The sequence below is a fragment of the Ovis aries genome, chromosome 22, assembly GCF_016772045.2.
Source record: "Ovis aries strain OAR_USU_Benz2616 breed Rambouillet chromosome 22, ARS-UI_Ramb_v3.0, whole genome shotgun sequence".
Taxonomy (NCBI): domain Eukaryota; kingdom Metazoa; phylum Chordata; class Mammalia; order Artiodactyla; family Bovidae; genus Ovis; species Ovis aries.
The window spans coordinates 15423383-15705018 of record NC_056075.1 but is presented as its reverse complement, the minus strand read 5'-3'; the positions used below and the strand labels follow the sequence as shown (position 1 = coordinate 15705018).

Sequence of the window (281636 nt, the reverse complement as noted above, 5' to 3'; positions counted from 1 at the left end):
TTTGCAAGCCACTGGAGGAGCATAAAACCTACTTACATTGCTTAAGGATTTGCTGATGTCATTAACATCTAACTGTAGGGTATTTGCAAGAATCGGGAGAGGAGTGGGGCCCAGCAGGAGCTTCTCTTTCCCAGAGCTCTGTTTCCAGAGTGAGAGGAGAAGCAGGCAGGAGAGACAGAGAATCAGGACCACAGCCAGATCCACCGGCGCCTCCTCTTCTCACTCAAACGACTGTGAGCCTGAAACCTAAAGCTTTTATAACAGTCCCTGCTAATTCAATTTGCACCTGTCTTAGGTGTAAAGAGATCAATCAATTAAACCCACTTTGGACTCTCTTCTGTGGGACTTTGCCACTCTGACAAAAACAGAAACACTGTTCTTTAGTCTTGTTTTCTCTGTGTACAATGATGACTCTAGAGATTCTAGTTTATTTGTACTGGGTTGGGGTCCAGGTATTGCTAATTAAAAAATTAAGTGGTTCTAACACACAACCCGGGTGTGGGGATCCATGCGCGGATGTCCGGGAGAGTCCGGGCTGAAGGAGGCGGCTCCGGGCTGCGCGGAGGGCGGGTGGCAGGCCCTGGCTGCGGAGTGTGCACACCCGCCCGCATTCGCCGGAGACCGGAATCAGCCATTTCTTCAAGGAGTCCTGGTTTCTTTCCTTGGGTCAGAGTATTTAGAAATCAAGAACTGGACAGCAGTCCACAGGGCTAGGTGATGAGGAATAAGAATGAACACTTGATGTGTGCTTTATGTGTGGAGTGCTGCAGGAGCACACAGAAGGCACAGTTCACCCAGTTTCAGAAAGATCCAACCAGTCCATCCTAAAGGAAGTCAGTCCTGAATATTCACTGGAAGGACTGTTGCTGAAGCTGAAGCTCCAATACTTTGGCCACCTGATGCAAAGAACTGACTCATTTGAAAAGACCCTGATCCTGGGAAAGATTGAGGGCAGGAGGAGAAAGGTACCACAGAGGATGAGATGGTTGGATGGCATCAACGACTGGATGGATATAAGCTTGAGCAAACTCCAGGAGTTGGTGATGGCCAGGGCGGCCTGGCGTGCTGCAGTCCCTGGGGTCACAAAGCACTAGACACGACTGAGCAACTAAACTGAGGAAAATTTATTCCAGTGACATCTTCAACTTAGGTTGAAGTCTAAAGGGTGAATAGGACTTAGCTTTGTGAAGAGAACGGGTTGAGTGTACCAGACCTGTAATAAAGACAAGAGATATGCTTAGGGAGCTTAGATTGCTTGGAGAAACTCAAAGAGTACCTATGGATGAATCAGGCAGTGCCAGAGAGATGACGCTGGAGAGATAAGTAGGGACCAGATTTGAAGAGCCCTTTAAGCTATGTTAAGGAATTTGTGGGGCTTTCTTGGTAGCTCAGATGGTAAAGCATCTACCTACAATGTGAGAGACCTGGGTTCGATCCCTGGGTCGGAAAGATCCCCTAGAGAAGGAAATGGCAACCCACTCCAGTATTCTTGCCTGGAAAATCCCATGGACCAAGGAGCCTGGTAGTCTACAGTCCATGGGGTCGCAGAGAGTCAGACACGACTAAGCGAATTTGTATTGTATTGTATTGTATAACACACAACCAGAATTGAGAATTATTGACATAAATAGTTTGATGCCAAAAAGGCTCAAAATTCTGGACTGGAGTTAACGACCAGTTGGGAATTTATGATTTAGAGGAATATCAGCATATTCTATGTCTTTTATATTTTAAAGAGTATCTTGTAATGTTATATCTAACACTAATATACACATGTATCTAAAATCTAATTTGTCCTTGAATATGAAAGATTTTAAAATATTTTGATGTACTATACTAACATTCAATTCAGTTCAGTTCAGTCGCTCAGTTGTGTCCGACTCTGCAACCCAGAATCGCAGCATGCCAGGCCTCCCTGTCCATCACCATCTCCTGGAGTTCACTCAGATTCACGTTCATCGAGTCAGTGATGCCATCCAGCCATCTCATCCTCTGTCATCCCCTTCTCCTACTGCCCCCAATCCCTCCCAGCATCAGAGTCTTTCCCAATGAGTCAATTCTTTTCATGAGGTGGCCAAAGTATTGGAGTTTCAGCTTTAACATCATTCCTTCCAAAGAAATCCCAGGGTTGATCTCCCTCAGAATGGACTGGCTGGGTCTCCTTGCAGTCCAAGGGACCCTCAAGAATCTTCTCCAACACCACAGCTCAAAAGCATCAATTCTTTGGCGCTCAGCCTTCTTCACAGTCCAACTGTCACATCCATACATGACTACTGGAAAAACCATAGCCTTGACTAGACGGACCTTAGTCGGCAAAGTAATGTCTTTGCTTTTGAATATACTATCTAGGTCATAACTTTTCTTCCAAGGAGTAAGCGTCTTTTAATTTCATGGCTGCAATCACCATGTGCAGTGATTTTGAAGCCCCCAAAAATAAAGTCTGACACTGTTTCCACTGTTTCCCATCTATTTCCCATGAAGTGATGGGACTGGATGCCATGATCTTCGTTTTCTGAATGTTGAGCTTTAGCCAACTTTTCCACTCTCCTCTTTCACTTTCATCAATAGGCTTTTTAGTTCCTCTTCACTTTCTGCCATAAGGGTGGTGTCATCTGCATATCTGAGGTTATTGTATTTCTCCCAGCAATCTTGATTCCAGCTTGTGTTTCTTCCAGTCCAGCGTTTCTCATGATGTGCTCTGCATAGAAGTTAAATAAGCAGGGTGACGATATACAGCCTTGACATACTCCTTTTCCTATTTGGAACCAGTCTGTTGTTCCATGTCCAGTTCTAACTGTTGCTTCCTGACCTGCATACAGATTTCTCAAGAGGCAGGTCAGGTGGTCTGATATTCCCATCTCTTTCAGAATTTTCCACAGTTTATTGTGATCCACACAGTCAAAGGCTTTGGCATAGTCAAGCTGCCAATACATAAAACAGCTAATGATGACATAGTTAAGATAATTTAAAAATTAAAATGAAGTTAACTATGGTCCTGGCCACCAGAATGGAAATGGGTAGCCATAGTGGATATGGTTTCAGACATATTTCTGCATATCTGAGAATCTGAATTTTCAGAACTGTATCAAACTCAACGATACCACTAGCCATTTTCAAAACAACATATGGGCACTGTCTGCTTAATGGGCAGTATTTCTTTCCAGAGTGATAAAAATATCTTGGAATTAGATAATGCACAATGTTGTGAATACACTAACACTGTCTAAATGGTGTTCTTTTAAATGGGTAAAATGTCACCTTTAAAAAAAAGAAAATAGTATATGCTAGCTGCCGCCTTATAGTTTCAAGTACCCACACACTCCATTCTGTAATCATTTTGAACCTCAACCTACCCTTGCTTAACCATTAATCCATACAGCTCCAATCCCAGTTCTTGACAAATAATTTATGTAACCTTGGGTTTTTTACCTTGTTAAGCTTCCCCCACCTCGTAGTCCAGTGGAACACAATTCAAGGTCTTCTTCAGTTTGTGTCTCCTAGGCTACAGTCCTAATAAACTTTAATAAACCTCAATTAAACACCTGTGTATTTCAACCAGGTCTCCATTCTTGGAATTTCTGGTTAACATTAACATAATTCAAACAATTTGAATGGCCAAACAGAAATAATTAGCTAAGCAAGTTTACATGTCTTTTACCTTGATATCTTCAGCCTCCCTCCCCTGCCCACAAAAAAAAAAAAGAAAGAAAGAAAGAAAGAAAGAAAGAAAGAACGAAAAGAAATATACTGGAAATAGGGATTATTAGAGAGATTCTGGGAGAACAGGAAGCCGGTCCTGTGTGTCCTGTGTCACGAGGCTCATAATTAATAAAACTAAGATTTCATTGAAGATCTTAGCTTTTTAAGATCTTCTGATGTCCATCAGATGTCCATCACACCATAGTTGCCTCAAGAACAAATTTAGCAGGACAACTAAAACCCTGTGGACACAAATAATCAATAAGCAGTTTATAATAAGGAACAGAAGGGAGTTTTCTTCAAGCAAAATTGAGGTCTATACCACAGAGAGAGCCTCTCAGTAGCTCTGAAAAATAGCCCTAGAGAAGCATGGTTTTCAGTACAGTTTTATAGCTTATCAGAAAAAAGAATACACATCAAACATGACATGGGAACATTCCTTCAAAGTTTCCAAAGAGACAGGTCAGCACATGCCCAGAGAGTTAGTATGACTTTGGCATCTGGGAAGAGAGCCTTAACTTTGATGGCACTTGAAGGGAGGCATTGTATCCCTATCTTCAAAGTGGACATTCTTTACCTCTGGATAATGCACTCTTTAAGAATTAAAGCAAAAATAAATAAATAAATAAAAGAATTAAAGCAGATATACAAGGTATGAAAACAGACCATAAGACAGGCTGTTCTAGTTATCATAAAGTTCATGTCAAATCCAATGTATAAGCCAGAATGACTTCCCCATACCTGAATATGTGAAAGTTTCTCCCACTATCCCCAGATATATTACTCTGAAAATATACCCCACTGACCACAAAATAACAGGTTTCACATTAAACAGATGTCTCCTACTTGAGTCCAAGGAAAAAAGGGTCACAGATTCTCAAAACAAGAAGTCAAAAATAGGTATTCTCCCCTCTCCATCATTGCAAAGGTAAAATTTACTCAAGTAACTGAGGGAAGAGCCAATCTCAAGAATTTAGTAGGGAAAGCTTGAAAAACTATGACTCCAGCCTTCCAGCTGCTTCCAGATACAACTGCTTCTGATGCCTTTTGAAGTCTGTCTTTGTCAGAAGCAACAGAATGAAGTTTGCACGGTGCTAACCAAAATTTTAGAAAAGACCTGATTGAAATAAAAAGGTGTCCACTGAGGGTTTATCAAGACTGTAGCCCAGAAGACACAGGCTCAAGAAGCACTTGAATTGTGTTCCACTGGACTATGAAATGGTGGAGACTTATAAAGGGGAAGATTGCAAGAGTATGGTTAGACACATGAGTTACTTATCAAGAATCAAAATTGGATATGGCAATGGGTAAAAGTTTCTGTTATATAAACCTTGGTTGGGCTCAAAAACAGTTGCACAATTACAAGGGAAGACCTTTAGAACATAAGGGTGCAGCTGGCAGGTGTTGCTATGAACAGGGCTGATCCTGTCCTTGGTTCTGGTACAGGTCAAAGGGATTTCAAGTTCTCAGAGGTGCAGAGACATGCTGGAGACCAGATCCTCAATTGCCTCCTGTTTTTGTATGCCTGAACTGTGATTATGTTCAGTCGCTTAGTCATGTCTAACTCTTTTGTGACTCCATGGACTGCAGCCCACCAGGCTCCTCTGTCCATGGGATTTTCCAGGCAAAAATACTGGAATGGGTTGCCATTTCCTCCTCCAGGGGGTCTTCCTGATCCAGGGATTGAACCTGTGTCTCCTGCATTTCCTGCATTGGCAGGTGGATTCTTTACCACTAAGTCACCTGGGAATCCTGTGATTACTCCATTATAATTTCAATTTATCATCAACAGCAAGGAAGGGAGATTTTACACAGAACAACACATATGGATTCAGTGGAGGATGGGAGGCAAGGACTTCATTAAACAGACCTACAGCATGGAACCACTATAACATGCAGACCAGAACAGGAGACGACAGTTGTCATGAAGATCTAAATATCACTGGAAAGGTAAACATCACTAGATCACAATGACAATGCTTTACAAACGTGTTCTACAACATACCATCATATTTGTTCAAAATTGATTAGTGAAGTTATTCCTAAGCTCTTCTAGTAAGGAAAAACAAGTTTTTGTTAAGAGCTAATACCTGGAAATTCCCTGGTAGCTCAGCCGATAAAGAATCTGCCTGCAATGCAGTGATCCCTGGGTCACTAAGATCCCCTAGAGAAGGAAATGGCAACTCACTCCAGTATTCTTGCCTGGGAAATCCCATGGACAGAGAAGCCTGGTGGGCTACAGTCCATGAGGTCTCAAGAGTCAAACACGACTTAGCAACTAAACCAAGAGCTAATTACAAAATCTGTTATTCCTCATGTTTACATGGATTCATATCTTATTCACATTAAATAGAGAATTTTCACACCATAATATCTCTCATGAGTATCTCAATTACCTTTCCCAAAGGTGAAATTATTTCCAGTTCATGGATGGGCCTTGGAGATTCAGTTCCTGTGCTAAGGACATGGCACCTACAGGTGGTCGAGTTGAGACTGGGACTGAAGGGTTAATAGGGTAGCAGAGATGTGCCTGCAAACGGGTCTCTCTGCTCGGGCTGAGCGTCCTTGCATACGAGGCGTTCTGCCAAAGAGTCTGGACACAGCCTTGAGTTTAATGGTCCCTTGCAAACGAGGGAGCATTCCCTTCTTGAGATAAGAAGGAGATGAGGACTTTGGGCAGACTCTGCAGGAGACAGGGATTTCACTCCCCTTTGCTATACGATAACATGTATGCACCTGCACTGTGCTAAAAAGGCTCATTCATGCAGTCTGGAATTCTGCCTAGGGGGCTTTTATAATAAACGGCAATTAGTTTTTTGCCCAGTTCTGTTCCTCTGGCTGGAGCGTGCGTGTCGTCTGTCTTCTATGTGTGTCTTGTTTTATGTCATTTCACTCGTAATCTCCAACATCTGGCGCCCAACGTGGGGCTTGAGTGAAACCGAAAGGGTGAGTAACCCCGGGGGGATTTTAAATCCATAGCAGGGGAACTTTCAGGAAAATCATGGGGAATTCCTCACCCTAGCAGGGGAACTTTCAGAAAATCATGGAGAATTGCTAGGGGAATTCATGTACATGGAGTTAGTCAAAGCACTTCTCCACTCCATAGGCGTTAAGGCCTCAGCTCATCGATTGAGTGAGCTCTTTCGCTTGGTGGAGCAATATTGTCATTGGTTTCAATATCAAACTAAGTTACAGTTAAACTTGAAGGAATGGAAAATAATTCAAACAGAATTGAGAAAGCAACATCAGAAGGGTAATGTGATCCCTTTAAAGTTATGGACTTTGTGTAGTGCTATAACACAGGCTTTGACCTTGCTCTCTACTGATAATAAAACTAAATCTAATGCTTCAAGGAGAGGAGAAATAATTTATGAGGATGTGTCAGACGTTGGTGGGGCTTCTGCATCACCTGAAGGCAAGGATACAAATGAGCCTCCTCCTGTAAATGGTGAAACATCTGACAGTTCAAAATCAGATTCGGAGGCTTCTTTGGTTTTGTCAGAGGAGGGCAAAGAGATTAAAGAAATGACCCATCTATTCTGGGAATGGTGAAAATCCCGTAAGGAGGAGAAAAAATCTACACCCTCTGCTCCTCCTTGTGCTTCTCTTTTCCCCACTGCGGTTAATCGGCCCGATGTGGGCAAGGAACATTGTCGGTTCACCTTTCCTTTGTCTATGCTTTATGATGATGACTTGCCTGCTCCCCCTGGTGGGTTTATCGATCCTCCACAATTGTTTCCCATCCAGAGACAGCAGGATGGCAATGTGATAAATGTTCAATATGCTCCTTTGAAATATAAATTTTTTAAAGATCTTAAAGCTGCAGTAGCACAGTACAGTCCTCAATCTCCCTTTGTTTTGGCTATGTTAACATCATTGGGAAAAGGCAAATTAATCATTCCATTAGATTGGGAATCTATTGCCCAAGCTGTCTTGGAGGGCTCTCAATGGTTGCAACTTTGTAGCTGATGGGAAAAAGAAGCTAAAAAGCAGGCTCTGATTAATGAGGGACAAAATTCCCCTGGTCCTCTTGAGGACAAGCTAATGGGAGAGGGCCAATATCGGGCTTTAAGAGAACAGGCTCAATACTCTGATCAGGACTTACAACAAGTCCGCCAGGTCTTTTTATGAGCATGGCGCCGTGTGGTGCCTACTGGCCACGCCCAGCCCTCCTTTGTTAAAACAATGCAAGGCCCCAGTGAGCCTTATACTGATTTTCTAGCAAGATTGAGGGTAGGTATAGAATGGGTTGTAAGGAGGGATGAAATTTCAAAGATATTATTACAAACTTTAGCATTTAAAAATGCAAATCCTGAATGCAAGCGTATACTGGGACCTTTAAAGAGACAGGGTACATCCATAGCTAAATATATCAGAGCCTGCTCGGGAATAGGAGGGACTGAGCATCAGGCTAATGTCTTTGCTACAGACTTGGCCAAAGTTCTGAGACCACCAAAGGGAGGTAACTGCTTTCATTGTGAAAAACCTGGTCATATGAAAAGAAGATGTCAGAAATTAAAAGCTGATCAAGGTACAATTCCTAAAGACAGATCTCTTGCTGGGAAGAATAAGACTCCTCCTGGACTTTGCTGTCGGTGTGGGAAGGGGTTTCATTGGACTAATGAATGCAGATTTAAAACAGACAAAATGGGCAACCCGATACTGGGAAACTATCCTGCGGGCCTAAGTCCTTGGGGCCCAGGAACAATATCGGGGACTTCTCCTCCTTGCCCTCCTCCCACCCCATCTGCCCCAACCCTATTCCTTCCCAACAACCGTTACGAGTCAATGCCCCGTTAAAAGGACCTCAAATGATGATTTCGGACTTACAGCCTGCTACTTCAGGGAGTGCTGCTGCTGATTTGCCACTAGCTGATAATGTTCTTTTGTCACCAGGGGGAGGCATTTATAAATTAAAAACAAATGTATTTGGGCCACTGCCTAAAGGCATTTTTGTCTTGATATTAGGCCATAGCAGTGCGGCTTTGAGAGGTTTAACCATAATTCCTGGGGTAATAAACTCTGACTATGTTGGGGAAATTTTAATTATGGTCTCTACTTCTACCACACTTTCATTGTTAGCTGGGGAACATATTGCTCAAATACTTCTCCTACCTTATCACCCCTTTTTGGCTCTTCCTAATGAACGAACAGGAGGATTTGGAAGTACTGGGCAACATATATTTTGGGAAATGCTTGTCAAAGATTCCCACCCTGTTCTCTCCTTGATTATACAGGTAAACAACTTTGAGAGACTAGTAGACACAGGGGTGGATGTTTCAGTCATCTCTTCTCAACAATGGCCCCAAGATTGGAAAAAAGAAAAAAGCCCTTTAATGCTGACGGGATTGGGCTCCACTGCAGATGTCTGGAAGAGTACCCATCCCTTACAATGTCAATTCCATAATGGAAGATCAGTGTTTGTTACCTTTTATATTGTAAATATACCTATTAATATATGGGAAAGAGATCTTCTCTCTCCTTTGGGGGCTTCTGTAACCATTCCATCAGAAAACTAGTAGCCACTGCTCAAATTCCTCGAGCACTCCCATTAAAATGGTTAACTAATACTCCAAAATGGGTTGAGCAGTGGCCATTACCACAAATGAAGCTCGAGGCATTAAAACAATTAGTACAAAAACAATTCCAACTTGGTCATATAGAGCCATCTACCTCACCCTGGAATTCTCCTGTTTTTGTTATTTAAAAAAAAATCTGGAAAATGGACAATGTTAACTGATTTACGAGAAGTTAATAAATGTATTGAACCTATGGGAGCCTTGCAACTGGGACTCCCCTCTCCAGCTCTTATTCCTCAAAATTGGTCCTTAATGGTGTTAGATCTTAAAGACTGTTTTTTAACCATTCCCCTACAATTGCAAGATAGAGATAAATTTGCTTTCACAGTTCCTGTTCTTAATCATGCTCAGCCTGTTAAGCATTATCAATGGACAGTCCTACCACAAGAAATGATAAATAGTCCTACCTTATGCCAAAAATTCTTAGCTCGCTCTTTACAATCCCTCCGTCAAGAATACCCCAATTATATTCTATATCATTATATAGATGATCTCCTATTGGCAGCTCCTAATATTGCTGAACGTGATAAATTCTTTTTAAAAGTACGGGAGGCTTTAAGACTATACAATTTGCAAATAGCCCTGGAAAAAATTCAAAAGGACTTTCCTATTTCATATTTAGGGACAATATTGGAACAACATAAAATAAGGCCCCAAAAGTTGCAAGTTAGAAGAGACCATCTTAAAACCTTAAATGATTTTCAAAAGTTATTGGGAGATATTAATTGGCTACGCCCAGTACTTGGGATTCCTACTTATCAGTTACGACATTTGTTTTCTACTTTAGAAGGAGATACAGCTCTGGATAGCCCCTGGACCTTAACCCCATTGGCTTTACAGGAACTTCAATTTGTTGAGCAACGACTAAATGATGGCTTTTTGACTTACTTACGTGCAGCTCAACCTATTTCTTTTATCATATTTCATACCCCTTATTCTCCATCTAGTGTAATTGCTCAAAAAAAGGATTAATAGAATGGGTTTTCTTACCTAACAGTTTTTCCAAAAAATTGACTATATATATGGATAAATTAGCCTTCCTTATACAAAAGGGTCACCATCGTATTTTACAATTATCAAGATGTGAACCACACCAGGTTGTTACTCAGTTAACAACTGCTCAAATATCTCGATGTTTACAATTTAATAAAAACTGGCAAATTTCTCTTGCCTCATATCCTGGTTCATTTTCTAATCATTATCCATCATCTAAATTGATTGATTTTCTCCAGACTAACGCTATGATATCTCGTTCCCCAATTTCAGATGTTCCAGTTAAGGGACCCACTATTTCTACAGATGCAAATAAAAATACTGCTGGATATTGAACCCCGGAAAATTCCAAGGTTCTCCCCTACTCATTTTCTTCTGTACAGCCCACTGAATTGTATGCTATCTATATAGTCTTGCAAGATTTTCCCCAACTTCCTATTAACATTGTTTCAGATTCTCGATATGCTGTTCTCTCTTGCCTACAGCTTCCCCACGTCTCCCTTCCACTGACCCTTAAAACAGCTATTGATAAATTGTTTTACCAAGTACAACAATTGCTCTTGCAACATTCAGAGTTAATTTTCTTTACTCACATCCGTGCACATTCTGCCCTTCCTGGACCCTTATCATTCAAAAATGCTACAATTGATGCCTTACTTTATCCTATAGAAGCAGCAAAGCAAGAACATCTCTTACAACATACCAACTCCAAAGGGTTACAAAAATCTCATGCTATTACTCGAAAACAAGCTCAAAATATTGTTCGTTCTTGTTCCATATGTGCACCGTTTGCTTTGCCATTTACCCCACCAGGTGTCAACATAAGAGGACTACAAGCAAATCAGATATGGCAAATGGATGTAATTTACATTTCTTCCTTCGGACAACAAAAATGTGTGCATCATACTATAGATACTTGCACACATTTTCAATGGGCCACTGCATTACATTCTGAAAAAGCTGACGCTGTTATTACTCATTTGTTATCTTGTTTTGCAGTTATGGGATTGCCAATTAAATTGAAAACTAATAATGCACCTGCTTACCAATCCACAAAATTAGCTCACTTTTTATCTCAATACCATATAACTCATACTTTTGGTATTCCTTATAATAGTCAAGGGCAAGCTATCATTGAAAGAGCTAATCATACCTTGAGTGATTATCTTGAAAAAATAAAAAAGGGGGAACAAGAGAGATTTATGAAACCTAAAGACATTTTGAATAAAACCTTACTTACCTTAAATTTTTTGAATGTTTGGAGCAAGGGAAATCTATCAGCAGCAGATTTGCATTTTCAAGGGAAAGAAGAGGATAAAAAGATCTTGAATACGCCTATTTGGTATAAAGATAAAGAGAAAGGTTGGATCCCAGCATCATTAATATACTTGGGATGAGGGTATGCTTTCATTTCTGTTGATAATTACAAGTTTTGGACCCCAGCAAGATTGATCAAAATCAACAATGGCTGATCCCCTTGTTCAAAACTTCGAGGAGCTTACTATGCAGAGAAGCCTTACCTCCTGTACAAGGGAAGCAACACCTCCTACATGGGGTCAAATGAAGAGGTTGACCCACGAAGCAGAGAAGACGTTAATGAAGGCGGGGCAACCTCTGAATCCTACCAATCTCTTGCTTGCCATGATGGCGGTGGTGACATGTCAGGTAATCAGTGTATCGGCAAGTAATCATACATATTGGGCATATATACCTAATTCCCCATTGATAAAAACAGTTTCCTGGGGGAAACCAGAAGTGCAGGTATGTACTAATGAGACTGCCTTCTTTCCCCCGCCAGCTTGTGGGGGAATAGAACAACTATCTCATCATTAACAACAATATAGTATTAGTAATTTGACCATTGCAGTGGAAGGTATTCCTTTATGTATAGGGGTACACCCCTTTTGTCTGTCCACTAAGGAACATTCTCATCATTCTTATAATACATGGGGGATAAAATACAATAATTATCATTTTGCTACTTTTATTGTGCTTGTTTCCACCAGGGGATTTAGCACCTCGACAGAACTGATAGATATTCATAATGGAAAACACATGTCACTATGTCCTGTTAACTTTTTTGTTCCTTCTCTAGAATCTTTGGAGTGGGAACGTTGCTGAGGTCATCGACCCTTTAAAGTCATGAATTATTCTGGGGCCATCATTGTAGATTGGAGTCCAGATCATGGGCAATTCTTAAAAAAGATTGGTCAAATAAATCTTTTAGGTGGCATCATGCAAATAGCACTTTGATGGGCAATGGTAATGAAACAGTTAAATGGCAGCAATTTGCACTTGTCCCTCCTCAATTACAATTGCAAGGATATCCGCACATTCAAAGAGATATTTGGAAACTATGGGCGGTTTCTCGTAATCTCACTATCTGGTCAGGAAACTATACTTTGGACAGTGGTGACTCTTCGGGTCCATTCCATGTTAATTTACATGTTAATAAATCTTATTCCGCAATGGCATTGGTAAAATATCCTTTTGCATTGTTATATGGAAATTGGACTTGGAATGATACTGTGGAGTCTGTGTCATGTGACTATTGTAATCTAACTCAATGTGTAAATCAGTCTTGGTGGGAAAAATTTGAAAGACGAGCCTTTAATTCCAATTTCTCACTAGTAATTGTTAAGGCTCGGACAGAAGTATAGTTACCTATAAATCTGACTCAGCCGTGGTCAGATTCTTTTGCTGTTTCTCATCTAGTAACCTCTGTACAGACTTTGCTACACCGATCTCGACGTATGCTTGGTGTGATCATTGCTTCGATTCTAGCAGTCGCGTCAGTAACTGCAACAGCAGCGATGACAGGTCTTGCGTTACACCAAGGAATTCAAACAGCTGATTTTATTCGGGACTGGCATAAAGGCTCTCATTTGTTATGGCAACAACAGTGAGATTTGGATGCCCAACTTGCTACCGACATGCTCAATCTTCAACACACCGTTTCCTGGCTTGGAGATCAATTGGCTGTTTTATCTACACAAAGTGTATTGAAATGTGATTCGAATTCTTCTCAGTTTTGTACAACACCTGTACCATTTAACATGAGTGAAGGATGGGATAAAGTAAAACGATCCTTGACTGGGCATCAAAATTTCACTACGGAGATTATGGACCTGGAACGACAAATTTTGTCTACTTTTACCTGACATTACGGGGTCTGATTTGCTAAAAAGTCTTCAAGAGGGAATGAATAACTTAAATCCATTATGGCATGTATCCTCACTAATTGGGACTACTTTTAGAAACACTGTCTTTATATTACTTTTATGTTGTGTTGCTTTTCTAGTCTTCCGGCAAAGGTGGGAAGAAAAACAACTAAAGCACAAAGCAGAAAAGATCCAGACCACGCTACAATTTATAAAAGCAAATAAAAAAGGGGGAGATGAAGGGTTAATAGGGTAGCAGAGATGTGCCTGCAAACGGGTCTCTCTGCTCGGGCTGAGCGTCCTTGCATACGAGGCGTTCTGCCAAAGAGTCTGGACACAGCCTTGAGTTTAATGGTCCCTTGCAAACGAGGGAGCATTCCCTTCTTGAGATAAGAAGGAGATGAGGACTTTGGGCAGACTCTGCAGTAGACAGGGATTTCACTCCCCTTTGCTATACGATAACATGTATGCACCTGTGCTTTGCTAAAAAGCCTTATTCATGCAGTCTGGAATTCTGCCTAGGGGGCTTTTATAATAAACGGCAATTAGTTTTTTGCCCAGTTCTGTTCCTCCAGCTGGAGCGTGCATGCCGTCTTTTTATGTGTGTCTTGTTTTATGTCATTTCACTCGTAATCTCCAACAAGGACCCACATCTCCAAGCAAACACTCAGTTCACCAGGGTCACCACACTTACTGCATATGTACCATGATTCAATATTCTGTGACTCATCCTAGTCAATGAATTTTCAAATATGTCAATTGAGTTAATAAACACTGCATCAGCTGATTAAAGTGAGGGTCAGGAAAGTTTAGTTTTGTAGCCTATAAACATGAATGGGTACAAGACATGGTGTACCTTTCAACTAGAAAAGAAGGAGAAGTAGTAACTTGCTGCCTAACTTACAGAGGTCTAAACTCTACCTAATTGTGGATGAAATAAATTGGGTCATTTTCTTTAGAGCAACTTTATTCCTTAAGAAATCAGTGTGTTGCTCTGCTTAACATTCCTTCTGTTAAAGCCATTTCTTTTTATAGAGTAAAAGAATCAAAGATAATTTAAAGGCTGAAAGTATCTGAGATCAGTTAATCTAGCCTTTATTTTAATGAGCAATTAATGACAGTGGATAAAGAGTCCTCACTACATCCTTACAAGGTCTTTGGTTAGATTCTGTTTTTCAACTCCCAGTTCAATGACATCTCACATCAAATAGCATTCCTGTTGTCCAAATGATTAGAAGAGCATAAATATTAAGTCCTCCACTGTCACAGAGTAATGCAAACTTCAGGTTGGCTGGAGTTGAGGGTTAGGGGTTTTCTTTTTAAAGAATAGAATTTATTTTTTAACAGCAGTTTTAGGTTCACAGTAACACTAAGCAGAAAGTACACAGTGGTCACACATACACACACACACACAGCCTATCCCACCACCAGCAACCCACACCAGTGTGGTACACTTATTACTATTAATGATATAACACCAACACATGAGAAATCAAAGTTCACAGATTATATTAGGATTCACTCTTAATTTTGTACATTCTATGGATTTTGACAAATGTAGCATGAGCATGTATCCACCACTAAAGTATTATACAAAATGATTTCACCTGAAAGTTCTCTGTTCTCCATCTCTCTGTCCCTCCTTCCCAAGCCCCTGGAAACAACTGATCTTGTATTGTCTCCATAATTTTCTATAATGTTACAGAGTTAGAATTACACAATATGTAGCATTCAAATTGGTTTCTTTCACTTAGTAATGTGCTTAGGGTTCTTTTCATGGCTTGCCACTTTTTTTTTAACAATGAATAATATTCCATTCAATTGATATATCATTCTTTATACTTCAACAACTGAAGGACATCTCGACTGCTCCCAAGTTTTGACATAAATTTATGAATAAAACAACTATAAAAATTAATTTTATGAATAAACATGTTTTTATGAAAAAAGTAACTACAAACATTAATGTGCAAATTTTTGTGCAGATGTAAGTTCTCAACTCATTTGAGTAAATTCCAAGGAGTATGACTGCTGGATCATATGGTAAGCACATGTTTCACTTTTTAAGGAACTGCTGCTGCTGCTACTGCTGCTAGGTCGCTTCAGTCGTGTCCGACTCTGTGTGACCCCACAGATGGCAGCCCACCAGGCTCCCCCATCCCTGGGATTCTCCAGGCAAGAACACTGGAGTGGGCTGCCATTTCCTTCTCCAAGGCATGAAAGTGAAAAGTGAAAGGGAAGTTGCTCAGTCGTGTCTGACTCTTAGCGACCCCATGGACTGCAGCCTACAAGGCTCCTCCATCCATGGGATTTTCCAGGCAAAAGTACTGGAGTGGGATGCCATTCCTAACTCTTCCAAAGTGACTATACCATTTTGCATCCCACCAGTAAAGACTTTCATGATTGGAGAAGGAAATGGCAACCCACTCCAGTATTCTTCCCTGGAGAATCCCAGGGACAGAGGAGCCTGTTGGGCTGCTGTCTATGGGGTCGCACAGAGTCGGATACAACTGAGGCAACTTAGCAGCAGCAGTAAAGACTAACAAGTCTTGCAGCTCCACATCTTTGTCAATATTTGGTTTTGTCAGTGATTTGGACTTTACCATTTTATAATGTGTGCTTCCCAGGTGGCACAAGTGGTAAAGAATCCGCCTGCCAGTTCATGAGACACAAGAGACATGGGTTTGATCCCTGAGTTGGGAAGATCCCCTGGAGAAGGAAATTGCAACCAACCCCAGTATTCTTGCCTGGAAAATTCCATGGGCAGAGGAGCCTAGTGGGCTACAGTCTATGGAGCTGCAAAGAACTGGACACAGCTGAGCACACGCACACACACAATGTGTGTAGTGGTGTCTAATTGCAAGTCTCTCATTACATACGATGTTGAGCATTTTTCACCTGCCTATTTGCCCCTTGGATATCTTCTTTGCTAATGTTTTTGTTCAGATATTTTGCACATTTTAAAAATCAGGTTGTTATATTTCTGACTGTTGAGTTTTAATTAAGAGCTCTTTGTTTATTCTGGGTAACAGTCTTTCACCAGATATGCCTTTTGCAAATGCTTTATCCCAGTCTGTTGCTTGTCTCTTCCTTCCATTGACAGTATATATCACAGAGTAGAAGGTTTTCATTTTAGTGAACTCCAAATTATCAATTATTTTTGTGGATTATGCTTCAGAGATAAATCTCAAAGGTCATCACCTAGTCAAGGCAATCTGTATTTTCTCTCATGTGATCTCCTAGGAATTAAAATTTTGCACTCTGCATTAAGTTCTATGATCCATTTTTAGTTAATTTTTGTAAAGGGTGTAAGATCTGCATGTAGATTCTATGTGCCTGGGTTTCGCATGTAGGTACCCTCTTGCCAGTCAAGGACTGGATTCAAATTCCCTCAATTTTGTTTGTTTGTTTGCTTGGTTGGTTTATCTCTTCTTTTAAGACAATTTCACTGCATACAGAAATCAAAGTTGGTGCATTTTTTTTTCTTTTAAATATTTCACTCCACTCTCTTCTGCTTGCACAGAATTTGAAGAAAATCCCAATGTAATTCTTATTCTGTTCCTCTAAAGGTAAGATTTTTTTCTTCCTCTGGCTTCTTTCAGATATTTTCTTTGTTTTTATATTCTATGTTTGAATATGATGTGCCTACCTGTAGACTTCAGGGTATTTTTCCTGATGTTCTTAGAGTTTCCTGAACGTGTGGCATGGTATCTGACATTAATTTGGGGAATTCTCTGAAATTACTGCTCAAATATTTCTTCTGTAGATCTGTTTGCTTTTAAATAAATGTTTTAATTGAAGCATAACATCCATAGAGAAAGTATGCATGTTCTAAATGTGCATGCCAACATACTAACGCAGGGTGAATATTTCTGTATAATCAAGACACAAATCATGAAAAAGAACTGCGTAATTTATGTTTTCCATTGTACTGTTAATAGACATTTCAGGTTCTTCCTGTGTGGGGTTATTTTGATTGGTGCTGTTATGTGCATTCCTAAACATGTCTTGTTCATATCCCAAAGTATTGCGTTTCTATTCAGTACGTACCTACAAGTGAAACTGCTGGACAGTCATGAGTTTACATCCAATAAAAATGGCCAAATAGTTGTCCAAATGGTTGAACCAATTTACAGTATTACTCTGAGAATGCTGGTTGCTTCATTTTCTTGCCAAAATTTAGCATAATTTTTTTTTCATTTTAACCATTTTGATGGCTATCTAAGGATATCTCATTAAAATTTAAATTTGCACTTCCATAAAGCTTAATGTTGCTGAACACTTTCTCAGATGTCCAATGGCAATACTAAGTATTCATATGTGAAAATCTAGTTTATTGGGATATAAGCTAATAGTTGGTTTCATACATTTTTAAAACAAATGCAACTGTCAGAGAGAAAATTTGGTAGTATGTGCAAAGAATTTATACTCTGAACCAGGTGAGTGTAAACTGCTGACCTGATACTTGGTCTTGGTATCAAAAACCTGAATTATTTTAGTACATGTTTCCTTAAACGAAGTCAAATCTTCTGTATAACTATAATATTAAGAAAACCTTCAACAGGAATTTCTAATTCTCATTTCCATTAGTGTTTCAGGGATAAGTCCCAAAGACATTCTTTATCTCTCAGCTGTCTGTATTTCAGAGATGTCTTGAGACTAAGAAGTTCAGGATCATAGCATCATATGGCCACCATTGATGTTACATATAAAACAACATGATGGAAAGTAGAAAAAAACAGAATCTGGTGACACCTTCTAGGGATTTTGTTCTTGCTCAGAGAGAAAAGAATAACACTTAGAGTACATGATTAGAAATAGAGAAACATAGGTTAATATTTGACTATAAGTTTGAAACACAAAGTAATGTGAACATTTCATATCTTCTTTTAGTGTTCACAGTAACACCCACCAGAGGAATGAATTTCAACACTTATTATTCAGTCCTCCCAATTGCTGATTTTCTCACTATTTCCCTACAGGCTGGAGCTGCTCTTGGACACAATTTCTCTCATTTCCAAATCCAATCCTCAAGTAAGCCCAGGTGATACTCAGCAAAGAGTTTCCCTGCCCTCTTTCTCTTTGTCCCCTTCTGTGTTTATCATTATGAGGACAAGCACGGCCTCTTCAGACTCATTCATTTCTTACCTGCATTACGTACAAAAGAAGGGAAGCCTGAGACTGGCTCAGCAAATGCTGCTGCTTTTTATTTAGAACATCTGGAGAGCAAATGGCTGTGTGTTGGCTTATACCAACAATTCCACTCTGTTTTACAGTGATAACATGGTACTGACTCTTAAGAAGTATTAGCATATGTGGTAGTCAATATAAGTGTTACAGAATATGAAGACAGCAAATACATTTGTGCAGTAAAACTCAGACTTTCCTTTCATGGAAGTTGGATATTCACTGGATACTGAGAAAATTGTGGCAGTATGAGATGGGCGGTCAGAAAGAGTACCCCTGGTAGTAAGAAGGAGGTGAACGATGGCCCAGATGAGAGTTAATTACAGACAACAGCACAGCAGCAGCCGATGGGCTGCCCTTCATCACACAGGAGTGAAGCAGATCTGGTACGGGGGTGGCACATGGCCAAACCCACTAGAAACTGGGGCAGTGTCGAGGTCCTTTGGGTCAACCACAGATTCCAGGGTAAATTTCTGTAAAATGGTGGTCAAAAATAAAAACAGCTCCATGCGGGCCAGGCCTTCTCCCACACAATTTCGTTTGCCTGAAAATACACACAGAGGTGATTTGTTCCTTGAACATTACATTTTGAATTGTCACAAAATGCATGAATGATTGAACAGATGGAGGCCTGGAAAGATGTTTAGAGACAAATAAACAGGGGAAACATACTCACTATTCACCTAATATCTTCATAGGAATTTTTCACTCAGTAAATATTGATTGAGTGTCTGCTCTGTGTCAGGCACTTCATCGTGTATTCCCACATTTTAACTGCTCTTTTCCACTTCCAGTTTCTATCAGAAACCCTGAGAGGAGGGAACTTGTATATATGTGCTTCCTTTCTACTTCTGGCATAAAATTCAGCTAAAGATATTTTTCCTCCATGTGCTTTCAAAAGTACATGTCTAAATGTGTCAATCTCCCACCTGAAAACATTAAATGTCTCTCCCAACTGTTATGAGGTCCAAATGAGTTGAGCTGGCTCTCCATATTTTGTTCCCAGTATGATGTTTGATATCATTCTTTCCATTCTTCACACCCTCTACTCAGCACTAGCCATATCCACTCTTCATCAACCTCCAATACACCATGAAACCTCTAGTTTTGTCTCATGATGTTTCATTCAGTCAAGATGCATTTCTCTGACACTTCCTTCAGGACCTACGTCCCATGTCATTTCCTCTTTATGGTCTTTGCGATATTCACACACAGTAGAATCTTGCCCTCTCTGAGTTGCCTCAATATCACATTCATTGCTTCAGGTGAAGCATGAATCACCTTGAATCATAATTCTGGTTCTTCTGCTGTTCTAAAATGTGTGCTTTTGAAGGGAAGGCTCAGTCCTTAACATCTTGGTATACACAGAGCAAGACACAAAGCAGGGATCAAAAGCTGCCACATACATGGAGGTGAGTCTGTGGCCAGAGACTCAGCACACACTGTAGCTGGGGAGACCCAGTTTCAGGGTCTATGATCAGCACTGGAAGACGATCACGGTGCCCTGGAACCACTGCAGGGCAGTTAGTTGGCAGGTTCTTTTCTTGATCTAAAAGAATGTCCTGCTTCTGTAAAACTGCCCTGCCTTCTCTTCTCACTTTGTTCCTGTGAGGCAGTTCAAATTCCCTTTCTTCTGTAAGAATGTTCCTTATTCCATTTTATGCCTCACTGCGGTGTATGAGTGACCAGAAAACAGGGTTTCTCCTTCTGGTCTCATGAGCAGCCTGAGCTTTCCTCTCCCACAACACTATTCAATGTTCTCTTTAGTAATTTGCTTCCCTACTAGATTGTGAGCCCACTTTGGTGACCATTCTGTACCTTTAACCCCAGAACTCAGCCTAGGGAGTGAGGGATATCACATGGAAAATACTCAAACTTATGGATTTATGTACCTTTCTCATGGCAGGCAAGGAAAGTCTAAAAGTTTCACTTGCTAAGAGGAGTTCACAGGTAACTCAGTGCTATCTACGAGCATAATCTGTTTTCTAGCTTTCTTACTTTGGAAGAACTGGGTCACCTCCCTGAAGTTCCAGTACTGGGGATGTGTGGTGAGGGGAGGAAACACAAGGGCATTGAAAGTGGTGTTTGTGATCATGGGCAAAAAGCATTTCTTCCAGCCCCAGAGAGATCATCATTAAGTTCCAACCAACTCCAGAAAGGCACCTTGTTCCCTAAGTACTTAAGGAAATTAACTTTTACTACCTGCTGAGAAAGCCATGAAGTAGTCACTTTTCTTAAAGTTGCCGCTCTCATCCAGGAAGTGGGCAGGGTCAAATACCTCTGGGTTGGGGAATTCTTTGTCATCATGTAGCACAGAACTCAGTGATGTTACTATAGTCGTGCCCTGGAATGAAAGATGAAGATAAACTGAGTTATAAGAAATTGTGGAGCAAAAGAAATATTGCAAATCATTTAATCCAGTCTTTGATCTATAGATGAGGAGCCCTAGGGCCAAAGAAGGGCAGTGGCAAATTCCAGTGAGACAGACCAAGCAATAAACACGGATGGGTTTAAGATCAATGGCAGTGATGTTACTAAAGTGGCCTCCAATAGCATCTGAAGTACTGAGTACTTGGTTACTCGGTTTCTGAATCCCCTTCACTTATCACAGTATTTAGACACTGCTGTTTGTTTTGTTCAATTTCATCATTTCATTTGCTTACATCTCATATGTGGATTATGTTTTAAAATGGAAGCCTCTGATGACTCTTGAAAAGTCAGATGTATTTGGAACCTGTTTATAGGGCTTTTCAAAAACAGAGGTCTGATACGATTAAAAATGACATCTGGCAAATCCATACAGATGGAAACAGGTTAGTGGTTGTCAGGGGCTGGAGGGAGGGAGGAATGGGCAAAGACTGCTTGTTGGGTGGGTTGAGTTTCTTTTTGGAGTGATGGAATTGTTCTGGACTAGATAGTAGCTATGGTTGCACCACATTTTGAATGTACTAAATTTCACTGAATTGCTCACTTTAAAATAGTTAAAATGGTAATTTTAACATTATAACTTATTTTCAGTTCAATTCAGTCGCTCAGCTGTGTCCGACCCTTTGTGACCCCATGAACCGCAGCACGCCAGGCCTCCCTGTCCATCACCAACTCCCGGAGTTCGCCCAAGCCCATGTCCATTGAGTCGGTGATGCCATGCAACCATCTCATTCTCTGTCTTCCCCTTCTTCTCCTGCCCTCAATCTTTCCCAGCATCAGGGTCTTGTCCAGTGAGTCAGCTCTTCACATCAGGTGGCCAAAGCATTGGAGTTTCAGCTTCAACATCAGTCCTTCCAATGAACACCCAGGACTGATCTCCTTTAGGATGGACTGGTTCGATCTCCTTGCAGTCCAAGGGACTCTCAAGAGTCTTCTCCAACACCACAGTTCAAAAGCATCAGTTCTTTAGCACTCAGCTTTCTTTATAGTCCAACTCTCACATCCATACATGACCACTGGAAAAACCATAGCCTTGACTAGACAGACCTTTGCTGGAAAAGTAATGTCTGCTTTTTAGAATGCTGTCTAGGTTGGTCATAATTTCCTTCCAAGGATTTTATCACAATAAAAAAGAAAATCTTCCCAAGAGGAAAAAATGATTTCTTAGACAAGTACACTAACAACTACTGAGCATTTATCTTTGGGATGAAATTTGTTTCTCTTAATTTTAAAATGTGGAGAAACACATTATGGATGAATTCTAGATTTTAAAAAAACACAGAGATGATAAAATTAGAAAAATTCTCATTTTTCAACAAAGCAGATAAAGATTATCAATTTATACTGAAACAGCTGGATGGATGTTTTGGGAAACAGTATATACTAAGTCTTTTTTTTTTTTTTTTTTGTTATTTCTTTTTTTTTTTTTTTTTTTTAGTTTTTTATTTTTTAAATTTTAAAATCTTTAATTCTTACATGCATTCCCAAACATGAACCCCCCTCCCACCTCCCTCCCCATAACATCTTTCTGGGTCATCCCCATGCACCAGCCCCAAGCATGCTGCATCCTGCGTCAGACATAGACTGGCGATTCAATTCACATGATAGTATACATGTTAGAATGTCATTCTCCCAAATCATCCCACCCTCTCCCTCTCCCTCTGAGTCCAAAAGTCCGTTATACACATCTGTGTCTCTTTCCCTGTCTTGCATACAGGGTCGTCATTGCCATCTTCCTAAATTCCATATATATGTGTTAGTATACTGTATTGGTGTTTTTCTTTCTGGCTTACTTCACTCTGTATAATTGGCTCCAGTTTCATCCATCTCATCAGAACTGATTCAAATGTATTCTTTTTGATGGCTGAGTAATACTCCATTGTGTATATGTACCACAGCTTTCTTATCCATTCATCTGCTGACGGACATCTAGGTTGTTTCCATGTCCTGGCTATTATAAACAGTGCTGCGATGAACATTGGGGTACATGTGTCTCTTTCAATTCTGGTTTCCTCGGTGTGTATGCCCAGCAGTGGGATTGCTGGGTCATAAGGTAGTTCTATTTGCAATTTTTTAAGGAATCTCCACACTGTTCTCCATAGTGGCTGTACTAGTTTGCATTCCCACCAACAGTGTAGGAGGGTTCCCTTTTCTCCACACCCTCTCCAGCATTTATTGCTTGCAGATTTTTGGATCACAGCCATTCTGACTGGTGTGAAGTGGTACCTCATTGTGGTTTTGATTTGCATTTCTCTAATAATGAGTGATGTTGAGCATCTTTTCATGTGTTTGTTAGCCATCCGTATGTCTTCTTTGGAGAAATGTTTATTTAGTTCTTTGGCCCATTTTTTGATTGGGTCGTTTATTTTTCTGGAGTTGAGCTGCATAAGTTGCTTGTATATTTTTGAGATTAGTTGTTTGTCAGTTGCTTCATTTGCTATTATTTTCTCCCATTCAGAAGGCTGTCTTTTCACCTTGCTTATATTTTCCTTTGTTGTGCAGAAGCTTTTAATTTTAATTAGATCCCATTTGTTTATTTTTGCTTTTATTTCCAGAATTCTGGGAGGTGGATCATAGAGGATCCTGCTGTGATTTATGTCTGAGAGTGTTTTGCCTATGTTCTCCTCTAGGAGTTTTATAGTTTCTGATCTTACATTTAGATCTTTAATCCATTTTGAGTTTATTTTTGTGTGCGGTGTTATAGATTGTTAATTAATTACCTATGAAAACAGACACTCATCAATGAGAGATATAGAAGATTCCTCCTTAATAAGTGATCATCTTAGCATTACCAATAATGGGATAAACTGAAAATACATGTCTTCAGCCAAAATCCAATGCAGTGGGACATACACAACATCTCCTATGTAATTTTCTTGCCAAATACACAGAATGGGTATGTAATCTCAAGAAAACAATTACCAAGGCCAGACTGCCAAACGTTTAACATGACGATTGTCTTGGACTCTTCAAAGTTGTCAATGTATTGAAATAAACATAGGAATAGGAACTGTTCTTGGTAACAGGGGAGTAAAGGGACAGACAAATTAAATACTTGTTCCTTGACTGGACACTAGATGCCCCTTCAAGAAGAACTACACAGGATATATTAGGATAACTGATGTAATTATAGTATATATACTAGATAAAATTCTTGTATAGATGATAATTCCTTTAGTGTGAATGTTTTTACTGTTGATAAAGTCCTTGTTCACTTGTTTAGAAGATATACATACTGAAGTATTATTTAGGTTTCAGTGTGATAGATAGATGATAGATATGTAGTTAAAATATAAATATATACACATTTTCATATATATTTCATATATTTTCTATATATATATCCACTGTGTATTTAAATCCTATTTAAATTTAAAAATTTCTTTAATTTAAAGTAGGGAGTAATTCTACACCTTAAGTTTATCGCATTTAAGGTTTATAATTTTATTTTTTAAATTATTGCCTTGTATAATCTCAAAACAAACAATACAAGAAAATGTTACCTTAAGTTTTAAAAACAGGTGTATTTTCAGCAAATGGTATTGGGACAAGTAGATATCCATAAAGAAAAAAGTGTGATCATTATTTCACACCATAAGTAAAAATAAACTTTAAATGGATCATAGACTTAAATATAAAAGCTGAAAGTATAAAACTTGAAAAAGAAAAGATGAGCATAAATATTTGATAACATGCTGGAAAATAAGTATGACACAAAAACACGGGTCATAAGGGAAATAACTGATAAATTGAACACCATCAAAATTTTAAACTTTCACTTTTTTCTAAAAAATATTCTGCTCTTTCAAAAACATTGTTAGAAACCAAAAAAAGAAAGAAAAAGACACATACTGGGAGTAAATATTTGCAACACTTAGACATGATAAAGGGATTGCATGCAAAATATATAAAGAACTGCAATAAGTAATAAGGCAAACAAGACTGCAAGGAGATCCAACCAGTACATCCTAAAGGAAATCAGTCCTGAATATTCATTAGAAGGACTAATGCTGAAGCTGAAACTCCAATACTTTGGCCACCTGATGTGAAGAGCTGACATTGGAAAGACCTTGATGCTGGAAAGACTGAAGGCGGGAGGAGAAGGGGATGACAGAGGATGAGATGGTTGGATGGCATCACTGACTCAATGGACATGGGTTTGGGTGGACTCCCGGAGTTTGCAATGGACAGGGAAGCCTGGCGTGCTGCAGTCCATGGGGTCGCAAAGAATTGGACATGACTGAGCGACTGAACTGAACTGAAGGCAAACAATCCAATAAAAAATAGAACTATAACTTGAGCAAACACTATCAATCAACACAGATGTGTTAGGGACCAAACGACGGGCTCTAGGACCTGAGTCATGTTTACCAGAAAGAGACAGGATATGCGCTCATCCTGCCTGGCCAATCATGTAACGCCAGCTACTCCTGTAACTGAGACAAAGAACTGCCTGTATATAAGCCACCATACTCCTTTGTTCGGGGCTCTTGTCGGATTCCCTTGTGTGGGATGAGACTTGGGCCCTAATGCACTAAACTCCCTTCTTGCCCTTGCATTACCATGGTGGACTTGCTCTCTCTCTCGGTCAGTTCGGAGATATGGGCTCGGAGCATAACATTTGGGGGCTCGTCCAGGATCTCCGTCCCGTCTGGGAGGACAACTCTCCTGGTAGAAGGGAGTAACCTCGTTAGGAGATAAGAGCTCTGAGCACCGGTGCTAACGTTGCAGAAGCCCAGATTAAGTCCGGGGCCCAGTATCGTACTGGGGAGGCATCTGGGTGTAAAGTGCAGAGGCAAGTCCAGCGTAAGGCCAGGGCCCGGTTTCGTGCTGGGGAGGCGGCTGGCTCTGGTTACTGGATTAAGTCCAGCATAAGGCCGGGGCCCGGTTTCATGCTGGAGAGGCGGCTGGCTCTGTGAACATCCTGCAGGTAAGATTGAGTGCATTGTCGGTGGCCACCTTGCGTTTGTTATCTGTTTGTCTGTTCATAGTGTCTGTGTTGCTCTTTGTGTGCTCTGTTGGCTCCCAGTGTACTTTTCTGTGATCATGGGACAAACAACTTCTACTCCTTTATCTCTCATGATTAACCACTTCTCTGATTTCAAGTCTAGAGCACAGAATCTATCATTGCTGGTGAAGAAAATCAAGTTAATAACTTTGTTCTGCCGAGTGGTCTGCTTTTGATGTCAGCTGGCCACAAGAAGGCACCTTCAGCCTGCCTACTATTCGAGCGGTCAGAGAGAAGGTGCTCACCCCCTACCCTTCGGGACACCCAGCCAGACCAAACTCCATACATTTTGGTCTGACAGGACCTGGCAGAAAACCCCCTGGCCTGGCTAAAACCTTTTGTTTTTCAGCCCCTCACTTCCCTTCCCTCTTCCCCGCCCTTGCTTCCACAGGTTCCACAGGTTTCATTGGGAGAAGCCAGGAAGAGAACCAAGCCTTCAGCTCCTCCCAGAAAAAGGGGCCCCGCCTAGGGAACTCGGGGAAAGGCGAAAAAAAAATGGCCGGCGTAGCAGAAGAAGACCCAGAGGTTCCCTCCTCCACCGTTCATGCGTTTCCGGTCCAGGCGGGGCCAGCCAGAGAGGGTGGAGAATGGACATATCAGTATTGGCCCTTCTCCACTAGTGATTTGTACAATTGGAAAACCCAGACTCCCTCCATCTCTGAAAAACCGCAGGGTCTTATTGATCTTTTAGAGTCTATACTGTTTACTCACAATCCCACTTGGGATGATTGTCAGCAACTGTTACAGGTACTTTTTACTACAGAGGAGCACGAACGGATCCTGTCAGAAGCCTGGAAAAATGTGCCAGGGGTGGATGGGAGGCCCACAATACAGCTTAACCTCATTGGGGTTCCCCTTGGTGCGACCCAACTGGGACTTCGAACGCGCTGAAGGTAGGGAGCGTCTCCGAGTGTACCGTCAGACCCTCATGGCTGGCCTTAGAGTGGCCGCCAGAAAGCCAACTAATTTGGCCAAAATAAATTCAGTGAGACAAGAGCCAAATGAGAGCCCAGCAGCCTTCCTAAAAAGGATAATGGAAGCTTTTAGACAGTATACCCCTATGGACCCACAGGCAGATGAGTCACAAGCAGCAGTTATGTTAGCATTTGTAAATCAAGCAGCCCCTGATATTAGAAAAAAGTTACAAAAGATAGAGAGGTTAAGTGAACAATCCTTGCAAGATCTAGTGAGGGCAGCCGAGAGAGTTTTTAATCATAGAGAGACCCCAGAAGAGAGAGAAGACCACATTAAAAGAGAAGAAAGAAAATTTAGAGCTGAAAAATAAACCGTAAAAATCAAAAAGAGCTGGCCTAGATATTTTTTGCCAGGGTTGAAAACAAAAACAGGTTCCAAAAAGGAAAAAAATTGGACTCAAAAACTGAAGAAAAAATGACAAAGCGTAAGCTTAAAAAAAAAAAGAAAAAAGAAAAATCTAAAAGAGGGGCCCAAGAACCCCAAAAACGAGACACCCTCCCTAGATAGTCATATCCTCTATGCGGGTGAGGATAGTGACTAGGGGGTGTCAGGGCTCGAAGCCCCTCCCCAAGTCCTGGGTAACTATAAATGTGGAGGGGAAACCGGTTGGCTTCATGGTGGACACGGGAGCCCAATACTCAGTCTTAAACCAAAAAGATGGACCCATGTCTAAAAAAAGTAGCTGGGTGCAGGGAGCAACCGGGACTAAACGATATGGATGGACTACAAAACGGCAAGTGAACTTAGGGGCCCACCAGGTGACCCCTTCTTTTCTGGTGATACCTGAGTGTCCAGCGCCCTTGTTGGAAAGGGATTTACTGTCTAAAGTAAATGCCCAAATTCATTTCAACCACGGACAAATGTCGGTTCTAGATGGGACCGGGCATCCTCTTCAGGTCCTGTCTCTGGCATTAAAAGATGAATACAGACTCTACTTGCCAGAGGCCCCAGTGACGATAAGCCCCGAAGTACAACCATGGGTTCAAAGATACCCTCAGGCCTGGGCTGAAACTGTAGGAATGGGACTAGCCAAACAGAGGCCCCCTATCATTGTGGAACTGAAAGCCAGTGCTTCCCCGGTGAGGGTACGACAGTATCCCATGAGTCAAGAGGCTCGACAAGGAATTACTCCTCATATACAACGCCTCATAGACGCTGAGGTCCTAAAAACGTGCCGGTCCCCATGGAACACTCCCCTGTTGCCTGTGAAAAAGCCTGGGGAAACTGATTTTAGACCGATTCAAGATCTACGAGAAGTCAACAAACAGGTAAATGATATTCATCCTATGGTTCCTAACCCTTATACATTGCTAAGCAACTTGCCTCCAAACTACTTTTGGTACACTGTTTTAGATTTAAAAGATGCCTTTTTCAGTTTGCCTCTTGCCCCCGCAAGCCAAGAGATCTTTGCCTTCGAATGGCAGGAAGACGGTGGTCAGACCCCTGTGCAGCTGACATGGACTCGCTTACCACAGGGTTTCAAAAACTCGCCCATGTTATTTAATGAGGCCCTGGACGAAGACCTCCATGAGTATCGGGTTGAACACCCTACCATTGTTTTATTACAATATGTTGATGACCTTATGCTGGCAGCGGCTACAGAGGAAGAGTGCCAAGAGGCAACAGGTGACTTTCTCCAAACCTTGGGGACTTTAGGTTACAGGGCCAGTGCCAAAAAGGCCCAGATTGCCAAGCAAGAGGTTACATACCTCGGTTATAAGATAAAACAGGGCCAGAGGTGGCTAACACAGGCTATGAAAGAAACCATCCTCCAGAACCCTGAGCCGGCTAACCCTAGACAAGTGAGAGAATTTCTGGGAACTGTGGGATATTGCCGGTTATGGATCTTGGGGTTTGCAGGAAAGGCCAGGCCCCTATATGAGGGGACCAAAGAAAACAAGGACTGGAAATGGGCTGAGCCAATGAAAGAGGCCTTCCAAGAGCTCAGGCGAGCCTTGCTAGAAGCTCCTGCCCTTGCCCTCCCTGATCCATCTAAGCCTTTCCAATTATTTGTAGATGAAAAGCGGGGGATAAAAAAAGGGGTACTAACAGAGATGGGGACCATGGAAGCGACCTGTAGCTTACCTTTCCAAGGGACTGGACCCAGTGGCAGCCGGATTGCCACCTTGCCTCCGTATCATCGCGGCCACCACGCTCTTAGTCCACGATGCTGATAAACTGACTTATGGACAGAGACTCTTGGTCTACACTCCTCATGCCGTAGAGAGAGTTTTAAAGCAACCCCCAGGTAAATGGATTTCTAATGCCCGCTTGACGCACTACCAGGCCTTGCTACTTGACACCCCACGGATTCATTTCCAAACGCCCTGCACTCTAAATCCGGCCACTCTTTTGCCCAATCCAGAGGAAAATAGCCCCCTCCATGATTGTGATGAGATACTGGCCGGGGTAACAGCAATGCGAAAGGACTTAACCGATACTCCACTGGATAACAGTGAGCTAAAATGGTTCACAGATGGCAGCAGTTATGTAAAAGATGGACAGAGATGGGCAGGAGCCGCAGTAGTAGATGACTCTGGACAGACGATATGAGCAGAGGCCCTTCCCCCGGATACCTCAGCACAAAAGTCAGAGTTAATTGCCCTGGTTCAAGCATTAGAGAGAGCCAAAGGAAAAAAATAACTATTTTCACTGACAGTCACTATGCTTTTGGCACGGTACACATCCAGGGCCCGATATATCAGGAACGGGGGTTTTTGACAGCTAAAGGAAAAGAAATTAAAAACTTGCCTGAAATCCGTAGACTTTTGGAGGCTGTACAGATGCCTCGGGCTGTGTCAATAGTTCACGTACCTGGACATCAGAAGGGTGACAGCCCCACGGCACGAAGGAATCGTGCCGCAGACCTGGCAGCTCAAAAAGTAGCTGATGAAGATTTCATCACCCCTGTGTTGGCGATCAGACTTCCACCTCCAGGTATGGAAACTCTGCCCCCAAACCCTGAGTATTCATCCACAGACCTTGCTTGGATCCAAGAACACACCAACCTTCAAAAAGGTAAAGATAGATGGTACCGAGACTCAGACGGCTACTTGATACTCCCTGCTCAGTTGGGATGGCAACTATGTGAGCATTTACACTTGTCTACTCATCTGGGAGAAAAGAAGACTCTGATGCTCTTTCAAACTGTGCGCCTGCGATTTCCCCGGCACCAGACAACTGTAAAGAACATAGTGCATGCTTGTAAGGTGTGTCAACAGATGAGGCCAGGAAAAGGACAACATGCAGGACTGAGGTATCGGGGAAAAGGACCAGGGCAACACTGGGAAATAGATTTCACCGAGGTAAGGCCAGGCAAATATGGTTACCGGTGCTTGTTAGTGTTGGTGGATACCTTCTCAGGGTGGGTGGAGGCTTTTCCTACAAAGGGGGAAACCGCGATGATAGTGGCAAAAAAGATTTTAGAAGAAATAGTTCCCAGGTTTGGCCTGCCAGTGACCATCGGCTCTGATAATGGACCTGCTTTTGTGAGTCAAATAGTTCAGAGCCTTGCCCTAGCCCTGGGGACTAAATAGAAGTTACATTGTGAATACAGTCCACAGAGCTCAGGGCAAGTAGAAAGAATGAATTGGACTCTAAAAGAAACTTTAACTAAATTGGCTATAGAGACTGGTGGGAACTGGGTGACCCTCCTTCCCTTCACCCTCTTCCGTGCACGTAATACTCCTTATCAACTTAATCAGACCCCATTTGAAATTCTGTATGGGAGACCTCCCCCTGTATGTCCAATATTTGAAGGGAAAAAACTACCGCCTCCCACGTTGGCACAATTCCAAGAGGCCTTGATGGCCTTAAGCAAGGTGCACTCTCGTGTCTGAAAACTGCTCCAGAAAATACTTGTGGGTCAAAATAAGGGAACTATTCCCTCACATGACATTGGCCCAGGAGACTGGGTATGGGTCAAAAGGCACCAAACCAAGGCACTAGAACCCAAATGAAAGGGTCCTTATGTTGTTCTTCTTACCACCCCAACTGCCCTAAAGGTCGATGATATCGGGCCTTGGGTGCATTGCAACCACATACGCCCAGCTACTTCAGCAGAGCAGGAAGACGCTAAAAAAAAAATGGGAAGCCTCTCTGCACCCGTCCAACCCCCTGAGGCTAAAGCTTTGAAGGCGCCAACAGGACCAGGACAGCTCGGCTGGGCCGTCTTGTGGATGACCCAGTTACTCTGCTCCGGAGCTGCCAGTGTGAACCCACATCAACCCGTCAAAATCACCTGGAAACTGCAAAATAGACTAACACGTGAGATGCTTAACTCCACCACCGCAATACATCCACCAAATACTTGGTGGCCAGACTTATACTTTGACCTTAAGCTGGTGGTGAATGTACCCTGGAAGAGGAGCAAGCTCTGAAATCATGCATTCTGGGCATGTCCAGGCGCGCCCAGGCATAACTAAAAGATCTGTGGGGAGATACAGGGGGGACTCTGTGCTGCCCTAAAAAAAAAAAAAAAAGAGTGTTGTTTTCATGCTGATCACACAAAAACAGTTAAAAAATCTATGGCCAAAATAAGAGAGGGACTAGCCCAACGTAAACGAGAAGTGAGGCTCAACAAAGATGGTTTGAGTCTTGGTTTCAACTATCCCCTTGGTTGAACACCCTAATCTCCACCTTGCTGGGACCCCTGCTAATACTTCTACTGATGCTTACCTTTGGCCCGTGTATTATCAATAGACTTATAGCCTTTGTAAAAAAACGCATAAATACAGTACAGCTGTTTGTGCTTTGACAACAATATCAAACTGTGTCTCAGGACCAAGAGGAAGATTCCTCTATATGATCTAAGGACAGGGGCGAATGTTAGGGACCAAACGACGGGCTCTAGGACCTGAGTCATGTTTACCAGAAAGAGACAGGATATGCGCTCATCCTGCCTGGCCAATCATGTAACACCAGCTACTCCTGTAATTGAGACAAAGAACTGCCTGTATATAAGCCACCATACTCCTTTGTTCCGGGCTCTTGTCGGATTCCCTTGTGTGGGATGAGACTTGGGCCCTAGCGGGCTAGAGATAAACTCCCTTCTTGCCCTTGCATTACCGTGGTGGACTTGCTCTCTCTCTCGGTCGGTTCGGAGATACGGGCTCGGAGCATAACAATATGAATGGCCAATCAATATATGAAAAAATATATCACTATTCGCCGAAAAAACAGAAGTAAAAAGAAAAATGTGGTATCACTACACAACTATTACAAGTGTCTAAAATTTAGAGGGTGCATCAGCAAATGTTAGGACGCGGAAGTCAGAGGCCACGCAGACCGCACACCTGTTAGGCACCAAGCCCGTATCTCCGAACCGACCGAGAGAGCAAGTTCACCACAGTAATGCAAAGGCAAGAAGGGAGTTTGTTTATTCCTAGCACGCTAGGGCCCAAGTCTCATCCCGCACAAGGGAATCTGACAAAGGAGTATGGCAGCTTATATACAGGCAGTTCTTTGTCTCAGTTACAGGAGTAGCTGGCCTTACATGATTGGCCAGGCAGGATGAGCGCATATCCTGTCTCTTTCTGGTAAACATGACTCAGGTCCTAGAGCCCGTCGTTTGGTCCCTAACAACACCAAGGTCCCTTCCTTTTAGTACCAGCGGCCGGTACTTGCCCGCGACCCGGCCACTTAGCCACGCACAACGCAAGCCATGAACAACAACAAAACAGTGTGGGAAGGAGCCTTTGCTTAGTCTCTGACCTCATCCCTCCTCATCCCAAGTGCAGCCTTTCCACGCCCAGGCCCCAAGCCCTGCGGGATGCACAACTGTGCCACCTGCTAGGGTTCTGTGAGCGCTGCCAGCCTGTCGCGCCAGGCTGGGGGACAAGAAAATCGAGTTCTCCACCTGGTCCAGGCGGCGCCACCCCACGTGCCCTGCGCCCTCGGAGAGGCGACTCTTGCCACAGGTTGCACCACGTTGCACAGCACCGCGCGGCCAACAACCCCAAGGGAACGAAGCGCGTTGGAGAGCGCACGGTGTCAGCCGCGAGGCGTTGGAGAGCGCACGGTGTCAGCCGCGAGGCGGCTTCCACCCCTCGCCTGTCACTCTCCTCCCGGGGACTACCGGTACCAACGAGAGGAAGGCCGAGAGGAAGGCCGTGAGGTTCCACTGTGCGGCGCCAGGTCCTTTAACCTCTGCCTCCGCCCCACCTTCCTCGTGGGGTCAGCCTTCTTTTGAGGCAAGCCTACAAGGCCTTCTACGAAAAATTGGGACCGCTTTCAGCGCATTAGCATGCCAGACAATCAATTCCACCAAAGTTTCTAACAATGCTTTAAATGTTTGTTTAAAAATACTTACAGATCTGAACTCTCTCCCTTTCGCCCCTTCCCATTCTCAGCACAAGGGAAACTAAAGAGGCGTTGAGATAATTGTTCAAAGCCCCCAAGGGCTGGCTTGGCCGACCATGTGAGTGGACATATATACAGGTGTATATATGGGGAGAGACATGTACTTGGTTTCATATGTTTCTAATTTTTTTTCCCTACCAATCAATGGTGATCTTGCCAAAATTCCCTTTCCCACCGCCACCCAAGAAGAGTGCCTCAAAACGATTTTCAGAACATATTGCTTTGTTTGGGGTAGAAAGCAGGTGATCTGGCTGGAGGAATACTAATGAATACCACAAACAAAAAAAAACAGTCAGAAGCCATTAATACAAGATAATGAATTAATTAAAAAAAAATTTAAGAACACTAACAAAGGCAAGTGGTGAAGGGTACCCCCAGCAACTGGAACTCTCATATATTGCTACTTGGAATGTAAAATGTCACAGCCATATTAGAAAACCGTTTGATGGGTTTTTAAAAATGAAGTTAAACATTTAAACAACACTCTCACCCTTCAGTATTACCTAAAAGAAATGAAAACTTAGATCCACACAAAAACCTGTATGCAAATGTTCATAGTACCTGTATTCAAATAGCCCCAAACTGGAAACAACCCACATATTCATCAATCAGTTAATGCATAGACAATTTGTGGTACTCTATATGATGGATTACTCATCAATAGAAAAGGAATAAACTAATATATGCAATAAAAAGATGAATCTCAAACATTCTGCCACATAAAAAAGATAAAGACATATATTGATTATAAGTTATTTCACTTACGTCACATTCCATTATATTGCACTCTTGAAAAGGCAAAACTACAGGACTAAAAACAGGTTAGTAGTTATAGGGGCTAAAATTGGGGGAAACGGATTGGTTGCAAAAGAAGAATAAGGGAAAGTTTCAAGATGATGAAAATGTGTTTATATCTTACTTGTGGTGGTAGTGACATAACCTCACATATTGGTCAAAACTCTTTAGACTCTATACTTAGCAGGGTAATTTTTCTTTTACATAACTTATACCCCAAGTGAAAACTAGAAGAAGATGTTAAGTCACAAAAAGCACACATGGTAAAAAGTAAGTCTTCTTCCTATCTAGCTGCACAAACTCATTTAGACTTTTCAAAAATAATCATTCCCACCAACTAGTTACATGTGCTTTCACAGATATTATGCATATCAGCAGATAATCCTATATACATTTATGCTACTTATCACTTTCTTCTCTTTTTACCCAATGACAAACATCCACTAGATTTTGATTTTTTTCTATAATGAAATAATTTAGATATTGCCCAATGTCAACACATATGCTTCTACTGCTGCTAAGTCGCTTCAGTCATGTCAGACTCCCTGTGACCCTATGGACAGTAGCCCACTAGGCTTCTCTGCCCATGTGATTCTCCAGGAAAGAACACTGGAGTGGATTGCCATGCTCTCCTCCAAGGGATCTTCCCAAGCCAGGGATCGAACCTGTGTCTCTGATGACTCCTGTACTGACAGGTGGGTTCTTTAGCTCTAGCTCCACCTGGGAAGCCTGTCAACACATATACATCTGCCGTATCCATGCTACACAATATAAATGTGCCATTACACTTACAATGAACATTTAGTAGCTAAAAATACTTTTTTTATTACAAGTAATGATGCAAGGATACATTTTGATATTCCTTCACAAGCATTTGCAGTAGATACCAAGAATTATAACTCTTGCATTATCAGATATATTTTACTTTTTAATAATTATGGCCAAAATGTCCTTCAAAAAAAGAAAAAAAGATGTACTTATTTATCAGTCTTACCAGTGGCACCTGAAAGTACTTGTTTACAACTATCCTCACTGGTAATAGATTTTTTCAGCCTTTGACTTCATCACTCTGATAGACGAAAATGTCTCATAGTTTTAGCTCATATTTTAAAATATATATATTACCTGGTTTAGTTCTGGCAACATTTTGAGGTAAACATGATTAGTATTATCGACAGTACACAAATGTCTTCAGTAGGACATGAAGATTCACACAAAGTGGCATAAATAAGGAATAAAAATAGATTCACTTCAGTTCCAGTATCATTTTGACCACCAAATGAAATTGCACTAAATTTATGTTTGTTTTTAATTTTTCAGGTTTTTAGTGTTGCAGAATTAAGGATGAGGGATTTCTAAACCCATGTAAGAGGGAAAAAAAAAAAACTTAGAGGAGCTCTAACACGGTAGACTTGCGTGATCTATGGCTACTTATACTTAAAGCCAGTCAAAAGTAAATAAAATGTAAAATTCAGTTCCTCAGTTGCATTAACCACATTTCAGGCATCCACTGGGTACATGTGGCTAGTGGCTGTCATAAGGAGCACACAGATATTCAGAATTCCGTCTTTCCCAGAAGACAGCAGTAATAATTTCAACCTTAAGAAACTCACAACCCTTTTCTCCTCAAAGGAGAATTTTGAGTTATCATATTTTTATGTATAATAGTAACATATGCAGGCTTCAAAATAGAATAGCTTGTAGGATGCCAACTAGAAAGTCTGAATAAAAACAGAAACCACGTGTTAGAAAGCACTGGAAAACTGCTGATTAAAATTGGTTTCCAGATTCCAGATGGAAGAAACTTGGAAAGGCAAATTGGCATCTGCGGTCAATTTTTGACTGTGTACATATACAATTCTGAAATAGGAGGCGTTATGTAATTCTGTCTAGCAGAGGAAAGATGAACACTTTCTGGGAGAAGATAAACATCACCTAATACTGTGTTTTTTTCTTATATAATATCTGAGATTAAGCCAAACTTTTTAGGCACAGAAAAGGCAGAACTAACTGAACACCCAAAGGAACTATATATACGTAATAAAAATATATCCACAGTATGGAAAATTTCCCACTTATTTTATGAAGCCAGCATTACCTTGATATCAGAAGTCTGACAAAAATTTTTTGAGAAAGTATAATTATAGACCAGCCTCTTACAAATAAAAATACAAATGTCCTCAATAAAATGTAGCAAACTAAATTCAGCTTTTTATATATGAGAGAGACAGAGATAGTGGGAACAAAATATATACCATATAAACAAATGCAGAGAATCCATTTGATCAAATTATACACACATTTATGGAAAAAATTAGATTGTGAACAGCAAGGGAGAGGGGAAAATAGGGAGTTCCTAATCAGTGGGCATAAAATGGTTGCCAAGGATTTAGGGGAGAGAGGGATGAATGAACAGAGTACAGAGGATGTTTAGAGCTGTGAAACTACTCTAGATAATACTACAATGATGGATACATATCATTAGACTCTTGCTCAGACTCACAGAATGTACAAGAGTGAACCCTGATGTAAGTGATGAACTTTGGATGCTAATGATGGTCAGTATAGGCTCATCCATTGTAAAAAGTGTACCAGTGTGGCAGAGGATATTGATAATGGGTGAGGCAATGCATGTGTGGAGGCAGGAAGTATATGGGAAATCACTGTATCTTCAGCTGAAAATTGCTGTGAACCTAAAACTGCTATAAAAAATAAAGTTTATCCCCCAAGTCACACAAAAATAGGGTTAGGAAGTATTTCCCTAATCTGTTTTTTTTAATATTGACAAAAATGTACATAAAATACCATTCTCGATGATGAGATATATAACCCTCACCTCTTTCAGGATATCATAAATAAAACAACAGCCACTATCACCACCTTGTTCAATATTATTCTTGAAATCCTGCCAGTGTGATAATGCAATAAAGTAAATCAAAGCCATGAGAATTGGAAAATAAAGAATAAAACAAATATTAAACCAGATGGCAGAATTGTGGTGCATATAGATATTACAAATAAATCTACAAACAAATTATTAACAATGATATATGAAATTGGAAAGGTTGCTAGATATAAGGGCATCAAGATAATAAAATCAATTATATTTCTATATACCAAAAAAATGGAAAAAGCAATTTTAAAATTATAAAATGTATAATAAGATCAAGAATATTTCTTATCTGAGAAAAACATAACAGATGTGCAAGTCACTGTACTAAAAACAAAACAGTATCAAAAAAATTAAAGAAAGCCCAAATTAACTGTATCTGTGAATTGAAAGCATCAACATGTCAAGATGTCAATTTCCAAATTGATTTGATACTACCATGAAAAAACTCACTGAATGTTTTGGGTAATTGAAAATGAATACTAAAATTTACCTGGAAATATAAACAGCTAAGGGTAGCCAAAACAATATTAAAGAAGCAGAACAAATTTGGGAGACTTAGCCAGATATCGAGAGCTGTCATAAAGATTTATAGCCACAAATTGGAAACAACACAAAACCCATCAAGCTGCCACATGTATGATTTTTCCAATTCTCTCATCCTGAGGACTGAAATCATACTGTGAATATGGGAACTTCAAGAGTGTTGAGGTCACTGCAAGAGAAACAATTTTACCTTGGGGATAAGGTAGTTTCTGAATTTAACGTCACGGGTCACCGCGTGGGGCAGATTGGTGGGGACGAGGTCAATGTATCTCTGGATCTCGTGCACCACAGCATCCATGTATGGCATGTGGCTTCTGTCCTGCATGCAGGGGCTCCGATGTCTGCCGATCACACGGTCAATCTCTTCCTGGACTTTAGCTGATAAGACACAAGTAAGACTACTGGAAAAAAGAGGAAAACACATGCCACGCCACAATTTCATACCAAATCAGGGTGACATAGAACTCTGTAAAGGTGTTCCAACATCGTTATAAACATCAATTATATGTCCAGAAGTACACCTAGACTTAGAGAGTTTTCATAATACAAGTACAAATGACACTCATACACGCTAGGCTTTGAGATAAATCTGTGCACACCTCTATGTTAGCATGAAAAGTGAAAAAAGTGTTAGTCGCTCAGTCGTGTCTGGCTCTTCCTGACCCTATGGACTAGTAGCCCACCAGGCTCCTCTGTCCATGGAATTCTCCAGGCAAGAATACTGGAGGGGATTGCCATGCCCTCCTCCGGGGGATCTTCCCGACCCTTGCCTCCTGCATCGCAGGCAGATTCTTTACCATCTGAGCCACCAGGGAAGCCTAGATATTAGCATGCATGCGTGCTAAGTCATTTCAGTCACGTCCACCTCTTTGCAACCCTATGAACTGAAGCTCGCCAGGTTCCTCTGTCCATGGGATTCTCCCAGCAAGAATACTGGGGTGCGTTGCTATGCCCTCCTTCAGGGGCTCTTCTGGACACAGGGATCGAACCCGCCTCTCTTACATCTTCTGTACTGGCAGGCAGGTTCTTTATCACTAGCACCACCTGGAAAGCCCATATATCAGCATAGAGGATCATTAAAAAATAGAAATGATGAAACACTTTAGACACAAACAGTATATTATTAACTCAAGAAATTTCTGTCATCACATGTAGGAGACTGGAAGAATAAAAGAAAAGCAGCCCCCGGCAAGGGCCACAAAAGAAATTTATAATTATTGATAAACTGGATGCTATAAGGCATGAGACTCTTGGAACAAGTCCAGAGGGAACAGTTCATAATCTTGAAAACAAGATATGATCCTGGGGTCGGAAAACCGACCCCAGACTGTTTCTCAACTGGTGTCTCAGAGTCAGGTGTTTTACATATCTGGTGAAAAATCTATAGATTAAAATATTACTCTCAGTTACTGATTTGTTATTGATTACTGTTTCCTCATTCCTAAATGGTTAATGATCATTTTGTTCTTTGGCCCTGAAGGCCACATGAGTTACAGTTTAACTCCCCACATATTCTTTCATTCATGGCTGAAAGTATAATAAAGCTGGCTTGGATTCAGTTTCAGCACCTTCACCTTGGAGCGGTGTTGGTCCCCTGAGCCTCGCTTTTCTATGAATTCTTGTGTCTCGTTTCTCATTCTCTCACCATATCACGCTTTCAGAAACCCTGCTTGTTGAGCTGGTCTCGACAATCACAGAAAGAAAAACAGGTATCAGGTATTATTTTCATATCAAAATAATATACGATGTTTTAAAAATAAAATTCTGTAACTGATGTATGTATGGCTTGCAACTGTATATGTATTGTGTGTGTATTTATTTGCAACTTGAAATGCTATCTTATTTAATGTTTAAAAAGGGAAAAAAATTCTTTTAGGTACAGTTCAGTTCAGTTCAGTTCAGTTGTGTCTGACTCTTTGTGACCCCATGAACGCCAGGCTTCCCTGTCCATCAACAACTCCCGGAGTTCACCCAAACCCATGTCCACTGAGTCGGTGATGCCGTCCAACCATCTCATCCTCTGTCGTCCCCTTCTCTCCTGCCCTCAATCTTTCCCAGCATCACGGTCTTTTCCAATGAGTCAGCTCTTCGCATCAGGTGGCCTTTGGGTACATTTTCTGTCTAAATAGCATATATCTTTTTCTAAATCTAACCTTTTAAAGTACTTCTCAGACTGAAAATTTTCTCAGGCTTTCTCACCAAATTTCTAGAGTTTCTGCTATACTTCGACAATATAGCTCCCATTTTCCCTACCCTAGCATTATAATGTTGCATATTTAGAACAAGGAAAGATTTAGGTAAAAACATATCTACCACTCAAAGTGGCCACTTCTTAAGAAAACTAACAGTCCATTGTAGCCCAATTTATGCTGGTTGTGCCTGCTGCAAATCCCTTCCCATGAAGTCCAGATACTTCACCGGAATTTTTTATTGATGAAATCCATAGCTTCATTGCCTTTGCTACTGCTCATACTGTCTCTACTTTTCTCAGCAATCCTCCCTACTATACTTGTCTTACTTTCACCTTTTTGTTTTTTAAATATTTGGGCAGCTTATAGTGGGTGGCATAGAAATTTCAAAACTAAAGCTTCTCTAAGAGGAATTATAAGACAGAAGACCCAATATCTTCCCCGAAACTCACCCTGCCCACCATGTTATCATACCTGTGACCTCTGGGTGTTTCAGCAGCAGGAGGAGCCCATATCTCAGCGTGGTGCTTGTTGTCTCTGTCCCAGCGCCAAACAAATCAAACACAGATGCTATCAAGTTTTCAAAAGTAAACTCCATCTCTTGATTGTGCTTTTCCTAGAAGTTATTTGATGTAATTATCTGGTAGTTTGCCAGCATAAATAATTAAAATCAACCCAAAATAACACATACTGTTAGAAAGCTAAACAAACCTAGACACTCGAGTGCAGTACTACAGCCACTGGCAAAGTGTGTGGACTGGGCTGATGCAGTCTTGATTTCCTACTCCTCATCCCTAGCTTGCCTAAAAACTTCATTCCAAGCCTTTTTTTCAGGTACACTGGTCAAGCAACCTACTTCTAACCAAAGAGCTTGCTGATGCCAGTTTCTCTCTTTCTGTCTTCACAGTCAAAACACAGATACAGACGTATAAGCGGTGTAGGTCATCATTTTGAAACATGAGTATCTGAGCGTGAAGATGAAACCTACATACTTAAATATGCTGAAGGAAAATGGAAGGCACTTAAGTTCAATGCACTTCATGGCTAGCCCTGGACTTCCCAACATAAGAGTCTCTGTGAATCCATTCTTTTTCTTTGTAATCTATTCGAGGATGTGCTGCTATGTTAGCTTTTGCACATTTTCAACTTCTTCGTGCGTCTTTAGTCAGAGTCCAGATAAAATGGTTTAAAAGGAAAAGAGAATTGCAAACTCTTGATTCTGGTTTATAACATTTTTCAAGATATGGCTCTAATTTGCTCATTTCTATCAATTAAGGTTGTGTTTGCCTACCAATAAAAATAAGTTAACAGTGGTTTAAAGAAATAGTGAGTTTATTTATCCCACATACAAAGACAAAATGGGGCCGGTCACTACTGTGAGGCAATAGGCAGCTTGGTGGAGGAAATGAGTGCAGATGCTCAGAATAAGGAATTGACTGAATAAAGCTCTCACAAATTGGAAGTTGGGAGAGTAAAAGCCCTTCACAACGACAACTAAGGTGGGTTTAGAGGAGGGATATATGTGACACAAAATTGATAATAAGAATGGAACAATCTGAAATACTGACTACAGAGGTCATGAACATACCAAAAATAGTCATTTCTTTCTATCCAGTCCTCTAAACTAGCATTAATTTAATAAGGCTCTTATAATCCCCAAGTGACCTGTGGCATGCCCAATATTATATAATCCAACACCATTAAGATAGACTTAACCCTATCACAGTTGTACCTGATAGATAAAAGTAGTTATCCCCATTGATAACATCAATTTCACACAGTTTCTAAGTTTGTCAACTCAAAATTACTCTGAGGCCAAGAAGGAGAGTAGAGTTCTTATAAATCATTATTGCTATTTCTATCTGTTCAAGTGAATTTGAAGAATCAATGGTTATGTACACATAGTCTATCAAAACTGAACTAGCCGATACAAAACCTTGCTGAAAGAAATTAAAGAAGACCTAAATAAATGGAAATACATCCCATGTTCATCTATTGAAAGACTTAGAATAGTTAAGATGGCATTAATCCCAAACTGACCTACAGATGCAACATGATCCATGTGAAAATGGATCAGATTCTACTAGGATGGCTAGAATCAAAAAGACAGATAATTAGAAGCACTGTCAAACATGTGAGTAAACTGTAAGCTTCATACACTGCTGGTGAGTATGGAAGTTTTCTTCTAAGAGTTTTATAGCTTCAGTTCTTGTATTAAGACTTTGATCTGCCACACCTCCTTCGAAGGTTAAATACAAAGTTATCATCTGTCTGTGCTGTGCTGTTGTGTTCGACTCTTTGTGACTCCATGGACTACAGCCCACCAGGCTCCTCTGTCCTTTGAACTTCCCAGGCAAGAATACAGGAATAGATTGCCATTTCCTATTCCAGGGGATCTTCCTGACCCAGGGATTGAACTCCCATCTCCTGTTTCTCTCGCACTGCCAGGTGGATTCCTTGCCACTGTGTGACTTGGGAAGCCCACCAACAATTCTATCACTAGGTATATACCCAAGAGAAATTAAAACATATGTATATACAAAACTTGTGGGGCTTCCCAGGTGGTGCCAGTAGTAAAGAGTCTGCGTGCTGTTACAGCAGGGGTAAAAGATATGGGTTCAGTTCCTGGTTGGGGAAGATCCCCTGGAGGAGGCCATGGCAACCAACTCCAGGATTCTTGCCTGGAGAATCCCATGGACAGAGGAGCTGACAGGGTACAGTCCACAGGGTCACAAAGAGTTGCACATGACTGAAGCAACTTAACAAATGCACACATACATAAAACTTGTACATAAATGTCCACAAACTCATCAAAACCAAAATACAAGGAACCAAAATGTCCATCAACCAACCAACAGATATACAAAATGTGGCATATCCACACATTAATCATTTAAAGGAATGAAGTACTGATGTATGCTACATTATCAATGAACCCTGAAAGCTTTAAGTGAAAGAAGCTAGACACAAAAGACACATATTGTATAACTCCATTAATATGAAATGTCCAGAATAGCAAACTTATAAAGATGGAAGATAGGTTAGTGAAACCTAGAACTGGGGAGATTGGGGAGGAATGAGGGTGACTCCAAAAGCATATAAGATTTCTTTTCAAGGTCGTAAAAATATTCAGAAATTGATTGTGGTGGCAGTTGTTCAACTCTGTGAAAATACTGAATTGTATACTGAATGTGTGAGGGATATGGTATATAAATTATACTGAATAAAGATGCTATAAAAAATAAATATGGTAGTGAAGTCCAGAGAAACAATAAGGGTTTTAAACATAGCACTGATGAAACAGCCACTGTTAAATGGAATACCAGACATCTTAGAGCCTCCTTAACCCAGGATTAGTGGAGAGACTTCATAGCACAATGAGAATCCCTCAAATTATGTGCAAAATATCAGGAACTCATATAGGTGCATCTTTCTAGGACAGTTTCCTTCCTCCTAATCAGATTCTCAAATCAACTGGGCCCCAGAAAGACAAAAATCATTGCCCAAGCACCAGAGAAATCAGAGAGCAGATTTGCTTCTTCCTTCCTCCCGTTTCTTTAAGCCACTCCATGTGCTTCCCTTCATTCTGTTTGAAACACATGATTTGAGCAGTCCAGTTCAAATCCATGAACAATTCTTCAAATGTCATCTTCATCAGCATCTTTGGCTCCTTGCCATTTTAGCCTACTAACTGTTTTCTCATTTCTGCCCAGTGCTACAAAGTGGTTGAATAAAATAATGATGGCCTCAGATGAAGACATTTCTTTCTCCAGAATTAGTTTCTACATGGCTTTTTACAGCTTTTATTGGATCCTGCCTTTCCCCAGTTCAAGAATGGCTTTGCACCTACACAAATTTGCAGCTATATTGCTCTTGACACAATTTCTAACTTGACCCTACCACTAATCATATTCACTATTAAAATTTACTATCTGAATTTTTCCTTCCCTAGTTGAACTTTTCAGATAACAAATTTGATCTTTTTACTGAGATTTCCCAGACAGTCCCTATAATTTGGCTCTCATCCTTTCTTCTAACTAAAACTAATATTTATAGATCTTTGATAATATGACAAGATAGACAGATTGATTTTATTTCAGAATCTTCAGCATTTCCATGTTCCAGACTTTCATCAAGCCAAAGTCCAAAGAAATTAAAAGTCTCATAGCTGGTCCTTGAGCTCCATTCTCATTGTACTGGTCATTCTACAGAACTTCCAGGATAATCTTCCCCAGTAATTATTTGCACTCTACTCTTGTTCTGGTTCATACATCTACCTGATAAAGATCAAAATTTATCATGCCAACTTTCACATTAACTTGAAGGACACCAACCTCCAACTCTATCCAGAATTATTTTTGGTTCCACTCAGTTAAGGCTTCTCTCTTCTATCCACCTAGTCTCTACCACAAACACCTCTGAACCTCTCATGACATCATTCTACCAATCTGAAATTCCCTCCCCGATGACTTATTGCAAATATTTGAAGATATACGTCAAGCTTCAGGACATACAGGAAACCCAAGCAGGCTAAACCCTTCCTTCTCGCTCTCCCACATGCTATGTGAAATGATCACATCCACCTTCCTGCTATGGCTCAGTATTTCTAATTTCTCACTTGTCTGCACTTCCATTTCACCTGAGATGTGTGCTCTCTTTCTTCTCATCTAGCCTGTTAGTACCCAACAGACAAGGTCCATGTATCCGTTATTTAACAATTCAATTTTAAATCTCCCATGATGCTCAATCCAGATCCATGCACAAATAGTACCCAAAGGGCTAATCAAGCATTTCTTCTCTAACCATTAAACATCCCTAATAAGTACAGAACAAGTTAATGAACAAAAAATTTCAGGCAAATAGATAACCAATCTGTCATCAACATTTTACCTGTTCCATTTTGATCAGGAAACAATCAATGAGGTCCCGAGGATTGTTAATGTCCAGAGTTGCTTGATGTTCTTTTACTTCCTCCAAAACATAGCTTCTCACATAAGCAAAATTTTTAAATACTTTGTTATGACTCCCTGGGAAATAGTCGATGAGAATAGGGAAACTGTTGCAGATCTTAAAGATTAAAAATATGTATTTATTAAATTAAAAATACATGTTGAAGACATATGTACCATATGCCAACCCCTGGTTACAAACTGAAGTGAATAAAAATGGTCTATATCTTCAGGGGGAGCTTTTTATATTATACATATAAAATAATTCTTTATGCTGATAGAGGTATTTAAGGGAGAAAACTCTGACCAGGTGATAAAAGTTGACAGTAATTTCCCATATTCATACAACAACCTTGTGTTATTAAAGCACTTTTATGTCAATTCTCTCTTTTTCTAAATTAATTCTACTTTACAACCTTGAAATATAGAGTAAGATGAATTACTATGATGCACACTTTATAGATGAGGACAGAGGTTAAGGAAGTTTGGAAGTTTTATCATTCCAAGCCCAATCACCTGGTCAGCTAGGATACCAACTAAAGCATCAAACACCCCTGCCCTGGTCAGTATTCCCAGTGGCATCTCTGTTCACAAACTTTCTTCCTCTCTGAAAGAGATATTCTCTTTTTTCCTAAAGTAGGATATTTCTGCTAAGTAATGTGATGAGGAAATCACTAAGCGTGACTGGAGGACAAGCCTGTGCATGATGGAAACCTTCCAGTAAGGGCCTGGACGTTCACTGAATGCTATGGGCATGCTTTTGGGCAGTCACCAAAGTAGTTTATGGAAACTGGATTTTGATAGGGTAGTGGAAAAAACCACTGGCCAGAGAGGCAAGAGTCTTGAATTCCAGCTTTATATTCAGGCTTTTCTTTTCTTTGTAAAATAAAGGCACAGCCACTTCTCCCAGGTGTTTACTTTATGACACTAAGGCAGGACTGTTACATTTGAACATTCACTTAGAATAACATCAGCAAAAATGATGCCGTAGACAACTCAAAAGGCCTATCCCGCTTTTAAAAAGTGTCAGAGGGTTTGCAAAATTTTCATTTAGTGGAAGAGGCACATGTGTAACAATGAACTATACTAAATGTCAAAAAAAAAAAGTATCAGAAAATTAAGCAAAAGCTATCAGAATCAACTTGTCAGAACTCTAGAGCACCAAGGTTTACAGCAATCACCTAAATGTTGAATCAAAGATAAGACAACTTAAAAACAGCAGAAACGATCTGTTATTGTTTTTTCTCCTTGTCCCACCTCCTTCCTTGGCAGTGGCCTTAACAAGAGCAGCTTGTGGTACAGGAGCCTGGTTCCTCATTCTGGTGGTACCAGAGCAGACCTCACTAACAAAGAACTGTGTATCTGTGTTCTAACCTGTCTGGGGCCGCCTGAGGCACTGACACAGGCAACTTGTTTTTGTTTCATCTGACTTGGAACTTAGGGTGGAAACACAGTCTCAAAGACCTGGCAAGATTAATGAAAAACCCACAGTTGCCTGGAGCAAAAGATTACAGTTAAGGTACACAACAGAGCACCAAACTCCAGAAAGACTAGCTGGGGAGGGAGTGCCTTTAAGAAATTAAGACATTCAAAAGCACCCATGTATACTGAGGAATTTAGAAAGCTATACACATGCCCAGCAGGACATCTGCTAAGAAAAGACCTAAGAAGAGACTAAGCTATCACCTCTGGCTGATCTCTAGGCTGAGTGCAAGTAACAAGCGAAGACCAAGGCAAAGTTGAAAATAACCTGGCTAAGAGATTCCCAGGCGGCTCAGTGGTAAGAGAACCCACCTGCCAATGCAAAAGTTCCGTCCCTGGGTCAGGAAGATCCCCTGGAGATGGAAATGGCAACCCACCACAGTATCCTTGGGATACTGGGAAATCCCTGGGAAAAGCCAGGATACTGGGAAAAGCCTGGGAAATCCCATGGACGAAGGAGCCTCACAGGTACAGTCCATGGGATCACAAAGACTCAGACATGACTGAGCAACTAAGCACACAAGGACAAATCTAGGAGTCATTTCCTTCCCTTTATTTCCTCCCTTTCTCCCTTTCTTCTTTCCTCCCTTCCTCTCTATCTCCATCTCTTTGTCTCACCTTTCTTTTCTTAGGATCCTCACATTCAATGACATTGCTATCCACAGACTCACAGATATGAAAACAAGCTATAGAGGGAGAGGAGAGGACGGAGGGGCAATACAAGGGTAGTGAGGGGGAAAAGGGGTTTTATGGGATTATATGAAATCTTGTGTGTGAAACTTCTGAGAATTGTAAAGCACTATAGAATTTAAAGAATATTTTATTCAATTTTTTAAAAAAAGAAAAAACCACCAAAAATCAAAAAACTCTATTCAAATACTAGCTGAACATAATAAGCTAAAGGAACAGAAATTTCAGCAACCACACTAGACAAAAAAAAGAGATTGTGCCAAGACAGTTTAGAAAAGTCACTAAATAAATGAATAGCTACAGCTTGCAAAAGTCAAACAAACAAACAGAAACTATATCAAACTAAAAAACAAAACAAAGAGGGGAAAATCGGATTCCCAGTTGCCACATTGTAATATCCAAAATGTTCAATTTTCAAACATTCTCTTCACAGCTTGGCCCATACTGAATTATCAACTTGTTAGAGAAAAGAACACAGATGACTTCTCAGGAAAAAAAGGAGCATGACCTCACCTGTATCCATGGGGAGCTCATAATCCGGAGATTTTCATTAAATTTCTCTAGCAAGTTACAAAAATTCTGATCTGTATAATCAAACCGATTTTGGAAAATAATGGAGCAGATCACATTGCAGGGAGCACAGCCCAGCAGGAAAGTGGGATCACAAGGTGACCCTAAAGAATGGAAAAGATTTATGAAACACTGTTAAAATATAAATATAAAACTTTGCTGTGGATAACAGATAATTTTAGAATCTCTGAATCAACATCTACATAGAAATTCCCTTATCAGCAAAAATTTAACTATGCTTAAAATACATCATTATTGCCTTTAACATGAATTGATCATACCATCCTTGTTTGTTTAACAGATCTTTTTTTTTTTCAACTTTTTAGCTGGACTGCACAATTTGAGGGATCTTAGCTCAGCAACCACAAACTGAACCTGGGCCCATGGCAGAGAGGGCCCAGAATCCTAACCATTCAGTCAACAAGGAACTCCCCCATCCTAGTTTGTTTAATAACTTGTTTCCAAAATCTCCATTTACTTCACTGCCTTGAGCCAAATTGCTGGTTATTTTGAAGAATGGAAAAAAAATTTTAAGGTCCGGTTAAAAACAACAATTCAAGTTATCTAGCACAGAATCACATCTGTCTGGTAAGCTAGACAATTAAGCACTGATATAAGAAGGAAAAAATATTTAGGAACCTGGGAACCTTTTATATATAATAAATAGTTGAAGGAATAACTGGTAGGATCAGGAAAGGAAGAGATTTAAGAGAGAAAGAGTATGGAAAAATTTAGGTGTTTCATGGAACAATGAGTAAAAGTGAAAGTCATCCACACTGTATGAGAAGAAAAAGTAACACAAACAAACTGCAGACTCTAAGATTTGTTTGCCTAAAATAAATGTAAGAATTCTTGGGACTTCCCTGGTGGTCCAGTGGCTAAGACTCTGAGCTGCCCAGTGCAGGGGGCCCAGGTTCGATCCCTGGTCCGGGAGCTGTATCCCACATGCTACAACTGGGACCCAGAGCAGCCAAATAAAGAAATAAAATTTTTTAAAAAATTCTTAATTTCAAACTTCAATCACAAAGCAAACAAGAAAGGTTAACATGAAATGTCCATATGTGTGACAACTAAAATCTGATTTTTAATCTTTCCTGTCACATCACTGGAGAGGAAGACTTACAAAGCAGATAATTTGGAATCCAGACTGAAAATAAGATTCACTGTGGCAGTTCAGTTCAGTTCAGTTCAGTCGCTCAGTCCTGCCCAACTCTGCGACCCCATGAATCGCAGCACGCCAGGCCTCCCTGTCCATCACCAACTCCCGGAGTTCACTCAGACTCATGTCCATCGAGTCAGTGATGCCATCCAGCCATCTCATCCTCTGTTGTCCTCTTCTCCTCCTGCCCCCAATCCCTCCCAGCATCAGAGTCTTTTCCAATGTGACAAGGGCTTCATAAATCAATACAGCTAGCAGTAGAGGTAAAAAATTACCCTAAGAGTTTTAATCCCAAATCCAGTTGTTTTAAAATGTACTTGGGGTTTTATTTTTATTCACATGATGAGGTCAACAGATCAGGAGATGATAGCCATAGGGAAGATAGTTTGTTCCCAAGAGGAGGGGTACACCACACAGGGCCACATGGGGAAGCACCAAGATTGGTCAGGAGACAGCATGGAGCAGAGCTTTCACAGGGGTTTCACGGAAGAAATGAGCAAGGTGGGGTCAGTATGCTAACTAACCTTAGGACTGGATAGTTTGGATAATTTCCGAGGGCTCTAGGCAGTAGGGAGAAGGCAATGGCAACCCATTCCAGTACTCTTGCCTGGAGAATCCCATGGACGGAGGAGCCTAGCAGGGTACAGTCCATGGGGTCTGGAAGAGTCGGACACAGCTGAGCAGCTTCACTTTCACTTTTCACTTTCATGCATTGGAGGAGGAAATGGCAACCCACTCCAGTGTTCTTGCCTGGAGAATCCCAGGGACAGAGGAGGCTGGTGGGCTACTGTCTATGGGGTCGTACAGAGTCGGACACGATTGGAGTGACTTAGCAGTGGCAGCAGCAGCAGCTAGGCAGTAGGGATGGTCCCTGGTTGTCCCATAATGCCTTGGGTTGATTTAGGGTAGGGAGAATATTGGCTTGGTGTGTGAGGGTTTCATAAAGTAGGTATCCAGAGGGTATGGGCTCTGGATGGTTGGCTTGAAAATCAAAGACATGCTCATAGAAAAGATGTGATGCTCTATCTCAGGATTAACTAACCCTGGGAGAGGCAGTTGCTCCCCAGGTCTGCAAGGCCTTCCAAGATGTCAAAGTATCATAAAATATGGAAAATACAAAACAAGGGAAAGTGAAAGTCTCTGTCATGTCCAACTTTTTGCAACTTTTTGTATAGTCCATGGAATTCTCTAGGCCAGAATACTGGAGTGGGTAGCCTTTCCCTTCTCCAGGGGATCTTCCCAACCCAGGGATTGAACCCAAGTTTCCAACACTGCGTGCAGATTCTTTACCAGTAGGGAGGGGAGATAAATGTAAAGAGAAAGTTGAAGTTGGAAGCAACTAATAAGGAAGGCAGGTTGAAATCTAAATAAATCATTTTATAATTTCATATTTGTGTAAATTTTAGGATTACTCTATAGCATCTATTTCTTAGAATTCATAAAACAATACTGTAATTTAGAAGCAACATTAAATAACTCAAGCTGATAATTTTAAAACAGTTGTTTACAAGGAAATCACAGTAGATGAGGCCTGCACTGAAGGATACCTAAATAATTAAAACCATAGAAAAGTATCATTACTGGCTAGAACTATAGGCAGTGAGTGTCTGAAGAAACCCTCAGACATCTGAGTAAGGTTGACCATACAAATACAGGCCAATTAAGTGAAAGCACATGCCCTCCAGAGGGGCTTGATGAATTCATTCCCACCGTGTCCACTTGACAAGTATTCCCTGATGAAATGTTCTGGAATAGATAACCCACACTGACACTATTGCTCTCTAAGGCACACACACACAAAAAAAAATGAGACTCAAAATCTCCTATCTTCATGACCTAGTGATCTGAAAACAAAACTTTCAAAACAGAATAGGATTAAATGACCTTTAAAAAATCCACACTATATGCTCCATCCTGGGTGTACACACACAACAAGCATAGATACACAAAAGCCCTCTGGGCTCTCTCCTCTCTCTCTCTCTCTCTTCTCCATGGGAGGGCTGAAAGCCATGAACCATATGAAAGATGTGGCCGCCCCTGAAATGTTTCCAAGGGCGTCCCTGGAGAAGAGAGCGGTCTGCTGAGGTCAGAATTACAGAGCACAGAATCACCCACCGTTCGTTTTTCTCAACTCCTCCACTAGGCAGCGCGCTTCCTCTTGAACGCGGTCCTCGATGCTCCTCTTCCCCATCCCGAAATTCCGCAGGGTCATTAGGGAGAAGCGTCGGATCTCCTTCCATCTCTTCCCGTTGCTGAAGAGGATTCCTGCCAGGACGGGAAACATAAACTGGGAGGGAGGCCCTAGAGAAGGAAGAGCGAGCTGACACTTGGCAGCCTCAGAGATAGACCAAGCTCTGCTGAGGGCTCTTCAAATTCCTCTTTTCCATTCTCCCCACCCCCATTACCAATGTTGGACACGTGCACATGCGCACCTACCATATCCTTTATTAACTCTTTGAGACATTGGGAGACTGCCTCTTCCAGAAAACTCTTCTCCCTGATCAATTAGGGCTTCTTTCACTGCTTCATATCCATGCAACACAACAGTGGGCCTCAAGCCAAAATACACTGTGAACACAGGGCCATAGGTGTTTGAGAGCTGGGAAATGGAAAGAAAATGCAAATATTAGCAAAAGAAGTCAAAATTTGGTCTGTTTTGCTCATGATTAAGACTGTTATTATCATCATATTGTTGATAATTTATTCTCCCACACATAACTACAAGCATTTCTGGATCTTATATATCAGTATTAGTTCAGTCGCTGTCATGTCCAACTCTTTGCGACCCCATGGACTGCAGCATGCCAGGCCTCCCTGTCCATCACCAACTCCCGGAGTTTACTCAAATTCTGGTCCATTGAGTCAGTGATGCCATCCAACCACCTCATCCTCTGTCGTCCCCTTCGCCTCTCTACTTCAATCTTTTCCATCAGGGTCTTTTCCAATGAATCAGTTATTCGCATCAGGTGGCCAAAGTATTGGAGTTTCAGCTTCAGCATCAGTCCTTCCAACAAATATTCGGGACTGATTTCCTTTAGGATGGACTGGTTGGATCTCCTTGCAGTCCAAGGGACTCTCAAGAGTCTTTTCCAACACCACAGTTCACAAGCATCTGTTCTTTAGGGCTCAGGTTTCTTTATAGTCCAACTCTTACATCCATACATGATCACTGTAAAAACCATAGCTTTGACTAGGCAGACCTTTGTTGGCAAAGTAATGTCTCTGCTTTTGAATATGCTATCTAGGTTGGTCATGACTTTTCTTCCAAGCAGCAAGCATCTTTTATTGTTTTTTTTTCATTTTTATTTTTACTATATTTTGCTTTACAATACTGTATTGGTTTTGCCATCCATTGACATGAATGGCTGCGGTCACTATCTGCAGTGATTTTGGAGCCCCCAAAATAAAATCTGTCACTGTTTCCACTGTTTCCCCATCTATTTGCCATGAAGTGATGGGACCAGATGCCATGATCTTAGTTTTCTGAATGCTGAGTTTTAAACCAACTTTTCACTCTCCTTTCACTTTCATCAAAAGGTTTTTAGCTCCTCTTTGCTTTCTGCGATAAGGGTGGTGTCATCTGCATATCTGAGGTAGTCTGTATTTCTCCCAGCAATCTTGATTCCAGCTTGTGCTTCATCCAGTCCAGTGTTTCTCATGAAACACTGCATATAAGTGTATTCTGCATATAAGTTAAATAAGCAGGGTGACAATATGCAGCCTTGAGGTACTCTTTTACTCTAGTTCCATTTGGAACCAGTTTGTTGTTCCACGTCCAGTTCTAACTGTTGCTTCTTGACCTGTATACAGGTTTCTCAGGAGGCAGGTCAGGTGGTCTGGTATTCCCATCTCTTTCAGAATTTTCCACAGTTGATTGTGATCCACACAGTCAAAGGCTTTGGCATAGTCAATAAAGCAGAAGTAGATGTTTTTCTGGAACTCTCTTGTTTTTTCAATGATCCAATGGATGTTGGCAATTTGATCTCTGGTTCCTCTGCCTTTTCTAAATCCATCTTGAACATCTGGAAGTTCACAGTTCACGTACGGCTTGAAGCCTGGCTTGGAGAGTTTGAGCATTACTTTACTAGCCAGTGAGATGAGTGCAACTGTGAACTAGTTTGAGCATTCTTTAGCATTGCCTTTCTTTGGGATTTATGATAATTCAACATCCACTCATGAGAAAGAAAAAAAAAGCACTCTCACTAAAGTGGGTATAGAGGGAACATATCTCAGCATAATAAAACAGAAGACCTAAATAGACCTTTCTCCGAAGAAGCACCTACAGATGGCCAACATGCAATGAAAAGATTCTTTAAATCACTAACAATCAAAAAAAAAAGTCACTAACAATTAGAGAAGTGAAAATTGAAACTACAGTGAGGTACCATTGTGGTTATCATCAAAATGTCTACAAGTACTAGATGCTGAAGCGGGTGTGGAGGAAAGGGAAGCCCCTTACACTGCTGGTGGGAGTGTAAGAGGTGTAAATTGGTGCAGCCACTAAGGAGAACAGTGTGGAAATTCCTTTAAAAACTAAAAATAAAACTACCATATAATCCAGCAATTTCACTCTTGGGTATATACCCAGAAAAAAAAAAAATGAAAACTCTAATTGAAAAAGATAACGCATCCCTATGTTCACAGCAGCACTACTTACAATAGCCAAGACATAGAAGCAACCCAAGTGCCCCTTAACAGATAAATGGCTTAAGTATATGTGGTATATACATACAATGGAATATTGCTAAGCCATAAAAAAAAAAAATGTTGCAGCCACATGGATGGGCCTAGAGAATAAGCTTAGTGAACTGTTAGAAAAAGAAAAATACTACATGATATCACTTATATAGAGAATCTTAAAAAATACAAATGAATCTATATACAAATTGTAAACAGACTCACAGACACAGAAAACAAATCTGTGGGTAACCAAAGTGGGTGAGGGACAAATTAAGGGTAAGAGATTAACAGATACAAACAACTATACATGAGACAGAAAAGCAACAAGGCTTGCTGTACAGCACAGGGAGTTACATTCCGTAACTTGTAACAGGCCACCACGGAGATGGCAGTGCCCATCACCGACTGGGCCACCAAGCGATTGCACTGCGGGGAGGCGCCAGTGGGAGCCTGGGACACCCGAGCAGCGGTACCACTGAGCATGGGGCGCTGGAAGTGGATCAACTGCAAAGCAACGTGCTCGTCCTGCGTCTGGAATCTCAGCCCAGGAGGCTGATCACCAGCAGCTCGTCACTAATGGACCACCAGCAGCTCCTCAGTAATGGACCACCAGCAGCTCCTCACTATGGACCATCAGCAGCTCCGCGCTAATGGACCACGAGCAGCTCTGAGGTGGCGGAAAACTCGGCCTGGCACCAGAAGCATCACCTGGTAGACTTCCTAGTGGCAGCGGGCAGCCACTTCTAGGATCAAGCATCCTAGATACATGCTGTGTACTTAGTTACTTCAGTCATGTCTGACTCTTTGCGACCCTAAGGGCTGCAGCCCACCAGGCTCCTCTGTCCAGGGGATTATCCCAGCAAGAATACTACAGTGGATTGCCATGCCCTCCTCCAGGAGATCTTCCCCACGCAGGGATCAAACTGGCATCTCCTGCATCTACTTCATTGCAGATGGATTCTTTACCACTGAGTTACTGGGCAAGCCCCTGCATGCTGTAAAGCAAACGCCTACCAAAGGGTCCTCGAGGGCAGCAGATAGTAATGGAAGGGGGAGTCAGTTTACATCACAGACAAGTAACAAATCCTCAGATTGTTTTAGTTGTTGGACACCATATTAAGAATGGACATTCTTTACTCAAAATAGGAAAAAGGGATTTCTACACTATAAAATGTCTTCAGCCATTAAGAAAACTCCTTTCAGTGGTTCAAACAAACATATCCTTCATTCATTCTCAAGACAGAGGAACTTATAGTCTTCCCTTATGTAAATCAAACCACAGAGAAGGGAGTATACTCTAGGGCTCACAGGTAAGTAATTTCATTATTTATATAAGTTGGTTCTGTTCATGTAATAGTGGGATATTTTATTTCCTGATCCTTAAACGCTAAGGGCTACCACAGAGAAGTATGATTTCCAGGGCTAATCTCTTTTAATAATTACTTTACATTAAAACCTAAATGCTATTTTTCCTGTCCTGCTCTTCTTTCTGTTTTTAAAGACAAGAACAATGAAACAGAGGCAGTATAAGAAACGGCGGGTACCTTATATCAGGTGTATATCTCACTGGATTTTTTTGTTGTTTAGGAAGCTAATATAGTTCTCCTCAAAACAGGAGAAATGTTAAAGGAAGCCACAGTTGGCATTAGAAATTATGGTAGAAATATTAATCGTTTCTTTTCAAAGAAGAGAACAAAAGTCAGTACTTGACTTTTCAAGAAGTTTCTTATTCAGTTTTCCAGCCCCTTTCCTGGGTTCCATAGAATTAAACGTACTCTTTTTTTTTTTTTTTTTTTTTGCTTAGTAAAAAATGTAGCAATGCTTTATAAATTTATAAACATTTAGTTTTAAGTTTCAAATTCTGTCCCGAGGCAGATTGTAATTTGAGATGAACTGAAAAGTAGCCAACAAGATAGAATAGAGGACAATTATATGCATATATTGAAAGATAAAAAGGGATAAAAAATTTTAGGTCAGATTTAAAGCATTTGGAATCAAGACTTTAGTTAAAATTAAGCTCTACATTCACTAGATAAGTTGATCCTCTGGAAATGTTTCTAAAACCTGAAAAATCAAGGTAAGCATCGCTTTTTCCCCTGAGGATCTAGTGAAACATAAACACAAAATGGTTTACAATCAGATTTGTTCTAGAAAATCTTACAGTCACCAAAGCATGGCTTTAGAGTTCAAATTCTAGGTGTTTTACTACCTGGGAATTACTTGGAACAAGTCACTATCTTCATATGCAGAAATGGAGATGTAATAGTACTTGAGTCAATTACAAAATTCTAACAGGAAAATAGTCAAAACTTTCATATAGTATAAGCTGTATTGCTTATATTCCAAAGCAGATTTAAATGTTATATCGTTTATCCAGACTTTCCCCTGGGGTTAAAGTTAGAAAGAATTCATTTGTTAACAAACTTTAATGTCACTTCATACTAGCCATTTTATTTACATAGTTAGAACATACAGATATCTATTATAAATGCAGAGATTATCACTGCATTTCAGAACTTCACTCAGTTTGAGGGCCAACAACAGAAGCTTTTTCTCTTTCCATACCTATCTTGCCTCTGTTTTCCTTTGTACAAAGTTTGCAGCAGTAACACATGCATTACCACAGTAAGTCACGTTTTCAATTTGAAATTTATTTGATATGCTACAGAAAGGTGTATTACAAGGCTTTTCCTCCTTACAGATTCAGAAAGCTAGAATAGAATGGTAGTCATCTGACCTACCTGAACTAAGTCATTTGCTGTTTTTCAGTTGCTTAATCATGTCCGACTCTTTGTGACCGCATGGACTGCAACACGCCAGCCTTCCCTATTCATCACTATCTCCTGAAGTTTGCTCAAACTCATGTCCATTGAGTTGGTGATGCCATTCAACCGCCTCATCCTCTGTGTCCCCTTCTCCTCCTGCTCTTAATCTTTCCCAGCATTAGGGTCTTTTCCAGTGAGTTGGCTCTTCACAAGGTGGCCAAAGTATTGGAGTTTCAGCTTCAGCATCAGTCCTTTCAATGAATATTCATTGGAAGTAAGTCATGGATGGCTATAATTTCAAAATTTATGTTTAATGATGGCCGAGTAATTTCAAAGTGTGCTAACAAACATTTTGGAAGCAGGTATTCTATGAATATGGTACTACTTACTGACAGATTCAAAGTTGTACCATAGCAGACTGAATCCGGTTTTTCTGTTTGAGATCAGTTGCTGAGCCTATTGTTTCTTAGTAAATGGGTATCTTTAGCTAAGTGCAGCAGATACAGTCATGTCTTGCCAGTAGTCCTTCATAAATGTCATAACTTTAAAATTGTTAATATCTACAATATACAATTTATCTTAAATTTATGATGTAATTGATGTCAAGAACCACCTGGGGAATTTCAGTAAAATGTGTGTGTTCTAAACCTCAGTCCCAACCCCATGAAAACCTTTAGGAATATGTGTATGTATGTCCAGATGTTTTTTCTTAAAATAATAAAGGTCCGCCATTATTTTCATTTAAAAATACTTTGTAATAATGTATCAGTTCAGTTCACTTCAGTCGCTCAGTCGCGTCCAACTCTTTGCGACCCCATGAATCGCAGCATGCCAGGCCTCCCTGTCCATCACCAACTCCTGGAGTTCACTCAGACTCACGTCCATTGAGTCGGTGATGCCATCCAGCCATCTCATCCTCAGTCGTCCCCTTCTCCTCCTGCCCCCAATCCCTCCCAGCATCAGAGTCTTTTCCAATGAATCAACTATTTTCATGAGGTGGCCAAAGTACTGGAGTTTCAGCTTTAGCATCATTCCTTCCAAAGAACAGCCAGGACTGATCTCCTTCAGAGTGGACTGGTTGAATCTCCTTGCAGTCCAAGGGACTCTCAAGAGTCTTCTCCAACACCACAATTCAAAAGCATCAATTCTTCGGCGCTCAGCCTTTTTCACAGTCCAACTCTCACATCCGTACATGACTACTGGAAAACCATAGCCTTGACTAGACGGGCCTTAGTCGGCACAGTAATGTCTCTGCTTTTAAATATACTATCTAGGTTGGTCATAACTTTTTTTCCAAGGAGTAAGCGTCTTTTAATTTATGCAGGCCAGGGAGCAACAGTTAGAACTGGACTTGGAACAACAGACTGGTTCCAAAGAGGAAAAGGAGTACGTCAAGGCTGTTTATTGTCACCCTGCTTATTTAACATCTATGCAGAGTAATAATGCATAATGGAATATAAACTGCAAAAAAAATTCAAGAGTTTTCTATATACCTGAAACTAATGCAATATTGTAAATCAACTGTACGTCATTAAAATGTTATAAAAGGCAAAATATATCACCATCATATTTTGCCATGGCCTGAGCAATTGGTACTCAGATTATTACTCATTATCATATCAATACCCTGAGCTAGGTTTATTTACCTTGCTTTATAGATAAAAAGACTAAGGCTCAAAGACTCTCCTATTTATTTCTGGTATCTCACAGTTAATAGAAGACCCAAATATCCTTTTTTTTAATTGAAGTATAGTTGTTTTACAGTGTTGTACCAATCTTTGCTGTACAGCAGATTGACTTAGTTTTACACATATATAATTTTTTAAATATTCTTTTACATTGTGGTTTATCCCAGGAGATTGGATGTAGTTCCTTGGACTACACAGTAGGACCTTGTTGTATATCCATTCTAAGTATAATAGTTTGCATCTACCAATCCTAAACTCCCAGTCCATCCTTCCCCTACCCCCTCCCTCTCCCTTGGCAACAAGTCTCCTCTCTATGTCTGTGAGTCTTGTTTCTGTTTTAAAGATAGGTTTGTTTGTGCCATATTTTAGATTCCACATATAAGTGAAATCATATGGTATTTGACTTTCTCTTTCTGACTTATTTTATTTAGTATAATCTCTAGACCCATCCGTGTTGTGGTAGTTCAGTTCAGTTCAGTCGCTCAGTCGTGTCCGACTTTTTGCGACCCCATGAATCACAGCACGCCAGGCCTCCCTGTCCATCACCAACTCCCGGAGTTCACTCAGACTCACGTCCATCGAGTTAGTGATGCCATTCAGCCATCTCATTCTCTGTCGTTCCCTTCTTCTCTGCCCCCAGACCCTCCCAGCATCAGAGTCTTTTCCAGTGAGTCAACTCTTCGCATGAGGTAGCCAAAGTACTGGAGTTTCAGCTTTAGCATCATTCCTTCCAAAAGAAATCCCAGGGCTGATCTCCTTCAGAGTGGACTGGTTGGATCTCCTTGCAGTCCAAGGGACTCTCAAGAGTCTTCTCCAACACCACAGTTCAAAAGCATCAATTCTTCGGCACTCAGCCTTCTTCACAGTCCAACTCTCACATCCATACATGACTACAGGAAAAACCATAGCCTTGACTAGACGGACCTTAGTCGGCAAAGTAATGTCTCTGCTTTTGTTGTAGCAGATAGCCTTAATTTCCTCTTTTTTATGGCTGAGAAGTGTTCCATTGTATATATGTGGCATATCGTCTTTATCCATTCTTCTGTCAATGGACATTTAGGTTTTTCCATGTTTGGGCTGTTGTGAATAGTGCTTCTATGAACATAGGGGTGCATGTATCTTTTTGAACTATAGTTTTTCTGGGTGTGTCTCCAGGAGTGATTTGCTGGATCATATGGTTATTCTATTTTCAGCTTTCTGAGAACCCTCCATACTCTTTTCCATAGTGGCTGCACTAGTTTACATTCCTACCAACAGTGTAGGAATGTTCTCTTCTCTGTACATCCTCTCCAACATTTGTTATTTGTAGACTTTTTATTATTTAGGCCATTTGGAGCAGTGTGAGGTGATATCTCACTGTAGTTTCGATTTGCATTTCTCTAATGGTGATGTTGAGCATCTTTTCATGTGTCTATGGCCATCTGCATGTTTTCTTTGGAGAAATTTTTACTAGAGAAGACCCAAATTTCAACGTGGCTTAGTCGACCTCTAGTGCCTAAGCCATTCATCAGTAACCCCTATGCCTACCTCAGAACCAATGTACAACTGACTGCTTCCAGATCACTTGTAAAGCTCATCCCATGGGAATTCTGACTCAGCAGTAATAAATACTAGAAATCTACATTTTTAAAAGCCACCCTCAGTGATTCAAATGCCCAGCCCAGTTTCAGATCCGCTGCTATTACTGACAGGAAGCAAGCAAGCATCACAGAGTCAGTGCCAGGACATGCAGCAGCTCATGGAAGAACAATTGCTTTCATCTGGCATCATGTCTTGCAGACAGCAGCTTTGTGCAGAATCCAGAAGGATTTTGTTACCACCCAGCTGGCTCTGAATAATGACTCTTTTCTTTCATTCACTCATACTTGTCCTGATCCCAAGCTATTTCCTTAACATCAGGCATAGTTCACTTCTTCACTGAAGTTAAATTGTCATGGTTATTCTGAACAAAACATGCAGTTTATATAAGTGATGACTTCTTGAATGACATCCCTAATCACAAAACACTTCCCTTATCATTTATCTTCAGCCAAAAATCATAGCAAATGTGGTGAAACAAAGAAGAAAAGCAATACTCCAATCTTTTGCCACATTATCATTTTGGTTCAGTTATACAGAGACCTAAATGTTTCTCTACTCAAGAAATGCTTTTCTTGACAATGACAGACAAAAAGTAATATTCCACAGGAGTATTTGCTTTAAAATGACATAGTTTAGTAATTTTAAAATATCGTAATATACTTTTTAAAGCAGATGTTCACTTACTTATCCTTTGGAGTAAGTATTTTCTGGAGGAAAATAAAACCTACTTACATTGCTTAAGGATTTGCCAATGTTCTTAACATCTAGCTGCAGGATATTTCCAAGAATCGGGAGAGGAGTGGGACCCGGCGGGAGCTTCCCTTTCCCAGAGCTCTGTTTCCAGAGTGAGAGGAGAAGCAGGCAGGAGAGGCAGAGCACGAGGACCACAGCCAGATCCATTGGTGCCTTCCCTTCTCACTCAGACGACTGTGAGCCTGAAACCTAAAGCTTTTATAACAGTCCCTGCTAATTCAACTTGGGCCTCTAACTCAGAAAGTGAACAGTCAGCCAGGTCTACTTTAATCTCTCTTTTGAAAGGACTTTAGCCCTGTGATAAAGATTAAAGTATGGTGCTGTTTGTTTTGCTCTTGCCGTTTTTTTTGTTTTTTGTTTTTTTTAATGACCCATCTGAGCATTCCAGTTTAACAAGTCGGGGGTGGAACAACCTGGTGAGTTTTCTTTAAACACACCAGGAGGTTGATGACTAGTGAACTAATAAATGATTTAATCAAAAAGTTGCTCAACAGTCTGGATTCTCTGATTAGTAACCAGTTGAGAACTTATGACTTTGAGGGCAAACGTTGTGTATTACAAGATGCTTATCCTTTAATGCTTTATCAAATACTAATATATTTGTCCTTGAAAATGAAAGCCTTTTGAAATATTTTACGGTACTGTACAAAACATTATAGCTTCTTAAACATAAACCAGGTAATATAACTCATACATCAGGAGGTCTAAAAATGTATCAAGTTCTTAGATAAAAGTAACTTTACACATTTTACCATTAAATTATCCTCTTCCTCCCCTCAAAAATATCACTAGAAGAAAAATTTTTTAATTTTTCTTTTTCAAATGGCGAAAGGGAAATTATTCATAGAGAACACTAGATGTGTCCAGTGTCCCACAGCTAATAAATGACAAAGCTGTTATTTGAACCAGTTTTAATCTTTTAATCTTTATTTTCTTGGGCTCCAAAATCACTGCAGATAGTGACTGAGGCCATGAAATTAAAAGACAGTTACTCCTTGGAAGAAAAGCTATGACCAACCTAGACAGCATATTAAAAAGCAGAGACCTCACTTTGCCAACAGAGGTCCATCTAGTCAAAGCTATGGTTTTTCCTATAGTCATGTATGGATGTGAGAAATGGACTATAAAGAAAGCTGAGCGCTGAAGATGTGATGCTTTTGAACTGTGGTGTTGGAGAAGACTCTTGAGAGTCCCTTGGACTGCAAGGAGATCCAACCAGTCCATCCTAAAGGAAATCAGTCCTGAATGTTTGTTGGAAGGACTGATGTTGAGGCTGAAACTCCAGTACTTTGGTACTCCAGTACCTGATGCAAAGAACTGACTCATTCGAAAAGACCCTGATGTTGGGAAAGATTGAGGGCAGGAGGAGAAGGGGATGACAGAGAATGAGATGGTTGGAGGGCATCACCAACTCAATGGACATGAGTTTGAGTAAGCTCCAGGAGTTGGTGATGGACAGGGAGGCCTGGCGTGCTGCAATCCATGGGGTCACAAAGAGTCAGACACGACTGAGCGACTGAACTGAACTCAACTGGTATTTGAACTAAGAGTCCTCTAATGCCCATTGTGGTACCCCGTGGTTTACACCACAGCTGCCTCAAGAATAATTTTAGGAAAATGAAAAACCAAAGCCCCTAAATATTAGTTTCTCTGAACGCATACCCCAGTGGGTGTTCACAGAATAACAAGCTTACACTAAATAGATGCTCCTTATTTGATGCAAAGATCAAAGGATCTTGGTTTCTCAAGAGATGACACAAAAGATAGGAATTTGCCACTCTCCATCATTACCAAGGTGAAACTTGCTCAGGTACTAAGGAAAGGCCGTCTCAGAAAATCGAGGGGTCGAGCCTTGAGAACACTTGACTTCCCCCACCTCTCAGTCACCTCCAGGTACAGGGGCTTTGGTTGCTTTCCTTGTTCTGTCATTGTCAGACATGATGGAATGAAGCACACACTGCGAGAAAGGGAGATTTTAGATAGAACAAAAGGTGCGGATTCAGTGGAAGATCGGAGACAAAGACTTCATTGAACAGCTCATAGCCCAGAACCATCTCAAATAACATTTAGTGGTCATGAAGCTACATGTGACTGGAATCTTGTGCATTACTACTTCACTAACAGTAATGGTTGCACAAAGACATTCATAAGATCATCATATTTGTTTTTTTATTGAAGTATGGTTGATGTACTATATAGTGATGTGCAGCTTTTCAAGGCTATACTTCATTTATAGTTATAAAAATTGGCTGTATCCCCTGGGTTGTACAACACGTCCTTGTAGCTTACTTGATACATTGTAGTTTGTGCCTCTTCCCCACACCCTCATATTACCGCTCCCTCCCTTCCCTTTCCTCACTGGTAACCACAGTCTGTTCTATCTGTGAGTCTGTTTCTTTTATTATGTCCACTAGCATAGGAGCATCTACTTTCCAATAGGATTTTAAGCTGTTTTTGAGGGAAGCTTCAACAAGAGTCCATGGAGTTCATTGGGCATCCTCAGAGAAAATGAAAATAGTCACTCTGTAAGCACTCTGAAGAAGACTGAGTGCTGAAGAATTGATGCTTTTGAACTGTGGTGTTGGAGAAGACTCTTGAGAGTCCCTTGGACTGCAAGGAGATCCAACCAGTCAGCTCTGAAGGAGATCAGCTCTGGGATTTCTTTGGAGGGAATGATGCTAAAGCTGAAACTCCAGTACTCTGGCCACCTCATGTGAAGTGTTGACTCATTGGAAAAGACCCTGAGGCTGGGAGGGATTGGGGGCAGGAGGAGAAGGGGACGACAGAGGATGAGATGGCTGGATGGCATCACTGACTCGATGGACATGAATCTGAGTGAACTCTGGAGTTGGTGATGGACAGGGAGTCCTGGCCTGCTGTGATTCATGGGGTTGCAAAGAGTCGAACACGACTGAGCAACTGAAGTGAACTGAACTGAAGCAGCTCTTATATTTTTGTATCAAGTGTTCTGATTTTCAGAACGCTAAAACCCGTTATGCTAAAACTTCTTTACTGCTCTGCTTTCTTTGTATTTCCTTTTCAGTTGCTAATTTTTTAAGCTTCATTATTGTTTGTTTCCTTGTGACAGGCTTATACTAGGTGTTAAGTAATAAATGGTATGGATTTTCTTTTGTTTATTCTGTTTTGCTTTTATTTTGGTTATGCTGGGTCTTTGATGTGGTAGGTGAGCTTCTCTGCTTGTGGTGCTCAGGTCTCCTGCATTGCAGGCAGATGCTTTACCATCTGAGCCACCAGGGAAGCCCTTTAGTTAATTGGCTGTGCTGGGTCTTCACTGTGGCCAGCGGGCTTCCCTACTTGTGGTGCGCAGGCTTAGTTTTCCTGCAGCCTGTGGAATCTTAGTTCCCCAACCACAAATGGAACCTGCACGCCCTGCATTGGAAGGCAAATTCTTAACCACAGGGCAGCCCTTGAATTTTCTTCACTGAATAATGTCTATTCTACATACCGTTAGTGTATCCGTTGTTAGTATTTTTAAAGTACTGTGCAATATTGTTTATTTTAAGATTCTAAAACATTATTTAGTAGAGTTCTGAAATTTCCAAGCAGTTGTTTTCTTTGCTTTACACTTTGTTTTTAATTATCCTGAAGTGGAATTATAGGAAATGATCTTCATTATGCTGTTTAACATTTTTCAAGTTGAGGATCTTTTCTAGTCCAACATGGTGAGTTTTTATTAATGTTGTATGTGCTCAGTCATGTCGGACTCTTTGCAGCCCCACGGACTGTAGCCCACCAGACTCTCCTGCCCATGGGATTCTCCAGGCAAGAATCCTGGAGTGTGGTGTCATTTCTTAATCCAGAGGATCTTCCTGACCCTTGATCAAACCCATCTTGATCAAAGCATCTTCTGCTTTGGCAGCTGGATATTTTACCACTAGTGCCACCTCAGATGCCCCGTCTTACATGGTCATCTGTTATTAGCATTTGTTCAAGATTTTTAATTACATCACTCTCCGTTCTATGTCGACCAGTTTTAACTGCCTGAGGAGTCAGCAGAACATGATGTGTGAATCTCCAGGTTTGGCATAGGATGGCTGTCTCCTCCCTCCATTCATTCAAATGCTTATTCACGTATTTCTCTCACAAACATGCCCAGAGCTCTGGGCTCTTCATCCTGGTCAGGCCCTGCCCTGGGCACTGAACACACGGGCAAGTGAACACACTTGTTAAAGGAAGGGTGTGACCCCACACTGGCAACAGGAGGAGGATCTTCCCAGGCTGAGAGTACAGCAGGCCCAGAGGGTTGGATGGACCCGCTGGGGCTACAGAGGGAACAGTCTAAGTCAAGGAAAGGAAACGCCAGAGGTGGGGTAGAAGGCGTGTGCATTTTCTTTATTGCTGTGATGCTGCTCATCAGCCCTCTGTAGGCATGGTCCGAGCCAGTTACCTGTCCCAGGAGTGACACTGGGCAGAAACCAGCTCAGTTAGCCCCACAGTGTGCAGTGGTCCAGCAGGCCATGGGAGCAGCTGTAGGGGCCTCTGCTTCAGGAGCCACTATGGAGGAACCACATCCTGGCAGGGGGTTGTAATTGTAGCAACTGTAGCAAATGCTAAAGAGTTTTCTGGCAGAACCCACCAACAGTGAGACACACAGTCTCGCTGTACCTGGATGTCACTGGGAGATGGTGGAGTGTGCCACGACAGTTCAGATGTTCACAGCTCACTTCATTTTAGGCAGAATTTTCCAGGCGGTCAAAGATTGACTTTCTCTACACAGAGACAAGGAATCTGCCAGTAGCCCTTCAGCATGAGCGATTGTAGCAAAATGTTTGATGTTTCCCTTCTGTGAGGGAAGAGGATGCGAATGCAGAAGTACCTTGGGACCTGGATACCTTTAACTCTACGAGAAGGAACATCATATGCATTGTAGTAAAACACAGGGAGAAGGGAAAATCCTCAATATTCAGACCGAGAACAGTTGATTCTGTTCCTGCAACTACAACAAAAGATCCAGCCTCTGGGAGATGGAACCAATAACATCATACAAAGTGGAAGAGGCTAAACCACAATTAAAACTACTCTTGGCAACTGGGTCACCACTGTGAGCTCTCGGGCCTGAGTGTAGAGTCCAGGCATGTCCCTGCAGGATGCTGACTCAGGATCAAAATCCTGACCACTTCCCTGGAGGAAGTGGATGTAAGTGATAACCTGGAGACAGAGGATGGAGAGGATGTTGCCCACCTGGAAGGATCCAGGTTGACACAGCAGGATGCTCCAAAGTCACATGTATATTCGGACATTCAAAATAGCAGGAATAATTCATCCTACACCCACACGGCCGAAAAAGAGATGAAAATGCCCACCTGACAGATCAACATGAAACTGTCCAGACTGAAATATCCTCAATCAAATGGGCTGATCAACATCCTACGGAGGGAGGAAATGAAGTGATTGAGCTTTGTCAACAGAAACAAGAAGAGCATCTCAGACTGACCTGTTGTAGAAGATGGTCCTTAGTGGCAACAAGTGGGGAGTTCTGAAGGAGATGACCTGATAAAGGGTGAGAATAATGAGCTAAGGGCCTACAGAAGGGCTTTCCTGGTGGCTCAGTGGTGAAGAATCCACCTGCCAATGCAGGAGACAATAGTTTGACCCCTGATCCAGGAAGATCCCACGTTCAGAGGAGCAACTCAGCCTGTGCACCACAACTGAGCCTGTTCTCTAGAGCCTGGGAGCAACAGCTACTGAGGCCACGTGCCCTAGAGCCTGTGCCCCACAACAAGAGAAGCCCCTACAATGAGAAGCCTGGGCACCGCAGCTAGAGAGTGGCCCCTGCTCGCCACAACTAATGAGAAGCCCGTTCAGCAGCAAAGACCCAGCACAGCCAAAATCAATAAATAATTTTTTTAAGACCTACGGAAAACAAATGTCTCAAAACAAAACAAAACAAAACAAAACAAAACGCTGGCAGGAACCATTTCTTCTTCACACAGAATTCTGTCTGTGGAACCAAAACCTCATGAGAATTTGAGAGGGAGCTAGATGAGACTTCATCATCTACAGAGAAGAGATTAAAGATGTGAGACAAAGAAAAGCCCTCTGATGAAACTTGAACTTCTAGAAGTGGTTCCTCAGACGTCTGTTGAGCCCTAAGGAAATTTGGAAAGGACTACTTGCTTCCCAACCCCCGTGCAAGGGTGCTGCCTCCTTCTCCCCAGACCCCCGTCCTGCCATGTGCCAGGCTGACCTCGCCCGGCAGCTCCGTTCCCCAACCCGTGTTTCCTGTGAGTCTAGCTGGGAGCTCCTGGCAAGAGGATGTTCATGACCAGTCCAGGAAGCCTACATATACCCCTGTGAACCAGACCCCGTCAAGGGGGCTTTGTCCACCTTTTTGTCCATCAAGTCCTGGTGTTTTTCCCTGGACAACTCCATTCTGAAATTTGAAGTGTATTACCTGTGGCTTCCATCATGACACTTGTCGTAAAAATCCTAATGTACCAGTAAGACTTCTATGTCGCTGAGTTTCCTATCTTCCTCAAACTATTGTGGAACTATGTGTGTATTTATTTTTAAAATACGTAACTCATTTTCAGCAAGTGGTTTTGCTTTCTTTCATCTTGATATTAATGTTTCAGGATTGATTCAATATGAGATATCACATTGCATTATACATTACATTACTTCATACATCTAGAGACAACAAGCAGGAGATATCTCTTTGTTTAAACAGTACAGTTCAATCCACAAAGACATTTGCAATTTTAAAATAATGCTCTTCTCTGTTAATGTTTCTATCCACCAGTGTTACAAGAAAGAGCTAAAAAATCACTTTGTGGTCTCAGTGGATTACTGTTGAATCTTTAAATGGCTAGTGTGTGGTGATCAGGTAGGGAGGGGAACAGGGCTCCCTGTGGAGTGGAAGTCCAATAGGACTGGACCCTTCTGTGTCCAGTGCCCTCTGGCTGTGTGGCACTCTGGAAGATGCTGCACTGATTGTAGACGTTCAGTGAAGAGGGAGGTAGCGTCAGGCGGTCACTCCTGGCCTCTGCCCTAATCCTAGTGAGTCCTGGTGGCCACTGGGACCCTCAGGCTCTTCATGGGAAAGATGGATCTATCCCAGTATAACTCCCTCTTCAAAACAGTGTCTTTAGACTTCACTTACTGCTTTCTAGATGACACTAGTGGTAAAAACCTGCCTGCTCATGCAGGAGACAAGAGGCATGGGAAGATCCCCTGGAGGAGCACATGGCAACCCACTCCAGTATTCCAGCCTAGAGAGTCCCATGGACAGAGGAGCCTGGCAGGCTAAGGGTTGCACAGAGTCAGACACGACTAAAGCAACTTAGTACATGTGCACACACACACACATATACTCTCTCTCACACACACACACTCTTTCACACACACAGTCTCACACACACACACACTCTCACAATGATGTCCTGATGTCCTCAGTGGGATAGTGCCCCCAGAGCTGGTCTGGGGGGCCTTGGTGCTGGTGGATGAGGTTTTGGAGGCAGCTCTGCCCAGCAGTGGGGCTGACGCAGGCTCAGCTGTGTCCCCAGGGCTGGCATGTGGAAGGGTGTGTGCCGGAAGCCAGCGTGAGGAATCCCGCCCGTGACAAGGTCATGAGGAAGGAAGCTGACATATGCAAGGCGTGCTCAGACTTCAGGGGCCCCTCTGGAAATTCCTAAGCATGTACCCCAACAAAAATCTGCCAGCTTTTGTGCTCTGCTTTTCCACTCTTCTGACATTCTCTGGAAAAAGTCAATTCAGGGCTTTAGTCTTCTGCATTTGAAAGTGTTTCAATCCAAAAACCCCTCTGATGGCTTTCTAGCCTGCCTGCAGGACTCATACAGCTGCCCGTGCGATTGTTTGAGGCCTCCTGACCGCAGGAGGCACAGGAAGCTTAAAACATCCTAGGAATGTAGGGGCTTCCCAGGAGTCAAAATCTTTAGACTAGGACTGATTAAAAGTTTCATTTGTTGAGTCAATGCTTGCTGCCAAATTTTCATATCCTTTATTTTTAGATATAGTTGGTACATAGAAAAACAAGTAGTAGACCTGGTATTAGCAACATTAGATCTTTGAGTTAAGTACTTTCTTTGTTATAACCCACTGCACCTTTGTTCTATAGAGATGTAATTTTAATGCTTTAAGGAGATGCAGATTAAAGAAAAACACTTCAAGAGAAACGAAATTAACATTCATTAAGAAAGAGAGCCAAAAAGTGTTAACAAGCGTCTTGGCCAGAAGATAATGTAAATCACCTGAGACCTTTTGTATACAAAATGATATACAGAAAGAGTCTGGGATGCGAACACTACATAATTTTGTGTTACCCATTGATCTCCATGTTTTATCAGAAGTATAAAGGGCCTTCTGAACAATAAAGGATTGGACCAGTTTCTCGGACTAGTCTCTCGGCCTGGTTTCTTGGGAATCTGGCTCTCCCCGTGTCTCTCTCTCTCCTTTCCCCTCCCTCTGCTCTTTACTCTAATTTCAGGCTGAATTTCCACATGGGGTGCGGAGGCCCGCCAAGTCTACTTACTTGCCCTGGCTGTTAAGACCCGCGCGAAAGGGAGCCTAAGGCGAGGCACCCTTAGATATTCAAGCGAGTGCCGGTGGCCCAACGTAGATGGTGCAAATTCCTTGCCTGGAATTTTATTGGTCTTCCGTGTAATCCAGGCTATTCAGCCCTTTTCCTCCACTTAATTCTCCTACTACACTATTGTTTCTTAATCTAATCTTATATTAATAAATAAACAAGTCTTTTCACGCCAACGCCATCCACCCTTCGAGTTCCCTGGATCCACCGGGGCTGGACCCCAGCAGGTGTGGAAGCAGAGAGCACAACCGCAGGCTCGAGTGTTTAGGCAGAGTGTCTTGAGTCTCATGCTCAGGCTAGTCCCACACTGCAAACAACAGCAGGCTGCACCGATCCTCAGTCTGGTCCAGAAGTGCAGACACTCAAGGCAGAGCAGCTGTTGGTGTCTTCAGGGGAGCTGTGTCACAGATCCTTGGTGTCAGCCAGGTCACGGGGCTAGAGAACTACACACTATCCAACCACCACCGAGTCTCAAGTTCCCATCAGTACCTGAGTCCAACACTGGAAACTGCCTACATGATCCTGGGCAGCTTCCAACATGAGTAGAGCCTTTGAATAGGGATCAGCCTGCTGCCCAGATTTGTTCCCATTACTCGTGGGAACAGCATGAGTAATGGGAGCAACAGTGGTGGTGCTGTTGAGCAAGAGGGGCCCTTTTATGTCCATTCAGTGATGCGATGTGAGAACTGCACTCTTGTAAAGGTGAACTAGCTAATCCATCTTACCTTCTCGTGGATAACAATAATTCAGGCTGGGCAGTTTTTCATAAGGAAACAGTTTAGAGAGACACCTAGATCAAAGAGACCCTAGAAGGGAGTGCTTGAGAATATGGAACTCTTCATCTGAGGACAGGCCCCGGTATGCCTGGAGTATCAAACTTCACACACATGACACGGGATCAAATAGAAAAATCAAAAAAGTCACATTGGTCAGAGAAATTGATTTTATAATCAAATCTAACCCCACGAAGTTAGTTTTGAGTTCAGTTGGCTTCTTCATGAATTCTATCAAATTGAAGATGAAGGAAGAAAATTTCCTGATGTCTTGTGGAAACCTGGTGCCAAACCCAGCAAAGACATCACTCAGAAATATAATCACACACCAATCACTGTCGTGCTCATGTTGTCTTAAATATATTGATTCAGCAACAAGCATAATGACCAAGAGGCGTTTATCAACAGGAATGCAAGTTCACCTTAGAAAATACAAAATTTAAGTTCACTTTTGTTAACTAAGTAAAAAAAGACAAAACAAAAAATTCGTCTCAATAGGTTTGGGGAAATTTGGAAGAAAATAATTTCCCATTCATTATGGAAAAACCCTGCAGAAAAACTGGAATAGAGGGAAAGTTCCTCTGTTGATAAAGTACCTCAACAGAGTCTTTGAGTTAGCACTATCGCTGTGGGTGAAACATGGAAACATTTTGCCGCTCTATGAACAACAAGGCTTCTTATCTTCTCATCTCATTGCTTCTTATCTTCTTATCTTCTTATTGCTTCTTATCTCATTGCTTCTATTCAACATTAAGTAGTGCTGAGTGAGATATGGAGGGAAAAAAATACAGAAAACAGACAAGAATACTGAAAATGAAGACATTAAAATGTCCATGTTCACCAAAGGGATGAATTTATATGTAGAAAATCTGAATTTTTTTGTAAAAACTACTTATGTTAAAATACATCTGGGATTTGTTTTAATCAGGTATGGTAATACACACAGACAGGCTTCCTTTCTTCGTGAAGGAAGAAATTGTTGCTCACAGCTGAAACAAGGCAAGGAAAAGAACGGGCAAAAGCCTTTATCCTGGTTTTCATGGGAAGGAATGGGTGAGGCAGAATAGATAGGATTAGTAAATTTAAGATTAACTGTTTGAATAATTTCAGCAGGCTCCAGGGTATAGGTATACTGCCCCTGGTCACCTGGTACCTGATCCTGAGATAATCAGGGCAGAGGAACATTGCCTCCTAGTGAGTAAGAGCCTGATGCAGGGCAAGCAGAGCTCTGGTATCATTCTTTTCCATAGCAGAAATTATGGGAACTGCTGCTGTGAAATTGGCAAATTATGTTATTTCACGTATACAAATTTCAGGGAAGGAAAAAATTGTAGTTACAGAAATCAGAAAAGTATTTTCTTAGGACAATTATGGGCCTTGATTGACTGTATCGGACATAATGGGACATATGGGATAATGATAATATTCTGTATTTTGATCAGATGGTTGATACATAGGTGTTAGCACTGATCAAAACTCATCACATTGTATAGTTTTAATATATGTACAATTTCCCGTTGCTAAATTTCACCTCAGTAAGAAAAGAAATTATGTTTCTACATTTTTAAGCATCATTGACATACAACATATTAGTTTCCTATGTATAATATAATGATTTGTTATTTGTACATATTGCAGAATGCTCACCACAGTAAGTCTAGTTGACATCCATCTTTATATATAGTTACAGAATTTCTTTCCTCATGATGAAAACTTTTAAGACTTACTCTCAGCAGCTTTCAGATACGCAGTACAGTATTACTAAGTATAGTCAACATGCTGTACAATAAGTACATCTCCATGACATTTCTTTTTTAACTTGAAGTTTATACCATTTGACTCCTCACATTTTGCTGTCTCTAAACCCCCACCTCTGATAACCATCAGTCTGTTCTCTGTATCTAGGGTCTTAGTTTTTGGGGGTTGTTGGGTTTTTTTAAATTCTACATGTAAATGATATTATATAGTACTTGTCTTTCTCTGACTTATTTCACTTAGCATCATACCCTCAAGTTTCATCCGTATTGTTGCTAATGCCAAGATTTCAATCTTTATTATGGCCAAATAGTAATCCATTGCATGCATAGACTACATTCCTTTATCCAATCATCCTTCAATGGACACTTAGGTTTTTTCTGTATCTTGGCCATTATAATTCATGCTGCAGCAAACATGGGCATGCATCTATGTTTGCAAGTCAGTGAATTCATTTTCTGAAGACAAATACCCAGAAGTGTAATTGCTGGATTGTGAGGTAGCTCTGTTTTAAAATTTTTGAGGAGCCTCCAAACTGTTTTCCTTAATGGCTGCACCAATGTACATTCCCACCAGTAATGCACCAGGGTTCCCTTTTCTCCACGTCCTCATCAGTGCCTGTTACTGTTGACTTTCTGATCATAGCCCTTCTAACAGGTGTGTGAAGTGATGCCTCATGGTTTTGATTTGTATTTCCCTGATGATTAGTGATATAGAACATCTTTCCATGTGTCTGTTGGTCATCTGTATGTCTTCTTTGGCAAAATGTTTCTGCAGATCCTCTGCCCACTTTTAATTGCATTGTTTGGGTTTTTCCTATTGAGTTGTATGATAGCAACATACATATTTGCTATTTATATATTAAATTAAATATTAATATATATAATAATATAACATAAATTAAATATTTATATATTTTTAATATTAACCACTAGAAAAGGCAGAGGAACCAGAGATCAAATTGCCAACATCCACTGGATCATCAAAAAAGCAAGAGTTCCAGAAAAAACATCTATTTCTTCCTTATTGACTATGCCAAAACCTTTGACTGTGTGGATCACAATAAATTGTGGAAAATTTTTCAAGAGATGGGAATACCAGACCACCTGACCTGTCTCTTGAGAAACCTATATGCAGGTCAGGAAGCAACAGTTAGAACTGGACATGGAACAACAGACTGGTTCCAAATAGGAAAAGGAGTATGTCAAGGCTGTATATTGTCACCCTGCTTATTTAACTTCTATGCAGAGTACATCATGAGAAATGCTGGGCTGGAAGAAGCACAAGCTGAAATCAAGATTGCTAGGAGAAATACAATAACCTCAGATATGCAGATGACACCACCCTTATGGCAGAAAGTGAAGAGGAGCTAAAAAGCCTCTTGATGAAGGAGAAAGAGGAGAGTGAAAAAGTTGGCTTAAAGCTCAACATCCAGAAAACGAAGATCATGGCATCTTGTCCCATCACTTCATGGGAAATAAATGAGGAAACAGTGGAAACAGTGTCAGACTTTATTTTGGGGGGCTCCAAAATCACTGCAGATAGTGACTGCAGCCATAAAATTAAAAGACGCTTACTCCTTGGAAGGAAAGTTATGACCAACCTAGTTCAGTTCAGTCGCTCAGTTGTGTCCGACTCTTTGCAACTGGCCTCCCTGTCCATCACCATCTCCCGGAGTTCACCCAGACTCACGTCCATCAAGTCCGTGATGCCATCCAGCCACCTCATCCTGGGTCGTCCACTTCTCTTCCTGCCCCCAATCTCTCCCAGCATCAGAGTCTTTTCCAATGAGTCAACTCTTCACATGAGGTGTCCAAAGTACTGGAGCTTCAGCTTTAGCATCATTCCTTCCAAAGAAATCCCAGGGTTGATCTCCTTCAGAATGGACTGGTTGGATCTCCTTGCAGTCCAAGGGACCCTCAAGAGTCTTCTCCAACACCGCAGTTCAAACGCATTAATTCTTCGGCGCTCAGCCACGACCACAGGAAAAACAATAGGCTTGACTAGACGGACCTTAGTTGGCAAAGTAATGTCTCTGCTTTTGATTATACTATCTAGGTTGGTCGCAACTTTTCTTCCAAGGAGTAAGCGTCTTTTAATTTCATGGCTGCAGTCACCATCTGCAGTGATTTTGGAGCCCCAAAAAATAAAGTCTGACACTGTTTCTACTGTTTCCCCATCTATTTCCCATGAAGTGATGGGACTGGATGCCATGATCTTCGTTTTCTGAATGTTGAGCTTTAAGCCAACATTTTCACTCTCTTCTTTCACTTTCATCAAGAGACTTTTAGCTCCTCTTCACTTTCTGCCATAAGGGTGGTGTCATCTGCATATCTGAAGTTACTGATATTTCTCCCGGCAATCTTGATTCCAGCTTGTGTTTCTTCCAGTCCAGCGTTTCTCATGATGTACTCTGCATAGAAGTTAAATAAGCAGGGTGACAATATACAGCCTTAATGGACTCCTTTTCCTATTTGGAACCAGTCTGTCGCTCCATGTCCAGTTCTAACTGTTGCTTCCTGACCTGCATACAGATTTCTCAAGAGGCAGGTCAGGTGGTCTGGTATTCCCATCTCTTTCAGAATTTTTCACAGTTTCTTGTGATCCACACAGTCAAAGGCTTTGGCGTAGTCAATAAAGCAGAAATAGATGTTTTTCTGGAACTCTCTGGCTTTTATCATGATCCAGCGGATGTTGGCAATTTGATCTCTGGTTCCTCTGTCTTTTCTAAAACCAGCTTGAACATCAGGGAGTTCACGTTCACATATAGCAGAAGCCCTGCTTGGAGAACTTTGAGCATTACTTTACTAGCATGTGAGATGAGTGCAATTGTGTGGTAGTTTGAGCATTCTTTGGCATTGCCTTTCTTTGGGATTGGAATGAAAACTGACCTTTTCCAGCCCTGTGGCCACTGCTGAGTTTTCCAAATTGGCTGGCATATTGAGTGCAGCACTTTCACAGCCTCAACTTTCAGGATTTGAAACAGCTCATCTGGAATTCCATCACCTCCACTAGCTTTGTTCCTAGTGATGCTTTCTAAGGCCCACTTGACTTCACATTCCAAGATGTCTGGCTCTAGATTAGTGATCACATCGTCATGATTATCTGGGTCGTGAAGATCTTTTTTGTACAGTTCTTCCATGTATTCTTGCCACCTCTTCTTAATATCTTCTGCTTCTGTTAAGTCCAGACCATTTCTGTCCTATATCGAGCCCATCTTTGCATGAAATGTTCCCTTGGTATCTCTAATTTTCTTGAAGAGATCTCTAGTCTTTCCCATTCTGTTCTTTTCTTCTATTTCTTTGCATTGATTGCTGAAGAAGGCTTTCTTATCTCTTCTTGCTATTCTATGGAACTCTGCATTCAGATGCTTATATCTTTCCATTTCTCTTTTGCTTTTCACTTCTCTTCTTTTCACAGCTATTTGTAATTCTCCCCAGACAGCCATTTTGCTTTTTTGCATTTCTTTTCCATGGGGATGGTCTTGATCCAACCTAGACAGCATATTCAAAAGCAGAGACGTTACTTTGCCAACAAAAGTCCACCTAGTCAAGGCTATGGTTTTTCAGTGGTCATGTATGGATGTGAGAGTTGGACTGTGAAGAAGGCTGAGTGCCAAAGAATTGATGCTTTTGAACTGTGGTGTTTGAGAAGACTGTTGAGAGTCCCTTGGACTGCACGGAGATCCGACCAATCCATTCTGAAGGAGATCAGTCCTGGGTGTTCTTTGGAAGGAATGATGCTAAAGCTGAAACTCCAATACTTTGGCCACCTCACGTGAAGAGTTGACTCATTGGAAAAGACTCTGATGCTGGGAGGGATTGGGGGCAGGAGGAGAAGGGGACGACCCAGGATGAGATGGCTGGATGGCATCACGGACTTGATGGATGTGAATCTGGGTGAACTCCGGGAGTTGGTGATGGACAGGGAAGCCTGGTGTGCTGCGATTCATGGGGTCACAAAGAGTGGGACACGACTGAGTGACTGAACTGAACTGAATTGAATATTAACCACTTACCAGATATATACTTTGCAGATATTTTCTCCCACTTTGTAGGCTGCCCTTTGTTTTGTTGAGTCTGGCTTCTGTCCTCATCTTTGGGAAACTTGCTTTCCTCTGCGGCCTTAGTTTCCTTATCAATAAAATGAAACTGGGAGACTTCTTGTTCTCTAGGGTCCCTGAACAGAGGAACAGTGTGTAACAGAGCTCTGGTAGCAGTTTTGGTGCTCAGTATCCACATGTTTTGGATTTAAAACACTTTTTTCCCTATCACCTTCAGTAAAAACACATTGACATGACAAGAAAATGCACACACACACTACGGTATTATTGCCTGGAGAATTCCATGGACAAAGGAACCTGGAGGCTACAGTCCATGGGATTGAAAGAGTCACAAGACTGAGCAACTAACACACACACACACACACACACACACACACACACACACACACACACTCTCTCAACCATACATGAATTGAATTAATAGATAAAAAATGAATGAATAAGTGAATACATATGCACCCTACTTAATAAAAGTAGGTAAGTGCTATTTTAGTTTTGTGGTGGTATAGATATAGATATATAGATGTATACACAAATCATTCCTAGACTATATGCATTAAAAAACTTACAAATATTTACAACTGCAGATTTAACAAAATTAATTGAATAAATTAATACACACACACACCTACACACACAGTGCTAGATAATGGATTGCTGTTTAATTAAGTCCTGTCTGACTCTTTTGCAGCCCTAAGGACTAAGTAAGGACTGTAACCTGCCAGGCTCCTCTCTGTCCATGGGATTTTCCAGGCAAGAATACTGGAGTGGATTACCATTTCCTTCTCTAGGGGATCTTCCCAACCTAGAGATCAAACCCACATCTCTGGCATCTTTTGCATTGGTAGGCGGATTCTTTACCACTGCAGCATTGGAAAAGACCAGGTAAATGGGTAAAAACAAGCAAATCATTCCTAGACAATATTTATCAAAAGCCTAGAAAATGTTCACACTTTCAGACTTATAGAAATGTATCCTAAGAAGCAAATCAGAGATTTACAAGCACCTATACAGGAAACATCCTTACATATCCAACATTTATCCAATAAGAAACAATTTCTTTAGAATAATAATGATCCATGTATACTGTAAAATAATTTAGTCTGTACTCAATAATGTTCTTGGGAAATATTTACAGATATAAATTGTGTATCATATTCTTACCAGAGAAAGCAATTTACTAGGTTTTATATCAGAGAAGGCAATGGCACCCCACTCCAGTACTCTTGCCTGGAAAATCCCATGGACGGAGAAGCCTGGTGGGCTGCAGTCCATGGGGTCGCTAAGAGTCGGACCCCCTGAGCGACTTCCCTTTCACTTTTCACTTTCATGCATTGGAGAAGGAAATGGCAACCCACTCCAGTATTCTTGCCTGGAGAATCCCAGGGACGGGGGAGCCTGGCAGGCTGCCGTGTATGGGGTCGCACAGAATCGGACACGACTGAAGCGACTTAGCAGCAGCAGCAGGTTTTATATACAAACTATCCTGAGACATAAATATGTGTACTTCTATGTTTTCCAAATTTTCTGAAATTGCTATTTTATAAAAAGAAAAATAGATTTTGCTTTAAAATATGATTAAAAAACTTGGAAGTTTCCCTTGCTGTTAGAGATACAGGAGTTACCGAATTGTTGCTCTTTCTGTTTTTCAACTGGCAAAATAAAATAAATAAAATTGACATCTCACCCGGTAAAGTAGAAAAACGGAAGTATTTGGTATTAGAACGGAACTCAGTTTTAATCTGGGAAATGATGCCACCTTGTGGTCTTTTTGCATACTGCAATGTCTAACCATTTCTAGTATTAATACAAATTTCAGGATTAAATTCTGAGATTGTCTTCCAGCTTGCACTTTGAGGGGTTCTCTTTCTATTTCATGGTACTTACTTGCAGCAAAGAAGAGTTTGTTTAGGAAATAAGATAAAATAAAAAAACAAGTTTTTATTAACTCAGCACTACTATCAAAAACAGGAAATCCTTGAGTTAACTGACTCCTAATTGACGTTCCTTCTCAATTGAAACATGATAATACTAAGTCTGTGGCAGAATGTTTATATTCTTTGGAGAGAAAGGGTCACTAAGAAATAATTTTCCCGTTCATTGTCAAGTGAGAAAAAAAAGGGCTGAGGGACACTTTAGAAGCCACACTGCCCAGTGGAGCTATTCAGGGGCTCTTGCCCATCAGGGAAGTCTTGTCCAAGCCCAGCCTAGGCCAAATGAGATCCTCCCAGGCACAGTAATCCCAGGCAGGGTTATAGACTGGGAGGGGACAGTGGGTCCAGAGAGTCACCTGAGCTGGAGGCCTGAACACAGAGTTGACAGGTTATGCACGTTTCATGGCAGTTTACTTTCATTTTTTATTGGAAAATAATTGCTTTACAGTGTTGTGTTAATTTCTGCTGTACAACAATATGAATCGCCAGATATACATGAATCCCCTCCCTCTAAAGCCTCCCTCCTTTTCAACCTCCCTCCGCCAACCCCACCCCTTTAGGTCATTACAGAGCACCGAACTTGGCTCCCTGTGCTGCGCAGCGGCTTACCGCTAGCTATCTGTTTTAACAATGGTAGTGCATATATGTCAGCGCTCTTCTCCCGACTCGTTCCACCCTCTCCTTCCGCTATAGGCAATCTATTTTAAAGCAAGAAGAGCTAAGGACAGATTTACAGAGAACCAAGTAGAAAAAAAACCCAGGAAGTAGTTGATAACAGTAGACCTCTGGCAGAAGATGGCGCAACCTATATTATCTTTCCCTAAAATACATAAGAATAAAAGCAGCTGTTAGAGAATAGTTCTGCTGTTATTTGAAAAGCTTTATTTTATTTTATTTTTGAGAAGCTTTCATTTTTAAAAGAAAAAAGGTATACTGGATTGACAGGGAGTTATCCCTAACAGATGGCCTTGAACAATTTATACTGAAAGGTTTAATGTAGGTAAAGTTCTTGAAACAGTGCGTGGTACTCGGTAGCACTATAGACACATAGTAGCTAACATTATTATTGCATTGCGGGTGGATGCTTTACCATCTGAGCCACCAGGGAAGCGCAGCATTATCATTAGATGTCACTATAGCATTTTTTTTTTTTTTTTTTTTTTTTGGTCTACAAGCTGGCTTGTGACAAAAAATTTTTCTGAAGTAAGATAACAATTTGCTGATTAAAACAAACAAACATCACCCTTCGCATGACCATCAGAGCACGTGATTCATATCTCCCTGACAAAGGGTAAAAGTGTTTCACAGTTGGTTATAAACTCACTGTGGGCAAGTGGATCCCCCCTAGGCATGTGCTCCTTTTTGCTTCCTGTGGTCAGTGCAGCCAGGATTCCGTGAAAGAAAGTCCACTTTTTCCTCCTCCGACAATCAGAACCAGGGGTGCCCATCCCGGGAGGCACAGATCCCTCTGCAGAGGCAGACGTCACACGGGGAGGCGGAGCGATGGAGAGATGCCTAAAGTCCTGTGTCTCTTGTCCCTTCCCAGCAGTCCTCAGTCTGCCTTCGCTCCTTTTCCTACACAGTCGCTCAGTCGGGAACCGTCTTGGCTGCAAAATGTTCAGTATGTATAAAAGTCATGTTGAAAAAAGCATACAGAGAACTTCCATTTTAAAGAAAACATGTATACGTTCACACAAAAAAATGTGGAAATGAATTGTCTCCCCCAATTTTTATCCGGGTGGTGAAATGATAAGTGATTTTTCTTTTCTTTCTTTTTTAAAAGGATCTGATATTTTGACACAGCGGGCATAAATCAGAGTGGGTCTAAGAAAAGGTTGATTTTCAGGTTCTTGAAATGCCTATCTTTTTGAAAATGGTCCCTTTAATATCTTGCTCATTTGTGGACACTGGGGCCTTTCTGATATAGAGCTGAGTGTGGTCAGTTTTGACAAACACCAGCACCTGAGCAACCACACACTATCAAGATACAGGATAATTCCATTCCCCTGAAAATTTCCCTCACCCCCTTTCCAGGTAATGCCTATCCTCGGAAGAAACCACTGCTCTGATTCCTAGCTCTATCCATTAGTTTTAGCTCTTCTAGAACTTCATAGAAGTAGACATTTTTGAATGATGAAATTGACTTTTTGCAAACAATAAGCCTTAAATGATTTTAAGATTATCTTTACAGACAATTGAAAACCCTTCATTTTCAGAAATCTACCTAGTTTACTGTGAGATTAGCTTCATAATTCAAATATCATATATGTTTATATACAATATCATATTATACCTCTTTAGGAGAAATAAATTGTCACTGGGAAGTCTGGGTATGACTTGCATCTGTTCTCTTTAAGGAAACACTTCAAATAAGATCAGTTTTAAATTAATATTACTGGAAATTGAGCATTTTCTTTAAGAAATAAAAAGTAAAAGAAAAGTATGAATAAAAAATAATAATAAGTAGAACATATAAGAATGTCTTACAGGATTTAAGGGATTTTCTTAGGCCCAAAAACCCTCTCTGAAGTTTTACTTAAACTTCCTTCCATTTGCTCATTCTTCTGTTTATTCAGTAAATATTTATTGGAAAATTACTGCATATACCAACGTCTGAACTAGGAATTAAGGAAATTTTTCAGAAAAAAAAAAAAAAGGCCATCAGGACATTTCTCTAGTCAAGAATAAAATGCATACTCTCAGAGAGTTGTAAGAGATGAATAATGAGTGTCCCAAAAAAGGTAGAAGGATCTGTAGAAATCTCAAAGGGATAAAAATACCCTGCTGTGAGAATCAAAAAAAATTCATGGAAAAGTTGACATTTGAACTAAGCTTTGAAGACTGGGCAGAGCCAACTAGATATCACAAGGCTTCCAAAAACAATTTCAACTATCTCCGACTGGTCGTGCATTTGAGAGTAAGAAACAATCCTCAATGGTAGTTTTCTTAAACGCCTCAGCTGTCCCTGTTCCCACTCCTTTGCCATGTAACTCTACAGTGCCCCCCCACCCCCCGCCCCGTGATTCTGGGCTTGCCCCAGTGGTTTTCTTTGGCTGATGGGAAATTAGATGTGATGCAAGTAGAATGGGGGTAGTTAGGCAGAATTTATAGGCACAGTCAACCTCCTCATTAAAGAATGGAGCAGCAAAGCCATACTCAAAAGCATTTGATGTAGTTGACCTCACATCAGCTCCAGGACAAAGCTGAGAGTAGAACTCTCAAAAATAAACCACGTACTAGGTCACAAAGGATATGTTAATCAACCACCAAAAGCAAAATTGTTATTCAGGCAACATCCACTGATCACAATGCAATGAAGTCAGAATTCATTTTTTTAAGTCTAACCAAAAAAATTTTTGATCCACCCACCAGTTGACAGTACTGTTCAAAGTATTTTAAAACACTTTCTAAATAATTATATGTGTGAAAAGATTCTAAAACTAAAATCCCAACTAGTTGCAAATGAATCTCAATAAATGCCCGATATTTATCACTATATAAATTGTTTAGTTTTGCATGTAATCACTGGATTATAAGCAAAGAAAAGAAATAAACTCCCTAACCAACTTCAGGGCTTCCCTGTTAGCTCAGATGGTGAAGAATCTGCCTGCATTGTAGGAGACCAGGTTCAATCCCTGTGATGGAAAGACCCCCTGGAGACAGGAATGGCAACCCACTCCAGTATTCTTGCCTGGAGAATTCCATGAACAGAGGAGCCTAGCGGGTATAGTCCATGGGGTTGCAAAGAGTCGGACACAACTGAGTGACTGACAACCAACTTCAACAATCAGAAAATAACAATGTCAAGATAAACCCAAAGAAATATGGTAGACAGAGCTGATGTGAATATCTACCCATCAAGTGTAATATAAACACATATACATACTGCATAAAATATTACAAAAATACTTTTATACAAACTCGAAGGAAAGATAGACAAATATGCAAGTTCCAGAATCCAAAAGATAAAGAGTGGAATACAGAATTGGCTCATAAGCCCAAGGACAGGACAGAAATATAGCCTCAAAATGGGGCATTAAGTTTTGAAACAACTACATAAAACCTAGATGTCTACAAGACTGCTTCATTCTATTAATAAAGGATTAAAAGAGTTCCATCCACCAATGTAGAGAAGTGGAGACATTCACTGTCAGTCCAGGGCCTTGGGCAGGGAGAAGGACCACAGATCTACATCATACAAGGGGTGAAGGCTATGTTTTCTTTTCCTTGTTGGTTATTTATTTTAAATATAGCAGTGTGTACAGCTACTTTTTTTAAACTTTTATAGACATATAGTTGATTTACAGTGTTATTTCTGCAATACAGCAGTGATTCAGTTATATGTGTGTGTGTGTGTACATACATATATATATACATACTGTTCTTTTTATATAATTTTCCATTATGGTTTAATCATAGGATACTGAATATAGTTCTCTGTGCTATACAGTAGGACCCTGCTGCTTTGTCCATTCCATGCATATTAACTTCCATCTGCTCACCTCAACCTCCCAGTCTGTCCCTCTTCCAATCCCTTCCCCCTTGGCAGCCACAAGTCTGTCCTCTATGTCCTTGAGTCTGTTTCATAGATAGATTCATTTGTCTTTTTTTTTTTTTTTTCAGCTGCACCACACAGCTTGCAGGATCTTCGTTCCCCAACCAGGGATTGAACCCATCTCCCCTGCACTGGGAGTGCAGAGTTCTCACCAGTGGACTGCCAGCGAATTCCCTGTGTCATATGTTAGATTTTTCTACATATAAGTGATATTATATGATATTTGTTTCTCCTTCTGATTTATTTCGCTTAATATGATAATCTGTAGGTCCATCCACGTTGCTACAAATGGCATTATGTCGTCCTTTCTCATGGCTGAGCAGTAGTCCATTGTCTGTGTACCGCATCTTCTTCATCCATTCATCTGCTGATGGGCTTTTAGCTCGTTTCCATGTCTTGGCTGTTGTGAATAGTGCTGCTGTGAATACAGAGATGTATGTATCTTTTGGAGGGATGAGTTTTTTTCTGGGTATATCATGTCCAGGGTTGCTGGATGATATGCTAATTCTATTTTTAGTTTTCTGAGGAACCTTCTTGCTGCTAAGTCGCTTCAGTCGTGTCTGACTCTGTGTGACCCCATAGACGGCAGCTCACCAGGCTCCCCATCCCTGGGATTCTCCAGGAAAGAACACTGCAGTGGGTTGCCATTTCCTTCTCCAATGCATGAAGGTGAAAAGAGAAAGTGAAGTCGCTCAGTTGTGTCTAACTCTTAGCAACCCCATGGACTGTGGCCTACCAGGCTCCTCTGTCCATGGGATTTTCCAGGCAAGAGCCTGGTGGAGTGTGGTGCCATTGCCTTCTCTGGAGGAACCTCCATACTGTTTTCCAAAGTGGCTGCCCCAACGTACATTCCTACCAGTAGTGTAAGAGGGTTCCCTTTTCTCCATATCCTCTCCAGCATTCGTTATTTGTAGACTTTCTAGTGATGGTCATTCTGACTGGTGTGAGGTGGTACCTCATTGTACTTTTGATTTGCATTTCTCCAATAATTGGCATCTTTTCACTTGAAAGGCTATGTTTTTGTACCACGTGTTTTGGGAAGACTGCCCCAGCTTCCGTGATTCACTAGAAAGAACAGAAAGGATACAGCATATCCAAGAGCTAAGATTTGTTACAGTGAAAATATACTCTGCGTTGAGAAGTTAAAAACTGATGGGATTTCCCCTTTCAAGTAAGATATAATAAGTTGCAGCAGCCCAGTGTTCCTGTTGCAGTAACTAGAAAAAGCCAGATAAAGAACCTGTCATTTGTTTTTTGTTTGTTTGTTTTAAGACACCAGAAAACAGTGGGTAAATGAGAACTACATGAATTTTAACTCCAGAGAAGTCCTTTGGAGGTTACTTGAACAGCATTGGCCACTGTTGTTTTGATTTCTGCAATGCAGCAAAGTGATTCAGACTGGGAACATTTGCTAATTTGGGGTTGTGACTGAAGATCAAGCTTGGCCCACACCGAGAGATCTTACAAGGGGAAAGAAGAAACCAGGAAGGCTTTCAGGAGCTGCTAAGATGGGCGTGACAGATTGGAAGCCTGACAAACCCCAAAGATGCAAAGGCAAAGGTTAGAGGGGAGGGTAGTGGCCTGTAAAAGGCAGACTGAAATTTCCAAGTCTCATTTGTGTTTAGAAATCAAGGTCCCTCTGAAACAGGAGGTCTCCAGCAAACACACAGGGTTGTTGTTGTTGTTGGGCGGTCGCTAAGTCATGTCCCATGCTTTGTGCCCCCGTGGACTGCAGTGTGCCAGGCTTCTCTGTCCTTCACTATTTCCTGGAGTTTGCTTAAACTCATGTCCATTGAGACGATGATGTCCTTCAACCATCACATCCTCTGTTGACCCCTTCTCCTCCTCTCAGTCTTTCCTAACACAGTCTTTTCCAATGAGTTGGCTCTTCAGATCAGGTGGCCAAAGTACTGGAGCTTCAGCATCCATCCTTTCAATGAATATTCAGGGTTGACTTCCTTTATGATTGACTGATTTGATCTCTTTGCTTTCCAAGGGACTCTCGAAAGTCTTATCCAGCATCACAATTTGAAAGCATCAAATTTTCAGTGCTCAGTCAGACATGACTGAGCGACTTCACTTTCCCTTTTCACTTTCATGCACTGGAGAAGGAAATGGCAACCCACTCGTGTTCTTGCCTGGAGAATCCCAGGGACCGAGGAGCCTAGTGGGCTGCCGTCTATGGGGTCACACGGAGTCGGACACGACTGAAGTGACTCAGCAGCAGCAGCAGCAGCAGTCTTCTTTATGGTCCAACTCTCACATCCATATACGACTACTGGAAACAGCAGAGTTTTGACTATGTGGACCTTTGTCAGGAAAGTGATGTCTCTGCTTTTTAATGTGCTGTCTAGGTCTGTCATGGCTTTTCTTCCAAGAAGCAAGCGTCTTTCAATTTCATGGCTGCAGTCACTATCCACAGTGATTATGGAGCCAAAGAAAACAAAATCTGTCACGGTCTCCACTTTTTCCCCATCTATTTCTGTCACAATAAATTTCCCTCTAAATTAAGGTTGAACTCTGCAATACATATTTTGACATAGTATGTTTTAAAAGTATTATATTTATGCATTTTTTAATAATTTGCATACTAGCAAAGCATATTTTTAAAATTTCATCAAATCTTTTATTAGCTTCTAACTTTATTTCATTATGGCCAGAAAACAGTCTTTATGCAACTGATCCTTTGTAATTTATCAAGGCTTTCCTTTTGGCCTTTTACATTTTGTCAATGTCCTATACAGACTTGGAGAGAAAATGTTTCCTCTAATAAATTTACACACGTTGCCTTATCCAGGGTGTACTTGGACAGAGCAGTGACTGAAATCCAGGTCTTCTCATTTCAAATCTGTTATTTTCTGATATACTAAACCCAAAAGACTGTTTTATCTTCCATGCCTCCCAATTTCCATATCGATTGTCAAAATTAAAAAGATCTACTCATTGTGGACTAAAAGAATTGCTCTCCTAAAAATTCTCTGTGGGTTCTGCAGTTCAGAAATGCAGAAGATGCTTCAGAATTGCAGCTACATATTCATAGTAGAAATGAAAGGAGTGTAACTTGGGCAGAAAGAGAATCCTTTTCTCCTTCAGAGAAACAATCAGATAGTGTCTTTCTCAAAGGAATGGAGATTTTGTTTTAGTATTTTGCAAGACATAATACTACAGCTGAAAGATTCTGACTATGGTTTGGATTTTGACTCTTCCACTTAAGCACCATGTCATTGGAAAAGACCCTGATGCTGGGAAAGATTGAGGGCAGGAGGAAAAGGGGACGACAGAGGATGAGATGGTTGGGTGCCATCATTGACTCGATGGACATAGGTTTGGGTGGACTCCAGGAGTTGGTGATGGACCAGGAGGCCTGGCATGCTGCAGTTCATGGGGCTGCAAACAGTCGGACATGACTGAGCGACTGAACTGAACTGAACTTTGGTATCATTATTGAAATTGTTATTAATAAAAATAAAATGTAGTACTGATGGTGATAATGGAATCTGTCATTTATTGAACATTAACTAACAGACACTGCATGAAATGCATTATGTACACAGTATTCTTTGCCCATAACATCTTCTTTATCCATTCATCTGTTGATGGACATTTAGGTCTTGGCTATAGTAAATAGTCCTGAACATAGAGAGTGCATGTATCTTTTCAAGTTTGTTGTTGTTGTTGTTGTTGTTGTTGTTTTTTCCGGAGAGGTACCCAGGAGTGGGATGGCAGGATCATATGGTAGCTCTATTTTTAATGTTTTTAGCTCTGTTTTTAATGTTTTGGGGAACCTCCTTACCATCCTCTATTCTGTACCAATTGACATTCCCACCAAGTCTAATAGGAGGGTTCCTTTATATCCACACTCTCTTCAGCATTTATTATTTGTAGACATTTGATGATTCTGACTGAAGGTGATACCTCATTGCAGTTTTGATTTGCATTTCTTTAATTGATGATGGTTAGTATTTTTTCATGTGCCTTTTGGCCATCTATATGTCTTCTTTGGAGAAATGGTTTATTTAGAACTTCTGCCCACTTTTTTGATTGGGTTGTTCATGTTTTTGATAAATCAACTGTACCTCAATAAAAATAATTTTTTTAATGGCCTACATTTTGAACTACTGAATTAGGGTGATCCTCAGTGAGGTATAGCTTCCCTTGTGGCTCAGCTGGTAAAGAAATCTGCGTGCACTGCGGGAGATCTGGGTTCAGTCCCTGGGTTGGGAAGATCCCCTGGAGAAGGGAAAGGCTACCCACTCCAGTACTCTGGTCTGGAGAATTCCATGGACTATCACAAAGAGTCAGACACGACTGAGTGACTTTCACTTCACTTCAGTGAGGTACTAAAGAGCCATGTCAGGGACTTCCAGGTGGTCCAGTGCTTAAGCTTGCATGCTTACACTGCAGTGGGCATAGGTTCCATTGCTGGTCTGGGAACCAAGATCCCAGATGCTATGCAGCATGATAAAAAATAAAAAAAAATTTTTAAAACAGCCATGTCAGAAATGTGGATTCTCCATTAGGCTGTTGCACAGGGTTGGGCCAGTCACTTTGTATCTTTTTGCATACCAAGCTTGTATAATTTGAAGTATCTTCACCACTGTTCCTTCATATTTAAATAGATGTGATTCTTGGTTGGGATTTTTTTCTTCAGCACATTGAAATTTGTAGTCTTACTGTTAAAATAAAACATCTGTTGTCTACCTGATCTTTGTTTCTTTGTCGGTGATCTGGTTTTGGAAGTCTCTTTGCCTTTGCTGTTAATGAATCTGAGTAGTTTTTCTTATCTGTTCTGTTTGCTGTTGCTGTACTTAGTCTTCAGTCATGTCCAATTCTTTGCAACCCCCATGGACTATATAGCCCACCAGGCTCCTCTGTCCATGGGGATTCTCCAGGTAATACTGGAGTGGGCTGCCATGCCCTTCTCCAGGAAATCTTCCTAATCCAGGGATTGAACCCAGCTCTCGAACCCAGGTCTCCCGCATTGCAGGCAGATTCTTTACCAGCCGAGCTACCAGGGAAGCCCTCTATTCTCTTTAGCACTAAATAAGCCAGTTCAATATGAGGTTTTTCATTTTTATTTAATTATAGGAAACTAGAATTAAATATAAATGTATTTCTTTATCCAGCGTGTTCAGTGGATTCTTCTAACTTTATTCCTACTGCATGTTTCCGACACGCTCTCTTATACAATCAAGAAACAGATTAAGTAACCAATCTTGAGATGATGAGAGGCTGAAGATTGGCAAGAGTGTGGCTCTTCGGGGGCTGGAAAACAGGGGCGATTAGGAACATTCTTAAGTGAAATGTAAGCCTGACAGCTGCAAGGAGTCAACCACTCACACATCTGAGTGAGGAATGTGACTGAACAAGTCCAAACAGTAACAAGTTGATCAATTATTAATTTTGATTCCCTCTGTCACTGCTGGTACATGTCTTCAGGTCCACTCAGAACTTGAAATTCCATTCTCTCCCACAAAAAGATTAAACCTGTCTTGTACCAAACAGTACCATATTCCAGTATCTCTCGTCATGCACCCTAGTACTGTATAATTTGTTGGAAGATGGAAAAAAATAGGAACATGGCAGATAGAAACTTGGTGATGAGATAAATAGGGTAAAGTTAAAAAAGACTCCTGGACCCCACACTCTTAAATGAGTCTGTGCCTGGTTCCCAGTACAGGTAGTTATGTCAGCAATCTCATTTGATGAAAATTATGATGAGATTCATATCTTTCAGGTATCCAGAGAAATACTAAGTATTGGTAATGACAGCAGCAACTAAAATCCTTACTCAAAAATGCAGTAGCAAATAGTTAGAGTATGAGGAAAGGTCAAGAAACCTGTGTAATTGCTCTTCTCACCAAAGGTTTTCATGAGTACTGAGAAATGTTAACATTTCCCAAACCTGATTAATTTGCATACCTGTCTTAGATTTTGCTATGTAGAACTAGTCTATGGTGATGAAAATTAGAAGAGTGGTTATCTTGGGGTAGGGGAGGGCAGACAGCCTTCTGAAAAGAAACATCCCATCTTAATCTGGATGGTACCTACACAGTGGATACACCAAACTGAGCATATTTCTTTATTGAGATGTTATATCTCAATAAAAAGTAAAAATGAAACTTGGCATGCTTCTGTAATACCTGCTATTTTATATTTAACGTTTTAAAGCTAAGAAATGAAATCTTTATCTGAGCATGTTAATTGTGTAGGTGTGGATGCCAAGTACTGAAAACAAAGAAGCAGGCATATATTAGTATTTTGTAAACATCCTGAAATACTGCAGAGAAGAGTGAAAGCTGACATGATCCCCCCCACTATCAAAGACCTTCAGATGGAGACTTTTAAGCAAATACTGCAATGACAGAGGAATCTAAAATAGTTCAGTTCAGTCCCTCAGTCGTGTCCGACTCTGCGACCCCATGAATCGCAGCACGCCAGGCCTCCCTGTCCATCACCAACTCCTGGAGTTCACCCAAACTCATGTCCATCGAGTCGGTGATGCCATCCAGCCATCTCATCCTCTGTCGCCCCTTTTCCTCCTGCCCCCAATCCCTCCCAGCATCAGGGTCTTTTCCAATGAGTCAACTCTTCGCATGAGGTGGCCAAAGTATGGGAGTTTCAGCTTCAGCATTAGTCCTTCCAATGAACACCCAGGACTGATCTCACGGGAAGAGATTAAAAAACAAAAAGACCCACAGATATGTCTTGGGGGCAGATCTGTAGATTGACCTTACTGAAGAAAAATTATGGACAAATTGATTTAGTCTCTATGACTGCACCTCCCCACTGGAACCTGTGGACATAGCTAAACAAAGTGTCAAACAAGCACATTCCAGATCATATGAATCACCAACTATCATACCATCAAGTACAGATACCTATAAGTATCAACACTTCCAAATTATATTGGGACCAAATAACACCTAGAAAGTCAGCATTTCTCTTGCATCTGGCTGTCATTTGCTTGGCATTGTTGTCAAACTCATGTCTCAGGTATGTACCACAGGAATAATTACAATGTGTGGTATTTTAAGCTTAGTTTGCCACTTCTAAGTCAAAAATAAAATTCTGAGAAAAAGCAAAAATTTGTTTTTATAATTCACTTTTAAAATTTATCTTTTAATCAAATCCATTTAGAATTAAAGTCATTACCTAAATTAGGGAGGTAAAATGTATGTAATAGACAAGTTTCCCTAGATTTTAGGTTACCTCTTCTCTAAATGTAGCAGTTATAAACCAGTGATAACAGTGATTCCAAAAAAAGAAAGACCAAAAAGATATCTTCAACTTTACTCATAAATAGGATTCCTTGGGTTTGATTTTTGTAACCACAACTGATGGTAAAGTATTAATATATAGTATGCGATCTGTGAAGATGTACGAATACAGCAAATAGAATCATAAAAACTTAAGTAGCATTGTTAAAAAGCTCAAAACCAAAACTAAGTTTTGAAATAGAGTACAGAATTTAAAGCTAGAAGCACTTAATGTTTTAAATATAAATATTATTGCATTTCAGGCTTTTCATAATGTATTACTTCAAAGTTCTAAGACTAAACAAATCAAATTGCTAAGACATTACTGAAAAATTCCATCAAACATGTTTGCCTGGAAATGTTCAAGTACCACTTTCACTATACCTCCCAATACATTCAGGATCTGCCTCATAATACAGAATGACTCACTGAATAATAAAGCTAATCAACTATTTTTCATGGCAGTTTGACCAAGTGATGGAAGACAAGTCCTGGTTTGAGAATACCTTTTCATACAGATGAAGCAGGGAACATGTTTCAATATCATGGAATGAATACATCTGTTCCCCTTGCTTCCTAAATTAACATCTGGAAACTCAAGTAACAGTAAAATGATTAAAGTCATTAAAATCTCAAAATAGAGAACACAAGAGGTAACACAGGGTTTCAGAAGCTGAAAAAACCCAACATGAATGGTAATATTTTTAAGAGGCTGGATAACAAGTTCATTAAGTTCAGATTGGGATAGTTTATCAGGCAACCAAGTAAAAATGTGAACTAGGCAGTTGGAAGCAAGTTCAGAAGATTCTGGCTGGAGATATAATCGGAGTCACCACTACAAAGCTGGTATTTAACACATGTGCTGTGCTTAGTCACTCAGTCGTGTTCAACTCTTTATGACTTCATGGACTGTAGCCCACCAGGCTCCTGTATACGGTGATGCTCCAGGCAAGAATACTGGAGTCGGTTGCCATGCCCTCCTCCAGGGGATATTCTCAACCCAGGGACTGAAACCAGGTCTCCCACATTGCAGGCCCACCAGGGAAACCCATTTAATATATAGTTGGTATTTAAAGCAACAAGCCATCAAGGGAGTCCCAGGCTCTCTTGGGAGATTCTAATGAGTCAAATAAATAGCAAAGGAGACCAAGAAAGAGCCAGAGAAGTAGAAAGAACCAGACAAATGTGTCTGCTAAAAACTTGGAACTACAGAAACTGGTTAGTGGAAATTAAACATCTATATGAAATGCTTCTGAAAGATCAAGTAAATGATCTTTGAGGTCAGACTCAAAATGACTCAGAGGTCACTGGAGACTTAAAAAATCTGAATGGAATGGATTCAGGAAAAAAAATGGAAGTGAAACAAGTCAACAGTGAATATACTTTTCTTTTTTTTTTTTTTTTTGAATATAGACTTTTCAAGGAGTTTGCTGTAAAACAAGAAATGGGGCGTTTCTGTTGGCTCTAGCTAGGACAGACTACATCCATAAAAGGAAAGGATACATGGGCGCAAGTGCTGGGAGGTTTACAGATGCAACGGTGGCAACTTTTAGAAGTTCTTTTCTGAATGTTTTTATTTTCTGTGAAGACAAGGGAGCAAGACCAGAGGGAGGAAGTATCAGAAATACGAGGACAGAGATAAACTCAAATGAAATAATCATTTGAGACGAATGTAAGAGAATGGAGTAAGCAACCAAGGTTATGATGATAGTTCGTCAGAGACTGGTAAACATTTCCACTTTAAAAGAAAATCCACTCTGTTGTCTGTTCTTTACTTTGGCTGAATATTCTCTCAAAATAGTCTTTCTTCTGAGTCCTACCTAGCTTCCATTGCCCTAAAGCAAAGAGAATCTGATCTACACTGGAATAGGCATGGCACTGAGAGGAACAACCTGCACAGGAATGTGTGCTTCGGGCAGCATTCTGTATTTCTCTTCATCAGTTTCGTATACACACAGGGCCTAAATGATTCCCGCCTTGGCCTCTATGCTCCTCTGTTATGGATCCTGTGTGACTTCTATTCCTAAGTCTTATTTTAACCCCTCCTTGCTATAATTTTCAGGGTCTCTTCTCTCTTTTTCTGTTCCTGTTTTGCATGGTACCCTGCCACTTCCAATTTCTAGAACCAATTTCTTTTGTCAAGAACCTGTAATTTCTTCCAAAGCCTTCTCTGCATTGACCCAGTGTCCAGTTGAAATCTTTATATATATGACATATGTGTAAAGTACTGATAAATCGAAATAGCAGTCAGGACTTTTGGCGTTATTTCACCTGAGCCATTATTTATCTGAAAAAATAATCTGATGAGATCATCTTATAACAAATATTTATTTGGCAAACCATTTTATAGAAATAGACCCTAAAAATCAAACTGTTTCTTATTTAAACAATGCACAGTATCATCCCAGTCTTTCCCCCATCCAAAGTCTACTCCATAACTGAAGTACCAAAAACCCATGACCTGTACTGCTAAAAAGGTGGGTGGGGGAAAAACATTAAACTTCCACAGGAAGACTGTATAAATCTGGCAGTGGTTAAGCACACATTAGCCTGTACCCAAGAGTACTACCGAACCTGAAAAATTAACTGAAAATCTAAATTTACTCTTAATATATGTATTTGCTCTTAATAAGGTTCAAAAATTATGCAATGGTACAGTTATATTATATAAACTGATATAATCAAAGTAGAGTGAAAAATGTGGATTTTAACACCAATACAGATCACTAGATGTGAACAAGAACTTTTTGAAGACATTCTTGTAGCTCCAATTTAAAACAAACATTCAGAACTAGAATCTTCAGAATTTTCTAGTATCTTGAAAATCCCCATCTTCTCTTTAACCGGTCCTGAGGCATTCATTTGATCTAAGAGAAAAATAAACAAACAGGTGTTAAAAAAAAAAAGTGTAAGAACTTAAAAAGAAACCTCTTATTAAAACGAGAACTGGCCTCCAGGGAACAAATGGAAACACCAGTTTGCTAATCAAAATCACTTCTGCTGAATTTAAGATATACCTAGCAATAAACAACACCAGTGTGAATTATATTCTCAGATATATATATATATATACATGTATTTTTTTAAAGCCCAATTATGGTTAGTTTAAAAGCAGGAATGCAAAACACCATGAAAATGTATCTTTATACTCCCATAGCTAATTTGAAATCTTTTATGTTTTTGTCAACATGATAGCTATTGAAATGAAATTACTTCTGGTTTTAATCTGCATTCTCAGATTTCCAGGGAGACTGAAGCATCTTTTTATGTTCAATGGTTGTTTCTTTCATTCCTGGTAATTGTTTGCTCTTAAGTTGTTCAGTTTTCTTATTGATATTTATTTATGTATGATAATAATTTCCTGTTTGCTATGTACTGCAGGTATTTGCGGTCTGTCATTTACCTTTTTATGGTATTGTTTTTACAGAAGCCTTTAATAAAATCTATTAATCTGTTCATTTAGTTTGAGTTCTGTATCCTATCCTAAAACCCTACAGATATTTCCCTATTTTTTAAGTTAAATGTTTTGCTTTTAAAGTTTTGATGACTTAATTTATCTAGAATTTATTCTTGAATGATGAGATTTACCATTGTTGATACAAACTGGCAACCATGTTTTACTGATTACATTTACAAACTGAAGGTTTGTTGCAACCCTATGTTGAGCAAGCATCGGAACCATTTTTTGCTCGCTTCATGTCTGTCTTCAATTTTGGTTAATTCTCACAATATATTAAACCCTCCACCAAAAAGATTACACTTGCTGAAGGCTCAGATAATGGTTAGCATTTTTTAGCAGTAAGTATTTTTAAAGTATGTATATTGTTTTTTTTAGACAATGTTATTTCACATTTACTTCACACAGACTACTTTACAGTGCAAACATAACTTTTATAAGACTGAAAAAACCTTTTTTAAATGTGTGATTTGCTTATTTCCGTGCTCTGGAACCCAGCCTGCAGTATCTGCAAGGAATAATAGGAATTTCCCCTTTCTGGTTTGAAATGACATTTATCATTTATTGATTTTTCCATGGAAGTTTGGATGACTTTCTGGATTTGCCACATCAGCAGTAAATTTACCTTGTGTGCTAATTCAACAGCCTTAATTATGATGATTTTTAAATTGAATCTTAGTACCTGATGTATTCTGTTGTTCTTCAAAATTGTCTTGGCTCTTGGTCCTTTACCATTCCATATTAATTTTAAGAACAGCCTGTCAAAGCTCTTTAAAAAGCCATAATATTACGGATTTTAACTAGAAGATTAATGTAAGTAATACAAGTTAATCGTATCCATAAAAACAGTTAAATTTGTTATGTATTCAGTCCTCTTATTGTCCTTGGATATTTCATAGATTCTCTATAAAGGTCTTAAAGAAATTATTATATTTAATTCTAGGTATGTTAGTTTAGTAGCTGTTATAAATATCTAATTTTCTAAATAATTACTGCTAATACACATACTATTAATTTATAGCAAACTTTTTGAATTCTAACTTTTAGATTCCCTCAGATTTTCTATGGAGATAATTATACCACCTGCAAAAGTAGTATAATGAAACTCATTATTCCTATTTTTATTATCTTACAGCATTAGTTAAGACTTTCTTGTACCTTGCATTATGTTTTATAATGTACAGTGGGAGTGACAGCTGTTAACACTCAACTGTTCTTGATTTTCATAGTAATTTACTAAATGAATGCATTTTTTCAGATTAAGAACATTTTCTTTGTCATATTTAAGAATTATGAGGTTGATTATGATGGCATGTCAAGTGGCTTTTCAGAATCTAGTTCTTTTTTATTCAGTTAATGTCAATTAATATTTTCAGATGTTACCCTATCCTTGTATGCCTTCTATGCTGTTGCTGTTTATTTGATAATATATTTAAGCTTTGGCCATAATGGTTTATCTTTATCTCATTTTTTCCTGTACTATATGAAAATTAAAATTCACATTAACATGCAAAGAACTCAGAACAGCTAAAACCAACTTGAAAATAAAGAACAAAACTGGAAGATTCACTCTTCACAATTTCAAAACTCACCATAAAACAATAATCAAGACAGTGTCGTACTGGCACAGGATTAACAAACAGATTAACAGGAATAGGAGAGAACTGAGAGTATAGAAAAAACCCTTCACATTTATAATCAACAAATTTCCAACAAAGGTGCCATGGCAATTCAAAAGGGAAATAATAATCTTCAATAAATTGGGCTGAGACAATTGGACAATGTGCAAAAAAATGAATTAAGACCCTTGCCTTATACCCTACACAAAAATTAACTCAAATATGAGACTATAAAACTCTTAAAACATCAGACTTCCTTAGTGATCCAGTGGTTAAGACTCCACGCTACCAGTGCAAAGGGGGTGGGTCAGTTCCCAGTCAGGAAACTAGATCCCACATGCCATGTGGTGTGGCCAAAAAATTTTTTTTAGTTAAAAAGAAGGAAAAAAAAAAATCACAACTTTACTAGGCAAAGATTAGATACAACATCAAAATTCTGAGTAATAACAACAAAAAGATAAATGTAACTTCCATCAAAATTTTTCCTTCTGCTCTTTGAGACACAAAGGAAGTATAAAGATAAACTACAGACTGGGAGAAAATATTTGCAAAACATGTATCTGATAAAAGATTTGTGTCCAGAATATATAAAGAATTCTCCCAACTTGAAAATATCATGATGCTATACCCTGTGGTGTGCTGGTGTTTGACAACAGACTCCCTATTCCCCAAAAAGGGCTGTAGTTTATTTTTCTCCTGTTTCTATGCCTGATCACCAACAGCAAGCTACTAATGTAACACTGCTGAACACAATTAGGAAAAGATACCATTATTTATTTCCACTGTGGAGATATAATATACATAAATAATCAAGAGCATAGATACTCATGTTACAGAATGAGTAGGAAAGGATGAGTTTAATATTTATTTGTATTCAAAATAACTTATGATCACCATTTGTAGGCATCGACTCATTATTCTTACAATTTATACATAAAAGAAGCAATTTATCTTGCAGCCCCATGGGCTGCAGCCCGCCAGGCTCCCCCATAGGATTTTCCAGGCAAGATTACTAGAGTGGGTTGTCATTTCCTTCTCCAGGGGATCTTCCTGACCCAGGGATCAAACCCGGGTCTCCTGTACTACAGGCAGATTCTTTACCAACTGACTTACCAGGGAAGCCCTATCTTGCTTATATAGATTGTTATCTCAGGGTAACCATATAATTTATATGGGAAAGTTATAATAGACTAATTCCAGCTAATAAAGGAATGAAAGAATAAGAAAATCAGCATTTTAATGCTCAAAAAAATAATGGTTCTAAACCATAATAAATAAATGCTAAAAAAAATCAGGCTAAATAGAAGAACAGAATACTACATGAAGATCAGCCTGAATCAGCTGATTAATCTTAATCTTAGCTAACTAAAAATAAGAAACCCAGACCTGATGCATCTCTTTATATGATTTAAAATGAGAACAAAGCACTGGTATTCCTAAAATATGGAACTTGGATCTTATTAAGCCAGTAGAGCTATTTTCACAGCTATTTACCACTTCACAGAAAATAAGTAGATTGAGGAACAAGTCAAAGAACAATGAGAGGGAGAAGCTGGCCAATTCTGGAATGCAGAATTGCAGAATGTCGTTTCACTGGACAAATAACCCAGTTTCTCCAACAAATCGACAGCATGGAATAACAAAAGTGAGGAGGAAAGTGATAGAGAAGAAAAAAGATAGCAAGAACAATGGAATTTGGATCGTGATTCAAACTGTAAAAAGATTGGAACAAGTGGAGAAATTTGGATATGAACTGGGTATTAGCTGCTATTAAAGTTTTAGGGCCAACTCTCTCAAATGTAAGAATGATATAGTGACGATATTTAAAAACATGTTCTTCTCAATAAAAGATGCCTAAAAGTGGCTATGGCATGAATTTAACATTCTGATCGAAGAAAATGGCAATGAAACAAAATTGGCTAAATGTTGTAAACTATTAGGGCAGAATGAGTTATACACAGGGGTATATTATACTTCTCTCTACTTATGTATATGTTTCAAAGTTTCCATAAAAATAGTAAGTAAAACCATAAGAGATACTTACCAAGAAGATCACTTCGATCTAACAGCAACTCCAGATCTTTATCACTAATGACTTTCTCTCTTGATCCTTTTACTTCCCTATAAGAAAACAAAATATTCAGGTCTATAGGATAAATCAAAACTATGAATTACATTCTTCTAAAGTAAAAACAACCTCACCTTTCATAATCTCTTGATTTTAATAATTCCATTAATTCCTTGGGGTCTAAAAAGTTCTTAGATTGATTTAATCCAGACTGACCACCTTTGAAATGATCTGAAAAAAAGTTACAAAAAATTAGAAACATTCAAAATTGCTTTTAAAACCAAAATATAATTCATTACAAACCATCAGAATACCCTACATTAAATAAAAAGGACAGACAAACCCAGTGTTGGTAAAAAAAGAAAAGCAACTGCAGTTCTCATTCTTTGCAGGTGGGAGTAAAGTGGTATGTCCACTTGGGAAAAGTCTGGTAGTTTTCTATAGGTAAACCTATACCCACCCTAAGACAAAGCACAAATAAACACACATGTTCATTAATACTTGTAACAAGAGGACCTTATTCGTAAGAACTAAAATCTGTAAACCAAACATCAATCAACAAAAGGATGGATGAATTACTTTACAATTTAAAAAAATCACAAACTTCTGACTTAACAACAGAGATGAATCTCAAAATACGTCATATATAAGTAGCTTAGGCAAAAGAAGAATATGTATGTACAAATGAATCCAGGTGTGAAGTTAAAGGAAAAACTAACCCATGTGACAAAAACTGGAATAGTGACTGCCTTCTAGTAAGGAGCAAGAGTCTGGGAAATACTGGAAAGGGAAACTTTCTTGGAAAACAGAAATGTTACCTTGATATGGATGACAATTATTTGAGTATAACTTGTTAGAGACATCAAGCCATACACTTAGCTTGGAATTTTACTGTGTATGTATTACACCTCAATAAAATATTGCCAGCATTTAAAAAATTATTTTCAACTTGTTCTCAAAAATTAACCTCTAAAATTACTAAAAATAAAACTCGGGAAAATAAAACTATCAACTGTACCTAATTTAAAATCCCCTGGTAGCTCAGCTGGTAAAGAATCCGCCTGCAATGCAGGAGACCCCGGTTTGATTCCTGGGTTGGGAAGTTCCCCTAGAGAAGGGATAGACTACCCACTCCAGTATTCTTGAGCTTCCCTGGCGGCTCAGTTGGTAAAGAATTCACCTGTAATGAGGGAGACCTGTGTTCCATCCCTCGGTTGGGAAGGTCCCCTGGAGGAGGGAATGGGAACCCATCCAGTATTCTTGACTGGAGAATCCCCATGAACAGAGGAACCTAGCCCATGGACTCATGGGATCACAAAAAATCGGACACAACTGAGTAACTAAGCACACAGCACACACAATTTAAACCAAATACAATAAACAAAATAAAATTTATTTCATCATTCAAATCTCTAAAAGCAGCATAGGTGAAAAAACTTTAATCTGCACAAAATCTTACTTGGACCAAGCACCTTTTTCCTTCAACGGAAATTCTAACTACAATCTGAATGCTCCATCAAGTCAAATTAAAGATGTCTAAAACCTAATCCATTATTTCTCTCAAAATCAAATACACTGGAGAAGTTTTTGTGAGTAGAAAAGCAGCATAAATTGTTAGTGATTTTCAACATTATTATTTCTCTATGCTTCAAAATGTACATAAGATGATTTTCAATATTTTATAAGGCAGCCAGCAAGTCATTTGCCCAAACAGAATTTTATATTGAATAAACAAAAGCAGGACTCCAAGGACTCTCAGGGAATAGAACATAAAATGCCAATGCCTCACCCACATCACTTTCCCTATTTCTCAAAACCTTTTCTAGATAAAAAATTGCTGTTTTTAATATTCTATTATTGAAACTATGAAAAGAGTAGGCATACTGGAATCAAATATTTTTTAAATAGTGGGGGCTCAGCAAAGTAAGTAATTTTATTGTAGTACTACTTTAATATACCTTTAATCTTCTTTTTTTAAACTGGAGTATAGGCTCAGAGGTTAAAGCATCTGCCTCCAATGCGGGAGACCCAGGTTCAATCCCTGGGTCGCTAAGATCCCCTGGAGAAGGAAATGGTAACCCACCCAGTATTCTTGCCTGGAGAATCACATGGACGGAGAAGCCTGGTAGGCTCCAGTCCACAGGGTCGCAAAGAGTCGAACACGACTGAGTGACTTAGTTATCAATTATTAATTATTATAGTTGCTTTACAATGTTGTGTTAAGTTTTTGCTGTAGAGCAAGGTCAATCAGCTGTATATATATAGATCCCCTCTTTTTTGGATTTCCTTCCCATTTAGGGCACCACATAGCACTAAGTAGAGTTCCCTGAGTTAGATAGTCATTTCTCATTAGTTACCTAGATATATAATAGTGTATATATGTCAGTTCCAATCTCTTAATCCATCCCACCCTGTAAGATAGTTACAGAAAAACCAGAATGAACTCTTTGGCCATCTCAATACCATATGATCCAGCAATTCTATTCCTGGGTATGTATCTGAAGAAAACAAAAATACTAATTTGAAAAGATACATGCATCCCAATGTTTATAGAAGCATTATTTATGATAGCCAAGTATGGAAGCAACCCAAGTGTTCAACTGATGAATGGATAAGGAAGAGTACAAAATGGAATATTAGTTATCATAAAAAAAAAGAAATTCTGCCATTCGAAACATGGATGAACCTAGAGGGTATTATGATTAGTGAAAAAGGACAGAAAGACAAATGCTGTATGCTAAAACTTACATGTGGAATCCAAAAAATCAAACAAGAAAACAGACGCACAGATATAGAGAACCAGTGGTTAGTGGGGAGAAGGGAAGGGGCAGTCAAGTCATTATTTTTCAATAACTTTAAATGGAGTAAAATATATAAAAACTGTTAATTACTATGCTGTATACCTGAACCATAATATTAGAAATCAACTATACTTCAATAAAACTTCTTTTAAATGAAAAAAGAGAATAATCAGTAACATCATGTCAAAGTGCCATGACAGACTTCAGACTTTAAGATCAGATACTTTAAAAGTACATACAGCTTCAAATTCCCCACTGCCTATTTAAATCCTGCACTGATTCCTCTTATAAAGAAAGTAACAACAACAAAACTCACAACACACAATAGACAACTAAAGCAAAAAAGTACTACAAAATATTATTTACTTTTGTGGATGATCAATTTTTCCAGTTTTCTTTTAGCAGCTGCTCTTTCCACAATTTTCTGATCAATAGTATTTGCTGTAACAAGACGATATACAACAACTGGCCTTGTCTGACCAATTCTATGACATCTATCCTGGGCCTGAAGATCAGACTGGGGGTTCTTAAAAGTTAAAAAGAAAAACATTTAACAGTTTAAGGTTAAAATTAGTTAAACTCATACTATGTGGGCAGAGTCAACAAGGATGACCCAGCCAGAATCTTTTAAACAGTGCCTTAACTCAAATTGGGCTCCCCTTGTGGCTCAGACAGTAAATCATCTGCCTACAATGCGGGAGACCCGGGTTCGATCCCTGGGTCGGGAAGTTCCCCTGGAGAAGGAAATGGCAACCCACTCCAGTATTCTTGCCTGGAAAATCCCATGGACGGAGGAGTCCGGTAGGCTACAGTCCATGAGGTCACAAAGAGTCAGACACAACTGAGCGACTTCACTTCTTCACTTTAACTGAATTTAGGCTTCTAAGCATTACTTCAGTGATAAAATACATTTAAGTCTTTACAGACAGAACACTTGACAAAGCAATGATTCTCATCTTATAGTGGATATGTTTTCAAAATAAGTAAATGAAATTGCAAAATATACAATGAAAGATTAGAATGGAAATATAATCTGTCTATTGCTACACTTCCAACTTACCCAATCACTATCATAAATGATAACAGTATCTGCTGCAGTCAAATTAATGCCCAGGCCACCAGCACGGGTACTCACTAAAAAGATAAACACATCTGGATCTGTGTTGAAGCTGTGTATCTAAAAGCAAAAGGGATGTAAACATAAGGAATTAAGAAAGAAACTGCTCCTTCCTGGAATGTGGATAAAAAACTGACTAGTAAGTAGCTATCTTAACACCATCTGTTTATCAGCAAAGGAGGGGGAAGGCAGTGGTGTGCCATGGGATATAAGCCAGCATTCTTCAAGCTGAGTATAGTTCTCAAACATCTGCAGGACTTCTGATGTGGGATAAATAAATACTGACAGCCCCTGAAGCGACTTAGCAGCAGCACAGCAGCAGAAGCCATGAAGCTGAAAAGGCCAATTTGGTGGAAAAGAGATAAAACTATCAGATTCATCTCCCATGAAACAAAATAATCATGCCTATCGCCCAGGTTGTGGCAATAAGCCAGAGGCCCTAGGATGTAAGTCTTTTTATTTTTATTTTTTGGTTGTGCCACAGGGCATGTGGGATCCCATTTGCTTAGCCAGAGACCCAACCTTGTGCTCTCTGCAGTGGAAGCACAGTCTTAACCACTGGACCACCAGGAAGTCCCTAGGTCTATTGAACATTACTTCAGCAATCAAGAAAGGAGTTACAAAGAATTAAGTATGTATGACATAAGCAGTCTTACATTTTTTTCTCTCTCTGAATATGACATGGATCCATCAAGTCTGCTAAAGTTGAAATTTCTAAAGTGACAGTAATCCATCAAAATGTCCAACATTCTTGTCATTTGTGAAAAAAGCAGCACCTAAAATTTAAATATACCTTAGTATCTATACTTACTAACAAAAAATAATTATATAGCCAAAAACCCAATCAAAAGTACCATACCTTGTGACCTCTGGTTTTTAGTTCTGGCAGCATTCGATCCAAAATTAAGAATTTGCCAGAATTTGTTACCAGCTCTTCATCAATCTTGAGCAAAGAAAGGAAAAAAAAACAGAAAAAATAGTCACAAAAAGTAATAATCTGTTTTTGTCAAAATAAAAACCGCGTTTACAGGTTTAAGTTTTCAATGACAAATAATTACCTTTTAAACTAACTTTGTTATTTGACCTTTTTTATTAGGAGGTAGTTCTCAAGGAAAGATATACTCTAGAATTTAAAATCAATGATCTCACAAAATACAAACTATAGTTTAAGTGTATACTTAATCTATCCTCCCCACCCCTCACCCCCAAACTCTGTATAATAAAACATTAACTTCAACTTAATGTTGAGGTTTATTCTTTATAACTAAGAACACTTTCAACCAAGTGTGCATGAAAATTACTGCCAAAATTCTTAGTAGAAATGAAAGAAAGTGTAAGAGCTTGTAAGTAACCTAAGTATCAAAGATTAAATTAATCTTCTGATGAAATATCAATACCCTCCAGAGATTATCTTCTTCCTTGTTCAATGAAAAGCTTTAAAGCAGTCATTCTTAATTGGGGCAAATTTGCCCTCCACCCTCAGGGTACACTGGGCAGTGCCTGAAATATACTTTAGGTTGACACAGCTGGGAAAGGGGAATTACTGTGCCATCTGGTGGCTAAAGGCTACGGACGCTGGACAACTGGCCCACAAGACAGTATCTCCTTAACAAAGAATTATCTGGCCCCAAATATCAATATGCTAAGGATGAGGAACCTACTCTAAAATACGGTTATTTAGAGTTACTGAGAACGGATGTCACTTAATATATGTTGTCTTCCCATCAACCACCCAAGAGACCAATTTCATTCATTTAATCTGGGAGTCTGCAACTCAGCATCAACTTTTTGTTCTCTTCTGTGGCTATTTGTTGAAATTTAAGCAATGAGCCGTCAGACTGACTTTGACAAGCTGAATGCTAACTAAAGGAATACTGAAAAGGTGACAACAACCTCTAAAATAGACAGTAAGTAAAACATGGAGTAGAAGCCAACTGATTACTAAAAAAACTTGTATTTCTAATGTCACTCTAAATTTAGGAGGATTCTTAGCTATTTATATAAAACATATAAACAAAATGTTAGCTTACATATAGAAAACAACCTTTATCTGGGGGGAGAAGACTATCATCTCTACTTACTAAGAGGATTACAATCTTCATGACAAACAGCAAAGTATTTACTGCAAATAATAACAAAATGACACTTTCACATGACATAAAAAAGTCACAGAAATCAAAATAGTATATTATTAAATAGTATTTACCTTAAACTCTTGTGTAACTGGATCTATAGGGTACTCAATCAAATATGGATGGTTACAGCATTTTCGAAGTAGCATCATTATATTCTGCAACTTCAGATTAACTTCAGATTCTATAGGGACACTTGTTTCCACAATAGTTCTGCCCAAAATGTATAATCCATGAATACAAGAAATTTTAAAAAACAATACAGTTTAAAGAATACTTTTTAAAAATCTGTTTTTAAACTCACACCTTTCTCGGTCTACCTCTGGCTGTATCTGGCTGATCAGTTTTTCTAATTCATTAGGGAAATCATCTATTTTGCTGTAATCTACTGACTTTCTAGTTCGGCGTTTTGGTCGTCCAGTGGGACTCAGCTCAACTGTTTCTTTCTGTAATAGAACAAATTAAAGAAATATGTTTAAAAAGCATACCCTTAAATTCTATATATACATATATACAAAGTAGGGCATAATACTTTTATGCACGAAGTGTTTTAAGATATTAAAAAAAAGTCTGTCTTTCATCGAGTTTCATAATTTTCAAACGTGCAAAACCAAAGATCCATAAACTATAGCCAAATGTAAATGTTTTCCTGTAAGATTTCATTATTTTAACACTGATGCCCATATCTAGTTTCAGAGTTAATGCGTTCATATCACAATGGAAAAAAATGATAGATAAAATTTCTGAATTTATATAAAGGAATTTAATAGGTTTGGGCTGAAATAAAACCCTGTGTATCATTACAGAGGGTATTTCTTTGGATTGGTATAATACAGCAATGAAATTCCTCCCGATAGACAACTAGTTTAATGACTGTACAAAACAAAGATGCACAATCCTAAGTGCTTTAAAAAGAAACAAGTAGGTCCATGGCAAACAGTCAAAAATCTGGACATCTTAAAATTTAAGGGTCTCCTGATCTCCAGTTATAAGATAATCACATTCCAATTCAATTTCTTATAATATGACGGGTGACTAAAAGAGATCTTTCTTCCAGATAGAGGATTTTATTTCAGTTTTTGGCTACCAACAATCTCCTGTAAAGGGATTATATATTTGAGGCGACTGGTCTAGTTGGCAAGCCTTAGTATACTGTGTGCTTGTTCAAATTTATTTTCAAGTTCATTCCCACACAGTATTTCAGATGACTATAAAGCAGTTACTGTAGAAACCATCACTTGAACTTTAGACAGTTTTTGCTATTGGCCTGATGCCTTATACTCCAATTAGAAATTCACCCTCAACAAGTCATGAAAACAGGTAATGAGCTTTATTGTAAAAAGTCATGAAAATGCGATGAGCCTTATATTAAGACCATGAAATATAAGCCTTATATTAAGAACCATGAAAATTGTCATTTACAGGTTATTTCAAGTCCACACTACCTCACTGGATCCAAACATGTTTGCAATTGTACGGTTCACAATGGCTGTGTAAAAGATCTCTTGTTTCTTTGAAAGTGGTGCATAAACAACTACTTCTCGTTTAGGAGGAACTTCAAGGGCAACATCAGATTTTAGTCTTCTCAGTAAGAAAGGTGTTAAAATCTAAAATTTAAACATGAATAAATATATGTAAATATCAAACATTTCTGTATTTTCAAGGAATACTCTTTTTATCCTTTCTTCCTATATGAAACTATCACATCTTCCTATATGAAACTATAAGATAACTCCATGAAATTTTCTGGACCAGACCACCACATGATAAACTCACAGTGTTTATCTGTTACAGTTCACAACTTATTAATTTTACAAAAACTCTAGTATAACTTGAATATTTTAAAAAAGCAAAAATAAGATGGTATCTATACTTCTTGAAGTTATAGGCCATATTTTTTTAAAGTGAGGTTTGCATTAGTAAAAAACCAAAAACAACTGACCCAGTAGACTTGAAAAGTTTCCTTCTGTAAGTTTTAAAACTTCAGACTTAAAATTATTCTTTCATCAGCTGTGATGACAAGAGATTTCCACATTTTAAAAACAAAAGAGAAGCAATAATTACACCATTATTAAACTGTTAAGGTGTTTAAAAGAAAACCTTTATATATCCTTCACAGCCTTATCTTAAAATTTACATATAGAAAGTTCATTTTTGGGCTCTGTACTTAAGTACTTCACAGGTATAGAGCCAAGAACAGGGAGACTTTCATTTAGCCAGAGACAGAGAGACCATTACCAGTAGGTTAAGAAAAAAGTATCTGTAGGCAGCAGTTCAGAAACAAATACACCTACATGCAATTATCAGAAAAAAAAATTCGTGATTTGAGATATTATTCTTAGTTTTGATTTCTGTACTGTCTCACTTCAAAGTCAAAAAACTTGAAAGTCAAAAAAACTTTTTCAGAAAGATTTTGAATAAAATTGTCAAAGCACAACTGACAAGAAATTCAGGCCCACATAAGAAACTACGAGACTTTTGAAAGACTGTATTTGTTTAAAGACAGATAGGATAGATAGAATCTGTATGAAATGGCAGAATGGATCACACAGTTTGTGAGTAAATTATGCAACTATTATTGGCAAACACTGCATAAAAATCACTTATTTTTATTTTTGGCTGACAAACAGTATATAACCATTAGGGATAAAATGAGTACACATGAAAATGACAGAAGTGTGAAAAAGCCCTTTAGCTCTGCTATCAGACCAGGAGACCTCTGGGGGAGGGGAAAGGACAGGAGAGAAAGTTAAACTGGGGTGCAGGAAGCTCATTTTTCAAAATCTATAACAGGCTGTATACGTAATTCCTAAGGTGTCTTTTTTATTCGGTGAGTCTACAGTAAGCAGAGTAAGAAAATCAAAAAACCTGATGCAGCATATGCAGTACATTCTGTTCTCTCTCTTTAGCAATAATATCTTCAGCAGTTTCAGAAAGACTAGTGATATCAAACCAAGATTCAAAGCTGTAAAAGAAAAAAGTTAACCTATCAATATTAGTCAATTATATTAATACATTTTTACATTTTAAACTTTATATTAACCTGTATATTATGAAGCAGCATTTTTCCAAAGGGAACATTTTTTTCTGATTTATAAATATATTATCTTACAATAGTATAAACACCAAATAAACATTAAGGTACATTTTTCTCCCTCTTTCTTTAAAGGCAGACTTCATTTGGATATGTCTGGAATCCTGGAAGCTTGCCTACCCCATGTTCTCCTACAAATGGACCTTGAGACAGGTCCACCTCTATTGCGAAACGTCCTCTTCCACCAAATATGCAGCTTCAGGAAGAATGCACATATCTCATGGGAGGAAAGGGACACTGGCCTCAATTGTCAAATCAACCCTAGCCATCAGTGGGATGACAGATGTCACAGCCACATCATCCTCACATCCTAAGATGTACATTTTATGAAACATTTTAATAAAGTTATAGAAATAAAAACTGTCTCTGAAAATCAAGGGCATATGACTCTCTTTTGGTAAAAATGTGACCCACTATAATGTTTTAGGATTCAACATATATGTATGCCGATAATGATTTCTACTAATATCCTTAAGTTCTTCACAATGTAAAACAAAACAAAACCCTATTAACATGAACTATTAAATATAAGCATGTCTGCACTAATACTGTCAGTAAATACAATTAGGGAAAAATGGTAATAACAGTAGTTAAACCAGATAGTCCCAAAATTTCATCACCTGAGGCACATTTTATGAATACAGATTCCCAGCTCCTACCTCAGTGTTCTAACTAAGCAGAAATACACAGGACCTGGAAATCTCTTTCAATAAATGTTCCCTAAGACAGCCAGGCCTTGGGCTAACATCCTGTTACCCAAGGAGGAACACATTCCCAAAAACATTAAAAGTTACTTTCCCATATAAAATTAATGTTCTTACTTCACTGATGACAAAGTATAAATCAATTACTTTGCCTATTTTTAATGTCTGATAAATTATTTACTTTTCCATCCTGAGCATACTGATTTTCTGAAAACTATGTTTATATTTTGTTCTTTATGCTATATGCTTCAAATACAGCTTCTAGAATAAAAAACATGAGGGTGAAACTGAGAGACCTTGGTTATATTTTTGAGTCTGGCATTAATTAGTTATATTTTTAGTAATTTGACACTTGGGTTTTCTTATGTGTGAGGGGATGTATTCAACCTCTCTATCCCTTGTTTGTAAGAATATAATGAGAAAAATCCATATGAAAGTGAAAGTTAAGACAATAAGGAACTTTATAAAAATATTTTAAGTCCAGTGGTTAAGATATTGGGAGCGTTCACTACCATGGATGCAGGTTCAATCCCTGGTTGGGGTGTTAAGATCCCACAAATCATGAGCCATAGTCAAAAAAAATAAAAATAAAAATAAAAACTAAGCAGTATAAAAGTTTTCCTTTAATCAATACAATAAAAACTTTAAAATTAACTGTTTAATTTATCTCTTCTCATAATTTGTGTCAAAAGTAGAACTTACTAGGGGAGGGGATTTGGAGGAAGATGGTTAAAAAGTACAAACTTCCCGTTATAAATACTAGGGATATGATGTACAACATGACAACCATAGCTAATATGGCTTTCTGATATACAGTAAAGTCATTAAGAGAATAGATCTTAAGAGTTCTCATCACAAGGAGGAAAACTTTTTCTTTTTATTGTATCTATTTGAGATGATGGATGTTAATTAAACCTACTGTGGTAATCACTTCACAATATATGTAAATCAAACCATCATACTGTACATCTTCAATTTATACAGTAATGTATATCAATTCTTTTTCAATAAAACTAGAAAAAAATAGAGAACATATATACTGCAAAGAACTAGCCAAAAGCTATTATTAAAGTCCAGCTACCTAGAAGAAAGAAATTAATCTATGAACACAGATTTTGAGACTTTTAGAAAAACATAGGCAATAATTAAACAACTGGCTTACCTACCTTTTCAAGTCATCAAATACATCTGGCAGCAAAAAGTTTAGCAATGACCAAAGCTCTGATAAATTGTTCTGCAAAGGAGTACCAGTCAAAAGAAGTTTGTTATCCGCATTGAATCGTTTTAACTCCCTAATTAGGCGGCACTTCATGTTCTTAATTCTGTGTCCTTCATCTACTATTAAGTATTTCCAATAGCAATTCTAGAAAAGGAATTCAGGGGAAATATTTTATATGATGGTCTCACAATTTCTCCTAAAAGCAATTCTAAAAACAAAACCACTTTATTAGGAATGAATGTCCAATTTTATTGAATGGTATTTCTGTATCTATTGAGATAATCATGTTTTCCTCTGATCTACTAAAAGAATAAGTTAGATTTTCTGAAACTGATATATACTTGTATTCCTAAAACAGCCCTCACTTGGTCTTGAACTAATAAAGTCCACCTGCTGTTATGTATTTAAGAATTCTCCATTCACATTTTTTAGGCAAAGTAGTCTGTAGTTTTCCTTTCTAATGCTTTGTCAAGTTTTAATTAGTGTTATCCTGGAGTCCTAAAAAAGGAACTGAAAGACTTTGTTAGTTCTATATGCTCTGAAACAATAATAGCATTAGAATTTTCATCATAGCCAAAAAAATAAAATTTAAAAAAAAAAGGAAAAGAGATAAAAATTATTTTAAATGGTGTGTGGCTACCAAGATTTAAGTGCCAAAGGCTTTAATTTTCCTCTTAGAGACTACAATCTTCATCTCAATCTTTTGGTTAATATAAACCTCTAGGTTCTAAAGGAATATACCCAATGCAATCTATTCTATCAGGAAAAAAAAAAATTAAACCAAGGCTACTGGAAGGTGATATCAATTTTCAGAAATGTGATTTATGGATTACAAAGACTCCAGTAAGACTATTCGTACCTGCAATGTACTTCGGTCTCTCATGGCTATCTCAAACGAAGTGATCACCACAGGATGGATCTGCAGTGTCCCTTTCCGTTCATGAATATGCTTTACCAATATTCGACGCTCTTGCTGGGTCCCATGATATAACATAGTAGGAATCTAAAAGATGTTATTAGATTGATTGTTAACAAACTTTAGAACAAAATATAAATAACAAAAATCTGGAAAATATGAAGTTAAACATTTTTGAGAGAAAAAACATAATTTAACTTTAGTTCTATCTTTCTATAATAATAGAGTCAATCAATTTTAATTGCTGGGCTACAGTGGGAGGATAAAAAGGGCCACAAAATCAAATCAAGTGTAAGGTGAGAGAAATGGCAAAGTTATTTCTGGAATGTGTACTTCTCCTAAGGCAAGGATGTGGCTATAACACATATGGGAGGAAAACATAATAAGGATGAACAGAATTAAAAAATAAATACCAAGGTTTGTCTCAGGTGGGTCAAAGTACTCAATGCACTAAAAATCACCCAGGGATATTTCAGGCAAGATTTCTGAGATTACTAATACGTATTCTATATAAACTTACAGAAGGTATTTCTGATATTGAAAGATAAGTTAAATAAGATGTAGACACAGAAATCAACAAAATTATAGTAAGATCTATAACTTAATTCAGGCAACAAAATAATAAAATATTTGCAATGATAATATATTTAACAAAAGGAAGCATGTCTTACTTCTGGTGTAAATCTTTTGAATTCAGCCATCCAGTTAGGAAGTGTAGACAAAGGGCCACAGACGAGAAAAGGTCCAGGCACACCTCTCTGAATCATCAATGCAATTGTAGCAATGCACTGAACTGTCTTCCCCAATCCCATTTCATCTGCTAAAATACCATTAATTCCGTTTTCCCAAAGCATCTGGACAAAAATAATATACACTCTATTTGAATGCTGATATACACATCTATTGAATCAGCAGTTTATTTCTTCCTTTAATCCAACAGGGATAATTATGATGAGACTGACATATTCATATTTTAAGTTATAAAAACACTGTGTGAACTCAGTTCCCAAAGCCATAAAAATGTTGATAGCCTTGAATAAGATAAATTTCCACTTTCAAAAACTTACTCTGGGTAAATAAATTAGAAAATAAGTATTTACACAGAAATACATGTCTTATATATAACAGTGAAAAACAGAAGGAACAGCTCAAGTTGTGTTATATCATATTAATAGGTTATTATATAGAAATGAAACAATATCTTGAATCAAAATTGAGGATGTATTACCCTAAGCCATTCCATGCCTTCCACTTGGTACCACCGCATCACTCCTCCTGTGAAGTGTTTTGGTTGCTGAAAGGGTACTGGCTGTCCATTACATTTCCGAACGGGGTCAAAAAAGAATTTCGTGTTTTGCCTAACCGTTTGAGATAATCTATCTTTAATTTTACTATTTGAATCTTTATTTTTCTGAAGATCTTCTACACACATATTAGAAGAGGAGCTCTCATCCTGTAAAGAAAAAAGTTCAGATAAATGTTTAATACATAATTATGCTGCTATCCTCCATTAATCAGAAAATGTAACTACTATAATCAAAATTGCAGTTACATAATGAACTGTGCTGTTGTAGAAGACTCTTGAGAGTCCCTGGGACTGCAAGGAGATCCAACCAGTTCATCCTAAAGGACATCAGTCCTCGGCATTCATCGGAAGGACTGATGCTAAAGCTGAAACTCCAATACTTTGGCCACCTCATGCGAAGAGTTGACTCATTGGAAAAGACCCTGATGCTGGGAAGGATTGGGGGCAGGAGGAGAAGGGGACGACAGAGGATGAGATGGCTGGATGGCATCACTAACTCAATGGACATGAGTTTGGGTGAACTCCGGGAATTGGTGATGGACAGGGAGGCCTAGCGTGCTGCGATTCATGGGGTCGCAAAGAGTCAGACACGACTGAGCTGAACTGAATCACTGTGAACATCATTTCACATGTTGAATAAAATTCTATAGTTAGTTTCATTCAAGAATATAAAAATTATTTACTTTCTATTAGTAATTACCTTCACTACAGGGAAAGGGACAAAGTAAACATAGTTTAAAACTGTATCAAACTTAAACAGCGCCAACTTATGACTAAAGGTAGACTTCATTCGTTAGCTAGGTCCAAATTCCATTATAAGAATATGAAAACAAGGGATTAAGTCAATTCAAATGAAGTCCTATAAATGATGCCAACAACTGAATATTCAACTGGAAATATAGGGAACTTGAGTTTCACCACTCCATACATAAAATTTGTGATGAAATGATATACCTAAACATCAAACCAAGAACCATAAAGCTTTCAGAAGAAAACAGAGAATAACCTTGTGATAGACAAATACTTCTTATACAAGACAAAAAAGTACTAACCATCAAAAGAAAAAAAAGTAATGATTTGGACTATTACAAAATTTAAAATTTTCTGCTTATTAAAAGATACCACTAAAAAAAGATATCATTAAGAAATTGAGTAAGCAAGCCAGAAACAGAAAGAAAATACAGTATATATATATCTGACAACAATCAGAACTCAGGTATCAACAAAAATACAAATAACCCAATAACTGGGCAAAAGATATAAACAGAAACTTTACAAAAGAAAACACATTAACAGCCATTATAAACACAAAAATTAACTCTACATTAGTAATTAAAATACAAAATAAAACTACATGAAATTCACTCCACGGCTAAGGTTAAAAAGACTAATGACACGACATGCTGGCAGTGATATGAATTCAAACTTTTATACACTACTAATGGAGAGTCAGGAAGCAACAGTTAGAACTGGACATGGAACAACAGACTGGTTCCAAATAGGAAAAGGAGTATGTCAAGGCTGTATACTGTAGCCCTGATTATTTAACTTATATGCAGAGTACATCATGAGAAACGCTGGGCTGGAGGAAGCACAAGCTTGGAATCAAGACTGCTGGGAGAAATACCAATAACCCTCAGATATGCAGATGACACCACCCTTACGGCAGAAAGTGAAGAACTAAAGAGCCTTTTGATGAAAATGAAAGAGGAGAGTGAAAAAGTTGGCTTAAAGCTCAACATTCAGAAAACGAAGATCATGGCATCTGGTCCCATCACTTCACGGCAAATAGATGGGATAGCAGTGGCTGACTTTTTTGGGGGGGGCTTCAAAATCACTGCAGATGGTGACTGCAGCCATGAAATTAAAAGACGCTTACTCCTTGGAAGGAAACTTATGACCAACCTAGACAGCATATTAAAAAGTAAAGACATTACTTTGCCAGCAAAGGTCTGTCTAGTCAAAGCTATGGTTTTTCCAGTAGTCATGTACAGATGTTAGAGTTGGACCATAGAAAAACCTTGAGTGCCAAAGAATTGATGCTTTTGACCTGTGGTGTTGGAGAAGACTCTTGAGAGTCCCTTGAACTATAAGGAGATCCAATCAGTCCATCCTAAAGGAGATCAATCCTGAATATTTGTTGGAAGGACTGATGTTGAAGCTGAAACTCCAATACTTTGGCCACCTGATGCAAAGAGCTGACTCATTGGAAAAGACTCTGATGCTGGGAAAGATTGAGGGCAGGAGGAGAAGGGGATGACAGAGGATGAGATGGTTGGATGGCATCACCAACTCAATGGACATGGGTATGGTGAACTCCGGGAGTTGGTGATAGGCAGGGAGGCCTGGCGTGCTGTAGTTTCTGTGGTCGCAAGAGTCAGACACGACTGAGTGACTGAACTGAACTGAGTGAGAGTAAAATGGTGGGTTCACTTCCAGAAAAGAGCTCTACTTTCTTATAAAGTTGAACTTCATTTACCATATGATCCAGCAATTCCATTCCTAGGTATATATCAAAAAAATATGAAAACATGTCCACACAAAGATCTTTACAGAAGTTATTATAGCAGCCTCATTCAGAACAGTCACAAAGTGGAAACAACCCAAATGCTTATGAAGAGAATGGATAAAGACATTGTAATATTTGACAGAATACTAGTCAGCAATAAAAAACCCGACGGAGGAGCCTGGTAGGCTACAGCCCATGGGGTCGCGAAGAGTCGGAGGCAACTGCGCGACTACACTTTCACTTTTCACCTTCCTGCATTGGAGAAGGAAATGGCAACCCGCTCCAGTGTTCTTGCCTGGAGAATCCCAGGGACGGGGGAGCCTAGTGGGCTGCCGTCTATGGGGTCGCACAGTCGGACACGACTGAAGCAACTTAGCAGCAGCAGCAGCAGTAACAAAACAACATCAATGATTATCAGCCACAGTATAGGGGTGGGCAAGACTGGCAAGGATACCAGAGATCCTTCTACAAGATCAGTATGTTATTTATTATATATTACAAAGTATAGTCAATTCCACAGTAAATTGTGATAGAAGATTAGATTAGACTTTATCTTTTAAAATACATCTAAGATTTATTTTTAAAAATGCTTAATTTTATTTACATTTAACATAGTTGGTTGTAACTGCATCATAAACCAAACCTTATACTGAAGAAAGAAAAAAATCCTATAAGTGTAGAGCCGTGATAGTAAATACCAAGGTCACAAGGCATCTCTCTACATAAAATGAGAGTTTAGCGGTGGGGATAGAAACAAGCCTTCTCAAACAAAACCAAAGAAAATCTTGGAAGGCCAGAAACAAGACTGAAGTATCCTGAGGGACTTCCGCAAGCTGTGGAATATATACATGTGGAATGTACATAGGCATATAGTTAGTTACCCGCATCTTTGCCAAACTCTCAGAGACTCAAAAATTAATATTTACACATTAAAGAACATATAATAGATTATACTTAAAGTTGATAGATAAGAAATAAGCATGTTATAGGATAACTAGTGAGAAAGAATGTACACTGGTGATTAAGAGGAAAAAACCCTAATGATCAGGGACACAAATATGACTCCCAAATTTAATAAATCACTCTTATAAATCTCTTACCTCATTCTCCTTTTTATTTTTCTTGGCCACAGACAAAATTTCCTAAAACAATGAGAAAACAGAAACAAAATAACAATGATTATGGTCCATTCATTTATTTATTCAACAAACATTTACTCTTGTTCTGATTTTATGCCAGGAAATGGGGCTAAGGCTCGCAAAGTAACTAAAATACAGAGGAATCAAACATGAGACAAAATTAGGGCCATGGCATCTTATAAAATCCTGAATTCGCGAGCAGCACTTAAAAATTGGAATATTTACTCCCAAATTTTCCAGTTTGTTTTTTTCCTTAGTTGAAGTTTTTCTTAAGTCCAAATTCACACAGTCCTCTAGTAAAAAGGCAAACTACAACCCATGGACCAACTCCAGCCAGCAACCTGTTTTTATAAATGTTTAAAGTTTAATTAGAAAAAAAGCCAGGCTCATTGGTTTACAATTTGTCTGTGACTATTTTCTGGATACAACAGCAAAGTTCAGGGTGAGTTACTCACAAAACTATTCAAAGTCATAAAATGTTTATTATCTAGCCCTTGACAGAAAAAGTTTTCAAAACTCTGCTCTAGAGTCAAGTTGTGGTTACCACCATTACTCAAGGATTCACTTCCAAATCTATTAAAATCCCAACTTCAGGACACTTTAGGCCTCTCTCTGGATCAGAGACCTGAATATGCAATCCTGAGCAAGAGGAAAAGACAAATACATTAAAAATAAAGAATAAAAGTGTTCTGATTTTGAAGTACCTACTAGATGCTAAGGGTATAGAGACAATGAAACTAGTGACTTAAGAGAACAATATATCAAATTTTCTGAAAAAACTGTTATCAGGGCATAATAATTAAAGACAGAATTAAATTCTAGGATAGCATGTGCAGAGGCTAAAGTGGATAAAACAGTATGATACATTCAAGAAATTTTAAGCATATCTCAAATTTGAGATACACAGGAGAATAAAAGGACACATAAGTGGCTGATAGCACACACATACACACATGTGTATGTTTCGTGTGTATGTAAAGTATCTTATAAATATAGATATTCATATTCTAAGGCTAAAGAAATTTTATATAGAGAACAGATAGAAGAGTTGTCTTTTAAAATGGCTAGCTAAGATGAACCTTTTTGGAGAACAATTTGCAAATGAATCAAAACAATAGCAACTATGAAGTATTCTTCTTAGAAATTAAACTTCCTAAACTCCTAATGCCGCTTACCTCTAGAGCTTCATCCTATACCACTCTTCTGTTGATAAACTAGAGCCAAATATAATCTTTTTAAATGTTTTGAAATTTCCAGGAACTCTTCTGCCTCTGGACATTTGTTAAAGATTATCATCTCTTCCTATAACACATCCCCAGCATCTTCCCTATATCTTATTATTCCTATTAACCTGCCCCCACCACCTTTACATGACTTAATTTTTATCCCTCAAGTCTCAACTTCCTAGATGAAACCTTTATGAAACTCAGGCTTGAGTTAAGCACCCCTCTATGTGCTCAATAGCATTTTCCAATTATCCAATTATATTTGACTACTTCCTTCCAAATATTTCTCACTGGATAAATGCTAAGGCAAAGAGAGTGATTACATTACTGAGTCTAAGTTCATACTGCTTGCTGCAAAACAGGCCAATAATTGACAGAAGAGCTGTTGGGGCAAGGAATAACTTTATTCATAAGGCCAACAAACCAGGACGATGGTGGGTTCCTGCCCCAAAAGAACCATCTTGCCTGAGTTAGAATTCAGGCTCCTTTTATACTAAAAGAGGAGGGAGTGAAGTCAAACATTTCCTGGTTCACATCAATGTTGTTGTTTAGTAACTAAGTTGTGTCTGACTCTTTGGCAACCCCGTCAACTGTAGCCCGCCAGGCTCCTCTGTCCGTGGGACTTTTCCTGGCAAGAATACTGGAATGGGTTGCCATTTCCTTTCCCAGGGGGATCTTCCCGACCGAGATCGAACCTGCATCTTCTGCACTGGCAGGCGGATTCCTCACCGCTGAGCCACAAGGGAAGCCCAGTTCACATTAAGGGATGTGTTAACCTCATTAACAGTGTTTTCACTATTATTAATTAATAAGTGTTTTTCACTGCAGTCTCAGTGTGTTCCACAACAAATCATGTGGGTCCTGTATATTATTTTTAAATGGGGAAAGAAGGGAAAATAAAGTGTATATCCTGAAAGTAAAGACAAGCATTATGGGGCTTCCCTGTAGCTCAGTGGTAAAGAATCTGCCTGCCAATGCAGGAGACATAGGTTCAATCCCTGGTCCAGGAAGATGCCACATGCTGCAGAGCAATTGCCACAACTACTGAGCCTGTGCTCTAGAGCCTGGGAACTGCAACTACTGAAGCCCACACACCTCAGAGCCGGTGTCCCACAAGAGAAGCCACTGCAATGAGAAGCCCACACACAGAAACTGGAGAAAAGCCTGCACAACAAACACCCAACACAGCCAAAATAAATAAATTAACTTTTTAAAAAAGATAAGTATTATGTTAAACTTTATACTTTATGAAGATGTGAAGAGTTATAATTTCAGATAAAAGAAAAGTAGAGCAGATAATAAAGTTAGAATTTTTGTGATATATTAAATTATGCTTAAGGGATATTTAGGGTTTATTGTAATTAAAGATATTCTTTAATTAATTTTTATTTAATGAGGTACTAAGTGAGAAGGTGAAAACAGAAATGGCTTTAGAAATTAGTTCATGGTTTTTGCTCCCTAACAATCTTTCTTAAGATACAGTTTTGAGGTTGTAAGAAGTTATAATAATTTCTCACTAGGCCAAGCTCATGCTCCTTTAACAGACAGGAAGATGGTACCATCTTCTTCCCTAAAACACTTAAATGGCTGAAAAGATAGGTAAATATCAGTAATCAGTACACCTTTAAGTAATAGTTATCAATAAAACATAGGTTATACACAACATAAAACCTTATGTGTCCTTCCCCCTTTATTTTTACCTCTTTTGACATGACCTCTGAAATATTGTATGATTCATCTTCTCTTCCTCTCTTCTTTTTCATGACTATAAAAACAATACCATTTTAGTTTTTATAGTAATTTAAGCAAAAAATATAAACACATATTCTTCAAAACTATAACAAAGAAATTTACCTGCATTCTCCTCACGTGCATCAATGGAATTTTTATCCTACAAAACAAGGATTTAGACTATTATTTTCCCAAAACTTCCATGGTATTACAAGTTTTAAGGCACCGATTAAGTAAACTTTCCTTGCAGTTGAACCAAATCCAGAACTCTTCACTATTATGCTTACTAAAAGGTAACCTTTTTCTATATTTCCCTACTATAACTTATTTGTAACTCTACTTTTTCCCAAAGCTCTACTTTTCTCCATTTTCTTCCATGTAAGACAAATTTCAAAATTAAACAGAGGCATTTTTATTTTGCAATTACCATGTACATCTCTAACTATGTTTATGCTGAAGATATTCAATGGGTATGGTATGGAAGGAGTACTCATTTCAGTATAATTTGTAAGTTAAATACAACTGACAGTAGAGTATCAAAGAGAAAAACCAATGGAAAGGAGATAAAAGAAATGAAGAGACATTCAAAAAGTGTCTCAAAATGGGAGCTGGAAAAGAACGGGTAGACAACTTGCATGAAAAATAAAAACGACAAAGAAGGTAAATACAAAGTAAAAAATTTAAAGGATTAAAAAGGAAAATACCAAGAGAACAGTAAATGGAATAGACAGAATATGATGGCTGACACCTTTAGAATAAAAGGGAAAAAACCCTAAAACCTGGTATAAAGAGTTAGCTGGGTGAAAGTAAAGACTTTTAAAGCAACAGGCTGAAGAATACAGTGTAAATGGTTGGTTAAGCCAGTAAAATTATAAGTACATTCTTCAAAAACCCAAAATAAGTCCCTGGAATTAGCAACTGAGTCAAGTATCAGTTTTCCACCATTGCTTTTGTTGTACAGTTACCTGCTATGTACCTTAACATCACCGCTAACTACACTAAGAATCAAGTAACTGGACTTAGATACTCTCCCTATTTTTCCTATTGGCATTTTGATATTTTCTAACAAAGGCAGTTTGGGGTAGAAATTAAGTGTGGAGTCTGATATTAATTCTAGAATCAAATCCTAGCTTACTATTTATTAGCTATGTGATCTTCAAACTTAGTCAATTCTCATTCACAATAGCTGAGTTCTATAAAGTCACCATGAATACTGAATTAGTGAACACCGAATCAGTGCATCTAGAAGAAACCCAAGTTTAGGTTCCTGGAAGCACATCTTCATTAACTGATCAATAACCCTGTTTATGCATATAAACATACAGTACTGTTTAAAGACAGCTCATTTAAAACATATGCTGATTAACACTGAACTCAAAGCCAAGAGCAATTTAACTCACACATGAAGGAAGCTTATCTAACAGATATATTTTCTCCTTAAGGCACATTACAGTCTTCTTGCATAAGAAACACTAGACAGCACTTCAGCACAATGTAACTGACAGTCTTTTAAACAGCAAAATCACCAAAACCACAAAAATACAAAAATCATGACAATACATAGACACAAAAAGGAGACTTGTTTACACTGTGACAGCTTAAATAAGGTAGGTAGCTTTGACCTCAGCTGGGAATGTTATAGAGAGACTCAAATTTTTTGCCATTCTACACATGCACATGTCTGTGAATGGCCACAAAAACATGGGTATTGATTTGGGGATAACAAATTATAGCAAGTAGGCTAACTGGAAAATATGTAATCTATGAATAATGAGGATGGACTGTACTCTATCTCCTTGCATCAGCTTCTTTATACATAAAACATGGGTAATAGTATCTCTACCTAAAAGAGCTACTTTGAGAATTAAGACATGTAAAGTTTAGAACACCTGGCATATAGTAAGTACTCAGTAGTTGTTACGCATGTTATTTCTCTTTTCACTAGCACAAGTATTGTTTGTACAATTCCTATCACTATGGCATAAAAAGCCTCATGTTAAAAAAAATTAAAACATTCCTCCAAAAGATCACATCTAAAATTCAGGTTATCCCTAAATGGATGCTCTATCTGAAATGCTATTACCATACATGCTATCTACTCCAGTTTTGGTTCCACTGCTACAGCTATGTACAAGATACAAATTTAGATTATTGGTATGGTTCCAAGTTGACATAATGAGGTTAGAGGCATGAAGAAGAACAATCATTACAGGCTCCAAAAGCGCTGGCCACTTATAAAATGCTTTGAGGTATAAAATATTTGTAGATTTTTCCTGAGATTATAAAGTGAAATTGTGCTACAATGAAATACAGTCCACAAGATAAGAAACTAAAGGTCACAGTTTAGCTCTCCTTTCATATCTAAGATACTGAGAAACAGATTTTACACGTTTCTATGCAACCAATAAAGAAAGGCTATCAGATAAAGAAGGTTTAAATTAAAAAGATAATCAAGAGTCAAAAGAATACAAGAGGATATCTTCAATATCTAAGGTAACGTATATAAAATATTCAGGCTTACTATTTATTACCTTCGTAACTTTCAAAGATTCCTTTTTTCTCTCCAGTTTCTCTTTCTTCTTTTGCTCCTACAAGATAATTTTTTCTTAGTGTCAAATGCAAAGCATGAAACACATATCTCAAATAACTTAAGCTCACAATGAAGAAACTGTACAAATATTAAAAAAACAGAAACTTGAGCTTCAAGCCTCTGCGAAGTAATAGGGCACAGATTTCCTGCCTTAAGCAACTAAAATCCAGATAAAACATACCAATGGTTTTCAGCAACTTTTTATCATGCAGCAAAGGACAGTGAACACTGACAAAAGGGAAACCAACAAGGCGAATCTTCTACTAAGCTTACTGCCTAGAGGCAATGTCCAAGTGCAAATAATGGAGGGAGAACCCAAGGAGAGCTCAGCAGTCTGAGCTGAGAAGACAGAGGGCAAAACTCAGAGGAGCTGGCAAACCAGGGTCAAAGTACCAGAGGGGAGAAAGCAATATACAAAAGCAGCTCTGAAGATCTGCAGTGGCACGCTCAGGCTGAGTATTGATCAGTGTGTGAGTAGAGAAAATGAGGGCCAGAAAAAGAGCAACTAGAAAGCAGGCGGAACTATCTCTGTGCTCACAAGGGATCAGAAACAGTTCATATTCCTGTCAGGCAAAGCTGAAAGGCCTCTTAACACACAGAGCATCAAGAAAAACTTTCAGAAGACGGACTAAGTTATTCTTAGACTAGAAGCTGTTCCAAAGCCCCCTAACAAAGTTTTAAAAGCAGGACATAAAATGATTCAGATTATTTCCAAGAGGTGGTTAAGGGTATTTGCCTTAGGAGTCATTAAGCTTGGTATCTGTTTTTCTGTTTCATTTTATCATAGAGTTTTGAAAAGGGCTCCAACAAAGAAAAAAGAAAATTTAGCAAATGTAGCAAAATCTTCCTTGATAATCATTAACCGTGAATGATGGGGACAAAAGGATTTATTGTAGTGTTGACATTAGCCCAAGTTTTAAAATCTGCATATATTATAGTAGACTTAGAAATAAATTATACAGTGTCTTAGATGATAAATGCAATGGGAAGAACAAAACAAGGTAAACGAGATGAGGGAAGAGGTGCCAGGTAACTTTATTTAAGGTTGTCAGGGCAGGTCTCATTGAAAAATATTTAAGCCAAAGCTTGAAGATGATAATGAAGCCAGGCAGGAATCTATTGAGAAGAGGGTTCCAAGCAGGAAATACACCTGGAACAAGGTCTGAAAGGTAATGGGGTTGAGAGAGGCAACCAGACTGCTTATGGTCTTCTGGCCATCATAAGGACTTGGGCTTTCTTAGAAACAGTGAAAGCTAGAAAGCAGTGAAATATAATTAAAATACTGCATGGGGGTTGGGGGGTGGGGGAAGTACTAAAGAAAAACACATTCTTCATCCTGTAGAGAATCTTTTAAAACTGAAGGTAAGTGAAGACTTTTTCAAACATAAAAGCTAAAAGAACCTGTTACCAACAGAAAATGAAGACAAACCTATAATTACAGAAAGCAGATCAGAAGACAGGAAATGAGGAAAGACAGGAAGTGAGGGATGGCAAAGAATAAAAAAGGGGGCAGAATTCAGCCATAAAAAAAGAATCTAATCTTGCTATTTGTGACAATATGGATGGATCTGAGGGCCTTATACTAAGTAAAATTAAAGAGAAAGATAAATATTATATAATCTCACATGTGGAATCTTTAAAAAAAAAAAAGAGCTCAGATACAGAGAACAGATTAGTGTTGGAAGGTCAAAAGTGGGTCAAAAGGTAGAAATTTCCAGTTAAAAAATAAACAAGTCATGGGGATGTACTACACAGCATGGTGACCACAGTGAATAATGTGTGTGCTGCGTGCTCGGTCGTGTCCGACTCTCTGTGACTCCATGGAATATAGCCCACCAGACAGACTCCTCTGTTCATGAAATTTTCCAGGCAAGAATACTGGAATGGGTTGCTATTTCCTACCAGGGGATCTTCCCAACCCAGACGTAAACCTGCATGTCCTGCGTCTCTGCACTGGCAGGCAGATTCTCTACCAGTGTGCCACCATACTTATTGCATATTTGAAAGCTGCTAAGAGAGTCAATCTTAAAAGTGTGCATCATAAGGAAAAAAAATTTTTTAACTAGGTATGGTGACATTAACTAGACTTACTATGGTGATCATTTCGAAATACACAGTAATATTGAATCATTACACTGTACACCTGAAACTAAAATAATGCTCTATGTCAATTATATCTCATTAAAAAGGAGAAAGAATTTTGGGGAATTAATCGTTATGTTCATTATCACGGTTGTGGTGGCTTCATGGGTATACATTTTAAATACGTACAGTTTTGTGTGTATCAATTACATTTCAATAAAGCATTAAAAAAAAGGACTGAGCAAAATAAAATACAAAATTTCTAGCATACAAAAAAAAAATCACTGGACAGAATAAAAATCAGTCAAAAGGCAAATTAAAAAATGTTAGTATATTCATACAATGGAATGCTTCTTAGAAATAAATATGATCTATTAAATAAATACATATAAGCGAATCTTAAAAATATGCTGAGCTTAAGAAGCGAGACACCAAAAGAATGTTTTTCCTATGATTCCATTTGTATAATATTCTAGAAAAATCAATACCAATTTATAATTACAGCAAACAAAAATCAGTGGTTGTCCAGGACCAGAAGGAGAGATCGCTGAAAGAGAACTTTTGTGGGTAATGGAAATGTTCTTTATCTTGACTGTACTGGTGATTACACAGGTCAAAACTCACCTGTCAATTTTTAAATGTGTGCATTATATTTTATATAATTTATATCTCAATAAAGCTTTCTTTAAAAAATCAAGCTGTTAACTATAATCAATCACACATACATACCTCTAACTGCTGCTGTTCCATTTTAGTCAATAAAAATTTGGAGTAAATATTGCTTTTTTCAAGCAAATGTTGAAGTCTACGATATCGAATGTCCATGGACTCTCTATCCCAAGACATGCGAGCCTATCCAAAGAAAAAGTTTCCATAATTATTAAGTTTTCTGACATACATTGATCTTTCTGCATAATGTGTAACAAAGATGACTAAACAACTGCACTTTAGGTTTAATACATTTCCTATAATAAAAATACTTTTATAATATTAAATTCACTTACTAAAAATGCCTATCTTCAAACAAAAAACTAGAATAACTAAAAAAAACATGATTCTGGGGTTCCACAGGCAATCTGGTAAAATATATTAATAGCTTGGCTACCAAAATATTGAAATTTCAGATACTGAAAACATGATTATTGGCATCTACAAAACTGAAGGCCCATTTTCAAAATATCTGAAATTACAATTAGAAAGCAAATATTTAATTCAAGTTGAAATTAAGTTTTTAAAAAACTAAATGATTTCAGAAAATTTTTATATACCAGTTTTATTTGCAAGAGCACTGTTAGTAAAAGATAACCTCATTAGCTAGGGAGTAGAACATCTAGTTTTAGAATTTAAATACGATATTGTTAAAATACTTCAACAAGCTAAATCTACTGCTAATTTCTTATAAAGTTCTTTTCTCCTCAGTATTGTGTTACCCAAGATTTGCCCTTACCTTTTAGGTTCCTTCTACTCTCATACTCTTAGCTTTATCTTTGACCCCTATACAACTTCTATCTACAAAACTCTGCTTTTCATATTATTGTCACATACTATTTGTTCATTTATAAAAGTATGCAACATTCTAGTGGCTAAGGAGGATCTCTCAAGTCAAAATAAAAGTAAACAGAAGGCACAAGAGAGAAAACAAAAGCAACAAATAAATAGTATAGTTCAATGGTCCACAAACTTTTTTTGGTAAAAGGGCAAATATTTAAATATTTGAGCATATGGTTTGTACTGCAAATACTTAAATCTGCCTTTGAACAGTTACAGACAATAAATACATAAACCAAAGTTGTGTTCCAATAAAACCTTATTTACATAAACAGGAAGAGGCCAAATCCAGTTTATAAGTGGCCAACTAAATACTGTAATCTGAACTCAAAAGCATTAAGTGGGCTGAAATCATGGGCAAACCTCACTAACCAGCAATCCCACTCCTGCGTGTGTGTGTGTGTGTGTGTGTGTGTGTGTGTGTGTGAAATAAATTTAATTCAGTGGTTAAGGCTTGACCTTATAAACCAGACACTAGCTTGTATTTCTCAGATGTTACATCATCTAACTTTTCTTTCAAAACAAATTATTTATTTTCTATTACAAAAGCAGTGACAATAAGACATCAAAGAATAAATCTAATGAAAGTAATATACGTGGATTACAAGAAAATTAAAATTCTTTAAAAATCATCCATAAAGTTCTCCGTGCAAATAATCTGAAGTATCTCATAAAACTAAATTTTCAGTTATTTTAAGATGGCTTTTCTTTTACTATTACCAATATACTATTATGATTCCAACAGTCAGTCACTGAATGCAGTGGATATAAATGAAATGAAATTACTTGACTTTTATAAAAATAACGATATTTAACTTTATTTTCATATTTTAGTTAAAATCCTTTGTGCTTAATTTATCTGCTCCTTTAAGTCTTATTTAGAATAAATTAGCATACATTTTAAAAGTAATTACACCTTTAACATGCCATCATGGAACAATAATTTATAATATACTTAGACTATGCCAATGGTTAACCTTTAAACCCAGTCTTCCATATTTCAAAAATAATTTTGTAGTAAATCTTCTCATCTATCATTCCTCTTTCTTAATTTTGTTATTTGTCATACTAAAGTAAATCATAACTTCATCTGTGGAAAGTATTGAGTGCCTGGTGGTAAGTTTCTCTTGATGGGTAAGAGTATGCTAATGGATACCATGAGCATAAATTCTTCACTGTCTATCCCATCGCCTCCCCAAGCCCAGAATTTTTTTTTTCTTTTTGCAGAGGGGGTTCTATTTCAGTCTACACAATATGAGCTGTTTTCCTTTTACCTTTCCAAGAACCCTCACAACTCTTACCTTTCCCTGCCCCCCACGACACAGACATTAAGGCTACTCTAAAGACTTCTAGACTAACAATGACTTCTTTCAAAAGGAAATGCAGGTGTAAAGTCAAAGAAAATAACTGTAGCAAATGAATGTCAAAATCATTCTCCAGGCTCCTCACAAACCTTCCAATCTCCTAAACCAAAGCAAATGCTTCTCATTAAAAACTTAAGCTAGTTCTTCCTCTCTTAAGTACTTCTAAATATATGCCCATAAATACTGTATTCTCCTAAAAGGAATCATTACTTTTGTATGCTGAATTTTTTTTAGCTCCAAAGACCTATAAGAGACTTATTGGAATTTTCTGGATAGTCACTGAGGTAAGAATAATTTATGTCAAGGACAAAAAGTAAAAATTCTTTCAATACCTGTTAATAAAAAGACATGTAATAACAATGACCCACAGTCTTTTACCCTTGTACCAACGGGATTGAAAAGAGCTTTATTCATGGAAAATCTGAAAAATGAATTTTTAAATTGCTAGTTTAAGTTGTATGATGCATAACTGCTAAAGAAAAGCTAGTTTACCATACCTATCCCTCAAGTGTTAACAATTCCAAAAAAATCTTAAAATGACAGTGTTCAAAAGCTTAAAAATTTCACTAAAAGGAGTAATTAACTCCCAGTTTAATCAGCAAATTTTTATGGTTCTATAAATTTTGACTAATCTTTTTAAAACTGTTTTTTATTTTTTAAAAATTTTTGGCTGCACTGCAGCGCCTGTGGAAATTTAGTTCCCAATTTGGGATTGAACCCACACCCCCTACATTGAAAGTGTGAGTCTTAATCACTGGACCACCAGGTTAAGTCCCTATTAAAGCATTTTTGAAATGTATCCTTATGATATCTATCTTTCTTCGAATAGCATTTCCTTATCCAACAATCTTCATGGATTATAAAACTGAACTGCTGCTGTTACTGCTGCTAAGTCACTGCAGTCGTGTCCGACTCTGTGTGACCCCATAGACGGCAGCCCACCAGGCTCCCCCGTCCCTGGGATTCTCCAGGCAAGGACACTGGAGTGGGTCGCCATTTCCTTCTCCAGTGCATGAAAGTGAAAAGTGAAAGGGAAGTTGCTCAGTCGTGTCTGACTCTTCGCTACCCCATGGACAGCAGCCTACCAGGCTCCTCTGTCCATGGGATTTTCCAGGCAAGAGTACTCGAGTGGGGTGCCATCGCCTTCTCCATAAAACTGAACTACACTACTCAAAATTAAGGGTTTATCGTTCTTACCATCTCTGAAGTTGATTCTACTCTGGACTGTGCTCCAGGATTCATCCTTTACAATTCACCTTGTTAGAACGGCCACAAAGTATATTTTATTTATATAATCATATGTTATGTAATATTATAAAATATTCTTTTACATTAGTTAGAAATTCAACAGACATTTATTATCCTATTACCTGCCTACTATCTGCCAAGTGCAGAGTCTACAAAAAAAAAAAAAACCAATGTGATGTGCCCTCAAGAAACAAAGTGAGAAAGTAAGTAATGATAATACTGTGTAACAGAGTACTATGGGAATTCACAGAATGAGTAAGAGTGGTTTATGGTTGACCTCCCAATTCTATTAAAATTTATAGACGTATTACCTTAACCAATTATGGTCAACTACAGACGATCAGTAACAACGGAACTAGAATTTACTGGAGTGAAAGTATAGCAACATGGTTAAAAAGTGTGAATTCTGAAACCACAGGGCCTACATTACCATCTTTGCTCTGCCATTTACTAGCTGTGGGACCCCAGGCAACCTCTAGGTGCCTCAGTTTCCTCATCTAACACAGAATGAAAATAGAACCTACTTTATAGAATATTTTAATAAAATATACTAATAATTAAACTATTAAGTTTAATAATAGTAATAATAGTAATAATGAATTAATAGTATCTACATGATAGAATAGTTGAGAATTCAATGAGTAAAATACATGTACAGCGTTTAGAACTGACAGTAAAATGATCATGAGGCGTTAACAAGGCTAACAAAAGAATTATTAGAAGTGATGTCGCTCAGTCGTGCCCGACTCTTTGCGACCCCGTGGACTGTAGTTTACAAGGCTCCTCTGTCCATGGAATTTTCCAGGGAAGAGTACTGGAGTGGGTTGCCATTTCCTTCTCCAGGGGATCTTCCCGACCCAGGGATCGAACCCAGGTCTCCCTCATTGCGGGCAGACGCTTTACCGTCTGAGCCACCCACTGACATAAAATAGGAGGGAACCAACTAATGTATTACTTGCTTTTGGAGTACATTACTCCCCAATTTAAGTAGTTTTATAATTACAGGGTTAATTAATTAATTAGTTAATTCAGTATTAACGTCCTTAGAGAGGTATGTTAAAAAAACTCTGGAAGTAGTCAAATTCGAGTTCATTAGTGTGTGCAACACGACCCCCAGTTGCCTCAGTTTCATTATATTTAACTGAAGATATTAAACGCATCGATATAATCGTAATACTGGGAGGGCTAAATAAATTTTTACAAGAAATCACTTAGTAGGGAGCACATTAAGAGTTGGCAGGTAAGCAATGGGGTGGGACAGTACTGGAGTTAAATATATTTAAAAACTGAAGCTTTTCAAGAGGTTAAAAACTGCTTTCAGTAGTCTTCAACATAAGAAAAGCTCAAGGGCAATGTCATTGAAAACGTACAATGGAAAAGAAAGTAAAAGCAAGTTGATTACCTAAGTGGAAAAAGAACACTGAAAAAATTCATTACCGATTTTGGAAGAATAATTATTATGGCTGAACAAGTAATTTGAAATGCTAACTTAAGAGAGATGAGGACACTTTCCAGAACAAGACTATAACTGATAGAAGCATCATTCCAAGCTCGTGCAAAGCTTTCCCAAAAGTAGCATCGGTAAAGGAAGCCCGTTTAAAAGTTGATTAAAAAAAAAAAAAATACTAGTAAACTTATGCACACAAACCACACCCCCGAGGACGCATCAGGTTACTACTTAACAACGATGAACTTGATGCCTAAATTACCTTTTCTAGCATCTTCCGCTCTCTCTCTAGCCCAGCAGCCTCAAGCTGTTCTTCCTCCTCTAGCATGGCTGGGGTAATCACGGCAGTCTCCGGCTGCTCAACCACATCTGGAGCTAGGGGCCCTGGAAGGGGAGGCAGGGGGGGACAGGGCTTTTAAATTGCAGTTTTAAAAAAAATGACCAATTACTCGACGTCCTTGTTAAACAACCCTTGTCGCCTTCCCAGATGCATCTGACGCAAAAGTTGAAGACCCGGGGGGACGCCAGCATCACCTCTCAGAGACCTCCTAGGTTTTCACTATGTCAACTATTAGAAGCCCGGACTCCAGTTTACAACTGGGGATGTTCAGGAAAACGCAGGTCTCCTGTGTAAAATCTCCTGTACTATGCAAATACACGCAATTTCGGGGGTCCCCTACCCACTCTCCACAGAAAGGGAAACCTCTTTTCCTCCTCAATCTCTGCCCGGGGTCGGCTCTCCCGGCAAAAGCTGGGCTGCAGTCTCCATGCCGCTCCCCCACCCCCGCCCCGGACGCCGCAGCCCGCATTGGGAGGCAAGTTCTCCTCACTCACCGCCGCTGTTCGCGGGGCGTTGCGCCGGCATGGCTGGACACACACTCCGGAACGGGGTGCCCTCCTCACAGTGCCCGCAACGCCGCACGCTAAATCCTCACTCGCCGCTACCCGGTCCCAGTCTCCCGGCCAAGCGCCCAGCCAGAGAAAAACGCGCGCTTCTCCTTCGCGGGAAAACGCCGTCATCTCGCGATGCTTCGTGCTCCCCACCCCGCCCCCGAGTCCCAGAGGCGCGAGATTTGGCGGAGTTTGGTTTTCGTCAGAATCCACTTCGGCGACGGTAAGCGTTACATGGGGACCTCGGGCTTGGGGTGGATGGATTCTGCTGCAGAAGTCAGCCTTTAGCTCTGTGATGCTGGGCGAGTTTGCCTAGCGAATGGCCCTGTTTCCTGAAGTAACTAATCATAATGCCTCACTATGTAGGCTTAAGCAACACTCTGAACAGTTTGAAAGGCACCTTCACACACTGGCTGATGTGATTTAAACCCCGCCCGCGGAAGATCCTTTCGGTACAAAGAGGTACCGAGTATCCAGGTGAAGATGTGAGAAATACATATTGCCAACTTTGGCCACTATCTGCAGTTAACATTTTGAATGAAAATTCCCCGAAGTGACCCCAAAGAGGGCTCTTTTGTGGCTGGAATAGGAGAGATTGTATGATGGTAGAGTTCTTTTTAAAACGTTCTTTCAGGATAAGGGAGATATTAATGCAGTGATAAACCTAGCGGAGTGGCCAGTAGAAAAGACATAACATTCAGGAATTCAGTAGAGGTTCAGTAATTAGAGAAAGTGCCTGAAGGGAGGAGCTGGGCTCTTCTGGCCCCTGGTTTTCACTTCAGTCTTCAGTCCCACACTTTCTTGCCTGCAGTCCCTTTTAACAAGTTCTTGTGCCACCCCCGCCCCAGCCTCAGAATTTATGGTATACCTGCCATGTAACCCTCTGTTTCCTCCATTTCTGACTCCCACGCTACGCTGCTGCTGCTGCTGCTGCTGCTGCTGCGCCGCTTGAGTCGTGTCCGACTCTGTGCGACCCCATAGAAGGTAGACTCCCAACTGCTTTACTAATTGTAATTCTACAAAACTTAAGGGTCTACAATGCACTATAACCATCTTCAGCAACCTTTGTAACACTGAGATTAGCAGAGAAGATTGTTTTTATTCCTACATTATAGGTGAGAAAATATGCTGACAGGATAAATTAACTTAGCCAGAAGCCTACAGTCATTTTGTGATCAAATAGTAGCCAAACCCAGGTCTTTTGAAAGCCAATTCAGATTGCATTAAGATAAATTATAACCTCCATTAATAATTACTCTTAAATCCTACCTCTTTCTAATCAAGGACAATAGCTATCAGTCAGTCTCACATTACTAAGATTTTTAACCTAAAATCAATTCCAAAATTTCTTTTCCTGACTTTTGAAACACTACTTTTTACAGGGTTTTCCCCTAATGTGCTGAGAATCCTTTCTTGTTCTCTCTTTTGAACTCAATTGTGGCCAACCTACCCAAAACTTTCCTTCATCTGTTACTCTTCCCTACTTTGTTCCTTGTAGTCTCTGCTCTGCAAGCTTCAATGATCAGCTCAAGGCCAATAACTTCCCTTCTAATTCCTCAGAGATCAAATGGGGACGATTTATCCAAACACAAATAGGATGGAATTCAAACAATTTCATCTGATTCTCAAAAGACAGAAATCTCATCTAATTTCTGGTCCCACACTGTTTGCACTAGTATATCTCCTGACACATTTGTCACTGTGCTGCAAACTTCCAGATGTACAAGCTGGGTTTAGAAAAGGTAGAGGAAACAGATCAAATTGCCAGCATTCAGTGGATCATAGAGAAAGCAAGGGAATTCCAGAAAAACATCTTCTGCTTCATTGACTATGCTAAAGCCTTTGTGTGGATCACAAAACACTGTGGAAAATTCTTAAAGAGATGGAAATACCAGACCACCTTCAGTTCAGTTCAGTCGCTCAGTTGTGTCCGACTCTGCGACCCCATGAATCGCAGCACGCCAGGCCTCCCTGTCCATCACCAATTCCTGGAGTTCACTCAGACTCGAGTCCATCAAGTCAGTGATGCCATCCAGCCATCTCATCCTCTGTCGTCCCCTTCTGCTCCTGCCCCCAATCCCTCCCAGCATCAGAGTCTTTTCCAATGAGTCAACTCTTCGCATGAGGTGGCCAAAGTACTGGAGTTTCAGCTTCAGCATCATTCCTTCCAAAGAACACCCAGGACTGATCTCCTTCAGAATGGACTGGTTGGATCTCCTTGCAGTCCAAGGAACTCTCAAGAGTCTTCTCCAACACCACAGTTCAAAAGCATCAATTCTTTAGCGCTGTTTCCTTCACAGTCCAACTCTCACATCCATACATGACCACAGGAAAAACCATAGCCTTGACTAGACGAACCTTAGTCGGCAAAGTAATGTCTCTGCTTTGCAATATGCTATCTAGGTTGGTCATAACTTTTCTTCCAAGGAGTAAGCGTCTTCTAATTTCATGGCTGCAGTCACCATCTGCAGTGATTTTGGAGCCCGAAAAAATAAAGTCTGACACTGTTTCTACTGTTTCCCCATCTATTTCCCATGAAGTGATGGGACCAGATCCCATGATCTTCATTTTCTTACCTGTCTCCTAAGAAACTTGCATGCAGGTCAAGAAGCAACAGTTAGAACCTTACATGGAACAATGGACTGGTTCAAAATTGGGAAAGGAGTACAACAAGGCTGTATATTGGCACACTGCTTATTTAACTTCTATGCAGAGTATATCATGCAAAATGCCCAGCTGGATGAATCACAAGCTGGAATTAAGATTGTTGGGAGAAATATCAACAACCTCAGGTGGTACCACTCTAATGGCAGAAAGTGACGAGGAACTAAAGAGCCTCTTGATGAAGGTGAGAGGAGAGAAAAATCAGGCTTAAAACTCAGCATTCATTCAGTCCCATCATTTCATGGGAAATAGATGGGGAAAAAGTGGAAGCAGTGACCGATTTTTTGGGGCTCCAAAATCACTGCAGACGGTGACTGCAGCCATGAAATTGTGTGGGTTTTCTATTTTATATATAGTAGTGTTTATCTGTTAATCTCACTCCTCTTCCCCCTTTGGTAACCTTAAGTTTGCTTTCTATGTCTGATTCTGTTTTTTTTTGTAAGTTCATTTGCATCACTTTTTAGATTCCACATATAAGTGGTATCATGTATTTGTCTTCTGACCTACTTCAGAAGTAGGATAATCTCTAGGTCCATCCATCTTCATGCTGTCAACTACAAATTGGCACTTTCCATGGGTGCTTGCCATCTACCTCTACAAAGGATGAAATCATGTGCTGCTGTAGCTGCTGACTTTCAACACCCATTGAAGGAGTTCAGAGTGGAGAACAGAAATGCACTCTGTACTCAGGGAAAAATTGGCAGGACAGGTCTTCAGATAGATATTCTAAAAGCTGAGTTTACGAGCCCAGTTCTCTTCATATCTAGAAAAAAACATTAAAATCCTTCATGGTGATGACTGTTCCTTTTGAATAGGAAAGCCTTCATAAGATTGTAGAAAACTTCTGGAAAACTATGTGCTTGACTGCATATATTCTCTTCACCAAAAATCATATGTATACTGACCTTTCCCCTCCTGCCTCTTTGAAGCAGTTTCTCAGAGCTATCTGCTAAGGTGCTGTCTCGCAGGCTGCAGTCCTCATTTTGCCCCAAACAGAACTTAAGTCACAATTCTCAAGTGGTGCATTTTTTTTAAGTCAACACTGCTAATAGCATTCATTCTTTTTCATAGCTGGGGTGTGTGTGTGTGTGTGTGTGTGTGTGTGTGTGTGTGTGTGTGTGTGTGTGTGTGTGTGTGTGTGTGTGTGTGTGTGCATAGCTGGGGTGTGTGTGTGTGTGTGTGTGTGTGTGTGTGCATGCATAACACATTCTCTTTATCCATTCATCTGTCGACGGACACTTAGGTTGCTTCCATATGAACACTGAAGTGCATATATCTTTTCAAATTTGAGTTTTCATCGTTTCTGAATATATGCCCAGGAGTGGGGTTGCTGGATCACATGGTAACTTTATTTTTAGTTTTTCAAGGGATCTCTATACTGTTCTCTGTAATGGCTATACTAGTTTACATTCTCACCAACAGTGTAAGAGGGTACCCTTTACCCATATCCTCTCCAGATTTATTATTTGTAGACTTTTTGATAATGGCCATTCATACCTCATTGCAGTTTTGATTTGCATTTCTAGCAAACAGTTTTTTTAAAGGGCAAGGCTTTCTTCTCTCTCTGAAGGGGCTAATTTCCCTGAAATTAAAAAAAGAAAGTTTTTGTTTAAAAACATGATATAATTTTCATCTTTGCATGTTGCGATAGCTTCCCTGATAGCTCAGTTGGTAAAGAATCCACCTGCAATGCAGGAGACCCCGGTTCGATTCCTTGGTTGGGAAGATCCACAGGAGAACGGATAGGCTACCCACTCCTATATTCTTGGGCATCCCTGGTGGCTCAGCTGGTAAAGAATCTGCCTGCAATGCGAGAGACCTGGATTCGATCCCTGGGTTGGGGAGATCCCCTGGAGAAGGGAAAGGTACCCACTCCAGTATTCTGGCCTGGAGAATTCCATGGACTCTATAGTCCATGGGGTCACAAAGAGTCGTATATGACTGGGCGACTTTCACATGCTGTGAAACAGTGAAGTCCAAATAAATGGTTTTACCACTGTGCCTGCATACATGTTCAGTAGGTTGTGTCTGACTTTGCTACCCTATGCACTGCAGCCTGCCAGGCTTCTCCAAGCAGGAATATTGAAGTGGGTTGCCATGCCCTCCTCCAGGGAATCTTCCTGACCCAGGGATCAAACCCATGTCTCCTGCGGCCCCTGCACCGCGGTGAATTCTTTTACAGCTGAGCCAGCAGCACTGTAGGAAAGCAAAATTTGTCACCCCAAAATGTGTCTTTTTGGTGTGAAGGTTAAATTAGGCTAATTTATTTTTAAGAAACAGAAGACTCAGTAAGTTTTTCTTGTTACTGCTCCCTTATCTGCCAAAAAGAATTTTGATAGAGGGTCTATTCTGTAATAGAACTAAGAATATAAACTAGGTGAGGTGGGGAAAACTCTGCAGGGCCGAAAGAGATCAGAATCCACTCAGTATTCTGCAGGCCCAGCAAACATCTGTTTACCAAACATTTGCTTTTCATCTCCATGTGAATTGCTTCCCCTTTGAAGTCTCAAACCATTCTCCTAACATCTTTGGTTTTCTGCTGAAAACAGTATTTAAGGTGAGGGTTTCAGTCATTTTGGTGAGTTAGTTTTCCTGGGTAGTGTCAGAGGGGAAGAAATTTTCCTCAGTCCTTCTTAGTTCTTCAACAGAAAGCAAGAATATATATATAATTGAATTGAATCACTTTGTTGTACGCCAGAAACTAACACAACACTGTATACCAACTATACCTCAATTAAAGTATATGTATATACACACATACTGCTTATATGTGTGTATGTGTGTGTGTGTGTGTGTGTGTGTATACTCAAATCAATAACATTATATGAAGGTCATCACTGCAAAAGAAATCAGCAAAAACTATGTGTTCTGACTTTAGAAAGCTATGCTAGTTACTGGAGTCTTCCAGTAGCATTTAAACAATACAGTGCAGACCAGGGCTAAAAGGACAATGAGTGAGAAATATTGATTAGACAGACAAAACATCATATTCAATTTCACATTATCTTGAGGTTTTTAGGAAAGTCATTTTTTTTAGTTTTATTTTTAATTGGAAGATGATTACTTTACAATATTGTGATGGGTTCTGCCATCATCAACATAAATCAGCCACAGGTATACATATGTCCCCTCCCTTTTAAACCTCCCTTCCACCTCTCTCCCAGGCAAGTTATTTTTTAACTGAAAATATACTTTAGCCAAAAAACTGCCATACACTGACCATGTGTATAACGAGTAACTCTATAATGCCTGTATAAGAGGTAAGGAAGATACAACTTTCTCACTACCAGTACTGTCAATCTCAAAAGCCAAAAGGCCCAGTCATCCTCAGGAAGAGAAATCTGGCAGAAGAGTTTATTCCCTTTTTATCTCCACATGTAGTTAAATATCCCCCAAATAATGAAGACTCATTTCAAGTAATTACTCTGCTTATAAGTTTTATTTACACAGTAATTGTTAATAGTGGATTTTAGTAAATTCCTTGTATTTACATTTTATATATACATTTATACTTGAAAGGTAAAGAAACTGTACAATAATAAAATGAGAAAAAGAAATACAGTAACGTAGGCCCAACTTAGGAAACAAATACACAAAAGTAAGATTAAATTTTGGCAGGTAGTACAACCTCAATGAGATTACTGCCAGGGGTTTCATTCCCTCTATCAGGGCCACCAATACCAAGGAAGTAGTTAACCAGAGTTAATATGTCATTCTAAAACCTATTAAGACCCTGAGTACTCCCTCAATATTTTATTACACTACTAGTTTCCACTAAGAAAGCTCCTATGACAGGAGTTAACTTCTGAGGGCTCCATTAGTGGTCCCTAGGCTAGAATGACCCATGGGGTAAAAATACATGGGTACCATCTGGTCCCATATTCCTAAAGAGGCAGTCACTACACTAACAAGGTTCCCAGACTTGTTAGTTTGAAGACTATATACTGCTAACAGAAATAGTGTGCTTAAGTGTTGTTTCAAACCAAAGTGCAACATAAAAGCACACTATAAGTCTAATTATTAACCAAATACCATGTTATATAGATACCAATAATAATAAAGTGATTTATTTTAAGCTCAAGAATCAAACATCATAATAAATTTAATGTCAGGTTACCAATAATTAATCATTCCTTTATCCACTATATCATCAAAGTTAAACTCATTAGAAAAAAATTAAATTTTATCTTTCTTTTACTCTCATTTCCATTGATTAGAAAATTATACACAGGGTTTTACAAGTCATGGACTTGGCTACATGTTGTTTCAAAATTCAAACTGGAATTAACAAATTTTGTTTCTACAGACCGTGAAAGAATTTTAACTAACAAACAAAGTCTTGCCAAGTAGCATGCTATTTAAGAACTCTCAGAATTCATTACTTTTTACTCTTACCAGTGAAAAACCTCATTTATGTTTATGGACTTACTCCCTCCAAAAAGTCTTCAGTCCATTAAAGTGCAAAGAAATTTTCTTCTACCAGTTAGCTTTCTTAAATTACTAGATGAACAATTTCTTAGACTAGAAACAGAAAAGCTAAATTCCTCTGAGTGACAGAAATTCCTTGAGAAAAAGAAACAATTTCCTTTCATAAACAGACATTATACTGTGGAAAACACTTACATAAGTGCTAAACAATCTCCTACCAATATTTCCAGTTCCCAAATAACCCAAATTTGCCCCGACCTGGGAGTGAATATAAACAACATCAGTGACATAAACACTTTACAATCAAAGTTGCTTATTATTGGTCTATAATATCTTCAAATGTTTGGAACTGGAGATAATATCTGTACTAAGGCGTTTACTTCAAATAGTATTTTAGAATTTAAAGTAGTATTTAGCCTGTTCTGACCTCCAAAGTGCCTTTATGCTAATAGTTAAAAAAAGAAAAGATGTAAAAATTTTGAACTATATCCAAAGCTATTAAAAAATTTATTGCATTAAACTATTCACTCCATATTATGGAGTATGAACTAGCCATTTCAATTTTCTCCTTTGTAAAATGGCTCTCCCTATAAAATACTTTTTAAATTAATACTGTCAATGGGTTACTCATTTACTTCAGCCTCATGGAATTCAAAATCAGTAGTTTTCCATGTCTTGATTCTTTTAGCTTTCTTCAGCATTTTCTACCATGCTTTGTTACATAGGAAACAAAAACTTTTATCAAAAAACATTTGTTATATTGCAATTATTTTGTTAATTTTGAAGGTTAGCTTTTCAGAGCTGGACTATTATTCTTGTCTCCTTCTTTAATATCCTTCATCACAGATGCAAAGACCTGGAAATTATAGAAAGTAAACATTAATGCTAAAAACAACAACCATGCAGATTAAAGAGATTTTAAAATCTATAGTTTATTAACATGAAAAAGCTTTAGCATACATAACTTTGCTCTCTGAAAGAGTGTCATTCTCAAATCCTCTTGTTTCAACCCAATTTTATGATATACAGTTAGATTCCAGTTTTCATCACTTGCCAATATTATAAAATTACTATTAGGTAACAAAACATTTCCTGGACCAATATTCGTTTTTTGGTGGGTTTTTTTTTGCATTTTCCCAATATTTATTTTTTTAATTAATTTATTTAATTGGAGGCTAATTACTTTATAATATTGTAGTGGTTTTTGCCATACATTGACTGGACCAATATTCTTATATTTTCATTTTCATAAGCAATAAAAGTGTGAACTTATGCCTACTGTCAATCATTCATGAAGCAAGTGTTAACACTATTTATGTCATATAACTTTAGACTATCAATATATTTGCTTCCCTAACAAGATTAAGCATCTAGAAAGTCAGAATCATACATTACATTCTTTTTATTGCAAACCCTTAGTACACATTCAGGTATTTAATACAATTGTTGTCTATATGAACTACCAAGGTGCTTATATAATTACCCTGGCAAATACATGACTATTGTAGGCTGCACTTCACTAAACTCAAAATATTACTGGACTTACATAAAAAATAAAGCCATAGGTCTGGAGAGGTGAAAGAGAAGCAATATTTTTTTCAAAGTCAAAAATTATTTTTAAAGCTTTTTCTTAAACTTAAGCACTAACATCTGAGGAATACTTAACTTTTTTTTTAATTAAAAAAAAACTTTTAATACATCTGTTAGAAGTAGGAAAATGTCACTCAGTACCTGAGTCCATTTTTTGGTACTATTCTGCATCTGAATGGCTGCAATACAGCTGAACAGTTTTTCCGATGTGATATCTTCCGGCAGTTTAGTTAGAAACTGTGCTATGTGAATAAAGTCCATCTGTAGAAGAATATCTTCATATAATCGGAGGATTCCTAATCCAGTCCTAAATAAAAATTCCTCCCCATCTCTGCAAAATACATCCCATACTCGACAGGCCAGATCAAGTGGTAGTGATTTGCTATATAGTGTGAAGATCCTAAAATTAGGGGGGAAAAGTCATTGAAATTTTTCATTCATTTATTCATTCACTCATTAAGCATCTCCATATAAAAAGAAGTGCTAAATTAGGGCTGAAAAGGCAAATAAGATATGGCTCCTTCCCTCAACTTGAGTAGTGGAAAATTAAGTAATAAATAACAGAAGTATGTGAATTTACAATCTTATGCAGTGATACAGCCTAATACAAACTACAATGGCAGAATAACCTCATGGTTAAGGGTATGGACTCTGAAACCAGCGTACTTGAGTCTGAATCTTAGATTTGCAATTTATTGATTATGTACCCTGAGTAAGATACTTAACCTTGCTGTGCCTCAGTCTGCTCATTAGTAAACAAAGATAATAAAATTACCTAAATGTAAAGTGTTTAGAATAGTGAATGGCACATAAGAAATGCTCTGTAAAAGTTACTTCTTATTACTGTATGAGGACAAGTACCTTATATTAACCTAAATACAAAACCATAAAGCCTGACTTCTCTCCTTTTTTTCCTCTTCACAAACACCTACTGTTTTGTTTTCCGTTCACCAAACTTTACTTACTACTTCTTTTGGAACATGTGTACCCTCCAACAGAATCGCTAAAGGTTTTTCCCATCCTTTCTGATAATGTTTGATCATGTCTTTATTCAGTAGTACTTTGGAGTAGGACTGTGGTTGAGGAAGTAGGGAGAGAAGATGCTAGAGAACTTCTCTTGATGTTACCTTGGCAAAGAAGGTACACATTTTTTACACAGACTATCAGAGATACTGCTGATGAAACGTGAGCAAGGCAACTAAAGGCTCTCCCACCAAAAAATGAAATAAATCCTCATTAGCACTGCTACTTACTTATTCCTCTTTTTTCTTGCACCATTGGTTCTGGGCTTTGTATGTTACAAGCTCAATGGAGTGAAACAAAAATCCATGTCTACTTCTTAAATTATAAACACATATTTAATTGCATAACAGAAAGCAGAGGGAATTCCCTGGCAGTCCAGTGGTTAGGAGTCTGGTTTCCACTGCAGAAGGTTTGGGTTCTATCCCTAGTCAGGGAACTAACATTCCAAAAGGTGTAAGGCCCAGCCAAAAAAAAAAAAAACCCTCCAGAAAACCTAAAGCATACTCTTGGTAGTACAGAGAACACTAACTCACTGTTCAAAATGTGAAAGGGTATTAGTAGTGCCGAGGCAGTTTCTAGTATACAGTACTCACTTGGTATTAATTTCATCCTGTTCCCTTTATCAGTTGTGATCCTGTTTTGCCTCATGTTCACAGTTCTTAAGACGGACAATTGAGCAGTTTTACCCACCTTCTTTACAGATTTAGTATTTGATCTTGGTCCTTCAGGTCCCGTAATATAAAACCCTTCTCCCCATGATCTTAGGTCCTACCCAAAGGAACTCTAATGTTCCTAATGGGAACAGGAGAATACACTGAAAAATAACTTAGTCTTTTTTTAAAAGTCTAAGTAGAAGAAACCTCAAACAACCATAAAGATAGTTGATCAATGCCATTATCTATATTAAAACTTATTATCACTTATATGAAACCCACTGATTTTTAATGATTAGGATTTAAGATTTAAATATTTCATATGTACTCTTAACAATCTATCTTAAGATCAACTGCTCTGTCTCTTGGGCAAAATTCACCCCCCTCTAAATAATCTACTGCTACTATTCAGCAGAGTCCTAGGCAAACCTTCCAAGTTAGAATAGAAGAGCTAGAATTGTAAAGTTAAAAAAAGGCATTAGCACCTAAATAAGGCATCAATATTTGGTCAGAAAACTGGATAAGGCCTTGGGAAAAAAAAAGCTCTCAGTAAAGAAAACCCATCATAACTATCATAAACCCTTGTATGTTAAGAATATTAAAGGAATAGCACCTAATTCTTTCTCAGAGCTTAGTATGTACCTGGCATTGAGTGAGATAATCCATGCAAAACACTCTCACTACAACTCAAGATAGAGATATTATTACTCCCATTTTATAGTTTGGAAATTGAAATACAAACAGGGATTCTGATTTCAACCCAGAGTTCACACTCTTAATCAAATGCCTCCCAACAAAAATGTGAGGGTTTCTTTATACATAAGAGAAAAGTTTTTCTTATATGTATGATCCTGTGCATCAGATTTACTTTAGGCAAAAAGTTTTACTCTGTTTCCTTTTAATTACTATATTCTATAACTTACCAGTCTATCAAGTATATGTCTGGTGTAAGACTATAAGATTTGAAATGAAGAAATAGTTTGGAGAGATTTTCTTCAAAAAATACTTCAAACGTTGCAAAATATTTCAACATCTAAAGATAGAAATTTCAACAAAATTATTTAAGAGTATACTCAAGAAATTGAGAAATTAAATCCTTACTCATAAGTTAATAGAAAATCTTGCTTAGCACCTCTTTCTGAGTCTTTTCATCAAGCATTCATAAAACTGTAATTCAATGAAAGGCTTATTTTAGATCACCTTGGTCTTCTAATTACTGTATTTTACTCTGTAAGGGCAATCAGCCTATAGAAACTGACAAAGAAAAACACAATTCATTCTAAATGTCCATACCATGCTGTGATCCACACGAAAAAAGGCTAACTGGCATGGCTTATTCAGGAGATTTGCAAATGCAATGAAGGCATCTGCTTCTTCCAAGTTGAGAATGAGAACTGCTGCTATGAAGGACATCCCTTGGACCTTCAAAGGGAAGAGAAATTAATGCAGGAGATGCAAGACGCACAGGTTCAATCTCTGAGTCGGGAAGATACCCTGGAGTAGGAAATGGCAACTCACTCCAGAATGCCTGCCTGAAAAATTCCAGGGACAGAGGAGCCTGGCGGGCTATAGACCATGGGGTCACAAAGAGTCAGACATGACTGAGCAACTGAGCACATACAGTATTAAAATAAAAGTTTTATTTTAAAATGTCAATATTTAATAAGTGCTAAAAATTAAATCCTTTATGAAACTTACAATGAAAAAATTTAAATGAATGTCAACTTAAAAATATGAAGAGGTTATGTAATGTTTTCATGATTCTATTATAGAACACATAAGCAAAAGAGATTCTCTGCTTAAATTTTACTTTCTTCATAAGGACAGCTTTAATACTACAACCTACCCCATGACCAAACTTTACTTTCTCCCCAACCCATGTCATGCTTTTTCTATAACACTTATCACCTTTTAATATAACATGTCATTTACTTATTTGTTGTTGTTTATTGTCTGTCTCCATCTAAATTATAAGAGACAAAAAGGAATCTTTATTTTGTTCACAGAGCTGAATAAAATGCCTAGAACAAAGCCTGGCATATAGCCATAAGCACACAGTAAATATTTGTTGAGTGAATGGATGAATAAACAAATGTAAAAATGAACATGCAACAAAATAGGGTAAGTTGTATCAGACAGCCACCGTATTGTGAAATCTCTAAAATTTTTCTATTTTAAGACAAAGGCAAGAAAATGAAGGTTTTATGATTTCCAGTAAAACATGACAAGTTGAACACACATTTTTCTTTGTCCCCTTCCCTTCCAAATCCAACTAAGATAGCAATAAATAAAAAGATAAGTATTAACCTAGAAGAACAAAAAAGAAAATGGAAAATAAAGAGACAGTAGATAAAAGATGTCAATAGTATTTTGGAAATGTTAACTATACAAGGAATATTGAGACTAAAATATGTGCTGAGGAGAAAGCCAGTCAGCAGCAAGCCAATTCAGCCACAAATTCTGGAAGGCTCAAGAACTGAAGTTATCAGGCACCTCTAAAACTGAAAGGAAGGACTAAAATTGGATTGGTTAAAAATTTGTAAAAGGAGCAAATCCCTTCCTCTACTCCGTATGTACAGGTACCTACCTTTTCCTCAACCCAGATGAACATAAGAGGTTTATCTCTAAAGAGACACTCAGGAAAAGGAGAGTTAGGGAAAAGGGGAGAAGGCAACACAGGTTGGATAATAAAAGTTTACAAATTGAATGGTCAAATCCGTAGCTGCTCTCCAAGAAAGCTGGCAATCAGTCTCACAAGCCTCTGGCAGGAAAGGGAAAATTCCTCTCAGAGTAAGCTGACAGGACCAAGAAAAAAACCACAGAGATACAGACATTTGAGAGCTAATACAACATAAGGTACTATGAGATAAGACAGAGAGACTGTTTATATTCGAAAGACAGATTGAAACAAATACTTACATAACCAACATCTGGTCGGTAACATGTATATGCCCCTAATATACTATGTAAGACATCATGATATGGGCCACCCTTAGAGAAGAGAAAAATGAAATGTCAAACTCTACAAATAATTGTTTCTAAGTTAATTCTCAAAAAGCACATTAACTTTATATTTCCTAAATGACTAGTTTTGGTCAGTATACTTAATCACTCTGCAAAGATATGTTCTAAAGTATGGATAAAAAATATTTAATTGTGGAAAACCAAAATAGTCAAATAAACTTATTTGATGGATGGATACAAACTATAGAGTTGTATGCAATTTTAAAGATATCTAAAGTTGGCACAATAAATTTATAATGAACACAGATTCTTTCATTTGATATAATACAATTTCAACAAAAGAAAACCATGAAGATACAAAATTAAGTTTATTAATAACAAATTTTAATCTTCATGGTAAAACTTTCAATCTCACTTTGCCAACGTAGAGAATTCCATGAATAAAGACTTGTCATGTATACATATAAAATGTAATCATCACTCTCCTCATAAAAATGTAAGCAATTTCATAATAATTTCTGCACCAAAAACAAACCTTCCTATTTCAATAATAATTCTGAAAAAAAAAAAAGTTTTGGAGCAAACTTCCTTATAGTTTACCAATTTACTAGGCAAAAATGTTAAAATTCAGATATTTTACAGAATAGAAATTCACTTCAGGGAAGATTCATCAAGTACCTTTGTGTGCTATTCTAACTGCAACACATTCAATCAGTGGAATAAAATAACAGAAATGCCTTTACTATTTTCCTACTAGCTTTGCCTTTTTTATATAAAGGCCTCCAATTTTTATAGTTATGCTTTTAAAAAATAATAGCTATGCATTTAGAGAATTTGTTCCTTTGGATTAAAAAAAATAGTTGCTACAAGCTAGTTGAGATACCCTTACCTTCTGAAAGATGTAGAGCGATGGAAATGTACGGGATATGTCCAACTTAATTAATTCTAGACTGGCCTCTCGATCAGCAACAGATACACCTGCATTTGCCAGGTAGATACTTGTTATACCAAGTTCAGTCTCGTAAACACAGAATGATCACACAAAGCATGTATGTTACTTAAGGAAAGTTAAAAGCTGAATAATCAATAACTTTAAAGAAACATCACAGCTTTCCTGGAACTTATAACCTTAAACCTGTATGCAGGTCAGGAAGCAACAGTTACAACTGGACATGGACCAACAGACTTGTTCCAGATAGGTAAAGGAGTACGTCAAGGCTGTATATTGTCACCCTACTAATTTAATATGCAGAGTACATCATGAGAAACACTGGGCTGGAAGAAGCACAAGCTGGAATCAAGACTGCCGGGAAAAATATCAATAACCTCAGATATGCAGATGACACCACCCTTATGGCAGAAAGTGAAGAAGAACTAAAGAGCCTCTTGATGAAAGTGAAAGAGGAGAGTGAAAAAGTTGGCTTAAAGCTCAACATTCAGAAAACGAAGATCATGACATCCAGTCCCATCACTTCATGGGAAATAGATGGGAAACAGTGGAAACAGTGTCAGACTTTATTTTGGGGGGCTCCAAAATCACTGCAGATGGTGATTACAGCCATGAAATTAAAAGACGCTTACTCCTTGGAAGGAAACTTAATGACCAACCTAGACAGCATATTAAAAAGCAGAGACATTACTTTGCCAACAAAGGTCCATCTAGTCAAGGCTATGGTTTTTTCCAGTGGTCATGTATGGATGTGAGAGTTGGACTGTGAAGAAAGCTGAGCACCAAAGAATTGATGCTTTTGAACCGTGTTGTTGGAGAAGACTCTTGAGAGTCCCTTGGACTGCAAGGAGATCCAACCAGTCCATCCTAAAGGAAATCAGTCCTGGGTGTTCATCGGAAGGACTGATGTTCAAGCTGAAACTCTAATAGTTTGGCCACCTGATGTGAAGAGCTGACTCATTTGAAAAGACCCTGATGCTGGGAGAGATTGAAGGCAGAAGGAGAAGGGGACGACAGAGGATAAGATGGTTGGATGGCATCACTGACTCAATGGACATGAGTTTGGGTAAACTCCGGCAGTTGGTGATGGACAGGGAGGCCTGGCGTGCTGCGGTTCATGGGGTCGCAGAGTCAGACATGACTGAGCGACTGAACTGAACTGAACATGAAGAAAGAATCTATACATTTATCACAAAGTTTTATGGTAAAAGATTTCTGTTTCTAGGTTTTATAAAATGTAGGGGAAAGACTACTACTCCTGCAATAACAACTAGGAAAAAACAGATTTCGAATACCTTATGTTTTAAAAAAGGCATAAGAGGAAATTCCCTGGTGATCCAGTGGTTAGGATTCTGCCCTCTCATTGCTGAGGACCTGGGTTTTGTCCCTGGTCAAGGAACTAAAATCCCACAAGCCATGTGGTGTGGCCAGAAAAGAAAGGAAAAAAAAGGCATAAGAGAATGGTGAGCACCGAGAGTTCTAAAGGGTTTAAATCTCAAAAAGAGAAGAGCCTTGCCTTTCCTTTCCCAGGTAAGTGGATACCAGTGGCCACTTTAATTCCTAGGGGCATCTGCCAAGTGTGGGAATGGGCTCAGGACTGAGCCTGCCGGAGACGAAGGTACTCTGCTTGAGGAAAGAATGCAGAGGAGCTTTTCATGGCCCAATAAGACTGATTTAGAGGAGCCTGAAAGTACATCTGGTTTTCCTCTGTGGGACTTTTGCTGGGTTCCAGTATAGTGCAGAAGGCCAGGCTAGAAAGACAATGAAATCCAAGGGCACATGGCCCTTGGGAGAATGTCTGATTAAAGCACCGAGCCTGTGGTTCCTTCCATCAACAAATTTGAAACCCAAGATGAACTAAGTCTATCTAAAGCTGCAATCCTGCCCAACCTCGCTCAGTTACTGACTGAACTGAAGTGATAATCCAACAGTATAAGAGAGAAGAGCATGCTTCCTCTTTAGGGGAGGTCACAAGCGAGCTGTGAAGATCATCTATCTTTTAAGTAAAAGGTGGCCTAAAAATACTACACCCCATTACTTTTACTGTTGTGATTAAAAACTGGACTCTGGAGTCCAACAATCTGGGTTTACATCACAGCTTTGCTGTTCCAAGTTAACTATTCTGAGCCTCAGTTTCCTCTTATATCATTCAATATAATAACATCTATTTAAAGGGTTATTAACATTAAAGGAGATAATGTATGTAAAGAATTACTGCAGTTCCTGGCATATTGTAAAAAATCACACACATATCTCAGCACCTGGATTTTGAGAAATTTCTATTTACAACAACAAAAATAGCCCACCTTCTACATCATTCTCTGAACTTGTTTCACTGAAACTTTTCCACCGTTCCTTTGCTCTTGAGAGGAAGATTTCATAAAGTTCTGGGGAAAAACAAGAATAAAAATTCATAAATAATAATAAGGAAATTTATCCACATACTTCTATTTTTACTGAAAAATAAAGATAAATCTACTATATCGTCAGATTTCTCTTATGTGGTAGGTATCAAAAACATGGTAAACTGAAGTACTTGATTCTATCAAAACAATTCATTACACAACCAGAAAGGTAAAATACTGCAGAGTGGTCATCCAAATAGCTACAATATAGAATGAATGTTAACAGGCTGGAAAAGATGCTTCTGCTGAAGGAGTATCACTGTGGAATAGCAGAAACATGATTTTCTTAAAGTCAGTCACACCTAGATTCAAATTCCAGCTCTGCCACTTACTACCTGTGAGACTTCAAGAAAGGTACTTGATCACTCTGGAACTAGGCTGTCTGTGGGTAAACTGGAGGAAAGTAACACCTACTCATGGGGTTGTATGTGTGTGCTCCGACAATTCAGTTGTGTCTGACTCTTTGCGACCCCATGGACTACAGCCAGCCAGGCTCCTCTGTCCATGGGATTTTCCTGGCAAGACTACTACAGCGGGTTGCCATGCTCTCCTCCAGGGAATCTTCCCCACCCAGGGGTCAAATCTAAATCTCCTGAGTCTCCTGCATTGCAGGTGGATTCTTTACCTGCTGAGCCATCCAGAAAGCTCAAGATTAAACAAGGTAATTTACATTAAGCTCCTGACACCATATACATCCTTAACAAATACAAATGCTGGTTCTTGCTTTTCTTTTCTTAAAATTGTTTTTTCTATTATGATATTGCTGTGATATGATATCTCTATTATTATATTATGATAAGGCTAACAAGCTATTCAAAGCTACCAAACTTCACAGATTTCGCCAGAAGGCCTACATAAAAAAATCTCAATCCCTACGTTTTTACTTCAACTGCCCAATCACTTTTTGAGACTATTACTCTGTGCTTTCATATACAAGATCTCATTAAAATTTCAAGAACAAAAGAAATTGAAAATTTTTTCATCTCTCAAATTTTAATTGTTTCTACTTGCTAACTAACCACTACAAATATGTTAAATTTTACATAAAATAGTAAATTTCAATGCAAAACAGCAGAAAGTATTTCTTGCCCAAATATCAAAATTTATATAATACTGCCCCAAATACCAAGAACATATTTTGCTTCAATTAATCTTTTTTTTTTAATGTATTTACTACTCATGGTTTGGAAAGAAGAAATTTTTTTCTTTTTTTAAAATATAAATGTATTTAATTGGAGGCTAATTACTTTACAATATTGTATTGGTCTTGCCATACATCGACATGAATCTGCCACGGGTGTACATCAATTCCCTATCCTGAATCCCCCTCCCACTTCCCTCTTCATCCCATCCCTCTGGGTCATCCCAGTGCACCAGCCCTGAGCTTCCTGTATCATGCATCGAACCTGGACTGGCAATTCGTTTCACATATGATAATATACATGTTTCAATGCCATTCTCCCAAATCATCCCACCCTCGTCCTCTCCCACAGAGTCCAAAAGACTGTTCTATACATTTGTGTCTCTTTGCTGTCTCACATACAGGGTTATCGTTACCATCTTTCTAAATTTCATATATATGCATTAGTATACTGTATTGGTGGTTTTTTTTTTTCTGGCTTACGTCACTCTGTATAATAGGCTCCAGTTTCATCCACCTCATTAGAACTGATTCAAATGTATTCTTTTTAATGGCTGAGTAATACTCCATTGTGTGTAGGTACCACAGCTTTCTTATCCATTTGTCTGCTGATGGAACCTGGCTATTATAAACAGTGCTGCGATGAACACTGGGATACACGTGTCTCTTTCAATTCTGGTTTCCTCGGTGTATATGCCCAGAGGTGGGATTTCTGGGTCATATGGCAGTTCTATTTCCAGTTTTTTAAGGAATCTCCACACTGTTCTCCATACTGGCTATACTAGTTTGCATTCCCACCAACAGTGTAAGAGGGTTCCCTTTTCTCCACACCCTCTTCAGCATTTATTGCTTGTAGACTTTTGGATCACAGCCATTTTGACTGGCGTGAAATGGTACCTCATTGTGGTTTGGATTTGCATTTCTCTGATAATAAGTGATGTTGAGCATCTTCTCATGTATTTGTTAGCCATCTGTATGTCTTCTTTGGAGAAATGTCTGTGTAGTTCTTTGGCCTATTTTTTGATTCGGTCGTTTATTTTTCTGGAATTGAGCTGCATGAGTTGCCTGTATATTTTTGAGGTTAATTCTTTGTCAGTTGCTTCATTTGCTATTATTTTCTCCCATTCTGAAGCCTGTCTTTTCACCCTGCTTATAGTTTCCTTTGTTGTGTGGAAGCTTTTAAATTTAATTAGGTCCCATTTGTTTATTTTTGCTTTTATTTCCAATATTCTGGGAGGTGGGTCATAGAGGACCCTGCTGTGATTTATGTTGGAGAGTGTTTTGCCTATGTTCTCCCCTAGGAGTTTTATAGTTTCTGGTCTTACGTTTAGATCTTTAATCCATTTTGAGTTTATTTTTGTGTATGGTGTTAGAAAGTGTTCTAGTTTCATTCTTTTACAAGTGGTTGACCAGTTTTCCCAGCACCACTTGTTAAAGAGATTGTCTTTTCTCCATTGTATATTCTTACTTCCTTTGTCAAACATGAAGTGTCCATAGGTGCACAGATTTATCTCTGGACTTTCTATTTTGTTCCATTCATCTATATTTCTGTCTTTGTGCCAGTACCATACTGTCTTGATGACTGTGGCTTTGTAGTAGAGCCTGAAGTCAGGCAGGTTGATTCCTCCAGTTCCATTCTTCTTTCTCAAGATTGCTTTGGCTATTCGAGGTTTTTTGTATTTCCATACAAATTGTGAAATTATTTGTTCTAGCTCTCTGAAAAATACCATTGGTAGCTTGATAGGGATTGCATTGAATCTACAGATTGCTTTGGGTAGTATACTCATTTTCACTATATTGATTTTTCTGATCCATGAATACGGTATAGTTCTCCATCTATTAGTGTCCTCTTTGATTTCTTTCACCAGTGTTTTATAGTTTTCTATATATAGGTCTTTGGTTTCTTTAGGTAGATATATTCCTAAGCATTTTATTCTTTTTGTTGCAATAGTGAATGGAATTGTTTCCTTAATTTCTCTATTTTCTCATTATTAGTGTATAGGAATGCAAGGGATTTCTGTGTTGATTTTATATCCTGCAGCTTTACTATATTCACTGATTAGCTCTAGTAATTTTCTGGTGGAGTCTTTAGGGTTTTCTATGTAGAGGATCATATCATCTGCAAACAGTGAGAGTTTTACTTCTTCTTTTCCAATCTGGATTCCTTTTATTTCTTTTTCTGCTCTGATTTCTTTGGCCAAAACTTCCAAAACTATGTTGAATAGTAGTGGTGAGAGTGGGCACCCTTGTCTGGCTCCTGACTTTAGGGGAAATGCTTTCCATTTTTCATCACTGAGGATAATGTTTGCTGTGGGTTTGTCATATATAGCTTTTATTCTGTTGAGGTATGTTCCTTCTATTCCTGCTTTCTGGAGGGTTTTTTTAAAATCATAAATGGATGTTGAATTTTGTCAAAGGCTTTCTCTGCATCTATTGAGATAATCATATGGTTTTCATTTTTCAGTTTGTTAATGTGGTGTATTACATTGATTGCTTTGCAGACATTGAAGAATCCTTGCATCCCTGGGATAAAGCCCACTTGGTCATGATGTATGATCTTTTAAATGTGTTGTTGGATTCTGTTTGCTAGAATTTTGTTAAGGATTTTTGCATCTACGTTGATTAGTGATATTGGCCTGTGTTTTCTTTTTTTGTGGCATCTTTGTCAGGTTTTGGTATTAGGGTGATGGTGGCCTCATAGAATGAGTTTGGAAGTTTACCTTCCTCTGCAGTTTTCTGGAAGAAGTTGAGTAGGATAGGTGTTAGTTCTTCTCTAAATTTTTGGTAGAATTCAGCTGTGAAGCCGTCTGGACCTGGGCTTTTGTTTGCTGGAAGATTTCTGATTACAGTTTAAATTTCCATGCTTGTGATGGGTCTGTTAAGATTTTCTATTTCTTCCTGGTTCAATTTTGGAAAGTTGTACTTTTTTAAGAATTTGTCCATTTCTTCCAAGTTGACCATTTTATTGGCATATAATTGCTGACAGTAATCTCTTATGATCCTTTGCATTTCTGTGTTGTCTGTTGTGATCTCTCCGTTTTCATTTCTAATTTTACTGATTTTTCTCTCTTTGTTTCTTGATGAGTCTGGCTAATGGTTTGTCAACTTTATCTTTTTATTTATCGTTTTATTTATCGTTTTCTCAGTAGTCATGTATGGATGTGAGAGTTAGACTAGAAAGAAAACTGAGTGCTGAAGAATTGATGCTTTTGAACTGTGGTGTTGGAGAAGACTCTTGAGAGTCCTTTGGAGTGCAAGGAGATCCAATCAGTCCATCCTAAAGGAAATCAGTCCTAAATATTCATTGGAAGGACTGATGCTGAAGTTGAAACTCTAATACTTTGGTCACCTGATGGGAAGAAATGGCTCATTTGTAAAGACCCTGATCCTGGGTAAGATTGAAGGTGGGAGGAGAAGGGGACAACAGAGTATGAGATGGTTGGATGGTATCACCAACTCAAATGGACATGAGTTTAAATAAGTTCCAGGAGTTGGTGATGGACAGGGAAGCCTGATGTGCTGCAGTCGATGGGGTCGCAAATGGTCGGACACGACTGATCGAATGAACTGAACTGAACCTCATTCACTCCTGAATACATAACTGTTCAATTGAAAGAAGCTAAAATTACTTTGAAAATGAATGACCCAGTTACTTTATAAGCCTTATAAATTTTGAGCTTAAAAAAAACTTTTTGATTAGAGTACTGCAAAAGATTAATACCAACTTAATATTTTAATGTCTAAGTTATATATACCTAATACTGTAAAGGTAAAGTTCTCAACAAAACTGCAAATAAAACATAGCTACCAATACTTCATCACCATACCTGTACGCAAACTAATTCTTAAGACCTTAAACCAATACAATCCTTTTCTAAGCTTAATTTAATTCTCGATACTTCCCTTAAATTCTATTTTTTAATTGAAAAAAATTTCATTAAAATGACATGTTCATTATTTGTAAAAATCAATTTTATAAACCATATATGATCATGTTATTCAGTTGGCATCACTTTTTTTTTTTTTTTGCTATGTTTCCTTAGCCAGATTTATTTTAACACAATGGACTACATTTCTACAGTTATGATTCACTACTTGCCAAATTTTAAGAAATCAAATAAACACAATTCAATTATGTATGGGTTTTTCAACATTTCCATAAAGGCAGAAGGGAGAAGCATATAAATTAATTCGTTAAAGACAGATTTTGAAAAGCATATTTTACAATACATTATCTTATGAATTTATCAATTTCTCACCACGAGAAATTATGAAAAGCTTAACTGTTTAATTCCAGAGTTTACATATTTTCACAACTAATCAGTGCTTTTATTATACAAAATATGTGTATTTTTTTGTAATCCTATTTACCAATCTACGCTATTATAGAAGGATTTTATCGCATGCTATCATAAAGATGTTCTTCAGTGTTTTTGGAAAAAAAAAAAAATTGGGAGCGGGGCATCACTTTTAAGACTGAAGATAGACATTTAGGTCTGTTATAAATTCTGCAAAACTCCTGAGAAGACTCTTAAAGGTCTTGGACTGTAAGGAGATTAAACCAATCAATTCTACAGAAAACCAACCCTGAATATTCATCGGAAGGACTGATGCTGAAGTTGAAGCTCCAATACTTTGGCCACCTGATGCGAAGAGCCAACTCACTGGAAAAAACCCTGATGCTGGTACAGATTGAAGGCAAAAGAAGGGAGTGGCAGAGGATGAGATGGTTAGATAGTATACTGACTCAATGGACATGAATTTGAGCAACTCCAGGATAGTGGAGGACAGAGGAGCCTGGTGTGCTATAGTCCATGAGGTCGCAAAGAATCAGACACGACTTCGAGACTAAACAACAACTATACATAATACTGACTGCTGTAATGAATATCCTTGTAGAAAAGCTTTTGTAATTATGTTTATTCAAGTGTTAGAACTAGAATAAATGGGTTAGAGGTTACATTTTTTGAAGCTTTTGGTAAATATTTCTAAATTATTTTCAGTCATACTCTCTGTGGGTAATATTCATTCATTTTACTCACTTTTGAGGAGTAAAAACAACAGCACCTTGATATTGTTTTGACACAAAAGTCTCTGATTTAGCAATCACTAGGAAAATAGTTAAATAAATTATAGTACAGCCAAAATGTGGAATACAGTGCAGCTATAGTAAGTATAAATACACCTGTGTGCACTGACATGGAGGGATGTTCAGATGGTTTGTAGAAAAAAAATAAAAGGAAGAAAACGAGAAAGCTTTAAAAGTATCATAAGTAGATGTACTCTTTTTTATGTGCATAGAAAGAAGATCTGGAAGAACATATACCAAATTGTTAACTAATACATAGTAGGATTAAGAGATGTCTGGGTGAAAGAGGGGGACAGACATGCAGTTTGTACTTTACTATTGAATTTTTTTCAATAATACATAAATAAAAAATTTTAAGTAACAATGTATTATTTATATTATTATACTAGAATCCCTAAAAGTCTTTTTGTGGTGCCTCTGTCTGGCATTATCATTATCATTCAGACCATTTTTAATATTTTCAATTATTTTACTCTATGTGATACTATCCTTATTTTATCTAATTTTTTAAATTCATCAAAACTACACTACATTTTATTCCTATTTACATTTTACTCCTATGCTTCAAGGTTTTAAGAAACTTAAAAAAATAAAAACAATGAGAATCTTACTTCTGTTTTAAGTTTTTAAATAAAAACATTCAAAATGACGGTTTGGGTAGAGAGACAAGAAAAGAAATTTTTATCCTTCCCATAATATTTATGTTTTTTGAATAAAGAAGAAACTTGTTCACAACTAGACTATTTTATTTTTCCTGGATATGAAAGTTGGACTGTAAAGAGCTGAGCGCCAAATAATTGATGCTTTTGAACTGTGGTATTGGAGAAGACTGAGAGTCCCTTGGACTCCAAGGAGATCCAACCAGTCCATTCTAAAGGAGATTGCTCCTGGGTGTTCTTTGGAAGGAATGATGCTGAAGCTGAAACTCCAGTACTTTGGCCACCTCTTGCGAAGAGTCGACTCATTGGAAAAGACTCTGATGCTGGGAGGGATTGGGGGCAGGAGAAGGGGATGACAGGATGAGATGGCTGGATGGCATCGCTGACTCGATGGACATGAGTTTGAGGGAACTCCAGGAGTTGGTGATGGACAGGGAGGCCTGGCGTGCTGCAATTCATGGGGTTGCAAAGAGTCGAGACACAACTGAGCAACTGAACTGAACTGATGCTTATTCATCTACTGCTACCTAGACCCAGAAGTTTTTGAAGTTATCATCCACAGTTTAAGATATCTGAATGCCAAGATTATTACTGATGGTTGTAAACTAGAGGAAAACACACAAATTTTATATATATAATATGAAATACAGTAACATTAAATTGTATCAGGTTTTAGAGGGTGTGGGGAATGAAGTATGCTCTTAAAATGTAGTGCCTTTTTAAATAACCAATCTATTATGAAGATGGCTATTAACATGTGTGGGAGTAACTCAATATAGAATACAAACCAGGAGTGATATTTAGTTCATTTCCTACAGCTAGACTCCAAACTTTCCCACGAACACTAGGGGGCAATCCCTGCCACCACAATTCTCGAACTCTTCTCGTACTACGCCTAGAATTGAAGGGGAGAAAAAAGGAGAAAGTTACTTTTTATATCAAAAATACTAGTTCCATGATGGTTTACCTAGTCTGTGGCCAAATGGCTGAATGATTTTTTAGAACATAGAGACTTAAGTATGTGATGCATTCTTTCCTTGGGTTCATGCATGTAGGCAAAAAATGCCTAAAAAATATACAGCAATTTAAAGGGAATTGTCTTCCATAATTGCCACTTACACTAAGGGTACAATGAGAGAATAAGAAATATAGGAAAATGATGAAAAAACATAATAAAAAGAATATAAAAATGCATTGTCAATTCAGTACCAAAAACAAAATCACAAAGTATTTACTATGGGTAAAGCCTTAGTCTTTGGGAGGCAGCATAATCTACTGAAAGAAATGTGGGCTTTAAAATCAGATAGACTTGAGTTCAAATCTGGTTAACCATTCATTAATTGTACAACCTTGGGCAAATCACTTAACCTCTCTGACTTTGAGAATCCCTATAAGATAAAAGGGAATAAAGGTTGTGAGAATCAAATGTGATTACTTGTGTAAAGAGCCTAATATAATATCTGTCATATTACGCCAATATTCAACACATTCCCAAAGCACATCCTATACTTGGCATTGCAGAAGTCATCTCCCACCAGTCTAGAGGAAAAATAATGAATGTATAAAAATATTATCAAAAAATAAAAGGAAAAGTAACGCAAGAAGTGTATTAGTCTCAAAGTATAATAGGACATTACAGAAGGGAAAGATCATATATAACACAGTATCTTGATTATGAGAAGCATATTAAAATCACTTTAATATTTACCATTTAATAAATGCATATTACAATGAATGTGTATGTTTAATATTTTCTTTGCCAAAAATCCTGCTATTACATCAATAGTACATCTAGCAATATAGATAGTACGTTAGAATTAAGAAAATATGGTAACAGGAAATTAGAAATTTCATGGATCAACAAGTATTCAGATGCAATTCAAATGATAGATAAAATTCTGATATGCATAGAGAGTGGTCAGTAAGGGAAGCAGGCATTAGAGATTGAGAGATTTACAAAAGTAAAGAACAGAGATAAGCATGAAAAATTTCAAACATTGGTTAACAGTATAATTTAGCCAAAACGTAAGATACACGCTAGAAGTTATATAAATATAAAATTGGAGACATGAGATCTTTGGAGACAGACTGAAATTCAGGGAAAGTCTGCTTACTTACATTACTTCCCAATTGGGTAGTATTTCATTGATCCAAATTACCATTGCACTTGCAATGCTTTCTTCCTGTTTAAACCGTTCTTTCATTATTTTTTTCCTTTTATGTGCTTCTTTAATTTCTGTTTTAAACAAGTAAAAATTATTTCAATATAAAACAGCCATATCAAAATGCCCTTCTCTTTCTACCCAAGTCTACAAAAGAGACTTTCTCATAAAGAATATTCTGGTAAAAGGAAGGAAGAATGGAAATGAAGAAGGGAAGAAGGAGAAGAAAGGAAAAAGGAGAAAGGAAAGGAGAGAAAGAGGGAAAAAGAAAAAAATGAACTTGGTTAACATAATTTAAAAGTAACTTCTATTCTACAAAAATGGATGGAACAAAGCTCAGAAAAAATAATTTAAATAGGTTACTATATCACATAGTCTACTTATACTTAATCTATCAATGAAGTAAAATTTCTCCTGAATTAACTGTGTAAAAATAAACAACTGTGAGCAACTAACCAATACCATTTTTTTCATACAACGGGTTTATGAATTTCTTGACATAAAACCACATGACAGGGACTTCCTTGGTGGTCCAGTGGTTAAGACTCTGAGGTTCACTATGCACAAGGTGTGGGTTTGATCCCCAGTCGGGGAACTGAGATCTCACATGCCATGTGGCACAGAAAACAAAAACAAAAACCCACATGATATTGAAAGATGATATTGTCATGGCACTATTACAGTGACCTTTTCTTTTACTATGATGTTTCAGTTTACTAATTACCGGGAAATTTTAAAATCCTCCTAACACACACACATACACCTAACACCACTCTGACGATCAGGAGTCACAATTTTGGAATAAGAGATGCCCCCCAAATAGAGAAGTACATACACAGAGAATGAATGAATTTTAGAACCAGTGGAACCAGAGATTAGCTGGCTAAACTGTTTTCTAATTGTGTTTCACATATGAGTCACAAACCATCTTAAGAGGGCAAGTAAATAGCTCCACATTCTTTTATTTATGTATTCAGATTTTAAGTGCTGACTGAAGGGCACAAAAAGCCCAGATGCAGTCAACTGCCCCCTCCTCTACCCTTCGTCCCCAACACACACAAACATTTCACAGATGAGGAAAATTAAGATTTATTTAGAGTACCACATCCAGGAAGCATAAAACAAGATTAAAGCTTTGACATTCTGACTTCACAATTCAATGTTACTTTTATCATATATTGTTAGGTTCATCTAATTTATCAATAATCACCTTAAATATTAATCAAATAGTAATGTCAATGTTAAGAGTCAATTAAAATTTGTTGGGTATGCTAGAAATATTTCAAATTGTATAGTAAAATAAACTTAACCAATGTTTACATAATTAGGCCTTCTAAAAAGATTGTGCCACAAAGCAGAAGTGTATATTATTATAATATTTGATTCACTAAGTCAAAAGAAAAAATATCAGTTGTTAATAAAGCTTATGCCAAAAAATATAGATAACTGTGTAATATTTTCTAAAAATGTACCCTGAACTAACAATACTTAAGTATTGCTAAGTCATCCTGATATTTTATTTTTGGTTGGAAGAGAGACTGAATAAATTTGTGAATTTATACACCTAAGAATATACACTTCTGTGCCTGTCAAAATGACACAACTGGGAAGTGAGAGAAACTTCATAAGTCATGAAATCAATTTTTACTTCCAAATCATATTCCCATAACCTATAGAAAGTTACTGCAAAATGTCAAAATTCTTAAAGTATAAAATATCAAAAGCCTAGTGAAAAAACAAATGAATCTCATGAACGGATTCATGAATAACATCTTCATTTATAAATTAAAGTACTAGTAGTCCTAGGTTTATGATGCAATTACAAGGTCTCTCATAGATAGTCTGCGGCCTTTCTCCTCATACTAGTTTTGTAAAAGTATTTAAAAAACTAAGATTCTTATATGACATTTTATTTCTCTTTAAGAACAAATTTAGTCAGCATCATCTTAAAGACAGACTTGGTCAATTTCACCATTTGCCATCCTGTTGAAATGAATTTAGTAGGAAATGAGTTTCCTACTAACATCAATAAATAAAATATATCACCAGGAGTTAAATTTTATACCTCGTTTTTTAGCCTCAGCCACCATCTCATCATATTCTTGTCGGTGACGTAAAGCCTCTTCCACAGATTTGGCAGGAAGATTTCTGAGGAAAAACAAAATTTAAGTCAATTTTTTAAAGACTAAGAAGTTTACTGACCTCCTTTCTTTTTATAGCCAGATACAAAAGAATTTCTAACTTAATTTTCACATTTCATACAATAAGAAAGTATAAGGTTGAAAAGAACTCTGCATTTTAGAAAAGAATCAAAATCCAGGTTGCTAGTATTTGTTATATATATCAAATATCATATATATTTGTTTATATGTCATATGAACATGTTTGATTTTAGCCAATAATTCTAGCTTATTTGTTTAACTCACTGTATAGTTCATTTTTTAGTCAACTAATTTTTGAGGTGTAATTTCACACAACAAAATGGACATACATATATTAAGAGTACTGTTTGATGAGTTCTGACAAATGTATATATCTGTGCAAAAAACGCATCAACCAAGATATAGAATGTTCCCATCAATCCACAGTTAGTTTTTGACCCCTTTATGTTTAATACTTACCAAACTCCTACCTTAAGCAATCACATATCTGATTATATCACTATAGATTAGTCTCTAATAAAGAATTTTGTATAGATTCATTTGTGCCTGGCTTCTTTTGCTCAGCATATTTTTGATATTCATCCACTTTGTCCTGTGTATTAGTAATGATTTCTTTTAATTGGTGAGTAATGTTCCATTTACCCATGTGGATGGACATTTTGACTGTTTGCAGTTAGGGGCTACTATGAATAAAAGCTGCTATAAATATTCAAGTGTGGCTATCTGCATTCATTTCTCTTGGTAAATAAGTAGGAGTATTTATATGCTTTCTACTTTATTAGATATTTAACATAACATTCTAAATAAAATTTTGATAATCAGTTACTTGCATATATTATATTTTCATTTATAAAATCAATGGCTTCACAGCGGCATGATTTAGATATATGACTATGCAAAATGAAATACATTTGAATATTACCACATATCCAAATATGTCATAATAATGTCCAGTTTTTAAAACCAGTTTTTTAAATGATTTTCAACAGGTTAGGTGGGAAAGGTATGTGACAAACTTTCAAATTATATATCCTACTTCTTGCCATCTCAGGTTAAGATTCCTTAGGTATGTTGTAGCAGGAAGGAGTAAGGGTTAAGATTTCTGCTTCAGGCCATAATGGAATAAGAGGGATCAGGTTTATCTTCTTGCCTTAATTAATTAGAAAAACAAATAAAATACATTAAACTACAGTTTAAGATGCTGGACCATAGGCAGCACAAGACCATGCTCCTTATGAAGAAGGAAACAAGGTAACCCTGCAGATGCCTGACCTTACTCCCTGGATTTCCAGGTCTCAGTGCTGGGAGGAAGTGCCAAAACAGGGCCCAACAGTCTTGCTGAGTGAGAAAACAAGTTTGAGATAGAATTTGAATAACTGTGTACCAGAGAGAAGGCAGCTGCAGAGGCTTTGACTGAACAATGAACTATGTATGTGTGTGATTAAACTAGTGGCCAGAGAAAGAAATAGGTAGAACATTCCCAAAATCACACTGGACTGGGCCATCAAAGTAGAGAGATCTCCTAATAGGGTATTCAATAGAATCGTTAGGGCACTGCCTCAGTAGTAAGGATAAATTATAAATTAGCCCTACACTGATGGCTGTTCTGGAAGGACTCTAATGATGATTAGATCAAAAGGATCAAAGCAATTCCATACCACCAAAACATATTTATTTAAAGGAATACAAAGAAGTCCAATACCCAACCATGTAAAAACACAGTATCTCGTATCCAATAAAAATTATTAGGGATGTAAAGAATCAGGAAAATAAAAGCCATAATGAGAAGAAAAATCAATCAGCAGAAATAGTGCAAAAATGTCAGATAACAAGATTAGAACTCAAGGACTATAAACCTGTTATACTCAAGAAGAAGAAAGGAACATGATAAGAGAAACCCAAGATCCAAATTCAATGTCTACAGATGAAAATTTCTAGAATGAGAAATTCAAAAGATAGGACAGCAAATTATATACTACAGAAGAAAAAGTAAGTGAACTTTAAGATATAACAATATAAAACTGTACAGAGAGAAGAAACCCCATCCCCTCAAAAAAAAAAAAAAAAGCAAACATAAATGAGCTATAGGACATGGAAAAATATCAAGTAACATGTTTAATGTACATCGCAGAAGAAAGGAGGGAGGACAGAACAAAAAGCTGTTGAAGAAATAAAGACTAAAATTTCACCAAAATCAACAGAAAACTATAAATGCAGAGATATATTAAGCTCAATGAACCCCAAACAGATGGAACATGAAGAAAACCACACCAAAGCATACCATAATCCAATTCATGAAAATCACACAGAACAAAGTCTTTTTTAAAAGCATTCAGAAGTAAATGAATTCACTGAAGGCTGAAAAAGTCAACATACTTGAAAGAAAGGAAAAAGCCTGATCCTTAAAGGATGAGGCAGGTGAGAAGTAGAAATAGGATAACTGCATTCCAAATATGGGTAATAATGAGAAGACATGGCTTAAAAGAAAAGTTTAATTATAAAAGAGTAAGGTGTAAAGAAATATTTATCCCAAACACTGTTTAGAACAAAACTTTTTGCATTGTATTTTTATGAACTTCTCCTGGAAGGAAGTTACCATTCCTGGTTAAAAGCTTAATCTATTTTAGATGAATTTTTAAAAGTTTAAGAAAGGTCTGGGAATTTGGCTATTACCTACCCAGATGGTGGCTTAGAGGTTAAAGCGTCTCCCTGGAATACAGGAGACCTAGGTTCGATCCCTGGGTCGGGAATATCCCCTGGAGAAGGAAATGGCAACCCACTCCAGTACTCTTGGCTGAAGAATCCCATGGAGGGAGGAGCCTGGTAGGCTACAGTCCATGGGGTCACAAAGAGTTGGACACGACTGAGCAACTTCACTTTCACTTTACCCAGATGTCAGTCAGTCAAGAGTCTAAAGATCTTTAGTCAGTATTCTTTACCTAGCCAGGTATTCTTTCCTTGCTTATCTAAGCACTCTCTGAATTGGCCTTGTTCATTCACCTGGCAGCAAGACTGAAATATTAATAAAACTTTGACATGTTCTCATAACTAAAAATTTTTTTTAATACTAATGAACAATGAATATAGACATATTTACCAAATCCTGAAAAAAAAAAAGAGTACTGGGATCACAATTCTTTAGTATGAAGAAATGTAACAAGAATAAAAAAAATAATGTACTTGTGTTCAGCTTTTCTTCTCTCATAATATCTAAAAACATATTCAACCTCTACCTGTTTGGCTCCAGATCTTTTTATTACACTCATCAGGATAATGGGTGGAAAAAGCTGCAGACTAGGAATGTGACTTTAAATAAAGTTAGGAGTTTTTATACTGGAAGGAAAGAGAAATCTAGAAGAAGAAGAAAAAGTTTAGGTCCAGAGAGGCCAAGAAGGAAAAAAAGGAGTTAAGGACCAGGTAGTCTTGGTTTAGGGAAGGTGTCCTTTGTCTGATAACAAATCAGAGACTTTATCTTGAAGAACAGCAGCTTTGTGGAAGGCTACGATGGGAAGGGCAAAAATGGAAATGGAAGAGTTCAAGATTTTTTCCTGGGTATTAAGGAGATTTTATATATATATATATATATATATATATATATATATATATTTGTTTTGTTTTTTTCTTTTTTTCTTTTTTTGGTTGCACCATAGAGCATGTGGGATCTTAGCTTCTTGACCAGGGATCAAACCCACACCCTCTGCAGTAGAAGGGCAGTCTTAACTACTAGACCACTAAAGAAGTCTCAAAAATATACTCTTAATAACAGTAAACCAATTGGTTAATAGTAATTGCACAGCAAAAAAGACAAATATATCTTAAGTGCATATTAAATGTAAAGAAATGAAAACTGTTCTGTCATGTGAAAGTAAGACAGAGGAGGGTGGGAGGGGGTGGGCAAAATAAGTGATGGGGATTACGAAGCACAAATCTTTGGAGAAGGAAATGGCAACCCACTCCAGTATTCTTGCCTGAAAAAGTCCATGGACAGAGAAGCCTGGAGGGCTGTAGTCCATGGGGTTACATGACTCAGCACACATGCATGAGGGTGGAGGGAGATGGGTTGGTAGCAATAAACTGGTAGACCTTTAAAAAAAACAAAAACAGAAGTACAAATCTCTAATTAAATAATAAATAATTCACAGGGATATAAGATATAAGAAATATGTCAATAATACTGCAATAACTGTATCAGGATGGATGGATGGTTATTGTTATCCAGATCATTTCATAATGTATATAAAAGTATCAAATCATGCAGTACACCTGAAATATAACACTGTACATCAACTATATTTCAATTAAAAAAAGATAAGGCACAGGAAGGCTGACACAGTAACAGATATATTCTGTTATATATATTTTATGTTTCATACACTGGCTCATAGAGACTTAAAGAAAATATGCATAAATCTTGGAGATCAACAATTCTTCCTTATTTATGTTAGGATTCATCCCTGGGATTAAAAAGAACTTTCTAAAACCAATTTCTTCAATTTCTTGATATCTTTTAAGTGAAATACTAATAAGAAAAATTAAATTTAGGTTTTAAAATACAGTGTGCCTGATGAGAAATACTTACGATGGTCGATCCTCAAGAATCAGGGCAGTGGTAGAAAGTGGCTCAAATTCAAAATTCTTTCGTCTTGAAGACTGAGGTGGTGGTTTACAGGCTCTCCCTGTCCGTGCTTCATATTCCTAGAGTAGATAAAAATATACTTATGCAGAGACTTTTCCAATTAAATCTGTATCATTTAAGATATTATGCTATAATAAGGAATACATACAATTCATACATTAATTTGGTAAAAATATCAGATAGGCAAAAAAGTCACTTTTTTGTCCTGAAGCAATCTAAACTATTAATTTATGTAATATATAAAGTATGAAAGTATGTTAAAAGAGGGGAAGGTACAAATGTACTAGATTAATTAGGCGAGGTTTAGGAAGATATTCTTGTTTGCATTCTATGATACCAGTTTCCAGTTTCCAAGTCTATTATATCACATCCATTATTCAAAGTCCCGCTTTGAATAATCTACATCAGATAAGCCTACTTTCTAAACTTTCAGCCAGATCAATGATAAAAATATTGACACAAGAAACAGATAATACTGTTTTAATGCTCTGAAGATCTCAACTGTGACACTGAACCTCATCATACTGGTTTTGGATTTCAACCTATTCTGAATCTAACTACTATAAATCTACCTACTTATTTTAAACTGAAATAATTCACCAACATATCTCATCCAAAAAAAGACCAAAGACTCAAATATTTCACTAAAACTTAAAAAACTGGTATGAATACTATGGTATTTTCTCATTCAACTGAATTGATAATTCTCTTAAAACTGGTATGAATACTATGGTATTTTCTCATTCAACTGAATTGATAATTCTCTTAAAAGAAATGAAGTTGGTTTCACATGATATGTTTTTGTTGGACATATTTAAATTTCTACATTTGAGCATCTTTCCATAAATGTTCACAAGCTTCTGCTGAAATTTCTAGGAAGCTGCAGATCAATACCAAGATTGTGACTTATAATTTCCAGAATCCACATCATTCCCTTTCTAAAACAAAAAGAAATCAAGCTAGTATTTGATCATCTCCAGATAACAAATATATTTTTCACGTTATTCTCAATGATTACTCATGAGTACATCTTCAAGTTCACTGGCAGATAAAGACATTAACTCAAATGAAGAAAATTAAATGCACTTAAAGTGATCAAGCGTTTCTCTTATTAACTAGCTGTTTTCCTACCATGGCATATAATTCTTTTAAATTACTACTTTTTCTAACTCAAAGACTGATTCTCACTACTGAATCTGATGGTTGCAAAATACAAACGATAGTTCCATCCCTCTTAAAAATCTGATAATCTTGTTGAAGCTTCATCTTATTTGATATTACTTTAAAAAACAATTTATGATGTCAATCATTTTCTATAAGCTTCAAGCTTTACTTTTGGTTTCTGCCACTGTTTACAATGGTTTGTACTATTCTTTTTTTAACATTTTTTTTAATGTGCACCATTTTATTGAATTCATTACAATATTGTTTCTGTTTTATGTTTGGGTTTTTTGGCCACCAGGCACATGGTATCTTAACTCCCAGACCAGGGATTGAACCTGCACCCCCTGCCTTGTAAGGTGAAGTCTTAGCCACTGGACTGCCAGGGAAGTCCCTATACTATTCTTTTATAATTGTCTTTAGTTCTACATCTCCTCTTCCTTCTACTAAATCTAAGCTTTTAGTCTGGCAGTTCCTTTGCATGACTGCATTGGATTTTTAGAGACTTATTTCTCAAGTTATTTGGAAATTTGTATGTTCATTTTTACTAACTCCCATCTCAAAGAACTGTACAGCCTTTCAGTGTCAAAAACAGTAGAGTCACTCATTTTTTTGTTTTCAAAACTTTCTAATACCTAGTATATACATGTTATTATGATCAAAATTTCTTCAGTACAAACTCAAGTGTAATCCCCTTTTCTGCTAATATTTTTCTTATTAAAAACCATAGATTCTAAATACATATGAGGTTTGTTATCACTTACATGGCACTTTGTTTTCCTACAATGTGACCTGGACTCACTGCCAGACAGAATGCTATGAATACTACCCAATAAAGCATGTTCCATGCAAACAAATGCCAGTACACAGAGAGCAAAATAAAACTCCTAAGTCAACACATTAAAAATAACAACTAGCATTTACTGACACTGACAACGTACCACACAGTGTTTAAAACACTTAATATATTTAATTCTTGAAACAATCTTGTGAGACACCTAACTCATAGTAGAGGAAACTGAGGCACAAGTTGTTATTAGAAGACAGTCAATTAGCTATCAATAATAATTTAAAATGATGAAATAGATGATATCATTCATTTAGAGGCTAATAGGGAACTTTAAAATGGGAGGCTCAAGCTAACAATACCTCAATCACCAATCCATCCACACATTATTTTAAAAGACCATCAGGTAGTATGCCTTTCCTGATGCAACGTGAAGTACATATCATCATTCTTGAAGTATTCTTGCCAAAAGAAAAATCAAACAAATGTGATTTAGTCCCTAGAACTGTACTCTCCAATATGGTAGTCAAAAGACATAATAACCAAACAAGTCATATTATGGTCAAATATACATAGAAAAACATCAAGGAATTTGAACAATTAGGTTTCCCTCTGGAGGGTTGGACTAGAAAGGCACTTGTCTTACTTTACTCAGTGTTGTCTGACTTTTCTTACAAGAAACAAAGTAGCTTATTTATAAGACAAAAGTGAAAGTGAAGTAGCTCAGTCCTGTCTGACTTTTTGCGACCCCATGGACTGTAGCCTACCAGGCTTCTCAGTCCATGGGATTTTCCAGGCAAGAGTACTGGAGTGGGTTGCCATTTCCTTCTCCAGGGGATCTTCCCAACCCAGGGGTCAAACCCGGGTCTCCCACACTGTAGGCAGACGCTTTACCCTCTGAGCCACCAGGGAAGCCCATTTATAAGAGAGGCCATTTTATATAAAGTTACTGTGGATCACTGACAAAGATTTTACTTAAGAGCTGGGATCAGAACTAAGGCAAAATGATAGGCATTAATAAAATAGAAAGACTTGGAAAGAACAGGTGAGGGGGAATAAGCAAAAGTGTGGATTAGGGAAATATTAATCTCAATGAATACGAAAAAGGATGGGAAATAAAGTATAGACTAAATTATAGGGCCTTTCACTGGCAAAAATACTTGGAATTCATGCTGAGTAAAATGGAGAGCCACTAAAGAATGAACAAAAAGTGAAATCTTTCATTAAAAATTAACTAAGTACATGTTTAACATAAAAGGCAACACAAAAGCAAGTTCACCAATATCATTTATGTATTCACCTTACAAATGAGCTTTATACAGAATTGTCACTCAAATATTTTTCACATGAGAAGAAGGAATTCATATTCAAGTATTTCCTATCACAGATGTTTAGCATAAAAATGCTTTAAATTTCTAGAGGGTGATTTTTTTTAAAAGCTTAAAACATGGTATCAATCCATCCTCATCTGAAAATAGGATAGATTTACACATCTTTAATGACTCAAATATTTGCCAAATAAAGATGCTCATGTAACATGATTAAAAGTACAAATTGTATCAGAAATAGTAAAATATCAAATATCAGTACTTTCAAAGTTAATCACAAAGTGATATCAAATACATTTAGGCAAATGTATCAGACCACAGGACTAATATTCCATATATTTAGGTCTCTATAACAATTCTCTATAACTTTGGTTTCTGTTTGACCAAGAGGCTCATAGCACCAGTCGGAGACTTCCCTTCTCCACCACTCTCTTAGCTATGCCTTCCTCCACGTGTGGACTTCATCTTGAGGATGGCTTGTTGATCAGAGAAACGACTGTAGCAATGCCAACTGTCACATCCTCAGAGCACAACTTTCAAAGATCCTCTAACTATTCTTCTAATAATAACTTTCACAAAAGACAAACAAAGTACCCTTCCTGGAAGGTCCCAGTAAACACTTCATTCAACATGCAATCACAATGACCTAAGAAATAAGCTTATCAATGAGTTAAAGTTAATCAGGGCCTATCGCTGTAGCTGAGGAAAATCACATAATTCTTAAATCACTCAATTCCAGGTCAAGAGAGAGAGATAATAGTGTTCAAGTTATTGATATGTAGTTGATATCCACAAGACACCATTTAAAAATACAACTGAATAGTACCTCATGGGGAGATTCCTGAAGCCATTTTCACTTTAAATCCATGTGTGTCATGTCATTAAAAATCCCCTGCATATTCCTTCCATAGAAGTTTAATAATGAACAAAAAATTGATAATTTTATAAGTCATAAAGAAATCTTACAATATTAAAAAATGACTGGAAATATCACAGTTCAAGGATATCAGTATATAATGCTACCTATAGAACACTCACTGAAAATACCGCATCAATCTGCCTCGTTTCCTAACAACAAAAGTTAATTTTTTTTTCTGCCACACTATGCAATTCACAGGATCTTAGTTCCCCAGGGACCAAGGATTGAACCAGCACCCCGAGCAGTGAAAACGGAGTCCTAACCACCAGACTGCCAGAGAATTCCCAAGGTCAGTTTTAACTGACTTATTCTGAGTTGTTGGAGCTACCTACCAAACGTTAAGATAAGAAGCATCTAGTTTTTCTCTTAACTTAGGGAATATATTTCTATGAAGTATTACAACGAACCTTGTTTATTTTGTCAATTTAACTTATTTTTCATCTTTCACTCAACTATTGTTCTATGAAAGCTACTTAACTGGATAACTAGAATAGAAGATGAAAACAATGCTAGAGGCAGGCTGGCAATATCTGTAGGATAATTTATTCTAGCTATTGGTGGCTCAGATGGTAAAGCATCTGTCTGCAGTGTGGGAGACCTGGGTTTGATCTCTGGGTTGGGAATCCCCTGGAGAAGGAAAGGGCAGCTGACTCCAGTACTCTTGCCTGGAAAATCCATGGACGGAGGAACCTGGTAGGTTACAGTCCATGGGGTCTCAAAGAGTCGGACAATGACTGAGCAATTTCACTCACTTCTATTGTAAGAAAATTTGAGGCAAACAGGCAATTAATTCTAAGTCTGGTCAAAAGATGGTAAGCAACTCATATCATCTCCATGAGCACAGAGTAGAAAAAATTACTTATTATTCCAAGGCAAAGAAATACTAGATTCACATAAATGAAATAGATGTTTTTCCTCAAAATAATCTCTTAGAAAAGAGAAAGCATATTTGCTTAACATCTCTCATATTATGGGTGCTTTCTCTATTAGTTTGAATGGCAAGGCACTATTTGGAGGAGGTGCGTCATCCTGAAATTATCTCAGTCAATACTGAATCTAGTTTGGAAGGTGATTAATTTTATTTATTTTTTGCTGTGGCATGTGGACCTTCTCTGACCAGGCATCAAATGCATGCCTACTACAGGAGAAGCATGGGGTCTCAAAGACCACAGGAAAATCTTAGAAGGTGATTTTTTGTTCAATTTTTTTTGTTGTGGCTTTGTTTAATTGCAATAGGAAAGGAAGAAAATGGACATGAAGTAATGAAGGATTCCCAGTTCCTGGAGGTATAACCATTCAATTGCAAACACTCATGAAGAGTCTTTAAAACATTACTGTAAAAAGACTAGGTCATAGAGATCATAATTTTATACTTATAGAACAAATAAAAGAAAAAATATAATGCATCTGGAAGTTTGTGGCTTGAGACAAAATTTCTAGTAACAAGATAGTACACTTAAAAGGCACTGTACCTGCTACAAACTTGGAAAAAAGTGAAGATGCTCTGTTCTGGGGCTAAAGACCACAAAAATGCTCAATGATGCTAAATATATTGACATCGAAGACGTATGCAAACAGATCTGAATAAAGAGGTACTATTTCTTAATATACTGTTATATATGCAAATTGAATATGTAATTAGAAACAAGTAAGTATTTTATTTTCATCTATTATACATTTCTAAAAGTTATATACACATGTTGGACAAAAAGAAATTCCTCAGAAAGATATGTAGATTCCCACTTGATGGGCAACGAAGGGGTAATTCATACTGTCTCTCTGTAAACAACCTCTGTGTTCCCAAAGGGGAAACAAACAAGGTGAGCCTATTGATCATCCTATTATTATGCATGCGAACAGTTCTGATACAACCCAGCAATCCCACTGCTGGGCATACACACTGAGGAAATCAGAATTGAAAGAGACGCATGTACCCCAATGTTCATCACAGCACTGTTTACAATAGCCAGGAAATGGAAGCAACCTAGATGTCCATCAACAGACGAATTGATAAGAAAGCTGCAGTACATATACTCAATGGAATATTACTCAGCTATTAAAAAGAATGCATTTGAATCAGTTCTAATGAGGTGGATGAAACTGGAGCCTATTATACCGAGTGAAGTCAGAAGGAAAAACACCAATACAGTATATTAACACACATATATGGAATTTAGAAAGATGGTAACGATGATCCTATATGCAAGACAGCAAAGAGACACAGATGTAAAGAACAGACTTTTGGACTCTATGGGAGAAGGCAAGGGTGGGATGATTTGGGAGAACAGCATTGAAATATGTATATTATCATATGTGAAACAGATCGCCAGTCCAGGTTCGATGCATGAGACAGGATGCTCAAGGCTGGTGCACTGGGATGACCCTGAGGAATGGGATGGGGAGCGAGGTGGGAGAGGGTTCAAGATGTGGAATACATGTATATCCATGGCTGATTCATGTCAATGTATGACAAAAACCACTACAATACTGTAATTAGCCTCCAATTAAAATAATTAAAAAATAAAATAAAATGTTAATATCTATAAAAAAAAATTATGCATGGGGGCAGTTCTGGACATGCAGTGCACAAGGGAGAACTGGAAGAACATCCCAACTGTTAGCTGGAATGGTCAGGGGTGGTATGGGGCAGAATTTGTGGGCCAGAGCATCAGAAGAGGAGGCATTCTGATGAGAAAGAGCTCTAGGAATCTGCATAGAAGTCCTCTGGAGGTATTATTTAGCTGAATACCAAATGGATGTGTGGAGGGCAAACCATTATTAAGACTGGGCAGGAAAAAACAACAACAACAACAACAACTTCTGGGGAAAGAACAATTACTATGGAGTGGTAAGTAAAACAGTTCCCACAGCTCACCCATGGCTGAGAAGTAATCACATTCCTACCAACCAGATAGAAAAGTCATCACTGAATACACAGAATATTCAGAAGAGACCTGACTATTCAGACTCATTGAAACTATGCAAGTCAGAAGACAATGGAAAAATCTTTAAATTGCTGAAAGAAAAAAAACAATTTAAAAACAGGAAACAAACTTGTTGACTTAGGATTCTACACACACAAACACATTTAAAAAATAAAAGCACAATAAGAATGTTTTCAGACAAACAAAACCTGAAAAAATCTGTTGTCAGTAGACCTGCTCTATATTTTAAAGGAGATTTTTCAGGCAGAGAGAAGGAATATATCACAAGAAAACACAAAGAAATAAAAGCACCAAAAATAGTAAATATGGAAAGACATTTCAGAAAAGATACAACTAAGAGACAAAAATATAAAAGTATATATTTTTTAAAAGGATATCTGACTAAATGCAAAAATAATATCAGTGTATTGAGGGGGTTTACAGCACAAAATCAGAAGAGACAGAATGGCAGTATACTGTTGTAAAATTATTACATTGTACTCCAAGTGGTATGTTATTTGGAGATAGATTATGATACAGATATATATCATAACAGGGTCCCAGAGATGGTTTCATGAGGTCTGCAAAGTCAAAACTATAGTCCTAACAATGCTAATAGTTTGTCTTTGTCAGTATCTTGACAATTTTGCTAAAGCAAAACAAGGAATAAAACTGTTAATCCCCTAGGACAATCAAAGCAATAACATGAAAAATGAAAGTGAAAGTCACTCAGTCGTGTCTGACTCTTTGCAACCCCAAGGACTACACAGTCCATGAAATTCAACAGGCCACAATACTGGAGTAGACAATCTTTCCCTTCTCCAGAGTATCTTCCCAATCCAGGGATCAAACCCAGGTCTCCCACATTGCAGACAGATTCTTTACCAGCTGAGCAACCAGGGAAGCCCAAGAATACTGGAGTGGGTAGCCAATCCCTTCCCCAGTGGATCTTCCTGACCCAGGAATCGAACCTAGGTCTCCTGCATTGAAGGCAGATTCTTTACTATCTAAGCCAGAAAACATAACCCCAGTCCAGTCATGAGGAAATCATCAGACAAACCCAAATTGAGGATGTGATATAATAAGAAATATTTATTTGTCTCTGCCCCATTTCCTGCAACACAGCTCTTGAAACCTTTAAAATCTCTGACATGATGTATCTTTATGTATGCTAATGAGATGACTGGTAGTTGAAGGTTCTTAGATATTCTGAGAATGGAGGCTTGTCACCAGGGGTATCAACTGTATACCTTCAGGATCGGAACTTTCAGCTCTACGCCTTGACCTCTGGAGAGACAAGAGGTGCTGGAGGCTGAATTAACCACTGATAAGGAATAGCAAGAAGAGATAAGAAAGCCTTCTTCAGTGATCAATGCAAAGAAATAGAGGAAAAGAACAGAATGGGAAAGACTAAAGATCTCTTCAAGAAAATTACAGATACCAAGGGAACATTTCATGCAAAGATGGGCTCGATAAAGGACAGAAATGGTCTGGACCTAACAGAAGCAGAAGATATTAAGAAGAGATGGCAAGAATACATGGAAGAACTGTACAAAAAAGATCTTCACGACCCAGACGATCATGATGATGTGATCACTCATCTAGAGCCAGACATCTTGGAATGTGAAGTCAAGTGGGCTTTAGAAAGCATCACTATGAACAAAGCTAGTGGAGGTGATGGAATTCCAGTTGAGCTATTTCAAATTCTGAAAGATGATGCTGTGAAAGTGCTGCACTCAATATGCCAGCCAATTTGGAAAACTCAGCAGTGGCCACAGGACTGGAAAAGGTTAGTTTTCATTCCAATTCCAAAGAAAAGCAATGCCAAAGAATGCTCAAACTACCGCACAATTGCACTCATTTCACACACTAGTAAAGTAATGCTCAAAATTCTCCAAGCCAGGCTTCAGCAATACGTGAACCGTGAACTCCCTGATGTTCAAGCTGGTTTCCGAAAAGGCAGAGGAACCAGAGATCAAATTGCCAACATCTGCTGGATCATGGAAAAAGCAAGAGAGTTCCAGAAAAACATCTATTTCTGCTTTATTGACTATGCCAAAGCCTTTGACTGCGTAGATCACAATAAACTGTGGAAAATTCTGAAAGAGATGGGAATACAGACCACCTGACCTGCCTCTTGAGAAATCTGTATGCAGGTCAGGAAGCAACAGTTAGAATTGGACATGGAACGACAGACTGGTTCCAAATAGGAAAAGGAGTATGTCAAGGCTGTATATTGTCACCCTGCTTATTTAACTTCTATGCAGAGTACATCATGAGAAACGCTGGGCTGGAAGAAACACAAGCTGGAATGAAGATTGCTGGGAGAAATATCAATAACCTCAGATATGCAGATGATACCACCCTTATGGCAGAAAGTGAAGAGGAACTCAAAAGCCTCTTGATGAAAGTGAAAGAGGAGAGCAAAAAAGTTGGCTTAAAGCTCAACATTCAGAAAACTAAGATCATGGCATCTGGTCCTATCACTTCATGGGAAATAGATGGGGAAACAGTAGAAATAGTGTCAGACTTTATTTTTTGGGGCTCCAAAATCACTGCAGATGGTGACTGCAGCCATGAAATTAAAAGACGCTTACTCCTTGGAAGAAAAGTTATGACCAACTTAGACAGTATATTCAAAAGCAGAGACATTACTTTGCCGACTAAGGTTCGTCTAGTCAGGGCTATGGTTTTTCCTGTGGTCATGTATGGATGTGAGAGTTGGACTGTGAAGAAGGCTGAGCACCGAAGAATTGATGCTTTTGAACTCTGGTGTTGGAGAAGACTCTTGAGAGTCCCTTGGACTGCAAGGAGATCCAACCAGTCCATTCTGAAGGAGATCAGCCCTGGGATTTCTTTGGAAGGAATGATGCTAAAGCTGAAGCTCCAGTACTTTGGCCACCTCATGCGAAGACTTGACTCATTGGAAAAGACTCTGATGCTGGGAGGGATTGGGGGCAGGAGGAGAAGGGGACGACAGGATGAGATGGCTAGATGGCATCACAGACTCGATGGATGTGAGTCTGAGTGAACTCTGGGAGATGATGGACAGGGAGGCCTGGCATGCTGCGATTCATGGGGTCGCAAAGAGTAGGACATGACAGAGCAACTGAACTGAACTGAGGTGATGATTTAATCAATTGTGCCTATTTATTATAGTAAGGCCTTCATAAAAAATTCTACTTGAAGTAGTTCAGAGTACTTTTGGGTTGGTGAGCACTCTAAGGTGCTAAAAGGGTAATTAACCCACAGTGTGCTTGGAAGCTCTATGTTCCTTCCCTCATACCTTGCCCTATGTATCTCTTCCATCTGGCTGTTTATGTAATAAACTGGTAATATAATAAATCAACAGTTTCCTGAGTTCTGTGAATGGTTCCAGCAAAATTATCAGTCCCAAGAAGGGTGTCACAGGCATCTCCAATTTATGGCTGTTGATCAGAAGCACAAGAAGCCTGGGATTTCCCTGGCTTCCAACACAGGGGGTGTAGGTCTGATCCCTGGTCAGGGAACTAAGATCCCACATGCTGCACAGCATGAAAAACTAAAACAAACGTATATCTAACAAGTTAACAGTGGAGATAAATCGGAGTACTAAAAATACTGATTTAATCCAAAAGAGGGCAGGAAATGAGATATTAACAAAGTACTAGAAGCCTCACTTGCATTAAGCACCTGAAATCAGAGGCAGTCTTGTAAGACTGAGATCTTAACCTGGGGGATCTGACAGTAACTCCAGATAAATAGTGTAAGAATTGAATCGAATTGTAGGACACCCAACAAAGTGACTTAGCAATAGCAGCAACTGGGGTTGAAGAATTGGTCAATGTGAAAAAAAAAAAACCCTACACAGCCTACACACTTGGTGTCAGAAGTATTGAGGACAGGAAAAAATTAGTAGTTTTTCTTTTAAGGACCATTTTGGAAAATATCTGACCAATATTCCTCCTTTGATTCCTTGTGCATATCAAAAAGAATGCATGCATGCATACTAAGTCGCTTCAGTCATGTCCAACTCTGTGCGACCCCATAGATGGCAGCCCACCAGGTTCCTCTGTCCCTGGGATTCTCCAGGCAAGAATACTGGAGTGGGTTGCCATTTCCTTCTCCAATGCATGCATGCATGCTAAGTCACTTCAGTCATGTCCAACTCTTTGCTACCCCATGGACAGCAGCCCACCGGGCTCCTGCGTCCACAGAATTCTCCAGGCAAGAGTACTGAGGTGGGTTGCCATTTCCTTCTCCATCAAAAAGAATACACACAGCTATATGAAAATGCTCTTTCCTTTACTATCTAGATATTAGCATAAGGCCATATTTTCTTTACATACTTAAACTAAAATAATAGACAAGCAGAAACTGAATGCTGGAGTAGAAATGATAATCCAATCTTTTTATAATATTAAGCCGGACATTAAGAGATGTGCACAAATGTAAAACAATGCTAGTCTTCCATCAGTTGGTTTTTTAAAAGTTTTTAAAATATATATTATTTGTGTTAACATGCAATGACTTTATTATTGCTATTTTTAAGTGAATTAATAAATATTTCAACCTGTCAGTGTTAATTCTAGGTATAGCAGTAACTCATAGATAATTCCCATGAACAAAAACTCTTTGGAAAAAACAAAAAACTCTTTGAGATCCTTAATTGCCAGAATCCAAAGCAGCTGTAAATATAAAACATTTGAAAACTGCTGGCCAAGAGCAACAACTGAAAAACTAAAACAAACGTATATCTAATAAGTTAACAGTGGAGATAAAATGGAGTACTAAAAATACTGATTTAATCCAAAAGAGGGCAGGAAATGAGATTAAAATTAACAAAGACCAGATGGGACAATCTGAAAAGAAGTCACAAGATGGTAAATTTAAATTCAGTCATACCAATAAATGACAGTAAATGACACTCCATTTAAAAAGAAGAGGGTATTCAGACTGCCTACAAAGACCCAAATATATGCTATATACCCAAAAAAAAAAAAAACCCACTTTAAATATGAAGATGGAAAAAAGCAAATGAACAGAACAATTAACATGTAAACACTAATTGAAAGCAAGCTGTAGTGGATAAATTAGACAAAAACTTCATAATAAGAACCATTACCAGGGCAAAAAAGACATTATATTAATGGTAAAGAGGTCAATTCACCAAAAAGACATAAAAACAAAGCTTCAAAACACAAACAGAAGATAAAAGAGGAAAAGGAGAAATAGTCAAGTAGATTATGGTGGATATTTCATTATTCCTCTCTCACTAATCCACAGAACAAAAAATCAGGAAAATTATACAACACTTAAACAATACTATCATCTATGACCCAACTGACATTTATAAAATACTGACCTAACATCAGCAGAATACATACATTCTTTTCCAGTGCACAAGGAATATTCTCTAAAACATGCTACATCTGGGACATAAAACAACTTTCAAATATTGAAAAAGACTAAAATTGCATAATGTATATTGTATGAGCATAATGGAATAAAATTAGAAGTTATTTACAAAAACCTATCTGGGAAAATTCTAAAATATTTGGAAGTTAAAACAACACACTTCTAAATAATCATGAACAAAACATTTTCAGTTGAGTGAAAATGAAAATTCCGATACTTGTTAAACACAGTTAAAGCACAGTTAGGGGGAAATGTACAGCTTAATACATATATTAAAAAGATAAAAGGTCTAAAATCAATGATCCACTTTAAAAAACTAGAAAAATCCAAAGCAAGAGGAAAGCAATAATAAAGAGTAAAAATAAATGAGATAGAAATAGAGAGAGAGGTAAAAATCAATGAAACAAAAGGGGTATATTTTTAAAAGGTCAATAAAACTGATAAACTTCTGGTAATATTGATCAATAAAAAAAGAAGACACAAATTACTAATTTCAGGAATGTGTGAGAGATCATCTCTACGTTTATGACATAACAGGTAGATATTAAAAGGATAAGAGAATATCATTAACAATTTTATTCCAATAAATCCTAAAACAGAGATGAAACATAAAAATCTCTTGAAAGATATAAGTTAACCAAAACTGACTCAAGAAAAAATAGCAAACAACATACATCATATCAATTAAAATTGAAATTTATAATTAAAAACTATTCAATAATACAGTAAGTCCCCTACACATGAACAACTTCTATTCTGAGTGTGTTCATAAGTCCAATTTATATGTCCAACAAAGTTAGCCTAGGTACCCAACTAACACAAACGGCTATATCTTACTGTACTGTAATAGGTTTATAATACTTTTCACACAAATAATACATAAAAAACAAACAAATACAAAAAAACACAACGTTTTTAACCCTACAGTACAGTACCTTGAAAAGCACAGTATTACAGTACAGTAGTTGGCATACAGGGGCTGTCACTGAGTGAACAGGCAAGAAGATTGAGGACAAACTGCAGTTTCACTCGTGCCTGATGCAGACAGAACACACTTTCACATTTTTGAAAGTGTGCAACTTAAAGGTTCACATGTAAGACACTTACTGTAACAACAACAATAATCCCAGTATACTTCGTTTATGTCAGTAATTCTCAATTGGGGTTGACTCTGGCCCTAGGGTATGTTTGACAACATTAAGAGACATTTTTAGTTGCCACAACTGTGAGGGGATGCTACTGGCATCTCCTGGGCAGAAGCCAAAGACGCTGCTAATTAGTGAATTCTTCACTGCACAGGAAGGGTCCCCAAGAACAAAAATGACAAGGCCTAAAATAGTGCTAAAGTTGAGAAACCTTGCCTTAGATACTCTCACTGCCAAGTTCCACCAAACATTTAAGGAAGAAAAAATATTAATTCTACACAAATTCTTTTAGAATAGAGAGAGGGAAGAAACAGCTCTCCTTTCATTCAATGATTCCAGCATTACCCCAATACCAAAATCAGACAAAAATAGTAAAAGAAAATTACAGACCAATATCTCAAATTAAAATAGAAGCAAAAATTCTTAACAAAATATTAGTATTTCAACTTTGTTTTTCTGCTCCAGCATGTAGAAGCTTAAAAGTTGCCTACCTATTCTAGTAAGTAAAAAGCTGAACAAATAAAAAAAATCAACAACTCTTCTTAAATTCCTCAGAGAAATGAGGTCACAGGGCAAACTGCTGCCACAGAATTAGAGAAATAGGTAGATAGATGTCGAGGATCACAATTTACCAGGGTAGAAACTCCTGAAGAAACCTCTGTGGGAACCAATGCCAGGGTAGGAAAACCTGAACTGTAACTGACAAATTGCTAGAGGCTCAATGTGCACATGTCTGAAAGCTAAGACTCCGAGAGACCCCAGCCCCACACACTTCAGCAAGTTTTACCTCCAGGAACTCTATCAGGTCCTCACAGTGAACGTCAAAGAAAAAGGCCCTTGTGCTTGTGGCAGTAGGAGGGGGAAAGGAGCTATTTTTAAATACATTAGAGCAATCTGTTCTTAACAAAGCTTGCTCTCAGGAAAAACTGTTTCACCAGAGCCTAAACTTATTGCGGTCTTATCAGAGCCTAACCTATCTGGGGAAAGGAACATGTCCAACTCCAGCCCACCTCTCCCACCTAAGAGGGTAGAGGGACTGAGAAGCGCCTGTGCACTGGCGAAGCGCACAGCCTGAAGGCACAGGACCACCAGAAGACTGAGAACTAACCACGGGAGGATGCAACACTTTCCCTCCTCCCACACCTAACCACTATATCACTCGGGTCCATTTACTAAAGTTCCTTTTACTCAGCCCATCACATCCACTCTTCAACAAAAAATTATAAGACATACTAAAAAGCAAAAAACAGTTCAAGGAGATTGAACACATCAGAACCACAGTCAATATGGTAACAATGTTGGACTTATAAACAAGGAATTTTTAAATACTATTAGTGTACTAAGAGCTTTAATGGGAAAAGTAGACAACATGTAAGAATTGGTGAATAATGGAAGCAGAGAAATGGAAATTCTAAGAAAGAATGAAAAAGAAATGCTAGAAATTAAAAAAAAAAAAAAACTAACTAAAAGAGAAACAGAGAACGCCTCTGATTGAGTAGAGGCAAACAGCTGGGGAAAGAAACCTTGAACTAGAGGATCCCTCATTGGAAACCTCCGAAACTGAAAAAGAGAACAAAGACCGAGAAACGGAGAACAGAATATCCAAGTACTGTGGGACAACTACAAAAGATGTAATATACGTGCAATGGGATTACCAAAAGAAGAGAGAGAAAATGGAACAGAAGCAACATTTGAAGGAACGATAATCAGGAATTTCTATAAATTAATGTCAACAGCAAACTACAGATCAGAAAGCTCAGAACCCAAAGTGGTATAGATGCCCAAATAACTACCCCTAGGCAAATCATACTTAACTTGCAGAAAGTGTGTTAGTGTGACAATTGCTCAGTCGCGTCTGACTCTATGTGAGCCCAGGGACTCCTCTGTCCATTGGATTTCCCAGGCAAGAACACTGGAGTAGACGGCCAATTGCGGAAAATCAAAGATTTTAATAAATCTTGAAAGAAGCCAGAGGTGAAAAAACCTCGCTACACAAAAGCAAAGATAACAATTTACAGACACGTTCTGCACCCTATGAAATTAGCCTTCAAAAAAAAGGAAGAAAAAGACTCTCCCAAGCTAACAAAAGTTGAGAGAATTTGTTGCTAACAGATATCTGCCTTGCAAGAAATGTTGAGAGAAGCTCTTCAGAGAGAGGGAAAGGGACACCTCAGAAATTTTTATCTACACAAAAGAAACAGAAAGAAATACATGAAAGTAAAATAAAAATTCTATTTTTACTAGCCTTAACTGGTCCAACAGATAACAGCTTGTTCAAAATAATAATGATATATTCAGTTACATATGGTTGTGTGTATGTGTATGTGAGCATGCTCATGTGTAAATGAAATGAATGACAGCAAACATACAAAGGATGGAAGGAAGCAGTTAGGAATATTTTGATGTTATGAAGTACTTGCAGCACTGTGAAGTAGTAAACATTATTTTTAAATGGGTTTATATTAGTTGTAAATGCATATTGCAAGCTCTAGGATAAAGGCAGGAAGGAAGGGAGAGAGGGAGAGAGAGAGCAGATACAAACTACAAATATCATAAATGAAAGAGGAGGATCACTACAGATTTGATGTATGTTAAAGAAAGCTGAGCGCCGAAGAATTGATGCTTTTGAACTGTGGTGTTGGAGAAGACTCTTGAGAGTCCCTTGGACTGCAAGGAGATCCAACCAGTCCACTCTAAAGGAGATCAGTCCTGGGTGTCCTTTGGAAGGAATGATGCTAAAGCTGAAACTCCAGTACTTTGGCCACCTCATGCGAAGAGCTGACTCACTGGAAAAGACTCTGATGCTGGGAGGGATTGGGAGCAGAAGAAGGGGACGACAGAGGATGAGATCGCTGGATGGCATCACCGACTCAATGGACGTGAGTTTGAGTGAACTCCGGGAGTTGGTGATGGACAGGGAGGCCTGGCGTGCTGCAATCCATAGGGTCACAGAGAGTCGGACACGACGGAGCAACTGAACTGAACTGAAAGAAATATTATGAACAATCATATGCCCCAAAATTTGATAACTTAGATGAAATGGATAAATTCCTTAAAGACATAATCTGTTAAAACTCACAGGAGAAAGAGATGACCTGAACAGTCCTGCTATCTATTTTAAAAATTCAATCAACAATTATATCCTCAAAAAAGCTGTGAAAAATGAAAAGAAAAGTAAGGGAGAAAGGGAGGGGGTGAAGGAGGGAAAGAAGGACAAAGAGAACTGCATTGACAATCACTTTCCAAAAGAGACAGCTCCTGGCTCAGATGAGTTCATGGGCAGATTTTAAGAAACATTTAAGGAACAAATTATACCAATTTCCTATGATCTCTTCCAAAATATAGAAGCAAAGAGAATACTTACTAATTTAATCAATGAGGCCAGCATTACCCTAATATTAAAACAGGCAAAGACATTAAAAGAAAACCCTCATCAATACATCTCAGAAACACAGATGCAAACATCCTCAATGAAATATTAGCAAATCAAATCAAATAATGTATAAAAAGGATTATATGCCAAGATCAAGTAGGAAAAGTCAACTCATTCATAACAAAAATTCTCATTAAAATAGGAATAAAAGTGTCATTCCTTTCCTGATAAAGAACATTTACAAAACAACCCAAAGCTAATACTATATCTAATGGTGAGAAACTTGAAGTTTTCCCACTAAGAACAAAGCAAGGGATGTCCCCTCCCACTACTTTTTGTCAACATTGTGAAAAGTCTTAGCTAATGCAACAAGACAAGGAAATACAAGGTATACTGATTGGAAAAGAAAACAATAAAACTGCTTTTGCTTGCAGATGCCATCTATATACAAAATCTGAAAGAACAGTTAAAAAAAAAATGTTTATATGTAGAGGCAAAAGACCCAGACTACCAAACTCAGTATCGAAGAAGAAGAAAGTTGGAGGACAAACATTACCTGACTTCAGGACTGAATATGAAACTACAGTAATCAATACAATGCAGCACTGACAAAGGACTAGACAGTGGATCAGAACAGTTGAAAACAATCCCACATACACACAGTCAACCAACCTTTGACAAAGCAGCAATAAAACGAAGCAAAGGTAGTCTTTTCAACAAATGGTGTGGAACAAGTGGACATCCACATGCAAGAAAAAAGGATTTAGACACAGAAATTACACTCTTCACAGATACTAACTCAAAACGGATTATAGACCTAAATATAAAACAAAAAACTATAAAACTACCAGAAGATAAGACAGGAGTAATCACTTTTGGTATGGTGATGACTTTATTTAGATATAACACCAAAGGCATAATCCATGAACAAAAATTGAGAAGCAGGACTTGATAAAAATTAAAAACCACTGCTCTGTGAAAGACACTGTCAAGAGAATGAGAAAACATAAACTGGGAGGAAATACTTGTAAAAGATACATCTGATGAAGGACTGCTATACGAAATACATAAAGAACTCTTAAAATTCTACTGAGTTCTGTTTTTATTATTATAAGAAAATGAACAATCCAATCAAAAACGATCAGAAAAGACACCTCACTAAATAAGATATGCAGATGATAAGTAATATGTTTTATTCATATGTCAATTGTGAATTAAAATAACAATCAGATACTACTACATACCTATTAGAATGGTCAAAATTCAGAAAAATGATAACCACCAAATACTGGTGAGGATGTGGAACAAAAGAAATGCTCATTCACTGCTTGGTAGGAATGCAAAATGGTACAGTTACTTTGGAAGACAGTTTGGCTGTTTCTTATAAAACTAAAATACCATATGATTCAGCAACCAGGCTCCTTGGTATTTACCCAAAAGAAATGAAAACTTACACCCACAAAAATACTTAACACATAGATGTTTATAGCAACTTTATTCACTATTGCTAAAACTTGGAAGCAAACAAGATGTACTTCAAATTGCTTTCTACATATATTTCAAATATTACATCCAGCACCCAAGCAAAGGTAACAAAGCACACACAGAAATAAAATAGCATCGACTAACAAAAACTAGCAGAATCATTATTCAATATAAACAGACCTATAGAATTTCCAGACATTGAAATTATCAGACACAGGCTATGAAAAACTATACTTACTATGTTTAAGGAGATAAAGGCCAAGCTTGAAATTTCAGCAGGGAACTGTAAACTGCAAAAAGTGATATAGCAGATTTGAAAAAGAAACAACTAGAAACATAAGAATTGAAAAACACAAAATTGACATTAAGAACTCAAAGTATGGGGTTGAGGAAACTGTATTTTTAACTCATTCCCTAGGTAATCCACTGTGTTTGAGAACAAGAATCATAGACTACTACAACAAATCTCAAAGTCCTTTGCAATCTCACTCTTTTCTAGTTTCTATAAAGCCTCCAGAATTTTTCTAACATATGAATTTGATGTCTCAGCACTGAAAGTATTTTGGTTAAGACCAACTTTCTAACCTGTGGCTAATGACCTTCACCTCTTCCCTGCTCAGTCGCTCAGTGTTGTCCAACTCTTTGCAACCACATGGACTGTAGCACACCAGGCTTCTCTTTTCATAGGATTTTCCAGGCAAGAGTACTGGAGTGGGTTGCCATTTCCTTCTCCAGGGGATCTTCCCCACCCAGGGATTGAACCTGGGTCTCCTGCACCGAAGGCAGATTCTTTCTGACCTAATACTGAGTGCATTCCTGCTTGCTCATTCAGTTTTCTCTATCTGGAATGGCTTTCCCCATCTTGTCTACCTAGTGAACTCCTACGAGTATAGTTCAGAACACAAACTGCATGTAATCCTGAGTAGAATTAATCACTCTTTCATCTCTATTCCCATACTTTGTTCACAACTACAGCACTCACTATACTATATGAGAACCATATATGAATCTTTCCCCTCCTTCCCACAGTTATACTAGAATAACAGAAAACCTAGGATTCATATTAATAATCTATTTCTCAAGAACCTAAACCATGCCTATTTCATCGTACAGTCAATGTCTGTTGAATAAATTATACACTCTTTAAAATGAAAGCCGGACAAACTTAGAGAAGAATCTAGGATCAATTAAAGAATTTTGTCCTTCAAATTCTACCAGAGAAAAGGTTTAGAGCTTGCTAATATGAAGTCACACAATAAGCTGGTCACAGAATGGTATCCTACAACATTTTGATGTCTTAGGCTCTATATCTTAAGGACTCACCAGAAAAAGAATGTACTAGGAGAGGGATATGAGAAAAGATAAGTCTAGGGTTCAAAGGGAGGGTGGCAGGAGTCTTTGACCACCTTCTTAAAGTAAAATATGAGGTCTGGGGAAAAGGAAGAATAAAATAGGAGCTTCTCATTTTTAGACAATGGGAAAGCCAAAATAAGCTTGATGCATATACACTGACTTGACTTTTGAGTTTCAGCATACAGTGAGAACACTACTCCTAAAGGGGTTAGTGTTAAATCTGTGTCAGTAAGTAAACCCTCATGATTCTATCTTATGGCAGCCATTTATAGACAGCCAGAATAATGTTTCAGAAATGGAAGAAACTGCCCATGTGGACATCTCTATCACCTTAAGAACATGTCTACCCAAGATAAAGACAATTTTATACAATTTGATCCAAAAGCCAGGGAAATCATCATGCTTGTAGTAGAGGGGATAGCCAATTAGGATACCGTTAGTGGTTGATTCTAGGATCTGTGAATTAGAAGAAATAAAATGCATCCCATAATTCAAGTTTAACTGAAACCTAGGGCAAAGCATTTCATAATCCTCTGGCATACAGCAGTGTCTTAACAAATTTCATTTGTTATTAACATAAGCTATTAACACAATTTTGTTTGTTTAGTGTAATCTGAAGCCTAACATAATTATAAGTCTGACATCATGACAGAAGGAATATAACTTCTACTTTGATGCTTGAATTATATGTTTGGAATCAAATAACAAGTAAGAGTATTTTCAAATTGCAACTCTTTTCCAAGTCTCTGTCTTTAACAATTAAAAAAAAAAATCCCCCAAATTCTGCTCTGTTCAATTTATGAGAACTTATTATTATTATTCTTTTCATTTCTTTAACTAATTTAACCTTCTTTCTTAAGGTTCATACTTCTCCCCTCTCCCAGGAGCACAGGCCCAGAGCTGGTACAAAGTCCTCTCTCAATCTTCAGGCCATAGAAATCAACATTTATGAAATCAGAACTTATTGATACATAGGAAAGACACAGCAATTTATCATTAACTATAAATAAGGAACATGTGTGTGGCTAGAAAGGTAATTATTCACTTCCTTTTCAAGGCGACAATACAGTAGGTAAATAAAGATGAAGGAACATGCAAGTGTGTAACACTTTTAGGGACTTAGCAAAAACAAATTCTGAACATAGTTCAGACCCTTCACAATTTAGCAACAATGAAGCAGTTCATTTATTGCAGTGCTCACTCAAATTTTATACTGAAGGTATATATATTTAAGCATAACTAAAATCAACAAACTTTTCAAGTATCCTAACTACATAAACCAATAATGTTAGTAACCAGAAAACTATGCTCTACCCTTACAAAGTGTAACATAATTAGTGCTCACAAAGTATGTATATTCTAGTCCTTTCCACAATGCTATTTACTGTTCCTAAAGTCAAAGGCTTAATTGAGGAGAGTGACCTATTCTCCTTTATTTTTTCTTCTATTTTTTGGTCCCGCTGCACGGCATGTGGGATCTTAGTTCCCCGACCAGGGGACAAACATGAGCTCCTTGCAATGGAAGTGAGGCGTCTTAACCACTGGACTGCTAGGTAAGTCCATGACCTATTCTATTTTAGACAATTTGAAATGCTCAGATTAAGAAACGGAGTCTTAAAACTTTTTTCCTTGCCTGTCAAAAGATAGTGTTTGAAAGTGATTCAAACACTCAACTAAAACACCACTCAGAAAAAGACATGAGTGATGAAAAACATGAAGCATCATCTAAGTACTATAATCTCACCTATTCATAATGAAAAAGACGCCAATACAAAAATAGTGCCAAGCAAAAAGTTACTTTCTACTGAAAGACTGAGTTTGACATAGACTATATTCGATCTAGTCTGCAATCATGTTACAATTACACATAACATGGCGCATTTGAAATAATTCTCACTTGCAGTTTGGGGGTCATAAGACAAACTCTGTAGCTGTATTCCAACTTCAGCCTATTAATTTAGAAAAACCAAAAACTTAGGTCAATTGAACTACAATATAACTGAAATACTATTTATAATTAATAGATGCGATTTTTAACATGGCTCACCAACTGGTTCAGATGGCCACAAGCAGGAATTTCACACCTGCAAGAGAACACATGTGATAATCCTCATAAAATAATATTACGAATATTCGTATGATTTGGGGACTGACTGTCAAGTTAAATGCCAAACTTGAGTCAGTCTGATTTTGCTATAATCCTAAAATGATTTTTATACTTCTTTATTATTAACGTGGAAAGTCCTAAAATTGATCAAACCTTTAATAACTTAAAAAAATATTTAACCTACAAGTATCCTTCACTTTTGAACTTCATGTATCTCTGAAAAACTATAGATACAAAACACTTAAAAGAAGGCAAAAAGTTTTATATACCGTAACATTTTGTTCTTAGGGAAAAAAAAATATAATATAAAAATATATACACATGAAAATAACTATGTTTTCTACACAAAAATTGCATTTTAAAAGGCTTAAAACTGTGAAGGGAAAAGTAAAATGAGATATACCTTCCTATAATGTTTTATATTTTATAGAGAATATAATCATGTGCTATTTGTGCAATTAACAATTAATAGCTAAAAAGGTTGTAATTAAAAGTAGTTTAGTTAAGTTTATAATCTTATAAGTGTCTTTCCATTAGAAAAAAATTCTAGTCCCCAAACATATACTCATCCTTAAGAATACGGCAACTCCTTTCTGGATATCTGCTTAATGAAATAATTATCCTATAAAATACTACTACCACTCTAATATTCTAACAAATTTTACAGTTTTGCCCTTCTTGAAGCAAGTGATGCATCTTAAGAAAGATCAGAGGAATCTATTTTTTCCTTAGTACTTCTAGCACTGCCTCACTTTTTCAGGCAGTTTTACAGTGGAATACTAGCTACCGTCATTTTCTATAGCCGTAACAGCTTAAAACCTTATCCTAAAACATGACAGATGTGTCTGAACACTCTTCATGGTTTTACTCTTACATTATTTTAAATTCTGATTCTAAACACAAAACACATTTTACATGTGAACATAGTCAAAGATCTCAAATGTAGTTTTATGCTGATAATGTTTTATAGAGTTTAGATATTAGGACTGTAAAACAAACTGTTTTCAAGTGGGAACAGAAAGTTGTAGCTTTATCATTACTAATAAAAGAAAATCATGCCCACTTTTAAAATGACAATTGCAGGAAAGAGAATAACAAAATGAGACAAATGGGGGATGGGGTATAGGACACAAACCGTAGTAAAAGAGAAAGCAGAAACATATTTCATCACATGGTGAAACAGACACATTTTAGAGGGTGGAAAACAGTCAGAGGAACAATGACTTTGCTGTCCATCACGGCTCCCAGAAAACAAACAGAAGCATGAACAAGGCACCAAAATACACACCAGTCCCTACACACACCAGAACACTCAAAAATTAAAAGCAGCAGCTGGGAGAAATCAACATGTAACCAATAATCAATATGTAACTGTGTAATCAATAAACGGCCAGAAAGGGACTGTAGAAGATGCATTTCAATTCCACTCTTTCTTCCCATATAAAAATAAGACTTGTTCTTTTCCTGACCACTCATCAAATTTTCAAACAACATATGTATAAAAAGGAAAGAAAACGTGAGGCCTTGGCACTCCAAAATGAAAACAGCAGATTAAAGGCAATAGCACATCAGTAAACAGATAATTATCCACTAGTAATTAGAGACCTACAGTAAGAAAATATCACAGAATGTTAGTTTACATAAAGATATTAAAATACTATACGCACATGCATATTTCAGGTAAACTACCATAAAGTCAAGAATACAAACCTTCAATAGCAAGACCACTGTTTTTGCCTCTAGAGGGCGAACTTGGTCTTCTGAAAAACTCTAGACAAGAGAGGTTACTTTTAGACTTTACAAAAAAAAAAAAAAAAAGAGTTAAAATTTAAGATGTCCAGAAAGCAAAGATTCCCAAACTTTACTGGATTAACAGCAAACTTAGTGCCTCAGTAATTATTATTGGCACCCCTTAAACCAACAGAAATACCCAATTATTCTGTTTAATGAGTAGTTATGTCCCAGTACTTAGTAGCCATTTGAAAAAAATACACATAAATTAAAAGAAAGCTTTATTGCATTCTTAAATAACCACAATTAATCACTAATTGGGGCATGTGTGCCTTTTGTGCAGCGTACAGTTTCACAAATCTTGAAATAAGACTGGATACCATCACCTTCATTTCCTGTTCCACACTGATTTTTGCACAGTATCTGATTTTTACCACAGCAAACTCAGAGAAACCAGATTCACAAAGACACAATGTCACAGAAAGTAATATATTTCCATTTTATGTTAAAACTGTGTACTACCTCAAGCTATCAGGCAGCACCGTATCCAACAAATGGTGGAAGAGTATTACTGAGTTTGCCATGGTTCCCATCAGCATTAGCTGCTGTAGCACATGGGGTGACCTCGGCACACAGCCTTGGAATCATGGCACTTTAGTGTTAAGTCTGAGCAGCATATAAACTAGTCAATATTTTAATTACTTGAAAATGAAATTAACTATAACAAATGCTATTAAAGATATAAAAATTATGTTATTTACTTGAGAAACCAGTTTTTCTTTTCAGCAATGAAAAGAACACTATTAAATCCTTAAAGGAAAATATTTTTCCAATTTAGATGACGATTATTGTTTTCATGGTGATTATTTTTATAAATGCTGGATGTGCTAAATTTGATAAACTACAATTGGAAGGACATAAATAAGAAATTTATCATTTTATCTCCTTCTGAGGAGTAACTTCTCTGAACTTAAAAATGCCACAAACTGATAAAAGAGTCTCACTGTTGTCCAGTCTCACTGATCTCCTATTACTGAGAAGCACATAAGAAGTCAAGTAAGACATGAAATTCTTAAGAACTCAAGAACATCGGTATTAAGAGAGGTAACAGAAGAACTGGCTCCTAAATTACTAGAAACAGAATATATACCCACCCATCTCACAAAGTCCTTGGTAGAAAACCAGAAAATGACCAAGGAAATTTTCAACCTCAAAATCTACTCAGTTTTCACTTTATATTGCTTCATCATTCACAACTACCCATCATATATAAAATCTGTGCCATTGCAAATGCTACCATGTTCAATTAGAAGTCACAGTATGTGGTGAGAATGGTTTACTGAGAAAATTTTTAAAAAGAAAGAAAAAAGAAGACACTATCCAAGGAATAACTAGGAAAGAAAATCAGTGTTCTGCTACTATAAATAATTTTTACAACCATGAAATATAATTGAAAATATATGTCATGCTTTAAAAAAAACTTAAATTTACTACAAATATCTATAGTCACAAAATTTTGTATGTTAAAAAAAATGAATGAAAGTAGAATATGGTTGATAATCTAGAAGAGAATATTTGGAAAGCAAGACAAACCACATGGCTATATTAGTACTTACCTGCTGAATGATTTTGGAAGTTTTCTGAAGATTCTCTCTGGGAGGGACTTTACCAAATAATTTCCAGCCAGGAGCACTATGTACAACTGATTTGAGTTCTTTTGTCCTTTTTGGGAAAAGGTTTCTGAAATACAGAAAAGTTACATGAATTGTGCTTCTGGTAACCAGGGAACTACTTGAAAAATGGCAGATGTAAAAAAAATGTAAATATTTGCTGTGAACTAGCTACAAAGTGTACTAGAATTGACTATGTATGTATTATACTCGACAGGAAAAGCCAAAAATCTGAGAACAAAACAGTTACAGAGAACTTGCATAAAATAGGTAAAGGATTCAGCCATACAATTTTTGTGGGAAAATACTACTGAATTATTCTCTGTAACAACTTGTTAGTGCTTGAAATAAATGAGTATCTATTGAGCCTATTCCCATAATGTATGTATATTCAAACTGTTTTTCCTAGGCACAAGAAAAGCTCACTGTAAAAGGGCCAACATATAACCTAGTAAGAAAGTTATTTCTCATTGACAGTCTAAACAAAAATCTGCATAAGGAACAAGGATTTTACCTATAATCACCATGCCCTTACCAACCAAATTAAGTATATATTGTACATGTAAGCAGGAATGATATTCAAAATATGTATACATCAATATGGCATGCCAGGGTACCACAGACTAATCAGAAAGGTACAGTGAATCCAACTGAATATAAACACTTTATATAAGCTGTGATATAAATATTCACTAAGAAAATTTAAAATGTTTATAGACAAACAGTCACAAAGTATTTGAAATCTCAAATAACTTGGTCTATCTATACTCAAAATACATTAAAAGTACATTATTAAAAATACTTAAAAGTACATTATTGTGATAAGAATGGGATAAATTTTTAATGCATAATGTTAAGGCTATTTTTCAAGTTTAGAAAGATATCAATGGACTCCTATAAAATATGGGTTAATCAATACAAGAGAAATACCCTCATTTTCCTGGGTGTGCAGTGGAAGTGAATTGATAACTTTTGATGACAATTTACGCTAATTTCTACTTAGGATACTCTAGAAGTTTCATCTGAGACCATATATAGTTACTCAGTTTTCTATTTCATAAAATATCTAAGTTTTCAATAAGGATTACATGAAGGACTGGTATATTTACAATAAAGTTTCATGCCTCAAAGGATGGCCTTATTAATTTAAATACTATTTTATACCTTGTGTGCTGCTCATCAATTTATTGCCTCGTAGCTCCATTATGAACCCTGCAGTATATGCTCTGTGACAACATGGAATTCCTTTGAGCATTTCTCCTTTTAAAATGAACATTTCTCCTTTTAAAATAAACTTTCTCAGTAGAGAGCACTGAAGGGACACTGCAGGAGAAAGGGGCTTTGGTCTCCTGTGGTTTCCAGCTGAAGCAGGGTGGGTCAGTGGTTTGGTGTGAGGATATCCAGTAGAATTCTGCTCAGTCATGTGCCCAAGTCCGTCAGCAAACTTGCAGCCTCAGCAACTCAACTGGCAGATGGCTTTCCTGTAGTCCTCTTAACATGTAAACTGGCACCCCAAAGGCTTCCTGCCAGCACTGATGCACTAATTCTCTCTGTAAGCCCCACACAGCTCACTCGTACTCCCCAGAAAGTTCTCACCAAGCTATGCTTCCCCCACAAGCCTCCATGTGGCCTGCCTATACACCTTCCAACCAAGGTTTCCCATCCAACATGTTAAACACAGGGGAAGGACCTTTGACACCAAGGTTTATACAAAGAATTCTTGCATGAGACATCAAAAGCATGATCTATGAAAGAAAAACTGATGAACCAAGCTTAAATTGAAACACTTGCACTTCAAAAGATATCACTGATGCAAAATGAAGAAGTAGAAGGATCTGAAAGTCAGTCCCTCCACCAAAGTAAAACTTGAGCCAGAAAGAGCAATTGGAATCAATCATTTCAGAACTACAGAACCTTTTCAGAAATTTATAACCAGCAAGGGAGTGCATGAAAGGAGAGGCTGCTGATCTTCCCTAAGTGAAGAGCATGGCTGAACCAACTACCATCAACTGTTCCTGAGCCCCTCCCTCCTATAGCTGTGGAGATAGCAGCCTGCTGGCTCCAGGAGGAATAGTTTCTAGAACAGGCAGCAGCAGCAGCTTCCATTGGTGGTATCTATCAGAACATTAAAAAAGGGTACTTTTTTTGACGCAGATATTTAAGGAAATCTTAGTCAGGCCACCAGCTAACTGCAGGAAATAACAGAACAGAAACTTGTGACCACACACAAAAAGGATTACACACTTTGCAAAAACAGTTTGGAAATAACACAGATGGCTCTAGTCTTCAATGAACAAAAATCTGCAGTCATTGAGAACTGAGAAAACAGATTTACACAGTTACAACATAATAATACTCAGAGTGTCCAGGTCTCAACAAGAAAAGAATTATAATACATATAAAGACACAGCAAAGTATAGACCAATCGCAGGAGAAAGAATTTGGCAAAAACCATTCCTAAGGAAGTTGATACAATGAGATTACTAGTCAAACATGTTACATTAACTGTCATAAATATAACCAATGAGCTAACCAAAACTATGAACAAAGAATTAAAGGAAATCAAGCAGGGAACAAAGTGAGAATATCATTAGAGACAATTATATATAGGAACCAAACAAATTCTGAAACTGAAAAGTAGAATAAAATTAAAAATTCATTAAAATAGTTCAACATCAGGTTACAGCAAGCAGAAGGAAATATCAGCATGTAACATGATGATAAGACAACTGAACTTATTCAGTCTCAAGAGCACAAAGAAAAAAGAATGAATAAAAATGAGCAGAGCCTCCTAAATTTGTACAACACTATGGTGTATAATAGCATATGTGCTATAAGAGTTCCAGAAGCAGAAGAGGAAAAAAAGGGGGGGTGGCAGAAACAATTTTTGAAGAATGGCTAAAAATTTTTCAAATATGATGGAAGACACAAACCTACACATCCAAGAAGCTCAACAAACTCCAAGCAAAATGAATTCAAGGAGATATACACGAAGATACATTATAGTCAAACTGTCAAAAGACAAAGAGAGAATTTTGCAAGCATCAAGAGAGAAGCAACTATCACAAACAATCTATCTTCAATAAGATCAACACCTGATTTCTCATATGACATCTTGTGGGCCAAAAGTGTCAGGCTGACGTCATTTAAAGTTCTGGGGGGGAAAAAACAAAAACTGTCAGCTGAGAATTCTATATGCAGCAAAAATCTATCCAACAATAAAGGATAAATGAAGATATTTCTAGACAAACAAGTTAAGTATGCTCATTCCTAACAGATATGCCCTACAAGAAGTGTCAAGAATTTTTCAGAATGAAGTGAAAAGTAGCTCAAAACCATGAGAAAACTCTGGTAAAATTATTTACACAGGTAAATGTCAAAGTCAGTATTATTGTACTCTTCTATTTATAACTCCACATTTTTCCTATGTGATTTAAAAGGTAAGTGCATAAAATAATACTTACAAATTTATGTCACTGGGCATACAACATACAAACATGTAATCTCTGGCAGTAACAATATGAATGAGGAGGTACAGGGATGTATACAGTTAGCACAGTATTAGTGCACTAATGGAACTGGTTTATATGCTAATGAAATTAATTTGGTATAATTCAAACCAGGTTGCTTTAAGTTTATGATGTCAATTGTAATCCCCAAAGTTACCACTAGAAAATAACTTTAAAATATACGTAAGAGAATCAAAATGGTACACTAAAAATTCAACTAAATACAAAAAGTGGTAAGGAGGAACTGAGGAACAAAAAAATATACACGACATACAGAAAATAAACAGCTAAATGACAGAAATCCTTACTCATCAACAATGAATTTAAATATAAGTTGATCAAGTGAAAGTGAAGTCGCTCAGTCATGTCCAACTCTTTGCAATCAGTGGACTGTAGCCCACCAAGCTCCTCCATCCATGGGATTCTCCAGGCAAGAATACTGGAGTGTGTTGCCATTTCCTTCTCCAGGGAAGTTGATTAAACTCTTTTATTAAAAGGAGAGTGACTGGCAGACTGGTTTAAAAACACTATGTATGTTGTCTACCTGGGTGGCACAGTGGTGAAGAACCTGCCTGCCAATGCAGGAGATAGAAGAGATGAGGGTTTGATCCCTGGGTTGGGAAGATCCGCAGGAGGAAGGCATGGCAACCCACTCCAGTATTCTTTTTTTTTTTTTTTTTTTGAGTATTCCATGGACAGAGAAGCCTGGTAGGCTACAGTTCATTCAGTCACAGAGAGTCAGACACAACTGAAGTGACTAAACAGCAGGCACATGCTGTCTATAAAATATTCACTTTAGATAAAAAGATACAAAGAGGTTAAAAGTAAAAAGATGGAAAATTTTATTGAAAGCAAATAGTAATCAAAGAGAATGGCAGTGATTATATTATTGTCACATAAAATAGATGTTAAGTCAAAAAGGTTACAAGAAGCAGAAGAGAACATCATGTGTTGTGGAAAAACGTTTAATCCAGCAAGAAGATATAACTACTATAAACATTTTTGTTGTTGTTAAGTAGCTAAGTTGTGCCCAACCCTTTGGCGACCCCACAGACTGTAACCCACCAGGCTCCTCTGTCCATGAGATTTCCCAGGCAAGAATTGAGTGGATTGCCATTTCCTTCTCTAGGGGATCTTCACAGGAATCAAACCCGCATCTCTTGCATTAGCAGGTGGATTCTTTTACCACTGAGTCACCAGGGCAGCCCAATTATAAACATACACACACCTAACAACAGAAGAAAAATACGTGAAGAAAAATTGACAATACTGAAGGAATAGGCAGTTCTACAATAACTGGATCCAAAATCACTGCAGATGGTGACTGCAACCATGACATTAAAAGACGCTTACTCCTTGGAAGAAAAGTTATGACCAACCTAGACAGCATATTGAAAAGCAGAGACATTACTTTCCCAACAAAGGTCTGTCTAGTCAAGGCTATGGTTTTTCCAGTGGTCATGTATGGATGTGAGAGTTGGACTGTGAAGAAAGCTGAGCGCCAAAGAATTGATGCGTCTGAACTGTGGTGTTGGAGAAGACTCTTGAGAGTCCCTTGGACTGCAAGGAGATCCAACCAGTCCATTCTAAAGGAGATCACCCCTGGGATTTCTTTGGAAGGAATGATGCTGAAACTGAAACTCCAGTACTTTGGCCACCTCATGCGAAGAGTTGACTCATTGGAAAAGACTCTGATGCTGGGAGGGACTGGGGGCAGGAGGAGAAGGGGACGACAGAGGATGAGATGGCTGGATGGCATCACTGACTTGATGGACGTGAGTCTGAGTGAACTGCAGGAGTTGGTGATGGACAGGGAGGCCTGGCATGCTGCGATTCATGGGGTCGCAAAGAGTAGGACACGACTGAGCGACTGAACTGAAATGAACTGAAGTGAACAATAACTGGAGACTTCAGTACCACAGTTTTAATAAAAAAAAAAATCAGGTCAAAAAGGAAATCGAAGACTTAAACATTAAGTAAGTTAGATCTGCCTCTTGAGAAACCTATATGCAGGTCAGGAAGCAACAGTTAGAACTAGACATGGAACAACAGACTGGTTCCAAATAGGAAAAGGAGTATGTCAAGGCTGTATATTGTCACCCTGCTTATTTAACTTCTATGCAGAGTACATCATGAGAAACGCTGGGCTGGACGAAGCACAGCTGGAATCAAGATTGCCAGGAGAAATGTCAATAACCTCAGATATGCAGATGACACCACCTTTATGACAGAAAGTGAAGAGGAACTAAAAAGCCTCTTGATGAAAGTAAAAGAGGCGAGTGAAAAAGTTGGCTTAAAGCTCAACATTCAGAAAACTAAGATCATGGCATCTGGTCCCATCACTTCATGGCAAATAGAAGAGGAAACAGTGGAAAGTGTCAGACTTTATTTTTGGGGGCTCCAAAATTACTGCAGATGGTGACTGCAGCCATGACATTAAAAGACGCTTACTCCTTGCAAGAGAAGTTATGACCAACCTAGACAGCATATTGAAAAGCAGAGACATTACTTTGCCAACAAAGGTCCGTCTAGTCAAAGCTATGGTTTTTCCAGTGGTCATGTACGGATGTGAGAGTTGGACTCTGAAGAAGGCTGAGCGCCAAAGAATTGATGCTTTTGAACTGTGGTTTTGGAGAAGACTCTTGAGAGTCCTTTGGACTGCAAGGAGATCCAACCAGTCCATTCTGAAGATCAGCCCTGGGATTTCTTTAGAGGGAATGATGCTGAAGCTGAAACTCCAGTATTTTGGCCACCTCATGCGAAGAGTTGACTCATTGGAAAAGACTGATGCTGGGAGCGATTGGGGGCAAGAGGTGAAGAGGACGACAGAGGATGAGATGGCTGGATGGCACCACTGACTCGATGGAAGTGAGTCTGAGTGAACTCCGGGAGTTGGTGATGGACAGGGAGGCCTGGCGTGCTGTGATTCATGGGGTTGCAAAGAGTCGGACACGACTGAGCGACTGAACTGAACTGAAGTTAGACCTAACAGGCATATATGGAGCATCCCACTCAACAACAGTAAGATACACATTCTTAAGGGTACATGAAATATTTTCCAGAATGAACAATATGTTAATGCATAAATGCTTTAATAAATTTTTAAAGATTAGAAACATACAAAGTATCTTTTCCAACCAGAATAAAATGAAATTATAAATCAGTAACAGCAAGAGGAACTTCTCTACTGTTACAGTGGTTAAGAATCCATCTTGCAACGCAGGGGACACAGGTTCAGTCCCCGGTTGGGAAACTAAGATCCCGCATGCCATGGAGCAGCTGATCCTGAGCACCACACACCCGAGCCCTCGTGTCCCGGAGCCACTGTGCCACAGCTAGAGCCTGTGCGCCCCAGTGAGAGATCCCACACGGCACAACAGAGACCCTGTGTGCCGCAGTGAGACCCAGCGCCCACCAAATAAATATATAAACAAGTGTGTCAAGGAAATAGATATATAGATAAAACAACAGGAAGAAAAGTGGATAATTCACAAATATAGGGAAACTAAACAACACAGTCTTAAATAACCAATAAGTGAATAAATTAGTCAAGAAATTATAAATTAGAAAACACCTAAGATGAACTGAAACAGATACACAGCATATCAAAACTTATGGTATACAGCAAAGGCAATGCTAAGAGGAAAGTTTATAGTTGTAAACACCTATATTTAAAAAGAACCATACCTCATATCAATAATATAACTGCACACCTGAAAAAAAAAAAAAACTAGAAAAAAAAGAGCAAACGAAACCCAAAGCTGGCAGAAGGAAGGAAATAATAAAGATTAGAGTGGATAAAATGAAAAAGAGAATTGAAAAACAATAGAAAAAAATTTTAAGCAAGTTCTGTGGAAAGATCAACAAAGTTGACAATTTCCTAGCTAGACTAAGAAAAAGGAGAAGATTAAAATTACAAAAAGCAGAAATGAAAGGGGGATATTACTACCAATAAGGGGTATAGATGAATACTATGAACAATGGTTCACAAACAAATCAACTAACTTAAATGAAATGGAAAAATTCCTAGAAATACACACACTACCAAAACGGGCTCAAGAAACAGAAAATCTGTTGAGGCAATTGACTCAATAGTCAAAAACCTAACAAAGAAGAGCTGAACAAGAGATGACTTCACTGGTGAAAAATCTAACAAATATTTAAAGAAGAATACCAATCTTTCTCAAATTCTTCTAAAAAAGTGAAGAGGCCCGGAGTTACTCAGTTTTCCTAGGTCTTTCAGACGCTTTACCCTCTGAGCCACCAGGGAAGCCCCTCCCATGTATACATATTATTAAATTTTTGCTTTTCTGGAATCTAAAACTAGAATAATATTTTATATTGGACTGGCAAAAACTAAGAAATATGATGGTATCAAATGTAGAGGGAAAGGAACACTGTGAGGAATTTATGTTGGTGCAATCACATTTGTTCCAGTTACATACACTACACCTCCGTTAGTGTAGTATAGAAGCAGAAGGCATTGTACTTCTAGCTACATACTCCAGAGAATGCTATGGACATGTGCACTAGAAGACATATAAAGAGCATTCAAGGCAACACGTTCAAGAGAGCAAAAATCTTTTAACAATTCAAAGATCCACTGACAGAAGAACAGAAAAGTTAAGTTATGCTAATTAGTAAACGGAATATTATTCCACCATGAGAATGAGCCAAAGATACATTGATCAACATGGATGAATCTTAAAAACAATGTTGAGTTTAAAAAAGAAAGACAAGGGGTGGGGCAAGATGCAGAGTTCACACAGTGTATCATTTTTATAAAGCTCAAAAATGATAAAAATAATTTTAAAATGGGGCAAAAATAATTCCTTAAAACATCAAGGAAATTCAGGATAGTTGCTACCTCTTAGGGGTGAGCAGGATAAAAAGACACTCACAAGGTAGTATATTTTCAACAGTAGTGTTGGTAATGTTCTGTTGCTGAGATTGGACAAAGGGTTTACCAATGTATACCAGGCATAATTCACATATCTGTTACATATGTATTTTTTTTGTATGTGTCAAAAAAACCCTAGTTTTTATTAAGCTATATAAACCTAATGTACCAACTGGAACTCCCTTGTAACTAGAGAGCACTAATTAAACCAATTAAAAGATTTCAAATTCTTTATCTATCACTAAGGAGCTATAAAGTTCACCTTTGCCTGTAGCTTTAGGCGTCCACTTTTGTCACAAGCTTAGACATACTTCTTGGGGCCAAAGTTGATAAACATTTCGGACTGTAAGCATTCCTCTTAGAGTCAATTTACATCCATATATAAATGTGTCTTCATCACACTGAGGTAGTTATTTAGTCAGAAGCCTTCACACTAACAATTAGCTCTTGCAGGCATGGGGATGGGGGAGGAGGGAGGCAGGGCGGGGGGTGGGGCAGGTGCGGGGAGGGTGGAATCTACAATGAAAAGCAGTTTTGTTTGTTTTTCACAGCTATTGATGCCACCAACTCCAATCACTGACAAGAACGAAATCTTCAACTACAACTTTAACAGTTTCAGATCTAAAAATCTATAAATTGCTTTTCTCCTCACAACAATGCACGAACAAGGTAGTACCTGTAAAGTGAAAAAAATAGCTTTTCATTCTCTAGAATTGCAGGGTTACATATATAATTAATTAAAGCACCATAAAGTAAAAGAACAGAACCATTATTTTTTCAAACTCAGTAAAGCATAGCGTCAAAGAATGTCACCTGGCTGAGAATACAGACAGAGCAAAAGAATGAAAAGGCCACATTGCATGGTAAGATGCAATTACACCAGAGAACAGTGATAATGACAGATCAGAAAACTCATGCGCAGAGTTTTACAAGGAGTTTTTGGGAGTGGTTGTCTCTATAACCTTTACCTACAATTAGATACTGTAATTACAACCAAACACATTCTCATGTGAAATATATATCAACACTGTACATTAGATCTCTGTAAGTTACCGAACGGAACCCTTTACAAATCACAGACAAAATGCCAAATATACACAAAGTTTTGAATAAATATTGTTAGAAATTATTCTGAATCATTAAAAAATGTTATGCATGTATATATATTATATGTTTATGTGAAAAATTAATTTACAAGAATATTTTGAACTTCCAAAATTAAAGTCAAGGAATACTAATTTTTTAAACCAAACAACAGTTGGTCTTCAATGGATGCAATTTCGGAAGAATCTTCCTATTACTGGCAGGTACACAAAGGGTAAAAAAAGCAAACAACAAATAGATAACTCTGACAATAAAAAGTCTGCTTATAATATGTATTATAGTACAATATTATAATAAGACCAGAATGAAGTTTAAATTCTCATTAAATCATAAAAACAAACCAAAGTCAAATATCTTATATTTACATATCCTGTAAAATTTAGTTACTCTGAGATTGTCATAAAATAAATATGAGTCCACAGGTATCCAACTGCAAAGAAAAGACATCAGATAATGTTTCACAATAATTTCTTATGCCACTAACAAGTTTTGGATTGGGTTTTCAGGTTATCCCTTGCCATGAAAAAACTATTAACATAGCTAAATGGCATACATCTTCAATGAAAAATAATTTTAAAATATTGTTACAAATATATAGAATGATATTAAAATGACATTACAGACTAAATGGGCTTCTACTTGCTAGCCTAGGAAGAAAAATACCAGTTTATCAAATCTTAAGGGGAAAACACAATGAAAAGTTACAAAAATAGACTAAAAAATGTCCCATACTCTGTTCTTCTCATACCCATTCCTTTGCCCCCCACCTGCCCCAATCCACCATCAGGAGACCGAGAAAGTGGAGGTCCCAGTGCACATAAACATATGGGCATAAGTTCCTCCTCACTAGCTTTTCAAACCAAAGACAAACTGTCTTTGTCTGTCTTTTCCCCTCACCTTTTTCCCATCTCCCAAGACAATCAAAGTTCTTAACTTTAAAGCAATACTAAAGGTTTCTTAGCAGAACAAAACTGCTAAATGTGTTCAAGCACCCATACTTAAAAAGGGACAATTCATTCATTCTGAATTGGAGGTAAAGCCTGACTGTATGAATGCTACTTACACATCGGTGTTGGCAAACAGAAGTCATTCATTTTGACTGCTTCATGTTTCAGGAGAGTGGCAGGGCAGAGGGACATTCCTTGAATCTCTTTTCTCCCTTAATACATCTCCAACTGAGGAGATAAAATTTTGCTGACAGACAGTAAATTTGCTGTTACGAAACAGCAGAGAAGATACTGTTTGCTCTACTTTTCTAATATGCAGGCTATTTTCTCTGCACCCCTCTACCCTCATCTCTACAGGAAAGGCCTGCTGTGCTAGCCTTTCAGTCACTGAACCGACTCAGTTCAGTTCAGTCGTTCAGTTGTATCCGACTCTGCAACCCCATGAATCGCAGCACGCCAGGCCTCCCTGTCCATCATCAACTCCCGGAGTTCACCCAAACTCATGTCCATCGAGTCGGTGATGCCATCCAGCCATCTCATCCTCTGTCACCCCTTCTCCTCCTGCCCTCAATCCCTCCCAGCATCAGGGTCTTTTCCAATGAGTCAACTCTTCGCATGAGGTGGCCAAAGTATTGGAGTTTCAGCTTTAGCGTCAGTCCCTCCAATGAACACCCAGGACTGATCTCCTTTAGAATGGACTGGTTGGATCTCCTTGCAGTCCAAAGGACTCTCAAGAGTCTTCTCCAACAACACAGTTCAAAAGCATCAATTCTTTGGCGCTCAGCTTTCTTCACAGTCCAACTCTCACAATCCATACATGACCACAGGAAAAACCATAGCCTTGACTAGACGGACCTTTGTTGGCAAAGTAATGTCTCTGCTTTTGAATATGCTATCTAGGTTGGTCATAACTTTCCTTCCAAGGAGTAAGCGTCTTTTAATTTCATGGCTGCAATCACCATCTGCAGTGATTTTGGAGCCCAAAAAAATAAAGTCTGCCACTGTTTCCACTGTTTCCCCTTCTATTTGCCATGAAGTGATGGGACCAGATGCCATGATCTTAGTTTTCTGAATGTTGAGCTTTAAGCCAACTTTTTCACTCACCTCTTTCACTTTCATCAAGTCTCTTTAGTTCCTCTTCACTTTCTGCCATAAGGGTGGTGGCATCTGCATATCTGAGGTTAATGATATTTCTCCCGGCAATCTTGATTCCAGCTTGTGCTTCTTCCAGCCCAGCGTTTCTCATGATGTACTCTGCATATAAGTTAAATAAGCAGGGTGACAATATACAACCTTGACATACTCCTTTTCCTATTTGGAACCAGTCTGTTGTTTCATGTCCAGTTCTAACTGTTGCTTCCTGACCTGCATATAGGTTTCTCAAAAGGCAGGTCAGGTGGCCTGGTATTCCCATCTCTTTCAGGATTTTCCACAGTTTATTGTGATCCATACAGTCAAAGGCTTTGGCATAGTCAATAAAGCAGAAATAGATGTTTTTCTGGAACTCTCTTGCTTTTTCCATGATCCAGCGGATGTTGGCAATTTGATCTCTGGTTCCTCTGCCTTTCCTAAACCAGCTTGAACATCTGGAAGTTCACGGTTCACATATTGCTGAAGCCTGGCTTGGAGAATTTTGAGCATTACTTTACTAGCATGTGAGATGAGTGCAATTGTGCGGTAGTTTGAGCATTCTTTGGCATTGCCTTTCTTTGGGATTGGAATGAAAACTGTCCTTTTCCAGTCCTGTGGCCACTGCTGAGTTTTCCAAATTTGCTGGCATATTGACTGCAGCACTTTTACAGCACCATCTTTCAGGATTTGAAATAGCTCAAGTGGAATTCTATAACCTCCACTAGCTTTGTTCATAGTGATGCTTTCTAAGGCCCACCTAACTTCACATTCCAGGATGTCTGGCTCTAGATGAGTGATCACACCATCGTGATTATCTTGGTCTTGAAGATCCTTTTTCTACAGTTCTTCTGTGTATTCTTGCCACCTCTTCTTAATATCTTCTGCTTCTGTTAGGTCCATACCATTTCTGTCCTTTATCAAGCCCATCTTCGCATGAAATGTTCCCTTGGTATCTCTAATTTTCTTGAAGAGATCTCTAGTCTTTCCCATTCTGTTGTTTTCCTCTATTTCTTTGCATTGATTGCTGAGGAAGGCTTTCTTATCTTTCCTTGCTATTCTTTGGAACTCTGCATTCAGATGCTTTTATCTTTCCTTTTCTCCTTTGCTTTTCGCTTCCCTTCTTTTCACAGCTATTTGTAAGGCCTCCTCAGACAGCCATTTTGCTTTTTGCATTTCTTTTCCGTGGGGATGGTCTTGATCCCTGTCTCCTGTACAATGTCACGAACCTCTGTCCATAGTTCATCAGGCACTCTATCTATCAGATCTAGACCCTTAAATCTATTTCTCACTTCTACTGTATAATCATAAGGGATTTGATTTAGGTCATACCTGAATGGTCTAGTAGTTTTCCCTACTTTCTTCAATATAATTCTGAATTTTGCAATAAGGAATTCATGATCTGAGCCACAGTCAGCTTCTGGTCTTGCTTTTGCTGACCATATAGAGCTTTTCCATCTTTGGCTAGCTGAATACATTTAGAGTTAGGAGGTACAAAGGTGTATCTTTCAACCCAGATATTATGAGTATTAAAGCTGATGTTGTGAGGTCCTATTTGTCTGTGTCCATGTCTTTCTCTCTTCTAGTAACAAACCCAGATGGGCTGACAGCTGTTTATCAGCTGTCTTTACAGGTTGGCTATCTTATTGCTTCAGATACACTGGAAACATTAAAATGATGTTTCCTAGTTTGGGCTTTTTTGTGTTTGCTTTTCATTCTACGACACATTTTGTCAATGTATATAGCGAACAAGGAATGGCAGTAGTAATTCATCTTTCCATTAAAATCACTCTCCACTCCCATCAACACTATGTTCACATACACAACAACCTACACACCAGAGATACAAACACACCATCTTCTATTCTCTGCACTACTTACATCCACTCTTCATAACAAAAAGAAACTAAGAAAATCTGTAGAAACAGTTAAGAAACAGCACCAACTTTAGAAATACCAGATCAATGTTTCTATATCGCTGAAAATGTAAAGAAAAAGAAAAGAGACCCACCACCAACAACAACAAAATAACAGATGTGGGGATAAGAGGAGGAAGAAAATTTTAAAAGGCCAAGTTTTTTCTTTTAAGTGTTTTTTATAATAAAGGTTGATAAATGGCTCTTATTTGTTAATACCTGCTTCACATATCTGTTTCACTTTTCTAAGATTTCTTCACTTCTTTTACCACACTAAAAGAGTTAAAGATGATACGAAAGAGATCATTTGCCTACTACTCCTTATTAAAGGATATAGCTAACCAAAAAGGGCCACAACTTGTTCATACCATGTAAGTTCTCTGCTTATGATTTCTAAAGTAGAATCTCCAGTACTTGGGTCTTTAAGAATTGGCAAACCCACTTATATATCTGAGCAAAAACCATATAAATTCCATATTTTCTCAGACTATGGAATCCGACAGTTATAGGAAAACTGTGACTACATAATCCTGAACCTTCTTACCACCAAAAATATCATCAGCTCTAGTAAAACAACACTGTTTTTGCCTACTATGACTTTTAAAAACTTTTTAGATTCATTAAATAAATTCTAATCACCATTTAAATGTAGTTGTACATTAAAAAGGGGCTAGAATACTTTTCAAAACAGGAAAAAATTCAACTTTAATCAAGAGAGAAAAATCAGCTTAAAAAACTGAAAATCATGACCTGATCTTCAAATTCTGTCTCAGCAGAAGTTGGACTTCTGAACACACAGCAACTTCCTGGACTTTGTACTTAAGTTTCCCTAAAGTATAATAGAAGGCCAAAAAGAAAACATTATCTAGTGAACATGGAATGCTACAGTTGACTACATAATTAATTTAAAGACGTATAAGTACTGTCTCTTTAAAACACAGTTCTTTGGCTACCCTTGAGTATTTTGGATTAAAGATCTGGCATGAAGATTACTTACATTCTTTCCAAACCTCAATCATTTTTCACTTGAAAAAAGACTTTCAGCTGACTAGATGCAAAAAAAAAGGTTTTTTGTGTTTTGTGGGGTTTTTTTGCAAAATAACTTAGGCTTTTTTGAATTCCAAGAATTTTCTTTTTCAGCCCGTTCCTGGATCTTGTCTTGGTCATTATTACAAATCCTAAAAATCAAAAAATAATAGAGAATTTTACTTAATACACACTGTTTAACTAATCTAAATATTGTCACATTTCAGGATTATCAGAAAAGTACAGAATTAAGTATCATTTGTTCTTTGTAAAGAAACAAAAACAGAATTTCAATGCTGAAAGTAAAGGTTGTAATTTTTTTTTTAACGTATTTCAGAGCTGTTAGGGACCTCAGCCAGAAACCAGGTCAAAGGTTCTTGATCAAGAATCAGTGCACCTACATGAACAGACTAGAGGAGGTCTATGAGCCTCCTCAAACTGTACGTACAATTTAAAGTGAATGATGTATTCATAAACATTTTTCTTGGGCAGCTATCTATAGCTTTCATCAAATGTTCCAAGCATTCAATGTGTCACCCTACTACCCCCAAGAAAGATTCACGAGCCACTTCCCAAGGTCGCATAAATAGAGCCAGGTCTCTCACACAATTCCTCTTTTTTCTAATCACACTCATCTTGTTCACATCCTCCATAGAACAATCACAACATAAGAGCTTCCAACTATGCCTATTCGCTTTCATCCTACACATTGCCAAAATGCTTCCTGATACTCATTTAAGCAATACAAACACATAAATTATTTTCTTCTTTCTCTTGTTTTCATGTCAGCAAGTCATCTTATGGTATGTGTTATTTCTTTTAGTAAATAAGTTTCAGGCAATATCTTACTGACGGAAATAATTTTATTCTTTTACTTCCCTGAGAGCTCAGTTGGTAAACAATCCTCCTGCAATGCAGGAGACCCCATTTAGATTCCTTGGTTGGGAAGATCCCCGGGAAAAGGGATAGGCTACCCACTCCAGTATTCTGGCCTGGAGAATTCCATGGACTGTATAGCCCATGGGGTCGTAAGGAGTCCAACACAGCTGAGCAGCTTTCACTTTGCAGGGAGAAAACACAATTGAATACAACTGAGGGGAAAATAATTATAAAAATATCCTTGTTTTTGTGCTACATACTAATTACATCATGTATCAAGGTTAGAAATTGTTGCGTTAAGCCTAGTTTAGTACCTAAGACATTCAGAGAAAAAACAGAAACCACTAGGAGAAAAGAGGAAGGATACAGGAAAGAACTTTTAGGAGAACAACATGAGCAGTAACAAGGAACATTAGTAAAATATGAGCAAAAACATTTCAGTCATCAGGAGGTAAGATATCTTTTAACCTCGAAGAGAAACTGGGGGGTACTTCCCTGGTGGTCCACTGGTTAGGATTCAGCACTCTCACTGTCAGGGCCCTGGATTCAATCTCTGCTGGAAGAATAAAATCCCACAAGTCACGCAGCTTAGCCAAAGGAAAAAAAGAGAAAGCTGGGAGAGAAAGGCAAGAGAAAGACTGATAATGATGAATAAAACTAACCACATGTGAATACTTATCCATTAATGTCTCTTACATAAATAAAACTAGGCTAGTGTTGCTTACCATAAAAGTAAAATATCTTTTCATGTACTAATATTTAATCTTCATGATCAATACACAGCTATGGTGATTACAGTACAACTGTGAACTGAGCAAATATCACTGAACTGAGTACACTTTGAATGGATGAGTTGTATGGCATGTGAATTATATCTCAATAAAACTATTATATTAAAAAAAAAAAAAATCAAAAGTGACAACAGGTAAACAGAAAAGACCAAGTAGGATGTATTCCAAGAATGCAACACTCATTCAGTAGTCAATAGTCAATCAATGTAATTTACCACCTTAACAATCTAAGAAGAAAAAACATGATCCATATCAATTTATGCATTTGAAAATATCCTGAATCTAGTCTTGATTTAAAAAAATAAACATAAAACTATGAATAAAATGGAAGTTACCTAGCATGGTTAAGAGCATCTGTAAAAATAACCTATAGCTAACATCAAACTCCTCATCATGGATCACAGGTTTGTCTTGGAGAAGGGGCTTTATAACACAATGAAGCTATAAGCCATATCATGCAGGGCTACCCAAAATGGACAGGTCACAGAGGAGAGTTCTGACAAAACATGGTCCATTGGAGAAGGATACGGCAAACCACTCCAGTATTCTTCCTCTAAGAACCCTACGAGCAGTATGAAAAGGCAAAAGATATGACACCAGAAGATGAGCCCCCAGGTTGGAAGGTGTCCAATATGATACTGGGGAAGAGCAGAGGGCAATTACTAACAGCTCCAGAAAGAATCAACCTGCTGAGCCAAAGTGGAAACGACGCTCAGCTATGGATGCGTTTGGTGGTAAAAGTAAAGGCTGATGATGTAAAGAACTATATTGTATAGGAACCTGGAATGTTAGGTCCGTGATTCAAGATAAATAAGACATGGTCAATCCGGAGATAGCAAGAGTAAACATCTACATCTTGGGAATCAGTGAGTTATAATGAAGAGGAATGGGCAAATTTAATTCAGATGACCATTATATCTACTGCAGTGGGCAAGAATCCCTTAGAAGAAACGGTGTAGCCCTCACAGTTAACAAAACAGTCCAAAATGCAGTACTTGGGTACAATCTCAAAAATGACAAAATGATCTCAGTTCATTTCCAAGGTAAACCATTCAACATCACAATAATCCAAGTCTATGTCCTAATTTCTGATGCCGAAGAAACTGAAGTCGACCAGTTCTATGAAGACCTACAAGACTTTCTAGAACTAACACCAAAAAAAGACATACTTTTCATCACAGGGGACTGAAATGCAAAAGTAGGAAGTCAAGAGATACCTAGAGTAACAGACAAGTTTGGCCTTGGAGTACAAAATAAAGCAGGGCACAGGCTAATAGAGTTTTGTCAAGAAAACACATTGGTCCAAGGAAACATCCTTTCCCAACAACACAAGAGATGACTCTACAGATGGGTGGGCATCGCCAAATGGTCAATACCAAAATCAGATTGATTATATTCTTTGCAGCTGAAGATGGAAAAGCTCTATATAGTCAGCAAAAACAAGACCTGGAGCTGACTGTGGCTCAGATCGTCAGCTCCTTATAGTAAAATTCAGGCTTAAATTGAAAAAAGTAGGGAAAACCACTAGGCGATTCGGGTATGACCTAAATCAAATTCCTTATGATTATACAGTGGAGGTAATAAATAGATTTAAGGGATGATATCTGATAGACAGTGTCTGAAGAACTGTGGATGGAGGTTCCCAACACTGTACTGGAGGCAGTGACCAAAACCATCTCAGAAAAAAAAAAAGAAATACAAGATGGTAAACCTCTTGGTTTACCTCCTCCTGGTCTGAGGAGGCTTTACAAATAGCCGAGGAAAGAAGAGAAGTGAAAGACAAGGGAGAAAGGGAAAGATATACCCAACTGAATGCAGAGTTCCAGAGAATAGCCAGGAGAGATAAGAAGGCCTTCTTCAATGAACAATGCAAAGATGTAGAGGAAAACAACAGAATGGGAAAGCCTAGGGATCTATTCAAGAAAACTGGAGATAGCATGGGAACATTTCATGCAAGAACAGACACAATAAAGGACAGATATAGTAAGGACCTAACAGAGGCAGAAGAGATTAAGGAGAGGTGGCAGAAATACGCAGAAGAACTACACGAAAAAGGTCTTAGTGATCGGGGTAACCAGAATGGTGTGGTCACTCACCTGGAGCCAGACATCCTGGAATGCGAAGTCAAGTACTTTGGAAGCATTGCTACGAACAAAGCTAGTGGAGCTGATGCAATTCCAGTTGAACTATTTAGAATCCTAAAAGATGATGCTGTTAAAAGTGCTTCACTCAATGTCAGCAAATTTGGAAAACTCAGCAGTGGCCACAGATTGGAACAGGTAAGTTTTCATTCCAGCTCCAAAGAAGGGCAATGCCAAAGAATGTTCAAACCACCACAGAATTGCACTCATTTCACATGCTAGTAAAGTTATTCTCAAAATCCTTCAGACTAGGCTTTAGCGGTATCTGAACTGAGAACTTTCAGATGTACAAGCTGGATTTAGAAAAGGCAGAGGAACCAGAGATCAAATTGCCAACATTCACTGGATCACAGAAGGCAAGAGAATTCCAGAAAAACATCTATTTCTGCTTCACTGACTACAAGAAAACCTTGACTGTGGATCACAACAAACTGGAAAATTTTTGAAGAGATGGGAATAACAAATCACCCTATGTGTCTCCTGAGAAACCTGTACTCAAGTCAAGAAGCAACAGTTAGAACCAGACACAGAACAACTGACAGGTTTGAAATTGGGACAGGTGTATGAAAAGGCTATACCCTGCTTATTTAACTTATATGCAGAATACATCATGCAAAATGACAGGCTAGATGAATCACCAACTGGAATCAAAATTGCCAGGAGAAACATCAACAACCTCATATATGCAGATGATACCACTCTAATGACAGAAAGTGAAGAGGAACTAAAGAGCCTCTTGAGGGTGAAGCAAGAGAGTGGAGAGCTGGCCTGAAACTCAACATTAAAAAACTAAGATCATGGCATCTGGTCCCATCACTTCATGGCAAATAGATGGGGAAAAAGTAGAATCAGTGACAGATTTTATGTTCTTGGGCTCCAAAATCACTGCACATGGTGACTGCAGCCATGAGATTAAAAGAAGCTTGCTTCTTATAAGGAAAACTATGACAAACCTATACAATATATTAAAAAGCAAAGACATCACTTTACTGGCAAAGGTCTGTATAGTCAAAGCAATGATTTTTACATAGTCATGTACAGATGTGAGAGTTGGACAATAAACAAGGCTGAGTGCCCCAGAACTGATGCTTTCCAACTGTGGTGCTAGAGAAGACTTTTGAGAGTTCCTTGGACTGCAAGGAGATGAAACCATCAATCCTAATGGAAATCAACCCTAAATACTCATTGGAAGGATTGACACTGACAGAAGATCCAATACTCTGGGCACGGGATGGCAAGAGCCAACTCATTGGAAAAGACCCTGATGCTAGGAAAGACTGAAGGCAAAAGGAGAAGAGGATGGCAGAGGACGAGATGGCTGGCATCACCAACTCAGGGGGCATGTGCTGTGCCGTGCTTGGTGTCTCCAGTCATGTCCAACTGTTTGCACTCTATGCACGGCCAGGCTCCTCTATCCATGGGATTCTCCAGGGAAGAATACTAGAGTGGGTTGCCATGCCCTCCTCCAAGGAATCTTGCCAACTCAGGGATTGAACCCACAACTCCAGCATGTCCTGTGTTGCAGGCAGATGAATTTGAGCAAACTCAGGGAGAAAGTGAAGGACAGGGAACCCTAGCATGCTGCAGTCCATGGGGTTGCAGAGTCAGACATGACATAGCAACTGAACAACAACATCATCCTTCAATGTAAAAGACCAAATGTTCCGGAGACTAGTAACAAGGTAAGGTTATCTACTCCCGTGACTCCCCTCAAAAAAAATGTAAAATCCTCGCCAGGACACTAAGGCAAGAAAATAAGTGTCCCAGAAAAGCTTCTAGAGCTAATAAGTTTACCAGGATTATAGGATAGAAAGCAAACGAAAATTAATCATATTTCTATATAATATAGCAGTGAATATTTAGGAACTGAAATGTTAAAAATATATAATCTATAATAGTTCAAGTCCATGAGGTTGTAAAGAATGGGACACGACTGAGCAACTGAACTGAACTGATAATAGCTCAAAAATATTAAATATTTGACAAAAATCTAAGAAAAGATAGTGGAGGTGATGGAATTCTAGCTGAGCTATTTCAAGTCCTAAAAGATGATGTTGTTGAAGTGCTTCACTCAATATGCCAGCAAATTTGAGAAACTTAGCAGTGGCCACAGGGCTGGAAAAGGTCAGTTTTCATTACAATCCCAAAGAAAGGCAATGCTAAAGCATATTCAAACTACTACACAATTGTACTCATCTCACATGCTAGCAAAGTAATGCTCAAAATTCTCCAAGCCAAGCTTCAACAGTACGTGAACCGAGGACTTCCAGATGTTCAAGCTGGATTTAGAAAAGGCAGAGGAACCAGAGATAAAATTGTCAACATCTGTTAGATCATCGAAAAAGCAAGACAGTTCCAGAAAAACATCTACTTCTGCTTTATTGACTACACCAAAGCCTTAGACTATGTGATCACAAAAAACTGTTGAAAATTCTTAAGGAGATGGGAACATCAGACCACCTGACCTGCCTCCTGAGAAATCTGTATGCAGGTCAAGAAGCAGCAGTTAGAACTGGACATGGAACAACGGACTAGTTCCAAATTGGGAAAGGAGTATGTCAAGGCGGTATACTGTCACTCTGCTTAGTTAACTGATAACATCATGCAAAATGCCAGGCTGGATGAAGCACAAGCTGGAATTAAGACTGCCGGGAAACATATCAATAACCTCAGATTTGCAGATGACTCCACTCTTATGGCAGAAAGCGAAGAGAAACGGAAGAGCCTCTTGATGAAAGTGAAAGAGGAGAGTGAAAAAGCTGGTTTAAAACTCAACACTGAAAAAACTAAGATCATGGCATCTGGTCCCATCACTTCATGGCAAATAGATGGGGAAAAATGGAAACAGTGGCTGACTTTATTTTGGGGGGCTCCAAAATCACTGCAGATGGTGACTCCAGCCATGAAATTAAAAGACGCTTGCTCCTTGGAAGAAAAGTTATGACCAACCTAGACAGCAGAGACATTACTTTACCAACAAAGGTCCGTCTAGTCAAAGCCATGGCTTTTCCAGTAGTCACGTGTGGATGTGAGAGTTGAACCTTAAAGAAAGCTGAGCACTGAAGAAGTGATGCTTTTGAACTGTGGTGTTGGAGAAGACTCTTGAGAGTCCCGTGGACTGCAAGGAGATCAAATCAGTCAATCTTAAAGGAAATCAGTCCTGAATATTCATTGGAAGGACTGATGCTGAAGCTCCAATACTGTGGCCACCTGATATGAAGAACTGACCCTGATGCTGGGGAAGATTGAAGGCAGGAGGAAAAGGAAACAATAGAGGAAGAGATGGTTGGATGGCATCAGCGACTTGTTGGACATGAGTTTGAGTAAGCTCTGAGAGTTAGTGATGGACGGGAAAGCCTGGCATGCTGCAGTACCATGGGGTCACAAAGGGTTGGACACGACTGAGTGACTGAACTGAAGAAAACATAAGCAGAATGTGTATGCTGAAAGCTACAAAACTCTGATAAAAAAGTTCATAAAACCAAAATTATAAACAAAGAAATATACTGTGTTCTAGGAATGGAAAATTCAACATAGTAAAGATGTTAATTCTCCCCACGTTAATTAACAAAGATTATCTGTAAATATAGAAAAACTGATTCTAAAATTGATGTGGAAAGGCAAAGGAAGCAGAACAGGCAAAATGATTTTGAAAATTTAATTAGTTGTCACTTTCTGCATTAGAATGTGAGCTTTATGGATGTTGCCACCTCATTAGACTGTGAGTTCCATGCCGACCATTGTACCCTAATGCTGTGCTCGCACACATAAATCAGTCTGCTAACTGAAGGCTGCAGATCAAAAAATAACTGCTATCCTCAAATTAGCTGTCTTATCCATTCACAGTTGCTACAACAACAACAACAAAAACAAAGACTTGGTGGGTTATAAACAAAAGACGCTTCTTCCCTCCAGTTATGGAGCCTGGGGAAACGTAAGATCAAGGCACTGGCAGATTCAGTGTCTGATGAGAGTCGGCTTCCTGGTTCACAGACCGCAGTCTTTTCACTGTGTCCTCACAAGGCAGAGGCACAAGAGAGCTCTCCGGGCCTCTTTCGTAAGGGCACTAATCCCATTCATGAGGGCTCCATACTCATGATCTAGAAAGTGAAAGTGAAGTCGCTCAGTCGTGTCCGACTCTTTGCGACCCCACGGACTATAGCCTGTCAGGCTCCTCCATCCATGGGATTTTCCAAGCAAGAGTGCTGGAGTGGATTGCCACTTCCTTCTCCAGGGGACCTTCCCGACCCAGGAATCGAACCCGAGTCTCCCGCCTTGCAGGCAGAAGCTTTACCATGGGAGCCATCAGGGAAGCCCACTCATGATCTAACCATGTGCCAAAGGCCCCACCAGCAAACAATATCACAATGGGCATTAGGCTTCAACATACGAATTTTAGAAGGCACACATTCAGTCTATAACACTAGTCTAATGGAGGAGTTCAGTCTGGGGAGCTATTACTTCTATGAAACTTTCTCCCCATGAGCCATTTCTTCTATAAATCACTCCCTCCTTATTTTACTTTCTATCTTATATAATAATCTGAATGCTACTTTTAAACTCTAAATGCATTGAGAAGTAGACTTGTGCTATTTCCACAATAACCTGCACATAAGGTATTTAAACACTCAGGAAATTTTCATTTTTAAAACTAACACAGAATAAAAATTGACTGACTTTCTTTTGGCATACAGTTCTACAAGTTTTACCACATGTAAAGATTCATTCGCCAGGTGGCTTCGTGGTAAAGAATCCACCTGCCAGTGCAGGAGATCCAGGTTTGGTTCCTGGCTGGGGAAGATCCCCTGAAGAAAATAGCAATTAGTGGGCTGTCTGGGAAATCTCATGGACAGAGGAGTTTGGTGGGCTACAGTTCATGAGGTCACAGAGAGTCAGTCAAAACTGCTCAGTAGCGACTGAGCGCACACACACGTAGGTTTGCGTCACAACCACCTCAGCAGAGGTGACAAACATTTGCATCCTCCCCAAAAAACTCAATCATGTCACCTCTTTGTAGCCACCCATCCCAGTCCCTGTAAAGCACTGACATGAGCACAAAGATGGACTTAAAAGACAGATTCAGTGCTACAGGACTAATACTGCTTCCCTCATCTCACGCTCCCTGGTACCATCAACGTCATAAGCAGTTCAGTTTATGTTGGCAATGTGATCATCACTGGCTTTACCAGAAAGGCTTTATTCTACTACTCCTTTTCCTGCTATACAGTCTGTACTCAATATGTTTGCTAAATTAACAACGGAGGATTCAGACAAACAGAAATTAAAGGGAGAGAATAACATATTAATTCACTGTGGCTAGAATAAACTTCAAAGTACAAGCAGAAAAGAATAGAGAATTTCATTTATTGCCCCAAATCCTCAACCCTCTCTATTATCTATGAAAAAGTTTTAATTTTTTTTAACCGAGCATTAAAGACTCTTTACAAATTTGGACTCAAATTATTTTTCCAATATTATTTCCTACTACCCTTTTTACAACTAGGAGAAATATATGTGACTTTAGAATACCTGCAACCTACTCCCACTTCTTTGACAGTATCTTTGTCCCAACTCTGACTGAAGCAGTAGCCCAAAATGGCTATATTTGTGTTTCACGGTCTTGCCCCTCAGTCAGCACTGATTAAGTTGGACTGCTGATAAAACATGGATAAATTCATATGCAGGCTGAGATATCCAGGATTTTTAAATAAAAGACTTAGAAATTGAGTCAAATGACAATAAATGCTTGAACTGATAAATGAGGTACAGTTGAAACAGCTTCTGCAGGTAAAAACCATGCACTCAACAACCAAGAGGCAGAAAAGAGAAGAGAAAAGCCAAGCATCCCGTGGAGAACAAAAAGCACTATTCCAGGTACCTTATAGCCCAAGTATATTTTATTTTCTATCTTCAGAATATGCACAAGATTCCTATTACAAGCCTACAATAAACTCTCCTGCATTTAAGTAGCTTAAGTTGGCTTATATTCCTTAAAACTAAATAACTCCAACTGTACTTTTTTTCACACATGCTCCAATTTCTTGCCTCTGTACTCTGGACAGCTACATAAACAGCTTACCTTTTACAGTACAAAATAAGTTGGTTACACATACTCAGAACTGTAATATATCAAATTTAAAACATTTCTACTTTTGCACATCAAAGGAAACTATCAAGAAAGTATAAAGGCAAACCATGTAACAGGAGAAAATATGTAATTTGTTTTGCTAATTAGAAAAGTGAAAGAAAATATTTACCTCACAAGTAGAAAAGTATAAAGGATACTTCAAAACTGGCAACAGCATAAAGGCAATACTTATAAAGTTCAGTATTTCTCTTACATTATAACAGTGTCAGTTACAGATGCTGTATTATGGATTTTACCAAACACCCTGTTAACAGAAGTCGTAGGCTTCACCAAAATTTAACTGATACAGCTCCAACCATCCAAAGATGACCAAATTCAAGGGTGGCAGACCCCCAAGTCACTGAATTTATTTAATCCTTCAGAAGAGTACCGGAGGGGAGTGGAAGAAGAGTACCAGAGGTAAAATCATTTATGCTTGCTTATATAAATCTCAACCATTTACATCTTATTATGTGTCTCACTATTTGCCTGGGGATGAATCTATTATATCTAGAATATTAGAATAATTACTATAGTTAATATATAACTGAACTTGCTTAGTTGGCTTCCTAATGTATTTCAACTATAACCTCCTCCACGTTCAGTTCTTCAGTCTTATCTTACATGGGCCCAACTGATTTCTCTCCTACAGAAACATCTCCCAGAGAAAGAAATCAAACATACTTTGAGAAATGATACTATAACTCCCAGAGTAACTATTCCAAAAGTTCCAATCATTTAACTATTGAGCTCTGGTACTTTTAAAAAAGTTATTAACCCAATAAATCTTTGTGTTCATATATACATGGCTCTATGTCTCTTTACAAAGACAAAAAAGACATGTTTCATATCTGCAGGGAGTTTTCATTTTAGTGGAAGAGAAACATACACCTACAAATAATGATGAAAGTCTTAATACTTTGTCTTTACCTCATTCAATCCTCAAAAACAGGTGATGGGAACATGTCCACCATCCATTTTTATGAAGCAATATACAGACCTTGTGCATTGGATATAAAGACATGATTTTACTACTTTATTCTCACAGGACTTCCTCTGAAATTGTTTCCCTTCTGTTCCACAACAATTACAAACTACTAGGTATAAAATAAATAAGGTACAAGGATGTATAGTACAGGGGATATAGCTAATACTTTACAATAATTTTATTTTTTAATTTATTTTTAATTATTTTTTATTTGGCTACAGCAGGTCTTGGTTGTGGCATGCAGAATCCAGCTCCCTGACCAGGGATTGAATCTGAGCCCACTGCATTGGGAGCATGGAGTCTTAGCCACTGGACCACCAGGGACATCCCTGTAATAACTTTAAATGGAGTATAACCTATAAAATATCAGATCACTAGATTATATACCTGTAATTAGCATAATATTGTAAATCAACTGTAGTTGAATTTAGAGGGGAAAAAACTGGCCTAATAACTATCTGGCTCTTTGCCCCTCCTCATCAAATTCCTTATAAAACATGGTAGACATAATTTTTCACATGACTCTCCAATTTCATATCATCCCACTTCCCTCAAAACAAAAATCAAAGTGTACCTTCATTAAAGCTTCACAAAATGGCTACTGTGTAGGCACGTGTGTGTGTCAGTTGCTCAGTTGTGTCCCAACTCTTTGCAACCCCAGGCTGCCAGGCTTCTCTGTCTATGGGATTCTCCAGGCAACAATACTAGAGTGGATTGCCATTTCTTCCTCCAGGGCATGTTCTGGACCCAGGGATCAAACCTGGGTCTCTCGCATTCCAGGCAGATTCTTTACCATCTGAGCCAACAGGGAAGCCCAAGGGAAGCATGTATCACTGAATTTGTTAGCTAACTCTTCTGATAGAAGAGGTGGGCTTCCCTGGTGGCTCAGAGGATAAAGCTCTGCCTCCTATGCGGGAGACCTGGGTTCGATCCCTGGGTTGGGAAGATCCCCTGGAGAAGGAAATGGTAACCCACTTCAGTATTCTTGCCTGGAGAATCCCATGGACAGAGGAGCCTGGTAAGCTACAGTCCACAGGGTCGTAAAGAGTCGGACACAACTGAGTGACTTCACCTTCACCTTCTTCTGATAGAGACTGAATTTACATCAATGACTTGGATACAACACTTTAATAAAGAGACTGACAAGTATAGATAAACTACCACAAATGTATCCAAGCCCCAGTTTCTCTAGTCCCAAATCATCTGCTACACTGCTACCAGAGTCACTGTTCTAAAACACAGTCTTAAGCAGGTTGCCCTAGTTTTGAAAACCCATCAAAGGTCTGGTATGCTGCCACCCCTCATGGAATCAATTAAAACTGTGTAGTTCAGTCACACAAACTCATTGATAATTTAGCCCCAACCTTTCTGTCTCCATTGTTGACACTTTACCTCACTTGCCCGAAGGTGTTGTTCTATTGTTGCTATTGTTTAGTTCCTAAGTCACATCTGACTCTTTTGTGACCATGTGGAGTGTAGCCTGCCAGGCTCCTCTGTCCACGAAATCGGATGTCCCAGGCAAGAATACTGGAGTGGGTTGCCATTTCCTTCTCCAAGGGAACATCACAACCCACGGGCTGAACCTGCAACTCCTGCACTGGCAGGCGGAGTTTTTATTAACACTGAGCCACCAAAGAAGCCCTGGGTCCTAAGGTGAGGTCATACTAATGAGTCTCTACAGTTCCAAAAGTGCTATGCTATTTCATGTATAATTCTGCGTATGCTGTTGTGTGCCTGTACTGGCTTCAACCTCATTCCAATCCAAACCCTCCTCATTAGTAAAACCAAAACAAAACAGAAAAATCATGCATTCATGTTTCATCTACTGTGAAAAGTTCCCTAATGTCTCATGACCAAAGTTAATCACTCCTTCTTCAGTGCCACTGATGCACCCTTGTATTTTCTTTTATAACACTAATCAAGTTTGTATTGTAAGTACTGATTTATATGATTCTCTCATCTTAAGTTTGTTAATAGAATATTTTTTCTCTTATTTCCGTAGTACCTCATATATACAATAGGGCTCAATAGCATTTGCTGAATGAATAAATGGTAAGAAAATCTCAAGCTAATTCACAAGAATTGTATATGCTTAGCTAGGAGGGTCAAAAACAGATTCAGTAGCAATCTTTAAATTTCTGAGCAGCAATTATGTAAAAGAACTCACTTGTTCTTTGTGGCTCTAAAGGGTAAATGAGGACCAGGAACATTACAAAGAGATACACTGTGCTTTGACATAAAGAACCTTCTAACAATTAATATCCTCAATGGGCTGCATTGAGGAAATAGAGTTGCTTGTTAGTGAAAGAATTCAAGCAGAGGCCAAACCACATCTATCAGGTGCCTAAACTCTCCCACCATAGAGAGGCGGACACTTAGCTCTGGGGGTTGTTTAGTTGACACTTGGCTCCTCTGACCTAGAAGCACTTTCTGAATTGAACCTGTCTTCCAGCAGCATAATTGAAATTTCTCTCCTGACCAAGGCAACTGTCTTTTATTCCCCTTGATGTTATGACATTTCCATCAAAATCAAAAGATTTTGGTGGTCTCACACAATAGCAAAACAATCTTCTCTTTTCATTACAACATGTAGCTACCTATTATTTTAATCAAGAACGTTTTATAGTGGTTAGCTACTATTTTTTTTTCTTCATGCAATATAATTCTCACTTATGTTAATAGTATAACCTATTTTGAAAGGTAATCACTGTCCCAGTATGGTATTCTTGTGCTTCTGGAAGTCTATCACAAAGATGGACATCACTCTCTGGTTATACATTCAATTACTGTGCTGCTTACCTCATATCATTTTTATTAAAAGCTATATTTTTTAGTCTTTAGATAACAAATTTTGTGTATTCAACACCCAATTATGAACTACAACAAATCTTTTGTTTTCCAAACAACACCCAAGCTCTTTAACTCTTGATAAAGTTAAAAAGTCAGTTCAACATGGGTGAGGTAAGGAGTGTAAAGAGCTATGTAACCAAAAAAGCAACTCAAATTTTATCACTCTTCACAACACAGAAACTACTTGGTCAATTAAGACTTTTAATGATTTAAAACTTCAATAACTTACTTCAAAACTTAAATTTATACACAATATATCTTCCTGATAATGAATAACTTTCTTATGGGTAACAGATTAAAATTGTTTGCGAATTTTACCGTGGTCCTTGTAGGAGAAACTTACCTTTTAGCACTGGAGCTCAAGAATACATTGTGTAAAACTGTATATTGCATTTATCTTATACTTTGATATATGTAATTTTTAATATATGAATCTATCATACTCACAACCTAAACTTTTAAAGTCTAAATTAAACCTTATATATAGGTTTTCAAAAAGGCAGAGGAACCAGAGATCAAATTGCCAACATCTGTTGGATCATCGAAAAAGCAAGAAAGTTTCAGAAAAACATCTATTTCTGCTTTATTGACTATGCCAAAGCCTTTGACTGTGTGCATCACAATAAACTGTGGAAAATTCTGAGAGAGATGGGAATACCAGACCACCTGACCTGCCTCCTGAGAAACCTGTATGCAGATCAGGAAGCAACAGTTAGAACTGGACATGGAACAACAGACTGGTTCCAAACAGGAAAAGGAGTCCGTCAAGGCTCTATATTGTCACCCTGCTTATTTAACTTATATGCAGAGTACATCATGAGAAACACTGGGCTGGAAGAAGCACAAGCTGGAATCAAGATTGCCGGGAGAAACATCAATAACCTCAGATATGCAGATGCCACCACCCTTATGGCAGAAAGTGAAGAGGAACTAAAGAGCCTCTTGACGAAACTGAAAGAGGAGAGTGAAAAAGTTGGCTTAAAGTTCAACATTCAGAAAACCAAGATCATGGCATCTGGTCCCAACACTTCATGGCAAATAGAAGGGGAAACAGTGGAAACAGTGGCAGACTTTATTTTGGGGGGCTCCAAAATCACTGTAGATGGTGATTGCAGCCATGAAATTAAAAGATGCTAAAATAAATAAATAAAATAAAAGACGCTTACTCCTTGGAAGAAAAGCTATGACCAACCTAGATAGCATATTAAAAAGCAGAGACATTACTTTACCAACAAAGGTCTGCCTAGTCAAGGCTATGCTTTTTCCAGTAGTCATGTATGGATGTGAGAGTTGGACTAGAAAGAAAGCTGAATGCCAAAGAATTAGTGCTTTTGAACTGTGGTGTTGGAGAAGACTCTTGAGAGTCCCTTGGACTACAAGGAGATCCAACCAGTCCATCCTAAATGAAATCATTCCTGAATATTCATTGGAAGGACTGATGCTGAAGCTGAAACTCCAAAACTTTGGCCACCTCATGCAAAGAGCTGACTCATTTGAAAAGACCCTGATGCTGGGAAAGATGGAAGACGGGAGGAGAAGGGGGCGACAGAGGATGAGAAGGTTGGATGGCATCACTGACTCAATGGATATGAGTTTGAGTGAACTCCAGGAGTTGGTGATGGACTGGGAGATCTGGCGTGCTGCAGTCCATGGGGTTGCAAAGAGTTGGACACGACTGAGCGACTGAACTGAACTGAACTGAACTGATAAAATCTGTCATTAAAAAATATTTCTTTTCCAAGACATAACCTGTTAAGAAGCCATGAAGGTTCTTAGTTGTTCAGTTGTGTCTGACTGTGGCCCTATGGATTGCAACCCACCAGGCTCCTCTGTTGATGGAATTTTAGGTAAGAACACTGGAGTGAATTGCAGTTTCCTCTGGTGGCCAATGCAGGGTCTGAACCTGCATTTCCTGTGGCTCCTGCATCGGCAGGTGGATTCTTTACCACTGAGCCACCTGGGAAGCCCCAGGATGGGGATATTAGGGAAGTTAAGCGGAAGAGGCACAGCAACCATCTTTAAGAAGTTGTCAGAAGCATCCAGGGGCATTGATATAAGCAGAATAGAAAAATAAATGTGTAAATAACCTGTGGTAATACTCTGAAGCCCACAGACCAAAGTACAGAGCTAACTTCCAGCTAATACTTATTCTCTTCAGCAACTTTTTCTGCACAAACCTCTTCAAATTCATTCTCTAACAGTTTCTCTTGTCTCTAATGAAACCCCCACACCTTCCCAATTTTGTCTCCTTTCTTACTTACCTGAAGTGGAATGTGTAAAAACAAAGGATTTATCGTTAGTGTATTCTGTACTCCCTGTGCTGTTTTCAGAAAGGAGGTAAATGAGTATTTTATGTTTTTCTAACAACAACAACAAACACCAATACAGTGTTGTGGTCTTTGAAGAACTTTTTCCTGGGACAGCAAAAGAAAAGCATTTTGCCTACTTGACTAGAAAATGACTACAGTCTAGATGAAAACCACATTTGGAAATTCTAAATAATGTAGTTGTATATTACAGTATTGGGGAAAATATGAGAACACAGCACAGAATTTGATTTCAAAACTATCATGTTCATTTCAAAACTTAAAATGTTTTCATCTGTGTGAGGTTAGAGAGACAGAAGGAAGTACTTTTTCTAACCAAGAAATGAAACCGAAAATCAAATTTAAATTAAAAAGAAACTGAAAAGCAAATTCAAAGGTAAATTAAAAATTAAACACATTACCAAGTTAACTCTTAAACTAGCCCTAAGTAGGAATGTAGCTTGTGGTTTGATTTCCTAGGTAAACTTCTCTTAATCGCAGGAAAGAGCCTGCTGAAAAGCCAGACAGTCACATGGGTTTCCCTCTCTTTCTTGTTTTGGCTACAGAAATAAGAAGTGCAAGAAAGGCTGAAGCAGCAAATTCTGGAGGGGAATAAGCCACGTGCAACATGCAGAATTTTTTCTTAAAGGCATGGAAAAGAATTACAACTACTCAGCAGAAGGAAAGGAAATTAATGCCCTTTTTGATAAACTATAAATAAGAAGTAAAGTTCTGACTCCATGTTAAAGAGACCTGAGTAAAGTTTTTGAGTTAAAGTGTTTCACAGAACATTTAAGTATGGCTATCTAAAACCACATAAAATGAAAGTAAAAGAACTTTCCCACTAATAAAAAGGAAAACAGGATTTTAATTATGCAGAGATAGCTTCTCAATCTAGTGAAAGTTAGTAAAATACTTCTATATTTGTACTTATATCTGTTCTCTCCTATATCTCTATTTATACTCATCAATTACATAATACCTCAATATGACCCAATTTTAAGTCAATAAAGCAATCTAAGCTTTAAAGGTATGTTGTACCTTCTTTTAGTTACTACCTAGAGAGGTCTGCCTATCAATAATTTCAGCTGACACCTGAACAACTCGAGGACTAGGGGGACCTAACATAGTCAAAAATCCCAGTATAATCTCACAGTCCACCCTTCTTATCTGTAGTTCAGTTCAGTTTAGTTGCTCAGTCATGTTGGACTCTTTGCGACCCCATGGACTGCAGCACGCCAGGCTTCCCTGTCTATCACCAACTCCCGAAGCTTGCTTAAACGCATGTCCATCAAGTCGGTGATGCCATCCAACCATCTCATCCTCTGTCATCCCCTTCTCCTCTGCACCCAGGAATTAAATCAACAGAGGATGGTGTAGGACTGTAGTATTTATTATTGAAAAAAATCCACATGTAAGTGGACCTGGGTAGTTCAAACTCCTGTTTGAAAACAGTCAACTGTATTTCACGAATTACAATGTGGTAACCACTTTCATCACAATCACTTGAAAAATTCTGTTAAACATTTGGATTCCTACTGGACCCCACCCAAGATCTACAGAATCAAAAAGAGTGCTCAAGGAATTTGCATTCTTCACATCCCACCCCATCCCCCACCACAGGTAATTTTAAACACTGCTGCTGCTGCTACTGTTAAGTCACTTCAGTTGCGTCCAACTCTGTGACGCTATAGACAACAGCCCACCAGATCTCTCTGTCCATGGGATTCTTCAGGCAAGAATACTGGAGTGGACTGCCATGCCTCCTCTAGGGGATCTTCCTGACCGAGAGATCAAACCTGGGTATCTGATGTCTCCTGCACTGGCAGGCAGGTTCTTTACCACTGGAGACACCTGGAAAGCCCAGTTTTAAACACTAATGTTTAATAACTACTGTAGTAGGGTCTAAGTAACAAGCAGTCAGAACTCCCTGGGTACAACTTTTAATGTAGTCAATAGGGTTCCTAGGAATAGGAATAAGTCACCTCAAAAAGGTTTGGCTTTCCCTTTCTGAATAATACATTTGGAGATGGGTAACAAATGTATCACTTCAAAATCTGCCAATGTTTCCACATTTCCCCATAACTTTCCTACCACAACATACTAAGTATAAAATATATGAATAAGCCAAGTTAAACGGCTCATGAATTTAAACTTAAAAAGTGTCTTTCCCTGTCTATATAAGGTCCTTAAAACAACAAAAGATACAAATATTTTAATCTTTCTCAAAATTCTCTCCTTTCAGTTCCTTCTCAGACTTGCTTTTTAGGCAAAGCTTCGAGACTTCTAGAAATGCTGTATCATTACACCAGAGCCCATTTTAACACCCATCCAATCCCAAATACAAACTGTTTTAAAATCTACCACACATGGAGATTCCTTAAAAAACTGGAAATAGAACTGCCATATGACCCAGCAATCCCACTGCTGGGCATACACACCGAGGAAACCAGAATTGAAAGAGACACGTGTACCCCAATGTTAATCACAGCACTGTTTATAATAGCCAGGACATGGAAGCAACCTAGATGTCCGTCAGCAGATGAATGGATAAGAAAGCTGAGGTACATATACACAATGGGAATATTATTCAGCCATTAAAAAGAATACATTTAAATCAGTTCTAATGAGGTGGACGAAACTGGAGCCTATTATACAGAGTGAAGTAAGCCAGAAAGAAAAACACCAATATAGTATACTAACGCATATATATGGAATTGAGAAAGATGGTAACGATAACCCTACATGTGAGACAGAAAAAAGAGACACAGATGTACAGAATAGTCTTTTGGACTCTGTGGGAGAAGGCGAGGGTGGGAAGATCTGAGAGAACAGCACTGAAACATGTATATTATCTATCATATATGAAACAGATCGCCAGTCCAGGTTCGATGCATGAGACAGAGTGCTCAGGGCTGGTGCACGGGGATGACCCAGAGGGATGGGATGGGGAGGGAGGTGGGAAGGGGGTTCAGGATGGGGAACACATGTAAACCCATGGCTGATTCATATCAATGTATGGCAAAAACCACTACAATACTGTAAAGTAATTAGCCTCCAACTAAAATAAATTAATTAAAAAAATAAAATCCACTACACAAATTGTACAATGCTTCTTTAGTGAGTACACAAAAAATTCATCCCGGGCTCTCCCTTTTTTTAAACCAGTGATTTCAGTGGGAAAGGGATTGTGGCATTCTCCTGTAGTCTGAATAATAAGATGTGGGTTGTCACTATACATCACATAATAAATACAGGGCATTTGCCATATTATCTCATTTAACGCTCATGACAATCCCATGAGATAGCTATCGTTATGACCCACATTTTACAGATGAGTTGTCTAAGGTCCAGAGAGGTCAAGTTACCTATCCGTAAGTACACAGCTAGTAAGCTAATTTTCATTCCAATCCCAAAGAAGGCCAATGCCAAAGATGTTCAAACTATCATACAATTGAGCTCATTTCACATGCTAGCAGGGTTATGCTCAAAGGTCTTCAAGCTAGGTTTCAGCAGTAATTGAACAACTTTCAAATGTAAAAACTCTGTTTAGAAGAGGCAGGAACCAGAGATCAAACTGCCAACATGGAGAAAGCAAGGGAATTCAGAAAAACATTTAGTTGTTTCACTGACTACAAGAAAACCTTTGCCTGTGTGGATCACAACAAACTGTGGAAAATTCTTAAAGAGATGAGAATACCAGATCACCTTACCTGTCTCCTGAGAAACTGGTATGTGGGTCAAGAAGAAACAGTTAGAACCAGATGCAGAACAACTCACTGGTTCAAAATTGAGAAAGGAGTACGACAAGGCTGTATATTTTCACCCAGCTTACTTAACTTACATGCAGAGTACATCATACAAAATGCCGGGCTGAATAAATCACCAGCTGGAATCACGATTGCCAGAAGAAATATCAACAACTTCATATATGCAGATGATACCACTCTAATGTGAAGAAAGTGAAGAGGAAATAAAGAGCCTCTGGATAAGGGTGAAATAGGATAGTGAAAAGCCTGGCTTGAAACTCAACATTAAAAAAACAGATCATGGCATCTGGTCCCATCACTTCCTGGCAAACATTTGGGGAAAAAGTTGAATCAGTGACAGATTTTATGTTCTTGGGCTCCAAAAATCACTGCAGATGGTGACTACAGCCATGAAATTAAAAGACACTTGTTTCTTATAAGGAAAACTATGACAAACCTATACAGTATATTAAAAAGCAAAGACATCACTTTGCTGACAAAGGTCTGTATAGTCAAAGCAATGGTGTTTCCAGCAGTCATGTACAGATGTGAGAGTTGGACCATAAAGAAGGCTGAGTGCCCAAGAATTGATACTTTTGAACTGCGGTGCTAGAGAAGACTCCCGAAAGTTCCTTGGACTGCAAGGAGATCAAACCAGTCAATCCTAAAGGAAATCAACCGTAAATACTCATTGGAAGGACTGCTGCTGAAACTGAAGCTCTCATAGTTTGGCCACCTGATGGGAAGTGCCAACTCATTGGAAAAGACCCTGATGCTAGGAAAGACTGAAGGCAAAAGGAGAAGAGGGAGGCAGAGGATGAGATGGTTAGACAGCACCACTGACTCAACGGGCATGTGCTGTGCCTTTGCTCAGTCACTTCAGTCATGTCAGATTCTGCGACCCCATGGACTGTAGCCTGCCAGGCTCCTCTGTCCACGGGATTCTCCAGGCAAGAACACTGGAGTAGGCTGTCATGAGACGGTTAGATAGCATCATCGAATAAATGGACATGAATTTGAACAAACTCTGGGAGATGGTGGAGGACAAAGGAGCCTGGTGTGCTGCAATGCATGGGGTCACAAAGAGTCGGACACAATGTAGTGACTATAAAACAACAAGCTAATTCAAACCCAAGCAGCCTAACTCCACAATCAGCATCTTTAAGCAGTACACTATAACCATCCAGGGCTTCTCTTGTGGCTCAGCTGGTAAAGAAACCATCTGCCATGCAGGAGACCTGAGTTCAATCTCCAGGTTGGGAAGATCCCTTGGAGAAGGGAAAGGCTACCCTCTCCAGTATTCTGGCCTGGAGAATTCCATGGACTGTATAGTCCATCGGGTCGCAAAGAGTCAGACACGACTGGGCAACTTTCGCTTTACTTTACTTCACTTCTATATCCATTCTATTGCTTAAAAGATTCCACCTGCCAAGGGCAAGTCCCCTGAATCCACTTAAAGGTTGTGGATTATGAAGCATCTAATTTTTTTAATGTGCTTTTAGGTTAATTTGCAGTATAACAAGGCTAGGGACTATTGTACTAAGCTATCAGTTCCCCAAAGTGGCACACTGACAAACTTTGAGAAAAAAATCATGGTCTGGAAGTTAAAGTATCAAACTCCAATTCACTGATTAACTAGAATTTACTTATTATCTTACTCTCTCTCTTTCCTACCCCAAAGAAATCATAAAGAAAAAAAAATCTAGAATTGATAAAGAAAAAAAAAAAAGAGCTGATGGTCTGTTTATGAGACACTAAACAAAGATCACTGATGTTTACACTGATGTTTAGCATGATTACTCTCAGGCAGAGTTAGGCCTTTATCAAACAAATGTTCAAGGTAGAATTTAGAGTTGAAGGGTATTTCTATCCCTGGCAACTTTTTCATTTTACAGATGAAATAACATGCTGTTTTTTAAAAAGCATTCTCTTTAATTCAATTCAATCCACATTTGTAGTATTTAGCCAACAAGTAGTTGAGATTTACACAGTGAGTGCAAGTGAATCACACAACATGACAGTGTATTCGAGCTGAAAGGTACTCTGAATCGCTAAATTTCATAGAGGAGGAAAGTGAAGTGAAGAAACTTAGTGATTTGCCCAAGATCACATAAATTGTTTAATGATACAAGAAAGAAACTACCCAGGACAAAAGTCAAGTTTCTTATTTCTCAATATAATAGGATTTTCACTACATCAAAAGCTATGTTTTCATTCAAAAACTTCTTATAATTCACAGAAATCAATGTATTAGCTTCAAACCCCAGGAATCATACCTATGCCTAGTTCTGATTTTTTTTTAATTAACTCTCTGTCTCTGGGAAAAGAGCTATAAAATAAAAATAAACCCTACCTTTCTTAGGTCACAGGAATAATTCAGGATTCAAAAAAATTATAAAGGAAAGACATATTAAAAAAATTTTATAAAAATATCAAAAGATGTAAAATTAAAATATACTTGACATTTTTTTCCAGAGGCAAATGGGTAATGATTGTCAAATCCAAATAATCTGAATGAAAAGCTTTAAAAAACATTGCTTTAGATCACTTAAACTCATTACCATGTCTAGTTCATTTCCAATACTAAATTAATACCATCTTACTAAGCGATGGCTAGCAAATAGAAGCTAACCTTGATTTTCCACAGAGTATTAAAGAATGAATAAAGTGATTCATAAAATTCCTTCTACTTTAAACAGCTCTGATTTTACAGTAAAACACAATAGTTTCCCAAATAAAAGTCTTACAGCCAACAATAAAGGTGTGGTGCACACGTGGTCAGTTGTGCCCGACTCTCTGTGACCACACGGACTGTAGGCAGTCAGGCTCCTCTGTCCATGGAATCTTCCAAGCAAGAATACTGGAGCGGGTTGCTACTTCCTTCTCCAGTGGATCTTCCCAACCCAGGGATTGAACCCGAGTCTCCTGTGTCTCCTGCATTGGCAGGCAGATTCTTTACCAATGAACCACCTGGGAAGGCTCTTTTAGTCAATAATTCTATGCCAAACAAAACGTGAAGTTTAACTGTAATAATGTACAAATGATGGATTCTTAGTTGTGACAAATGTACCACAGTTATGTAACGATGTCAACAGGAGAACCAGACGAGGGATATACCAGAACTTTCTATAGTACCTTTGCAACTTTCCTATAAACATAAACCTATTCTTAAAAAAGTATCTTAAAAAATAAAAAGTAAATCTCAAAAAATAAAATAAAATAAAAAGTAAATCTCTGTCTTACCATGGAAGCCTGGATTCTTAACCAATGGACCACCAGGGAAGTCCCAATTCCAAGTTAATATTAGAGTCTGCTTTGTTAACTGGGGCTTAGGGTTAAAATGTTAGTTTAGTTTAGCACTTCGAAATAATGTTTGAGTGATTAAAATTAACTAAGTCCCACAAAAATTAGAGTTTCCCAATACTTTCTACTGAATTTATATTCAGATGATTACATCTCTAACTATGAACTCCTTGAATCACTGTTGGATTTCTAATGGTTTGGTATAGATAACTAGTGTTTTGCAGTTGGTTGCTTTTTTTAAGAAATTATTGGATCTGAGCAGGGGAAAGGGCTAGACGTAAGAAAAGGAAACAAAGACTCTTCAGCCATTAGCTCCCCAATCTAATATTATAATGGGTAGCTTCACAACACTCTAAAATCTTAAAAGACTTATTCTTATTCTAGAGCAACTAATTATACATTCTTTTCAGTTTTTCTAAAACTTTACACATTTTAATTATATTAATATAAAAGTAATGTCCAATGAAATTTCCTTAGTGGCACATTGATGAATATTTTTATAGTATTGTAATAACAAAAAATTAATGTTTAGAGCAAGATATTTCTTAATTCTCCTTTTAGATAATCATACCACACCTGTAATAAAGAACTGTTTGCTTTAGGGAGCTGTAAAAATCTTTTAAAACTTATCAGAGGTTTGATATTTTACCTTTTCTTAACTGAAACATTAAAGAAGGGATTTGTTTGTTTGTTTATTTGTTTTTGAGAAAGTGGTCCTGAAACTGTGGCTTTTATTTTAGTTGACTGGGAAGAATATACACTGTGGGACAAATAAGGGAGCCCTATCTGACGAAGGTCAATGATGGCTCAGTCAGGTGAATAATGATTTATTTCATCAACTAGTGTACATCACAGAGAAGGCAATGGCAACCCAGTCCAATACTCTTGCCTGGAAAATCCCATGGACAGAGGAGCCCTGGTAGGCTGCAGTCCATGGGGTCGCTAAGAGTCAGACATGACTGAGCGACTTCACTTTCACTTTTCACTTTCATGCATTGGAGAAGGAAATGGCAACCCACTCCAGTGTTCTTGCCTGGAGAATCCCAGAGACAGCGGAGCTTGGTGGGCTGCTGTCTATGGGGTCGTACAGAGTCAGACACGACTAATGCGACTTAGCAGCAGCAGCAGCAGTGTACATCAACTAAATTTTGAGTAGTAGTGAAAATATGGTTGCTTTTGTTGTTTCTGAGAATCTTAAATTAAGAAAAATTATAACAAATTTTTAAAATTCTCAATGTCATAACAAAAAGAATATATATTCTCAACAATTTTCATAGTGGGGAGATTGGAGACTGCTTATATATGAAAGTGAAAGTCACTCAGTCGTGTCTGACTCTGCAACCCCATGGACTATATAGTCCATGGAATTCTCCAGGCCAGAATACTGGAGTAGGTAGCCTTTCCCTTCTCCAGCGGATCTTCCCAGGCCAGGGATAGAACCCAGGTCTCCCACATTGCAGGCGGGTTCTTTACCAGCTGAGCCACAAGGGACGCCCAACATGTGAAAAGAAACCACTAAATGAGCCTACCATTGCTAGTCTTCCCTATTTAGCTACCCATAATAAAAAGAGATCCACAAAAATCATTTTGTGCAACGTTTAGGAAGTTTCAGGGTAAGCTACATGAATCTCTATGTTCCAGAGTCTATAAAATCAATCTATAAAGATGTATATAAATTCCAGAATCTATAAAGTTTATCTTTCAGATAGAAGGAAAAAAATCTTTAGTATTTTTTCCCTACCTTAGTCATGCCCTTTTAAGTTACTAAATTCTTGTGATTTATCATGCAGATTAAAAAAATATATATATTAACACTATCAGGAAACACAGATACATACTTGTATGCTTCTAAACAACAGTGACTTTGTCAGTGCAATCAGAACAAAAGTATTCAATTTGAGTATTAATACTCAAAAGTATTAAATGGCTTTTAAAATACAACTATTAAGAGCATACATAAAAAGAAAAACAAAAAGGAGTGTATAACTTAAAAAACAAACCAGTCTAGTTTGAAAACAAGACTTGGATTAGCTTAAAGGACCCATAAAAATGGTTTAATGTTACTTCACTTTCAGAACAGAATAATAAACATACCCTTGAGAAACAAAGGCTAGCCTACAAACACAAGAGATTTGTCTTTCAGCTTTCACCTTCTCACTGCTAAGTTGGTGAGAGTGGCAGCAGTGGTATGCACCTCGCACTTCAAAACTGTGAGAGACAGGAAAAGGCCAAGGACTGGAGGGAATGGTACTTCTGCTGCTGCTGCTGCTAAGTTGCTTCAGTCATGGCCAATTCTGTGGGACCCCATAGATGGCAGCCCACCAGGCTCCCCATCCCTGGGATTCTCCAGGCAAGACTACTGGAGTGGGTTGCCATTTCCTTCTCCAATGCATGCTGCTGCTGCTAAGTCACTTCAGTCTTGTCTGACTCCGTGCGACCCCATGGATAGCAGCCCACCAGGCTTCCCTGTCCACAGGATTCTCTAGGCAAGAATACTGGAGTGGGTTGCCATTTCCTTCTTCTGAATGTTACTTCTAGGGCTCCTGTAATCAAGTCACTATAAACATAGATGCCCAAGTGCAGCTGAGGCAAGCTCCCAACAGTCTGAAATAGAACTCACTTCATCTAGAAGGGAGGGCAAGCAGGAAAGAGATAATGAGAAGTGTTTTGGACCAAACTCTTTTTTCTCCTACATGATTTCTACCCTACTCAGTGAGGCTTCTGTAAATGATGTGCCTTGATTGAACTAATTTTTGTAATAACAGATAAACAGAGCCATAAAATGGTCCACTCTCTTTAGCTGTAAAAGGTTAAAACAAATATGAAACTTGTCTTTTAACGTATTTCTTCTTATAGATTTTTTGATCCAGTTAAGAGAAAGAGAGGAAATGGAAAGGAGAAGGGAAAGATTTAGATAATCAGGTGGGAAAGAAAAGAGTCACAGGTAAACAGAAGTTATGATTGAATTCCTGGAATCAAAATCAGGAACCCTGGTTTCTAACCTGGCTCTGCCATTAGCTGACAACTGTTTATGGGAAGAAAAACACTCCTAGGTTGTAGGGAGAAGAGAAATTTCTGATTATTCTTTTTGGGAAATAGAAGATTTGTTCAAAATTACACTACCTAGAGAACAGTAAAAGAGGGAGAGTCCATGAAAGTTGTCACTTCAACACAATCTGAATGGGATTCTTCTTATAACACTAGATATTTTAGATTCAGAAATGAAGGTCATAGTTTTTGCCTTGAAGGTGTTCAGCATCTAGTTAAGGTTTTGACTAAAACGCTAACAGAAAAATAGTTCTAACGTCTGATTCTGTCCTTTTCCAAGAATGTTATATGAAGGAAGTAATGATGCTTAGAATCATGACATCCATCTCAAAAATGAAGCTTAGAGACATTAACTTCAGGGGACCTAAGTTTACTGACTTTACACTCAGTGCTCTGATACACATGAAAAGTATATCATATGAACATAAACTAAGCCATATGAATGTCAACTAGCTATGCTCTCCAAAGCCCTGTTCAAGTCTAAAACTGTCTGATACCTGACATCAAAGCATGACCAATAAATACCCACAAGTTCCACACAAAAAAAGGAAATATCTACAGACTTCACACACCTTAAGAGCTTTAAAAATATTGCCATGACTAGCTTTAAGTATGTCTCTTTGCACAGATCTTTGCATAATTTGAGGCACAAATGCACATTTCACTACTATATATGTTGTCCTATGAGTAAAACAGGGCTTCTCTGGTAGCTCAGCTGGTAAACACTCTGCCTGCAATGCAGGAGACCTGGGTTTGATTCCTGGGTTGGGAAGATCCCCTGGAGGAGGGCACTGGCAACCCAATCCAGGATTCTTGCCTGGAGAATCCCCATGGACAAAGGAGCCTGGTGGGCTACAGTCTGTGGTCACAAAGAGTTGGACACCACTGAGCAACTAAGCACACACATGACTGAAACATAATTAGGATTTCCCCAATCTTGATTTAAACAGTTAATGCTGTAGAAAAGGAATAAGAAACACTAATTTCAATCAGAAAACTCTGTGAGTCTACAAATATGCACACTAATTGTATAATCCTCTCAAATCTGAGGCTCATTACTTGTTTCTTTATTTCTGTTTTTTGTCATGATCCCTGAAAAGGGAACAAAAACACAGAAGAAAGGAGAAAGAACTTTGAAAGGGAGGGTTTTCCAAGAGGGAATATTTTCCTATTTGTCTAGAGACTTAAAAAAAAAAAAAAAAAAAAGCGTGTCAAAATCTGACTCACAGGAAGCTGCTTTGTTACTAAGGTGCATTAAGATGAGTATTTTCTAACGATGTATTTATCCCTATCAACGTCCAACTGAGAAACCTGCAATGTCCAGCACCACAATTTAACTTCAAGACTAGCAGGTCAAATCACATATACGACACCATAAAAAATTAACAGAAGTTGCCGGAAAAAAGTATAGGTCTATCTAGCCAAAGTGAGGAAAAGGGGTTTTTCTAGATAAAGCGCCATAGTAATTTGGTTTTAAAGGCTGGATCAAATTTTAAACACTAAACTGACGGTATTTTAATAAAGGCCACTGAAACAGGCTGTTAAACGCTATGAAACTCAACCACCTCTAATTTCAATAATTCCCAAACTACTTGAATGGGTTTAGACTTCACGCAGAGACAGCTCTGAAAATGACTTCCCTTTCTCTTTCACAACCGCGCCTGTACACACACACCCCGCACCGCCACCCGCCCCTAAATCCTAACAGTATAGTACACACGGACGAAGAAGGCTATTTCTCCGGTAGAGGCAAAACTGTAGATATGGCACTAGCACGCTGGCCTAAATTCACAGAAACCAGATGTGAATGGCAGGTACAGCGTCCAGCGCAGGGAAACGCCAAGATTGGCTCCCCGCGCTCACAACTTCTCCGATCCAGACGCACAACACAATGCAGACCTAGTTCCTGCCCCCTCCTGTGACAAACCAAAGCTCAGTCCTAACGCCAGCGAGAGCCACGCTGAGGCTGCCCTCACGTCGCTCTCCGGCCGCTCCCGGCCCCAAGCCCGCTCCGATCCCCGGCGTAGCCTGCGCTGTACCTGGCGAAGAAGTCGGCGAAGCCGCCGCTCCGTCGAGCCCGAGCCGAGGTCCCGGCAGGGCCCTGCTCCGCGGCCGGCAAGGACACCGGCGCTCCCGCCGGCGGCAGGTGGTCGCGGGCGCTTTGGCAGCGGCTCACCTCGAACGTATTCCGAGAGTTCAAGCGAACGTCGGAGAAACCGACGCGCGGCTCGGCGCCGGGGCCCCCACTAGTCCTCTCCGCCGAGGTGATGGGCGACGCGCCCTCCTCGGAACCCCCGGCTCCGGCTCCCAGCCGCTCCAAGTCCTCGCTGCCGCTGCTGTCACTGGCCGAACTGTCCCTCGCGCCGCTGCCCGCGCCCTCGGGCTCCTCGGCGTCCGCCGCCTCCAGGCAGCAGCTCCGCAGTGGGTCCTCGAGCGGCGCGGCCCAGTCAGACAGGATGCCCGCGCCGTCCGCGCCCTCGTCGCCAGGCCCGTCCGGACGGAGGCGGCGGTGGCGCGGCTCCCGGCTGCCGGCGCGGGCCAGGTCGCGACAGTCCTGGCCCAGCAGAAAGCCCGAGTCCCCGTTGGTCATGCCTCCGTGTCGCGCCGAGCCAGCATCCGCCGCCTCCGCGTCGCGGTGCTTGGAGCCGGCGTCCGGCTGGCAGGCGTCCGAGCGCGGGGCTGCCGAGGGCGGCGGAGCACAGGAGTGGCCGGCGGGGAGCGGACAGTAGCACAGCCCGGGCTCCAGCTGTCCCCCGGCCGCCGCGAGGTAACGCCGAAGGAGCTGCTGAGGCGGCGGCGTCTCCTCCTCCTCCTCCTCCTCTTCTTCGGGAGGCTCCACAGCGCCGACACCTCCGCCAAAGCCTCCTGTGGCCCGAATCATTTTCCCGTCCAGGCCCGCGGAATCGGGCGCCGGCAAAGGGAGCAACTTGGGGTTTCTTGCCGAGCAGCCTCCGGCATCCTCCGGACCCACCATCTGGGGCCGGGTGAGCGCCGCCGGAGGAGGCAACGGAAGCTCCCCAGCGCAGGCTTGGCCAGGGAAGAGCCCTGAGTGCTGGGGCCGCGGCGGCCACCGCCGCAACGTTCCCAGACCCACCCCTCCCTCCCGAGAATTCAGGCAGTTGCAGGAGGGCGGGCACGCGCCTGGGCTCGCGCACGCGCAAAAGCCAGACCGGTCAAGCTCCGACCTGGAGATTCCGCGAACCATAGAGACGGTAGCTAGAGAGACCCGCTCCGTGACACAGCGACCGGCAATCTGGGATCAGCCCTCTGGACAGTGGAGGCTGGTTGGCCCACTCCGAAGAGGACGGCCATTAGGGAAGCACGGGTATGGGTCCCTTAGAAAAAATTCACTTGATATACTTATATCGGGTTTCCCTGGTGGCTCAGATGGTAAAGAATCCTCCTGCCAATACAGAAGACCTGGGTTCCATCCCTGAGTCAGGAAGATTCTCTGGAGAAGGAAATGGCAATCCTCTCCAGTATTCTTGCCTGGAGAATTCCATGGACAGAGGAAACGGTCAGGCTACAGTCCATGGAGTCGCAAAGAGTTGGACACCAATGAGCGACTAACACAATTTATGGGAATAGAATACAGGATTTAGATGTAAGTCCCTGCACCTCTAGTTTATATCCACTACTCCATTGCCAGTATTCAGGGCTGGTCTCATCTCAAGTGAACACGCTTCCCTCTCCACTTCATCTTTCCCAATATTACCAAAGTTATGTTTCCCATCTAGGACAACGTTTCATCACATCACTCTTAAAGATTTCCATTATCACTTGAGGAGATAGAAGAAGTAGTGTCAGGCAGAGAGGGATGTTGAAGTAATCCCAGCACCCCATGAAAATGGATTAAAATGGGGTGATAATCAATGAATGGAAATGAAGTGTATTTAAGGTAGAAATCCCAAGATTTGGTAACTGTTCAGATAGAAGGACTGAAGCGGGAGTGTTACCTAACATCACCAAGTCTGTGTGCCCGACACATAGGCCAAAACAATGCTAAAACACGAGTTTGGAACAGAGAAAGGTTTTATTACAGGACCATGCAAGGAGATGGGTGGCTCATACCTTAACCCCAAAGTTACTGAAAGCTTTCATCAAAGCGCTTTTAAAAGTAAAAGGTTGGGGGGGGGGGGGGGGTTATGGTTAGTTGCAACTTCTTGGTGTCAGAGCCTTTGTTCTTAAAGTCAGGTCATGGTAGGTAACAATGTTCCTGTAAACCTCTACCAAACGAATGTTATTCTTTGTCGTGAGAAGAAAGGGCAAGGTCCCAAGGTACAACTTTTAACCTCCAAGGCCCAAGTCTTGGCTAACAGGAAGCAGAGCTCAGCTGGCGGTTCCCTCAGGGTCAGGTTCCCCAGACCCTGACCCAACTGTCATCACTGAGGGAGCCAGGCACCCAACTCATCTGGCCCTCAGGATTCTCAGGCCACCCAAAGCGGGAAACCACATCCCACATACTGTGACCCAGGCAGACCACTGCTACTATTAGGTCCCAGAGACAAGGTTCGGGGAGAGGTTCACCACTGCCTCAAGGCCTGGGCCAAGGCTGGTGGAGGGCCTTGATGAGGGCTCTGAAGTCCTACAAAACATAGCCCCAAGCCTGTTCTCTTGGTGCCCAAGCTCTCTCACTGACCAAAGGCCAGATGAACTGGAGGGCCACACACAGAAGGCCAGGATCCACCTTTTACCTCACTCTTCACCTGAGGACCACCATTGTTGGCTGAATCCCTTCACTAACTGTCCCTTCTTAATAGTTGGTTGCTTGTGGGTGGGGCCCACTGCTGAGCTGTCCAATGTCTGAGCAGGGTCATCGGGGTTGCTCATTGACAATTGGTTGCCAGTGGGTGAGGACCTCTGACGCACTGACCAATGGCTGAGCAGGACCCATTTCCTGGTAACAGGGTGCAGAGTAAGGGCACACAGCAATTCAGTTCAGTTCACTTCAGTTGCTCAGTCATGTCCAACTCTTGGCAATCCCATGAACTACAGCAGGCCAGGCCTCCCTGTCCATCACCAACTCCCAGAGTCCACCCAAACCCATGTCCATTGAGTCGGTAATGCCATCCAACTATCTCATCCTCTGTCATCCCCTTCTCCTCTTGCCCTCAATCTTTCCCAGCATCAGGGTCTTTTCAGATGAGTCAGCTCTTCGCATCAGGTGGCCAAAGTATTGGAGTTTCAGCTCCAACATCAGTCCTTCCAATGAACACCCAGGACTGATCTCCTTTAGGATGGACTGGTTGGATCTCCTTGCAGTCCAAGGGACTCTCAAGAGTCTTCTCCAACACCACAGTTCAAAAGCATCAATTCTTCAGTGCTCAGCTTTTTTTATAGTCCAACTCTCACATCCATACATGACCACTGGAAAAACCATAGCCTTGACTAGACGGACCTTTGTTGACAAAGTAATATCTCTGCTTTTTAATATACTGTCTAGGTTGGTCATAACTTTTCTTCCAAGGAATAAGCGTCTTTTAATTTCATGGCTGCAATCATCATCTGCAGCAATCTTGGAGCCCAGAAAAATAAAGTCAGCCACTGTTTCCACTGTTTCCCCATCTATTTGCCATGAAGTGATGGGACCGGATGCCATGATCTTAGTTTTCTGAATTTTGAGCTTTAAGCCAACTTTTTCGCTCTCCTCTATCATCAAGAGGCTCTTTAGTTCTTCTTCACTTTCTGCCATAAGGGTGGTGTCATCTGCATATCTGAGGCTGCTGTGCAAAAGATGAGCTCACTGCACTCTGTTACAGGAGGAACCAGCCAATTACTACAAAACTCTTGAGAATGACGCTGATGTGGTTTGAAAAAATAGATGTGGATTGGAAATAACTTGATTAATAGGGGAAATATAGCTGGGAAAGTAAAGTATCCAGCATTTAGAGTTCTAAAACTTTGGTTAGGGCTTCAGTTTAAAGAGGCAGATTGAAGAGGCATTGCATAATTCAACTAGGTGAGTCACCGGTAACACCTGGGAAGAAAGACTAAAGATGAGGGTGGGGTAGAGACTCAAAGGTGTCGTTATTTAAGGATGGACGAAGAAATCATATTGCAAGGAACTAAAGAGGCACTGCTGCTGCTGCTGCTAAGTAGCTTCAGTCGTGTCCGACTCTGTGCAACCCCACAGACAGCAGCCCACCATGCTCCCCCATCCCTGGGATTCTCCAGGCAAGAACACTGAAGTGGGTTGCCATTTCCTTCTCCAAAGCATAAAAGTGAAAAGTAAAAGTGAAGTCGCTCAGTTGTGTCTGACTCTTCGCGACCCCATGGACTGCAGCCTACCAGGCTCCTCTGTCCATGAGATTTTCCAGGCAAGAGTACTGGAGCGGGTTGCCATTGCCTTCTCCAAAAGAGAGGCACTAGTTGTGGATAAAAGGAAGTGGCAAATATAGACCACTCATTCTAGAAGTATGTCAATGAAAGGATAGCAGCAGGAGAATGGAGAGTTAGAGAAAGCAGCATTGTCAAGCCTTTAAAAAAAATATATATATATATATATATAAAACCTATATATAAGTAATAAAATGCATAAATAAAATGGACATCCATGTGTCTAGCATCCAGTTTAAGAAACATCATGTCTTTTATAATGAGCATTTCTCAAGGTCCTAACTAAAGTGCCAAGGGCATAGTTGGCAATACATTTTTTTTTTCCTTTGTTGGCTGAGAGTCCAAATCTTAGTGCAGGATCTTAGTTCCTTGACCAGGGATTGAATCCTTGCTCCCTGCAGTGGAAACATGGGAGTCTTAACCACTGGACTACAAGGGAAGTCCCTAGCAATACACTTATTATCAAGATTTTTCAGAAGAAGAAATGACCTCGAAGATACAGGTGGAAAGGTTATTACAGGAAGACAGAAAATATTTGTAATTCATATATCTGATAAAGGCCAGTATCCAGAATATATGAAGAACTGAACTACAAGAAGACAACTCAATTTACAAATGAGTTAAGGAGTTGAACAGGTATTTCTCTGAAAGAAGATATGCTAATAGCTGTTAATAAGCATATAAAATGATGCTCAACATAATCTCTGCTGCTGCTGCTAAATCACTTCAGTCATGTCCAACTGTGCGACCCCAGAGATGGCAGCCCACCAGGCTCCTCCATCCCTGGGATTCTCCAGGCAAGAATTCTGGAGTGGGTTGCCATTTCCTTCTCCAGTGCATGAAAGTGAAAAGTGAAAGTGGAGTCGCTCAGTCGTGTCCGACTCCTAGCGACCCCATGGACTGCAGCCTACCAGGCCCCTCCGTCCATGGGATTTTCCAGACAAGAGTACTGGAGTGGGGTGCCATTGCCTTCTCCGAACATATCTCTAGAGATATGCAAATCAAAACCTCAAAGATAGCACTCACACCCACTGTGCTGTGCTGTGCTGTGCTGAGTCACTCAGTCATGTCCAACTCTGTGACTCCATGGATTTTAGCCTGCCAGGCTCCTCTGTACATTGGGATTCTCCAGGCAAGAATACTGGAGTGGGTTGCCATGCTTCTTCCAGGGGATCTTCCTGACCCAAGGATCAAACCCAAGTCTCTTATGTCTCCTGCATTGGCAGACAGGTTCTATACCACTAAGCAATTCTTTACCACTAAGCAATTCTACTCCTAGGTATATACCCCAAAGAATTGAAAACAGATGTTCAAACAAAAACTTGTAGGTGAATGTTTAGAGCTGCACTATTCATGAAAACCAAAAGATTGAAGCAACCCAAATGTCCATGAGTAGAGGAGTTGGTAAACAGAATGTGACATATACACACAGCCATAAAAAGGAATTAAGTATTGATAATACTACAAGTAGATGAATATCAAAAAAATATTAAGCTAAGTGAAAGAAGCCTGACACAAAAGATTACATGTTGTGTAATTCCATTTATATGAACTGTCCAGAACAGGTAAATTCATAAAGAAACCAGATTGGTGATTGTCAATGGCTGGGGCAGGGGAAAAATAGGGCAGGAATGTCACAGATAAAGGGTTTTCTTTTGGGGGTGATGAACATGTTGTGGAACCAGATAAGGTGGTGGTTGCACGACATTGTGAATGTACTAAATGCTACTGAATTGCACATTTGAAAATGGCTTTATTTTATGTGAATTTCACCTCAATAAAAAAGTTAATGTAGGAGATATCTATACATAAGTATAGTTGTACAGTAAAATGGTAAAGATGAGGATAGGTAAAAGAATTTCATTTCAATCTTTTCTTTTTTCATCTTTTTTCCTCTCCTCCTAGAGAATTTATCTCTGCAATTTTCTTCCTGCTGTCAAACCTCCATAACTTATTTTTTTCTCGCAACCACTCTACTTCTCCCTCTATGAATATCATACTATTTTTAAAATCAAGTTTCTCCAAGTTGTTAATTTAGCTCATTTCCTTCCTTCCCCATGGTCAATAGAAGAATGTTTTTATGAACCATAATAGCCCATACAACCCTTCTGTTTTCTCAGTGCAGACTTCAAAATTGACACACGTTTATATTTTGTAACTTTGTCTACAATAACAGTACTGCATAATTAATAATGTTAGTGATTCTTGTTAGTGATTAGTGGTTATACTTCCCACTTTCAACAATAAAATTTTCTGTCTTATCAGATAAGTAATACCATAGCCTATGTTACAAAGAAAAACAAAGTCTACTTTCAAGGTGCAGCATATCCTTTTTGTGGTCATTAAGTGTTTGACATAGAACTTTTGACACCACTTACTACATTACTACCACTCTAGGCATAAATAATATATCCTGGAACATTCCTATAAATCTGGTGAAATCATTATGATGAGAAAGGATATTATCAATCTCTGCCATAAAATATTACCCTAGTTAAAATATGAAGCTCCAATACTTTGGTCACCTGATGCGAACAGCCAACTCATTGGAAAAGACCCTGATTATGGGAAAGATGGAAGGCAGAAGGAGAAGAGGGCGACAGAGGAAGAGATGGCTGGATGGTATCACTGATGCAGTTGATGTGAACTTGGGCAAACTCCAAGAGATGATGAGGGCCAGGGAGGCCTGGCGTGCTGTAGTCCATGGGGTTGCAAAGAACTGGACATGACTGGGTGACTAAACATCATGAAAACAAAATATGAAAAACTACTGATATACTTGGATTCTTATATTTCTAGGAAAATGTGACTTTCACAGAAATTTTCAAAGTATAGAATTAGTTATATCCTATGTGTGACCCAGTCTTCATTATTGAAGGGTGAAGTATGGTACCATTTTTATTATTATTTTGCTACAATTGTACTCAAGGAGAGTACAAAGGCCCTCAAAAAAGACCTCAAAACTCCTTGTATCTTTCTTTATCATCAATTTTTTCTTGTTATACTGAATTTCTAAACAGCATTCAAACAGGTTTATCTTCTATCATGTTAAATCACCACCATCACCACACCTATCAATTAAGTGATGTTTCTTACTTAGCTGCACATTGCTGCTGCTGCTGCTAAGTCACTTCAGTCATGTCCAACTCTGTGCGACCCCATAGATGGCAGCCCACCAGGCTCCCCCATCCCTGGGATTCTCCAGGCAAGAACATTGGAGTGGGTTGCCATTTCCTTCTCCAATGCATGAAAGCAAAAAGTGAACGTGAAGTCGCTCAGTCGTGTCCTACTCTTAGCGACCCCATGGACTGCAGCCCACCAGGCTTTAGCAGCAACATTTAGGGAATTTTTTTTTTTCTTAAACCCTGATAACTGGACCACACCCAAGAAGAATTAAGTCAATATCTCTGAAGGTGGAGCCCTTACACTGGTTTCAAAAGCCACTTGAGTGAATCTACCTCCAAGGCTGAGGAATATTGCCTTAGTAGCTACAACCTTATCACTCTGCTTCCCTAAGCTAGAGCTCCTTTAAAAGGCTATTCACACATTGTGCACCTCTAGAGGTGATACCCTGAGAAGGATACAATGTGTCCGAGGATGTACAACCTCAGTCTAATCACACAATACCATCAGATGAACTCAAAATGAGGAAAATTCTCTTTTAAAAAGTGTAATGGTGATGGGGGTGGGGGCGGGGGAGGGGGTACTCTAGTCTTCAAAAATTAAAAAAAAAAAGACAAAATCATAAAAGGCAAAGAAAAGCTATGAACATGTTTGAGATTAAAGAATATTAAAACAATATGACAGTTACATGTAATACCTGCCCCCAAATTGGACTTTGTATTAGGTAGAGGAAAAGAAAATATTATATGAAGGACTGTATTAAATCAGCCAACACAACTGTCTTAAGCGTAGTGGATTAAATAAAGGTGTCAATATAAAAATTTTGACATTTATAATTAACAATTGTTATATTCTATAAGAAAAAAGTTTCTATTCTTAGGAAACATACTCTGGAGTATTTAGGATAAAAGGCCATGATATATGTAATTTACCCTCAAATGACTTAAAAAAATACACATGCACACAGAACAAGGGATAAAGCAAATAGGATAAAATGTTAAAGTAGCAAAGCAAAGAGGGATACACAAGGTCCTATTGCATAGCACAGGTACCTATGTTCAAGGCCCTGCAATAAACTAAACCAGAAAAGAATATGTGTCTGTGTGTGTATGAATCACTTTGCTATATAGTAGAAATTAACAAGATATTGTAAACCATACTTCAAAAAAAATTTTTTTTAATGTTACACTAGGCAAATCTGGGAATATGAGTATTTCTTGTATTATTTTTTATGTTTGTAACTTTTTGTAAGTTTATTTCCAAAGAATAACATTTTAAAGATGTCTCTAGTCTCTATTTTCTCACTCCTCTCTGCCCCCCAATTTACTCCATTCTAGCTTGTGTCCACTCTCATTGATGACTTCCCTGTCCCTAATTTAAGAGAGAAATTCCAGTCTCCATCTTGCTTCATCTCTCAACAGCATTCATTCTGTTGATCACCCCTCCATTTTGAAACACTCATTCATCTGACTTTCAAACTTGAAACACTTTTGCTCCTCTGTTTTTGTTACTCCATTGTTGCCATACTCTCTCCATTTCCCCCCTACCTCTATGGCTACTACTTCTTAATTTCCTCAAGGCAAGAAAAACTTCTTCCCTCTTAACTGAAATTTCCTGAAGGAATAGTTCTGAACCCTCTTTTCTTCTTATTCAACCCTCTTTAACCCAGGTAGTCTCAGTATTTAGATGATCATCTATCAACTGAAGACTCTAGAATTCGTATCAGCAGCTCCAACATTATCATCTGAATGCCTTCTTGATATTTATATATAGATATTTTTAGTCATGTATGGATATGTGAGTTGGACCATAACGGTGGCTGAACAGTGAAGAATTGATGCTTTTGAATTGTTTTGATAGAGAAGACTCTTGAGAGTCCCATGGACTGCAAGGAGATCAAACCATCCATCCTAAAGGAAATCAACCCTGAATATTCACTGGAAGGACTGATGCTGAAGCTCCAATACTTTGGCCACCTGATGTAAAGAGATGACACATTGGAAAAGACTGTGATACTGGGAAAGATTGAGGGCAGGAGAAGACAGCAGAGGAAGAGATGGTTAGATAGCATCACCAACTCAATGGACATGAATTTGAGCAAACTTTGAGAGATAGTGAAGGACAGAGAAGACTGGCATGCTGCAGTCCACGGGATCGCAAAGAGTCAGACACGACTTAGTGACTGAACAACAATAACAGACGTAATAAATATGATTAAATGAGCCTCTCCTAGTTTTCTTCCAGCATTCTCCATCTTAATACATACCACCACCATCCACTCAGTTTCTCCAGATCCTATATGCCAACTGTATACCCAGTATCTCTGCTTGGTGGTCTTAAAGTCACCTCCATCCCAGTACCTCCAAGTCTAAACTCATAATTGCCTTCTCCAAATCTGCTCCTATTATAATATTCCATATCTCACCAAATGACAATATTTTAGTTGCTCACACCTAAAACCCAAGAGTCATTTTCTTTCTATATCACCCTCTTTCTTATCCAATTAGCCAAGTGTAGTGGGTTGAATTTATCTCTGGAAAAGATATGTCCAAGTCCTAACTCCAAGGACTTATGAATGTGACTTTATTAGAAAAGAGTCTTTGCAGATATAATTAAGATAAGCTTCCCAAAAATGAGATAATCCTGGATTAGACACACTCCTTTCCTCACAGAGCTAATAAGTAGCTGTGATGGGTGTCCTTATGAAAGAAAAAAGAGAAGGGCTTGCTTTTGCAGCACATATACTAAAAATGGAATGATACAGAGATTAGCATGGTCCCTGTGCAAGGATGACCCACAAATTCACGAAGTATTCCTATCTGGAGGGGGATAAATTAACAGTTCAGGATTAACATATACACACTACTATATATAATACAGATAATCACAGGACCTACTGTATAGCACAGGAAACTCGACTCAATAGGTGTAATAACCTATATGGGAAAATAATCTGAAAAAGAAAGAATATATTTATGTATAAACACACACATATATATGTATGTATGTATATCTAAATCACTTAACTATATACCTGAGAATACAATATTGTTAATCACCTATATGCCAATATAAAAAAAAGTTAAATTAAAAAATTCAAATAGTAACGAGTGGCAAAAAAAGAGGAGAAGGCACATGGAGACTCTGGGAAGAAGATCATGTGAAGATGCAGGCAGAGATTTGAATGATGCAGCTATAGGCCAAAAGGAACACAAAGGATTGCTGGCAACACCATCAATTAGGAGAGAGGCATGAAGTGCATTCTCTCCCAGAGCCTTCAGAAGAAACCAACTCTGCCAACATAATTTTTTTAATTTTATTTATTTATTATTATTTTACTGTTCTGGGTCTTTGCTGCTCCCTGTGGGCTTTCTCTAGTTGCGGCTAGCAGGGGCTAGTCTCTAGTTGCAGTGCACAGGCGTCTCATTGCAGTGGCTTCTCCTGTTGCAGAACACAGGCTTTAGGGCATGCAGGCTATAGTAGCTGTAGAGCGTGGGCTCAGCAGTTGTAGTTCCCGGTTCTAAAGCTCAATAGTTGTGGCACGTGGGCTTAGCTGCTCCGCAGCATCTGGGATCTTCCCTGGACCTGGGATCGAAACCCATGTTTCCTGCATTGGCAGGCAGGTGGATTCTTCACCCCAGCCACCAGAGTAGTCCCCTTGCCAGCATCTTGATTTCAGACTTCTGGTCTCCAGAATTGTGAGAGAATAAATTCCTGTTGTTCTGAAGCACTAAATCTGTGGTAATTAGTTATCACAGCCTTAGGAGGCTAATATACCTAGTCTGGGCTCCCCAGGTAGCTAGGTGGTAAAAGAATCCGCCTGCCAATGCAGGAGCCAAGGGTTCGGTCCCTGGGTTGGGAAGGTCCCCTGAAGGAGGGAGTGGCAAACCACTCCAGTGTTCTTGCCTGGAAAATACCATGGACACAGGACCCTGGCAGGCTACAGTCCATGGGGTCACAAAACAGTTGGACAACACTGAGCAACTACAACAACAATACCAAGTAGTCACTAAGGTCTGTTTGTTTTACCCTCCTGAATATGTTTTTTTTAAATTATATAATACAATGTTATTAACTGTAGTTCACCATGTTTTACATTAGATCCTCTGAAACTAGATAGCTGAGATCCATACAGACTTTCAGCTATAAGATGGATAAGGTCTAAGGATCCAATGTAAATATCCTCTAAATGTACTCACTTCACAATATCTACCCACCCAGACTAAGTCACCACCATCTCTTCCCTGGGTGACAGAAGTAACCTCCAACCAGTTTCTCCACATTCACTTGGGGCCATATTCAAACATTTCCCCATGCTGCAACCAAAGCACTTTCTAATAAACCTGTATCTGATCACTGCCTTGCTCTTTTAGTCACCTTCATATTAACCTTTCAGCTGTTTAAAAGAAACACTTTTTCCTTAGGTTTCATTTTTCTATTGTCTCCATTTTCTTCCTCCTACATTCTGGCTGTTTCTTCAAAGTACTCTTCTAAGTTCCTCTTCCTTGAATCACCCTCAATTTCCAAAAATGATTTAAATTCCGTGCATGCCTGGTAAAGCCTTAGCTAGGAAGAGAAGGTGACTAGGATTAAGGTTACAGATTATAGTTAGAATACAAGCATTGAGAAGATGTGTATTGCAGATTAACCACAAGAGTGAGACACTCTTGTGGGAAATGAATGATAGTAAGATCACAAAGCAACTGCTGTTTGGTAAACCACAGCAGGACAGCCACAAACCGAGAGAGATAAGATGCTCTAGAAATGCATACTGATCCTTTGGGGAAGCAAACTGATGCCACATATCAAGAGGCACCGCAATCCTACACCTGGGAATGTGTCATAAGGAAATAATTCAAAATAATAAAATAAAAGCTACACAAAAAGGCCTGTAACAAAATGTTTAATAGTTAAAAGTGAGAAATCACTTAAATTTAAACTGTATTAATATAGAAAGTGTACAAAAAACTAGGTTTATCTATGAAATATTACACAGTTGATTAAAATGATAAAATATAGAAATATGGGGACATTTTGCAAAACAATATTAGATAAAAGGTAGAGAAACATAACTGTATATCATAATTATGATGATGTATAAAATCAGCATCTCCAGTTTGATAAAGACCAAAAAGGATAGATATGAAAAGAGAATGATGGAGAGTTTTTTTTGGATTTGTATACTTTTCCTTTTCATGATATTTTATTTTTAAAATATTTCTATTTATTTGTGCACTTATTTATTGCCTGTGCTGCGTCTTCAGTGTCGTGGGGCTTTTCTCTGGTTGTGGTGAGCAGGGGCTGCTCTCTAGTAGCAGTGTCCTGGCTTCTCATTGTGGTGCCTTCTCTTGTTGTGGCACAGAGACTCTAGGGCACACGGACTTCACTAGTTGCAGCGTATGGGCTCAGTAGTTGTGGTGCACGGGATTAGTTGCTCCTCGGCATGTGGGACCTTCCTAGACCAGGGATCATGTCTCCTGCACTGGCAGGCAGACTCTTTACCACTGAACCACCAGGGAAGCCCCTTTATGATATTTTAAAATGGATTAAATAGCAATTCTTTAAAAGAATAGTCTGAAATGCATTTCCAAACGCATATCATAACTATGAACTGTGAAGAAGCAAATAAGAGAGTCCCTTAGACTGCAAGGAGATCCAATCAGTCCATCCTAAAGGAAATCAGTCCTGAATATTCATTGGAAGGACTGATGCTGAAGCTGAAACTCCAATATTTTGGCCACATGATGCAAAGAACTGACTCATTGGAAAAGACCTTGATGCTGGGAAAGATTGAAGGCTGGAGGAGAACGGGACAACAGAGGATGAGATGGTTGGATGGCATCTCTGACGCGATGGACATGAGTTTGAGTAGGCTCCGGGGGTTGGTGATGGACAGGGAGGCCTGGTGTGCTGCAGTCCATGGGGTTGCCAAGAGTCGGACACAACTGAGCGACTCAACTGAACTAAGAAACAGACCTTATTTAAATTGTTCAGCTTGTCCTGCTAATGTGACCGATCTGGTGCAGGACAGTTTCTGTCTTTCTTTGTCTTTCATGACCTCTGGGTTATCTGTCCAGTTGCACAGGGTCCTGCCCTGCACATCTGATTTAATGCTCTGTCATCGTTGTCTTGAAATTCTTCATCGTTTTTAAGGAAATTTTGAAATTTTCACATTTTAATTTGATCAGGGCTCTGTAAATTAAGTAGTTGATTCTGAATGACCTTGACAGTTTTGAAAAAGATTGGCTGGCTGTTTTATAAGATCCCTCAGTTTAGGTTTGGCTTAATTGTTTCTTCATAATTCAATCCAGGTTATGAATTTTTGGTAAGAATACCACTGAAGTGATGTTGTGTCCTCATGCCTAGTAGCAGGAGGTGCAGAATGCTAGTTTATTCCCAAAGTTTTCTGCACTGTCAACCCACTGTTTTGTCCTTTGATATACATTTTCAAATTGCTTTGTGAAAAGGTTGTATAATTTTACATTTCCTACCAGCAGTGTGTGAAAGTGCCCATCATCCTAAACCCTCACCAAGCTAGATCCTATCTCTTAAAAAAAGAAAACTTTCCAACTTTACAAGAGGACTTCCTTTAATTATTTCAAACTATTATACTTTTCTTTGAAAAGTACTGCTAATGAAGGTGGACCTGCCTCCTTCTCCATCCCAGCCCACCCCACAACCATATTACTTAAGTCATTTACATTTCTTCTTTTGAGATTAAGTGAAAAATTTATTTGGTCCAACCTGCTTCTAGTCCACCTCAGTGATGAGATAATCCTAAGAAATATTTGTGAGTTGAAAGGGCACCATGAAAAAGTATACAAATTATAGGCCATCTCATGTGGTTTTAAATGTTTAACAAAATGGACAACAGAAACCTCCTTTAAGAGATGGCAATTATCTTTAGTATACAACTGTGCATTGTAAATTCCTGCAGGGGCTGTGATAAACTGGCTCTGGATTTAGGCCACTGGGGAGACAAGAGAACCCCTGTGGCTTGCTCACAATGAATGCGTGAAGGATAAACAGAATACAGGAGGAAAAAAAATTGAATAGAAGATTCTAGGGTGCTCTGTTGGAGGGCAGTGGGGATGAGGTAACCACATAACAGAAAAACTGTGATAGATAAGTTATTCTGGTGATCCAGCTGGCATGACTTAGTCAAATCAAGTACATGCATAACCTGTGACCCAGCAATTCCTCTCCTGATTATATCCTTCAAAGGAAATTTCTCACAGGTCCTTAAGAGGAATACTAGAGGATGCTCATTAAAGTGTGCATTAAGGCGTGTTGTTGTTGTTCTTGTGTGAGGTGGAAAAGAATTTGAGACAATCCTGAATTGACATAAATATGTAATAAACAAGATGAAGAACTATGGAACAATTAGCAGCAACAGATCAGATATACACAGTGAGGTTAGGATACACAGATATATACAGAATAACCATATTAAAACCACTGCCAAGTGAAAAAAGAAATGAGAATAATAAAACAAAATCATTTACATAGATGAATAATACATACATACAAAACAAATATGCCTTTTCTCAAGAACATCAATAAATTTTAAAAATCTATATAAACAACAGCTGAATACAGAAGAGAGAGAAAGGAATTGCTAAAAAGGGGTAAAACTGAGTATACTGATAAATAAGAATGTAACAGAGTCTCTGCATGGATGAATAATGCTAATGTGTCAAGAACTGAGGAAGCTGTTAACTCTGCATTCAAGGAAGAAGAAAGAAACAAGGGGAGGAAGTAAGGAAAGGGTGGAAGTTAAGAAAGAAAAAGCAAGAGAGCAGCAAAGTGATGGGCAATCAGCTTCTGTTCCCTTTGATCACAGGGCTTTGCACGTTGTTCCACTTGCTAAAAATTCTGAGACAATGATGACCATCACCACCGCCCCCGCCACCAAACACACATACACAGTTAACTCCTCTTTCCTTTAGATCTCAGCTCAGTCATCAGTTCTTTAAAGCCTCGTATGACCTCTCTGATGAGGCCATTGTCCCCTATCATAATAGGTCTTAACACCATATTCTCTCTTTTTCGCCACTAATTACACCAAACGTTTTAGAATTAGAAAACTTTACATCTATCTGGGTGGTGTGTTTGAATAGTATCTGCTTCCAATCAGTAGACCAAAGCCCTACAAGCGCAGGGATGGTATCATTCTCGTTCTCATGCCCGGACACTGGCTGATAGTTAAGTGGCTAGTTAATATTTGTTACATGGGTGAATTAATACAAGGATAAATTAATGAACTGACAATAAAGATTGGAAAAGAGAACCAAAGTGGAAGAGCTATGAAAAGAGCCTCACAGAAGGTCTTGAAATTATTTGCCAGAAAGGAGGAGGGACTCTTTCTTAAGTTTACCACACCTTTTGCAGCCAGGTGCTGTATACCATCTCACTCACTAGTAGGCACTGTCATCCGCAAGCTTTTTTCCATATACCATTCGGGATGTGACAATTGAGAGAAACTGGAAGAGGGGAATATTCACCAAGAATGCTGAATAGAAGGGAAAGGAAAAAAGAACTGGAGAGAAAACAAGGGTTTAGCAGAATGCAAGTGGATACTGACTAAGCTAAAAAGGAGATAGCTACCAACCTACTCCAGTATTCTTGCCTGGGAAATCCCATGGATAGGGGAGTCTGGTGGGCTACAGTTCAGGGGGTCACAAAGAGTTGGACACAACTTAGCAACAACCACCAAAATAGTACTTTTTTTTTTTTAACAGTACTTTTGACCTAAAGTGATTGATCTATTGAAAACAGTTCACCTTTGGGATGGTGAGTAAGAATAGGCTGAACTAATATTATGCCATGCAATCCTGAGATTTAAAAACAAGAGGCATGTCTCATACTCAAGCGTCTTTAGGGACCAATAAGGCTGATGGATAACAGACAACAGGAAGTACTGGGGCTGGTGGGGGAACTAGAGACTAAATACTGAGTGAGTGTATGGTACACTCAGAGGTATTTAAAAAATCAATGACAAGTATTACACACACACAATTTTCACCAAACAAAACTATTCCTCTGGCAGAATCTGGCCATGAGCCTCAAGTCTGTGCCCCTATGACTGTTCTAAATCCCAAAGAGCTGACCATGTCAAATAAATAAGTAACAAAACACCCAGAATAATCAAAGTCTACAACAAGCAAGGGGGGGGGGTACATAAACTTATACCTAGGATTCACCTCAATTCATCAGTTAAATATAATCTAAAAAACAGTAAATATTTATTGTTTATAAATACAGAGTAATGACCCAGGTGTCTCAGGTTAAAAGGTGGAATTAGTTGAGACTCCTGTACTTGGGTATTAGTTCTCAGTTCAGGACCTACAAAGTTTAATGAATGGGCAGTCACACAGGTTACAAAATAATCTTTCTTATCTTCTCAGTAGAAAATCAGTCTCTCATGCTGTCCATGATTTAAATCTGACCTACACATCCATTCAACTTTAAACCTATCATAGTCATGTAACGTCCTGTATTCTAAAATCGTTTTGTCTATCTATATAAAATTCTGATTTCTTTAGCCTTGGGTAATAGGAAAATAATCTGTGTTTGAAATCCAGTGCCTACTCATGTCCCAGTAAAGATGCTCAATAAATGTTCACTGAATCCAAAATTGATGTTTTTAAAATATGTCCACAGATTTTCTGATATTTTCTCTTCAAAAAAGTATACTCTAATTCCCCTATCATTGGGAGTGGTCTGAAATAAAGTGACTCATTTTTAACAAACTGAATAGTGGGAGTGATGACTTCCATGACTAAGATCTTTAAGAGGCATTAGAGTTTTCCCCTTGCTCTCTCTTGGATAACTGCCTCTGGGGAAAGCCAGCTGCTGTATCATGAAGACACTCAAGCAGCCCTATGGAGAAGTTCATGTAGTGAGAAACTGAAGCTTCCTGCCAAAAGCCAGTGAGTAAGGAATGATACGTCCTGCCAAGAGCCATATGAGTGAGCCATCTTAAAAGTTAATCCTTCCGGGGGAGATTTAAGAGGGAGAGGACACATGTAAACTTATGGCTGATTCGCACTGTTGTATGGCAGAAGCCAGCATAATATTGTAAAGCCATTATCCTCTGATTAAAAAGAAATTTTAAAAAAGAAAAAAAAAAAGTTAATCCTTGAGCTTCAGTAAAGTCTTCGGATGACTGTAGCCTTGACCAACAGTTAAGACTGCAACTTTTAGAAGCAGAACCATCCTGCTAAACCACTCCTAATCTCCAGATGCACAGAGACTATGTGAAATAATAAATGTTTATTATTGCTTTAAGTTGACAGCTTTTAAGAGCAATTTGTTAGCAGAAATGGATAACTCATATGCTTACTGAAATTATCATGATGTTATGGTATATGTGCATCTGATGTTTAAAACCTAGCTGTTCTGGCGTCTCTTTGAATTACCTTCTACTCTTCCTCCACTTCCCATCTTTGCCACCTCCAGAAGCCACTCATTCCCATAATTTCTGGATATTAAAAAGTCCTTTTGCTCCTAATGAGCCTAAGAGAGGGATTCCTTAGGGACAGACTTTATCTTCTTTTAGGTGTGACAGATGTTGGAGGAGACATTTTGGATCATCAAGATCTCTCATCAATTTATTCACAAATATCTTATTTCACTTATGCATCCATTTATTCACCTGAGAGGATTTTAATTATTAGCAACACAGACTTCCCTGGTGGTTCAGCAGCCAAGACTCCATGCTTTCAATGTAGGGGGCCTGAGTTTGATCCCTGGTCAGGGAACTAGATCCCAATATGTCACAACTAAGAGTTTGATTGTCACAACCAATCAACCAAAGATCCCACCTGCTGCAAGGAAGATAGAAGCTGCCACCTGCGGCAACTAAGACTGGGTATGTAGAATGCGTGTGTGCGCTCAGCCGTGTCCGACTCTTCACGAGCCCACCAGGATCTTCTGTCCACGGAATTTTCTAGGCAAGAATACTAGAGTGGGTTGCCATTTCCTTCTCGAGGGGATCTTCCTGACCCAGGAATAGAATGCAGGTCTCTTGAGTCTCAGGCACTGGCAGGCAGATTCTTTACCAGTAGTACCACCTGGGAAGCCCACAAGACTGGGTACAGCCAAATAAATAAATAAACAATTAAAAAAATAATAATCAGCAGTATCAGCTTATAAAATGAAGGGAAGCAATCAGAAGCATAAATGCCACCTAAGCAGCTTTTAGGACTAGATGAGGATAAGCTCATAAGTGGAAGTATTTCCAAACTTGTAACCAGAGGAAGGACTTGGCCTTTGGTGAAAGATGAAGTAGAGAATATTAGAATAAGCCGGAGCACATTGTGATATACAAGGTACCTAAGATGTTTCATTTTATGGTCTCTTCCCTGTGCAGGGTACTTACCAGCAGCTTTAGAATAGAGGCAGAGACAATGTGTCCTTGTTTTATAGAACACTCTTTCACAGACAGCTCCTAGCAGAGTCTGGTACAGAGAGAGAGTGAGCAACTATCGCTGCCAAAGGGATTATCAGAAACTGGACTTGACTTTGTGTGTGGAATCTACTCCCCCTTCCCCGAAGATTCTGGAAAGCAATGAATAAACAAGAGTGGCTCTGAACAGACAACGCAAGTAAAGAAAGGGGAAATGTCAGGTCTTAGAAATTAAATTTATCAACAAAACCTCAAATAGAAAAGATTATCACAACCCTAGGAAAATCCCTCTTTGTTTCCTTATCTGTAATACTGCAGATGAGGGGGAAAAAAAAAAAAGAAAAAGCTTAAGGTATTTGATCTCTTTTGCTGAAAACCATTCCCACTGGTAGAACTGGCATCTTATTACATTTCCCGTGTGGTAAAACAAAGACCTGACTACACTATAATATCTAATCCTCAGATTTATTAACTTTGAAATGGACACAATATCATAAGATTACTGAGGAAAAATAATTATATTTAGGGAAATAAAAATGCTTATGCTTAGGAAATAAAAATGCTTATTAAGTGATAATTGTCTTAGGTTAGGGGTCCCCAGATTTGACACTGAGTCAAGGTGTTGTGAGTTGAAGTATGCGCCTTACAAAAGATGTTATAATTCTTATCCCCAGTATGTAGAAATGTCTTTATTTGGGCATAGGGTCTTTACAGATGTTACCAAGTTGTGATAATGTCATGAAACTGGGTCCTTGACCCAATATAACTAGTGTTCTTATATGAGGGGAAGATGGCCACGTGAAGACACAGGGACGGGGGAGAATGCTATGTAAAGATGGAGGCAGAGAAAGGAGAGACGCATTTACAATCCAGAGAATGCCATGAGTTGCCAGCCACCACCAGAAACTAGGAGAGAAGCATGAAACAGACTTCTCCTCAGAGCCCTGAAGAGGAACCAACTGAACCAACACCTTTATTTTATTTCTAACTTATGGCCTCCAGAATTGTGAGAGAATAAATTTTTTTGTTTTAAGCCACACAGTTTATGGTACTTTGTTATAGCAACTCCAGGAAACTAACATAGGATTTGAGAGTATGTGATTTATATTGAAGGAGAGACCTGGAACCTCTGATGGAAGAATAAGCAAGCAAGACTGAGAAGAGAAAGTCAGTAACAGAACAGGCTGATGGGTGGGTAACCCTGCAGGTAGGGCTCAACGCTTCTGCAGACTCCTGGAGACAACAGAAGATGCCTCAGAGTTGTTCTGCTTCTGAGAAGTGGGGACCTCGGTGTACGTATGGGTATAAATATCAGTCTATTAGTCTTCTGCGGTCACTGTGACAATCACCATATATTTGGGAGCTGAAAACAATGAAAACCTATTCTCTCACAGGTTTAGAGGCCAGAAGTCCGAAATCAGTATCCTTGGAATCATGCAGTCAGCAGGGCCATCCTGTCTCCGGAGGCTCCACGGGAGCGTCTGCTCCTTGCCTCTTCCTGCTTCTGGTGGCTGCTGGCCCTCCTTGACTTGTGGTTACAACGCTGCACTCTCCACTTCTGTGCCCACAAAGTCTCCTCCTCTTCCATCTGCGTGAAACCTCCCTCTGCCTAGCTCCCCTAAGAACACATGTGATTGCATTTAGGGCCTAGCTGGACAGTCCAGAATCATCTCCCTATCTCAAGATCCTTAATCATACCTTTGGCTCCAAAACATAAAATTCACCAGTTTCAGAACCTGATATCTTCAGAGGATATTCTTCAGCCTACCACACGTGGCATATGTATTTATCCTTCAGCTTTCAACTGTCATTGAAGACTGCTCTCAGGGTCCTTGGTGCTTCTTGACTGCCCTGTAGGGGTTGAGAAAAACTCCTCAGCTTAAAAGTTGCATGTATTGAATGGAAAGTGCTGAGAGCATGTCAATGGGATGACAGTATCTGCTACACTATTATTTTTTGTTATTTAGATTTTTGAGTTAACAATTTTAAATTAAATAATTAATCATTAGTTATAATTATTATTATTAGCTATTTTAGCCTAATTTCCTGATGACCCACAATATAAATTATTTGCTCTGTGTGACCTTGCTTAGGAAAAAAAATTTTTAAGAAGAGTAAACAATGTTTTTAACGATAAAAATAATCTTCAGTACAGTTAAGTTTTATATACCACATATGTACACAGGCACATTCAGCCCATATAGAATCTATTAAGTGGAGTCATAAAGAAACATCTCTCGAGAGGCAGACATTTTACTTTACCTGCTGTACACAGGGAGTCCAATCATTATCTTTTCATATAGGTGTCACCGACATAAGGTTTAGGAATCTCTTTGCATTAGGTAGATGGATGAGATCACACCAGAAAAGCAAGCAGAACAAAAAGAGAAGTAGAAAGGTGGGTCAGGAGTGGGACCCTGAGAGTAACCTACATTGAAGAGGCAGGAGGACGAAGGAATGAAGGCAGGAGGAGAAGCTGGTAAAGAGGCTGTTAAGGGAGCCAAGAGAGTCAAAATTCTAACGTGAGAAAGGAAAATTGCAGCAGAGAGATCTAGTGAGGTTAAAAAAAAGAAATACTGTAATTCAGTGCACACTTAAAAAAATTCACATTACTTGAAGGTTCTTGGTGATCTTATTGAGAGCAGTTACAGTGGAATATTATAAGCAGGATCTCAAAAGGGTTCACAGGAACCTCTGGATACCATCCCTGTGAAGTTAGTATGGGGTAGCCCAGTGACCCCTCTTAGTCCAGGTATTCAGGAAAGCTATGGAAAATCCAAGAGGATCTAGCCCAAACTGATCCCAATCTTAGTGTGGATTGAGTGAATAGGAAATGACACGAAGCTGGCGACGACGTAACTGAGAAACCAGATTATGTTAGTAGGAATCATGAAAACTTCCATTTGTTAAGTTTGTGTTTAAATGAAAGATTGCTCAAAATCAAGATGGGAAAGATTAGCTTGGCAACAAGTGCTTAAAAATGATCCAAAGAGTTTTAGTTGATTATAAGCTTAAAATGGGCCAAGAGTATGACCTAATTCTTAAAAAAGCTAGCACAGGCTTGGGCTGTGATAATAGAGAAAATGAAGTGGAGATACCAAGAGAAATAAAGTTTTTTCCTTTTTCTTTCGAAGTAAAGACAACCAGAGAATGAGGAAAATAAAACCGCAATTAAAAGGAGAACTCATGAGCGAAAAAAATGAAGGATGGACGATATTTGCATATATTAATCAGCCAAGGGGAAAAATATGCTAGGGAGGGAACTAGAGAGCAGGGATAGTTAGTGATACATGGAATGTGATGAACCTGGGAGAAGTTCGTTTCAAACGGCAGTGGAGATGCCTCATCCTTGGAGAGACTGGACAAGAAAGAGGCTGAAAGGATGGGAGTGACCACAGATAAATTATTATGTTTGAGGAATTCAGACTCTTGGGAAGAGGACAGGCTAATGTTTTCAATTTGTTTGATGAAGTAATACTCCAGTGGGACAGGTTCTGCCGTCTCTGAGAATGTGTGTAAAGGAGAGCAGTGGGGAAATTGAGGAAGTTGGAAGAGAGGGAAAGAAGAGTTCTGGATAGAATGGGATTCTTGGTCTCTAAAGTGGGATCCAGAAACTGAAAGGTTTCTTCTCAGTCTCTAAAAGACCAGCACCTACAAGGGAGCTCAGATTCTTTGGAGGTTCTATTGGCCTTTCCTCTCTAGCTCAGGACTGCTAGGCCAGACTGTCAGGATGTTCTCAGAATTGTAGACTTTAAAAACAAAAACAAGGAAAAAAAACTAAAGCAGAATTCTTCAATTTATTCATGAAAAAAAAAAATCTTTAAAGACAATCATTTTGAAAAACGTAGTTATTCTTGCAATGCATAAATCTTCCTGTTAAAACTAATGACTTTGGAGGGATTACTAAGGAGACAGTAGAATTTACAGAAAAGCTATAGTTATAAAAAACTGAAATGCAGATGAATCTCACTGATATAACTGTTTATCAAGCAGTGGTTAAATTAAGGCAAAAAGGGTTTCAAAATAAAACATTAAGAATCATAGACTTTTGAGTGTTGGAACTCATGAGAAATCATTAGCCATTCCACAAACTCGCCCAGAGAAGCTGTCAAGGGGCAGGTATTTCACAAATGAAATAAGCTCTTCTCTGTCCCACAAAAATCAGTATTTATAAAAAAAAAAAAGAGTACACGAGCTATATCTTATAACAAGCTAAACATGAGGAGGGGCACAAAATACAGGATGGTTGAAAAAGTCAGATCCTCTCGTTCTGAGAAGAAAAGCCCGATTTCCTGAAGAACTGCAAGGAAATTGGGCAGGAGTCAAAGATTCAGAGACCCTGGAGAGAGACCGCTGATTACCCACCTTTGGTGATTCATAGTGCCGTGCGCTGCCATGCGCATACAAGCCGGGGCGCCGTCGGCCTAGGGCCGCGAGAGGGCGCACGACAGCCCCCGTCTACGGAAATCCCGCCCCTATATCCGGCGGCGGAGGATGGGGAGGGACTCGCGGCAGTTTCCGGCTGGTTCAGTGTTGCTGATTTCGCACGTGTGTTTGCGGGTTCGGGATTCCTGGATTACCGCTGTCACTGGTGAATTTGTCTAGCCGGGGTACCCTGCACACTTAAGGATGAAGGCCGTAAGTGTCCTCAGAAGCCTGGTCCCCGCGGCTTAGAACCCTTTTGGGTCACAGAGTCGCTGCCGTTGTATGGGGTGCGGCGGCAGTGGCCTAGATCAGGGGCTCCCTGGGCTCTCTACTTGGAGAAGGCGATGGCGCCCCACTCCAGTCCTCGTGCCTGGAGAATCCCAAGGACGGGGGAGCCTGGTGGGCTGCAGTCCATGGGGTCGCTGAGAGTCGGGCACGACTGAGCGACCTCACTTTCCGTTTTCACTTTCATGCATTGGAGAAGGAAATGGCAACCCACTCCAGTGTTCTTGCCTGGAGAATCCCAGGGACGGGGGAGCCTGGTGGGCTGCAGTCCAAGGGGTCGCACAGAGTCGGACACGACTGAAGCGACTCAGCAGCAGCAGCAGCAGCAGCAGCAGCAGCAGGGCTCCCTCCTGGCTCTCCGCGCTGTCAGCTTCCTCTCCCTTAGACCTGGCTCCTTCTTTTTCACCCACTGAGCACGCTTGGCTTCAGCGGGCCGCAATGGCATTAGCACGAAGTCTTGAGTTCATAAGGTGTCAGACTTGAAGAGTTCTTCAAGACCATCTTTTGAACCCGTTATTTTACAGACGAGAAACGGTCCTGCTTTCAATAAGTTTATGAGTCTTGGGACCTAAGTCTTTTTGTTTGTTTGTTTGTTTTCTTCCTAAAGGTGAGGATATAGAAAAGCAAATTGTAATCCACATGCGAGTTCAGTTTTGTTTTCCTTACTTTTAAGGGTCTTTGTCTTGATCTCTTTAAGCTGTAGCTTCATCAGTAATATAACAGCAGTCACTACATCTAGGCTGTTGGCGGTGATATGTTAGAGCACTTTGTAAACAGTTAAGCAATATGTAAATGTCACTTGTTATTGCTAAAGACAGCCAACATTTTAATCTTAGTATGCCAAACTACAAGTGTTAAACTAGCCTTGAATAACCATTTACCAGTAATTCAGTGGTTTTTCACATGTTTTTGAGTCTTAGACCCTTTTGAACCGCTGTGATTTCTGCTCACTGTGAGAACCTCCCGTTGAACAACTGATCTGGCGCTGTTCTGTAGGATTAATGCCATAGTATGGTTTTAACTCTTATCCGCAAGACCCGTGACTGTGAGACATTAAAATTGTGGAATTGGCCTAATGAAATAATCAATTCTTTTTAACCTGATTTTAAAAATAAAGTCATTTATTTTTCTGGGTATTCAGTGCCCCTTCTGTTGTTTTCTAGAGAAGAAATAAAAAACAGGTTCCAAGCTTTCGGAAGTTGTTGAAAACTAGTAAAGTCAAACTTGAAAACAAGCTAAAAAACAAACAGTTTAAACAACAAAGCACTCTCAAGAAGTACCGTAAAGAGCAGAGGAAACTAAGGCAAGCTGTAAAAGATGCTGTGTCTAAGAAACCCGTTCTGTTGGAGGACCCAAAGGAGAAACGACCAGGTAACTGAAAACATTCCTGTGTTCCAGTTTCTATTGATTTGTTCTAAAATATTCTTCATGCAATAACTTTGCCTTTTAGTCGTCACTCCTAGGGAAGGATCGTAGTCCTGTATGTTTCAGTCACTATGAGAAAACATTTTAATGCAGTATTCATGGTGAAAGAGACCCAGCTTCTGCTTTTAGTTTGTTTAGAAAGCAGATCTGAAGATTTTCAGTGCATATTTGGGAAACAGACTAAGAAAAAAACCGTAAATAACTTTTGGGCATTCCAATGCTACCACTTTCCCGTGTCACTGGCAGTTAGCTAAGGAAACAGTATTGCTTTTCTCTAATGCATTCTTCACAGTGTTGCCAAGTATCACTTAGTTTTCTAAACTTCTGGCTTTCTTTTCACTTGGAATGAAATTGAGCTGTAATTGTCAAGGTTATTCTTTTGTCACCCTGTTCAAAAACTCCCAAGTACTCAAAACAGTTAAGGAATATGATCATTCTGAGTCAGACCCATTTGGCTACAGCAGAACTTGTACTTTCAGGGTATTAATATTTGACTATATCTGACTTTTCTTTCTTCCTGTGCACATCTCATTCTCTTACCCTGACCTGTTTAATTTGATCCATTGGCAGCCATGCTATTGTGATGTATAAAAGGGCATGGGACTAGAAGTCAGGATACCTGAGCTTTTCTCATGATTTTGTTTCTTACTAGTGGTGTGGCCTTCATCTGTCACTTAATCTCCAGGTACTTCACTTGTTTAAAAAAAAAAAAAAAAAAAAACAGGCCTTGCTTGAGTTAGATACGTTTAAAGATCTATCTAAATTTCAGAAGAATTTAAAAAGCATGATATGTTAGGTATTATATTTTAAAAATAAAAGCAAAAAATGTCTTTCTTCTTACACATTGAACATCTAAATTAAGTCTCTTAGGGAGTTGGGTATAGGTATAATGTTCAAGTGAAAGACCTGGGTTAGAGAGAACAGTTTTGCAAATTATTACTATATAGATGCTAATCAAAGCCTTTGACATGAGTAAAATCACCATGGAGACTGTGTAACATGAAAATAAGAGAACCCAGAAAATAATTTTAAGGAACGCCAGCATTTAAGATGTGAGTAGAAAAACCTGTAATGTGGTTTGAGGTGGAGCCAGAGAATTAGGAAGAAGACTTAAATTGTATATATCTTAGAAACTGAAAGAAACATGTTTCAAGAAAGAAGGAAACTTTTTATGTTCTAACATGAAATAGTATATAAAATGAATTTTAATTTGAAAAAGCAAGATGAAAAGTCATGTATATTGGAGCTTCCACCCTCTTGAAATGATAGGTTATCACCACTTGTAAGATGGGCTTACACCAGCTGAGTAAAAAGGAGAAAAATATGTATGTACACATAAACTCATATGTGAACTATCACAGTAAGAATTAAAAGAAATAGACTTTCCTTTGACCCAGAGATCTCACTGCTAGGAATGTATCCTATGATTATTTGAAAATATTTTCTAAGAGTATATATGCCCAAGCATGTTCATTGCAACACTGTTAATGTATGGCAATTATTATGGCATATACGACATATTTGGCAGTATGGCAATTATGGTTAATTATGGCAAAAATATGGAAACTATAAGGGGCTTCCTTTATAGCTCAGTTGGTAAAGAATCCGCCTGCAATACAGGAGACCCTGGTTCAATTCCTGGGTTGGAAAGATGTGCTGGAGAAGGGATAGGCTACCCACTCCAGTATTCTTGGGCTTCCCTTGTGGCTCAGCTCATAAAGAATCCACCTGCAGTGTGGGAGACCTGGATTCGATCCCTGGGTTGGGAAGATTCCCTGGAGAAGGGAAAGGCTACCCACTCCAGTGATCTGGCCTAAATAATTCCATGGACTGTAGAGTCCATGGGGTCCCAAAGAGTTGGACACGACTGAGCAACTTTCACTAATTATGGCCAAAAAAAAATTATTTTGAAAATAATCAAAATGTTCATCAGCAGGGAATTGTTAAGTGGTATAAAGGTATACAGTATCATCCAGTTGTTGAGACTGAGGTAGAGCCATATTCTAGCTATATGATCTACAAGAACTACGCAGCAGGTGACACAATTATCATTGCTTCCTCCTTCAAAATTTTTTTAAGCTGCTGTGTATTTTTCACTTACATGTAAATTTAACCAATTTAGGATGTATTTTAAATTCTTAGGCTTGGCGTAAGTGACCTGGTGTTTAGAATGCTCTTGGCATTTAGATTTAAGGGGTCAGAGATGCTAGCATTTTGCCTCATCCATGACAACCAAGTACAGCAAAGAATTGTCCTGCCCAACATGTCAGTAGTGCTCACTGGGCTAAGGTGGTTGAAAAACATAAGCTTTTCCTATCGTAGACACAAAAACACAGGATTCTGTGTCTCTAATACTAATTCCTGATTTTTTTGTTGTTGTTGTTTTTTGGAATAGGTAAAAGGGTTGAGAGGGAAGAAGAAGAAGAGGAGGAAGCCCTTCCTTTAGATATGATGGATGAAGATGACTTACAGTTAATGAAAGATTTAGGACAAAGAGCATCTTTTCTAACGAGAGACATTTCTTCCAGGTAATACTTCATTTAGATTACAGTCATTCGCATCCTTTCCAGGTTAAAAACTTGGTTCTGAATTTTACTCAGGTGGTTAGTGCAAGATGCTGCTCACCTGTGAACACTGGAGTCTGTAAACTGTAAACCCTATTCTGTAAACCTTATTCTGTTTATTTCGTAAATAAAATTAGCTCATAAAAAAAAGCTAGTCTTACTTAGTATATATCTTTGTTTCTTTTGAGTCTGAATAGTGAAGTATGCTATTCTCTGAGGCAAAACAGCCCCGCGATCCTCATGGCCATGTTAGCCATCTCAGTCACTGTTCCCTGTCACGCTTAGTTGCTCAGTTGTGTCCAACTCTCTGTGACCCTATAGACCACAGCCTGCCAAGCTCCTCTGTCCATAGAATTTTCCAGGCAAGATTACTGGAATAGGTTGCCATTTCCTATTCCATGTTATCATACCAGGTAGGTATTATTCTATTTCACAGAAAGGAAACTGTTTTCCCATAGTCACAAATAATGGATCTGAAATTTAAACTTAGGTGAAGTCCAAAGTCTATGCTATGTTCTGAAGGTTTTGGGGAAAGTAAAACATTTGGCATGATGTCCACATTGGCTCTGTGGAATATTCTTCACCAAAAAAAGTCTGTACCTTCACCTTTATTTTGCCGCTAAAGGGAAAACTAAATGTAAGCCATAGTTTTATGGCTTTATATGATTCATTTTATTATACAAATACCTCTTATGTTCCTGATCTAATTGCTAATATCTTTATGCCTATTAAAGATTTGGTTAGTGATTTATTTTTATGTACTTTTAAAATGATAAGTCTCTTAAGTTCTTTTTTAAAAATATTGAATTTTTTTCCTGCAGTGAGCCTGTTCACGTCAAGAAACGGAAGCATGAGAGTGTTATAGATAAATATGAAAAAATACCAAGAACTCTGCAAATTGCGCCTGAGAAGGAACTGATTCACTTACTTCCTATCAAAGATAAAAGTGGTATAATCCCACAGACCAGAGAGAAACCAGGTGAATCTGATCAGCCTGTGTATTAGGTTAAAATTTTGGTCCCTTACTAATATCACGTTCAAAATTTTCTCATTCAAAATTTATTTTATTTTGACTTTTACTCATATCTACGAAACAGGATAGCTACAGTTAGTCATAGAGCAAAGTTGACAATTCTGGCCGGAAATACAAATGATTATCTCATAGTACAATTATGCCCATTGTACTGTGAGTACAGCTGAAGCTGCAAGGTTAAGATGATTGTTTTTGGAGTATTTAATTTTTTTGTTTCTAAAATTAGAAACATACTAGTCATCCTTTTTTAGCCTTTTTTTCCCCCATGTATTTTTGTGAAATAAAACACAAAAGTCGGGGAATCAAAGATGTGAAGTTATGTGGTTTATCAAAAAAATCCGCCCATAAAGCTACCATCTGGGCAAGAAATACTGCCAGCACTCAGAAACATCCCTTCTGCTCTCCTTAATCACTAATTGTTCCCTCCTAACAAAAGTAACTATTTTCCTGAGTTTTATGGTAATCACTTTCCTGGTTTTCCTTGTGGTTTTACAACTTATGTATGTTACCATATTTTTAATATGCATATTTTCCATATAGTTATTGACAGTAACCAAGATGAAGAGGATCAAGAAGAGATGGAACCTGAGGAAGGTAATGATATGCATCTTTCTAGTTACTAAATTGTTAATTGAGAATTACATTCTTTTTTTTTTTTTTTTTTTACTTAATAGTGAATTAGTTTTAGATACAAGCTGGAATGTGCATTTTGGAGTACTGGTCATTTCAAGGTCATTTTGAACATTTTCCCACACTTTGAAAATCTCACCTTGTGTAATTTGATTGTTTGTTGCCCTTCCTATGGAAAATTTTATGCAGTTATGTTTGGTGATGTCTAGGCGTGCATGGACCTGCCTACAAATAACTATTAACTTTTTAGCCTAAAGGATAAAAATGACTCTGGTACAAAGTTATTTTGGCTCTTTCTTAGAGCAGTTATACTTTATGTATGTCTGTTTTACATAACTAAATGTGGGTTCTAATAGTTGGACCAGTTCCAATCACAGTTAAACTGAAAGAACATATTTTATTGTTTGAAACTATATTGGTTTGGAATTTGTGATAAAACAAGCTTCTTAAATTTTACTTTGTCTTAGCAAACCTTATTAGTGTAAATGAGATTACAGGGCAACTATTTTAACTGTTTTGGATCATCCTTCATAGGCTTATAACAGATTATGCTTGTGTGTTTGTTAAATCTAGTTCCATGTAAATTTCTTAAGGTAGATGTATTTTGCATAGAGTTGAAAACAGGAGCATGTTTTGTACTTTTTAAAAACTAAATCAGATTGTTCTTTCTCTTAATTTGTATGAATTATTGTGGGATTATTAGCACAGTGGGCTTCCCTTATAGCTCAGTGGCAAGGAATCCCTACCAATACAGGAAACGTTTAAGTTTGATCCCTGGGTCAGAAAAATCCTCTGGAGAAAGGAATGGCCACCTGTTCCATGTTCTTGCCTGGGAAAGTCCACAGACAGAGGAGCCTGGTGGACTACAGGCCATGGGGTCACAAAGAGTTGGATGGACATGACTTAGTGACTAAACAACAGCAACAGTTAGCATAGTACTTAAGAATAAGAACTCTTAATCCGACTACCTGGATTTAAATCCCATTTCTGCCAGATATTTGAAGTTAGGCAAGTTACTTTCTCTTTGCCTCAGTTTATCTATAAAATGAGGCTAATGATAGTATTTGCCTCATGTGATTGATGAGAGATTTATATGTATTAATAGTAATCTCGGCCCATGGCAAGTACTTGGTAAAAGTTAGCTATCATTATGGTTGTTTTTTACTACAAGAAAAGTATTTTAATCATTAAGACTCTTGGATACTTGTAAATAAAGAAATGTTTAAGAGGTGAAACCTAATCTATTTCAGAGACAATTGAGAAGCCCATTAAGGAGCTGACATTAGAAGAACATTTAATTGAGAGGAAGAAGAAGCTACAGGAGAGGAAAATGCATATTGCAGCTTTGGCATCTGCCATATTATCAGACCCAGAAAGTAATGTGAGTATAACTAATTTCCTTAGGCTGTTCGCATTATGTGGTGTAATAGTCTGATCTTTTAAGATTCTCTTCTTAGCTGTAAGCACACACAGAAAGGAAGGACATTAACAAGATGGTAGTAACTGAATTAAAATAAGAGAGTACATAGAACCTTAGCCTAATCCAAATCTGAACTTTGTTTCTTCTGTGATCTTAGAAAAGTTGCTTGAACATTCTGAGTCTTATTTTTTCATCTCTAAATGAAGATATTGGACTATCTTGATTGATGTATGTGACAGTATATTTCAGAAAGTATTTTTAGGGAAGTAGGACATGCATGTCTTAAGAAAACTCAGTGCCATTTGTGGCGACATGGATGGATCTAGAGATTAGCAGACTGAGTAAATGAAGTCAGAGAAAGACGAATATCATACGATACCACTTATGAGTGGAATCTCGATAAATGATACAGTTATAGAAAACAGATTTGCAGTTACCAAAGGGGAAAGGGGTGGGGGAGGGATAAATTAGGAATTTGGGATTCAGATATAGATGATTATAATCTCTGTATAATATAGATCAGTAACAAAGACCTACTGTACAGCAAAGGGAACTATATTCATTATTTTGTAATAACCTATAATGGAAAAGAATCTGAAAAAGAATACATATATATTTGTATGTGTATAACTGAATCACTTTCTGTACACCTGAAACATTGTAAATCAACTATATTTCAATTTTAAAAAAGGTAGCATCATTAAAAAAAGAAAATCAATGAAGAATTTCTAAAAATAGATTAATAAATGTAAACTTCTTAAAGTCTATTTTTTCTAACTGCTTCTTTAACAAAAATTTGATGAACTTACAACTTTAGTGATTTATGTGTTGTTAATGTGAGCAGTGTCTGGAGTTGTGCGTGGCTGGACTAGACTGTGAGCCATTGTGGAATTCCACTTATTGTGCCAGATGTGTGGTGGGTTTCTTTTGTTCATAATTATCTTGCCATTTCTCTAGCCTTATATGTTGTTTCTTTAACAGATTAAAAAATTGAAAGAATTACGTTCTATGCTGATGGAGCAGGATCCTGATGTGGCTGTTACTGTTCGAAAGCTGGTGATAGTTTCTTTGATGGAGTTATTTAAAGACATTACTCCTTCATATAAAATACGACCCCTAACAGAGGCAGAAAAATCCACCAAGGTAATGCTGGATATAACTACTACACAAGATAAGCTAAAAACTTTGCTTCGCTAGAGACAGGAAAAGGGCTTCCTTGATAGCTCAGTAGTAAAGAATCTGCCCACAATGCGGGAGATGTGGGTTCAATCCCTGGGTCGAGAAGATCCCCTGGAGGAGAAAATGGCAACTCCCTCCAGTATTCTTGCTGGAAAACCCCATGGACAGAGAAGCCTGGCAGGCTACAGTCTATAGGATCACAAAGAGTCAGACACGACTTTAACAACTGAGCATGCAGAGGTGGGAGAAATAGTGGGGGGTACTCATATTTTGTGCTAATTTAAAAATGGATTTTAATATTTTGATATAAGAAAATGATCTTTTTGGTCTCTTTAGATCCGGAAAGAAACCCAGAAATTAAGAGAATTTGAAGAAGGCCTGGTTAGCCAATACAAATTTTATTTGGAAAATCTGGAGCAAATGATTAAAGGTATATTAAAAGTATCCTAAGAGTGTGTAGCACACTGAGCTCTCATCAGGAAGGTGAATTCTGTATTCTGTCCTGTGTGTTGAGTCAGTATAGTGAATGATGAGGAACAGAGTCTATAGTCCGACTTCCTGAGTTCAAGTTCTGGTTCACCTCTTAATACCTGTGATAGGCAAAGGACTTAACCTCTCTGTGCTGTAGTTTTTCTGTCTATAAAATGGGAATAGGAATAGTTAAAGTACTATTCTTTAATAGTATGTTGATGCTTTTCTTTAATAGGAACAATCCAATCTCATCGAATTGTTGTGAGAAGTGAATTAATTTATAGGTATAAAGTAGGATTATAGTGCCTGTACTAGACACTGTGCATTATCAGCTATCAGTACTAGTATTGTCATTGCTGCAGTCCTGTACCTAGTAAATAGTTGTATGTTTCTTGAATTTATGAATGGTTGGAATTTATTCTACTGTTTTTTTATGTGGAAGGAATAGTCAGGGGAGAAAGATAATGTGATTGGATGTAATGAGTGCCTTGAAGATGGACTTAATATTTGCTTTCTCTTCGTTCAGAGGAGAAAGGGCATAGGAATCATTCTGACATGAATGGGGAAGAGATTTCTTGCCAAGGCAAGGAGCTTTCATCTGACTCAGTTGGGCTCCTTTACTCAGTGCTGAGTATAAGCATCACCCAGCTGCCATCTCAGCTGCAACAGAGCTGAATCTGTTGGCCCAGTAAGGACATGGAATGGGGGGGTGGCGTGGATATTGCTTCTGTGCTCTGTCGTCCCAGCTGGAACCTACATACTAGCATTTATTTATCTGTCATAATGTCTTCAAGATTATTCCCCGTTGCAGTGTATGTCAATATTTTCCTCCCTGTTAAGGCTGAATAATATCACACACTACATTTTGTTTATCCATTCATCCATCCATTATGAAGTCTTGTCAGTTTTAAGTAAATAGAAAATATTGTTCTTAATTATGGTGAATGCAGTATGTTTGAGGAAAAATCACATTTATGAGAAGCAAGTTCAAAACAAAGGCACTTGGGGAATTCCCTGGTGATCCAGTGGTTAAGAATCTATGCTTCCTCTGCTGCGGGCACGGGTTCGATTCCTGGTAGGGGAACTAAGTTGCTGTATGCTTTGCGGCACAACCGAAAAACTAATTAATTAAAATTTAAAAAGTCACTGTCAAAAAAAAAAAAAAAGTCACTGTCTTTGTCATCTGGCTGTGTATGATGAAGAGGGAGGTGTGGAACCTACTTTAGAAAAAAAAATTGACATATTTTCGTATATTCAAGTATCTTATATTCAAGATACTCTGTTACAGTACATTACAGAGTATGTTGGAGAAGGCAATGGCACCCCACTCCAGTCCTTTTGCCTGGAAAATCCCATGGATGGAGGAGCCTGGTGGGCTTCAGTCCACGGGGTCGCTAAAGTCGGACTCGACTGAGCGACTTCACTTTCACTTTTCCCTTTCATGCATTGGAGAAGGAAGTGGCAGCCCACTCCAGTGTTCTTGCCTGGAGAATCCCAGGGACAGGGGAGCCTGGTGGGCTGCCATCTTATGGGGTCACACAGAGTCAGACACGACTGAAGCGACTTAGCAGCAGCAGCACAGAGTATGTGTGTAGATATTTCTAGAAAAATGGTGCTGTGACTCATCAGTTATTCTGAAGAAGTTAAACCTCTTCTGGACCTCTTAGGTAAAGTTACCACAATGAACATTAGCACTAAGCCCAGGGAAATGATGTAAGATCCAAGATTCTTATAATTGTGGGGAGAGTCAGAAGATGAATGATGGTAGGTAAATATTAGTGATAACATTTGTACTTGTGTCTTAAGTGTAGACAACTCTTATTTAAGAATTCAGATGGTATGTTGATTTTTCATATGATTGCCTGTTAGTGTAAAAGAAACTAATTAATTGAAATTTTAACCAGTGAGTAAAGTAACTCCAGTTATCTTTTGTTAGACTGGAAGCAAAGGAAGCTGAAGAAAAGTAATGTGGTTTCATTAAAGGCCTACAAAGGACTGGCAGAGGTGGCTGTGAAGAGCCTGTGTGAGCTGTTGGTGGCCCTGCCTCATTTCAACTTTCACAACAACATCATTGTATTGATTGTCCCTCTCATGAACGACATGTCAAAATTGGTGGGTTGCTTTTGCTTTTCCTTAACAGAAAATCCAAGACCGTGTGATTATTTTTTTCCTCTCTCTCAAAATTCTTTTGGAGCTCTTATTTATTGCTAAAATCCACTAAATACTGTCTCTTCAAGAAAATTGTTTGAAAATAAGTTTGTTGCAGCGATTCTGAGTAGCAGCTGGTTTTACCCTCCGGGGAACGTCAGGCTTGTGTCTGTACACATTTGGTTGTCAACGACTGTGGTGGTGGGAGGAGGGCGTTGTTGCCGCTGGATCTGGTGGATAAAGGCCAGAGAGGCTTCTAAACAACATATAGGACGGGCCCCCACAACACAGAATCACCTGGCCCAAAATGTCAGTACTGCTGCAGTTGAGAAACATTGGTTTAGTGTAACATTTTATTTTTCAGATATCTGAAATGTGTTGTGAAGCAGTAAAGAAACTATTTAAGCAAGATAAATTAGGCCAAGCTTCCCTGGGTGTAATTAAAGTGATATCTGGTTATGTGAAGGGCAGAAATTATGAAGTTAGGCCAGAGGTAAGCCTTTCTTTTCTCACCTCGAATTGTGTTTGTTTTTAAAGTAGAAAGTTAATTTTCAGTTGTTATGAAGCGTTTATTTTTTGTAGAAGTGTATAAACTATGAAGTGACAGTACTCCCCCAAAGTAACCACTCGTAACAATTTGGCGTGTATCCTTCTATCATAGACATTTATGTATACAGATAGAGACATGCTGTTTATATTTTAAAATAAAAATGGGTTTATACAATGGAAACTATTCTGGAGTTTTTATGGATTGTGGATTTATGTAAAGGGCTATCCCATTCTTTTGAACATCTGCCTTAGTATTCCATTACGTGAATATGTAATTCCCCACTTGAGGGACAGCTGAGTTGTTTCTAGATTTTTGCTATTACAGTCAGCATAGAAAAAAACATCTTGGCCATGTTATTTTTTCACACTTGTGTGAATATTCTGTGAGTTAAATTTCTTAAGTGTCGATACTGTGTCCAACAGTATATACATTTAAATATTTGAGAGAGAAAATCAAATTGTCCTCCAAAAACATTGGAACACTTGTGTTCCCACCAGTAATGAGTGTCATTTCCCTACAACCTACCCAATGTTGAGTATTTTCACTCTTTAATCTTTGTTAGTCTGGTGGGTAAAAAATTGTACATTAATAGCTTGTTTATTTTGTTTACACATTTTTCTTAGTAAGGTTTTGCTTCCTTTCATACATTTATTAGTCATTTGAATGTTTTACCTGTTTGTATTGTTTGCCAGATTTTTTCCTCAGGTATTTTTCTTAATGATATGTTACTAATTTTTAAAATACTCATTTATTTCAATAAAAGTTATGCACTAGGCACTATTCTAGGTCCTAGGGATAAAGTAGTGAACAAAAGAAACGAAAGGTCTGTGTTTGTTGAGCTTACATTACATAGTAAGCATATTAAATCTTTGTTATATAAATTGCAAATATGTGTTGCTGTCTTTTAATCTTGTATTGTGGTCTTTTTGCCTCATAGAAGTTTTGCATTTTAATTATATTATGGAATTGATTTTTTTTTGTATTCAAGAATATGAGGTATCTTCCTTTATGTTCTTAAGTGAAGTTTTATGGTTTTCTACCTTTGGGCCTTAGATATCTTTGTTAATTTAATTTTTTACTGTTTTTTAACTTTGAAGTCTTCCTTTGTCATCAAACCCTTTTCATCCCCCAAAGCTGATACTTTTTGCTGAACTGCTAAAATTACAAATATTGGGCTTAAATATTACTCAGAATATTAGAGTAAGTAGATAATAGGGCTTGAACATAAAACTGGATGTGAGGAAACACTTTTATTTTATCGATGCTAGAATATAAACTGCTTTCTTTACTTTCTTGGTATTTGTTTGTTTTGTATATTAATAGTTTTTACAGTGATTGTTTTTTAAGGTGTATGACATGATGATTTAATGTATGTATACGTTGTGAAATGATTACCCCAGTCAGGTTAACACATCCATTACCTCTCATAATTACCTGTTTTTCTGTGGTGAGACTATTTAAGGTCTATCCTCTTAGCAAATTTCAAGTGTTTAATGGAATATTATTAATGGTAGTCACCATGCTGTACATTTGATACCCGGAACTTATTCACCTCATAACTGGCCAGTTTCCTTATTTCTTCCACCCCCTGGCAACCACCATTCTATTCTCTGGTTCTGTGTGTACCACTCCTTGAGATCATACAGTTGGTCTCTCTGTGTCTGGCTGATTTCTCTTGACATAATGTCCGCCAGGCTCATCTACTTTATCACAGTTTGCTTTATTCATTCATCTGTCCAGCAGACATGCAGATTGTCTCCGTATCTTGCCTTTTGTGAACAGTGCTGCAGTGAACATGGGTGTGCAGGTATCTCTTTGAGATACTGATTTCATTTCTTTCGGATATATACCCGGAAGAGGGATTGCTGGATCATGTGATAACGGTAGTTTTCAGTCTCTTGAGGAGACTCCATACTGTCCCATCATGGCTGTATCAGTTTACGTTCCCACCGACAGTGCACAAGGGTTTCCTTTGCTTCCTAACTGCACTGAGTGCATGCTTGAGTGCTTAGTTGCTCAGTCGTGTCTGACTTCTTTGCAACCCTATGGACTGTATCTTACCAGGGTCCCCTGTCCATGGGATTCTCCAGGCAAGAATACTGGAGTGGGTTGCCACTCCTTTCTCCAGGGGAATCTTCCCAACCCAGGAATCAAACCTGGATCTCCTGCATTGCAGGTGGACTCTTTACCGGCTGAGCCACCATAGCCTTTCTGACAGATGTGAGGTGGTATCTCACTGCCGTGTTTATTTTCATTTCTATGATGATTATGCTGTTGAGCATCTTTTCATTTGTCTGTTGGTCATTTGACATTCACCTTCTTTGTATGAAGACATACATAAATCATATGTGTTTAGGTTCTTTGTTCTTTTTTAAGTCAGGTTATTTTTTTTTTCCTATGAGTTGTTTGAGTTCCTTAGTACTTTGAATACTTACCGTATACATGGTTTGCAGATATTTTCCCCCATTCTGCAGGTTGCCATTGCATCTTGTCAGTGGTCTCCCTGCATGTGAAAGGTTTTCAGTTTCATATAGTCTCAGTTGTTTGCTTTGCTTTGTGGCCTATGCGTTTGGTGTTATATCTAAAAAATTAATGCTCAGACCAGTGTCAAGGAGCCTTGCCCCTGCGTTTTCTTTTATAGGGGTTTTATGGTCTGGGGTCTTACATTTCAGTCTTTAATCCATTTTGAATTAATGTTTATAACTGGTAGGATAAGGGACCAGTCTCAGTTCTGTGTATGGATATCCAGTTTTCCCAACACCAATTTTTGTAGACTGTCCTTTTCCTGTTGTGCATTCTTGGTTCCTTTACCAAAGATTAGTAAGGGACCATGTGCTGCTTTCTTTGATTTGGAGTTATTTATTTGGGGAGGGAGCTTCCCTGGTGGCTCAGCAGGTAAAGAATCCACTTGCAGTGCAGGAGATACTGGTTCGATCCCTGGGTTGGGAAGATACCCTGGAGATATTTTATGAGCACACAGAATATCTACAAAATACTAAAATCTTCTGATACCTAGAATGACTTCAGGTGCAGTGTTTATGCTTTTCATTCTTCCTGGCTTCCATTCCACGCTTTAAATGAAATTCTCAGCTTTCTTCAAAACGTACGTATAAGAACTTCAAAATAATACAGACCTGTAGTTCTCCAACCACCACCCCCCCCCCCCCCCCCGCCCCCAGCACACACACGCAGACTGCTGCTGTAACTGCAGGTCAGTAGAGTGGTTTCTTCCCCAGAAAGTGTAGGATTTTAAGCCCCTTTGTCTTTGTATTTGGATGGCTGCTGTAGCACACAATACATCAATTTCTGGATTAGTTTCTGATTTATTTTTTTTAACGGCTTAAGGCAGTAGTACTCAGGGTCCCTGGACCAGCATCAGCTGGGCCCCTATGACAGACCTGCTGAATCAGAGACTTCGGAGATGGGGTCTAACTGTTTGTGTTTTAACAAGCCCTCTGCGTGAGTGTGATATTTGGAAAACCACTGGCTTAAAAAAATTGTTTTGAAATGAATAACACTAGTCTTCATATTATTTTTTTATTGGGGGAAAAAGATTATAACTGTTAACTGCAGAATTGAATCTGATTTGGGAAATGAGAGCTGGTTTAGAGATATCTAAAACATCCTCTGCCCCCATGCTGGTCCAGCCTTTCCTGGCCTGTCTGCTCTTGCAGTCCTATGTACCAGGGCCACATTGTGCGTATTTAGACAATGCTAGTGTCCAGTCATAGACAAAAATTACTGAATATGTTTAACAAAAAGATAATAGAACTTTGTGTAAAATGTGATAAAAGATGTTGCAAAGTTCTTTTGTTTTTTGGATCTTTTTTTTTTTTTAGCTTGAAGGAAGGAAATAACATTGTTTAATGCTTATTCTGCTTAAAGTATTGAGAGCAATATAAATATTAAGCTGTGTATTTGTGTTTTTCCAATAACAGATGTTAAAAACATTCTTGTGCCTAAGAATCAAAGAAATAGAAGTGAAAAAAGATACAGAGGATATCAATAAACCAAAAAAGTTCATGACTTTCAAGGAAAAGAGAAAAACTCTATCAAGAATGCAGAGAAAGGTTTGATTGATTTCCTTTTTGGTTTTAATTGATTTTAGAGTAAAATCAATTAGGCACAGGTAAAAATCATAGTTAAATCATAAATATAAATATATTTAGAGGGTTTTATTTTCCCCAGTTATTGCAAAGAAATGTTTTATGAAATCAACTGTAATTGACAATTTATTAGCAAAGAGAGCAACAGGTGAAAAGGTTTTCTTGCCATGTTGTCTATTATCCTTTGGCTTTTTCTTGCCATGCTGGCTTTTAAGATCGTCTTAGATTTGTTGTGATAACACAGATCCCTTCCTTAAAAGAAAGGGTGTATTCATGTGAAGTTGGCAACAAAATAGGTTTTAATTGAATCTTGTTTCTCTGTTGCTTTTTATTTGAAACCCAGATTGAAATTCCAGACTTTTATTTATTTGCTATGGGACTTTGTAAACTTTCTTTTTTTTTTTTTTTAGTGTTTTGAGAAATAGAGCTAATAATAGCTCTGCCTTGCAGGGGTCACTGTTCAGTTTAAATAGAATAATATAGGAAAACCACTTAATGGCGTGTACAGCACTGGGTGTACTATATAAACGTTGGTTACCACCACCACCAGCATCATTATGATCTCTTCTCAAAACGTTTCTAAACAGTTTATTAGGTTATCCACATGGGTTATTAAGAACAAAATAAAAAGTCATTTCCAGGAATATCCGTCTTTGAATGGGTCTAATAACTTTTGGAGAGTGAAAAAGTTGGCTTAAAGCTCAACATTCAGAAAACAAAGATCTGGCATCTGGTCCCATCACTTCATGGGAAATAGATGGGAAACAGTGGAAACAGTGTCAGACTTTATTTTTTGGGCTCCAAAATCACTGCAGATGGTGACTGCAGCCATGACATTAAAAGACGCTTACTCCTGGGAAGAAAAGTTATGACCAACCTAGACAGCATATTCAAAAGCAGAGACATTACTTTGCCAACTAAGGTCCGTCTAGTCAAGGCTATAGTTTTTCCTGTGGTCATGCATGGATGGAGAGTTGGACTGTGAAGAAAGCTGAGCACCGAAGAATTGATGCTTTTGAACTGTGGTGTTGGAGAGACTCTTGAGAGTCCCTTGGACTGCAAGGAGATCCAACCAGTCCATTCTGAAGGAGATCAGTCCTGGGTGTTCTTTGGAAGGAATGATGCTGAAGCTGAAGCTCCAGTACTTTGGCCACCTCATGCGAAGAATTGACTCATTGGAAAAGACCCTGATGCTGGGAGGGATTGGGGACAGGAGGAGAAGGGGACGACAAAGGATGAGATGGCTGGATGGCATCATGGACTTGATGGACGTGAGTCTGCGTGAACTCCGGGAGATGGTGATGGACAGGGAGGCCTGGCGTGCTGCGATTCATGGGGTCACAAAGAGTCGGACACGACTGAGCGACTGAACTGAACTGAATAACTTTTGAAAACAAGACAGAAATATCAGAGGGAGGGGACACATGTATACCTATGGCTGATTCTTGTTGACGTTTGACAGAAAACAACAAATTTCTTTAAAGCAATTATACCTTAGTTAAAAAATAAATTTTGCAAAAAGACAGAAATATCAAAATAGACAGTGATTGTTAACAAATGAAGGTTAATATTTAAATTATTTATACTACACTCTCCTAATGTAGGTGGGACATGCCTGTTAGGAATAGCATGTATGTGGCTACCTTGGGGAATCAGAGATTCTTAGCAGATCTTTAACAACTTCACTTGAGGGGAGGAAACTCTATTCCTCAGTCAGTCCCCTTTGTCTCAGGCAATGTAGCAACCACTGTTTGCTGCTCTTACAGCAGGAGGGAGTGGGAAAAGATTGTTTTTTTGTTGAATTTCTATATATTTAGTATCTAGTTTTATGCATTGTATGTAAATAAGTTTGGGAAGTATTATTGATGACTGGTTTCCACGTTTACGTGATTTCACAATAAGAATTCTTTCTGGGCTGAGCATGTCTTTTTTTCTTTTTGAAAGAATTTAAGTTACAGAGAGTAACAATAGAATTTAAGTTACAGAGAGTAGTATAACATATCCCATGTATTTACAATTCTGAAGAGCAAGTATTAATACACTTCAGGTTTGTGTTTTTTTTTTTTTCCTTGAAAAGAAAGAAAACACTGGTGATGGAGTTGGAGTCTCTTTGTTCCTCTCTCCAATCCCATTCTTCTGCCTTCCTCCTCAGAGGCAGCCCCTGTCATAAATTTGGTTTGTACATGTTTCTTATCCGTGTTTTTCTATTTTTGCTTGTATTTGTGTCTGTAGACAATCTGTGGTATTGTATGTGTTTCGTAACACTGATACATAATGCATCTCTGAAGCTAGCTTCTTCACTCAGTGGTACCTCTTTTTTAAAAAAATCTACTTTCAGTGGAAGAAAGCAGAAGAAAAACTGGAGAGAGAACTTCGGGAGGCAGAAGCTTCAGAGAGTACTGAGAAAAAACTTAAACTGGTAGGTGATTTCACACATTCTCTTATGCTTTTAAAAAGGTTTTGTTAAATGATCTTAACTAGAGACGTTGTTTCAACTTACAGTTATATGACTTTGGTTTACTTCATGGGGCTTACATGTATGATATGCAGGAAATGTTAATCTGTTGATGTAGTTTTAGGAGATAACAGGATGTGTATCTTCATTCTGTTTGGTTGAAACTCTTAAGGTTGAATAGCGAGGAGGGATGGGAAAAGACAGAAAAGACTGGGCATTCAAAAGTGATAGTTTCGGTAACTTGGGAGAAAGTGTACTAGGTTACGCTGAAGTTGATTTGTCTGTTCTCAGCACACGGAGACTCTGAACATCGTGTTTGTGACCTACTTCAGAATACTGAAGAAGGCCCAGAGGTCACCTCTCTTGCCAGCAGTTTTGGAAGGTCTTGCCAAGTAAGGGCTGTGTAGGTTGAAATCTTTTAAATTCTTTCTAAATAAATAAGACCAAAATACTCATGAATTTTAAACAGGGCTCACTAATGATAACCTCGTGTTCTTCTCGGTTCTCGTCCCATTTTTCTTTGTTACTAGCCTTTCCTTGAAACTGTTTACACATTTTTTGGTTTTCTCATCTCAAACCTTTAATTTTTTTAATCTCCTTCACTAACTCTTTCCTCCTCCTTACTCAGTTCTCACTATCGCTAAGATTTATCCCTTAATTCTGGTTTCCTCCTGCTCTGTAGTCAGTTTTTAGTCTTGTATCATCTGTTCCTCTTAAGATAGGTCTTTTTGTATTTTTCTGTGAACCCTGATGAACCTGTTGGGGGATGTGAGCCAGAGTTATGGTTGTCATAATGCTGCTTCTGCTGCTAAGTCGCTTCAGTCGTGTCTGACTCTGTGCAACTCCATAGACAGCAGCCCACCAGTCTCCCCCGTCCCTGGGATTCTCCAAGCAAGAGTACTGGGGTGGGGTGCCATTGCCTTCTCCACGTCATAATAGTTTTCTACAATTATTTGAGATATTGTCCCATAGAACAGTGCTATCTAATAGAAATATAGTGTGAACTACATATGTAATTTAATTTTAACCACATTGAAAAGGAAAAAGAAACAGTGAAATCATTTAAGTATATTTTACTGAATTTATTTTATCTAAATATTATTTTGACATGTAGTCAGTGTTAAACATTAATGAGATATTTGGCATTCCTTTTTTCATAATGTATCTTCAAAAAGTGGTATATATTTTACATTATAGCATATCATCTCAGTTTGGACTAGCCACATTTCAAATGCCTGATGGCCAGTGGCTACCATTGTTTGGCAGCCCAGCTTTACAGATAGGACTAATGTCTGAAAGATAGAGAAAAGGCAGATTCTGTTCAATATAGAAGAAATTATTTCCTGATGACTAGAGCTGTTTGGTGATGAAATGCTTTGCCTCATAAGATAGTGTGGTTCTTGTCATTGAAAGAGAGGTTAGTGAGAGATTCAAAGAGAAGGTATTATTACATTAGGGAGGACCTATTTGTTTTTTCAGTGACCAATTTCTTTTTTTAAACAAATTCTTAATAATACTCTATTAATACAAATTCAAATAATACAGTTAAAAATTAAAAGATCATAAGTTCCCTTCTTTCCTTTACCAGTATGTAAATCTGCCTACCTACCTTCTTTCGTATAGATTGAATCTTTTACACAAATGTATACTGTCTGTAACTTTTCTTTTTTTGATAAACAGTTATTCTGGGTATCCTTCCTTGTTAGTATATTCAGACCCACTTTTAGGTTCATGATACTCCATTTTATGGATATATAATACTTCATTTGATCAGTCCCCAGTGCTACACTGGAAATAGCTTCAATGTACTTGTGTACATTGAAGGTCAAAGAATATGCTCATTTTAAATTTTGATAATTCTTGCTGTATTACTTCTCCAAAAGGTTGTACCAATGCACAGGGAATCTGTGCCCTCTAAGGTCTTTCCTTCTAAGATTTACTTAGTGTCAAAGGCTCTTGCACTAATACTGAAGAGATATCCTGACTTGAACTACTTCAGTGCCTAACACTTTATAGTGTTCAGAGTGCGCTGACAGTAGCTCACATGATTCTTTAACTCTGTTGAGTGATCTCAGTTATTTCTAGAAATAAAAGGCCAGAATTTAGGATTATGTAGGTAATTAATTGAAGAGCCTGAGCTGGACACTAGGTCCAACATTTATTTTAAGCTTTCCTAGGGTTCGTTTTCTTATTAATAGCAAAATGTTTCCTTTCTTCCTTCTTCCTGCCCCATTTTCCTAGAAGCTGTAACTGATGACTCCTTTGTTACTTAGAACATCGCTTGGGCACCTAGTCAGCTTGTCTCAGAGAAGTCGTTTGCTGTTAGCAACTTCTTTCTCTGAGCAGGAGTATTTCTGAAATATATTTTATTTGTTAAGTGCCTCATATACTCCTGCTGAGTATAGTGTCTAGTTGTGGATGAATTGTCCAAGAGGCCAGTATGAATTGATGAAAAATATAATCACTGTCATCTCTAGCATAGGTAACATTTTGAAACAAGTAATATTAAAAACACAGTTTTCAAGTCAAGTTTAATTTTTAAGCTCTTTATATCTATGTTTACATTACCTTTTAACCAAATTTTGTTTGATTCTAGGTTTGCTCACCTTATCAATGTGGAATTTTTTGATGATTTATTAGTAGTTCTACATTCTCTCATTGAGTCTGGTGTAAGTAACTCTACTAATGAATTACTTTTTAAGATATAAATTGTAGTTATTCTTACTATCCTTTTTTTGTCATTGTCTTTTGAAGGACTTAAGCTATCAAGAAAGTCTTCACTGTGTCCAGACTGCTTTTCATATTCTTTCTGGGCAAGGTAAGATAGTTTCTTGACCAAGTTTTGTTTGTCTTGGCCTGTGGAAGCTGTAACATACCTAATTGATGTTTGTTGTTATTTCAAAGGTGATGTTCTGAATATTGATCCAATGAAATTCTATACTCATCTTTACAAAACACTGTTCAAGTTACATGCAGGTATGTATGTTTAAGATAATGTGTCTTTAATAAATCTTTATCTTTTAAGAATATGTTATGACTGCAGTTCTAGTCAATGAGAATTGAGAAATAGGAGCTGGTACATAAAATGCTGGCCTGCCAGTGCCACACATCTGTATTTCAGAAAACTTTTGGAATTGACTAGAGATGAATTCCAATCTCAGAGCAATCCATGGGCAGGGTAGCACTGCTTCATCAATTAGGGAAATGATGTGGGACAGGTTCATCTGAGATTTTTCAAGTTCAGTGAAGTTGCAGAATGAAAAAGGGTTGAGACCAGCCCTGAAGGGTCTTATCTGCTGTTTCAGGTGCTACAAATGAAGGTGTTGAGACCGTCCTCCAGTGTCTTGATGTCATGCTGACTAAACGCAGAAAGCAAGTTTCTCAACAGCGGGCCCTTGCCTTCATCAAGCGCCTTTGTACCCTTGCTCTTCACGTGCTTCCAAATTCGAGCATTGGCATTTTAGCAACCAACAGAATATTAATGCATGTAAGTAGGGTGCAAACAAATAAGAGTATAGTTCTTGCTATGTAACAACGGTATTTTGTTTGATGTATGTCTTTTCCCCCATTTACATTATTAATTATAAAAGTAATTCATATTTGTGAAAAGATTAGGTAATAAAAGAAGTACGTAAAATTATGAAAGGAATATATTCCACCCCTACTGACACTCTCCAGAAATAACCATTTTTACTAGGTGGTGCGTATCCATCCAGAAGACTTTAAAAAATTCATATATAAATGTGTACGCTAAATGCACACAAGTGGTAATCACTCAGTCATGTCCAACTGTTTGCGACCCCACAGACTGTAGCCCACCAGGCTCCTCTCCATGGGATTCTCCAGGCAAGAATACTGGAGTGGATTGCCATTCCCTTCTCCAGAGGATCTTCCCAACACAGGGACTGAACCCTGCCTGCATTGCAGGCAGATTCTTTACCATTTGAGCTACAGGGAAGTCCTAAACACACACAAACAGAATTTTTTTTCTTTTAATGGGGAGGGGATTATAATATACATTTCTGTTCTACAGCTTTTCTTTTTCACACTTACTGGTGGCAGACACATTTTTGTGTCAGTAAAAATACAGCTACTTTGTCTTGTTAATGACTGCTGGTTTAACATGGTTCTTACTGTGTGAAAGCACTGATACAATGCTTTGCAAAAATTAATTCACTTAATCTTCATAGCAACTCTGAAGTAGCTACTATTTCTCTCATTTATAGATAGGAAAAACTGAGGTCCAGAGAAATTAAGAAACTTGCCTAAAGTGACACTGCTAGTAAGTTGCAGAGTTGAAATTTGAAATTTAAGTAATCTGGCGTTTATACTTTGCGTTTTTCTTTCGATGGATGTAAGTTGTTTGCTTCTTTGCTATTATAAATGATGCTATAGTGAATATTCTTATATGTGTATCTAATGTAATTATTTGTATAAAACGGATTCCTAAAAGTGGGGTTGCTGAGTGAAAGAATATCTGTTTTCTTTTGCAAGATGAAATGAATTATTTTCAAAGCAAGCTAAGAAAATATTCTTTTGCAATTTTTGTTCTGTCATGGAGCAAACTTAAATTGCAGAAATTAAAACTAGGTATAAAGTACATGTACTTTTATCTCTTATGTAACTATAGAACCAAATTATGTTTAAATGGAAATAAAAGTGCAGAATCTAATAGCATCCTTAAAATTAATAATATTGTTTTAATTAGTCCTTCTTTTTATGACATTTTTGCAGACTTTCCCTAAAACAGACCTGTTGCTTGACAATGAATCTCAGGGAAGTGGGGTTTTCCTTCCCGAGCTGGATGAACCCGAGTACTGCAATGCTCAGAACACCGCTCTTTGGGAATTGCATGCACTGCGGGTAAGAGGGCCCCCCCACCCCAGCCCTTTCCTATTTTTCAGTTTTTTCCCAAGTAGCTATAATTGCCAGAGAACTTAATGTATTTTGTTTTGGGACTACCTTTCGTACAATTCCTGTCTTGATATTCCACATCTCACTTTGCTCTTGCTATTAAGGTGCTGAGATGCATTTTCTAAGGAAGCAGAAAGTGGTGACAGTATTGTAGCGTGAGATTTCCTGAAATGTTTCCCTGACAGTATTCAAAATAGAAGATTCATTATCAGGCGTATTTGTATTGGGTCCTATCCAGGGAGACTTTGGAAGCCTGCCAGTTTCAAGAGGGTTTCACCTATGTTGTGACCCTATCGTGTGAACAGTAGCATTCAAGTGGAAATACATTTCAGGAAACCTGTTGTAAACTAACTGTTTTTACTCTGAAAGAGAAATTGCCTTTTGATTTTCCTTTTCATACTGTAAAAGCAAGACTAAGCTACATCACTTGGTAGCTTGGTCATCAGACTTGTATTGGAATCTTGTGAGCAAAGATACTGTTCTTTCTGTGGGTAGGTGGTTCTAATGAATTAGATATGCATTTGTGGTTTTTAGAAAAACTGGTGTTTATTCAACTGTGGCTTGTGTCTTATACTGACCCGTGCAAAATGTGGTTGTCCTCTTTCCCTTTCAGCGACATTACCATCCCATAGTGCAGAAATTTGCCGTTCACCTCATCGCCGGAGCCCCTTCAGAAGGCTCGGAAGCACTCAAACCAGAATTGAGCCGAAGGTAGTATTTAGCGTCGCCTTAGGAACTACAGATTTCAGCTGATAGCTGTTTTGACTATGAGAAATCTGTTTTTTACAAAGTAATAGATTTCAAAATGGAAAGTGGTCAGTTGGTCATCTGGATTTGGTCCACTTCATATTCTTGAGTTATTCCAAGGAGAAAACATTGCTAACTGAGATTTGGTTTGTTTTGAATAATTACTTTTTTTTTCAGTTATAAAAAGTTTCACACATGCAGGTAAGTAGAAAGAATAGTGAATCCCAGGTGCTTATTATTTAGGTTCAACGTGTACTAAGATGATGCCATGTTTGCTTTATGCGAAGATCCCTGAGTCTAACCAGACTCCCTTCCCCTGCCCCTCTGAATGATTCTGCTAGGACCAGAAAGGGAGAAGCGAGGAAGCAGAGAGAAGTGCTTTGAACCCGGCCACCTAGAAGGCAGCAGTTTCTCTTGTTAGCCCTGACAGCTATCCTTTTGTGTTCCCTGACCAGTCAGAATCTGGACTGGTACTTACAGTGTTCATCTTTCTCTTCCAGATGGGGAAAGGAGGTCCTCCTGAAAGAATTTTCTTTACCCACAGCTTTTTATCCTGAAAAATTTCAAAAACTACAAAGAAGTTGAAACAGTAGTAATTATTTTTTCTCCCCCCTACCCCCACACAAGATCAATTAGGAAATACTTCATTCTATAGAAAAGAAGTCACCTTTGTGATAGTCCCACCCTCAGAATTAGTACGGTGCTATAGATTTTCCCCTTCCTTTACAGCCCCACTAGCTTCTTTAATCAGAGACCGCAGACAGGTGGCCTTAAAACAAGATTTTCTGGCCTCTTCAGTGTTTGGACAAAAGTCTGATTAGTTGCTATATTATAAAATTTGGGGGGATTCACCTAAAAATCACATTTCCAGCCTCTCTTGAAATACTGGGAGAGATGATAAAACAGATCTATATCTTTACATCATAATAGTCAGCTACCCACCTCTCTTAATGAGGTATAAACTGTAATTTCCTATAAACCCTTTTCCTTCTGGGTAGGATAGAGTTAACCTTTGCCCTTCTTCAGTCTTAGATCATTAAGGATTCATTTACATCCAAGGGTATAGACATTTATTCTGTCCTGATTGGCGTCTCCTGGCTTCCAATCCAAGCAAACTGAAGAATTACGCTGTTGGAAATCCGTGGAAGATAACTCCATGCCTTGTGTTCTCATGACTAACTTAACACTTAGTTGCATATCTTTCACATAACTGATTGAGTTGGGATTTGATCACATTAAACTTGAGATCTTTTGCTCAGCCTTCTTTTTGTTCAGGCTTATATTTATCAGTGTATACCAGAACTATCTGAGGTGGATTTAGTTGGATAATGAAGTTATAATATGGGGATTTAGGACTTATTTTATATGTGTGTTTTGCTGGTTTTCAAAGAAGACAAAAACACTAATTAGAAAAGATATATGCATCCTTAAGTTCATCACAGCATTATTTACAATAGCCAAGAAATGGAAGCAACCTAAATGCCCATCAATAAATGAATAAAGCTGAACCTCCAATACTTTGGCCACCTCATGCGAAGAGTTGACTCATTGGAAAAGACTCTGATGCTGGGAGGGATTGGGGGCAGGAGGAGAAGGGGACAACAGAGGATGAGATGGCTGGATGTCATCACTGACTCGATGGACATGAGTTTGGGTGAACTCCGGGAGTTGGTTATGGACAGGGAGGCCTGGCGTGCTGCAGTTCATGGGTTCCCAAAGAGTCGGACATGACTGAGTGACTGAACTGAACTGAAATGAATAAAGAAAGTGAGGTATATATGACTAGAATATTACTCAGCCATGAAAAAAGGTATTAAAGCTTGCCCTTTGCAACAACATGGATGGGCATAGAAGGTATTATGCTAGGTGAAATAAGTCAGAGAAGGACAAATACTGTATGATTTCACTCTCAAATGAACCAACAAAACAGAAACAGTCATGGATACAGAGAACAATGAGATGGTGCCAGAAAGGAGGGGGTTAGGAGGAGAGAAGTAGGTGAGGGAGATTAAGAAGTATACATTGAGTACAAACTCTTTTCTCTGGGTAAGATCTAATTCTTTGGGTACAATCTAACTTTTAAAGTTATACAGATAGATTGGTGCCTTTACATTTCTTATGTTTGTTATTATAGATCTGCTGCAGAGCTTTTTGAGGCTTATAGCATGGCAGCAATGACTTTTAATCCTCCTGTTGAATCTTCGAACTCCAAAAGGAAGGTATGTGATAGTTTTCATAATTTTTTCAAAAGATGAAATAAAAACTAAATGTCTCTTAGTAACTGATTTCAACTTGCTAAATTGTTTTCTAGGTGGATTTTTTTTTTCATGTTTAGGAGTTGATGGTAGGGTTAATTTCTGGGATTAGATCACCGTGGAGATAGGAGACTGTTCATTCGGTATAGACTAGCTGACAAGTCCAAGACGTGACGCAGCCCCTGTCATTGTTACGTTTCATGTGCTGCTTTGATGTCAGCTGTTGCCATTTTTAGCTTAGCTCATGGCTTGTCTTTTGCTTACAGCATAAGCAGACTTTTAACTCATACTTCTAATATTTTTTCAGGATAAAGTTTTACAAGGGGATTCATTTTTGAATGAAGAGTTAAATCAACTGATCAAAAGACACTGCAGTCAAGTTGCTGCTCAGTTGCCTCTGGATTTCACCAAATGTTTGGAAAAATCACTACGGTAGTAGAAGAATGAAGAGTCAGTGAATTTCACGCATATTTGTGTGTTTGTGCAGGTGTACATAAAGATATATTGTTAATCTTGAGGAGAAGGAATTGTCTTCTGCCTGGCATGGGGTTCTGCCCCAATCCTGAAAATACACACAGGAAAATCAAGACTATGAGATTGCTTTTTACCAGTCAGTTACTCTTTATAACCAAATAAATCTATTTTTATTGCACCACCATGACGGAAGTGAGAAACATTCTAAATTTGAGTGTATATATATTTATGAAAATTTTTGAGAAAAGGAAAAACAGCTTGCAATTGGATACCAGGTTCTTTGGCTCTTACTGGACAATAAACCTAAGAAGTCACCTAATTTGATATATGGGAAGAAGAATGGGTGCTCATCATGGTTGCTTTCATGGAGAGTCTGAGTGTGATTCCAGTCTCTCTCAAGTCCTTCATATTTTCTGACATGTTCTGGAGGCTGAAAGGGGAAAAATCCCTTCCAGGTGGAAAAAAACAAGGCTGAGACGTTACCATTCTGTCTTAAGGATTAAAGGTATCCAGCGAGGGTCTTCTGGGCTTCCCAGGTGGCACGAGTGGTACAGAACCCACCTGCCCGTGCAAGAGACGTAAGAGATGCGGTTTTGATCCCTGGGTCGGAAGATCCCCTGGAGGAGGCCTTGGCAACCCGCTCCAGTATTCTTGCCTGAAGAATCCCGTGGACCGAGGAGGTAGGAGGGCTACATGGGATTGCAATCCCATGGGATTGCGAAGAGCTGGACACTCCTTAAGTGGCTTAGCGTGCATGCAGCACGAGGGGCTTTTATTTTATTCTCCCCGCCCCCTTTTTTTAAATGGATGAAGTGCCTATTCCTAGGAATATAAATAAAAAGTATTTTATGTGACTGTGGCCATATTCTAGGAATGGCCTATGAAATAAGTGTTTTAATTACCAGTTTATAAATATTCTTTACTATGAATAGTTGAATAAAAAAGCTTCCTTTTTCTCTTCTTTTGAGAATTTTCAAAAAAATGCATAGCAGTCCAACTAGTTTCTAAAATCAGTTTTAGGCTTATTTAATGGTGGAAAACGTATGATTCAACATATAAACATTTGCCCCAACCCACTTTTTAGATACTAAAAGCCAGAAATGTTATGAATATTTGTTTAGATGACCAAGGGGTCTTTCCCCATTGGAACACAAGTGATCAGTACATGTCACAAATCATTTATTTTTCCAAACATACATAAATATATTTATATTTCACTTTGGCAGCAGAAACTATACTTTACATGAAAAATCAATTTTAAAATAGAGGTTCATTAACTCTTCCACAGTTGCACTATGCTTTTAACCTTGTTACATATACAGAGAATCACAGAGGGACCATAAAATTATACATCCTATATTTGAATATCCTGTATGAATTGCTGCTGCTGCTAAGTCGCTTCAGTTGTGTCCGACTCTGTGCGACCCCATAGACAGCAGCCCACCAGGCTCCCCCGTCCCTGGGATTCTCCAGGCAAGAACACTGGAGTGGGTTGCCATTTCCTTCTCCAATGCGTGAAAGTAAAAAGTGAAAGTGAAGTCACTCAGTCCTGTCCAACTCTTAGCGACCCCATGGACTGCAGCCTACCAGGCTCCTCCATCCATGGGATTTTCCAGGCAAGAGTACTGGAGTGGGGTGCCATTGAATTGAGGATGAAACATACTTGTGCACTTAACTTCTATAGTCTTGTACTGATGGGTTTCATTTTCAGAGCTAAATATTATAGTCATTAATGATAACACACACACATACAGCCCGAGGCTATTATAAACTAGTCTTAATATCTGTTTAGATAAATATTGAACACCTACTATGTGCTTAGCACTGTGCTAGGCACTTCAAAGTGAACTGGGGTAACAACAGATATATATAGCCTCAGTCTTCCATGCCCTTGTATGCCCAGTCAAATCATTTTTGTTTGAATGAGGCATTACCCAGTTGAGTTGTCAGAGTGAGCTGTTTAGAAGTTCAGAGACCTGTATCATCTGAAATAGGGAAGGTTGCAGAGGCCTGCTTGATGGCACACTTCAGCATAGCACGTTTTGGATCTAAGAGATGTATATAAACAGCTTGGTAATCTTGGAGATTCAGTATCTCAAAAACATTCAAGAATTCCTGTCAAAAATCCTTAACCATCAGGCAAGGACTGTACTTAGGAAGTTGATAGGTAGCAATGGCAGAGAACATTTAAGTTGTTAACAATGTACTGTTTCATGGAAATGTTGACTGAGGGGTGGGCTTGATGTAAGAGGCAGTCTCCTTTTCCAGTAACTTTTTGGAGGGCCCAGGGATTCCCCTGTTGCTGCTGATGTGAGAGAAATAGCTGGAGGGGTTCAAGGCTGCCATCTAGAGATTTCTTTCGCCATCTAGGCTGCCTTTCATTGTGCCAAGTTTAAGATCAGACACCACCAGGAAAATCCTCCTTAGTGGCATGGGAGCAGAGTTGTGGAGTTTTCTGTTTTAGTTAATTCCGTTTTACCAGACCAGTACACAAGGTCTGATTACTTTTCAGAATTAAGCAAGGCCTCTGGGTATCTGGCAGAGGAGAGGTCTACAGAGAGATTGGAAAGGGAGAGAACAGAGGAAAGGAAAGATGTAGTTTTTAAGAAAAGTACATACGGAGCCACTGGGGAGGCCAACTGTCATTAATGAGCCTCCATTGTCTCCAGAGCCATCAAGATGGGAGACCTTTGTTGGAGTAAATCTGACTTTTGACTCGCTTCTGTTGAGTCTGGACTCCATATTTCCCCCCAGCTGGAGAATTTTACTTGCTAAGGATGACATGAAAGGAGGTGTTCCTTCAAGAGGGCACTTTCTGCCCAAATAATGTTACTTCTACAAGTTTATCCTCAGACTTATTCTCAACTCCTTTGCACCCTTAGGTGATCTTACATTAGTTGTCAAAACAGTAGATTCGAGATGAGGTGATAGAGAGGAAGTTACTGTTTCTTCTGGCATCCCACATCACGTTGGATTCCCAGTCTAAATTGTTTCCTGCCAGCTCCCATGATCTTACAAGTTGGAATCACCCAACAGAGGGACAGAATTCATGCTTCTTTCTTTCTGTTTTCAGTGAAGCATCTTAAAATATTTTTCCTCAAAATCTTATAATAAACCCAGCTTACATATTTAGATTCTTTCCCATATCAATTTACTGAGGAAAGTTTGCTACCCAGGTTTTTAGTGGTCTGAGAAGTGTGAAGTGGTAATGGGTATAAGCCTGGGTGGCTATTTTAGATGCATTCTAAACAGTAGGACAGTTTCTTTCATTTGGTTTACTAATACAGCTGTATAATTCAGAGAAACTGTAAATCAAAATTTCTTACTTTAGGCAAACACCAGGTTGTGCTGGTTAGTTGTAATAACAGAGTAAACCCTCTACATTTTTGAGCAGTGTGTCCCTCCTAAAATCCCTAGGACTCAAATACCATAGAGTATGTCCTTTTACCTCACAACAGGATGAACAATCAAGATGGGTTGCAACATAGGCAGAAGGCTGGGTTCACTCATTTCCTAAAACCAGTTTCAAGGTAAGTTCCAGATTTTATGCTAAGGACCATGGGGTGGGGTGGAGGCTTAGAGTCAAGGCCAGTTGATAAAACCTAATGAGACCAACCTTGCTTTCCATCTCACTCCTCTGCACGGTTTCATCTTGACTCTAGCCAGTTAGACTAGTAACTCGATTTTAATGACACAGAAAACCCAACCAGAGGCTTCTCTGGTGGCTCTCTTCTCTTGACTGACGGAGCCAGTCAAGAATCCGCCTGCAATGCGGGAGACCTGGGTTTGATTCCTGGGTTGGGAAGCTCTCCTGGAGCAGGATATAG

General features: G+C 38.6%; 4 protein-coding genes and 1 pseudogene across 12 annotated transcripts; 2 read left to right on the top strand and 3 right to left on the bottom strand.

The window, feature by feature from the left end:
* Positions 1-18618: 18618 nt before the first annotated feature.
* On the bottom strand, positions 18619-60364 carry CYP2C18 (cytochrome P450 2C18). 3 transcript variants are annotated; one of them, XM_060405031.1, is made up of 9 exons: positions 60106-60364; positions 51096-51258; positions 50775-50960; positions 47444-47604; positions 44700-44876; positions 40284-40425; positions 37811-37998; positions 20822-20963; positions 18619-19163 (listed from the first exon to the last, which is right to left on the bottom strand). In XM_060405031.1, the coding sequence occupies exons 1-9, from the start codon at positions 60271-60273 to the stop codon at positions 18982-18984; spliced, it is 1509 nt and encodes a 502-aa protein (XP_060261014.1). In that variant the 5' UTR covers positions 60274-60364; the 3' UTR covers positions 18619-18981. The 3 variants fall into 3 exon arrangements, with proteins under 3 accessions (XP_060261014.1, XP_027816068.1, XP_060261016.1); XM_027960267.3 differs by having other exon boundaries at positions 50775-50924; XM_060405033.1 differs by lacking the exons at positions 18619-19163; positions 20822-20963 and adding an exon at positions 25428-25714.
* A 30979-nt stretch (positions 60365-91343) lies between these two features.
* HELLS (helicase, lymphoid specific) lies at positions 91344-127353 on the bottom strand. The gene is made up of 22 exons (XM_004020047.5): positions 127186-127353; positions 126614-126735; positions 121474-121596; positions 118604-118660; positions 116196-116232; positions 116042-116106; positions 113077-113118; positions 109390-109614; positions 108833-109015; positions 108105-108248; positions 107193-107389; positions 105097-105193; positions 103674-103835; positions 102535-102674; positions 102303-102441; positions 100956-101039; positions 100753-100872; positions 100040-100156; positions 99346-99505; positions 96313-96409; positions 96155-96231; positions 91344-91901 (listed from the first exon to the last, which is right to left on the bottom strand). The coding sequence occupies exons 1-22, from the start codon at positions 127214-127216 to the stop codon at positions 91807-91809; spliced, it is 2514 nt and encodes an 837-aa protein (XP_004020096.1). The 5' UTR covers positions 127217-127353; the 3' UTR covers positions 91344-91806.
* A 5973-nt stretch (positions 127354-133326) lies between these two features.
* Positions 133327-251149, bottom strand: TBC1D12 (TBC1 domain family member 12). 7 transcript variants are annotated; one of them, XM_060405030.1, is made up of 15 exons: positions 251094-251149; positions 246145-248579; positions 185094-185217; positions 183457-183516; positions 159711-159826; positions 155035-155117; positions 152926-153043; positions 151596-151702; positions 143820-143900; positions 141454-141542; positions 140520-140591; positions 138894-139022; positions 138524-138633; positions 136066-136324; positions 133327-135190 (listed from the first exon to the last, which is right to left on the bottom strand). In XM_060405030.1, exons 6-15 carry the CDS (start codon positions 155057-155059, stop codon positions 135122-135124), a joined length of 1059 nt encoding a protein of 352 aa, XP_060261013.1. In that variant the 5' UTR covers positions 155060-155117; positions 159711-159826; positions 183457-183516; positions 185094-185217; positions 246145-248579; positions 251094-251149; the 3' UTR covers positions 133327-135121. The 7 variants fall into 7 exon arrangements, with proteins under 7 accessions (XP_060261013.1, XP_027816364.1, XP_060261012.1 ...); XM_027960563.2 differs by lacking the exons at positions 246145-248579; positions 251094-251149 and adding an exon at positions 227899-228951; XM_060405029.1 differs by lacking the exons at positions 183457-183516; positions 246145-248579; positions 251094-251149 and adding exons at positions 181687-181723; positions 189722-189861.
* LOC114110354 (U6 spliceosomal RNA) lies at positions 238043-238142 on the top strand (annotated as a pseudogene).
* Positions 251150-251241: 92 nt separating the features above from the next.
* NOC3L (NOC3 like DNA replication regulator) lies at positions 251242-277993 on the top strand. The gene is made up of 21 exons (XM_004020046.5): positions 251242-251366; positions 252602-252809; positions 255259-255391; positions 256249-256406; positions 257001-257054; positions 258341-258471; positions 259492-259653; positions 260026-260119; positions 262097-262272; positions 262673-262801; positions 266797-266928; positions 269303-269383; positions 269711-269811; positions 272016-272088; positions 272174-272237; positions 272324-272395; positions 272725-272906; positions 274154-274282; positions 274947-275044; positions 277215-277299; positions 277643-277993. Exons 1-21 carry the CDS (start codon positions 251358-251360, stop codon positions 277769-277771), a joined length of 2400 nt encoding a protein of 799 aa, XP_004020095.2. The 5' UTR covers positions 251242-251357; the 3' UTR covers positions 277772-277993.
* Positions 277994-281636: the final 3643 nt, after the last annotated feature.

What these genes read in the sequence shown, in the direction of transcription:
- CYP2C18 (XM_060405031.1), bottom strand. Translation starts at nt 60,273, where the DNA reads ATGGATCTGGCTGTGGTCCTCGTGCTCTGCCTCTCCTGCCTGCTTCTC. An exon ending in TGAGCTCCCCATGGATACAG is followed by an intron (nt 44,877 to 47,443) that starts GTGAGGTCATGC and finishes TTAATCTTTAAG; the next exon opens with ATCTGCAACAGTTTCCCTAT. An exon ending in GAAACACCCAGAGGTCACAG is followed by an intron (nt 37,999 to 40,283) that starts GTATGATAACAT and finishes GTGTCTTATCAG; the next exon opens with CTAAAGTCCAGGAAGAGATT.
- HELLS (XM_004020047.5), bottom strand. Translation starts at nt 127,216, where the DNA reads ATGCCGGCGCAACGCCCCGCGAACAGCGGCG. An exon ending in ACGCCCCGCGAACAGCGGCG is followed by an intron (nt 126,736 to 127,185) that starts GTGAGTGAGGAG and finishes CTCCCCTTCCAG; the next exon opens with GGCCCCTAGCTCCAGATGTG. An exon ending in GTATTTGATGACTTGAAAAG is followed by an intron (nt 105,194 to 107,192) that starts GTAGGTAAGCCA and finishes TTTCTTTTACAG; the next exon opens with CTTTGAATCTTGGTTTGATA.
- TBC1D12 (XM_027960563.2), bottom strand. Translation starts at nt 228,833, where the DNA reads ATGGTGGGTCCGGAGGATGCCGGAGGCTGCTCGGCAAGAAACCCCAAG. An exon ending in ACCGACCAGATGTTGGTTAT is followed by an intron (nt 139,023 to 140,519) that starts GTAAGTATTTGT and finishes TTCCCTTTGAAG; the next exon opens with GTCCAAGGGATGTCCTTCAT. An exon ending in GTACCAAAAAATGGACTCAG is followed by an intron (nt 135,191 to 136,065) that starts GTACTGAGTGAC and finishes TATAATTTCCAG; the next exon opens with GTCTTTGCATCTGTGATGAA.
- NOC3L (XM_004020046.5), top strand. An exon ending in AGGCAGAAAAATCCACCAAG is followed by an intron (nt 259,654 to 260,025) that starts GTAATGCTGGAT and finishes TGGTCTCTTTAG; the next exon opens with ATCCGGAAAGAAACCCAGAA. An exon ending in TCTGGAGCAAATGATTAAAG is followed by an intron (nt 260,120 to 262,096) that starts GTATATTAAAAG and finishes ATCTTTTGTTAG; the next exon opens with ACTGGAAGCAAAGGAAGCTG.